Source organism: Peromyscus eremicus, chromosome 2 (assembly GCF_949786415.1).
Source record: "Peromyscus eremicus chromosome 2, PerEre_H2_v1, whole genome shotgun sequence".
Classification (NCBI taxonomy): domain Eukaryota; kingdom Metazoa; phylum Chordata; class Mammalia; order Rodentia; family Cricetidae; genus Peromyscus; species Peromyscus eremicus.
In genome coordinates, this window is record NC_081417.1 from 126,382,828 (window position 1) to 126,671,185 (window position 288,358).

At 37.3% G+C, this 288,358-nt stretch overlaps 4 protein-coding genes and 5 pseudogenes across 4 annotated transcripts; 8 read left to right on the forward strand and 1 right to left on the reverse strand.

Annotated features, from left to right (window-relative positions):
• Positions 1-9,738: 9,738 nt before the first annotated feature.
• Positions 9,739-25,067, forward strand: LOC131904849 (selection and upkeep of intraepithelial T-cells protein 1-like). Its single transcript, XM_059255853.1, has 6 exons — positions 9,739-9,814; positions 16,397-16,744; positions 18,662-18,943; positions 22,600-22,710; positions 24,148-24,255; positions 24,913-25,067. The coding sequence occupies exons 1-6, from the start codon at positions 9,739-9,741 to the stop codon at positions 25,065-25,067; spliced, it is 1,080 nt and encodes a 359-aa protein (XP_059111836.1).
• Positions 25,068-60,391: 35,324 nt separating this feature from the next.
• Positions 60,392-64,594, forward strand: LOC131904850 (selection and upkeep of intraepithelial T-cells protein 8-like). The gene is made up of 3 exons (XM_059255854.1): positions 60,392-60,462; positions 63,610-63,959; positions 64,287-64,594. The coding sequence occupies exons 1-3, from the start codon at positions 60,392-60,394 to the stop codon at positions 64,592-64,594; spliced, it is 729 nt and encodes a 242-aa protein (XP_059111837.1).
• Positions 64,595-66,180: 1,586 nt separating this feature from the next.
• On the forward strand, positions 66,181-118,797 carry LOC131904851 (selection and upkeep of intraepithelial T-cells protein 2-like). Its single transcript, XM_059255855.1, has 9 exons — positions 66,181-66,271; positions 66,721-66,727; positions 68,384-68,442; positions 69,938-70,063; positions 101,782-102,129; positions 105,887-106,168; positions 108,273-108,380; positions 112,522-112,629; positions 118,676-118,797. The coding sequence occupies exons 1-9, from the start codon at positions 66,181-66,183 to the stop codon at positions 118,795-118,797; spliced, it is 1,251 nt and encodes a 416-aa protein (XP_059111838.1).
• A 23,455-nt stretch (positions 118,798-142,252) lies between these two features.
• Positions 142,253-154,903, reverse strand: LOC131904852 (selection and upkeep of intraepithelial T-cells protein 10-like). Its single transcript, XM_059255856.1, has 5 exons — positions 154,810-154,903; positions 151,282-151,557; positions 147,187-147,340; positions 146,094-146,227; positions 142,253-142,383 (listed from the first exon to the last, which is right to left on the reverse strand). Exons 1-5 carry the CDS (start codon positions 154,886-154,888, stop codon positions 142,253-142,255), a joined length of 774 nt encoding a protein of 257 aa, XP_059111839.1. The 5' UTR covers positions 154,889-154,903.
• A 6,794-nt stretch (positions 154,904-161,697) lies between these two features.
• On the forward strand, positions 161,698-162,229 carry LOC131904853 (eukaryotic translation initiation factor 4E-like; annotated as a pseudogene).
• Positions 162,230-171,623: 9,394 nt separating this feature from the next.
• Positions 171,624-172,168, forward strand: LOC131904854 (E3 ubiquitin ligase TRAF3IP2-like; annotated as a pseudogene).
• A 28,159-nt stretch (positions 172,169-200,327) lies between these two features.
• LOC131904855 (selection and upkeep of intraepithelial T-cells protein 8-like) lies at positions 200,328-217,681 on the forward strand (annotated as a pseudogene).
• A 38,788-nt stretch (positions 217,682-256,469) lies between these two features.
• LOC131905381 (U6 spliceosomal RNA) lies at positions 256,470-256,562 on the forward strand (annotated as a pseudogene).
• A 1,165-nt stretch (positions 256,563-257,727) lies between these two features.
• Positions 257,728-260,732, forward strand: LOC131904857 (selection and upkeep of intraepithelial T-cells protein 8-like; annotated as a pseudogene).
• The last annotated feature ends 27,626 nt before the right edge of the window (positions 260,733-288,358 follow it).

Consider the following 288,358-nt stretch of genomic DNA (forward strand, 5'->3'; position numbering starts at 1 on the left):
GCAACTTTATTTATTAACATACAATTAAAATCACATTTCAACACAAATAAAATATCACCATATTATGGTGAGAAAATTTCCTCATTAGTTAAGTTTACTACAGTTTCTGCTGGGTCCATTCCTGTTAACTGGCAAAATCTTAATTTTCCTTCTTTAATCAAATCAGAGATCTTTTCTATATAAGTCTTTAAATTCTTACTTGGTTTACATGGTAGAAACATCCATTCTAATATAATATCTTCCCTCTGCATCAAAATACCTGTTGGGGAATGTCTGGAAGTGAATATGACCAGAGTGCATTTAAGTTCTAGACTCACATGATACACATGTGCTTCTTGTATTGTCTTTTCTACTATAGCCAATTTCTTCTCAGCTTCAACTGATAATTCTCTTGGACTATTTAAGTCCTTGTTCCCTTCTAGAGTATTAGCCAAATTTTTTAGTCCATCTTTAGATACATATCCCATGATATGTAGTAAGTTGGAAATACTTCCTAACAATTTTTGAAAATTATTAAGAGTCTGCAATGAATCTCTCCTGAGTTGTAACTTTTGGGGTCTCAATTTTTATAAATCTATGTTATATCCTAAGTAATTAATAGAATCTCCTCTTTGTATTTTTTTCAGGAGCAATTTATAGTCCCCAGTGAGGCAAACACTTTTCTTTACTTCTTCAAACATATTTTCTAAAGTACCTAACTTTGGATCAGATAATAAGATATTATCTATATAATGAAAAATATGGATTGTTGAATTTCACACGAATTATCTCCAATGGCTTTTGTACAAAATATTGGCACAGTGTAGAGCTGTTTAACATTCCCTGTGGGAGGACCTTCCATTGATATCTCTTGACTGGCTGTGAATTGTTATAATTAGGTACTGTGAAGGCAAATTTTTCTCTATCATTTTCTTGTAAAGGTATGGTAAAGAAACAGTCTCTTAAGTCAAAAGCTATTATAGGCCATTATTTAGGTAGCAAAGAGGGCAAGGGCATCCCATTATGTAGGGAGCCCATAGGCTGAATTGCTTTATTAATAGCTCTCAGATCTGTCAGCATTCTCCAATTACCAGTCTATTTTAAAATAACAAATATAGGAGAATTTCAAGGGCTGGTAGATTCTTTAATGTGTTGAGCATTTAACTGCTCTTGAATCAGTTGTTATAAAACCTGTAGCTTCTCTGTTGTCAAGGACCATTGTCCAAAACAGACAGGTTTATCAGTTAGCTATTTTAAAGGTAGGGCTGTTGGTACTTCTGAGAGTTTAACAGCAGTTGTGTTCTGTTTATGTACAGCCTGAATGGTTGGTGACTGTTTTTTATAATATGTTATAATATTATTCCTGGAAACATGAATTGGTCTGTATTCCCTGTCTGAGATTGTAGGAATTTTAATCTGAGTATTCCACTGTTGTAACAGATTTTGGCCCCAAAGATTCACTGCCACATATGGCTTCAGCCTTCCTCTCTGTCCTTCTGGCCCTATGCATTCAATCCATGTCAAACTCTGTTTTACTTGAGATAGAGTTCCAATCCCTAGAATATGGACATCTACCTCTTGAAGAGGCCAATTCAGATGCCATGATTTTGGTGTAATTATAATTACATCTACAGCTGTGTCTACCACGCCCTCCAGAACAATGCTATTAATTTGAATTCTAAGCTTTGGTTTTTGTTCATTTATGGAAGTCTGCCAAAATATTCATTTTATTGTGTTCTTTGTAACTTTTAATTCATCCATCAGGACTGTTCTATCATCAGTGCAGTATTGCTCTTTACATTAGACACTGGGTTATCTAATTGTCCTGGAGAGGAATTTTCTCCACAGTGGCTGGAAATGTTTGGACCATGTTTGATTTGGGGGCCTGCAAAAGGCATCCTGATTTGTTTACTGTTGGTAAAGGGTTGCCTTGTATATCTATTATTGATCTGCACTCATTGGTTCAATGTTGGCCTTTGCCACATCTTCTACATAATCCAGAAGTTTGGGGTCTCCTGTTTGAGTTATTTCTAGAGGGAGTATTGGTACAGTTTCTACTTATATGACCTCATGTACCACAGTTAAAAACATTTGGTATCCCGAGTCCTTCTTCTACCTTTGGAAATTGTTTCTCCTATCCAAGCCTGATTACTGTAGTTAAGAGAGTCAACACTGATAGTATACTGAATCCATTCTTCCAAAGGAGCTGATCTGACCTTTAATGGCATAAATATTCTTTTACATTCTGTATTAGCATTGTTAGACACCAAGGACTCAGTTAATACTTGTTTTAATTCTTTATCTGATACAGCTTTTTTTTTATAGCTGTGGTCAGCCTTTGTAAAAAAAAAATCAGTAAAAGATTCTTATGGTCCTTGGAATATATTTGTGTATAACTCATTTGATTTACCTGGTTCTGGAATTTTCCCCAAGCATTTGGTGCTGCTGCCTGGCATAGGGATATTGTATGCTCATCATAAGTGGCTTGTACATTTCTATCAGTGAAATGTCCCTCACCAAGTATCCCATCTTGGGAGATCACAAAACCTGTGGATTTGCCCTGTTGTTCTGGAACCCTTGCTTCCTCTCTCAACCAGCTTTTCTATTGTAACTGCTGGCTATATTCTAGAACAACTGAGATTAACTGATTCCAATTATCTGGTATGATTCTATTTGTGGTAGACCACATATTTAACATCTATTTAACATATGTTGAGTGTATGTCATAGGTGGCCACCGAGTCCTTAATGGTTTTTAAATCTCTCATAGGAATAGGTTGCAACCTATATTCTACATTTGGCTCAGGATTTCTATCATCTGTTGGACTCTTTTGTATGATAACGAGATAAGCCATTGTATGAGAGCCATCTAGAGATGTTATGACTTGTATGGCCTTGTCCTTCTGCCTATTAGGTCCCTTGTCATTTTTACTGAGAGTTTCTTCTAGCGCTTGCAGACAAGCACCTAGGGTCTGTTCCAGAGAATGAACCTTCTCTGTTGTAAGAGATTCCAGTGATTTCATGGAATCATGCAACTTTTTATGTTCTTTTGAGACACATGATTCCATAGAACTTATTTTATCAGTGAATGATAATCTTTCTTTCTTATAAAGTATCTGAGTAGCAACAACTTCACCCTGGAGAGCTATTGTTCTATCCATTAAGTATTCATATTTATTATCAAGAATATCAAATATGTTTGTACATTTATTATTAATGGACTGATGTTCTTGTAGTAAGTTAGCAGATTCCAAACTAAGGAGTCTGTTATGTAAGCCTTTATTACTACCTTGTAAATCTGGGGTAGTAAATTCCAGAGAAAGAAACTTTTTATGTAATTTTTCATTGCTACCTTTTAAAGCCTGTATCAGTCCCAATAATGACTCATCTTTGTTATTATTATTTTTTCAAAGCTATATGAATTATTATGATAAATGCTAAAATGGTGCATGCCAGGTATAGCCCAGGAAGGTCTTATATTTCCTGTAAAATGTCATTCATTATACAGGAAAAAAAGTTTTTAAATCCTTGTGAAGTAATATTTTCTGCCATGTTTTGAGAAATATGCAAAATTTGTAAAGGAAATTTTATTAATTTATTTATTAGTCAGTTTTAAGGTGTAAAATTATTAAGTACTCTTACCTGGAATGAAATACTGGCTTGCTTGTATCACCATCCTTGCGATGTTTTTTTTTGGGTGTAGTAGCACTGTTCAGCCAGCAGGTGATGCCAGTTTAGCGCTAAAGCAGGTCTGGTGCAAGCTGACTGAGGTTCCTGAATGGCTCCTGTGAATTAAGCACTTACCCAGGCAACCCCTGAGCACTAGGTAGTGTTGCTGGGACCACAACAGATTGTATACAACAATGAGGCAATATACTAATGAGTTGGAAGTACTTAAGTGCAGTCATGCACCTGGCAGGAGCCACCTGTCTGGTTGGTGCTATAGGGCTGGTGATGGCAGGCAGGGGTGCTGTGCCAGGACCGGACTTAGCCAGAGTGGTGGAAGCTGGTGAGTAGGTGAGAGGGCAGGCATGCTCCAAGGACAGAGAATGGCATCCCAGGGTGTTCTGGAATTGGCAACTGCTACACTGAACTACTTTAAAAGTAAAGGAACTGTCTGCTGGTAACCTCTAAACAGGCAAACTGTGACCCAATCCTGTTGCTAAAAGCATGGAACAAGAAAAGTATCTACAGCTGCCTTGTGAGTCACCTAGCCAGAGAGTGATTGACTCACAAGTTGTGTCAGCTGCCTGGTCTACAGGCAACAAGCTGTTATGTGCAGCTGGTCGCCTGAGCAGGGGTCAAGCCCTTCCTGGGGGGTTTGAGCTGCATGGGCTCTGCAGGGTAGATAAGCTCACCAACAGCCACCTTCATGCATTAGGATTTGTCATCAAGTTGCCCCAGTAGGGACACGAGGGGCTCAGATCCACATGGTTGGGACCGACTGGCTCTAGAATGCTAATGTGGTTGACCTGCAGTGAGACTCAAGCCTCTGAGTCAACCTGCTGCCATTGCCCCTCTGTGGGCAGAAGTGTGGGGTCATTTTGTCACATGGTCACCACTTATGATCAATCCACATGAGTCTATTAAATGGGTAACAGAATTTATTAAGATATAAATTGAAGAAATACACTCACAATTACAGAACAGAGTAGACAGTGGAAGTCGTCCTCTGATCTGACCAGGAGTGAATCCACCTTGTACCCAGGAGCAGGGAGAAGGGGCATGTGACCCTTCTCCAACTCCTTATCAGAGGTAACACACAATGGCAGGAAGCACTGCCTCCTTTGGGCTATATAGCCCAAAGTCATGGGTGGAGCAAATATCACTACAATACTCCAACTCAATGCTGCCTGAGACTCCACAGTAAAGAATTGGACAGCTCAAACCTGCAGATTGATGGAGGACGCCAGAGGGAAAGATCATTCTCCCAGAAACAATTGAAAAGACTGTGGTAACTGACCTTCACCAGGATACTTATCGGAGGTGGATAAAACTTTGAGTTGATCAGACCAAGGTATGATAAGTCTAGACTGGATGCTTCTTATGGTCTTGTTTCAGTTGTCTCTGTAGATTTCCCCATCATGATCTTGACCCCCTTTGCTCATATAGTCCCACTTTCCTCTCTTTTATTGGACTCCTGGAGCTTGGCCTGGTGTTTGGTTGTGGATCTATGCATCTGCCTCAACCAGTTACTGGATGAAGGCTCTATGATTACAGTTAGGATATTCACCAATCTGATTAGCAGGGTATGCCAGTTCAGGCACCCTGGTAATCAGATTGGTGAATTAGACCACTACTCTAATCTGGAGTCATCCTTGTGGATGCCTGGGAATTTCCCTAGCTCTAGGTTTCTCCCTTACCCCATAATGTCTCTCTCTATCATGATATCTCTTTCATTGCTCTCCCAATCTGTCCCTCTTCCAGCTTGATCATCCTGTTCCCTGTCCCCTCACATCCTCATACCTCATTCTCTCCCCTCTATATACTCCATCTTCAGTTTACTCATGGAGATCTCCTCTGTTTCCCCTTCCCAAGGTCATCTACATCCCTCTTATGGTCCTCCTTGTTTTCTAGCTTCTCTGGAGCTATGAGTTGTAGTCTGATTATCCTTTTCTTTACATCTAGAATCCACTTATGATTGAGTACATACCATGTTTGTCTTTCTGAGTCTGGGTTACCTCACTTAGGATGATAGTTCCATTCATTTGCCTACAAGTTTTATGATGTAATTTTTTTTATAGCTGAGTATTACTCCATTGTGTATATGTACTACATTTTCCTTCCTATCCTATCTTCCATTCAAGACACAGTGAAGTGGTTTATGTGAATTTTCCACTTAATATTCTTAAGATCATTTTGCTCACAGCCTAGAATACTTGCTGTATTTCTTTGCTTAACTGAGCTCATGGGTAATTTTGTTTCTAGACTCTTTGAGCAATCATCAGGTCTCTGAAACCTCACATGAATGTCTACTCTATCCAGGAGCATGTATTGGTCCCTTTCTAAGTACAGACACAGATTTTAAAATCAAATTATCACAGTTCTTGACTGCACTGCTAATTACATGACAATTATGAGTCAGATTTTATTTTGTCTCTTCCCACAGCAAGGAAATTCATGTTAGTACTTGAGCAATATCACTGCCAGAACTGAGCTTTCATTTACATATTGAGGTCATCAGTCTACTGGAATTTCCCTTTGAAAGTAATATAAATATCAGGGTCAGAGAATCATATATAGAAAATGTGATGGCAAAGAAGAAGCTTTGGTAATTAGTTCTGGCTCCCATCTGCCTCTGGCATACACTGCTCTGGCTGCAGGACAATCATTGAAGCAGAATCAGACATCTAGGTGATCCAACTGGGACCAGCTCTACAGGAACAAAAGGGAGCTGATCCAGGATCACCAGAGTAAAGTAAGTGAGAGCATTTAGTAAGATCTGGGGACAGGCTCTCTTTCCATAAACAATATTTTATTCTGTTCTTTCTCTCTCTGTGCTTCATGGGAGGCTCTCTGTCCCTAAATTTCCTATCACTTGACCTACTTCTGAAGATTAGTGAGATCTAGGGAGTCCGAAGGATTGAGTAATAGTCACCCAGAGGGGAGAAACTTTTCTCGTTTCCTTTAAGTGACATCTGAAACTCAGTCTTGAAACATCAACTCTTAACAAATAATGGGCTTACTTTCTGGAGTGTGATTTGATAAGGAATAAAGAAAGATATTGCTATTAATGTTTTTTTCTCAGAATAGATCTCATTCCATAATATTCTTGTCAACAAGAATACCATTTGTGCATTATAGCTGCTTGCAAATAACAAAAACAAAAATAGAAAATACCTTATAGTGAGGTGACCATGATGACTTTAAAGAACTGGAAAGAAGACTTTAAGGACAACACAAAGGAATTACAGTGTTCAGGGAGATACCATGTTAATAGCCCTGACATAATAGAACAGATGTATCCTACTATACAAAATGTACAATGGCTACATTTTGATGAAGCACTTTTAGCAAGTCCAAAACTTTTGAGATGAAATCATGAGACTCAGCTCAGCTATCTTCAAAACTCAAGAAGGATATTTCAAATATACTATGGTTTTGCTTAAAACAAATACATAGAAGAAAGGGATTTGTTCCCCTCAAATCAGGAAAATCACTAGGATCTTATGGGATTAAAGATACACATCTTTTCTTTTATGCCTGATTCACTTTTTTGGTGAGACAAATATTATTTATATTAACTTGTTTATTCCCTATTGACATATTAGCTTTCTGTCTGAATACTTAAAAAAATTCAAACTCCTTCCCTGTCATTGTGTACAGCCAGAGTCAGTCTATTTAGTAAACACCCTCTGCTCACCCCCCACCACATACACCTTAACTGGGCATGGAATACCCAAGTGCTTGCCAGATCAACACTGTCAACTGTGAGGATAAATTGTCTGCAGTTATCATCAACAACCTCATGAGGTAGGTGTACACATAAGGCAAAGACTGTGTCAAGGTCTGGGACATTGACACAGATGTGTTACTTTGGCAACCAGGGACTCATCTCTCCACTTAATAGTTTGAATAGAAGTAATTACATCTTTACATCTTTCCTACAAATTGCTACATGATGGTTGTACTCTCATTTGGGGATGGGAAGCCAAAGCTCTGTCTATGTGAGACCTGGCAACTCCAACCCCACACATGAAGGCAGAGCTGATGTCCTCAGCCCCTGTTTGTGATGCTCTAGCCATCAGCCCAGACTCCAAGGACTGTTTCTCTTGCAGCAGCAGCAGCAGCAGCAGCATACAAATGTGGGACATGTATAATTATACACCAACCTGAGACCACACAGGTATAATCAGCTCATTTCTCTTGATGCATCAAGCTTTGGACTGGCAGTTTGGACAACATGTTTAGGTTCTGGGACCTGCACTAGGGACATTAGCTGCATGACTGCCTTACAGATCTTGTATCTGGGATGCTCTCTCACATTTAGTTGTAGGCAAGGGAAGCAGCAACATGGAAGTGCTGCACATGAACAAACCAGGAAAGCTTTAGTCTCAATGGAAACTTCAGGAAGTTGCAGATGTCAGGCCTAGGAGACTAGCCCTACTCTGTAAGTACAGAGTAGGGCTGACCCCAGCCAAAGAATATGTGTATTGCAGATAGCAGAGATGGAGGGGAAAGGTACCTTTGGAGCACAGATAATTACATCATGAGCTCCAGATTCCAGGCATGGAACTCCAGTGCTTGGTGTTTGCTCTGGTGGCTTTTAGTCTTACTTTTGGTCTAATGTTTCTATCTTATTGCTCTTTACTTTTGGGATTGGAGTGTTTGCTCTGTGCCACTGAGAATTGAAAGTACATAGCTTGCGGTTGGATTTTGCAGTGGCCTAAAGAGATAACACCTCAAGTCTCAGAAAAGACTTTCAAATTTTGAAAAACAGTGAGATCATGAAAGCCTGTGATGACTTCTACAGTTGGAATGAATGCATCAGCATTATGAGAAGACTATGAACCTATGAAGACAAGGGTGGAATGCTGTGGATTGAAACTAAAATATCCCTCTATTAATTATGTTCCTTATTGTTGCCACAAAATGCCAGATAAGAAAACAACTTAAGAGAGGTTGGGTTTATTTTAGCTTAAAATTAAGAGAATAAGCTCACCATTACAAGAAAATAATGTTGACTGAAACATGAGGCAACTAGCTGGTTACTATCCAGAAACAGAAGTGAAGTACATTATTCAGCTGACTTTCTCTATTTTATATTTATTTCAGTACCTCACCCCATGGAATATTGTTGCATACAGGTAGACTAGGTCTTCCTACCACAAATAACATGGCATAGAATCTCCCTCACATATATGTATAGATCTATCTCCTAGGTGATGCTGTATCCAGTTGACCAGCAATATTGACAGTTATAGTCTCCACAGGCCCGCATGTCTGAATACTTCATTCTCAGATGATAGAGTTATTTTAGAAACTTGAGGTGAAACTTTGATAAGGTTGTCATCTGGGGACAGGCTTTTGGTTTGATAGCTTGTACTCCTTCTATCCTCTCTTTATTTCCTGATTTCAGACTTAATGTTGCTTTATACACTGGCCACCATGTCTTTCCAAATACGATGTACTATTTCCCTTCTTAAACTGTAAGGCAAAACAAAATTCTCTTCCCTTAATCTGATTCTTTTCAGATATTTGTTAATGAGGAAAGTGTATATACATCTATGATAGGTGGTACCAGATAACCATGGGACTCCTTAGTTACAGGTGAGTTGTCCCAACCATCAGGAAATCCATGCTAGTGATCTCATTCAGTGCTCTATCCTCTATGCCAAGTTGTCCTTACCCTACCTAGGACATTAAATATCAGGCTGCCCTTCACTGTTCTTAAATTAGATTAAGATTTAGCACAATGGATATTTAAATGAAATGTTTCACCCAAGTCTGTACCCCTTTCAATCAGACTCTGAACTCAAACCTTATCAATAGCTCTCATAATAATGAAGAATATCGGGAATTTCTTTAGAGTTGTAGTAGAGACAGCCTAGCTCGTCAAAAGTCTTTTCAAATGCTTATTCCAAATGTTAAATTTCCCTGAGTGCTTATGTCCATTTCCTAATTCTGTCAGAAATGGTGAAGAATGTCACAATTTTACAAATATCTTATAGTGACCAATCTATTTACTTCTCTCTTCTGTGTCTGTATCTTACTACTATTTTCACTCTTGGTAACCTGCCTCCTTCTTTTTATAGGTACAATGGGATTTACAGGATTACGTTTCTATGGACACTGTGTTGTCATGTTCCTTCTTCAGATAATCACACCAAGCTCAGGTATAAATCTTTTACTCACTCTTATAGCTTTAGTAATATCAAGTGTGCAAGGAATAATAAGGATCAATAACATGAACAAGATTTTAATACCATTATTCTCAAGGTTCTAGGTAACTGTATTAGTTACTTAGTCCTGCTATAAAATACCACTACCAAGGCAACCTAAAAGGGAAACCATTTAATTGGGCTGAGGGTTTCAGAGGGTTAGAGTCCATGATGGTGGAACAAAAACCTGATGGCTGTAACAACTGAGAATTCACATCTTTTAAGCATAGGGCACACTGGGACTCAAAGCAGCCTCCAGTAGCATACTTCCTCCAGCAGGGCCACACCTGCTAATTCTTTCCACACAGTTCTACCAACTGTGAACCAAGTATTCAAGCACATGAACCTGTGGGGCCACTTTCATTCAGATACAGTAACCATAGGTTTAGGAATGAACCATTCTCAACCGCCAGATCTTCTTAGATTTCTACCAGATTTTTGGGAGAAAATACAAGTGAAGAACATTAAATACTTGCTCCTCAGAATCCAATATTCATATTAAGCCAACATCTCTTACATACTACTTTTATATTGAGGAAATGGTTCAGGTTGTAGGTTTAATGGGAATCTCTGGGAGTTATAAATACAATAAGATGAGAATAGTTGAAGCCTTAATCTATAGTATACAATTGAATTTGTAAGGGGATTTGTGCAGTCAATATATAGATTCTTTTTGGACGCACATGAAAGAAAAGTATGAAACAAGAATGGCACAGAAAGTTCTATTACAAGCTACATGTTAAGTGGTAGGATTAATTTTGAATCATATTTACTTTGGCCTCACATTTGGCTAGGTTGCCACAAGTGTGTTTTCACAGTCTTAAGCATAACTGTGAATACAGCTGTAAACATATTTCTGTAAGTAGAGCTGATGGCACATGTTTATATTTTACTATTTTATTATGGTATTAGAAATATTACTCTACACTTTTGCCATTTCATATCCTTACTGATGGTAAGCATGAGCTTGTCAGATAGGTCTTACAACTGTCAGTGTTATTTTTCCACATCTTCATATAAGAAATTAAAGTCTCTGTAATTACACTTTCCTTTTGAATTAATCAACAATGCAACCATATTTCAAAAATTGCAATTTTTTTCTGAAGAACATTTATGTCCTATTTCCTTTGCATTTCTAATCTTCTCTTCCTTGCTTTTTAACAACTTTTAAAAGTCAATTTTTCTCTGTTGTATCTCATCCAAGTATTTCTGTTTTAATAAAATTCAAAATAATTGCTAAATGTATTTGGGATGTGTAGAATATTTTGCTTTGACTTTTTATTATTTTGTTGATGACAAAGTTTCCCTAAAGTCTCTATCATGTTTCATTTCTCCTTTTTAACATTTAATTTTAAAATTTTATTGAAAATATTTCATACAATATGTTTTGATCATATTCTTTCTTCTCCCCAACTCCCATTAGTTCTTCCCTACCTCCCTACCCACCAAACTTCATGTTCACTCTGTCTTTCTCATTATCTCTCTTTTTGACCCTACCATCAAAAAAGTTTTATAACGTTCATTTTCCAGATCATCTTTGGTTCATAGGAAAATTGTGCACCAATACACACAGTTGCCAAATGGCCCAACTCTATCTACTTCACATATGTAGATTTGCCCTAATTATCTCTAGTTAGTATGATATATTTATTACAATTCAATCATGATGGGTAGATTATTACTAACAAAAAATTTAAGTTTAAATTAGAGATAATGGAGTAATATTCTCTGGTTCTTAGATCCTGATGAACTGTATATTGATCCTACCTTATTTACTTCAAAACTAAGACCCATTGATGCTAAAGTTGCTGAATGAAAAACTAATGTTATGAATATCTAATTACTTAAAATATATCCTTGCCAATGATGCGTGTCTTTAATCCCAGCACCAAGAAGGCAGAGGCAGGAAGATTTCTGTGTGTTTGAGGTCAGCCTGGTCTACAAAGCAAGTTCCAGGATAACTAGAGCTACACAGAGAAACTTTGTCTCAAAAAACATAAACAAACAAACAAATAAATAAACATTATCCTATGGAAGCAGATTTTTAAAATTTTAATTAAAATATAATTTCATCATTTACCTCTCTTCTCCCTTCAACCCCTCCCATGTCTCCCTCCCTCACTCTTTGTCAAATTCTTGGCCTCTTTTCTTTAATATTGTTTCACACACACACACACACACACACACACACACACACACGAATGAATATACAAATACAACCTAATTAGTTCATTTAGTGTTGATCATATGTATATACTTTTAGAGTTAGCTACTTGGTATTGGATTACCAAAAAGGAGGGTCATCTCTGGGGAAGACTAATTTTTCCTCTCTTGGTAGTCATTAATTGCCCATAGCTCTTCATCTAGGGATAGAACCCTGTGAGATTTCCCCTATTTACACTGGCATGTTAACTGGTGTAGTCATTGTTCAAGTCTTGTTTAAATAGTTACGTTGTTGAGATTTTGTGGGTGTAATTTTCTTTTCATATCTATTAGATACAACCTCACAGCAGATTTACTGCTCCTCTGATTTTTACAATCTTTCTTTCCCTTTAAACAGATGTTCCCTGAGTCTGATTTGTATGAGTTGTGTTATACATGTGTCTGGGTTCCCCATAGTCAGTTGTTCTCTGCATTTTGATCAGCCATGGCTTTCTGTAATGGTCTCTGTCTTTTGCAAGAAGAATTCTCATTGATGAGGGGTGAGGGCTACATTTATCTCTGGATTTAAGCAAAAATATTTAAAATGCAGTTAGGAATTATACTGGATTAGGAAAATGGCAGTAGTAATAAATAGCTTCTGTACACCTGAGGAAATAATCAAGTGAGTGAAAAGGAAGCCCATGGAGTAGTAGAGAATTTTGGCCAACTGTACATCTGTCACGGGATTATTTACAAATATACAAATTACTCAGAAAACAGAGTCAAGAAAAACAACCAAATTAAAAATGATCCAAACAGAGAATTTTCAAATGAAGAAATAAAAATGGATAAGAAATATCTCAAATTATCTAATGAGATGATCATGTGGGTTTTTTCTTTCAGTTTGTTTATATGGTAGATTACTTTGACAGATTTTCATATGTTGGACCATCACTGCGTCTCTAGGATGAAGCCTACTTGATTGTGGTGGATATTCTTTTTGATGTGTTTTTAAATTCAGTTGCAAGTATTTTATCGAGTATTTTTGTATTAATATTCATTAAGGAGATTGGTCTGTAATTCTCTTTCTTTTTGTTGTGTCTTCATGTGGTTTGGGTATCAGAGTTACTGTAGCATCGTAAAATTTTTCTCAATCTAAAGAAGGACATGTTATAAAGATACAATAAGCTTACTGATCACCAAATAGTGTGAACAAAAAAGTCCCCTCACCACATGATAATCAAAGCACTAAACATACAGAATTAAAAAAAAGAATATTAAAAGCTGCAGAAGATAAAGGCCAAGTAACATACAAAGGCAGACCTATTAGAATTACACCTGACTTTTCAACGGAAGCTCTAATATCCAGAAGGGCCTGGACAGATGTTTTGCAGACTCTAAGAAACCATGGATGCCAGCCAAGACTACTATACCCAGAAAAACTTAAATCACCATAGATGGAGAAAACAAGATACTTCAGACAAAGTCAAATTTAAACAATATCTATCCACAAACCCAGACCTACAGAAGGTGCTAGAGGAAAACTCCAACTCAATGAAGTTAGCTACATCCACAAAAGCACAGGAAATAGAAAATCTCATACCAGTAAAATCCAAAGAATGAAAACACGTGCACGCGTGCGCGAACACACTACTACTACTACTACTACTACTACTACTACTACTATTAAAACAACAACAGAATAACAAGAATTAACAGTCATTGGTCATTAGAATCTGTAGCTAGAAGTTTTCCTGTGTCCTGCCCAGTCCTGTAGCCACTTGGTCCCAAGTAAACAGACAGAGGCTTATATTAATTACAAACTGCTAGCTAGCTCTTTCATCTTAAATTAACCAGTTTATATTAATCTATATGTTGCCACGTGGCTGTGGGCCATGGGCTGGCATCTTCCCTTCCCGCCTGTCTCTTTCCTGTATCTCTGTTTGGATTTCCCACCTGCTTCTAAGCTGCCTTGCCATAGGCCAAAGTAGCTTATTTATTAATCAACTAGGACAACATATATTCACAGCATACAGAAAGTCATCCCACAGCAAGTATCTCTCAGTATCAATGGCCTTAATTCATCAATAAAAAGACATAGGCCAACAGAATGAACATAAAAACAGGAGCCTACCTTCTGCTGCATACAAGAAACATACTTCAACATCAAAGATAGACATTACCTTAGAGTAAAGGGTTGGCAAAAGATTTTCCAATCAAAGGGACCAAAGGAACAAGCTGGTGTAGCAACAAAATTGACTTCAAACCAAAATTAATCAAAAGAGATGGACAAGGACATTTCATACTTATCAAAGGAAAAATCCACCAAGATGATGTCTCAATTCTGAACATCTATGCCTCAAATACAAGAGTACACACATTTGTAAAAGAAATATTCCTAAAGCTTAAATCACACATTGAATTCCACACATTAATAGTGGGAGACTTCAATATCACACTCTCACCAATGGACAGGACATCCAGACACTAACTAAACAGAGAAATAACAGAACTAACAGTTGTTATGATTCAAATGGACCTAATAGATATCTACAGAATATTTCACACAAACACAAAGGAATGTACCTTCTTCTTGGCACCTCATGGACTGTCTATAAAATTAAACATATACTTGGTCACAAAGTAAGTCTCAGCAAATACAAAAGAATTGGAATAACCCCTGTATCTTATCAGATCACCATGGAAAAGCTTGAGTTCAACAATAACACAAACTACAGAAAGCCTACAAACTCATGGAAACTGAACAATTCTCAACTAAATTACCACTGGGTCAAACAAGAAATAAAGAAGGAAATCAAAGACTTCCTAGAACTCAATGAAAATTAATGGACAACATACCCAAACTTATGAGACACATTGAAAGCTGTGCTAAGAGGAAAGTTCATAGCACTACTATGCCTGCATAGAGAAATCTCATTGGAGAAATCTCATACTAGTGACATAACAGCACTCCTGAAAGCTCTAGAAGAAAAAGAAGCAAATGCAGCAAAGAGTAGTAGATGGCAGGAAATAATCAACCTGAGGGCTAAAATCAGTAAAATAGAAACAAAGAGAACAATACAAAGAATCAGTGAAACCACCAGTTGGTTCTTTGAGAAAATAAAGACAGACAAACCCTTATCCAATCTAACTAAAATTCAGGGAAAGAATATCAAAATTAACAAACCAGAAATGAGAAGGGGCCAGAACAACAGGCACTGAGGAAATCCAGAGAATCATTAAGTCATAATTCAAAAGCCTGTATTCCACAAAACTTAAAAATCTAAAAGAAATGAACTAATTTCTTGATAGATACCAATTACCAAAATTAAATCAAGATCAGATAAGCAATTTAATTAGAACTATAACCCCTAAGGAAATAGAAGCAGTCATTAATATTTCCCAACCAAAAAAAAGCTCAGGACCACATGGTTTCAGTGCAGAATTCTACCAGACTTTCAAAGAAGAGTTAACACCAATACTTCTCAAATTATTCCCCAAAATTGAAAGAGAAGGAACACTGTCAAATTCTTTTTATAAAATAAACATTTAAGACCTTATTTTGTTCTTTATGAAAAACAATTTTATTATTATTAAACATCAATTTATCAATTATACATTAGCACTTGGAACTGTTTAGCTTCAAGAGAAAAAACTTAAATTGATTTCATAATGTTGACAAACTCAGAAAAATAACAGAAGTGATTGAAATTTAAGCAAGTTTCTTACTGGGAAACTTAGAATACTAAGATTTTTTTCTTCTTACATTTAGTAAGTATGACAGAACAGAAATGAGAGACTATAAAATGTCTTCTATTTCCACACTTTATTCCAGTTAGGGACTCATTGTCAAATTTGAAAATTTATGAATTCTAACCTGAAATTGAATCTGCTGTAACCACCTTGAATAAAAAGATAAAGCAACAACAAAGATGTTTTAACCAGGGCATGCTTACAAGGGTAGACTGTGTTACTTTAGTGTATGTTGTTGATGATTCTGAAGACAGATGAGAGGGTTCTATGGTAAGAGATTATAGTGAGTGAAGGAGGGAGATAAATAAATATTCAATGATTAAGAATTAAGCAGAAATGAACAAATATAAGAACTACACCATTCAAGAAGTTCTGTGTAACTTTGCTAGAAAAAACCATAACTTTATTCAATGGTTTATTATGAAGAACATCAAATATTAAAATCAATAAAATGTATAAATTAAGGTATCTTTGGGATGAAGTAGCTATTAATAAAGGGATTTTTTTCTGTTGTGTGTTGAGGAAAAACAGGCAGAAGGGGAAGAGGGAGGGGCAGGGAGGATGGGAATAGGGAAAGACTGATTTAAATAAAATAAGTTATGTCCTGTCACTACTACCTTAAGTTCTTGTTTTCCTTACCAGAGCAGTTCACAGTGACTGGCTCAGAGGGGCCAGTCTTGACTCCACTGGGTGGAACCCTGGAACTCAGTTGTCAGTTGTCTCCACCACAAAATGCGCAGCACATGGAGATACGCTGGTTCCGGAACCATTATACACAGCCAGTACACCTGTATAGGGGTGGTAAAGACCTGCATGGGGAAACTATCTCTAAGTATGTGGAGAGGACAGAACTCCTGAAAGATGCCATTGGAGAAGGAAAAGTGACCCTCAGGATCCTTAGCGTGACTGTTGATGATGATGGTCCTTACCACTGTGTCTTCAAGGATGGCGATTTTTATGAAGAGCACATAACAGAGGTCAAGGTCACAGGTAGGCATGGATCTTTCTGAGGTTCCTATAAATCCACATTTTCAATCCATCAGGGTTTGAAACAGTGAAATGTTCAATGTTTCTGTGTCTATATTATATTGGTTTATTATTAAGATCAATTTTACAAACTTTGTTTTTCATTTAGATCAAAAATAAAATTATGGCCATGTACACGTCAAGTCTATCAGTAAATTCTATTTTAGGTTTACACAAATTGCTATATTTCTAACATATCTATGAAACACTTTTAGGTTTGTTTTATTTTTCAGCAATTTCTAACAACATGTTAATAAAATGTGATTTTTACCAGTGACTTTAACTTTAAAATAGTTTTCTTTGTGGTAATTTTTATTCCCAATTCTCCTTAAATCAATTCACTGGCTACTTAGTGTGAGGTTAACATTCCTGTATCATCAGTATCTGCAACTATGTAACACTTAAATTTTTCTTCTCAACCCTGTAAACTGTTATGAATGGCAAAATAATTGCAGGAAAGTGAGTTGAAGTAAAATGAAGTGATTTGTACTTTGAGCATATGTGTTTTGGACTATACATAGTTAATATTTGTGAACCTTATATTTTCTCTCAACCCAATGTTTCTGTGTCTATATTATATTGGTTTATTACTAAGATCAGTTTTACAAATTTTGTTTTTCACTTAGATCAGTTGTGTTGGCACAGGTCTTTAATCCATGTACTTAGGAGGCAGAGGCAGGCAGATCTCCATGAGTTCAAGGCCAGCCTAGTGTACACAGAGTTCTAGGCTAGTCATGTGTATGTAGAGAATTCCAGTCCAGCCAGAATTCCATAGTAAGACCCTGTATGAAAAAGAAAGGGAGGAAGAAAGAATGTAAGTAAGAAAGAATAAAAAAAAGAGCACCACAGTGTATATATATACATACATACATACACACACACACATATATATATATACATATATATATATACATATATACATATATATACATATATATAATTTCAATTGATTTAAATTAATTACCTAAAATCAATCATTCTCTTTTGAAATATCACTTGCCCTTTTTAGGGGTTTGATCATCTCATTTAAAAAGTAGGATTGGATCAGACAGCAAATATGTAGAATCTGTTGTATCAGAAAGCTGTTTTAGACAGTTATTTGGGGGTTATGTTGAATCACAGTTCTTTCTTCTCCACATTTTAGGCAATTCTTATGTCCCAGATAATGTCCTAACACTTTCAAAGACATTAACTTGATCTAAATTAGTATGCACTGTATTTTGAAGACACCAATGTGGTATTTATTCCATATGAAATACACTGTGTGTAAATATCAACTGGACACACAGAATATGAAATTGTAGTTTCAATTAAAGACTCAAAATTGCATTTATGATATTGTTGACTTTAACATTTAAAATTGGGGCTCAAGGGTGATTAAGTGTTGACCATAGAGAAAACATTTTTTTTTTTTTTTGGTTTTTCGAGACAGGGTTTCTCTCTGTAGCTTTGCACCTTTCCTGGAACTCGCTTTGGAGACCAGGCTGGCCTCGAACTCACAGAGATCCGCCTGGCTCTGCCTCATTTTAAGCCACAGATTTTATGAGGAAATAAATATTGATTTTTATTTATTATTATATTTCAATGTCCCAGACTAGTCTCAAATTAATAAGAAGTAAATATTTGTTAGTGAATCAGTAGACAAATGAAACAAGCACCTGTTTTTATGTAACAAGCACCTGGTCATATAGAACATTTTGCTAATGGTGTACTGTGACTGTATATTAAGTTCTTCCCTATTTTTGAAACTCATGCAATCAGAGCCCTTGACTCTTCTGGCTTTAGTTATCAGTCAAAATGGAGGAGAGAGTTTTATTTTTTGGTCCTATTCCCCATTTCATTCACTTAAAAATGCTGTTTCATTCCTGTGTTCTCAATCAGCTGTGAACTTGCGAGTACAGATCCACCTGCATCCTCCTAATACCAAAGGTTTAATAGTGGAGTGTCACTCTGAAGGTTGGTTCCCACGGCCTCTCATAGAATGGAGAGATGGCAGAGGAGAGGTCATTCCAGCTGCATCAAAATCTCATTCACAGGATGGAGACAAACTGTTCATTATGAACACAACCCTTCTTGTTAAAGACAGCTCCTCCCAGAAAGTCATTTGCTGCTTTCAGAACCCTCTGACAGGCCAAGAGCAAAGGACAAGTATTGTCCTATCAGGTAAAGTCTGAGTATTTGTTCTTCAATATCAGCTATTGTAGATAATTTAAAACTAGACAGAATGATTCATTTTCTTGACTTTATTTCCAAAGCACTAATTTATTTTAGTTTTATTCATCATGTTGTTTTTATCTTGCTTATTGTCTTTTCCACATTCATTTATTTTACTTTGCCTTCTAGATATTGGAGTTCTATGACAATTTCTAAACTTTCTTTATTTGGGGGGATTTTACACATGTATATAGTGAAATATGATCATACCCATCTCCCCTTTCAGCTACCCCCTTATCCTCCTCAACACACATATCTCCCAACTGTAGCTGGAGTTTTCTCTCCAGGTCCCGCCAATCCCCGGCAGTCCCTTAGCCCACTTATAAAATAAACATACAGATGCTTATATTATTTAAACTGTTTGGCCATTAGCTCAGGCATATCATTGTCTAGCTCTTACTCTTATATTCAGCCCATTTCTATTAATCTAAACTTTGCTGCGTAGCTCGTGGCTCTTAGATTCTTTCTGCCCTCACTTCTGAAATGTTCCCTGAACCTTAATGATGGTGGGACTAATACAGATGTCATGTTTAGGGGCTGAGTACCCAGTTTCTTATTCTTAGAATTTTGACCATTGGCTACTGCCCATTGCAAAGGAGGCTTCTTTGACCAAGGTTGAGGTAAGTCTAGGTCTATGGGTATAAACACAATTGTTTAGAAGACAATCAGTCAACACAAATACTGAGAAAAGTAACAATAGCATTTTCTACACTTGTGTTTATGAGTTTATGAAACATGGGCTTTTGACCAAGATTGTAATATCAAAGATGAAATTTCCTTCCATGGAGGAAGTGTCAAACAAAATCAGAAAACAGTTACCCCATTATAGTTGTTCCACTATTGCCCCATCTCACTTGGCACTTCAGTATTATAGTATGTAGAGTTCAGCACTAGGCAGAACCATTGGTGTCTTTTCTCCCCAGTCACCTTCATAGAAACTTCCAGTACTATACAAGCTAGCTAGCAGGACAGAAGCTTGATTAATTTGCTGCCTTCCAAATTACACATTGTATATTCAGCTTCTCTAAACAAAATTTTTGAAGTGATCCTTGACTTCTTTCTATATGGAAGTAGATCTTTTTAAAATATATCTAGAGTCTCATTGTTATTGTAATCTCAAAGCAGAAATTGGATTCTGGGATCCAGTAACCTAGACTCAATCCAGTATTTCAAAGGAAAAACAGTTAAAGATCTTGATGGTGAGTGAACTGAGTTTGACCCAAGGGACTCACATGATAGAAAGTAAGAATCCACTCACATAGTAGTCCTCTTATCTGATGTGCATGCATGAGCACACACAGACACACAGACACACAGACACACACACACACACACACACACACACAAATATCACCATCACACACACATAAATAAATGTATAAGCTGAATAAAATTTAGAGAAGGATGTTGATGGTAACACATGATGTGGAACTTTAAATTTAGTGTAGTCAAAGTGAAAATACAAATCTTATGGCTGTCCTACAGTAGCATCACCATTTGTAAATTATTAGAAGAGAATGAATAAATGAAAGAGTTGAGGGTTCTAAGGAAGACCCCATGGTACTGGTACCAAAAAAATTGTTGCTTTGTAAGGACTGGGAAACAATCTTCTCATGGTACAGGAAGTTTGTCAGACCTATGCTCCTGGAGTTTAATACATATTGAGAGATAAGAGCAACTCATAAAAGATCAGGTCAGAGGAAAAAAATGGAGTCAATGTTGATGACTGCATTCTTCATCATAACTTTTGACCACTATCATCCCTGCCATCTAATTTTAAGACTCCATCACCCATGCTCAATTGTAGCAATAGGATCCTTGAAATTTCCCATTGCTACTTTTGTGCATAATTAGATAATAATCAACCAATAGGAGGAAAGACTTATTAAAATAGTAGTCATGAAACATTACTCTCTGTTCAAGTCCTTGAAAATTTTTCCCAGAATAAAATGCCTCACAGTGCTCTGTGTTGAATGTGCCCATTACCTTATATATTCTCATCTCCTATGGGTTTCCATTGTCCACACCAATTACTCACATGGACTCGGCTGCTTCTCATACATAGAGACTAACTCCTGCTCTCAGATATTCACTCTGGATGTCTTTTATTCTCAGCATGCTATAAATTCTACTCACTCCCTTATTTCTTTAGCTGTCCTCTGATCTAACTATCAACCATCTTATTAAAGATTACTGAGATAAAAATCCTAAAAGCGTATGATCTGTCCCTCCACACACCTGGGATTCTGTTATTTTGCCATTTCTTATTCTTTTAGCATTACTCCACTTTAACTCACTGTATAACTCAATTATATTATTGGCCTTTACCTACTTTTGTCTAATCTTTGTTGGTTGCATATACTGATATGTATAAACTGTTTGAAATATTTCATATTATATTATCTTCAAAGAACACCAATTTAAATAAGTGTATTGAAATAAAACTCAAAGTGTGCCTTTGTAAACTGCCAAATAATCATGCATTTGTCAATTGTTTATATGTGTTCATGATACCAATGTAAGATTGAGATGAAGGGAGGCATGTTGAAAACTCAAAAGAATTATGTAGGGATAACTCACCTAACACTTTAGAAATTTAGTTTCTTCAAAATATCTCTGCATTTATTTTTCACTCAGTTTCATTTTCTCATTCAATTAAATCTTTAAAAGGAAGTAAAGCTTTGTACTATAGTTGTGTCAGAAACAGGGAGATACATAATTCCAAGATATAAACAAAGTTTAAACAATCTGTCCTCCTTCCATTGTTCATAGCATATTTGTATATGCATATATACATACACACATATACTCTTTCTCACAAACATACATACATATGACATACTATGTGTACAGAAACATATTATATATATAAAACATACACACATATATAATGTATTTACAACAATTGCATATATAAAAAACAAGAAAGAAAATAGGTAGTACTTGTTATTTATTTACAACTTGAGTTAATCATAAAAAGCATATTTTATGAATCATATCTTCCTTAAGAAGTTATGCTGTTTGAAAAACAAGTTTGAAGGCTAAAGGTAGAGCACAGTTAATAGAGCATTTGTTCAGAATGCACAAAGCCATGGGTCCAATCTCTAGCACCACATACAACAGGCTTGTTGTACCCCAGTAATCCCAGTACTAGGGAGGTAGAGGCAAGAGGGTCAGGAGTTCAAGGTCTTCCATATATGAATTCTGTACTGCACACTGTATGAGAGCTTAAACAAAGGACTAGAACGTGGAGTGAGGGATGACTTTATCATGGTTACTTGAGACCTGTGTTTGAGTCACAGGCAGAGGAAAGGAGCACTTAGCTTTCCCTCTTCCCTTTCACTGAAGAATCTCCTGTAAGGGAGTGAGAGGGAATAATTTTACGCCAGTCTTACACTAATTCATACCTGACTTACCTTTATTCCAGACCTGCCATGCTTTTCATTGGGCGCACAATAACTTTCTCTAAAGTGTATTACATCTAATATGCCAGAGATATGAGATCTTGAATAAGAACATACCTTGCAGGCATCATCATTTGTTATTGGATGAGTCTAAACACTTGATATTTCCTACATTCTAAGATTTGTGACCATCTATTTCAGATGCTTTTTTTTCATGGAATAGGAACTGGAAAATGATTCTGGGTATAATATTACTTGTGATGGTGTTCTCTATAATGGTTTCCAGTTTTCAGCTATATTACAGACATAAACGTAAGTAGGGTTGAAGGATGAGAGATGAAAAGTGGGAAAGTGGGGAGGGGTGGCTAAAGCTGAATGAACATTGACTTCCAAACCTCTACTTTTAGAATGCTCTAATGCCTCGTGTCATCAGTTACACGTGTGTCCTTAGTTATTCCTTGTTCCTAGATTGTCTTATCTTTCTACTGGAGCTGTTGACAATGTTGTTTATAAAACTTGGGGTCCCAGAACCTCAATCATACTGGAATTACTTTGTCCTATTGTGACAGATATTCAAGCTAACCTAGAAACCTTTTCAAAACATAACACCGTTTTCACAGATTTGTCACTTCAGTTCGTCAAGAATCCAAAAACTTTGTCAAGGGTAACAGTGAAGTTCTCAATGGTACAAGGTAAAATGATTACAAAGAGGTCACTTGTCATAGTAAAGGGAAAATAGATCAACGGGATGTGTACTAATTGTAACATCTGGTAATTTGCTTATTATAGGAGACAAAGTTTGCGTCTGTTCTCAACCACGCTGCACTCAGGAGACGAGTATTAAAGAATATATATTAAAATGTAAGTTTAAGGATAAATACTTAGAATATACTTAGAGATTATGAAGGCTCAGTTAGTAAAGTGACATTTGTAGGTTCTCCTGCAAGATCTATAATTTTGCTAGCCCTGGATGGTTGGCCAGGTTCCTGTATCAGTCATGATTTCTTCTTGTTGAGCAGGTCATAATGTTGGTTACCACTGAAGCATGCATGACAGTATTGCATCTTTAGAGTTCTCATGCCATATGCACATATGTGTATGTAACAACAGTTAATGAAAAAGTAGGCCATGAATTTGAAAGAGATCATTGGGGTGGGGGTAATATGGGAAGGTTTAGGGGGAGAAAAGGGAAGAGGGAAATAACAAAAGTATATTATCTCAAAAGTTAAGAAAAAATGTAGAACTTGTTTTGTGTGTCTTACATTTGTTCAGCTATCAAAGGTTAACCATGGTTTTTCAGAATCTATTGATTTACAGTCAAACATATTTTTAAATAGAGTTTTACTATAAAAATCTCCTCCTGTTATTCAACTGTTTCTCATTGGTACACTTTGAACCCCTAACATTTTACTAACTTTTGTATACAAGGTATTGAATGGATCATTTCCAAGGGGGGTGGTATTAATTTTATAACAAGAATTATTACATCAGACTGATTGACAAGAGGGAGCAAAGTAAAGATGATCCTCTTTCTGCAGGCTTGTCGGTCTCTGTCTGTAACTGTTTCAATCCTATAAAGCTTTCTGTCCCTTCCTCATGCCAGCCCTCTGATCTTCAGTCCTAAGTCATGTTATGTTCTAATTAACACAGGGAGATGACATCAGATTACAGATCTTGCTTTCTTGATATACTTTTCAAACCTAAGGAATCTCTACACCATAACCAGTGATTATAACTTTGTTTCTCTAGGTAGCTGGTACACCTGCACTGCTCCTTGGGTGATAAACCTATTGATAATGATGTTTTCAGTATTGATTGTCATAGGAGTCATGGTGTGGATGCATAGGAAAGAAAGAAGTAAGTACCATCAAGTGTATATATAGTAAATATCCTTTTTACCGAATGCCTAGTCACTGGTAAGACATTTGGCTAAAGAAAAGTGATGTTTGTTTGGATTGCAAGACCAACAGGCTCCTGAACTACCTTACCTGTTCTACATTATTGTTCACATCTGCCTCAATTTTGTAGGTGTAATGGAAGCTATATAAACAAGGTAAAAATTGAAGATGGGGTAATTCTTTATAGTAATGTGGGATTATAGCCCAAAAGCTGAATGCAGAACTCACAAACTTGAGGTAGATTTTCAGTAATTTTTTTCATTAACTTTCTCTTGTGAGATTTGGACACAGCCTAAAATCAAACTAGAGTTAATACACAAATTCATCAATATGTTTGTTATATGAGTGATCCTTCGGAACTTTATAGACAGTATAAAAATCCAGTCATAAAAGATGGGCAGATAATTTCCTCGGTCAAAATGAAGTTCCCCCTTTTTGTCATTTATTTGGTTTGAAATCTATTTTGTAAGGTATTGGGATAACTTAGCCTCTTCTCCTACACTCACACATCCATAAGGCACAAAACAGTAGAACCTGAGAAGTGAATCTATCATACTTCTGTAGTACAGCCTTACCATATCTGCTGTAAATTTCCTAATCTTGCAATTCTCCCCAGTTCCTGTTTCAGATGCACATTTTGAATTGGATACTTTGTGGTTGGAAGACATAAGTGTCATCCTAGGTGCACTGATGATTTCTGCCACCATGCTCATTTCTTATGTATACTTCAGATTGAGAGGTAAATGGGATGAGAAGTGTGTCAACTCATAGACTGTGTTTCTGTGTGATGTCAAGCTGTCTAAAAGCTGAAATTCCTAATCATAGTCACCTAGTTTTTAAAAAATGTAAAGCAGAAAGCATGTGTGCTTTATGAAGACTTTCAATGTACAGCTTTCTCCAGGCTTCTGGGAAATATAGTTATACAAATGCTGGTGCCTCAAATGCTGAGGACAGCCTCAGATCTTACTGCACACTTGTAAGAAATATATCAGGGAAAGGTGGAAAGGCTAGTATAATTTATCCATTCTCTGAAGCCTTGGACAGTTTGTTTCCACTTCATCTCAAGTATTAAGATGATAATTGAATGCCATAAATTCCTCTATGAGAAGCATGCAAGTTTTTACAAGGAATGGGCAAAGAAAATTCTCAACCCTACACTCATATCTTGGAAACATTCCCTAACTTACGCCCGAAGCTAAATGCCCAGCTTTTATTGTGCAACTTATAGTCTTTATGCAAACAGAAGTGTGTGTATATATATATATATATATATATATATATATATATATTTGTGTGTGTGTGTGTGTGTGTGTGGGTGGGTGTGTGTGTATGTGTAAGCCAAAATAGAAATTTTCAACACCTGTTTATTTGATCTACCAATAACCTATAACCCTAAAGTATTACATTAAAAATATGCACACTATTAATCAAGTTTTAATTTTTATTGCCAGTGAGCTTTCCCCTCAAATACAATGAAAAGCTGTAGTGAGTTCCTATGGATGATACAGAGAAGTTATTAAGCAAATAGATTCATAGATTAAACTCAAAAGAATGATACAGTATATTTTTTTTTGCATTTTGTGTATAGGATTTTTGTTCAAGTTTCTGATATAGAGTTGGAAAAGCCAAAATGAGAATATTCACCAAGCCTCAACAGTAATTTTCAAATCTCAGCAGTTGGAATGTAGCAAACATAAGAAACATGTGGTCTTCTGTAATACAAATTAGCATTCCTGTACCCAGCTTCTGCTAAGAAAAGTAACTCCTTCATTATCTTGAAACCAGGAGGATGGGTTAACAATAAAGAGAAGACACAAGAAATCTATATTGATTCTTCAACTCAAGTCACATTTACCTGTTGACTCAATAGATAAACAGGGGAGAGTTAAGGAAGATTTAAGCTGTTCTTAAAATGCAGGAGACCACAGGAACCAAGATAAGGCCTCTTTTCAGCTACTTGTGATATCAATGCTATTAATATCGCTTATTTGTATCTATTGAGAACAAGGACACAGTTGATTTATCCATTTAAATATTTCATCAATTGATCTTCTTTATCTATAATTCTATAAAAAGGGAGTTAATGCAATATATTCATTGTTTTCAACTAGAGATTACACAGCGCAATGAACCGAGAACATACTTTTCTATTAATTGCTTTCAGTCTATTCTAATGTATCTCAAATGGCTAATATAGAATTTTATTACAAAAATTAATAATGAAACAAGCAAAAATTGAAGTTGATAAAAATTCACTTCTGGTTCAAATGCATTCAATTACCTTTTAAATTTTGAACATAAAATCATCCAGGAGCAATAATAATCAGGTCAACCTTATTTACAAAAGCAGAGCAATATTCCCATATGTGTATGTTATGTATAATTTTTACCCTTCTTGAGGTATGATAATGCTACATAGCCCAGGCTAGTATGGAACCTACTCTGTTGCCCAAGCTGGCTTTTATGTCTTGACAATCCCCCTGTATCAGCCTCCCAAGTCTGGAGATTACAGTCCATGACACCCAGTTCTAGTGTTACTTATTATTTTTTGTTGTTGCTGTTTGTTCTGTTTTTTTTTCTCCCAGTTCTACAAGGTGTGTATTTGAGTATTGGGATAAAATCTTGGGTTTTGTTAGCTTAACTCTCTGTACTCTTTACCTGAAACACTTTGGCTCTTCTCCTATGTTGAATGGTTGATTGTTATAATTCTATAATTCTCACATTTTGGAAATTACAGCTCAAGAGGATATATAAGAGCATATAAGTGTGTATAGAGCATTGTAAAACACACCCTGGATAATTTCTAATGTTTTTCATATAAGCACTGTTTTTATTTTGCAATAGCTTTTCCCTTCATTGTTACCTTAGTCCTGAGAAGAGAAAGACAGCAAATATCTTTGGCTGGTTTCCTCAATAAACTATTACACCAGTTTTAAAAGAAGTATTCTAATCCAGTCCAGCTCTTTTCTAAGATAGCCACTTTGCTTGCAGATTTCTCCCAAGAGGAATTTTTTTCCTCATTGATTTTAAACCAGGGAACACAAGTTAATTAATGACCAAATAAAAGTTATGTTTGCCTTTATAAAATACTTTTGACATCTCATAGGACATCAGTATGTCATCACATGTGTTCCCATTTATACTTACCTTTAGTAATCTATAAGTTAGCAGTACTTGAAGCAAATATTATTTCTTTGACAGATTACCTACAAAAGTTTAGGGAATAAAAAAAATTGTCAGATTTCTCACTTGGAACTTTGGTTACAGAGACTGTTGAACCTGAAAATTGCAAGAGAAGGACCAGTTCCACAATTTTGAGCCAAATTTGCAGCAAGCTTTAATTAAATACTGGCTAACGGGCAGTGGTGGTGCATACCTTTAATCACAGCACTTGGGACGCAGAAGCAGGAGGACCTCTATGTTCATGGCCAGCCTGGTCTACAGAGTAAGTTCCACAACAGCGGAGGCTACACAGAGAAACTCTGGATTGAAAAACTAAGTAAATAAATAAATAAATAATAAATAAACAAATAAGTAAATATGACCAGGATGATGGACTGTGGTCAGGTCCATTTCTGGGTTCATAAAAAATGACCAGGAGTCATGTTTTTGCAGAAGTTTAAAAAGGTGAAACTCACAATTCATTGCATTTCCTCTCAGGGGCACACATACATCCTAATATATGTCCTGCCTATGTACCTCTCGCCTACTCCAATCAAGCACATCCAGTGCAGTTGCATCAAATGAACGTTTAGGGGAGGGAAAAGATATGGCTTATTATTTCCCAAGAACCACAGCCCCCCAATTTCCAGGAATTTATCTGTCCTTGGGCAAGTGGAGCTTACAGGTTAACCTTGGCTCTACAGGTAGAACAACAGGCTAAGATACCCAAGGAAAATATGGTTATATAAATTTAGACATGCTCTAATGATTGCAGATGATAAAGAAACACTTGGAATTCAGATTTGCATTCTATTTTTAGGTCTTGGAGAAATAAATAATTTTAAATAAAAAGATGGAAATATAGTCAAAACATGAGTCATGGGAATAGTGTAAATGAAAGCAATAATTCACAAGGCAAACAGATGTAATTACCTACAAATAGAAATAATTTCATGTCATTAATGAAACACAGTATTTACATCTAATAAAACATGGTAAATAAATATTATAGTTCAAACAAAGCTATTTCCAAGGAATAAATAGAAACATAAATTTAGCATGTTCTCCTGAGTGGAATAAAGATTGTTTAAGACAGGGAAAGACATTAGAGACAAGTTCAAAAATGGGCCCAATGATAGAGTAAAGGAATTAGCTCTGCTTCTTACAGAGCAGAAGAGGGTAACTCCAAGTTAAAATGAGCTGTGCTATGTGTGTGTATGTGTGTGTGTGTGTGTGTGTGTGTGTTATATGTGTGTATGTGTGTTATGTATGTGTGTGCACGTTTGTGGATATAAGATGTCAATGTCAAGCATCTTCCTCAATTCTTCTCTACCTTATATTTTCAAACAGTCTTTCATGAAATTGAAATTCTCTGATTCAGCCAAATTGGCTATCCAGAAAACCACAGGGATCTTCCTATCTCCATATTTTCAGCCACCCTGGACTACACAAGATTAATCCAGTTTAAAAGAGAAACAGCCAGGCAGTTGTGGCACACATCTTTAATTCCAGCACTTGAGATCACACAATCTCAGTACTTGGGAGTCACACACCATTGATCCCAGCACTAGGAAGGTTGAAACAGGAAGTGATATGACTGGACAGAGAAAGGAATATAAGGCAGGAGGAGACAGGAATTAGGCCATGTCAGCTGAAAGAGGTATCCACTGAGGATTTATGGAGACAGGATTTTCCCTTTTGGCTGAGGACCCAGGGACATTCAGTCAGAGGATTCATGGAGTTGGAGAGGTAAGAAGTGGCTGTGGCTTGTTTCCTCTTATCTATCAGCATTTACCCCAGTATCTGGCTCAGGATTTTTATAATAAGACCATTTAGGATTCATGCAACACATGGGAGTTTCAACCAAAGCTAAGCATGAATAAAAATGTCACAAGCAAACCTGTTACTTTGTAGAATAATTAAAATATAAAAATTAAAACTATACATGATTCCAAAAATATATGAAAAATAGACTAATCTTAGAAGAAAAAAGTAAAGACAAATTATGGGGATAAACAACAAAATAATAAATAAAAATAAGAACCACATAAAAACTTTGTAAAAGTTGCTCTACTGTACATATGCCATCACATGTGCAAAGTTAAGTTGAATAGTAATGAAGTAAATGTAAAAAAAAATAAAATTAAGGTTCAAATTGTTGTTTCTTGGATATACTAAATATGTGAAAATATTTTCCTAACTTAATTTGTTGAAATATTTCCATTTTTTTAAATTAAGATTTATTAATTTTATTCTGTGTGTGAGTGTTTTGCCTGCATGTATGTTTGTGGATCACTCATGCCCTGTGCCCACAGAGGTAAGATGAGGGCATCAGTTACCCTGGATCTGGAGTTACAGATGGTTGTAATCCACCATGTTGGTGCTAGAAACCAAACCAGCTTCCTCTTCAAGACTAACAAGTGCTCTTGATAGCTGGGCCACCTCTCCAGCCCTCAGTTTTTCCTTCTGGTGTAACTTGTTATTTTGCGTACACACCAAGATGATGCTTGTGTTTTGCTTGTCTAGCAACTTTGATAGATTATGTCTTATTCTTAACATTTTGGATTTGCATACCCTCGCATATAGAGTCTCAGTCAATGCAAAGATCAATGCTTTGTGTTTTCAACATTATGAAACTGTTCTTGAATTATACTTTTTAGTGTTTATTCTAAATTTTATTTAATTTCTGCTATAACCAATATTTTATTCTATCTCTTTCCAGTATTTGCTAGCTCCTGCTAGTTGTCCATTTTATATATTTAGTTCTCTAGGATACATCATCACTGGGTAATGTCAGTCACTTTCTCTAGTTGATTTATTCTAACTGCTTGGTGTCTGTATGGGGGAAATAGATTGATGGGCTGAGCCACACTTAATATCCTCACAGAATCACCTTTCTGTGTAAATATTAATACATACAATACATTTTTACTGAAATTCTAAATTCTTTTCTATATTATTCTAGTTAATTCTCTATCATCTTTCTTGATATCCAACTAAATTTAAATATTATCAACGAATGTAGCCTGTGTACCATTTATTAAAATTTTGAATTTTCAAATTTTACATATGAACACTTTGTTTATATTTTATTCATATTTGGAAACAGGGTGAAATTCATATTATAATATGTTGAAGTTCTAATGTTTGCTCTTATTTAGGTATATTATACAGTTTTATCCAATTGTATCAATTTTGTAATGGTTATTTTATGCTATTTTTTTTCAGCCCATTTTTAAACAAACATTCTCACAAAAGCGGGAAATGGGGAATTAATACGTATAGAATACATTATATATAAATTTAAAATAGTATAACTAAACTCATTATTTTACATGCTAATTGCATGCTGCTAAGATTTTAATTCATAGAGGTTCTGTTAAATCTAATGTAATATTGAAGAAGGTTAATGGCTCATTTAAATTTAATGTGCTTTTTAATTTTTTATTATTTTCCTTATTTTGTATTTTATATTGATTAAATTTTTCTAAGTATATATCTTCTTTAACTTGTTCAAAGATTTCACCCAATTTATGTCTTATGTTAAAGATCTACTAAGATATTTGAGAATTTAAAACTAACATTTAAAGCTATGATATTCATCAATATTTTAAAATTTGTTTTGAATAATATAAAAGACTCATTAATAGGGAGAACAGGGAAGGAGATACCATGATGAATGAAGACCCCAGGGGAATAGGAAGAAGCAGAGTGCTAGAGAGGTCCCCAGAAATCCACAAAGATACCTCCAGTGTAGACTACTGGCAATGGTTGAGAGAGTGCCTGAGATGACCTGCTCTGGTGATCAGATGGCCGAACACCCTGGCTGTCATGACAGAACTCTCATCCAGTGTCTGATGGAAGCAGATGCAGAGATCCATGGCCGAGCCCCTGGTGGAGCTCCAGGAGTCCAACTGGTGAGAGAAAGGAGGGATTTATGAGCAAGAGATGTTGAGACCATGATTGGAAAAAGCACAGGGACAAATAGCCAAACTAGTGGAAATGCATGAACTGTGAACCAATGGCTGAGGAGCCCCCATGGAACTGGACCAGACCCTCTACATAAGTGAGATAGTTGATTAGCTTGAACTGTATGGGAGGCCACCAGGCAGTGGAGCCAGGACCTGTCCTTGGTGCATGGGACGGCTTTTTGGAGCCTGGGGCCTATACTGGGACATTTTGCTCAGCTTTGGTGTAGGGAGGAGGGAGCTGGACCTGCCTCAGCTGAGTCTACCAGGCTGGGCTGACTCCCCAGGGGAGACCTTGCCTTGGAGGAGGTGGGAATGGGGGGTGGATTTGAGTAGAGGGTGGGGGGTGGGAGGAGGGAGGACAGGGGAATCCATGGCTGATATGTGAAATTAAGTTAATTATAAAATAAAAATATTTAAAATTAAAAAATAAGAGACTCATTAATATACTGACTTTGTCCATCCTGTAATAATTTATGTATAATATTTCTTTTCTGCATTAGCTTCCATTTGATGTTTAATGAATAAAAAGAAATCACAGTGCTATAGTAGCTTTAAAATATTTCTCTTATTAAATATTTCACTTATATTATCTATACATATATAAAATTGAAATAATTTGAAAATATATTCGTATGTTCAATATGAATGAAATTATAACTACTCCTGTATGTCTGAATGGTCTGTGTTATAGTTCATGTAATTTTCATTCATTGTCTGGTCTAGTTATTACAATACTTAGCACATAGTTTCTGAAGTTATTGTGTACCCATATCTATTTTAACTCATTTTAAAGCATTTTCTTCTCTTTTAAAAATAATTTAAAATGTTTTGATTTTTTTTTTTACCAACAATAAGAAATAAAGGAGGACAAGGAATAGATGTTGCTAGCCTTTCACCTGCCACGACTTAGAAGTGAAGCCTGTAGAGCCGTGACCACCAGCAGGTGACAAAGTAAGATCACCAGGTCAGATGTTCCTAAAGTGTCAAATGCTCAGCATGGAATGCCTCCACTTTTCTGTTGAGCCCAAGGCCCATCTTTCTGTGCATGTGGTTGAACTCATCTGGAACAGGCCATTGGAATATAAAAATAATTTTCAACTGGGGGAAATTGAGTGGCTGCAATTTTTTTCTGTCAAAAGGCAGTGACTCCAAGTGAAGCCAGCACTGAATTGTCATGAGACCCCTTTGAGTGAACAATGGTGGGGGCAGAGACACCACAGAGATTCCAGAGCTTGATGCACAAATACGCAGATGCTCATGGAACCATCCTTCTCTCCTCTCTTCTCCTGAGGCCCATTTATCTCTCAAAATGTGATTTTTCCCTCTTACCAAAAATAGATTATTTTTCTCATATATTATATCCTGATTAGGGATTTTCCTCTCTCTACTTCTCTCAGTTCCTTTCCACCTCCCCTCCCATGCAGATCTACCCCCTTTCTGCCTTCTGCTAGACAACAAACAGGCTTCTATTTGCATTCCTTTGTATTATCATGTGATGGTTTGTGTGTCATTCTATTTCTAGTTTTTTTATTAATATGTGTAGTGCTACTGAGATTAGTCTGTCTCTTGTATTCTATCCCAGAGAAGTTTTTAAAATTTCAGAATTAAAGATACTTGACTTTGAACTTTACCTGAAGTCCAAGATTTCTTCCTTTGTAGATTCACCTATCTTACTTAAGTAAACCATACTAATTTCTCCATATACACTTCTCAGCAACTTATTAGCATGTAATTACCACTCTGCTTCTGAGTTTCTGCTTAATAACAAGAGACACCTGCTCATCCAACCTGTTACACAATTATTCACAATATTGAAGATGTGGAATCAGCCTAGATGTTCAAATGTGTTGGATATACACAGCAAAGTATTGCTCATGCAAAGAAACAAATTAAATCCTCTCATTTACACCAAATAAGTGACCCCCAAACCAGAAAGACACAAGTTTTTTGTCATATGTAGAAGTTAAAATAAAAGTAGAAAAAGGACTATATGATTAGATTTCATTTCTAAGAATTTCACTTATATTGAAAATGCAGATAGAATTGTTGTTTGTCTTTTGCTGTTGCTCTGTCTGTGTATGGTAGGAGAGAGAAAATGTTGAAAGAAAAAAGAGAGGAAGGGATAAGAGAGATTACATGGGAGGGTAAGGTTGTAAGACAAATTGCTAAATGGTCTTATAAAGGAAATAACAGGAGCCAGGTATTGGGGTGAATGCTGAAAGATCAGAGAAACAGAACAAGCCACATCCAATCTCACCTTGTCAATTCCTCAGCTGATCTTGTTTCCTCAGACTGAAAGCCTCTGTGTCCTCGTCTGAATGGATCTCAGCTGTACTGCTGCTAAAAACCTCAAAAGTTTAAAAGCCTAAAATGCCTCTATTTCCTGGTCCTCATGCCTTATATACCTTTCTGTTTCCTACCATCATTTCCTGGTATTAAAGGTATGAGTCTTTCCCAAGCAAGACATGAGATCTCAAGTGCTGGGATTAAAGGTGTGTGTCACCATGCCTGGCTGTTTCCAGTGTGGCCTTGAACTCACAGAGATCCATTTGGATCTGGAATGCTACCACTGCCTAACCTCTGTTTCATATAGTGGCTGTTCTTTTCTCTAACCCCCAGATAAGTTTATTGGGGTGCACAATATATCACATTTCCGCTTTTTTGTTTAAAATAAAATAGTTATAACTAATAAGAAAAAGTATATACAGTAACTGTATACAATATATACAGTCAAGAATTATACTAACAATGTCTAGTCCATTAACATTTGACAGATTCAGACAAAAAACCTCCATTATATACATTAACAATGTCCAGTCCATTAACATTTGACAAATCAGACAAAAAATTTCATTACTTATCCTACTTAAAACAAGTAGTTCCTTTTTAAAAGTGGATTCAATAATATACCTTTTTATCTTAAGGCTAAAATTTTCATTCTGTGAAAAGTGGAGGTGTCTGCTTTTATGTTTGCTGTTTTTGTCTGTTTGTTTTTGTTTTTGTTTTTCAAGTCAGGGTTTCTGTGTATTCCTGGCTGTCCTGAAACTTGCTCTATAGACAAGGATGGCACCAAACTCAGAGACATGCCTGCCTCTGCATCACAAGTCCTGGAGTTAAAGGTATAAATCATCACCACCTACATCTGTTTGATATTTTTTAATCATTCAAAATATGGTTCATGTTCATTGTAACAAGTTAAATGAGACATATTATTGAAGATACTTTCTATTTTTCTGCATTTGTTTTGATTTCCATAAGAAAGTGAAAAGTAACAATTTAGTTAGTATCCTCTCACTGTATAATGAAAGTCCATAGACACATACACAGAAAATGTAGCATGTTATACGATTTTGTGGTCACAAGTTGTTTACATTCAACAATAAGTGTGTTCCCCAATTCACAACACAAATCAAACTTTATTTCCTTTAATTTATTTCCACATGAATGTGATAACAGAGAATTATCACAAATAAATATGACAGTAAGATAATAAAAATTCATCAAAACGATTGCATTAGTTACTTTTCTCAATATTGTGACCAATGTCTGGTAGAAAGAAATTAAGAGTGGAGTGTTTATTTGACTCCCAGCTTCAATATGTTCTGTTCATAGATGTTTGGTCCCATGAATTGACCAGAGAACATCCTGCTTCCATGAAAATGTGTGGCAGGGGAGTTCGTTCATATCATAATGGAAAAATGGAAAGAGAAAGAGGAAGGAGCTGGCAAAAGATATGTCTTTTTACAACATATTCATAGTGGCTCATTTCCTCTTGCTAGGTCAAAACCTAGCCAAACATCTATTACTTACCAAACAGAACCATTGTCTGGGAACCAAGTACAAAACATTTCCTATCTATTGATAACAACTACTGACACACCCTTTCTCTGAAAGGCAACATGCCTTCATATTATCCCACATCAAAAACTATCTTTAAAGTTACACAATAAAGGCATAAAACAGAAGACTTCAAAATGAGACAAGGAAAAGTTACCCCATAGGGCTCATAAACACCTATCATGAACTTAAGTGGGGAATGGTATAAAACAAAGTTGCAGTGGTTGCATTAACCACAAGCATAAACAAATTTTCTAGCATATTTTCCATCCAAGACGTCTCCATCAAAAACTAGAACCCAAAAGAAAGAAAAAAATATAATTTGTTCTCATGCATTTCATATCTGAATGGTCCCTGGTTTTATACATATACAAAGAGTGATTTAGAATTTAGGATTGGGGCTTTAGTGATGGCTTGGCAGTTAAAAGCAGTTGCTAATTTTCTGGAGGATCCAAATTTAATTCCCAGCGCACATGTCATGTGCTTCACAACTGTCTGTAACTCCAGCTCCAGGAGATTTGGTGCTCTCTTCTGGCTTCCATAGGCATAGTCCTTAAGGGTATATTCACACACAGACACAGATAAACATATATACACACAAATAAATTAAATTTTTATAAAAGAACTTAGAATCCAGCACAGTTATAAGTATGAGAGAGCTTGTGCCTTTCAGTTATTTTAGTGAATCTGAAAATGTCATTTGGTAAAGGATGTGTAAATAAAATAAATCCCAGCTGTGGCTTGAATAATCCCATTAGTTCTTTTTTTTTTTAATTTTGTTTTTTGTTTTTCACTTTTTCAAGACAGGGTTTCTCTGTTTAGTTTTCATGCCTGTCCTGGATCTTGTTTTATATACCAGGCTGGCCTCGAACTCACAGAGATCCATCTGGCTCTGCCTCCCAAGGACTGGAATTAAAGGCACCACCACTTGGCTCATTAGTTCTTAATAACACAGAGAATAAGGCAACTGCACTTGTGAGCTTAGCATTATATAATGTCATAAGGTGGGCAGTCATATTGGGAGAAAGATTTATTTTGGTTCCATTTTAAAGGTTCAGTGCATGGCTATTTGGCCACATTGCTTTTGTGCCTGTCGAGAAAGCAGAACATACCAACAGGACCCCATGGCAGAGAAATCTGCTCATTCATTGGGGCATGAAGCAAAGAAGAAATAGAAAGAGACAGAATTCACACTATCCTCTGAGTTCCCATCTACAGAAATAACATCCTTTCATTAGGATGTACCTTCCAAAGGTTTGTCTCCCAACAGTGTTGATGATCAAGCTTTATTATACATGCACTTTTAGGGGACACTTACCCAAGCCATAGAAACCTAAACAACAAATAATTGAATTCAGGGTGAAAATTTTATACTTTCTTTTTATCTTTTGACTTAGTTATCAGAGGTGTACACAGAAATAATTCTGGCTATGAGAACTCATTACTGTTACTCACATTTCTTCCTGGCCACAGATATCTGGATGCTTAAGTATGCTTTTTAGGATGTATTAGATTCTGCTTTCATTTCAAAGCTTATGTGACTAAACAGCAAGAGAGCTCACAGTGAACAATCATTTTGCATTAGAAAACTCAACTGAAGTTCCTAAGCATAATTTATCTTAGGCATGCCCCTGCACCCTTTTGCCAATATTTTTTGATAGTTTTAGAGACTGAAAATTATGTATTATTTGAGAAAATGGAGAACATCCTTTAGCGAAATACATCAAAGTGCTATTAGCATTAGAGTATACAGTAATTATAAAATAAAATACTAATAGGTCTTTTCAGTATTTAATTCAAATAACAGCTTTATAATGTAAATGTTAAAGGATACAACAGGGTTTCAATATCACTATAAAAATTTATCTGAAGTCTGGAGAGTTGGTTCAATTTTCAGAAGCACTTACTTCTCTTCCAGAGAACCTGAGTCTGAACCCTAGCATTTACCTTGGGTGACACACAACAACCTATGACTCCAACTTCAGGTGATCCCGCTTCTGTCCATATTGAGCATGCAAACACATGTGGCAGTCACACAAATAGACAAAGACAAATAAAATATCATGAAAATTAAAATATTTTGGAAACTATTCTGAGGGAAGACAAAAGACTCAGCAGGTAAAGGTGTTTATTGCCCAACCTGACAAACTAAGTTCAATCCTAAGAATCCACATGAAATAACAGACTCCCAAAGTTGTCCTTTTAACCCCATATCTGTGACATGGCACATGGGCACCCACACACATATACACATATATCCATACACAATTATGCATATATAACACAGTTTAAAATTTTTTCATAGAATTATCCCAGTTTTAAAAGATAGATACTGTATTTTAGGTTTAAGATGCATGTAAGTGGCCATTGTAACTAGATCAAGAACAAACTTGAACCTACATTCATTGAAGCTGCATATCTTTGAAATATACCCTAAATAGTGCCCAAAGCTAAAAACCATGACTTTGTTGTGAAAATACTCATTTCTGCTGAAAGTGCAAGTGGATATAGACCTAGTAAGCCAAGGCATAATGATTTAATATGTTACTCTTGGGATCGGGATCTACCAATCACCTATAAACCTGGTGGTATCTCTTAAAAAATATGGTTCTGGATCAACTCAATGGATACTCTGTATTACAGGTAAATTTTTATCCCTAAATGCAATGCAAAAATCATTGTGAGCAATTATGTTCAATACAGGGAAATTATTTCTTGTTTAAGGTCACTTGTCCTATAGCCCAAGAATGGTCTATTGAATCTTGGCTTTCTTGATTTTTTTCTTCTGAAAACTTCCTGGTGTTCAGCTGCTAGGACAAAGCAAAATGAGAGTACATGTCTAGTTTTTATACATTTATTGCAGGTTGAGAAGCACTGTGTTGTGGTGATATTTTGTGCACTCCAATAAAGCTTATCTGAAGATCAGAGGAAAAAAACCATCCACTATATCAAACATAGAAGTCAAGCAATGGTAGCACATGCCTTTAATCCTAGCATTTGGGTGGCAGAGATCCTTCCAGATCTCTGTGAGTTCAAGGCCACACTGAGAACAGAGCCAGGGGTGGTGGCACATGCCTTAAATTCCAACACTAGCTAACTATAGAGGTCTGAAGGTCTGTAAGACAGATAGGAAATGATGTAGCTGGGTGGAGAGAGGAAGTGAGATATAGAACAGAAAGGCATATAGGTGTGGGTATACAGGAAGTAGTTCTTTTTAGCTTTTTCTCTCCTGGTAGGTGCTGAGCTCTCTTTGGATTCCCATCTCAGACTGCTACCACACTAGGTAGCTGCCTTGAAACCCTCAGAGTTCTAATGTTCTATGCAGTCAGCAGATTTGTTGAGTCAATTAAGATATCTTAAAGGGAGAAATTAGTTAAAAGCAAAATTTTCCCACATTAAATAATGGGAAACATTTTTACAATGGAGGGAATTTGGTCTCCATTTGATAACACGTTAGGAAGCCTGAAGTGGAGCAATTAAATGAGAGGATAATTAATGTTGATGAGATTTACATAATGTCAATTATGAATACTATTTGTTTGATCATTTTTATTTTATCATTAAAAAGGCTGGTCAATTTGAGTGCCAAGATAAAAGTTTTAGAAAAACTTGTTAAAACAAATTGTAGAGACCCAGACAGAAGAATTTAAAGGTGAACCTATCTCAGTATTGAATTATATGGTTACAGAGAAACAGCCTAAGACTACCAGACAGCAAACATTAATCTACCCAGTAACATAAAGCTATAGTATCATATGGTATGCATTATCCATTTGTAAAGCAAATGCTAAACTCGTGGTCAACTTGTAATAGAATTCTCCCTCAGGACTGGAAAGATTTGGTTACAGCAGTCCTAGCTAGAGGCTGGGCCACAGTTAGAGTGGAGAACCTGGTGGAAAGAGGAGCAAATATTATAGAACAACAATGTAGGGCTAGAGATAATGAAATTTCCCAAAATGAACTTGTTGGAAAAGGGAATTATGCTGATATACAAAGACAATTTTTATATGATGACCATACCCTAATTCTGTGATGAATGGTAGCTATGAATTCATGGGACAGAACTCAAGAAGCAGGGAAGAAAACTGAATCATTTACAAAAGGTATACAGGTCCGAAAAGAAACCTTCACAGATTTCTTACAAAAGGCTATCTTCAGCAGCAAATAGAATGATACCAAATTCAGAAGGTAGACAGATAATAATTGAATCTCTGGTTTTTGAGAACTCTAATGCAGCATGCAAAAGGATAATTAGACCATTAAAGGCAAGATTAGCATCCTTGGAGGATTGGATCAGGCATACAATTAATATTGAATCTCATGACCATGATGATACATGGATAGGAGAGGTAATTTCAAGAGGTTTGAAGAAAAATATTAATTTCAGATGCTTTAATTGCAGTAAACAAGACCACCTAAAAAATTGACTGTAAACAGGGTGTTCCTAGAAACAATGTTTTTTCAAGGAACAATGGCAATAGAACACCCCTCCCTTCTGGATTATGCAGAAAGTGTGGTAAAGGCAAACATTGGACTTACAAACATAGATCAGCAAAGGACAGACAAGGTAATCCTTTACCTTCACCATTGGGAAATTCCCTGTGGGACTTCTCTCAGGTCCCCATGGCAAATCCAGTTCAGTACTTTCCTCACAGCTTAGAAGAAACTCCTTCTCAGAGCAATGAAATAAACAAATACCTATTGTAATAAACTATATTGCCCAGGGTGATAGACCAGCTATAGCAGAGAGAAAAGAAAATTCATGAGAAACCATAAAGCAAAATTTTTGGCAAACTTCTATAAATGAATAAAGACCAAAAATAAAAATACAAATAAACAACTTTCTCATGGAGGGTCTTGTGGACACAGGTGCAGATGTCATGATAATTGTACCAGAATCTTGGCATCCAAATTGGTCTCTTCAGGCGGTAAATGTTCAGCTGTTAATGATTGGAACATTATCTCAAGTGAAACAGAGTGCAATATGTATCAAATGTGTAGGGCCAGAAGGACAGAGTGAAAAATTAAAGAGATAAGTGTCCAATATAGCTATGAATTTATGGGCTCATGATTTATTACAACAATGGAATACTCAGATTAACATTCCTTCAACTTCAGAAACAAATCATAAACTAACTCATGTTTCTTAGAAAAATATTAGGAGGTATTATAAAGAAATGTCACCAACCATCTAGATTGTACAAGAACAGAGCACAACAGCTGCTGATCTTTCAAACATACCAACAGTTCTACCTTTAAAATGGTTAACAGAAAGCCTGTATGGGTTCAGCAATGTCTTTTAACAACAGAAAAACTACAAGCCTTAGATCAGCGGGTACAAGAGCAGTTAAATGCTCAACATATTGAAGAATCAACCAGCTCTTGGAATTCTGTATTTGTTACTACAAAGAAATCTGGTAAGTGGAGAATGGTGACAGACCTAAGGGCAATGAACAAGATAATTCAGCCAATGGGCTCTCTACAATCTGAAATTGCTTTGCACACTTTGTTACTGAAAGGATGGCCTCTTATAGTTATTTTTTTTTAAATTTTTATTTTGCAATACAATTAAGTTCTACATATCAGCCACAGATTCCCTTGTTCTCCCCCCTCTCGCCCCCCTCACCTTCCCCCCAGCCCGCCCCCCATTCCAATCTCCTCCAGGGCAAAGCCTTGCCCACAGACTGAGATCAACCTGGTGGACTCAGTCCAGGTAGGTCCAGTCCCCTCCTCCCAGGTCGAGCCAAGGGACCCTGCATAGGCCCCAGGTTTCATACAGCCGACTCATGCAATGAGCACAGGACCCGGTGCCACTGCCTGGATGCCTCCCAAACAGATCAGGCCAATCAACTGTCTCACCCACTCAGAGGGCCTGATCCAGTTGGTGACCCCTCAGCCATTGGTTCATATTTCATGTGTTTCCGTTTGTTTGGCTATTTGTCTCTGTGCTTTATCCGACCTTGGTCTCAACAATTCTCTCTCATATAAACCCTCCTCATTCTCGCTAATTGGACTCCCAGAGATCCACCTGGGGCCTAGTCATGGATCTCTGCATCCAGATCCCTCAGTAGTTAGGTGAGGTTTCTAGTACGACAATTAGGGTGTTTGGCCATCCCATCACCAGAGTAGGTCAGTTCAGACTGTCTCTTGACCATTGCCAGCAGTCTGTTGTGGGAGTATCTTTGTGGATTTCTGTGGGCCTCTCTAGCACTTTGTTTCTTCCTATGACATTTAAGGAATTGCTCAACATCCCTAATCATCAGGGAAATGCAAATCAAAACAACTCTGAGATACCACCTTACGCCTGTCAGAATGGCTAAGATCAAAAACACTGAAGACACCTTATGCTGGAGAGGATGTGGAGCTAGGGGAACTCTCCTCCACTGCTGGTGGGAATGCAAGCTTGTACAACCACTTTGGAAATCAATATGGCGATTTCTTAGAAAATTGGGAATCCATCTCCCCCAAGATCCAGCTATACCACTCTTGGGCATATACCCAAGGAATGCTCAACCACACCACAAGAGCACTTGTTCAGCTATGTTCATATCAGCATTGTTTGTAATAGCCAGAACATGGAAACAACCTAAATGCCCTTCAACTGAAGAATGGATAAACAAAATGTGGTACATATACACAATGGAATGCTACTCAGCAGAGAAAAACAATGACATCATGAGGTTTGCAGACAAATGGATGGATCTAGAAAAAATCATCCTGAGTGAGGTATCCCAGACTCTTATAGTTATTGATTTAAAATACGGTTTCTTCATAATATCCTTATAAGAAAAGGACAGAGAAAGATTTATCTTCACTTTGACTACTTATATTATTTCTCAGCTGGGTAAGAGATATCAATAAGGGGTTCTCCAACAGGGAATGTTAACTAGCTCAACCCTATGCTGATATTTTGTATGATTGATTATGGACTCTTAATGACTTTCAAAGATTATTCAAAGACATTTCCCATCTATGGATTGTTAGGGTTAAACAGTTCCATATTAAGATACATCAGTCAGGTTTGACCACCCAAGACCCCCTGAAAGGTTTCCAATGACACCATGGCCTAGATCATCCAACATCCAAAACGGTTTCAAGACAACTGGCTCAGACAATGCAGCCTCACAGACTATTACAGTCAAGACTTAACCATAATTCTTAATTTTCTCAGGATCCCTATTAGACTGCCAGTGCCCTCATCCAACAAAAAGTAACATAAAAAGCTACACACAAATTACCAAAATATTGTTTATAAATGTTAATTTTTATTTAAAACAAGTTGATTATAAATACAATCTCTTTCTAAAGAAAAAAGGGGTATCATATAGATATGATAGGATAAAAGGGTAGATTGTTGATCCTACTTTTAAAGAGCAACAACTTGTTTAAAATGTTTTACATTGCTGTGGATTTTGTTTATTGTTGCATTTTGGTTATTTTACCTTCTGGGCATTCTCCTACAGGAATATTAATGCAGAGGGAAGATATTGTATTGGAATGGATATTTTTACCAAATAAACCAAATAAAAAATTAAAAACTTATGTGGAAAAAAATCTCTGACTTGATTTTGAAAGGAAAATTGAGACTTCATCAATTAGCAGGAATAGACCCAGCAGAAATTGTAGTACCTTTAACTAAGGAGGATATTGAAAAATATGGACAGAAAGTGAACCTTGGCAAAGAGCTTGCAGTAATTTTTTGGAAGAAATTAACAGCAAATATCCCAAAAGTGATAGAATTGATCTTGTAAAGAGAGCTGATTGGATTTTGCCTTGAATTGTATGGGGAAAACCCATATCTGGAGTTTGTACATTTTATACAGATGCAAACAAACAAGGAAAGGCAGGTTACAAATCAGAAAATTTAAGTAAAGTGGTTCAAAGTCCTTAAAATTCACTTCAAGAATCGGAAGTCTATGCTATTCTGTTGGTATTAATGGATTTTTCAGAAAATCTCAACATAGTTACTGACTCTCAGTATGCTGAAAGAGTGGTACTACATATTGAAACTGCAGAATTTATCCCTGATGCATCAGAATTAACTTCACTATTTATTCAGTTACAAGATCCAATCAGGAATAGGAGTCATCCTTTATATATAACTCACATCTGATCCCATACTGGTCTGCCCTTTAGCACAAGGTAATGATGAGATTGATAAATTATTGATAGGAAATGTGATGGAGGCCTCATAATTTCATGAAAAACATCATGTCAGTAGTAAAGGTTTAAAAAAGGATTTTTCCATAACTTGGCAACAAGTCAAAGAAATTGTAAGGAAATGTCCTACTTGTTCCTTTTACAACCAGATGCCATTACCAGCAGGATGTAACCCAAAGGGTACTTAGAGGAATGAAGTCTGGCAGATGGATGTGTTTCACTTTACAGAATTTGGAAAACTGAAATATGTACACCATACCATCGATACTTATTCAGGATTTCAATGGGCAACTGCTTTGAGTTATGATAAAGCTGATTCTGTAATCACTCATTTGCTAGAAGTTATGGCCATCATGGGCATACCTGCATGCTGTGGGATGTATGGCAAATGTGTTGCTGATTAATCAATAAAACACTGATTGGCCGTTGGCTAGGCAGGAAGTGTAGGCGGGACAAGGAGGAGAATAAAGCTGGGAAGTGGAAGGCTGAGTCAGAGAGACACTGCCAGCCGCCACCATGACAAGCTGCATGTGAAGATCCTGGTAAGCCACGAGCCATGTGGCAAGGGATAGATTTATGGAAATGAATTAATTTAAACTGTAAGAACAGTTAGCAAGAAGCCTGCCATGGCCATACAGTTTGTAACCAATATAAGTCTCTGTGTTTACTTGGTCGGGTCTGAGTGGCTGTGGGACTGGCAGGTGAGAGAGATTTGCCCTGACTGTGGGCCAGGCAGGAAAACTCTAGCTACACCTGCACAAATCAAAACTGACAATGCTCCACCATTCCCAAAAAGGTGGTGTGGGGCAGGTGGTTTTTTGGTCTTTTAATGGGTTTTGGGTCTGGGATAATTTTCATTGTTTAGGAGAGTTGGTTACAAGTTGTTGTTAAGGGTGAGGAAGAGGGCTAAGCAAAGGAGATTAGATTTAATGTTATTGTTTTAAAAAAGAAAAGAAAAAGAAAAAGACAATTACTAATTTTAAATACTTTACATTGGATTTGATTTTTTTATATTGTATACAAATTATATATATATTGAGATTGATATTGTTAGAAAATGCTATACATATATTTCTAATCTTGTTCAAGATATTGTACTTATATCATTCATTTAACAGTGTAATGCAATTTGCTGATCCTTGAATGTCATTATTACCAATTATTAGGATAAAAAGAAATGAAAGTTAGTAGTTAGACATTACAATAGAATTTGTAGTCACATTAGTTATGTTTTCAAGATTGAGCAGATATATTTTAGATAGACAGGTCATCTTCAAACCCGTCAGAGATCTACAGAATATGGCATTTAAAATGTTTTAATAACTTAGAAAATTTTTTTTGTTATGACTATGAGACATGTCGGCTCCTGGCAGTACCAACCTACTTCAGAGAAAATATGGGCATTGAAGAAACTGCATATGGAGTTAACTTTCATTGTGGCAAAAGTTAGCCACTGGACAACAAAGTATCCTCAAATCAACTGCTGACAAAGAGGACAAAATGGACAGACAGGACACGAAACAAAGGATTACTGATTCTTGCCAAAACAAGTGTAATTGTGGCTTTAACAAAAGGCATCTTCTGAGGCCAGTACAATATGATACCATCCCTGAAGTGGCCTTTGCAATCTGGAAAAGGTCTCGTGCCCTTTTCTTTGAAGGCAGCTGAACAGGCAGTGGGCTGATGGCTTCTGATGTACAGTGGAACAGCAACTGAAACAGTTATTCTTGAAGAGTAACTGAGCTCACACCTCTCAATGGTAGACTGTCATTTAGTAGAGGGATGTGGAGAAGAATGGGATGCAGAGATGAAGCCACACAAATACAGCTAAGAAGAAATGACAGCTGAATTAAAAAAAAAAAAAACATCAACAATTACCAGAATTTAAAATCCTAAATCATGACATGACACTAGTGGAATTCAGGTGTTTCTGGTACATGGACTGCTCTCACCAAATGTGAGGTTGAACTGTTGACTTTGTGTACATCCTACTTCACAAATGAGTCTGTCAGATATGCTAAGCCTATAGGCTGAAGATGATGCCCCAACACTTTGGAGAAACCTCAGGTGACTGCCAGACAGCTGGCTGTTTCTGTTAACTCACATTTTTTTTAGAAGCTGCTTGTGTACACTTCCTGTTTTTATTTTTTATTAGGTAATATTATTTCCTTCTTGAGTCTCTGAGGGAGTTGAAGATTAGTAGTTAGAGTTGAAGATTAGATAGTTATAGTTAAATTTAGATAATTATAGTTTTCCTTGTTAAGAATTTTACAAAAGAAACTCACTAAAGATGTGTAAGTGTATAAATTTGAAAGACATTATAAGATAGTTCCGTTAGTAATATAAGTTAGGATAGAAAGTGAATCAGGTACATTTTGGACTTACCATAATAGGATAGATAATGGAATTATTTTCTCTGAATTTGTCAAATGCAAATGAACTAGACATTGTTTAGGTAATTATTGCTTATATATATGGTATATAGTTATTGTACTTTTGTATACAGTTTTTCTTATATTAGTTATAACTTTTTTCTTTTTTTCTTTTTATTAAAATAGAAAAGGTAAAATATGGTGATATTTTATTTGTACTGAAATGTGATTTTATTTGTATGTTAATAAATAAAGTTACCTGGGGGTCAGAGCTAATAGTAAGCCATAGCAGAAGCCGGGTGGTGGTGGCGCACACCTTTAATCCAGACCACATGACAGACAGATCTCTGTGTGTTCAAGGATACCACCAGCATGGAGACACACGCCTTTAATCTTAATACCAACCATAGAAGACCTGGCGGTCTGTATAGAAGGCAGTGATGAGGAGGTCATGTGGTTGGGTTTACAACCAATGAGAAGGCAAAAAGAAAGTTAATAAAAAGACAGATACAAGAGAAGTAGATCTCTTTCTGAGGGGAAGGACAACAGTGGCAGTGAAGGGTAAGAAAGGCGGTTTTAAGTCTCAGTTCTCAGCTACTGCTCTGACCTCTTGGGCTTTTAACTTTGTATTTGGCTCTGTGTTTCTTATTTAATAAGACTGTTCATCTACAATGTGACAGAACATAAGTTAATATAAATCAGTTAATTTCAGTTATAAGAGCTAGTTGGGAACAAGCCTAAGTTAAGGCCAAGCTTTCATACTTAATAATAAGTCTCTGTATCATTATTTGGGAGCTTGCAGTACAAAGAAAGTCCTACTGCAGACTGAGGCACCATTATTCAAGTGACTGGGAGAATTAGTAGTTACAATTTCTAGGCTAAAAGATTTCCAGGAATATTACTTAGCAAAGGCAGTCTGTCTTTGTGCATCTTCTAGTACAAGGGCAGCTTGTACTAATGGCCTTTGTGATTATTTAAAGATCTGAATCCACAGGACCTTCCTAGCTCCCTGAAATACCAATCTCTATTTCAACCCCAGAATTCATTCTGCTAAACCGTACTTCTTCCATTTGACTATAGGCGTTTAAACTATGCACATGACCTCAATAAAGTTGCTGCATGCAATTCTACATTTCAGAACCCAATTCCCAGAAACCTCAATTAGACAAGTGTAACACAAACCTTAAAAGGTCTTATTCATAAAAACAAACCTGGAGCCAGGTATTGGGGTGAATGCTGAAAGATCAGAGAAACAAAACAAGTCGCATCCAACCTCACCTTGCCAAATTCTCAGCTGATATTGTTTCCTCAGACTGAAAGCCTCTGAGTCCTCATCCAAATGGATCTCAGCTGAATAGCTGCAAAAAGCTAAAAGCTTCAAAAGGCTCTAGTTCCTGGTCCTCACACCTTATATACCTTTTTGCTTCCTGCCATCACTTCCTCGGATTAAAGGCATGTTTCACCATGCCTGGCTGTTTCCAGTGTGGCTTTAAACTCAGAGTTCCAGATGGAACTCTGCCTCTGGAATGCTAGGATTAAAGGTGTGTGCTACCACTGCCTAAACCTATGTTTAATATAGTGGTTTTTCTGTTCTCTGACACCCAGATAAGTTTATTGGTGTGCACAATATATCAACCACAGACAAGGTTTTATTGTGTGATCTCCAGTATGGAAAACTTACAGTGACTACCCAAAAGGCTATAAATCAGACAAAGGTGACCTAAATAAATTGAATAATCATGGATTTAAAGTCTTGAAATGCGAGAATTGTTGAGACCAAGGTTGGATAAAGCACAGGGACAAATAGCCAAACAAATGAAAACACATGAACTATGAACCAATGGCTGAGGGGTCACCAACTGGATCAGGCCCCCTGAATGGGTAAGACAGTTGATTGGCTTGATCTGTTTGGGAGGCACCCAAGCAGTGGGACCGGGTCCTGTGCTCATTGCATGAGTTGGCTGTTTGAAACCTGGGGCCTATGTAGGGTCGCTTGGCTTGGCCTTGGAGGAGGGGACTGGACCTGCCTGGACTGAGTCTACCAGGTTGATCTCAGTCCTTGGGGGAGGCTTTGCCCTGGAGGAGGTGGGAATGGGGGGTGGGCTGGGGGGAAGGTGAGGGGGACCAGTGGGGGGAGAACAAGGGAATCCGTGGCTGATATGTAGAACTGAATTGTACTGCAAAATAAAAATTAAAAAAAATAAAGTCTTGAAATGTAATTTATCTTTTATTTATTATCCCAATTGGAAATTTTAAAATAATTCTTAAATTTATGTGGATGAAGAAAGAGACATTGTATGTCTTTGAAAAACTCAATATTCTGGTCCAAGAGTAATCTAGCTTGTTAAATTTCAAGGAGTGTGGCAGAAGAAAGCTCTTACATGGTTCTGTTTGGCTATTATGGTAGAATATTGAGGGATGGAGTAGATAATTCTCTTTTTTGTATTTCAAATATAGAGAATTATCAAAAATGATGATTATAGATTTTGTCTTGCATAATTTTCTATCTACATTTTGTGGCCTTCATGGTCTATGGCCTCTAATACGAGATAATCACTAAAATTTTCCTATGGACAGTTTAGAGGAGAGGGTGCACAAGTCTTGACCAGGTTCTTCTTATTTTAATTTTTCCTAATCTATTTTATAAGGAAAAAATTTCCTGACAATTATTTTCCAAGTGCTTCTCCTGTCCTGAGCCTTTCACTTGACTAAATATAGTAGAGACTTCAGGAAAAGAACATAAATAATATCTAGAGGTTTAAAAAATTCAAAAAACCTATGTGAAAAGGTAAATGTTATTTATAATGATAAATTCCAGAGCACATTACTGTTGATATAAGCAAGTACTCCCCTTGGTGTTTCTAGCATTAGCATTTTTCTACAGAACATTCTGGTGAAACTGTATGAAGAAATACGTCTTGTCTCAGATATCATCATGAGCCAAAGTAGTCATGTTGGAACAGGCATACTGAAAACAGTGGAGAGTTTCTGAGTGAGACAGAGTGTGCTGCTAGAGAGAGTGAGCTCATGGTCTTTTGTACTGGACAGAATAGCAGTCTTCCTGTTTTCTCTAAAGGGAGACTGATTTGATATTGAGAAGGGAAATTTCATCCTGAAGGAAACTAGCTGAAGCTCTGAAGACCAACCCTGATCTAGAGGAGGTGTTGGTGATTCATGGTGTAGAAACTTTGCTGAACAACCTGAAGTCACTGAGAATATTTGAAGGGCCAGGAAAGAAATTCTCTCTAGATTCTCAAACTCAAGTAAGTGATCTGGGTGTGGACAATGGTTGGAGACAAGGGTATTTCTTGCCTTTGTAAGTCTAAACTTAGAGTTTCACAGCTTGACTATCTTCTCATTACAAGGTGATTATACGTTAGGACTAGAATTCTGAAAGGTAGTGAAGTTCTTCAAAAGAGAGGATTTGCTTTCATATCTCATTATGCTGATAGGGTCCCTTGTGACCTGGGATTCAGGAACAATATCATGTCAACAGTTCCTTCCTCCTTCTTGAAAGCTAGTGCTGTGAGAATTTTACACAATGATCATATTTACTCCATTCCCCCAACTGCTCTAGGATCTAGCCCATTTTCTGTCACTATTCAACTTGTGTCATTTTCCTTAAACAAAACAAAACAAAACAAAACAAAACTCACCAAGTACAAAGTGTGCTGCCCTCCTCCAGAGTATCTTTAATCAACTGTGTAGGGGCCACACCATGAAAGGGCTTCCAACAGATATAAATTGCCAGCAGAACATAATATTCTCACTGTTATAGACTTGACAGTCACCAATGTAGGTGTTTCCAGTTTCTAAGATTGTACTCCTGAGATTGAAGTTATACAACTAAATAGCCACTAGAAGATCACAACCAGTATTTTATGTTTATCTTACAGTATTTTTATGAAGAGATTTGTTGAGGGATAGCTGACATGCAACAAACTCTGCCACATACTTAAGGGAAATAATTTGTAAAGTTTTAAATATATATACAGTCATGAAATTGTCACTGTATTTCATTTAATAAGTATGTATCTCTGACTCCTAAAACTGTCTTTGTGGGCTTTGGGGCCATTCCTTTTTCTCCCTTTCTCTGTCTCTAGAGACTTACTAATTTACTTTTGTAATTATTAGCATTTTTATAACCATATATTTGTGATCATAACATGTGAATCATCTTTATCTGACTCCTTTTATTCAGCCAAATTCTCTAGAGATCAATATCTGACATATATAAAAATGGCTCATTAATTTTTTATTGATTTTATTTTTATTGATGCATATATTATTGGGCTAGCTATAACTTGTTTGTCCATTCTACTGTCAGTCATATTTTGAGTTATTTCCATCAACTTTTAATATACTATTATTACTAGATACAAGTCTTTTTGTACTTTTATTTCTCTTGTAGTTTGTTTTTAAGAATAGTATTTTTAATAAATTAAACTGCTGAGTTAATTGTTTTGAAAGAGTGGGCGGTATTGGAGGGAAATACCAGAATCATAGCAGTCATTTAGTGATTACAACTCCTATTATGTCTCTTTGTTGACTGTAACCTGCTTTTCCAGGTAGTTAGCCAACCAATACCTACCAATATCATGTGTGCAAACCATATGCTGGAACAGTGTTAGAGAAAATCGCTCATACTTTTTGTCAGATATGTAGAAGGCATGCCATAGCCTTTAAGTATTTTCACACTGGCTGAATAAAGACCAAGTAGGCCTCACACAGCAGGCTCATGTAGGAAAGTAGCAAGAAGGGAAGAAAATCCTAGAGACAACTTCCTTTTTAATTAAGATTTTTTTTATTCATTCCACATACCAACTACAGATCTCCCCCTCATCCCTCACCAGCCTCCCTACCCTGTGAGAACAACTTTCTTAGTGACAATCTAGTTTTATCTATCTAGCCCATGAGATCTAGTTCATTCCTGCATTGCCTAATCAGTCTCAGGAGAGCTTATCCAGGCTGTAGCTCTATCCTGATTTCCCAAGAAAGACAATGTATATGTTTTCTATGAGTTTGTATTTTATCCTTTTATTGGTTCTGTTCCCTCTTTTACAGAGGAAAATGTTTGAAATTTTCTAAATTTCAATTGCTTATTTTTAAAAAATTTATGCATTTTGCTTGAATTGTCATACCAAAGAGGCTTTGCCTTGCCACATTTTTTGCAGATTTTATTTTTGAATTATATAAATTCAAATTTATATCTTTGATAACTTTTGAGATATTAATGCTGGAAAGTTTATAATATGATATTTTTTGCATATGAGTTCCCAACTACTTAGGCACCATATTTTTCAAAAGACAAAGTTTCACTTGAATTTCTTCAGTACTAAATAAATTGCTTAGGCTAATGTGCCTCCATTTCTGTGTTAATCTGTTCCCTATGGCAGCCCATTACTCTTTTGCCAATTCATAATATTTTCATCATTGAAGTTTTGTGTAAATCTTGAACTCTGTATGATCTCTGTATTTCATACTTAGAATTATTTAGATACTGTCTACCTTTAAAAAATTATTCTTTGCCTTTCTATACACATTGCACATAACTTTATGATATATAAAATCTTTTCTCATGTCTTAGATCACTTTAAACTGCTATAATAGAGTAGTGTAAACTGGGTAATATATGAAGAACAGAAATTTCTGGAAGATGGAAAATCCAAAGTCAAAATACTGTCATCTGTCAAGAACTTTTTTATGATGCTATCTGTGACTGAAAGGTAAAGGGTAAGAGATAGAACACAATATGGGGATGGTTTTGTCCTGTTATAAAGATTTCACCCATGATCATAAACCCACTCTCATAATAATGACATTAGTTCATATATATGAGCAAAGTCTCCATGCTCTAATCACCTGTTTAAACTGTTTACACCCTCCCTTCTTAATACTGTACCATGGCAATTAAACACCAACCTAGAAGTGAAAGGAGACATGTAGGTCGTAGCACCTGAGAACAAGATTTGCCTATACAATTTCAAGCTTATTTTCATTCAACATATAAAATATCCACACAATATTATAGAATTATACCCAATCATGTAATTCTAGTATCATCATAAATTGCATTGTTTTAAATTCAAATTTAAAAATCATCATGACTTATATACAGGGATGTAATTTACTTTTGAGTATTAACATAATTTGTAAGTTTTCTAGACACATTCTTTCAGATTATTCATGGGCCTAACCATTCATACTGACAGTCACGTAGATGTCAGTTCAGACAGCTTTCATTCTCGATGTCTTTTCTTTCAATTTTATCTTATTTTTGTATTTTTTATTTATTTACTTATTTTTTAAAGCCTGAATGGTTTCCCCTCCCTCCTCTTCTCCAAGTCCTTCACCCCACCTCATCCCATTCACTCCACCTTTTCCATTTCTCTTCAGAAAAGGGCAGGTCTCCCATGGATACCAACAGCCATTGCATATCAAGTTGCAGTGAGACTAAGCACTTCCTCTCCTCTTAAGGCTGGAGGAGGCAACTCAGTAGGAGGAAAGGGTCCCAAAAGTAGGCAAGAGAGTCAGAGACAGTGCATGCTGCCACTGTTAGGAGTCCCACAAAAAGACTAAGCTATACAACTCCTGGGGTCTTTTAATACTGGCTAATGCTTTCATGCAATATTGTGTTACAGAATTTAGGCATAATGTTTTGCACATGGACAGCACATCTCTAATTTCTGTCTATACAATATGTTTTAGTGTGCCTTTGCCTATTGCCTTTTTAAAGTTAAGGTTGTTCCTTTTTTGTTTATAGTTTACTGAGAGATATCACCACGAATGAACACTGAGTTCTTTGAATGCTATGTCTCTGTTTACCTGGAAATTTATTTCACATCAGTGTGAGTCATACTCTTTGACTTCAAATGTTAAATCAGCTTGTTGACTTCACTATTCATAATACACAGTATTATTTTAAGATATTGTTTGACTTAATTTGTTAATATTTAGTTTCTAGGTGTTATTTTTGTCTTTGTGGGAGATATTACTCTACAATGTTTCTTTTCTTTTAATATAGTTAGTGGTCAACCATAACTCATGAACTGAGTTGTGATATCCCCAAATTATCACACTTTCTGCACATTGTACAGTTGTGTGTCTCCTTGTCAATTACAACTTGCTTCTAGGAGAAGCTTCTATGATGAGAGTTGAACAGTGCATTGATCTATGGGTATAGCAGTATATCATTAGAAATCATTTTATTGCTATGTTCATCTGTCAAAATAATAGTATTAGGTTTTCTACTAGGCCCATGACATGCCAAGTCTTGGACTCCTGGATACATTGGCAGTGTCAGATATGGGTTCCGTCTCATAGAGCAGGCCTGAAATCCAAGAAAAAAGTGGTTGCTTATTCCCATAATATTTGTGCCACTATTGTATTAGTATATTTTACATGCAGGCCACTGTTGTAGGTCATAAAGCATGTAGCTAGGTGATACTGATGATTATTTTTCTCTTCCAGTAGCATTCATAGTAACTTCTAGAACTATAAATGCTAATCAGTAGGAGTAAAGATTCTACTTGTGCACCAGCTTAATTTCTCCATGTTTGATAACATAAGTAAGTGGTGTCTTCAGCAACAGGGCCTTACTGTCATGTTGTTGGAAGTAATCAATAGCCTTGGTAATAGCCTCTGTTAGGGACGGGGTCTATGGGATACCTTTGACCAATAACTTAACAAGATTAAACCCATTCCCAGCACTGTGAGTTTTATTTCAGAGCATAAGATGTCTGATTGGGGAATTCTCTCCCACTTTTCAAATCTTTTCATATATTTATATATTTTAGAAAACTTCTACAGTAGTAGGTTATCATGTGGCATTTCAAAAGGCCTTTAGTGTTAGTTTACCTCCTTATATTTCCTTCTTTACTCTACCCTTCCAAACCCCTTATTTAATACTCACAGTGACACATTTATCTCTTTATAACACTGTTCTATTTCTCTTCAAAACACACATATTTAAAGCTTAAAAGCTAACATACACATTTGAGAAAAATATGCAATATTTGTCTTTATGGACCTAGGTTACTTTACTCAAGATGGGCTTCTAGTTCCATGCATTTATTTACAAATTTCACAATTTTGTTTTTCTTAACAGCTGAATAATATTCCATTGCCTAAGGTTAAGGGACCAGGAGGCTGATAGGATCTTCCTATATTTTCTATAGTAAGGTATAGAGCACTTTGGGTATGTTCTGTCTTAGTGTTCTATTGCTGTGAAGAGACACCATGATCATGACAACTCTTATAAATGAAAACATTTATTTGGGGCTTGCGTACAATTGCAGAATTTTTAGTCCACTGCCATCATGCCAGAGAGCATGGCAGCATTCAGGCAGACATGGTGCTGGAGGAGAAGATAAGAATTCTACATCTGGATCTGTAGGTAGCAAGAAGAAGGAGAGAGTCATTGGGCTTGGAATGGGCTTTTTGAAACCTCAAGACCCACATTTAGTGACACACTTCTTTCATAAATGCCACACCTTGTAATACCTATTTTAATTAGAATAAAATAGCATTTAGTTATTGCTTAACTTTGCATTTTCCTAATCATTACTGATATTAGGAGTCTTTCTTTGTACTTATTAATCATTGATATATATTTTCTTCTCAATAAATTTCTATTCATGCATTTTCTCTATTTTAAAAATGGAGTTGTTACATGTCAATTGTTCAGTTCTAGGAGTTACTTATATACTCTATATTATAATTGCTTGTAAAATTAAAACTTGAAAATGTTTACACCATTCCTTGAGTTGTTTTTTTATATTAAGTTTGATGTATTAAAGGCTTTCGCTTTGATTAAAAAAAGAAATTCAAAAACGAAATTCACTAAGAAGTTATAAAATGTATAAGTTTGAAAGACATCATAAAATAATTTTCTGTTGGTAATACAAATTAGGATAAAAAGTGAATTAGGTACATTTTGGACTCACTAAAATAGACTAGATAATGTAATATTTTCTTGGAATTTGTCAAATACAAATGGACTAAACATTGTTGATGTATTTATTGCTTGTATATATTGCATATTGTTATTTTACTTATTGTATATAGTTTTTCTTATATCAGTTATAACTTTTTATTATTTTTTATTTTTTTAGACAAAAAAGGGGAAATGTGGTGATATTTTATTTGTGCTGAAATGTGGTGATGTTTTATTTGTATGTTAATAAATAAAGTTTGCCTGGAGATAAGATGAAATAGCAAGCCAGACATAAAAGTCAGGCAGTGATAGTACATGCCCTTAATCCGATCACTTGGCAGGCAGGGTCTCTGTGTTCAAGGTCACACTAGGGAACAGACACAAACGTGGTAACACATGCCTTTAATCCCAGTACCAACCATAAAGACCTGGAGGTCTGTACAGACAGGCATTAACAAGGAAGTGAAGTAGCTGGGCTAAGAGCCAATGAGATGTCAGAACAGCAAGGTAATAAAAGCCTAGGTAGACAAGAAGTCGTGGCATTTTGGAAGTTGCAGAGCTAGTAAGGTAAAGTGTTTGGTGGCTCTCACTATTTCCTTGATCTCTAAGGCTTTCACCCCTATATTTGATTACATGTTCTTTATTTAATAAGAACACTTAGAAATTCATCTACACCTGTTCTTTTTCATTACAGCTGTGCATACGAGTGGCCATTAATAACCATGTAAAACAGTTAATACTAGGCTGTCTTGAAATCTCTGATAATGCCATTAACCCAAAACTCTTCAATTTAGACTCAAGCAGATATTTTGGGCAAGAGCAGAAGGCAGCCATATTCTGTGCCAAATATCACAAAAACTGTCTCTAGGCTACTTACTAATATTCTTCCCTTCTGAAATTTCATGAGCTGGGCCCCCATAAATCAAATTCCTTCAGCACCAACTTCCATGCTCATTCTAGTCTGGCTCATTGAATCATGCTTAGTGCTTAAACCAATCCACTGGTTTCCTAATCCAAAGTCCACATTCCACCAATAAGCAACATGGGCAGGTCTGTCACAGCAATAACCTGCTCCCTGGTACGAAATTCTGTCTTAGTCAGTGTTCTATTGCTGTGAAGACACATCATGACCATGGCAACTTTTATAAAGGAAAATATTCAACTGGGCCTTGTTTACACTTTCATGAGTTCAGTTCATTTTTATCATGCCTGGGAACATGGCAGCATTCAACCAGACATGGTCCTAGAGACACAGTTGATAGTTCTATATGTGCATCTGAAGTTCCCAAGACAAGAGAGAGCCATTGGTTTTGGAATGGCCTTTTGAAACCTCAAAGCCCATACCCATTGACAATCTTCTTCCAAAAATGTTGCATCTCCTAATCCTTTCAAATAGTGCTGCTTTTTGATGAACAAGTATTCAAATATATGAGTTTATGGGGGCCATTCTTATTCACACTACCACATATGCCTAAGAGTGGTATGCTTGGATGTGTGGAATTCTACTAGAGTGTGGTCAACTTACAAGTGACTCTTCGAGAAAACTATCTCTGTCTCACCCAACAGCTAGCAATTTCTACTCTCTGCATGACTAGGGATGGGATTTCATACCCAACTACTATCTATGTACTGAGATTTTGTCTAGCTTGAAATTCCAGAGGTCTTATACATGCTTTCATAACATCTGAGTTCATATATACAGATGCTCTGCTGTTTGCAGAAAATACAAACATTGTTTCCTTATAATCATCCATTGTCTCTGGCTTTTACTCTTTCTGACCCTCTTCCACAATGATTTCTAAGACTTGGGAGGAGGGTTGCTGTATATATGTTCTGCTTAGGGCTGGGCATTCTGAAATAATTTATTTTCTATGTTTTGGCCAGTTGTGAATCTCTATATTAATCACCATCTACTAAATATAATATCTTCTCTGATTTGGTTGAAATGCATTGATCTATAAAAATAAGGATAACTCATTAAGATTTGGTTTAATACTGAGCCTATTTAGCAACATAATAGTAATCAATTCTCTTCTAGAGCCTAAGGTCTATCTAGCCATAGGTTCTTGTCCAAAAATGGTGCCAGACATGATTTTTATCTTATGGAGAAGGATTTAAATCCAATCAGAAAGTGGCCAGTTACTCCTATAATGTTCTTGCCATTATTCTAACCATGGGCATGTCTTGCCAGGCCAGTCATTATTGTAGCATGCAGAGTTGATAGCTGGGTATGATAGATGATTATTTTTATTCTCTAGAATTGTGCATGGTGCCTTTCAACGCTGTGAAAGCTAGCCAGTAAAAATGAGGTTTCCAAGTCCTCCACAGTTTAATATCTTCATGTTTTATGCCTCAAATACATGATGTCTTCAGCAACAGAGGTTTTTTGTTTGTTTGCTTGTTTTGAGAAAGAGAGTTTTAACATCAAGTTCTGGAGATTCACCAATACACTAGAATGTTTGAGAATCAATAGGATCTCAGTGGCCAACAACTCTAAAAGGATTAACCTATTTTTGGGCCTGGGCTTTTAATTTGTTGGCTTGTGCTATCTAATAGGATAATGTTGGCCTGTTATATTTTAACTGTGTTGTTATTCTTGTGTGTTTGTGTGTATGGATGTAGGTTTTAACAGTAGTTGGTTTCCATATGATATTTTGAAGGTTCTTTAAAATTGTTTATTATCCTTCTTTGCCTTCCATCCCCATCTCAATTTAATACCCCCTGCTCTATTGACTTTTGATTTCAATGCATTCTAGTTCTTCTCCCTTGAGTATTCTTTCCCATGGCCCCTTAGTATTTTTTCTGACTATTACAGATGTCCCAAATGAAATACAAATACCTAAAAATCCAAAGCCAACATTCAAAAATAAGAGAAAACATGTGATCTTTATTTTCCTAGGTGTGGGTTACCTCACTCAGAATATGTTTCTAGCATCATCTATTTATCTGTGTTTTATTTTTCTTAATAGCTGAATAATATTCCATTGTGTGAACATGCGTATTTGAATATGCTACATTTCATTATCTGTTCATTAGCTGATGAATATCCAGGCAGTTTCCATCTCCTGGCTATTGTGAATAGAGCAGAAATGAAATGGATAATCAAATGTCTCTTAAGGAGGATGTAGAGGCCTTTGAGTACATGCCCCAGAGTAGTATAGCTGGATCATATGATAGATCTACTTTTAGTTTTTTTGAAGAGCCTCTACACTGATTTACAGATTGATTTCAGTAGTTTTCAATCCCACCAACAGAGAATAGGTGGTCCTTTTCCTGATACCCATGCCAGCATTTGCTCTTGCTTGAGTTTTTGTTTGTTCTTTTGTTTGTTTTGTTTTTATCTTAGCCATTCTGTCCTGGATGAGATGAAATCTCAAAGTGGTTTAAATTTGCATTTTCTGATAACTAAGAATGCTGAAGACTTTAAAAAACATTTCTTAGCCATTTGTATTTTATCTTTTGAGAACTCTGTTCATATCTGTAGCCGATTTTTAAATTGGGTTGCTCATTTCATTGACTCCTTTTTGTGTGTGTGTTGGGTCTTTATATACTGGTGCTGGGGTTTCTTTTAGGACTGCCAGCTCTCTAATGATGACAGGAGATGTTTTATTAATTATGAAAGCTTAGACTCACCTTGGGCTTGTTAACAATTAGCTCTTATAACTTAAATTAATTTATTTATATTTATTTGCATTCTCCTGTGTGGTTCATTACCTCTCTTCCATAATGTATGTCTGTCTCCCTCCACATCTCACTGGGAAAATCTGCCTTTCCTCATCCCAGAGTTTCTATCTCTGCCCAGAAGTCCTGCCTATACTTTCCTGCCTAGCTATTGGCCATTCACCTCTTTATTCAACCAATCAGAATAAAAAGCAACATGTTTTCACACAGTGTGATCAAATATCCTATAACAATATATTCTAGATAAAAATTCTCAACCAGATACATGGCTGGCAAAGATTCTCTCTCACTCTGTGGACTTTGTTTAATTGCTTTCTTTACAATACAGAGAATTTTAGTTTGATGAGGTCTTGGTTGTCAGCTCTTGGCCTTAATTCCTGGATAAATGAACTCCTACTAAAAAAATCCCTTCCTACACCCAAATTTTTTAAGGTACTTCTTGTGTTTTACTTTATAATTTTCTGTGTTTCAGGTTCACATTGAGGTACTCAGTCCATTTGGAGCTGATTTTTGTGCAGGGTGATAAGTATGACTGCAATAACATGTTTCTACATCTTTCCTCCTTAGCATCATTTGTTGCAGATTCTGTTTTTTATCCAGTGTGTATTCTTGGCATCTTTGTCAAACATCAAATGGCTGTAGTTACATGTACTTATTTGGGGGTTTCCTGTTTTGTTCTGTTGTTCTATGCTTCTGTTTTTGTGCCAGTATCACGTTGTTTTTATTACTATTGATGTGTCATACAGACTGAAACCTGGTGTGCTTTTTGCTCAGGATTGTTTTGGTTATGTGGGGTCTTTTATGTTTTGTGGTGCTATACAAATTTTAGGATTTTTTTCTTCTGTTTCAGTGAAGAACATTACATAGGATTTTTTTTTCTTCTCTTCTCTACAGTGTGCCATGAATTTCTATAAGTCTCAATGACTGGATTTCTGTTTCTCCTTCCTCTGCATTTCAGTGACTTTTTTTTAATGTAGGAAACTTAGATGATTTAGGAGAAACCATAAATTATGATACATCTTCTAATCGGTAATAGAAGAAAAGTTGATTCTTCATGCTTTGCATCCTCATTTCTAATTTTGGGAAAAAAGCAAGTCATATAATGCTAAGTTTTAATATCTGCCGTCTTGAAGGCTTTTATGTATATGTGTATGTATATATATATATATATATATATATAATTTAACAATTTGTAAGTTGTAAGTGTGATTAATCTTACTACAAGTGTATGTGGCATCCTTCAGTGTCTTTCCAAGATTAGTAAATCTTAACTTTTGTTTCTTTATTTTTCCCAAATTTCAATTTAAGAAATTGCTCTTGATGTTTTTTTCTTATAGGTTTGAAAAAGTCATTAGTGTGTAATTCTTTTCTTTTGTAAAGTTATGTCTTTGTTTTCAATTATCACAACATAGTCACAAAACATTTTCACATTTTAAAGTATAAAAGTTATCAGTAAAATAATTAATTAACAAGTTTTAGAACTGTTCCACTGATTAAAAATAATATATGCAATTGTTAACAAATGACATTAGTTCATTCACAATTTGATCTCAATATACTTTTTCAATCCCCTGGATTAAAAATATTTTTTCTTACATTTCATTCACATTTACACATGCATGCTTTTAGACTGTTTGTTTTTATTCCCTAAATCCATTAACTTGCTTCAAATATTTTTCTTCCACTGTTTGTTAAATACACCTGCTGGGGGTACTGCTCACTTTGAAAGTTTGGTCAAAAGGTTAAAGTAACCACAGAGTGTGAACTAGAGGGATAAAGGAACTGAGAAGTCTTCCTCTGATCAGAACCATGTATGACATGGACAATCTCTTTTATTTTTCTAACACTGAGATTTATTCTTAACGGAAACTTAAGGTTGTCTCTTTTTAAAATTATGAATCAATTTTGTGTATCTAGACAATCTATACTTCATATCTCATTGTTTCTTACCGTGTTCTATTGTCCCTTTCAGATATAATGAAGTCTACATACTCTTATTTTTCTGGGTATCATGTGTGTTTCACTTTCCTGCAAGTGATAGCATCAGCATCAACTTCCCGTAAGAATACTTACTTTTTTCTTATCCATTGCAGTTATGAAAAGGATGCAAAATAGACTTCTACTGTCCAGTTTGTTATTGAAAGAGGTTAATAGCATTATTTCTTTGCAATATCAAGTAAAAAAGTCAAAAAGTTGTCAGCAACTCTCCTTAGATTCAAGGAATGAAATTTACAGAGTGTACTACTGTCCCACAAGGTAAGAGAACCAGAAAGGAGCAGAAATCTACCAGGTTGGAATGTCTGAGGAGAGAAGAAAGTTCTGAGAAAATAAGAGGTAAAGCAGAAAAATATAAGCTGAAGCCACTGAGTTACTAGAGTCACAATGTAGAATGGTTTGAACAAGAACCACCACATAAGCCCCATCATTGGTAGGCACTGGGTGGTGCCTTTTACTTTCTACATTTCTACCAGTTTCTTGTTGTGAGAATGGAGAAATGGAGAAAGTAACAATTCTGAAATATGTTCACATTAATTAGTTCTGCCATCAAGATGAACTGTTTTCTCATTGCATTACTGTTGAGTTTCATGACCTGACTGAACTGACCTGGGAGAAGGAAGGTTAATACTGACCTCAAGTCACCTCTTTCTATCTTGTCCCACTTAGGAGACAGAGACATTGAGAACTCCTCGAGAAGGTCACAACTCAAAGGCACAGGTTCACTAAAAGGCTGAATCCAAATCATAAAACTGCAGAATGCTTATTTTTTCTCCCCCACACACATTAGCACTACATCACTAAAACATGACATCTGGGTACATTAATTGTAGTGTATTTGACTTCTAACAAAAATTTCCAAGACACACTGAGAATCAAAGCCAGAATCCATAATGACAGAACAAGTAAAACCACACAGATAATTTGGAATTGTCAGGCTAGAAATTTAATAGATTATAATTAATATTGTAAATGATCTAAGTGCAAAAATGGAAAATAAGAAAGAACAAATGGATACTATAAAAATATCTAGAAATTCGTATAAAGTAATGAAGGGAAATCTGATAGATACAAAACACCATAGCAGAAATAAGGAATTCTTTTATGAGCTCAAGAGTAGACTGAAGGGATGAAACTTGAGAAAAAAATGTGACTTTGAGTATTAATCATAGAAATGTATAAAGAAAAGAAAGCCTAAAACAATTGCAGAGAAAAATCAAAGAACTCTGAGACACTCTTAAAGATATAGTATGCAGACAATGGTAATACAAGGAGAAGAAAGGCAAAAAGGGAGAGTGGCACACACCATGCAACCATGACTGAAATTCCCCACATATCCAGGAAACTCGGAGAACACCAAACAGGGTAAGAGACAAAGCAAACTGAAAAAAAAATGCACCTCTGCACATAATGGTCAAAGTATAATGAAAATGGAAGACAAAATTTAAAATACCAGCAGTCACGGGGAGGAATCTGTCCATCCCTGCAAAAAAAAAAAAAAAGATAAAATTACCTTCAATTTTATAGAGACCATACAAGAAAGAAACAGATGAAGTAAAATATTTAATGCATGGAGGGAGAAACCCACACTAACTTAGGACTATATGTCACAATAGATTAATTATCTTGCAAATGTAGAGGATAGATAGACATTATCATAGACAAACAAAAACAGGAGAGTCTTTGTGCTTAGTATCTCTGCCTTGAAAGATATGTTCAAGATTTGTTTGGAGAGAAGGAAAATGGCAAACACAGATAATCAAAATTATGTAAACATTAGGGAAGGAAAATGTGATAGTTAAAAAAGCCTTATTTTATTAAATGTTCTAACATAGGATGTGATTTTCAAAACACTAAAAGCATCTTATTTATCAATTATGAATTATGTAGCAAGGGAAAGAACGGCAGTACTAGATGGAAGGATAGCGATTCCAGTTCTCCCCGTATACACAGTTGCTTTGGAATGCCCTCTTTCAAAAATAAAATAAAAATGATAAAAAAAAAACTTGAAAACAATCTGGATGCTACCTCAGTTAGGAAATGGTAAAGTTTTAACTTTAAGAGAAGCTACAAATATAACTAACCACCTCTTTGTCTACATTTATATGACCAGAGGCAATAATCAAAGATCAGAGCACAGTGCTCCAATCATTGGAAAATGGAGTTGGTTTTGTTCTTCCTAACTCTCAAAGGCTACCCATACTGCCCTGGAGAACATGAACAATTTCTTATCAATAAACTAAGGGTTGTGGGGGGTAGTTGGTACTGTTGACTATAAATAACATTTATCCAAACATTCAAATGAAGTTGTAGCTAATTACAAATTGGTTTTGAAGTTTCTCAAATGACACACATGTGCTAAAGGGTTGTATAATTGTGAGATTCAATAATTGAGAATTGATGAGACTGGATTCATGATATTATGGCATTATGAGAGGGGAGAGAAGTAGGAGGTGGTGCATAGTTGGAGGAACTGGACAAGTGGAGAACACCATGGAAAGACCCTATCCTTGTCCTTTCTACTCTCTGTGCTTCCTAGCAACAACAACAAAAAAAACTGTGCTTCACATTCTCCATGTCGACACTGTCTCAGCAGGGCTGAGAAACAGTGGAAAAACATACCATGAAGTGAAGCCTCTGCCACCATGAGGTAAAATAATATCTTCTCATTAAAACTATTTTTCTTAGGTATTTTGTCATAGATGGTGTCACAGAAACCAATAAAAAGCCTTCAATAGATTCCAGAATTCCAAAAATAGTTATGCCAGACAGATTTTTCCATACAGTTCTTTTTTTTTTTTTGGGGTTTTTTGAGACAGGGTTTCTCTGTGTAGCTTTGCACCTTTCCTGGGACTCACTTGGTAGCCCAGGCTGGCCTCGAACTCACAGAAATCCGCCTGCCTCTGCCTCCCAAGTGCTGGGATTAAAGGCATGCGCCACCGCCGCCCGGCCTCCATACAGTTCTTAAGTAACAAGACAGATCATTGGGAATTCCTACTTCACTAGAATCTATTTTAAAGATAAGAATGAGTTAACATTAGTTTTCAAAAAACATTGAAAGATGAAAAGGAATGTAATTAGAGTTGAATATTTAGATCAGCTAGGCCTTGTGGGTAAGATTTGATATGTTCTTCTCAGGACTGAATGGCAGCAAAGTCTTGTTAATTTCAGATTTCTTTTCATTTTCAATTTTTCTCCACAGAGAATCTGATGGTGACTACTCCCACTAGACACTTGGTGGCTAGAGTAGGAGGCCAGGCTGAGCTCAGCTGCCAGGTGTCCCCACCACACAGTGTGGAGTATATGGAGGTGCGCTGGTTCAGGAGTGACAATTCCAAACTTGTTTATCAGTACAGAGGTGGCCACGGAGTCAATGGAGAAGCTGCACCTGAATACGTGAATCGTACAGAGTTTGTGAAAGAGGCCATTGGGAAGGGCAAAGTGGCCCTCAGAATTCAAAATATCAGCATTTCTGATGATGGACTTTACCAATGTTCATTTAATGATAGTGGCTTCAGCGATGTGACCAGCATGAACCTCAGTGTGGCAGGTAATTGTTTGTGGAATATAGTATACCAGTTTCCTTGTGCCCAACAAACTGAAATACATGGAAATTATCTTGGTGGTTTTTTATGTCTTTTTCATATTTCAAGGTTTTAAAATAGCCAAGTAGTGATTACAAGTCACATATCTATCTCAAAAATACATATAGACATCACATAGCAATAAATTAGCCTATCTTGAAAAGAAAGTATGGAAGTCAGTACACTCACGTTATTAGACTGTAGAGCATATGCTTGAGACTCCTTTTTTCCCAACCTGACAGTCCAAACTCAGTATAATCACTGTGCTTTTATCTCCTCATCATTTCCATCAGCATTTGGATTGAAGATGCAAATCCATGTTGAGAGTCCTGGTGATGATGAATTCATTGTGGTGTGCTTGTCAGAAGGGTGGTTCCCACAGCCCCGATTGGAGTGGAGAGACAGCCAAGGGGAGGTAGTTCCATATTCTTCAATATCACACTCACAGGATGGAGATAGATTTTTCCACATGAAGATGACTCTTATCCTCAGAAACCAGTCTCAGGAAAGTATCACATGCTGTGTTCTTAACCCTCTAACTGGTGAAGAGAAGCAAACAAATCTCATCCTAGCAAGTGAGTACTCTGTCATGAGGGATTAATTGTCAACTTGAAGCACAGAGAATAAAGCAGTGAACTAATCACTGTCAAAGGACTTATTGCGTTGCAGAACATCCTTTGCCTATGCCTTTTTATCACTGATACTGGTTTTGGTAAGACAGATGCTAAGTGTACAGTATGAGAGGAAATGTGAACAGTGAAAATTTATAATTAAGCGTATCTTAGAGTTCTAGAGACATTTAATCTTATCTCAATAAATGTTTTATACATGAGAAGTTTGACAAGATGCTATCTCAATAACATAAAAATGGTACTGATCATTTTGAACTTATATTCTGATCTTTGACAAAAATATAACCATACTCCATGGTTTTTTATGAATGCTAAATCATTAGGACACATTGATTACTGTCACGTGGTATTCAGTGCTAGAACTAGCATTTTCAATTCCTAAAAATTCAATACATTGAAATTGTTATGACAGTGAAGTGTATAACAACAACAGAGAGAGAGAGAGAGAGAGAGAGAGAGAGAGAGAGAGAGAGAGAGAGAGAGAGAGAAGACAGCAGTAAGAAAAATGTGTAAGTAAACTGCAGATTGTGTGATTATTTGTTCATTCCTCACTCCTAGAAGACATGATGGATGAATGAAAAAAACATCAGGAAAATGTCGTCATATGTTTAACAAAGCTACCTTGTGTGAACACTCATATGCAGACATTAAGTTTCTTGTATGAACAGACTGTGTGTAGGTGGGAAGAGAAGGGTTTACACTCTTAGATACTAGTTCATGTTTTTCTACATTAACTAAAAGTACGGGTTTTCTCTCTCTTTTAAAAACTCTGCAGTACATGACAATTAGGGAATTGACTGAAAAGATGTGTTGCTGTGACCAGATAGGGCTCTCTAGCAATGGTTTTTGAATATCATAGTTCACAAGAATAAGTAGGAATCAGAAGTTATGAAGGATGGCACTTGAAAGGCTGAGGCAGGATGATGATAGAATTTGAGCTCAGCTTGTGCTACATAATAAGACATGTCTCAAATAGAAAGTGAGTAAGATACTACAAACATTTTTAAAGTAGAGATCAAGGGATGTACTCATACACTAAAGAAATGGTGAAAGACAATCTTTGAGAAAAGAATGAATAATTCTAAGGTTATAGAACTGAGTCATGAAAGATGAATTTTCAGTCAATAGAGGGAACTTTTTGGAGTGAGTGAGCATATCTTAGAAAAAAGCTAATAAGCCTCTTGAGTGAAATAGCTGTAAAAACTTCAGCTGCCATATGAAGTCACAGTGGCTGGGACTGTATGTGCAAGACACCCATCTTGCTCAAGCCATGCACAAGTTCAAGCCACACAAAACCCTAGTAAAGAGTGAAGGAGGTTCCCCTACCTGAGGAACTGTTGGCAACTGATAGCTGCTGAGAAGGGAGAGTTATCTTCTTTAATGGTGTTATTTGTGGTAGGTCAACCATGTTCCGGTGGAAGGTCCTAAGTCCAGGAGTACATAGGGAACACAAATTGGACTTAAAGAGTTTATTTTGAAAAGGGGGTACAAAATTGTGTGAGTAAAGAGGGATATTATTGTGGGAGAAGTTGGAGGAGCAAATTTTATCTCCACGATGAACTTTAGTGCTCAGACTTTCTCAGTAGTTGACACAAAATCAGGTCTACCAATGTGTAGTCCTGAGCCAGATCCAGGAAGTAGGAGAGGTAGGAAGGAAGAAAAGGAGAAAGGAAGGGGGAGAGAGAGAGGAAGGAGGAAACAAAGGAGAAAAGAAAGGAATGAAGAAAAGAAAGAAAGGAGAAAAGGAAAAGGGAGAGGGAGGAAGGAAGAAAGGAAGGGAGGGAGGGAGATGGGGTGGGAGGAAGATAGGGAGACAAGAGGGAGGGAGGGAGATGGGGTTGGAGGAAGATAGGGAGGGAAGAAGGGAGGAAGATGGTTAAGGATAGGAGGAGATGCAGAACCTGAAGGGGAAACCTGCTCTCCTAGCAGCAGCTTTCTGGTCTGCTGTGGCTCTTTGATATGTGTATTTTAAAGATGTTCTCTTCTTTTTTCAGATGCGTTGTTTAATGAGAACTGCATGAAAAAATTAATTTTTGGTTTCTTTACAACATCAATTTTTTTATCGTTATTTTACCTTTTAACTTTTATCTTCAAGATACAAGGTAACTGACCCAAGAAGGATAGAATTATTAAGGGATTTTTTTCCCTAACTTTATTCTGAAGTCACATGTAGAGTTTAGTTAAAACTACATGACATTCATTTCCCACTGCTATGCACAGCTTACTTCTTACTTTACAGATGTTGGATTTATACCTTTCAACTCTGAGATTTCTAAAGCAAATTTGACTTTAGGGATGAAGGTCACTACGAATATTTCCTGGGCTTTTTCAGATCTACAGTTAATTGCTATATCCATTAAACACTACACACTGGAACACTAAGAGGAGCACTAACTGAAACACTGAAAATTAAAGGATGTCATTCTTTTTGTAAGAAATATTATTTCCATCAAAGCAAAGTAGAGTTACCTTCTGTCCCCTCAAACTGATGAGTGATTGATGCATGTGAATCTTATTCTAGGGTAGATTTAATGTGATCACAAATTCCAGAATACAGTTGTTTGGGAACAATGTGTGTGTGTATGCGCATATGGTATAGTGTGTGTGTGTGTGTGTGTGTGTGTGTGTGTGTGTGTGTGTGCATGTGGTATATGCACATCTGTGTGTGCAGGTGCTTGGACCTGTGCTTTCACTCTCACAGGCCAGAGATGAACTTCGGATTTCCTACTCTATCTCTATCAATTTTATTCTTTAAGAGAATATCTTTCACTGAATCTAGAGCTAGGCTGGCAGCAAGAAAGCCCAAATGATCCACATTTTTCTGCCACACATAGTGCTGGAGTTATAGGTGCATATGCAGACACACCTAGCTTTAGGGTTTTTGTTTTTTTACATGGATCCTGGGATTAGAACTCAGGTCCTCATGATTGCACAGCAAATGTTTACCCTCTGAGCCATCTCTCCAACCCCTCAATTATTTTTAATATTGCAGTTTCTTAAGCCTTAGTCTTGAATAAATTAATATGAAAAAGAGACACTTATATAAATCAATAACTCCTTTACAATTAAATTCTTCTCTTTCATTTTATGCAAACTAAATGTATGTACCATACTCTGTAATGATACAGGGATCCAGTAGCTAAAAGAACAATAACTATTTATAAGAACAACCTTTGGGGCTAGAGAGATATTTCATAAGTTAAGAGCACTGGCTGGTCATCTAGGGGACCTGGGTTCAATTCCCAGCACCCACATGGTGGTTCACAACTGTCTGTAACTCCAGTTCCTGAAGATCTAATACCATTTTCTAGCCAGGATGGGATCATGCATACAAACGATGCACAGACATACATGTAGGCAAAACACCTACACACATAAAATTAAAGAAAGAGAACCACTCTTTTCCAACTCACAAAAAAATTTATTATTTACTATAGAACAGAGTAAAGCTGCAATATGGAGACACAAGAATTCATAGGCTGAGTTAGTAATAAAGCAGAGAGTAGCAACTAGATAACTCACTAAGAAATCTGAGTCCAAAGTGATAGAAGGCTACAATTTAACATCGATTCAAAAATAATGTGACTCAAAGGAGAAGTTGAAATCTATTCATTCTATTAGTTTATCTAACCCATAGACTCCTAATTAATAAATCATATTTAGAGGGTAATTCCTTATGCCAAGAATTTTGATAATCACTTTATTGAGTTTATCTAAATTATTGCTAAAAGGTAGTTCTGTTACTGTCATCTTATTAGGGATGAGGATATAGTGGATTACACAGATTATAAAGGACATGGCCAAGATGGACCTACAGGTATGTTTGGCTCCAAATTTCATGCCATATTACTATGCTATTACTTTCAGTACTTGGTGTTATTTTAACTTTGGCACAGTGGCTGTACCTTAATCTACTGCTATTTCAGCCAGCAATTGCAACTCCACAGTTACCAGCCTGATTCTCTGGCAGTGGCCTGGTGGGAATGTTTTTCCTGCAGGCACTGGCTCTGTCGCTGCCAATAAAGATAGCTTTAACTAAATCTCTATAGTTCTATTTATAAGTAAGTCTCAAGATTCAAAGGCTAGAATGCAATCATGTTATCTCTGAGAGGTTGATTAGCAACTACCTAACCTTTTTTCCTTGCTGGTGTCTCCCAAAAAGCGCATCCTTCTGTTCCACCAAACAAACAAACTAACTAACTAACTAACTAACTAACTAACTAACTAACTAACAAACAAACAAACAAACAAACAAACAAACAAACAAAAAACTCTTGCAACTCCAAATTCCTTCCTACTACTTCCAGTGCGTCTCTCTATCCCTCCTGGATACCCTCTGAGGCTCTGTGATCACTTTCTGTCAATTAGTGCTAACTCAGCCTCCTGACACAAGGTTAATTTTATTTAGTTAATGCAAATACAAACTTGGGGTTCACAGTGTGATCGAATACCCCAACAACTTGGTTTCAAGTTTCTTCTTTTGCATCTTCTATACTATGGAGACCACTTAGTCATTAAAATAGTCTATTGCAAGGTGATTGTGGGAAATTTATTCTTTTTTGATATCAGATAATTTTTACACGATATGTTCAATGGTGATTCTGGAAACACACACACACACACACATACACACACACACACACACACACACACACACACACACACACACACACACACAAATAAGTTCTGGTTCCCTGCCTTCCAGAAACAAAAAGTCAAAATTTTGCTACAATGTCTAAAATATATTTCTAGTTACTTCAAAAATTTCGTTCATCTTTTTCTGGAAGATGACATAAACATTAACTATCCTATGGATACATACTCAGTAATCTATAGAGAAACACTTGTGTACTGTTTGTTTAGCTTAGGAAGTGAGTCTCTGAGCTGGGTCCTCGCAGGTCAAAGGTAAGAGTGTTTATTGACACTGATGAAAGGCCAGCCATGTCTGCTCTCATAATCTGTGGATGGAACTCAATCCCTTCACTGCAGCTAATGCTGTTCTCACAGCTACTCTTGTCCAAGATTGAATCTGATGAAGTTTCCTATGAGCCAAGCTATCTCCAGTCCCCACAGCTACTGATTTTGTGCTAGGTTAGATCGTTAAGGTCCAAAAAGGAAGTTTCTCTTAGTTCTGGTAGTTTTAGAAGTCTAACTGAGATATCCTACTCACAAAACAAGCCTGATGCTTCAGTTCTACTTAGAGATTATCATGAATGGGATAACGATGCCCATCTTTTCAGGTGGTTGTCTTTGGGCTGCTGTCTCATGTACTCCTAAGCTCCTTTTATTAACTCTAACTCTCTCTGTTCTAGATCGTGAATCTAGATGTGAACCATGTTTCCATAAATTAGACACAATAATGATGGCCTTACAATTCCTGTGTTTCATAGTCTTCTCTATAACAATCCTTCTTAAGTATCTGCAATTGCGGAACAAAGGTAAATAGCATTAATGGTGATAGCATATCTTTAATTCTCTTGTCCTAGATGTATGTCTCTTTGGAATTGTTTAGTTATGTGAAACTTACATCATCCCCAGGAGGATCTAACTAACGCTTCCAGTGTTTTCAGCTTATTGGGGACCAGATCCTTCTGCTTTGCCACAAGAAGAAAGAAACATAGCTTCAGAAAATATTGTTGAATCAACTCTCATTTACTTTAAATATTTTCTCACTGTTTAATAATATATATACATATATGATTGTGGATCAAAAATTTTAACAGTTTTTATCATAAAGTCTGTACTGAAAATATATGAAATATAAAGAATTTCTATTTAATTTCAATAATGATATTTTACGTATATGCAATTTCACGAGGCTTTTTAAACTATGGAATCTTTCTATGACTCTATTAAGTATGAAATGTGGTAACTATGTAGAAGTAGAGTCTGTGATGAGAAGAATAACACTAAATGAATATGATTTTGACATTTGACAATATATTATTCTTTAAAAGCTTATAGGGGAAATATGTATACAGAATTGTTAGCGGAAATCAGTGCAGAGCAAGATTGTGTACTAATATGCACATTTCTTCCAAATCACAAAAGGAAACTTCAGAGTCACAGTGGTCTCCAGAGGAGGTTTCTTTCTTCTATTTTTTTTTTCATTTTCCAACTTCTTACTAAATAGGCTTTGGATCATAGAATCCAAAGACCTGTACACTTCTATGATTCCCATGGAAAATTCTTCCTTAGAATTTATAAAACCGAGAAATCAAATTTTCCTATGCTTTTATCACCAAAGGCAAACAATTTGTATTTATATTCACAATCAAATACCCAGAAAGTAAAGCAACTAAGACCAAACTACTGTGAACACCTTTTCAAATATGTAGCCAAAAGTTTCTCTGGATCAATCTCTACCACTTGTGGTCCTACAGATACTTATAAAATAATCACCCAGAGGCTTAATATTAATTACAAGTTGTATGACCTGTGACTCAGGTTTCTTGCTAGCTAGTTTTACAACTCAACTCAACTCATTCCTATCAATCCATGTTTTACCATGTGGCTTCGTGGCGTTACCTGTTCTCTCACATCTTGCTTCTCCTGCCTGCAGCTCACAGCATCTCCCCTGACTCTGCCTTTCTTCTCTTTCTATATCACTTGAATTTCCCATGTGGCTCGATCCTGCCCTGACATAGGCCAATACAGCTTTATTTATTAACCCATGGGAGCAACACATATTCACAGCATACAGAAAGACATCCCACAACACAAGTAACTGCTTATTATAACTTCTGAAGATTCTGCAGGAGAAAACGTAGGTGGCAAAGATATGATACAGATCATCTCAGCCATATCAAGAGCCACCAGTGTTCAATTCCTCTTTATTATAGGAAGTTGGACAGTCTTAATGACTACATAAGTGTAGTCAGCTATTGTGGATGGATTAATGAGTTGAGCTGGTTCATATGTTGGTACTCAGATACCTTTATAATCAACTGATCATCGTATGACTTTGCATATTCTTAACATTGAATAAGAAAACCCTTTCTATTGACTTATGTAAGTGTGAAAGTGTGTGTGTGTGTGTGTGTGTGTGTGTGTGTGTGTGTGTGTGTGTGTATTACTTTTTATCAGATCTTGGTTCATAAAAAGCTTTTCTGGCATTCTGAAGGTCTTGGTGCCTTTACACTCTGTTGATCATTTTTATGTGTTGTGCACAAGCATTTTAGTTTCCTGCAGTTCTACTTAATCTTTCTGCTGTTTACTGTGCCTTTGAGGTCATCTTTAGGAATTCTTCACCAATCTTTGCTCTTATGTTTTCTTTTAGGAATCTTATCATCCTAGGCTTTAGCTTTACATATTTAATATATTGAGTTGATTTTTGTATAGGTTACAAGACAAGGCTTTACTTTCACCTGTTTGGGCACCCAGTTGTCCCAGAACTGTATACTTAAGAGATTCTCCTGTTCCATTGTGTGTTCTTAGTGCCTTGTCCACTTCAATTGAAAATATATACCTGCATTCAATTCTGTTATCTCTACTTTTTTCCTATAGGTCTGTTTTAATGTCAGTTTCATTTTATTTCCGTTGCTGTCACTTTGTATTTGGACATTTAAGAAGTATGATTTTATTTAGTTTAAATGCCTTAAAACTTGCTATTTGTTTACATAATTCTTTTGGCATTTGGAGTAAAGTCTCATAGATTGATGAAATTTTGATTGTTTTCCTTCAATATGGGGGCTTCATTTCACTACTGGGTATGATTATGATCATAAGACTACAGCCTGTTGTACAAATGTGTTGGAATGTTTTTAGACTCAGACATGGGAATGCACTAGGACTTCTGTCCATGAAGAATATGAATTCTTAATGTTTATTCATTCTAAATAGTGCACTAGAGTGCACAAATATGGGTTCTAGGGCTTGTAGAAGAGATCATGTAAATTCCTTCTTTGAAGCAAAGCTCCTAAACAGAATCAAGGCTGCTATATAATTGAAATCCAGGACTATGGTGAATTCAGAGCACTCCCGTAGTGGAGACTGACAGTGTTTATGATGGGTTTACTTTGACCACGATTTCTCTTTCCACTATTTCCTCAATATCTTTTATTGGGGAGCCAGAATGTTCTGTACTTCTCTCTTTGCTGCTATTTTCAGTCTGTGTCTTACGGGGTTCATGCTTTCTCTTTTTTAGTTCACGTGTTCTCTTTTAGTTATTGTAGTACAAATAACCATTTCTTGTTTTATTTCTTAATTTTAGAGGCACGAAGAATTGATTTTCTCTGTTCAGCCTTCTTGGACTGTCTCTTAACATCATCCTCATTGTCATTATTATTATTATTATTATTATTATTGATTTTTCAAGACAGGGCTTCTCTGTGTAGCCCTTGCTGTCCTGGAACTTGCTGTGTAGATCAGGCTGGCCTCGAACTCAGACATCTACCTGTCTCTGCCTCCTAAACATGGAGATTAAAGGCATGTAGTAGCACACTGGACTAACATTGTTTTTGTTTAATACTGGCAATTCTATGATCACAGATATTCCCTGAATGTCATATTCTAAATTGTGTATTTGTGTCTCCAGGAATTTTCCCCAGTTGCGTTTATTCACATCCTCTGTATGTACTGCATTCTGTGTTGTAGATTCATGACATAGTCATATTTTTTCCTTAGGTAATATTGCCTAGATCTGTAAGTGTTGTTCACCATTTATTGATTAAAAATGTTAGTCACGTGCTATGGTTTCTGCATTGTATGAATAGGTATTCTTTTATTTTTGACAATTTGTATAAAGTATGTCCTGGTGTCAGCTTCCTTGGGTTGAACATCACTGGCTTTCATTGAACTTTGTGTAGCCTGATGCTCCTATGTTTTCCTAGAGTTGTGAAGTTTTCATTCATTATTTCTTTAAATAATCTCTCTTTTCCTCCCATAATCCCTATTATGTAAAATTTACCTGTCTGATTTTGTCTCCCATGCAATATAGACTTTACTAATTCTTGTTATGTTTATTTTTCTCTTCTGTTTTGATAATTCCAAATAATCTCTCCCTCCTCATGCCCCCTCTTAATTTAAGGATTGGTTACTCTGTTTGGTCAAGTTTCTTCTGTTGTTTATGCTCCATGTCACTTTGTGGTTTCCTTCATTATGCTCTTCAGGCCAGGATTCCTGTTTGTCCCTCTTTTATAACTTCTCTCTACTGAACTTCTCATTTTCTTCACAATCATTTCCCCATGTATCAATGTTCTTTTGTAGTTCACTTGATCACCTTAAAAATTAATGTGAAATATTGTCAGGCAATTCATATGTCCTCATTTCTACGGGCTGTATTACTAGAATTCATTGTGTCCTTTCCATGGTACACTTTTTCTGACAAATACAATAAATTGAATTAAATATAGTGACAAATATAAAAATATTCGCTCATATAATTTTTGTTGTCAGAACCCCGAAATGGGGCTCACTAGACTAAACACTGGATTTTCTGAGAGTCTAGGAAGAATCGAGGTACTTGCCTTAGATAGCTTCTAATTGTATAGATTATACAATCATATTGGTTATTTTTATTTACTTTCTCTCATACAATACATCCTGACCACAGCCTCCCCTCCATCCCCTCTTCTCAGTCTCCCCCACACACCTCCTCTCTCCCCCAGATCCACTGTTCCTCCATTTCCCTTCATAAAAGATTAGACCTCCCAGTGATATCAACCTCACATGGCATAACAAAATACAATAAGACTAAGCATAAACTCTCATACCAAGCCTGGGTAAGGCAACCCAGTAGAAGGAAAAGGGTCCAACGAACAGACAAAAGAGTCCAAGGCAAGATACCACCACTTCCATTGTTAGAAGGCCCACAAAAACCTCAAGCTAAACTACCACAGAATACATGCAAAGAGCCTAGCACAGACCCATGCAAGCTCTGTGATTGGTGCTCCCATCTCTGTGAGCCTCTTTGAGCTTGCTTACTTGTTTTCCTAGTGCCATTGAACTTCTGACTTCTACAATACTTCATTCCTCCTTTTCTGCAGGCTTATCTGAGCTCCACCTAATGTTTGGCTGTATCTCTGTATCGGCTCCCATCAGCTACTGGAGGAAGTCTCTCTGATGATGAATGGTCAAGGCACCCATCTATGAGCATAGCAGAATATCATTAAGAATAATTTCATTGACTTTTTTGTTTTTTGGTCAGTCATGTATGATTCTATCCTAGTCAGAGCTTCATTTGTGCATTCCCAAATTTTTTAATATTGTTGGATAGTTTCTTGCAACTGTGGTTATAGAGCCCTATTTTCTTGCTAACTGTCATGTGGAGCCTGAGTGAATTACATCATAGGCTTCCCATGAGACTTGGCAAACAATGATGGGTCAGATGTCTTTCCATCTTATATCACTCTGTGTCTTCTTTCTGAATCTAGCTGATGAAAGTCTCTGCTTTTAAGAGTTTATATTATTATATTGTGTTCACTAAAGTAATCTTCTTATTTTAGGGTTTACAGCTTTAATGATACCAGAAGACTCCTTTTTTTCCATTTAATATAACGTGTTGCAAATTTTCAAGGGGTGGGTGTGAATATTTTGGAGACCAATTCTGCTTACTACAGTATAGCCTCTAAATATTCATATCTTTCTTAAACACAAAATTCATTCCACTCATTCTGAGGTTCCCCACATTTTCATCTATTGCTGCATCAAATAGTAGATAATAACAATAGGATATAAAATATCTATTTCATATAGTTGTGAGAACTGGTTGAATCAGTCCATTTAAGCAGCAAAACAATGTCTCTATAGATTAAATTACTTTTCTCTTCATCTTCTTCCTTCCTTCATTTCTTTCTTTCTTTCTTTCTTTCTTTCTTTCTTTCTTTCTTTCTTTCTTTCTTCCTTCCTTCCTTCCTTCCTTCCTTTTCTTTCCTTTCTTTTTTTGATACAGGATTTCTCATATAACAGAGGCTGGACTCAATCCTCTTACCTTGGCCTCCTAAATGCTGATTACAGGCATCTATCACCACATTCATTTCTGAAGAATCTTAAGAGGTAGTAAAATGATATTAAATGATATCATTTAACTTCTCTTTGTCTAGTACACAGCTGTAAATGGAAGTTTCTATCCTGTCTGGTCTCACAGACTTTCAGTCCTAAATAAACACACAGAGGCTTATATTAATTATAAACTGTTTGGCCTAATGCTCAGGTTTATAATTAACTAGCTCTTATGCTTGAATTAACTCATAATTATTGTCTATATTTAGCCACGTGGCTTGGTACCTTTTCTCAGTCCAGGATTTTTCTCTTCCTTCCTCTGTGTCTGCCTTTTCTCTTCCCAGCCTTCTCCTGATCTGGTCACTCCACCTACACTTACTGCCTGATTACTGGTCAATTAGCATTTTATTTAACCAATAGGAGTGACAAATCTTTACAGTGTACAAGAGCATTATCCCACAGAACACAACCTCATTAATTTTCTAATTTTTTTAAACTTTCTTAGTTTCTATTTCAGATCCCCTGTTTTCCGTATACAATAGCTGGATGGCAAATATGGCAATTGTGGTAGGTTTTCTGGTGGCAATTTTCACTATTACAACCATCCTATTATCATGCATACATGTAAGAGGTAAGTAAACAAGAAGCATCATTATTTTAAGATCAACACAAACTTTTCTTCTCTTGAAGTTCCTGCTTTATAATTTATTATTAGCCAAGGTTCACTCAGTTTCTCAAGAGAAGAAAAATTAATTCCTCGACTCAATTTTTACTATGTTATACATTATTAGTATTTGAGGTCAAGTTGTAGTTTTTTCCTGCTTGAGTTTCTACTTTAAGTGTGCAATCAAAAAGAAAGATAGCTCAGTGGTTAAGAGTACTGGCTACTCTTCCAGAGGACCTGGGTTTGATTCCCAGCATTCACATAGCAGCTGATACCTGTCTGTCATTCCAGTTTCAGGAGATCTGATGCCTTCTTCTGACCTTCATAGGTCCCATGTGGTGCACAGACATATATGGAGCCAAACACATACACATAGAACAGTAAAATAAATTTGAAGACATTTTTAAAGTAGTAAGCTTATTTTGTTATCTTACTTACAGCATGCAGAATCCTAATTGTATTGCTCAGATTTTATTACCTCATGCTTCAATAAGTGAAACCAGTTTGTTTGTTGACATTTTTAGAATCTTCCAAAATTACAAAGTTTGCCTCTCCAAAGCTATTTGGATGACATTATTTCCTATACCGATCATTTTGTTCCACTGTTATGTATTTCATGAATTTAAAATTACCACAACTTAATCTTCTTTGGACATTATTTAACTCTTTCACTATATATATAAAGAAACTTCACTGTTTTCCATTTTTATTCAGCCACAAAATATGAGGTAATAGGTATTAGTTAGAAGTGACACTGATTTTATCATCAAAATATTCCTGATATATTGAGATTCAGTGTGTTTTCAGGTATATGTTATTTCCCAATAGTTCTTATATTCAGATGGCAATTCATAGTGTTATATTTAATTTTATTGCTTATCTTACTAGAATATCTTTAAATGAGTATTGAATGACTGATGCACATCAATGAATATTAGAAAAAAATAACAATGTATGAAATTCTGAAGTGTTTGAGCTTATAATTTTACCCATTCCAAATAGTTCCTCATAAGAGAAAAAATTAGCCAAAGATTTTAAAATACACTAATACAAGTGAATCTATGAAATCATTTGAGAAATATTTCTTTAAAGTGGGAATAAGGAAAGATAACACTATGACTATGTAGAAAATATGCAAAAGTAAATTATTGAAATGTTAATGTAAAAGTATATTGTAGTTGTAAATTAATGAGTATTTAAATGATAGGATGTGAAATCATAGTTGGGCCTCTGAATCTACATATTATACCACCGTAGATCAAAAATATTTTTAAAATATTGTGCTTGACTAGAATAGCAACCAAGCCACAAACTCTTTCTCCTATAATCTGTCCTGACTGCAAGATGTGCTAGGGCAATGGCGGCACAGAACTTGAAGGGGTGAGTAACCAATGACTGGTTTAACCAGAGTGCCAAGCCATGAGAGAGAACACATGCCCAACACTGCCTGGATCCCAAGAACCAGAGGCTGGATAGCCCAGAGACCTAGGATAGAACAAAAATGAATGGCAAATAAAGTTATTGAAATGATTCTTAATGGCAATCTCCTTTACTCATAGGTTGGTGCCGTAATGGGAGTGAGAGGAAGACCCAACACTGAAGATTCTCCTCCCTCCACAGCTCTCAATGCCCTCCCCACTGACCTTCCCTAAATTCTTAGCTCCAGCCAACCAGCATCAAGCCTTCCAGCAAAGCAAATTTTTGCTTTAGTATTTCTGGTATCTTGTTAATCACAGGTGATTCTTCAACTCCCACTAACTAGAACCACAGAATCTTAATTCAAACTAATGGTCCTGGTAGAGTCTTTAATATTCCCCCTGAAATTTCACAAACCAGGCCTTAATCTTCTGTATTGTTCTTAACATTTTTTCTTCCAAGTTCCACAGAATACCTCACTTAGCTCTTAAAACTCAATGGTTCTAGTTCAAAGCCCTTCCACAATCCTCCCAAAAACATGGCCAGGTCTGTCACAACAATATCCCACTCCTAATACCAATTTGTCTTAGTTAGGCTTTCTATTGCTGTGATAAAACACCATGATGAAAAATCAAATTGGGCTAGAAAGGGTTTATTAGGCTTACACTTCAGTATTGTTGTTCATCACTGAAGGAAATCAGGACAGGTACTCAAAGCAGGGTAGGATCCTGGAGGCAGGAGCTGATGAAGAATCCATGGAGGGGAGCTGCTTCCTGGCTTGCTTCCTATTGCATGCTCATCCTACCTTCTTATAAAACCCAAGACCAACAGCCCAGGGATGGCACTACCCACCGTGGGCTGGGCACTCCCCCATTGATCACAAAATGAGAAAATGTCTCACCGATGATCTCAAGGAAGTTTTCCTCAGCTGAGGCTCCTTTCTCTAATGACTCTAGCTTGTGTCAAGTTGACACACAAAACTCTCCAGTATGCATGCCTTGGTTTACTTTGAGACCTTAGGAGAGTGGATAGATGTTGCTTATACCCCTCTCTATGAAGAAATTTATAGCAACATTCCACGGCTACCAGTAGGTAACTCTATTCATGACCTAGCCAATGAATATCAATAGTTGGTACTATCACAAAAACAAAGATTATATTGTTAATGAAGATAAGATAACTAATTTACTTAGTATACTATTCTACTTATTATGGCTTCTGATAAGAGAACTTGAAAGAGAATGATTTATCCTGTTTTCTAACATCTATTTACAGTAAAGAAAAAAAATAACATGAAACAAAACAACAGAGAAGCAACCAATAAAATTTAGACTCATGTTCCAGATTCTTCAATGAGTTGTTCTAAGAAAACAGGTTAAGAGAAAAGTCTACAGTATAAGACAGATGCAAAAGAATGTCCACTGTTGTTTAGATTTTAAGTACCTCCAAAAGTCCAAATGGTAAAAGCTTGGTCACCAGTACAGTAATATTGAAGGACAGTAAAATCTTTGAGAAGTGAAGACTAGCAGAGGATCTCTTGGTAATGTGGGCACACACTCAGGAGAATAATGGGAACTTGCCCCCATCTTATCTCTTTATTTTATTTTCTAAGCATTGTGTGAGTGGTTTCGCTTTGCCATTTACTCTTTCCATGATGTACTGCTTCCTGTCCAGAGTCCTAGAAACAATGGCCCTAGAAACAATTTACAGAAGAAAATTAACTAAGGTAGGGAAGTGGGGAGACCTGACCTCAAAGTGGGTGTTGCTTTTGGAGTCTGAAAAATAAATATCGTCACCTACCTGCCTTTGCAAATGTGTATATGACTGCTGCTGTCACCATCCTCTGATGAGATACTCAAGCATCTTTGGCCTGCAAATGTGGACTAAGTATCTGTAATTTTCCATGGAACTTCCAGAACTTCCACACTGTATTGGAACTGCAAAGACATCCAGATTCATGGATTGAGAAATTAGTGGATTCTTTGCCTCTTTACATCCTGTTGCATAAACCAATTTAATAAATTGTATTTTTATAATGTACACAACTTCTATTGGTTCTATTCTTATTGTATCTTATAGGTTTCATAACAGCCTGTAATGTTTGGGGTCTTGCCAGGCTTCTGACTTAGCTGGGTTCAGGTCCTGAGACGGGAAAGGGGTGTCAGCATAAAGAAGTGTCTGACCACCAGATTACTTTCATGCAGGGCAGCTCCCAATAGCTCAAGCCATATTTATTCATACTTTAAAAACAAACAAAATTTTACACCCAACCTAGAATTAACCTCTGACAAAAACATTTTTTTAAACTTTTAAATCAAAACAACTTTTAAATGAAAAACAATGTTCCATATTTTGTTACTTGGCTAAATATTGAACTAGGTACATCCTGTCCTTACAAAGTTAAAAGGTGACAGACATAGGCACACATTCTCAAGAACAATAATATTATTTAAAACTTAACAAATCATATTTACAGAAACAGGGTTGATTTGTCATAAGCTATGGGCATACAGTTAGCTTGTATTTTTCTGTTTCCTTGTCCTACAAAAGGGTCCTATACACCTAAGCCTCTCTATAAAGGGTAACCTTTGATAAGGTACTTGTCTTTTTTTATAATGCCAACCATTCTTAATGTATTTTTTTCCAGAATGGGGAGACACAGTTAACATCACCTGTGTTGCTTCCTTTTATGTGCCCATTTACTTGATTGTTGCTGATTCTGTTACCACTGGAACACAACAGTTTCTAGGATCTAGACTCACAGCAGGGATTTTTAGATAAGAAAACTGAGAAGCATCAAATATTTAGGGGAAAATATTTGACAAATAAAAGTGGGGTTTCAGGAAATGATTACATTTGTCCCATGCATGACTGACAAAGTGAAACTAAAGTCCACCAAGAGAACCATCAACATTATAAGGAAGAAAAGAGCATGCAGGCCACACTATCCCAGTAGTATTCTGTATTGTTCTGAGGTCCTCTGGTTCTTGCCTAGTGAAAGAATGTCTCCAAGGGTCTTGCCTCTCAGAGACTCATTGACATGCATTCATATGTGTGGAAGTCCACAAAGCTTCCAATTTGTGGTTTGACTCAAGGTCAGGGAGTCAGAGTTTATGTTGCTCTCAAGGCTGCATAATAGGGTACAAAGGCATGGTTATCAGGTGTCTTATACTTTAAGGCCTAATCACAAGATGCTTTGCCATGGGATATGTTACCAGGTGTTTTGAAGGGTCTACACTTGTTTGTACATTGTGCTTTGATCTTGAGAAAGGGAGGTCTTTCGCCAATCCCTTTGCTAATATATAAAAATTCTATTAGAAATAAACTCGAGGCTGCTGGATATTGACTCAGGGCCCTCCTGAAGCTATCCTGTGTCTTTGTATTTTTCTTCACCTGTATTTTTAAATATCATTCCCCAATTACTCACTCCCACCTTCAAGGGACCCTTCTATAGGTCAGGGCTGAACCCCAACACTGGTCCCCTAACACTTATACTGATCTAAAACTAGGCCACAAAGCTCCTAAAAGAGTCTGTTGAACCCCATTAGCCAACAACTCAAAAAATAGTTACTCTGTACCACTATTGGGCATTTTATTTACCATCAAGAAGTATCTAATGAGGAATTGCCCCTTTATTATAGGATAACCCTATTTAAACACACACACACACACACACACACACACACACACATATGTATGTGTGTGTGTGTTTGTATATATACATATATATGTATATATTTTAGAAATTTTCTAGAGTTGGGTATTCAGCTCAGTGATTCTCATGTGTCTTTTTCAAAAGGATTTCAGTATTAGTTATCTCTCCCCATACTCCCTCCTCTACCCTGCCCTTCCATCACCCACTCCATGGAATCCTTCCTGTTCCATTATTATTCCCCTTTATATGGCTATTCTAACTCCTCTCCTTTGAAAGATCTCCACTCTCCAATGGTCATTTACAAATTCCTAACACTGCAAAACAAACTTACATATCTGCAAAATCAAAGCTCCCATGCACATAAGACAGAAAACATGAAATGTTTATGTTTCTGTGTCTAGATTACCTCAATAAAGACAATTGTTTACAAATTCATCCATTTCTTCCAACATTCATGATTTTATTTTTCTCATTTGTATTAGCTCTTTGAGATTTTTCCTTGTTTTTTCAAGACAGGGTTTCTCAGTGTAGCTCTGGCTGTCCTGGAACTCACTCTGAAGACCAGGCTGGCCTAGATATCACAGAGATCTTCATGCCTCTGCCTTTCAAGTGCTGGGATTAAAGATGTGCACCATCATTGAGGATGTTTTATACTATATTTTAATCATAATGATTCATTCTCCCTACTCCCCCTTTGCTTCGCACAACTTTGTGTCCTCTTTTTGTTTTGTGTTTTTTTTTTTTAACTTACAAAGTCCATATACTCATGGAGGTGTAATCATCCACTGGAACCTGGTATCCTACCAGGAAGTGCACCCTTAATGAAAACTCCCTCTCTCTCTCCCAGAGGCTATCAATTGCCATACCTCCTTAACTTGGGGTGGAATATTGTGCCTCAGCTTCTCTCTCCATGCTAATATATTTGTGGCTTAAGCTTGTGAAGGTCTTATACATATTATCTCAACTGCTATGGATTCTTATGTGCAACTGTCCTACTCTGTCTGAAAAACATGCTGATAAACCACCCCTGGAACTTACAGTCTTTCTGTTTCTTGATTCACAATGAGCCTTAAGCCTTTGGAAGATGGTATGATATGTATATCTCATTTATGGATGAGCATTCAACAGTCTCTGTGATAATCATCATGTACTATAAAATAGAGGCTTCTATAGCTCTCTTTGAATTTTTGGCTGGGATGTCCAAGAGACTCCCCCAAACAACCTGTTGTTGTTGCCTTTGGTTACTCACCTAAAAGAGGAAGGTAAGTCTCTCTTGCTGAAGAAGCCATGCACTTAAGGACCAGGGCCTGGAGACCTGATCTTGAACTGACCTGAAAGCTTCCTCCCTGAGGACTACCTTTCATGGCATCAAAAGGCTCCATGAAAGCTTCCTAAGGAGGGAGGAAACTAAGAGTCCTACACAGCTGTGACACCTATGAATCCCATCAATAACCAGCAAACATAACCATAATGGTGCAGTAGGGTACACATGTCTTGGTGGTAGTCAATCACTCTCCAATTGGACTTAAGACATATACAACAAGAGACAGACCTTTCCTGGTACTAGAAACTTAGCTAACTACTTAGAGCTAGTGATGTCATGGTTATTAGAGGAGAATCTACAAGCACTGATTTAATAAAGCAGCATAATCACTAACAACAATCTCTAAAAATCTGTCCTCATATCTACAGATAAGTTTAGTCTTCATCCATCATCAAGGAAACTTCTCTTTGTGGCAGATTGAGACCATTACCAAAAAACAAAAAAACAAAAAAACAAAAAACCCAAAAACAATCAAAATGCAGAGACGTGGAGCTCCAGTCCCAGTGGACACATACACAACACTCCCACATCTACGGTTCAAGCAACATTTTGTAGGAGAGAGCAGGACTGCTAAAAGCCAGAATATCATTGAGACTGCATCTCTTAGTAATATCAGGAGCTATACCCATAGAGTCTCACTTGTGTGGCTGCTCATGCTGAACATGTGAGCTGTTCAAAGATGTGAGCAAAACAAAGATGACATTAGTGAACATACCTAGCTGAGTGGAGAAAATCCCATGAGTCTTCAATAATACACAAAGAACCATGAACAACTGAAGAAGGCTGGGAATGGGAAAGATGTTTTTCCCCAGGTAAGTAAATGCCAACTGGTGGTTCAGTGCCAAATTGTCACCCTAGAAACATACATACAGTTAGCATTATACAGATTCAATAGGTTATGTTTATATATGTATAAACATATAAAAACATTTACATATATGCATGCAATAAGAACTAGTAAAAAATAGGTCACTAATTTGAAGGAGAGTGGAGAGGTGGTATATGGGACATATTGGATAGAGGAAATGGAGGGGATAAATGTAATTAAATGATAACTATGAAATAAAAGATACAGGGGAAAAGAGCCTTCTATGATGACTTAGAGAGATATATAAATTTATACATGTAATTATGGGTCATTAGGAGTTAGTTTAATAATATATCTCATTAGCAAAGTAATTAGAAAGTTTTTATAGAGTCTATGTCCTATCTAGTTACAGATTATTGGTCCCAATATCAACACCTGACATTAATGCCACTATTGTACCAATGGGCATGTATTGCCTGGCAGGTCACTGTTATAGCTCACAGCGTTTACAGCTGGTAAAGATTTGATATTATTTTTATCTTCCATAGAACCTCCCAGCTTGATCTTTTATGTGTTCTGTAACTCAAATGTGTTATGTCTTCAGCTTTAAGGCCTTATTCTTTTTTTATTTTCCCCTTTTTTTATTAAGAAATTTTTTTCATTCATTTTACACACCAGTCAAGGATCTCCCTCTTCCCTCCTACCACCCCCAGCTACCCCCTCCCAACCCACTCCCTATTCCCACCCACAAGATGAGAGGGCCTCCCATGAGGAGGCACATTCAGTAGAGGCAAGTCCAAGCCCTTCCACCTGCCTCAAGGCTACACGAGGTATCCCATCATAGGTAGTGGGCTCCAAAAAGCCCACTCATGCACCAGAGATGGATTCTGATCCTACCACCAGGGGCCCCCCAAGTCAGGCAGATCAAGCTACACAACTTTCTTGCCATGCAGAGGGTCTAGTCCAGTCCCATGCAGGCTCCACAGCCATTGATCCAACTTTCATGAGTTCCCTCTAGTTTGGTTTGGACATCCCTGCATCTTTCCCCATCATGATCCTGATGCACTTGCTCATAGAATCCCTCTTCTCTATGTACCCACTAATAAGTAGATACTAGATATGAAGCAAAGGATAATCAGACAACAACCCACAACTCCAGAGAAGCTAACTAACAGGGAAGACCCAAAGAGGGATGCATGGACCACCCTGGGAAAGGGAAATAGATGAGATCTCCATGAGTAAACTGGGGATGGGGGAAGGGCAATGGAAGGAAAGAGATAGGGGATGGGAACATAAGGGAATGGGATGATTGGAACAGGGAGGGAGGGGGAAACAATGAAAGAGATACCATGATATAGAGAGATATCATGGAGATAGAGGAAAAACCCAGTGTTGCCACAGAGATCAGACCGGTGAATACCCTAACTGTCATCACAGAGCTTTTCTCCAATGACTGATGGAAGCAGATTCAAAGATGCACAGCCAATCACCAGGCAGAGCTCCAGGAGGCCTTACTCTTAAGTTCTGGAAGATAACCAAGTGCATTGAATGTTTGGGAATTTGTAGGAACTCACTGGCCAACAAATCCAAAAGAGGCAATCCATTCCTGGTACTGGGCTTTGCATTTGTTAGTCTGTGGTGTCTAGTAGGGGTATGGGTATTGTTGCTCCATTATAGGGTAACTCCATATAAACTCTTTATTTATGTTTGTGTATATATTTTAGGAAGCTTCTAGAGTAGTATGCTTCCTTATGGCTATGTGGAGTGGGAAGAAAGGTCAGAATGAAGGATGGAATGCTAGGAGGAATAACTAAAAATAAATACAAATTCACTTTTCATAACAGCTGGATAATATTCCACTGTATAAATGTGCCACACTTATTTTACCTTCACCTTATTTTTAACATATTTTTTCTTTTTTTATTTTACACACCAACTACAGTTTCCCTTCCCTCCTCTCTTCCCATTCCCTCGACCTATATTCCTTTTATCCCCCCACCCCAATCCACTCCTCTCTCTCTGCTCAGATGGGGTAAGGTCTCCCTTGGGAATCAACAAAGCAGGGCATATCAAGTTGCAGCAGGACCAAGCTCCTCCCTACTGCATCAAGGCTGAACAAGGCATCCCACCATAGGGAAAAGGTTTCAAAGAGGCAGCTCATGCATCGGGGACAGGTCCTGACCTATTTCTTGGCTATCATGAGTATAATAATGAACTTGAATGAGCAATTATCCCTTTAGTAGGCTATCAAGTCTTTTGAGTATATGCCTAAAAGTGGTGCAGCTGGATCTTGTGGCAAATCTCTTTCTAGCTTCTTTAGTAACCTCCACACTGGTTTCTACAATGCCTGTACTAGTTTCCACAACCACCAGCAGAGAATAAATATTTCCCTTTTCATCACATTCACATTAATTACCATTTATTCTGCTAATCTTAGTCATTGATTGCCTGTAGCAATGAATCTTACATGAGCGCCTATGAAATGTTCCACATTCTTATTGTCATGTTATGTCAGTCTTATTTAGTCAGTCATATCATTATTTCATGGGTGCAGCTTCCCTGTCATGTATAGGAAACATTCTCTCACAGCAGGTGTCCTGGTCCTTCTGCTCTTACTATCATATTAACCACCACAGTCACTTATTCTCTGCATTTTGACAAATTGTGGATCTTCACAGTAGTCTTCTGCTACAAAAAGAAGCTTCTTTGGTTATTGGTAGGAGCCACACTCTTCTGTGGGAATGAGGATAAGTATATACAACACAGAGATTATATTGGTTTTATAAAGTGGCTGTACTAGGTTCTCCTCTTGGATCATTGACTCACTAGCTAGGAGTAGTTGGCTATGTTTATAGAACCTGGCATGAATTCTCTCCTATTTTGATTGGTCCTTAAGTCCAATTACATCGCTGTAGTTTACTTCCACGATAAAGGTGTCACTATACTCAAGTTAGGTCCATACTTCCCTCTTCCTGCTGCCTGCTGATCCAGAAGTAAACCTCTCAGCTACCTCTCCAGCACCATGTCTGCCTGTGTGGCACCATGCTTCCACCATGATGATAATAGAATAAACCTCTGAACTTGTAAGCCAGGCCCAGTAAAAGTTTTTCTTTGTAAGGTTTTCCATGATCATGGCGTCTCTTCTCAGCAATAGAAACCCTAACTAACCGGGCAGTGGTGGTACCTGCCTTTAATCCCAGCACTAGATAGCCAGAGGCATGCAGATCTCCATGAGTTTGAAGCCAGCCCAGTCTACATAGTCAGTTCTAGGACAGCCAAGGAAACACAAGGAAAACCTGTCTCAAACAACAACAAAAACAACAACCAGTTTCATGGAGTCCCATTTGTCTGATCTTATGCTGAAGTTACTGGGGTCCTGTTCAAATAGTCCTTTTACTGTGCATACAAACTGAAGCATACTCCATACTTTCTCCACTAGTAAATACATGGTATCAGATCATAAAGTTCAAGTCAGACCAAATCCCTGCATGGAGAAAGATATTTGGTATGAAATTGCCTCCCATAGTTGAGGAGTCATTGACAACTGATAGCTGCTGAGAGAGGGAGAGGGAGTCTTCTCTAAGAGTGTAGTCCCTGGTAAGCCAATTGTACTAGGGTGGAAGACTGTATATACAAAAATATGGGAATGGCACAAATTGGTCTTGATGGGTGTATTGGTTAGATTTTGCAAGCTTGACACAAACTAAGACATATCAGGGAAGAGGGAATTCTAACTGTGAGCAAAATCTGTTCATATGATTGGTTTGTAGACAAGACTGGTATTTTCTTGATAATTATTGATTTGAGAGAAACCAGAACACTCCATGTTGTGCCAACTCTGGGCATGTGGTAAGAAATCAAGCTGAACAAGCCATAAGGATCAAGCCAGGAAACAGTTTTCCCTCCAGGGTTTCTGCTTTAGTTCCTGGCTCCAGGTTCCCGCACTGAGTGAGTTCCTGGTTTTGTTTCCATCATTGATGGAGTGTGACCTGGATTGTAACTGAAATAAGCTCTTTCCTCCTCATGTTGCTTTGGTCATGGTGTTTTATCACAGCAGCGAAAGTGTTCGTATTTTTAAATAAAGGACACAAAGTTGATTGAGTAGGGAAGGGTAATGATCTGGGAAGAATTGGAGGTGAATATGATCAAACAACTTTGTACAAAAATCTCAAAGAACTAAAAAAATAAATTTTAAATCATTTACATGTGTATGATTTATACATGCATGATAAATTTACTGTGAGTTATATGACTTACTTGTGGAGGTAAAATTACATATTTTCTGAAATATGCTTTTATATGTATGTGTGCATACATGTATAAATATATACAATATTTTATTAAAAATATTTAGGTAAATAAGTTTCTATATGCATTCATTGTCATAGCTAGTCTGTACTTATATATGAATGGCATCTATATTAAACATTAATATACATTTATATATTAAAAACTTGACTGCACATATATAAACATACATATGATTCGTATGTTTCCTAAATTTTCATAACTTCCCTTATTTCTTCCTGAAGTTCACCTCTCCTTTTTCCTTATAATCCTTTACCCCAGTAGCTATTGCAAATTACCGGTAGTATTTTGAATTGAATACTTTCTTTTGTGTGTTCAAGACAGAGTTGCTCTGACAGCCTGGAAAACTACTGTGTTCCTTTGCTTAACTGGACTAGCTGGTCATTTTTACTTCAAGGTTATTGTTATTTGTTGTTAACTGAATGAAATTTCATGGAATGCTTTATCTGAACTTAAAGCCATTTACTTGTGCTTCTACAATTCCCTCTCCTCACTATGTATAGGTCCAGCATTCAAAATACAATCACTGTAGCTTTTCATTTGGCACTTGGTATATGACAGATGTGGGTCTGGTTTTGCTTTGCTTCTTCCCTGAGTGAGGTGAGTCTTGCTAGTACTTGAGTAATACCAGATGTAGACACTGAGCTAAACAAAGATTTCTTTTGCAGGTTAATATACCAGCTCTGTAGGAAGTTCCCTGGCAAAGACACCTAAGTATCAGGCTTGCAGAATCATGGGACCAGACTTTCAGGTTAGGAGAGAGGCATTGGTAGCTAGTTTATCCGATCTCCGTCTAAATCTGGCATGCTTGGTGGCTTCACTAAAACACTGGAACATTACCAAAAACTCACACGAGTCAACTGATGCTTTTGTAGGGACAATAAAGAGCTGACTTGGGATCGTCAGGCTCAGGTAAGTAAGGGGATTTAGTAATCTTTTAGGATATGGTTCTGTCTACACAGATAATTTCCCTTCTACTTTTTCTTCTTCCTTGTGCCTCTTGGAAGGAATACTGTCTGCTTAGAAACAAGTTCCAAAGATTTAGACAGAAGTATATTTAAGGACTAGTAAATCTGGGGGTTCAGAAGAATGGTTAGTACCTTCTGGGGAAGAAAACTCCTAAGTTTTCTTTATGGAATAGTTGAAAATGACTCTGTAACACTGAATCTTAGTGGATACTGAAATCAGGTTCTGGAGTGTCATTTGATCGAGGCTAAAGATAATATATTCTGATGACTATTATTTCTCAGCCACATGAAATGAGGCTTGTGCCCATCCCATGTTCTTCTTAACCAGAATAATTTCTCTATTGTATCTAGTAATAATTAACAAAGTCAGAAAGGGATAGAACATGTGAGATGTCCCTGTTGAGTTTTTACAATATATCTTTAAAAACTCAATTTCTAAAATAGGCTAGCACAAAAAGGCAAGTATTTCATGTTCTTGGTCATACATGGAAATTTAAAAAGTTGATTTCCTAGAAATAGCTACATAAACATGACTGAAACAGTGGAATTAATGGACACGTCAACATAAAATGAAAAATTTTCCAAGGGTTCTACATCTATATAAGGAACTACAGACAACTAAGGACTCCTGGGAGGGAGAAGGAGAATTAGACTCTCCCAGAAATGAGCCCCATTATGTTTGTCCAATGCAGAGTGGTCAGCCTTGAAACCATACACACACAAATCAGAAAAAAATAACTCAGTATGCTGTGTTTATATATATTTCTACATATGCACACATATATATGTATGTATATATACATTTTCTTTATTAATGTTGTTATGATAATGTTGTTATTGTTTATTGCAATGTAATGATGTTGTTATATACATGTATGCATTTGTATATATATTTATGTATATATGTATGTATGTTCATATGTATATGTGTGTATATGTGCGTAACAATAATAAAGAAATAGAAGCTATTGGTTTGAGAGTGGTGATGTGAGAGAAGCTGGAGGGAGGGAAGGGTGAGGGAAAGTAATGTAATTCTATTTCAAATACAAAATATTTTTTAAAACTTAATATCATAGTAGAGAGCAGAATCATTATCATTAAAATTTGGAAAGAGGAAGAAGATGGAAAGATACATGTTCTTTTAAAAATGTGTGATTTTTTTTCTCTATCTGTTTGGGGAGCCCCTGGCAGTAGGACCAGGACTTATCCCGGGTGCATGAAATGGCTTTTTTGGAACACATTCCCTAGGGTAGGATACCTTGTGCAGCCTCAACACAAGGGGGAGGGGCTTGGTCCTGCCTCAACTTAGTGTGCCAGACTTTATTGACTCCCCAAGGGAGGTCTTACCTCTGAGGAGAGGGAAAGGACTGAGGGATATGGGGGGTTGGGAGAAGGGGAGGGAGGGGGAACTGGGATTGGTATGTAAAATGAAAAAAAAAGCTTTTTAAAAATAAATAAATAAATAAAAAGAAGAAAATAAAAAAGTATGAAAAGACAATTATCTAGGAGAGATAGTGGGGCAACTGGGATTACCTGCACAAGACTTGAACAGGATTAGTGCCACCATTTCCATTGTGGAAAAGTGAGGAACTCACAAGACCTCATCCCACTCTGAGACTTAATAGGAAGTTAATAATTGCTGGGGAGGGGAAGATACACTTTTTCAGTGGTGTAGCCACTGGTGATCCATGTTCCTGTAAACAGAACTTTACCATGCTCCTGTAAAATATCCTAATTAAACTCAAAGGATTATCCTAAAAATTAAAAAGACATGAAAGTATAAGGGAAAATATTTGGAAAGAGGAAGATTAGTGGGACTAGGAGGGCATAAGAGAGGGCAATGGCAGTGAATACAAAGTACAAACATGTATAAAAATGTCATAATGACATGCATTGTGTATGATAGTATATATTAATAAAATATATAAAAAAGACAGATGGAGAAATGGATCAGTAGTTAAGAGTACTTTTTGCTCTTTCAGAGGACCTAGGTTTAGTTCTGGCATCCATATGCTGGTTCACAAGCATGGTTAACTCCAGTTCTAGGAGATAAAACAACCTCTTCTGACCTCAGTAGGCACCAGGAATACAAATCGTCCATATATATATGCAGGTAAAACACACACACACACACACACACACACACACACACACACACACACACAATAATTTCAGAAAAAGATTGTGAAACACATTTGACATATATGTATGTCATTTTATTTTATTCATTCAAAATTCAAGAAGGATATATCATAAACATTCAGATTTTTCTTAAAATAAGTTACTTAGTATTTTGGCCTTTGATCCAGGAGTCAAATGTAATAGATTTTTCATATATATCATACACACATCAGGCAAGATATTAGGGTTATAGAGATATTGGGAATTGAATGGACAGTTAAAATAAATCTAATCTATACTTTCATCTAATATGTTTCATCACAGGTGTAATGGGAGCTACAGGAGTACTTCTTGTCACACACTGTGTTGTCTTGTACCTCCTTCAGACAGTGGCACTGAGTTCAGGTATGACTCTCACTTGCTCTAATGAGTCTTAGCAATGTCAAGCATGCCAGAAAAATCAAGGTATGGTACAAAGAACAGAGCATTGAAATCATTGTCCCTAAAGTTTGAGTGTAGCAATGAGTTGAAGACAATCACAAGAGTATCCAGCGTAGAGGAGCAAGTAATTATGCCTAATCAGCAAATAATCTTTACTTGGGTTTGTTTCAGCTTCCAGGAAGGAAGTGCAATGAAAGAGATAGAATACTTGCCTTGAGGACTGAATTTACAGGACTTGCATATCACCTTTACACTGAGGAACTGGTACAAAAGATACACATTAAAATGCATCAAAGCTAAGAATAGAGCGCGGTGGGGGCGGGGGAGAGGCGAGATGAGGGAAGATGAAATGGGTTAGGATAATGAGATTTGCAGGGACATCTGTGCAAACCACAAATAAGTACAGATTAATTGAAGACATTTAAAAGAAAAGATTTAGACAATGAATGATATAATAGATGTAGAATATTCTAGCAAAAGCTGATTTTCCAATGACAAATTTCACTGATGCACATTTACTTGGGTTTCACCTGAATTAGACTCATTCCTGGTACTGAAAGTTTCCTTTGGTGACAAGAGATATCCAGTTGTGGCTTTGTCTCCCCCATTATTGGGTGATTTCATTTGGATTGCCTTCATATATGTATGAAACAACTTTAGTAATCTCCTACTTTTCTGAGTTTCCATATGGCCCCAGAAATGCGCTTCAGTTTTGACTGTCTCTGTATTTCCTTCCATTTCCTTCCTTTTCACTCACCATCCCCTTTTGGTCCTCCAATTACATCACTGTCCACCCACAGCTACACATTTATTTTCCCTTCTTAGGAAAGTCCATCCCTTCTCACCCCTTAGTTTATACCTAACCTCTGTAGTTATATAGATTGTAGCTTTCTTATTGATGACTTAAAGCTAAAATCTACATATAAGTCAATTCATACTATATTTATCATTCTTGGTCTGGATTACCTCACTCAGAATGATTTTTCTTTCTAGCTCCATCCATTAACCTGTGAACTTCATTTCACATTTTTAAATGGATGAATAATAATATTCCACTGTATAGATGTACAACATTTTCTTTATCTATTCATCCATTGAAAAACATCTAGGCTCTTTTCAATTTTTTAATATAACGAATAAAGGTGCAATTAATATGATTGAGCAAGTGTCTTTGTAGTTAGGATAAAGCATCCTTTGGGTATATGCTCAAGAGTAGAATAGCTAGATCTTCAGGTAGATCTATTCTCAGCTTTCTGAGAAATGACCACACTGATTTCTTTCGTGACTATACAATTTTGAATTCCCACTAGCAGTGTATGGTTGTACCTCTCACTTCACATCTCGCCAGCATGAGCTGTCATTTCTTTTATTGACAAGTGTAACTAAAGGGTATAAGATGAAATCTCAAAGCAATTTTAGTTTGCATTTTCATGGTGGCTAATTATGGTGAACATTTCTTTAAGTGTTTCACAGTCATTTCAGTGTTCTCTTTGAGAATTCTCTATATAGATCTTTACCCCATTTTTGGTTGGGTTATTTATTTTCTTGATGCCTAGATTTTTACATTGTTTATGTATTTTATATATTAGCCCTCTATCAAATGTGTAGCTGGCAAAAATCTTTGTTCAAATGATACTTTCTTTTGCTTGCATAGTTTTTCAGTTTCATGAGGTCCCATTTCTTTGTTGTTCTTAGTCGCTGTGCTAATGGTGTTCTATTCAGAAAGTCTTTTTCCTGTGCTGAGTTCAAGACTAATCCTCACTGTCTCATCTATCAGACTCAATGTATCTGTACTTATGTTAATATCCTTGATACATTCAGAGTTAAGTTTTGTGCTTAGTGATAAGTATGGATCTATTTTCATTATTTTTACATACAACCATACAGTTTGATCAGTACTGTTTGTTAAAGATGCTGTCTTTTTTTCAATGTGTATTTATGGCTTTTTTCTCATAAAAACAGGTGTCCATAGGTGTGTGAACTACTTATGTCTGAGTCTTCAGTTTGATTCCAATGACAATTGTGTCGGGTTTTGTTTCAATACCACACTGTTTTTATGACTATATCTCTGCCATACAATTTGGGATGGCGAATGGTGATGCCTCCAGCAGTTCTGTTATTATTCAAGAGTGTTTTAAGTATCCTGGGTTTTGTGTTTCCATATGTACCTGAAAATTGTCCTTCAAGATCCATGTCAAGGGGTTTTGGAATTCTGTTGGGTATTTCATTTAATCTATAGGTTGCTTTTGGTAGGATGACCACTTTTACTATGTTAATTCTACCAATCCATGTACATGGGAGATCTTTTCATCTTCTGATATCTTCTTTGGTGTCTTTCTTCAATGTCTTAATATTTTTAATTATATAAGACTTTCATTTGATTGGTTAGAGTTACCACAAGATATTTCATATAATTTGAGGCTACCATGAAAGGTGTTGTTTCCATGATTTCTTTCTCAGTCTATTTGTTATTTGTAAATAACTGCTAATTTTTGTGAGTTAATTTTGGATCCACCTACTTTACTGAGAGTGTTTATCAACTCTAAGGAGTTTCCTGTTTGTATTTTTAAGTTCTCTATGTGTACCATCATATTATCTGGAAAAAGTATTTTAACTTCATATCTTCATATTTGCATCTTTATCTGTATATTTTGTCCTTTATTATGTGCTGTGGGGAATTTCTTTTCTGGTTCAGTCTATTTTGTGTTCTGTATACCTTTGTACCTTGATAGCCCTCTGTTTCTTTAGGTTAAGGAAATTTTCTTCTATAATTGTGTTGAAAATGTTTTCTGTGCCTTTGACCTGAGTTTCCTTTCCTTCTCTTGCTATTATTCTTTGATTTGATTTTTTCATAATGTCCCAAATTTCATGGATGCTTTGTGCCTGAATTTTATTGGATTCGATATTTTCTTTGACCCAGGGATATAGAGGTAGTTGTCTGTGCTTCAGCCTACCTGCTGCCTACTAGAGGTGGTGCTTCAAGGGTGAAGCACAGACAACTACCCCAAACCTCCCCCTGAGCTGGGACAGAGACAGCAGGCTGTGGATGTGTCGCCACTGCACCTTGTAAATCAGGCCATCAGGCTGCTGTGCACAGGATCTCCTGAGGCTTCTTTCCAGAACCACAAGACCATTGCTGAATGCCTTGCAGATGAGCTCATCAATGCTGCCAAGGGTTCCTCCAACTCCTACACCATCAAGAAGAAAGATGAACTATAGCGTGTGTCAAGTCTAACAACTGATTTCACAGGCTGGCCTCAAACTCCAGATCCTCTTGCCTCTGCCTCCTTCAACAAATCCTACCAGCCTGCTCCATCAGAACTGGCTAATGATGAGCATTTAGCACAATTTGAGACTGATCTTATTACACTGTGTTCTAGATGAGTCTACTTGAGTCTACCTGCTGTCTGCTAGAGGCAGTGTTTCAGAAGTGAAGCACAAACAACTACCCCTACATAGGTTTCCATTTCTTCTATCTTGTCTTCAATGCCTGAGATTCTTTCTTCTATTTCTTGTGTTCTGTTGGTGAGTTTTGCCTCTGAGGTTGTTGTTCAAGTTCCTAAATTTTTCACTTCTAGTTTTCTTCAGTTTAGATGTTTATTTATTCTATTTCCACTTTCATGTCTTGAAATGTTTTCTTCATTTCATTTCACTGTTTGTGTTTTCATTTATTTCATGAATAGATTTCTTCATTTCTCCATTGAAGAACCTCAACATATTCATAATAGCTATTTTGAAGTTCTTTTCTTGTGTTTCAGCCATATGTCATTTCTCAGGACCTATGTAAGGGTAGTCAGTGGCTCTTTGCTAATTCTCTGATCTCTTCAGCTATTACCCCTGTATTTGGCTCTGTGTTTCTTATTTACTAAGATTGTTTAGAATTTCATCTACATTATGTAGTAGGGTCACTGGGCTCTACTTGAGACGTATTGTCTTTGCTGTTATTTATTGTGTTTTATGCTGGTGTCTAGGCATCTGGATTTGGGATGACTGTAACTCTAGATGCTGATATCTGGTTTTGTCTTTGTTCAGTGGGTGTTCCATTCCTTGGTCTCTGTTGCCCTCTCTACTTCTTAGGAGAGAGTGGTGGCTGTGAGTAGGGTTTGGGAATGCTTCTGAAATCCCTCCAGATGTGGTAAATAGGGTTCTGATGTAGAAAGTGTTTCTAGGTACTAGGAGCTGACACTAAGGAATGGAATGGACTAGAAGGGGAGGTTGAAAGTGTCCAGTGGAGTGAGTAAAGTTGAATGTGTTACCAGCCAGGATCACCACAGAGCTCCCCCCCCTTCTGTATCAGGTGTCTTCTACAGAGCTGAAGATAGGACTGGGAGATTGGAATTAGAATTCAGGAGGGAGAGTGAATATATTGCCTACATGATTTCCTTGCCATCATCCCCATTGTGTTTCTAGGGAGTACCTTTGGGAGTTGGCAGTTGAGATAAAAGAATGGTGTAATGGAGGTAGGCTGTAGAAGAAGATCTTCATGATCCACTGGGGATTGGGACAGGGAAGAAGGAATACCACAGTAGGTGGTCTGATACAGAGCTGAGGGTGAGCCTGGGAGATTGGAATTGGAGAAAAGGAGAGAGAGTGAAGATCTCCTCACTGATTCTCTTGCAGGTGGGTTCCAGGTAATTTCTAAGGGATTCGGTGACTGAGACAAATGGATTTTTTTTCTTAGTTTTCAGGTGGGAAACAAAATCTAATATTTATTATACTTCACGTTTATATTAGTGGTTAAAGGTGAATATCTTTCAAAAATTGTTACTTTTTATCTGAAGAGTTGATGATGATCTAAATCCTTATTTTCTTTTCATTAGTAGTCATATGTTCCTTGCTTTTTCTATTCATTAAATTTGTTCTCTAACAATTTTGTACATGTCTATAATGCATTCTGGCTACTCAATCCCACCTTTTCTTGTCTTCCTCCTATCCTTGTCAATTCCCCATCTTTCTTACAGGTCACTTTCCCATGTTTGTATTTTATGTTTCAGGTGTTTGTTTGTATGTTTTGTCTTGTTTTTGACCTACTGAATTTAATCAGAGTGATCTCACCAATGTGTACACATCTGAAGATAACACCCTTTCCACCCCAAATCTTTCAATAACCAACAGTTCAGTGGAGGGGAGGTGGGGGAAGAGCTACATGAGTCCTTCCCATACCCATGACCAGCAGTTGACAGATCTAGTCTTCTATAGGCCCAGAGTAGGCAAACTCAGCTGCTGTGTATCCATGATTGCTATGATTAAGCTGAACCCAGACAATAACGTTTCATCACTCTTCTCTTTGTCTTCTAGTTATTACATTTTTTCTATCTCTTCTTCTACAACATTGCCTGAATTTAGGGAGGTAGTTTAGGTACATTGTTTAATGCATTTCTCTTAGATGTTTAGGAATCAATTTGACACGACATCATCAATTTAGCTAAACAAGAGTATTAAGTTAGTCCTAGGACACTTGGCCTCTCCATATATTTGGCCAAATTTACAGTATCAGGCTTGAAATCCCTCCTACAGAGCAGGCCTTGAATGCAACTGGAATTTCGACTCAGATAGCTCCCTTCAGATCACTTAAATACTTTCCCCTCCTTCATTATGTTTTCTTTTTATCTGAGTCCAATTATTGCCATCTGCATGCACATGTTTGTGAGACCTTCCACTCACTGTAGAATGGGCAACCTGCTAACAGCCACACCCTATCAAAAAAATGAGTCACCCTTCCCCAGCAGCCATCACTTGCTAATAAGTTTCTACAGTTAGTGGTAGGGCTTCATGAATTGAAATATTGACTGTCTTGACCTTGTGCAGTTCTCCTGCTGGTGATAACAGCTACTGTAATTCATGAGTGCAGCAGCCATGCTGTGCCCAGAATATAGCATCTTATAACACTCCTCCCCATCCTTCAGCTCTTACATCCATTCTTTCTGCTTCTACCATTCCACTATGTTCCCTAACCCTCAAGAGCATTAATATAAATGCTTTATTTTGGGTTGATCACGAAACAGTCACTTATTCTCATCATACTTGCCAGTTATAATCTCCTTAATTGAGTGTTGCCCACTGCAAAAATATGCTTCTCTAACCAAGACTGAAAGCAGCATTAACTTATGATTATAACTGTAAAAATATGTAGTAGCAGTTGATACAATTCCATTTAACAAAACAATGGTAGTAATTTGTCTTTGACCTGTGACCCTCCCAGCCATGGACTTTTGACCAGATTTACAGTTCCAGGCATTGTATTCTCTCTTGTGGTACAGGCTTCATACATAATAGGAAAATTATTGGTTATGCCCATAAACAATCATGTCATTATTGCACAGGTAGGTGCATCTTGCTTGACTCAGTACTGACACATGCAGAGTCCACTGTTGGGTAAGTTCATTGATAATTTTTTTCCACAAAGACTTCCATAGAAATACCATCACTGTGGAAGCTATCCACCTAGGAGAAAGTTTCTATGTCAGTTCCAGTTTGATTTCTCTTTGCCCTTCAATCAATATGTTTTATGTCTCTAACAATAGGGACTTATCATCTGGCTATTATAAAAGATGATGACTTTTAAGTTTTAATAAACTTTGGGCTAGAAAGACAGTTCATCTATTAGAGCACCTGCTGTTCCTCCAGAGGACCTGTTTCGATTCCCAGCACCCACACAATAGCTCAAAACCATCTGTGAATCCACTTACAAGAGATCTAATGCCTTCACCTGGACTCTATTGGCATCAGACATACATATGGTTTATATATATACATGCAGGCAAATACTCATAAAAATAAAATAAAACAATACTTTTTAAATTTTTAATAAACTTTATTCTCTTGAGCACTTTGTTCTTATTGAAAATCTATGAATCAGATGAATAGAATAAGCAAGTAGCCATACTTTTATTTTCTCTAACACAGGTTCCCTCCTACTGTTTAGCATCTTGACTTAGTATAGTACATTTATTAGACCTGAACAACTGTGGACAAATTATTACTAATTAAAATTCAATTTTTATTAGTGTTCACTCATGTTGTAATGTAGTTGGAGAGTTCTTTCAGGGTCCCACCAAGCCCCAGCAGTCTGACAGCCCACTTATAAAATAAACACACAGACGCTTGTATTGTTTACAAACTGTATGGCCATAGCAGGCTTTTTGTTAACTGTTCTTATATCTTAAATTAACCCATTTCTATAAATCTATACCTTGCCATGTGGCTTGTGGCTTACCAGCATCTTCACATGCTGCTTGTCCTGGTAGCAGCTGGCAGTGTCTCTCTGACTCAGCCTTCCACTTCCCAGAATTTTCCTCTCTCCTTGTCCCACCTATACTTCCTGCCTGGCCACTGGCCAATCAGTGTTTTATTTATACAGAACGATATCCACAGCATTGTACTACTGAATTTTAATACCTTGTTATATTAATGAGATGAAGATAACATTTGCTCATTGACCTTATGTTGTTTGCCTCAAAGTGAGACCCATTAATTCAAAAGCTCATCAATGTCAAATTTATACCTTTGCTAATTGTTTTCAATATGTTACAAGTAATTTGTTTTTACTCATTTATTGACTTCCTGATTTGGATGCTGTGTAGGTTGCTCCTAACACATGCTAGACAAAGACAAGATGAACTCTGTTATTGTGAAATGAACAAATCAAAGACACTGAAACTGCTGACACTCTTCATAGTTCTCTGACCAGGGACTCCCTTCTGTGTTGTTGAGAGGACAGGCAGACAGACACACACACCTATCAAACTATGGGAGTTGGTCCTTCTTTCTTTCTGGATGACTGTCCTGGTGTCTCAGCTCTGAGAGCTATCTCCTGTGAAGCTGCTAAAGTGCTTCCCAAACAGAAGAGTTTTGTGTGCTACTTTCACCTTGTGGTTTTAACTTTTTCCATGATCAGACCCTAAAATCCTGATATTTATTGTGCATAGGCATAATGTCATATATCTACCATTTCATTATCATGCATAAAATCTTCATCATCCTAAGATTTCTCTAAGCTATACCCATTTGTCCCTCTTTCCCTCCCCCAAGACAAAAGGTTAAAGCTCTTTGTTCTGCATCTGTGCCGCTGTTTTCTAGAATGCAACATAGCTAGTATCATACAAGATATGTTCATTTTAAACTGATTTTTTCACTTCCAAAGATTAAAGTTCATTCATGTAACTCATTCCTATTTAAAAATTATATTTTAAAACAAAATTTAATAAATCTACTTTGGTCATATTTCTCTACCCTTTTTCTTCCAAATCTTCTTTACCCACACAACTTTTTAATCTCTCTCTGTGTGTCTTTCTCTCTGTCTCTGTCTTTCCCTTTTTCACTCTCCCACTTGCTTTCTCTTTTGTTATATTTCTGTATTTCTCTCTCAATCTCTTGCTCTCTCTTTATCTAGAACCATAAACCAAGAAACAAAATGAAAACAAATAAAGAAACACAAAAACAAAAGATCAAAACAAACAAGCAAAAGACAGATAAGGGAAAAATATTCAATAAAAAGGAAAAAAAAAAGGTCCTCCAAAATTCCCTTACATCAGTTTTAGATTGACCAATACTCCTGGGCTTGGGCCTGTGCTGGAATGTGGTTACTATACCCAGTGAGATTCCACTGGATAAAACTTATTTTTTCTTTGGTAGTGAATATCGACTGCAGATAGCTTTTGTTAGTGGTGAGACCTCATTCCACTTCCCCTTCTCTGTGCCTGGACTCTATCTGCCTTAAACCTGTGCAGGTTTTGTGTGTGCTGCTATAGTCTCTGTGAGTTCACATGAATCAGTCCTGTTGCATCTGAAAGATGTTGTTCCTTGCAGTCATCCATCACTTCTGGCTTTTACACTCTTCTGCATAGTTCCCTGAACCTTAAGGGAGAGTGGTTTGATGAAGACATCTCATTTAGCATTGAGCATTCCAAAGTCTCTCACTTTCTCCATATCATTCAACTGTGGGTCTATGTGTTGATTCCCATTTACTGCAAGAAGAAACTTCTCTGATAAGGGTTGAGATAGGCATTGATCTAAGGGTATAGCAGTATGTCATTAGGAGTCATTTTATCTCTATATCCCTTTCACAGAATAGTAATATTATGTTTCTCCCTAAGGAACATATCTGTATCAGGTTCTGGACACTTTAGGAGTGTCAGGTATGGTTTCTGTAGGATGGAGTGGGCCTTAAATCCCACCAAAATTGGTTGGTTACTGCTCTAACATTTGTGTCACTGTTGCACAAGTTCTTTTATTAATTTTATAATATTTCATTGTATGAGTGTACCAGAGTTGGATTCTTCACTCACCTATTAATGGACATTTTGATTGCTCCATTTTTTTTAGCAACTGAGAATAAAGAAGTTATTTGCATTTGTGTATAAATTTCAACATATAGGTACTTTATAACTCATTTGGATTACATACAGAATCATGATTATGGAAAGAAATTATTATAAGCCCACATTTAGCACTGTTAGAGAGTGTCAAACTGTCTTCCATAGTGTCTGAATCATTCTGCATTGCTGCCAACAATAAATAACAATCATATTTTCTTCATCTTTTCCCATCATTTTGAGTTGTCAATGTTTTAGATTTCAGCTATTCTAGTAACTGGTTGATGGCTTATTGTTGTTTTGATTCAAAATATTCTAATGTTACAATATTGAGCTAATTTTCATCTTTATTTACTGTAGAGTCCAGGCTATTCCCTGCTCTACTTTACTCTACATCATGTGAAACAGTAGCTTTCAAGCTGAGTATTGCCCTGAGTGACTCCATTTCACAGTGCAACAGTTTGTTAAATTTTGAATGCACATGCTGAGTCAGAATAACTGTGTACATTTGTGCAAGTAAAGTATCATTACCAATCTAGTATGAATCATGAGGAACAAAATTACAAATAGCTTAATCATACAAATAAAGAAACTAATATCTATTAAGTTATCAGTGTGGATCAGGAATAGCAGGGCACATGAAAATATTAAAACTATATCATAAAATGCAGGCCTGTTATTGAATACACCAGACCAAGGGAGGTGGTAGTCCATCATCTGTATCATATAAAAAGTGGAGGATTTAAGACAAAGTGCCTGTCACACTCTCATCTACAAACCTCTTGCATGCATCACAAGACATACTGGCTTTTCATTCTCTACTGTCCCTGGAGCCCGAGTTCAGCAAAATTTCCACTGTATGACATAATTTACTCATATTGTAATTTTCCCTGACCCAGACTTGCACATTGCCTTGATTTATCTTGAATCAAGCCTGTCGTGAAGTGACTCAACATCTCCAATAGTTCCTTAAAATTGTTTTAAACCATTTGTAGTAACACTTTTTGCTTTAGTACCTATTAAGTAATTAGTAATTAAAATACCTTCAGGTTAAACAAAGTGATCTTAAGTCAAGTATGTATATATGCTTGAGGGGGCAGAAGATAGAAGAGGGAAAAACAGAGAGAATGACTTTAACAAAAGGTGTGAATATGTTTACTCATTTACACTCTTGTCTTTTGGTTTCTCCTTCACAGAAAAATTCATAGTGACTGGATTGACTAGGCCAGTCTTGACTTCATTGGGTGGAACTTTGGAAATCAGTTGTCAGTTGTCTCCACCACAACATGCACAGCACATGGAGATTCGCTGGTTCAGGAACCATTATACACAGCCAGTGTACCTGTACAGGGATGGTAAAGACCTGCATAGAGAAACTATCTCCAAGTATGTGGAGAGGACTGAACTCCTGAAAGACGCCATTGGGAAGGGGAAAGTGACCCTCAGGATCTTCAATGTGACTGTTGATGATGATGGGCCATACCGCTGCTTCTTCAAAGATGGTGAATTTTATGAAGAGCACATCACAGAGGTCAAGGTCACAGGTAGACATGGATTCCTATCTGAGACTGTTGTGTACCCATAATTCAAAGCCTATGTAGGGTTGAGTGGTTGGAAAACTATCAGTGCTTGATTCTTTTTGCATGGTTTGGTTAGCAAAATGACTTCTTTACTATTAGTTTTTTTATTTGGATGTCATGGAAGATCAAAAATGAAAATTACTCTGTCATTGGGCGATCCCCGTGTCTTTCTTGGGGTCCTGTTTTCCAGGTAGCCTCCCTGGTGATGTGAGTAGCAGTCCAGTCATCCTTGTTCCATATCTAGTATCCTCCTATGAGTGAGTACATACCATGTTTGTCTTTCTGAGTCTGGGATACCTCACTCAGGATGATTTTTTCTAGATCCATCCATTTGTCTGCAAACCTCATGATGTCATTGTTTTTCTCTGCTGAGTAGCATTCCATTGTGTATATGTACCACATTTTGTTTATCCATTCTTCAGTTGAAGGGCATCTAGGCTGTTTCCATGTTTTGGCTATTACAAACAATGCTGATATGAACATAGCTGAACAAGTGCTCTTGTGGTGTGGTTGAGCATTCCTTGGATATATGCCCAAGAGTGGTATAGCTGGATCTTGGGGGAGATGGATTCCCAATTTTCTAAGAAAGTGCCATATTGATTTCCAAAGTGGTTGTACAAGCTTGCATTCCCACCAGCAGTGGAGGAGAGTTTCCTAGCTCCACATCCTCTCCAGCATAAGGTGTCTTCAGTGTTTTTGATCTTAGCCATTCTGACAGGCGTAAGGTGGTATCTCAGAGTTGTTTTAATTTGCATTTCCTTGATGATTAGGGATGTTGAGCAATTCCTTAAATGTCTTTCAGCCATTTGAGTTTCCTCTGTTGAGAATTCTCTGTTTAGTTCTATAGCCCATTTCTTAATTGGACTGTTGGGTATTTTGATGTCTAATTTCTTGAGTTCCTTATATATTCTGGATGTCAGTCCTCTGTCAGATGTGAGGTTGGTGAAGATCTTTTCCCATTCTGTAGGCTGTCGCTTTGCCTTGTTGACCGTATCCTTTGCTCTACAAAAGCTTCTCAGTTTCAAGAGGTCCCATTGATTGATTGTTTCTTTCAGTGTCTGTGCTACTGGTGTTCTATTTTACACGGGGATCGCCCAATGACAGAGAAACGGAATGAGATCTACATGAACAGCCTGGACATGAGTGGGAGTAGTGAAGGGCGAGGGTTGAGGGAAAGAGAGCTTGGGGGAGCGGGCGATCCCAGCTAGATCAACAACAGAGAGGGAGAACAAGGAATAGGAGACCATGGTAAATGAAGACCACATGAGAATAGGAAGAAGCAAAGTGCTAGAGAGGCCCACAGAAATCCACAAAGATACCCCCACATCAGACTGCTGGCAATGGTCGAGAGACAGTCCGAACTGACCTACTCTGGTGATGGGATGGCCAGACACCCTAATTGTCATGCTAGAAACCTCATCCAACTACTGAGGGATCTGGATGCAGAGATCCATGACTAGGCCCCGGGTGGATCTCTGGGAATCCAATTAGAGAGAATGAGGAGGGTTTATATGAGTGAGAATTGTTGAGACCAAGGTTGGATAAAGCACAGAGACAAATAGCCAAATGAACGGAAACACATGAAATATGAACCAATGGCTGAGGAGTCACCAACTGGATCAGGCCCTCTGAGTGGGTGAGACAGTTGATTGGCCTGATCTGTTTGGGAGGCATCCAGGCAGTGGGACCGGGTCCTGTGCTCATTGCATGAGTTGGCTGTTTGAAACCTGGGGCCTATGCAGGGTCCCTTGGCTCGGCCTGGGACGAGGGGACTGGACCTACCTGGACTGAGTCTACCAGGTTGATCTCAGTCTGTGGGGAAGGCTTTGCCCTGGAGGAGATGGGAATGGGGGGCGGGCTGGGGGGAAGGTGAGGGGGGCGGGAGGGGGGAGAACAAGGGAATCTGTGGCTGATATGTAGAACTGAATTGTATTGCAAAATAAAAATTAAAAAGAAATGAAAATTACTACAGTGCAGAGTAGTTCTATTAGTAAATACTTTCTTATTATTCCTATATACATTGTTAGATTTCTAACATATAATCAGTTTCCTTTTAGGTTGTTTTATTACCCTTTCAAATATCTCTATCAACACTTTAGTAATTTTCCAAATGAACTAAAATTTTAAAACATGCTTCTTACTATAAAGTTGGGTGAGTATGGAGGTAGAGAGGACATGGGAGGAATTTCAGGGAAAAAACATAATCAAAAAATATTGTGTGAAAATTTTTAATGAAAGAAAGAAAAATATTCTTTTTACTAATAATACTTATTTCCATTTCTCTCCAAATCAATGCACTGACTACTCAGTACTTGATTAATTTTCCTAAATCTTTTTCAAAAGATTTAGCTACAATCATCGCTATCCTCACATATAATATTATATATGAAATAAAGGCAAATATATAGCATTTATGCTACTTTCCTTACTGGATTATTTTGGATGAAAAATAAAAGGAGAGAAGGTTAGGTTTAAAAGAAACTGAAAAATTCTATAAATGTGTGCACATACATGTAGGACTCTAGACTCAGATGAATAATCTTCATTGGCTGTTAGGTGACACCTCTGTAGTGTAGAGCAGAATTATACAATGTAGCTCATTGCAATGTTTAGTGGTCTAATGTGACAAAAAGCTAATCATTGTCATTTCCAGTAGTCTAATGGGGCAAAATGTAACTGTGTTAGCACTGATATATAACATTTTTGTTGTTCCAGGGACACTTTACTAGACAGAGCAGCTTTGGTACAGTGCTTTAAATCTCCATTCATTTTCTTTTGCCCTATGCATTAGGCAAGTTTTGGGCCTCATAAAATATGCTGAAAATTTTCATACATGTTAATTTTCTCTAAATTAATATGTACTTTTCACACTATTAATGTATTACCTATTTTATATTAAACATATTTTTAATATAATTTTTCCTGATTCTTTGGGAATTTCACATCATCCACCTCAATCTTACTCACCACCCAGTCCCTTTGTATTGGCCCTTTACCCTTGTAGCTAGCACCCCACCCCTACCCCTGCAAAGGAAAATTAAAAAAAAATAAAGAAATAAAATATTAATTGAAAAAACAATAACAAGAAAAGCAAAATAACAAACAAATACTTTGCTCCTCCATCTTTCCCACTCTTCTATCATCCCTTCATTGGTTTTAGTGGCAATGGGAGCTACCTTGTGCCACACAGTATATCCTTTTCTCCAAATAGCTTTACTTGCAAATGTTCACAAATTATAAAATTACCTGTTATAGAAATACACAATGATTCAAGTAGAGTTCCACAGTTGTGCTATAATGAAATTCATTTTTATAATCTATTTACAATGGTTCAAAAATAACTAGTGACTATGATGAAAGAAAAAATTAAATTATAAATTCTATAAGGTTCAAAATCTTGATTTTTGTTCACCATAATCCAAAGACGTAGATTAATTTCTTAGACTCGGCAAATAACCTAAAAATATGTTTTAAATAAATTAATAAACAAGTGAAATAGGCCTTTTCTTGGCTGCCTTACTTTGGACAGATTGCTGACTGTGAACTATAGCCTTTCCATCTGGCTCTTGCCATTTTCACAAGGCAACCAGAAATGTATAGTTTTTATTATTAATGTATCTTTTGAAACTGGGATTAAAGCCAAAAGGAGCTTCTACTTTTCCATCATTTCCTCTTCCATTTATACCTAACAATATTGTTTTCCTCTTTTGTTGTCAACCAGTCACGAGCTCAGACATACAGATTCTTATGCATTCCCCTAATACCAAAGGTGTGATGTTGGAGTGTCATTCGGGAGGTTGGTTCCCACAGCCTCATATGGAATGGAGAAACAGCAAAGGAGAAATCATTCCAGCAACATCAAAATCACATTCACAGGATGGAAACAAATTGTTCAACATGACAATGGCCCTTTTTATTGAAGCCAATTCCCACAGGAATGTCACTTGCTATTTTCAAAACTGTCTAACTCACCAAGAAGAAAGCATAAGTATTGTCCTATCAGGTAAAATGTGTGTTTGTTCTTCAGTGATGTCCAATGGTGCACATATTTATGTATCACCTCTTCCTTGATTTGGTTCTTAAGGGCTTGCACTCTCTTGGCCTTACTCATCATCTAGTTTGTCGTCTGTCTTACTCTCTCTGATGTGTTTATTTTCTCAGTCTATAGCCTTGAATATTGTAGATTCCTTTTCTGTCACTGTAATAAAACATCCTGTTCATAAACAAATTGGAGTGGGAGAAGAGTCTATTTGGATTACGTTTCTACATCTTAGTGTTTCATCAAGGGAAGCCAGAGCAGGAGCTCAAAAGAAACTTGGAGGCAGGAACTAAAGTAGAGACCACAGAGGAACACTTTTCACTGGCTTGTTCACAATGGCTTTCTCTGCTTTCCTATAAAACCCAGGAACACCTGATGAAGGAGGGCACCACTCACCTCCAGGGACCAGGGTCCTACCACATCAATCATCTATCAAGAAAATGCCTGCACTCATGGCCTAAGTCCAATCAGATGGATGGAATTCATTAATTAGGGTGTCTTCTTCCCAGATGACTCTAGTTTGCGTGAAGTCAACAAAACTAATTGGCATATTGCCATCCAGGGTTCCACGGCATAGCTTTTGAGGCCTTGCTCTCTTCTGACTTCCTTTTATCTCATAGCTTCAAGTAACACCAGAACTCTCACTCTTCCTCCCTCCTTCTGCTCTCATCTGAAAACTTATAAGTCAACCCAAAAGTTTAATAAATATAAAATGAGCACAATAAACTAAAGAACTAAACTCATGGTTACTCTAAAGTGTGCTTAATTTAGTGCTCTGAAGTAGCATTTCATATTTTCAGTTTCTCAGAACTAAATCACTAAAGTCACCTGTGGCTTCCATTTTCTATCACATTCACATGTATGTAGAAATAATACTAGGTATACTGTTAAAATATACCAGAGTCTCATTATTACTGGAGTCCCAAGACAGATGTCTGACTCAGGGTCTCAGACTGTGGTGGTTCCAATAACACAGATTTAGTCACATATTTTAAAAAGAAAAATGTGTGTAAAGCCTGATGATAAAACAAAAAAAGACAATTTAATTTCACTCTGGTCACATTTATAGAACAAGTCTAAGGATGTCCTCACAGTGACAATATAGGCCTTGAGATTATACAGACATGAACAGACAAAACTAGAGTTGAGAGGTTTTGAACAGCACACTGAATATTCTTCATATCAAGAAGGTTCCTATCTATAAGGGGTTTGGTGAGGGGTGACTCTATATTTGGTATAGACCTGGAATCAAGAATTTAAAATGAAATTAGGAATCCAGCAATTCAGAAAAGAATGAATCAGAGAAAAAATAATCAGATTAATAATTGGATCCTCCTTCATCACTTCTCACCACTATATAAGTCTGAATTATAGATTATGATTTAGAAATAGCATCCTAAAACTCTCCTTTTTTTATCTAGTATATGATGGTATATCCTGAACATAGGATGAATTACTTAAAAATATCATCTGTGTTAAATACCCTGAAATTGCTCCCTTTTTTAGTTATAGATAACTATCTCCCAATTTTTTGAGTTATCTGTTGCCCCTGTTACCTTCATACTCTCACCTCCTAATGTTCTCCTTCTCCATCTCATCTATTTATACATCCATGTAGATGAGCTCAGCTTCAGATTTTTCCTCTAGGTGTTTCTTCTTCCAGCATAATGTAAATTCAACTAACTTTCCTCATCTCCTTCAATTCTACATTCAAATCTCACTTCCTCATAAGCATTACCTTGATAACCACCCCCAAGCATACAACCTGCCTGCCTCACTCACCTGGAGGTCACTGTTTCCCTACCAGTTTAACTTTGCTTCCTTTCTTATTAGTCTCATTTTTACCTATTGTGCAACCATATTATTATGCTGTTCTATATCTCTGTATCTGTATCACGGCAGGATCTTTACCCAATCCATCATAACTGCTTTTCCACACCTGTGTAGGCCTAATATTCCAGGGTGGTATTCTCTTAAATTGTAACAAGCTTCAGATGAGTCACCATCGCTAACTAGGTATGTACAAGCCAAGTTTTCTCAGTGATAAGATTTGTGACTCATGTTTCAGGTGAACTATTTTCATGGAAATGTGTTTGGATGTGGATTATGAGTATGATAGCATCCGTGCTGATAGCCTTCCTTGTGACATACTGTGTTCAGCAATATCTCATATATGGTAAGTAGGTTTGTGTGGTGGAACGAAAGTAGAAGAAGGGGAAGTAGCTAAAGTTATTTAGTCATTGCTTCCCAAGCCAGTCTGCCAAGGAAATCCTAAACACTCCAGTCACATGTTGTGTAGGATCTTACCCACTTCTTGGTCCTATATTCTCTGCTTCTGCTGGTAGAGTTTCTCACAATACTGTTTACAAAAGCTGGTTCTGCCTGTACTTTCATCAAGTTGAAACACCTTTTACCTATGGTGATTGACATCCAAGTTGACCAGGGAGATGTAAAGATGTAACTAGTGTATGCCATTACCCATGCTGAAGTGAGCCATTTAAGCAGTATCCATTTTTTATTATCTGGACTCAAGTAATTAACTGTCTACCCATGATCTTGTGAGTAATCCCGAATAAACTCATTTGTTCACTAATCACTTACACGGAATCTTCATTCTGTCGGGAGTGGCCTGTTCAAATGAATAAATTTTTGTTTTTTGTCTACCCAGGAAATGTTGGGGAGGAGTTGCTGCTTAGCGTATACAATGTACAATGTAAGGCTGATTTGTCTAATTGTGATCAGTCTGAGGTTAAGGCATCTGTGCAGGTCAAGGTCAATCTCAATATTAATAACATCACCCATGTGATGATATGGAATGATGAGCTTCTTTTATGTAGTAAAAGTTGTGTGTTCACTATAATGAGTTATAAATCATGAAACCAAGACTGAGATATCTGAGAGTAGAGCATTTTTTGGGAAGGATGTTCTTATGTGTGGACATCTGTCTTTGCATGGCATCAGGTGGAATGCTTCACTGATAAATAGGGTCTGCTTCATGTTGATTATTGAGAAGCACCCCAAATGCCTGATGGACTATATAGTGTAGTGTCTGAAAGTGACACTTCTTCTTTTATAAGAAAGCTCTGTCAGCAGGCACATGCCTTTTCTGTGAGTAATAAGACATGAAACTGAGGCTCATCTGTCTGCCCAGAAATAATTTTCTCACATGAGTGAGGTATGATTATATAAAAAGACGTAAGGATGTTGCTATCCTCCACACTAGTCTTTGATTTGACAGGAAAAGAGAAACAAAGGGAAGATGACAAAATGTCAATGTGTAATTTCCCACAACTGGAATGAGGGAATGAGTTAGATCTTTGCTGAGGAGTTCTCCCTCAGAACAAAAAACTTAGAAATCACTATAAAAAATAAAATGATGAGGAAGAAAATTATGAGGTAACAGTGATAGAATATATGCATCAAGTATGATTTTCAATATCAGGGAAAGGAAAGGCAACAAAATTATGATCAGCTGAAATCTGTATGGCTTAAAATTGGGAAGACTTTAGAACACACAAACAAAAACTGAGTTTCTCAGAATCTGGATTGTGAAACTGCAGGATATGAGAGCAGATGGGACCAATATAGGTTTCACAGTACTAGAGAAACAGTAATATAACCATCCATGCTGCATAACATGAGGCAATATAAGGACATCATACTGGATGGATTGCCTCACAGGAGACACTGGAAACACTCAACAGTCTCAAGACAAGATTCCCTTAAGTATCAAGGATTGATGTATTCAGAAGTTTTCTTTGGTCCTGCCCAGCCATGCAGCCCTGCAGATGCTTATAAAATAATCACTCAGAGGCTTAATGTTATTTAAAAACTGTATGGCCTATGATAGGCCTCTTGCTAGCTAGCCCTTATATCTTAAACCAACCCATTTCTATTAATCTATGTTTTGCCGTGTATTCCGAGGCTTTACTGGTCTACTGGCATGTTGCTCCTTGGGTGGCAGGCTGGTATCTCTCCCACTTCTGCCTTTCTTTTTCCCGTCTTTCTCTTGGATTTTCTGCCTAGCTGTAATCTGACTTGCCATAGGCCACAGCATCTTCTTTATTAACCAATCATAGCAACACATATTCACAGCATACAGACAGACATCCCACAGTACTTCCCATTTTCTGTCTAATCAGAAAGGAAGGTTTTAACTTAAACATAGTAAAATTACATATAATAGAATAGTTATCAAGAAAGAATTATAGTTACAATATCTAGTCCATTTGCATTTGGCAAAATTAAAGAAAATACTCTATTATATAGCCTATATTTGTGAGTCTATAGTTTCATATCTAATTTATCTTTTATCATAACCAAGGAAAATTATAATTAAATATATCTAGTCTTCAATTACATTATAGACCCCAGAAGGATAGAATATTCCCTAAGTAAACAGGAACAACATTGTAAGCAACTTCCAAAAATCTAGAATAACAGAGACAGTTGGCTGCCTGGACAGTCACCCAAAGTTCCACTGCAAGGCTGGGGCATCCATCTTCAGCCAATAGGCTTATAGTCTCTTGCAGACATTTTAGTGAAGCCAGATTTTAAGGACTATTCCACCCATTCTGAAAAAGTTCATCAGTCGCTTCTCCTTGTGACCTGTAGAATTTCTGGCAATTTCTTTGACAAAGTGGGAACCTTAAGGACCATGTCACCTGTTTTGGCAAAGTTCAGTGGTCATTTTCCCATGGGTCTGCATGTCCAGGTTATACAATATACTGTCAAGCAGCCCAGGCAAGAGCAGTTTCTGGCCTCAAATGACTAACTTTTGCCATAAAAAAAGCAAAATCCATACGAAGTTTCTTCGATCCCCATCATCTTCTCTGAAGTAGATTGGTGCTGCCAGGAGCAGATATGTCTCAAATGTCCAGAAAAATTTAATTTCTTACAACATTTTAAATGCCATATTCTGTAGGACTTTGAAGTATTTGAAGAATATCTACCTAATTATCTGGGACTATTGGGGTCCAGCCCCTCGATAGTCCCCTCCCAGGATCCAGAAAGAATCTACAACCAGCTGATAATTAATCCTTGATGAAAAGAAATGAATCTATGCACACGAAACTCCTTAGTTCATACACTTTATTATTCTGTGATAGTTCTCTCTCTACATAGCTTCTATTCTGCTCTCATGTCTAGCTCCTTTCTTGCCTGATTTCTCTATATTTATCTACTGTCCCCTCTAGGTTCTATTTTAATTCCTTCATCTAGTTCTGCCCCTTCTAGGTTCTCATCTATCTAGTTCTTTCCCCTATCAGCTCTTCTCCCATCTCCTTCTCTCTCATCTGGCTCTTCCTCATCTTGTTCTTCCCCATTTGGCTCTTCCTCATCTTCCATCTCATTCCTCTAGTCCTCTTTTCTAGCCCTTCAATCTAGTTCTTCCCCATCTCAGTTTGTTCCTCTCAAGTTCTTACCCATCTAGTTCTTCCATTCTCTTTTCTCTTCTCCCTCCTGTGCCCTGGAAGTCCCGGTATATAAAGGGAGGGTCCGAGCTAAATTGTGTAAAGCTGTTACTTAACGTCCACCTCTCCAAGGCGGTGTCTCCTTGTGGAATTTATCTTAAGTCAGGAGACTTGCCTGTGGGCTGCTATCATTGTTAGTCCTCGGAAGTTGGGCACCACCCTGGACGGTGTCTCCTTGTGGAATTTAAGTCAGGAGACTTGCAGGTGGGCTGTTATCATTGTTATCCTCGGAAGTTGGACACCCACCTGGGTGGTGTTTCCTGTAGTCCTTGAAAGTGGCTAAGGGAGATAATCTGATTCCAGAGAGCACCTTTCCTGAGGCTATTCTTCAAATACCTGGAATGTGTGTGTCCAGAGAGTAATCAGTCCACACTCTTAGCCCTTCTTAGGGCTTGCTCTTAATAATGCCTTCTCATGACAAGTGAGATGGAGTAAAGGTTAGCTACTTTCCTGTAGTTCTGCTTAGTCTCAATCCCAAACCTGCCCCACCTTAAAAACAGCTATCCCTTTACTCCTGTCATCTTATATTCTACTTCTGAATCTTTCCCTCTTATATGAATACAAGGAGAAAGCATTAAATAGCCCTTACATTTATACCCTGACGTTCCTCTCTATATTGATTTCCACATTATCCTGGAAATAGTTCCTCTTTAAGGGAAGGGGGAAGTGACATAATAATATTATAACCTCAAAAATTAAAAGAAAAAATTTTAAAATAAAACTTTAAAACACACACACACACACACAACCCACAATAACTGTTGCTTTCTTGGTATATTTTTTTCAAATGTAGCATATCTCCATACAAATGTCAAATGATAATAACATTTTTTTTTTTTTTTTTAGGTATCTGCTCTGAGAGATTTTCTTATTTGTTAAAGGGCTCAGTGCTACTCATGACTTCAGTGCTTGCAATTATGGGAGTAATGCTCATTTTACATCTAAAACAAAGAGGTATGTAAGCAAGAGGCTGGTCCCATCCTGTAAAAGTCTTCTTCAAACAGTACATTAAAACATTTAGCAAGCCGGGCGGTGGTGGCGCACACCTTTAATCCCAGCACTCGGGAGGCAGAGACAGGCGGATCTCTGTAAGTTCGAGGCCAGCCTGGGCTACCAAGCGAGTTCCAGGAAAGGCGCAAAGCTACACAGAGAAACCCTGTCTCGAAAAACCAAAAAAAAAAATTTAGCAAAAGAGGAGTAATTGTTACTTGGATTTGAACTATAGGGTCAATAAACAAGGCCATGAGAACACATGTCAAAATATCTAGATTCCAGAGTTTAAATTTTATATGCTTTAATAGCAGAGGCTACTGTTTATTCCACTCAAAGAAAAAGAATTTCATTCAAATTCACAGTGGATTTTTTCCTGGAAAAATTCAGCAGTTATCATTACCTAATAAATTGTTCTGATTGCTTTATTCTTTTAGCATAAAAGAGAAAATAATTTAGTATCTTAAACTTTTTATCTTTTTAAATTTTATGTGTATGGTTGTTTTGCCTTCATGCCTAGTGTCCATGGAAGCCAGAACATGATGTGCGATTCCCCAGATGGTTAGTAGCCACCATGGAGATGCTGAAAATTGAACCCAGGTCCCCTGTCAGTGCTCTAATTGCTGAGCCATCTAACTAGTTCCACTATCTTAAACTTTTTGAATTTGTATTAAACCTGTTAAAAATTCCAGCATTGAATGTGAAATTGGAACTTCTCATGCTCCAATTCTAACTGAGAAGCTATTAGCAGTTAATGGATGCTGAGCAAGAAAAAGTCAGTCAATTTTTCTTTGGAAGTGTGGCCATTGGTGGTTGCCTCAGTGTATGATCTCACACACTGTACATGGACAACATCCGTTAAACTCATTGGTTTGCCAAAAAATGAAACGAGGACATGAAGTTGGGAGAAAGATGTGTTGGAAAGGTCAGAGTGGATATGTTGGCATGAGAGAGTGGAGGAGAATGAGAACAATTAGATAAAGTGATCAAAATATATTGTATCACATATGAACTTTTCTAAAGGCAGATAGTTAAAGAAGGCTTGGAGTTGGGTGGGGTTGAAGACAAGGAGGGAATAGTTGGGAAGGGATTCTATAATCAGAATTTATTGTAAGAAAAAATTGTTTTCAATCAAAAATGAACTTTTCAAAGAATAGGTTCAAAATTAAATATAGTCTGAAAAGGAAAATTAATTCAAATAATAGTTGTCATAGTGAAATGCTATACTTGAGCAAAGTTTTGGATATTATGAATTTAAAAACACATGTCCATTGTGAAAAGATACTTTTAAATTCAAATATTTCTTTTAGAGATTGATGCAAAGCAAAAGACACCCATCTCAAAGTTTGCTACTTTTCCAACAAATTTGTCTGATTTTATAGTGTTCATAAATGTCTTATTTAGGGTTTCTTTTGCTGTGAAGAGACACTATGACCACAGCAACTCTTATAAAGGAAAACATTTAATTCGGGCAGCTCACCTACAATTCAGAGGTGCAGTCCACTATTATCATGGTGAGATATGGCAGTATACAGGCAGACGTGGTGATGGAGAGGTAGCCCAGTGTCCTACATCTTGGTTTGCAGGCAACAGGAAGTAGTTTCTCTCACTGAGAGTCCCTTGAACATATATAAGACCTCAAAGCCCACCTCTACAGTGACATACTTCTTCCAATAAGACCACACCTACTCCAACGAGGCCATACCTCCTAATTGTACCACTCCTTTTGGGGGGCATTTTCTTTTAAACCACCACAGTAGACAACTGGAGTCATTCTTTCTTCATCATTGAGTTTAAAATAAAGAGGGGAAATTTAAAAAAATAAGGAAACCATGTTTGAAATGTGTTGTCATCCCTTTTATATTTAAGGTCCTTATGAAATTATGTATGCAAGGCACAGAACAATGAGATTAAATGATCCTTTATACTGCAGCAGTTCTCACCATCAGAAAACACATATTTCCAATGGACTTAGGAACTGAGACATGGCTCAGTGGCAAAATTATAGTTATGAAGCAGTGTAGATGGAAGTTTTTCTGTGTCCCAGACCTCCTTGGTCCCAAGTAAACACACAGAGGCTTATATTAATTATAAATGACTTAGTCTATGGCTCAGGCTTATTGTTTGCTAGGTATTACATATTAAATTAACCCATTTCTATTAATCTATGTATTGCCATATGGCTGTGGAATTATTGGTCTGCTGGCATGTTGTTGCTCCTTGGGCAGCTGGATCCTGTCTCTTCTGACTCTGCCTTTCTTCTCCTTGTCCCTCTGCTTGGATTCCCTCCCTGGCTATATTCTGCCTTGCCATAGGCCATAGCAGCTTCTTTATTAACCAATGGTAGCAACACATATTCACAGCATACAGAAAGGCCATCACATAGCACTTCCTATTTGCTGTCTAATCAAAAAGGAAGACTTTTATTTTAACATAGTAAAATTACATATAACAAAACAGTCATCATGCAAGAATTATAGTTACAATATCTAGTCGATTTATATTTGGCAAAATTAAAGAAAATATCTATCCTATTTTTGTGAGTCTAAATTTTATATCTAATTTACCTTTTATCATAACTAAGGAAAACTATAATTATATAATTATAACTATCTAGTCTTCAACTCCATCAAAGACTCCAGAAGGATATAATATTATCTTAGTAAACAGAAAGTGCATTGTCAGAAACTTCCAAAATTCTAGAAATGACAGTCACCCAAAGTTCCTCTGCAATGTTGGGTCATCTATCTTCTGCCTACAGGCCTAGAGTCTCAGGCATACTTTCCAGTGAAGCAGGAAATTTTAAGGATTATTCCGCTTAATTTCAAAGTTTGTCAGTTGTTTTCCTTTGTGTACTGCAGAACGTCTGGCAGCTTCTTTTGTGAAGCAAGAACCTGAAGGACCATCTCTCCTCATTTTAACAAAATTCAGTGGTCATCTTCCTTTGGGTCTTGCATGTCCAGTTTATACAACATATTGTCAAGCAGTCCAGGAAAGAGCAGTTTCTTGCCCAAATGGCTAGCCTTCTCTACATTGTAAGCAAACTCCATAAAAAGTTTCTTCAATGCCCAACATCCTCTTGAAGTAATTGGTGGTACTAGGGGTAGACATGTCTCACTATCCAGAAAAGTTTAAGTTCCATTTTAAATGCCATAATTGAAATATATCTTTGTATAGCTAGAAAAATTAACTAACATGGCTATAAGTTTGATTATCATAGATGACTATTAATCTGTATTTCTTAACGATATATTATAATTTTAAATGAGTTGCATAAGCATAACACCTTCAACAAGAGTAGAAATATACATAAAGTATAACAAAATTGACTTTAAATTTGTGTCAATAAACTAAAATTCATACCAATGTAAAATATGAGATTAACAGTTGTTTTTTGGATTAAAGTAGATTCAACAATCTACCTTTTTTTTGGGGGGGGGGTTTGAGACAGGGTTTCTCTGTGTAGCTTTGCGCCTTTCCTGGAACTCACTCTGTAGACCAGGCTGGCCTCGAACTCACAAAGATCCACCTGCCTCTGCCTCCTGAGTGCTGGGATTAAAGGCGTGCGCCACCACCGCCCGGCCCCCCCTTTTTTTTTTCATCATTTCTATGTCAAAGCAGCAACAAAAATTGGGGGTTTTGTGAGGGTTTCATTGGAAATATGTGTTGTCCAATGGTTGCAACCCACAGGTTGAGAACTGCTACAGTATAGTAAGCCAGAGCTATAGCCCCAAATCATAATGCAGAATCACAAGGTTGGATTGAACTCTTAGAAGAGTTTTTCAGCCTTAAAACAATTGAGAGTAAATTGCAAACTGAGCAATATGTTATCTGTATAAATGAGTTTTAGGGCCTTATATACATTATAATAATCTGGTCATAAAAAGACACTGTATAATTCCACTATTATGAGGCTCTTAAAGTAGTTCAGACCTAATATATGAAAAGTAGAGTGGAGGTTTACAAGAGCTAGAGATAGGAGAAGAGATGGAATTATTGTTTGATGGATATAGAATTCCAATTTCAATCTTAATAAAAGCATTTACAGAGATAAATGATAATAAAAGTTGTACAATATAAATATATTTAATTTTACAAAATTATAAAGCAGAAAATTACCAATTTAATAAATTTAAGATCCAGTGCCTTTGCCATAATAAAAAAAATAACTTTTTGTTTTACAAAAGACCCTGCTATAAACATGAAATCTCAAGTCATGGACTTTATAAACAAGTTGACAATCGAACAAAATCTATAATACTTTATTTCTTCTTCAACAATATAGCTGGAACAAAGCTTCTCTTCCTTTACATGTTATTTTGACTTCTGTTTGTAGAATTGTAGACCCCAATGGTTTATACCAGACTTAAAGAATGAAAGTGTAGATTGCACATCTGTTCATTTTTTACCTTGATACTTCTATAAACATGGGCATACAGACATCTCTTCTAGAGCATGTTTTCCATTCTTCTGGGCATATGTACAAAAATAGAGTTTCTGGACCACATGATAATTCTGTTTTTTCTTGAGGATATAACATGCCATGCTCTGAAAATTTGACATTCCCACACCAGTGGACAAGAATGCTCATTTATTCACACACTTGCCAATACTTGTCATTTTATTGTCTTTTTACCAACTCCATCAAACTGTAAGCTTTTTGGGGAGCGTTACACCAGAGGATTCCAACTCTAAGGTTTACTGATGGCTCCAATACTGACTAAAGCTGTAGCTGGTGCCCAGCGGGTCTTGTTGAGATTCTGAGCATAGTAACACAAAGGTTGGCACCTCAACACAGTGTGCATTTATGACTGAAAAAGACTCCAAATGGCATTAGTGGGAGCCCTTTCCATCTTGCCTCAGCCCTCTTTCCTTCTCGAATTTTTTTCCAAGGTGGCCCTAAAACTAGAATTCCTCTTTTCCAAATTGGATCAGGAACTTAGGTCATTTCTTCCCAAACATGGAAATTCTGCTCTAACTTCCACATCTTTTTTTAAAGAGCTTGCCAGGCAATGATTCTCCTTCCTGTCTTTAGCAATAGGCCATAAGAACTTCATCTGGGAAAATATCCATTCTACATCTGGGAGGAAAAAAGAGAAGTTCTAAAGAACCCAAACTGGCACACCCTGTTGGCTCTGTACTTCTGTCCAATTATATTTCTACAGCTCTGCCCATGCTTCATCAAACAGAAGCATAAAAATGGATATTCATTCTGAGTCATGGATCTTCATTCTAAAGGCTGTTCTTTCATATAGAAATTAGGTGAAATAAATCTGTTATTCTTTTCTCCTATGAATCTGTCTCTTTTGATTTCCTTTCAGGGCTAGCCAGAAACTTGGGGAGGGACAAGGAAACTATTCTCACTTGAAGTTTTTTAGAATGATGCATTGAATGAATCTCTGTGTCCTATACTGGAGGGTACATGTGTGGGTGGATGGGGAGGAACCGAACTTCCCTCTTCACAAGTATCTAGACTGTCAATGATTGGGTGGGTCTTGAGCAGATAGTCTGGTGAGGGAGGAAATAGTATAGACATTATCAGGGAAGATGTTTAGCAGCTAGGATATGAAGACAGAAGGATGAGGATAGAGAGAGCATGCTTCCAAGGGAATTTAATGTTTGACCATTGTAAGATCTCTTCCATTTCACAGATCCTGATCATCTAAGCATGTTCTGTTTTATTATACTCTGTATGGTCCAGAACTCTTGAAGAGCCTCTGCACTAAATAAAACATAAAAACATGATCTATCCATGTGCTCTTCAGACAGACTAGTAAGAGCAAGAGCCAGGCTCCTTGAGGGGAATGGGTACCTGTCTCCTCTTAACCTCTTCTAGGCTTGACACAGACATGCTCATCTCCAAAATCAAGTAGGCCAAATTTCTTCTAGATTTTTCTTGTACATGTGGGAGGCATGGAGCAACAGGAACCTGAAAAGCAAAGCTATCTTTCATGTGTAATCTAGCCTTGCTCTCAGCTGCAACTGTCCTGACTCTTTCCTTTTTTTCCAGTCACAGTTTCAGATCCTCATTTTGAATTGGACACTTTGTGGTTAGAAGATATTAGTGTGATCCTGTGTATGCTGATAGGGTTCATCATTAAGCTTGCTTCATTTATTTACTTCAGACTGTAAGGTAAATATGATGGGAATGGTGGAAACTTAGAAAATTTGATTCATGTGACTGATACTCAGATTCTAGAAGGTGAACTTTCCACTTCTTGTGTCTTAGTAACTATAAGAAAAGCCTTAAATAGAAGCATGGAGGGGGAGTTTGGTCCTCTCACCAAAGGGGTCACAACCACAACTCAGAGAGTCAAATAAACATTGTTTTTCTCAGTCCTTTGACACAAAGCATTTGATACAATTATTGAAATCTTTGTTAAGACCCAGAGGAACAAAATAATCAAAACAACAGTTCTACAACTTTGTAAAATTCAATCCTTGGTTTCCTACACAAGCATCCATAGATGTTGTTAATTAGAAGCACATAGGAGCTAAAGTGAAGAGAGCCCATGAAGGGTAAGATAAAATAATTGTCTGTAACATGAATTGCTAAAGGGTTTTATTAATAAAACCCCAGGCAAGATATTGGGGTGAAAGCTGAAAGATCAGAGGAATAGAACAAATCAACCACAAGTTCTTACCCCTAGGAAGAGAGCTACTTCCTGTACACTCACACCTTACATACCTTTCTGTGCCCTGCCATCTTACTTCCTCTCTCCACCCAGCTATATCACTTCCTCTTTCTGCCCAGCTTTATCACTTTTTGTCTGTCTCTTTTTGTCAGACCTCTAGACCTCTATGGTTAACTAGCACTGGGATTAAAGAATGTGTGCCACTAGGCCTGGTTCTGTTCCCAGTATAGCCTTGAACTAACAGAGATCCAGATGAATCTCTGCCTCCCCAGTGCTAGGATTAAAGGTGGGTGCTACCACTGCCTGACCTCTATGTTTAAAACGGTGGCTGGCTTTGTCCTCTGATCCCCAGGCAAGCTTTATTTGTAGAGTACAAATAAAATATCACCACATTTCCCCCTTTTTTTGTCTAAAAAGAGGTTATAACTAATATAAGAAAAACTATATACAATAGGTACAATAACTATATATAATACATACAGGCAATAAATACATCAACAAAGTCTAGTCCATTTGCTTTTGACAAATTCAGAGAAAATACTCCATTATCTATCCTATCTTTGTGAATTCAAAAGATTGTGTCTAATTCACCTTCTATCCTAATTTGCATTACCAACTGAAAATTATCTTTTGATGTCTTTCAAACTTATACACTTTACATCTTTTTAGTGAGTTTCCTTTCTGAATTTGCTAACATAGAAAACTATAACTATCTAATCTTCAACTCCCTCAGAGACCCAAGAAGGAAATACTATTAACTGAGTAAGCTACAAGTGCAAACAAGAGACTTCCAAAAAAAATGCGAGAAATGACAGAAACAGCTGGCTGCCTGGACAATCACCCAAGATTCTTCTGCAATGTTGGGGTATCCATTTTCGGCCTACAGGCATAACATATCTGACAAACTCATCTGTGAAGCAAGATTTTCTAAAGAACCTTCCTACTTTGTTGTGGCAAGGATCGGCAGTCCTTTCTTTTGTATCCTGTTTGTCAATTTTGGACAGCATACTACCAGCAGTCAAGGCAAGGGCATCTTCTTGCCCAGTGGCTAATTTGCCACAAAAAGGTAAATTCCATATGAGATTTCTTCACACCCATCATCTTCTTTGAAATATGGTGCTGCTAGCAGCAGACATATCTCATTGTCATAGAAAAAGAAAATATCTATATTATTAAAACATCTTAAATACCATAATCTGCAGATCTCTGAAATGTTTGAGGATGACCTGTCTATCTAAAATATATCTTTTTGACCTTGAAAACATACCTAATATGACTACAAGTTTGATTTTAATGGCTATTAACTTGCATTTCTTTTATTGTAATTAGTTGGGAATAATAACTTTCAAGGACTAGCAATTTGCATTACATTGTTAAATGAACTGTAGAGGTAAAATACTTTGAACAAGATTAGAAATATATGTACAATATTTTCTAATAAAATCAATCTCAACTTGTATCAATATACATATTTGTATACAATACACAAAAATCCAATCCAATGTAAAATATTTAAAACTAGTAGTTGCTTTTAAAAGTAGATTCAATAATCTACCTTTTTATCTTAGCATATCCATATCCTCTCTTTTTTCTTTCCAGAGTAGATTCAATAATCTACCCTTTATCCTATCATTTATATATCTTTTTTTTCAGAGTAGATTTAATAATCTACATCTTGCTGAGCGTTGGTGGCACATGCCTTTAATCCCAGCACTCGGGAGGCAGAGGCAGGCAGATTTCTGTGAGTTTGAGGCCAGCCTGGGCTACAGAGTGAGTTCCAGGAAAGGCACAAAGCTACACAGAAAAACCCTGTCTCGAAAAACAAAAAACAAAACAAAACAAATCAAAAATCTACCTCTTATCTATATCCTCTTTTTTTTCCAAACAAGAATCCCCAATCTAATTTCTTTTGTTTAGCTTTTGTCCTGACCTTTATCAATTAACAACTTATAATCAACCATCTTAAACAATGACAGTTATCCATAACCCATTAAATGACCAAAAACCCAACCACCCCACCTCTTGGGAATGTGGCCATTGTGATCATAAAACTATTTCTTGCTGACTGAGGGCAAAGACATCTGTAGGAGATCCTGAAAACAAAAAAAAAATTGGGGTTAATTGTCAAGTCCTGGAAGAGGTAACTGTATCATTTGTTGTCCAGTCACTGCATAATGTGAAAATGCAAGGCTTGTCTCAAGTCCTTGCTTGAGTTGTCTGTGAGGCTGGATCATCCCATCTAGCTACCTCATAATTGTCCTTGAGCAGTTTGTAATCAAAAGCCTATCTTTACGTGGTGTTTGTCAGCTTAGTGATATTATCATTGTCCTAATAGAATTGTCATTGTGGGGCCCCATTATCTTTTTGGAGACTTCAAAGTTGCTGTTAGGCACAGTCATGGTTCCTTGCAGAAAACTGAAAAAAACTCAAACTCAAAATCATGTACAGGAAGCTAGATGAAGCCTTTTATCTAGGATTAGTGAATACTCTCTATGACCATTAATATCATGACAAAAGTTTAATAATATATATATATTAAATTTTTTGATGTAAAATTGATACCTTAAAAAAGTTTCAAAGAGTCAAAATAGAACCAAAGAATTATGAGATTAGTGGCAGTAGAATAGTCCCTTAATTTTGGTTTTTCTTTTGTCCCATATCAGGTGGCTCTTCTGACATGATACAGAGATTTTACATTTACTTTTTAATAAGTATACTTGGGTTTACAGAAGAAGAGAGCCAAACCCCAACTCCAAAGCCAGCTTTATTTTTTAATTGAACTGGGACTACATAAAGACCATTTGCATCATGTGTCTACAGAAAACATCAGAAACAAACATTTAGGAAGAATTATGAAATTTATTCCTGTTAGATAAGTGATATACCAATAAGCCAATTTACTCATTTTTTGGGACATTTTTTTCCTGGATAATTTGTCCTTTTTCTTCATATGTCCAGTCTTTTTCAGATTCCTTAGATTCATTCTCCTGAAAGACAAATACCCCCCCGCCAATCCTAACTTTGGGGAGGTTTCCATTTGGCAAGTTATATCTGATTAAATGAAAAGCATTTGTTAGTGGTATAAGTTACTTTAAGTTGAATGATCATACTGGTCAATGAACCATCACCTCTTATAATTAAGAGGCCTCTCTTGTTCAAATTGAATCCTTATCAATTTTGATGGCATTCATAGCTTTTCTTCTCCTGTAGAAACAAAAGCAAAACCCTGTTCCTAACATAATACAGATTTTGATTTCTATTCTGAGGTCAGCACATCTTTAAAGTATACAAGCTGAATTAATTCTGTAGTGTTTTATATTATCTAGTGTCTTTCCATAGCTGATGTTCCTTTCTCATTAGCATAGAGAAAATTCAAAGTTAATAGAGCATTATGTAATCTATTTCTGGGAATTGTTGCTACCTCTCTCTGTTTATTTAGCATAACTTTCAGAGTTCGATTTGATCTTTCTATGACTGCTTGGCCTGTATAGTTGTGTGGTATACCTGTAATATGCTTTATATTGTAATAAGCAAAAAACTGTTTCATTTTATCAGAGATATATGCTGGAGCATTGTCAATTTTAATTTATATAGGTGTATTTAGTGATGGCCATAACTTCTAGCAATTGTGTGATTATAGAATCAGCCTTTTTAGAACTCAGAGCAGTTGCCCATTGAAATCCTATGTAGGTATCAATGGTGTGGTGTACATATTTCAATTTTCCAAATTCTACAAAATGAAACACATTTATCTGCCAGATTTCATTCCTCTGAGTACACTTTGGGTTACATCCTGAAGGTAGTGGAGTTTGATTGTAAAAAGAACAAATAGGACATTTCCTTACAATTGCCTTGGCTTGTTGCCAGGTTATAGAAAAATCCTTTCCTAATCCTTACTATTGACATGATTTTTTTAATGAAATTCTGAGGCCTCCAGCACACTTCCTATCAATAGTTTACCTTGTGCTAGAGGTCCTGGCAGACCTATACAAAGAAGCAATGAAACAAAGAGTTCGATCTTTGAGCAAAATCAGCAAGATTGACAAATCCTTATTCGAACTAACTAAAAGACACAGAAAGAACATCCAAATTAGCAAAATCAGAAACAAAAAGGGGGTATAATGACAGACACTGAGTAAATCCAAAGAATTAGTAGGTCATACTTTAAAAATCTATACTCCACAAAATTGGATAACCTAAAAGTAGATTTCTTGATAGATATTTTCTTGATAGATCCCAGTTAACAAAGTTAAATCAAGATCCAATAAACACTTTAAACAGACCTATAACCTCCAAGGAAATAAAAGCAGTCATTAAATGTCTCCCCCCCCAAAAAAAAATAAGTCCAGGGCCAGACAGTTTTAGTGCAGAATTCTATCAGACTTTCAAAGAAGAGCTAATACCAATACTCTTCAAATGATTCTACAAAATAGGTACAGAAGGAGCATTACCAAATTCAGTTTTTGAGGTCATAGTCCCCTTGATACTGGAAACATACAAAGATTAATAAAGAATATAATTTTAGATCAGGTTCCCTTATGAGCATAAATGAAAAATACTCAATGAAATACTTGCAAACTGAATCCAAGAACATATTAAAAAGATTGTCCACCATGACCAAGTAGACTTCATCCTAGTGATGCAGGGATAGTTTAACCAAAATAAAAATCAATCAATGTAATGCACTATATAAACAAATTGAAGAAAAAACACATTATTCATCTCATTACATGCTGAAAAAGTCTTTGACAAAATAACAATACCTCTTCGTGCTTTGTAGCCTCTTTATATCTGTTACTGATCTGCTAAGAGCCTCAGAATTTTATTGACTCTGTTAGCCACATCCCCTATGAGTGGCTCATTTCTTCTCTGTTTCTGTAACAGATGGGTTACACTTTATTTTGGGACAAAGTTATTGAAATCAGGCATTTTGCCTCTGAACAGTACCATAAGCTGCTACTCTTGATAAACATCCTACCTTCCTTAGTTACAGAGTCTAATTGGCATTTTTAGATGAATACTCATGATGTCATGTGTTGTTTTTCTGTTACATATAACTCGAATGGTTCTTTAAGGAGACAATTTTTATGACTGAGACAAGCAATACCTCCTTTGGTTTCAGGGCACCATTTTCCATATTGCTTGATGCTCAAATTTGTTTAGAAATGAGTTCTAGATTAATTAACCACTAGAACAGAGAAAATTAATATTTTAACCTGCTGTATTAAGAGTTATAACAACCCCCTCCCTGGGGCTCCACACAAGGTCCCATAGCTTAGGCAGCTGTACTAGAAGCCAGGGTGGTCCTAGAGAACCCAGGGAAGATACTACCCACCACTACTTGCTAAATCTCTTAAAGCCTGTCCAACAATCCCAGACTGCACTCTTACCCCTGGATCCCATATCCTGGCCTACTACTTTGGAAGAAGTTTTTGGGATTATAAGATGCCAGGCTATACCTAGGGAACCTAAGACACAATCCACTGCCTTCTATCACTCCTTAAAACCTGCTCAATAATGCCAACTGCACTCTCCCACCCCTGGATCCATGTTAGGATCCACAGCACTGGCAGACATATGGAAGCCATGCTGGTCCTAGGATTCCAGGTAAGACACTGCTCACCACCCACAAAATCCCTTTAAAGCCTGCTCAACCACCCCAGACTGAACACACAACCCTGCCTCCTTAACCCCTCAAAACTGGCTCCATATTCTTGTCTACAGTTTCAGAATAAGACTTCTGCTTCACCACAGGCCATATTTTGGACCCTAGGTCTATAGTTTCAGAAGACGATTTCAGTTTTACTGGAACACAGGCCATCAGCTTTAATGGGACACAGACTGGATCTAGGGAATCCAGCACTGACAGCTGTGCTGGAGGCCAGGCTGGTCTTAGGGACCCCAGAGACATAATGAGATCTAGGGAACCTAGTCTGAACCCATTCTCCTTGATTCCATATCCTAGTCGACAATTTCACAAGAAGACTCTGGCTTTATCAGAGGCCAGGCCAGATCTAAAGACCTCTAGACCCAAAACCCCAGAGGAGATGCTGTACTGGACCTGAAGACTCACTAGTTACCTGAACACTTGGCCATTTTGGTCAGAAGACCAGAGAGGAAAGAGAAACCAAGGAACAAAACACCTATCTTACAAAGAAAATCTCAGGAATCAACACCTAGACCTATATTCATTCCAAATCCAGATGCTTAATGGCAATGTAAGAACACAATCAAGAGAAAAGAAAATATGGCATTACCAGTACCCAGCTAACATACAGCAGCAAGACCTGTTTTCTTCATCTATGGTGGTTAACAGTTTTGCTGGATATATTAGTCTGGGTTGACATCCGTGATCTCTTAGAGTCTGCAAGACATCAGTCCAAGCCCTTCTGGATTTGAGTCTCCATTGAGAAGTCAGGTGTGATTCTAATAGGTTTGCCTTTATATATTAAACATATAAACACAGCTGAAGTACAAGAAAACAACATTAAAAATTACTTTATGAAGTTGATAGAGGTTCTTAAAAAGGATATGAACAAATCCCTTAAAGAAATTGAGGAAAAGACAAACCAGAAAAAATGGAGAAGGTAATTAATAAATTGCTAAAAGAAAATCAAGAATCAACAAAGAAACAGATAAAGGAAAGGGTTCAAGACCTGAAAATGGAAGTAGAGGCAATAAAGAAAATACAAACTGAGAGAATCCTGGAAATGGAAAATCTAGGTAAGTGAACAGGAGCTACAAATTCAAACATCACCAACAGAATACATGGAAACAACCTAGATGCCCTTCAACTGAAGAATGGATAAACAAAATGTGGTACATATACACAATGGAATACTACTCAGCAGAGAAAAACAATGATATCATGAGGTTTGCAGACAAATGGATGGATCTAGAAAAAATCATCCTAAGTGAGGTAACCCAGACTCAGAAAGACAAACATGGTATGTATTCACTCATAGGAGGATACTAGATGTGGAACAAGGATGACTGAACTGCTACTCACATCACCAGGGAGGATACCTGGAAAACAGGACCCCAAGAAAGACACGGGGATCACCCAATGATGGAGAAATGGAAGAGATCTGCATGAACAGCCTGGACATGAGTGGGGGTAATGAAGGGCGAGTGTCGAGGGATAGAGAGCTTGGGGGAGCAGGAGATACCAGCTGGATCAACAACAGATATGGAGATCAAGGAATAGGAGACCATGGTAAATGAAGACCACATGAGACTAGGAAGAAGCAAAGTGCTAGAGAGGCCCACAGACATCCACAAAGATACCCCCACAACAGACTGGTGGCAATGGTCGAAAGACAGCCCGAACTGACCTACTCTGGTGATGGGATGGCCAGACACCCTAATTGTCATGCTAGAAACCCCATCCAACTACTGAGGGATCTGGATGCAGAGATCCATGGCTAGGCCCCAGGTGGATCTCTGGGAGTCCAATTAGCGAGAATGAGGAAGGTTTATATGAGTGAGAATTGTTGAGACCAAGGTTGAATAAAGCACAGGGACAAATAGCCAAATGAATGGAAACACATGAACTATGAACCAATGGCTGAGGGGTCACCAACTGGATCAGGCCCTCTGAATGGGTGAGACAGTTGATTGGCTTGATCTGTTTGGGAGGCATCCAGGCAGTGGGACCAGGTCCTGTGCTCATTGCATGAGTTGGCCATTTGAAACCTGGGGCCTATGCAGGGTCGCTTGGCTCGGCCTTGGAGGAGGGGACTGGACCTGCCTGGACTGAGTCTACCAGGTTGATCTCAGTCCACGGGGGAGTCTTTGCCCTGGAGGAGGTGGGAATGGGGGGTGAGCTGGGGGGAAGGTAAGGGGGGCCGGAGGGGGGAGAACAAGGGAATCCATGGCTGACATGTAGAATTGAATTTTATTGCAAAATAAAAATTTAAAAAAAAAGAGATGGAAGAGAGAATCTCAGGTGTTGAAAGCACAATAGAGGAAATTTATTAATCAGTCAAAGAAAATGTTAAATCTAAAAAATTCCTAACACAAAACAGCCAGAAAATCTGGGACACTATGAAATGACCAAGTATAAGAATAATAGTGATAGAAGAAGGAGAAGAAACATATCTCAAAAACCCAGAGAATATATTTAACAAAATCATAGGAGACAAATTTTCCCAACCTAAATAAGGACATGCCTATAAGGGTCCAAGAAGTTTAAAGAATACCAAATAGAATGGATCAGAAAAGAAAATCCCCTCACCACATAATAATCAAAATACTAAACATACAGAACAAAGAAAGAATATTAAAAGCAGCAAGGGAAAAAAAGGTTAAGTAATGTATAAAGGCAGACCTATTAGAATCACACCAACTTCTCAGTGGAGATCCTAAAGTTCAAAAGGGCCAGGACTGATGTCTTGTAGACTCTGAGAGACCACAGATAGTAACCTAGACTACTATACCCAACAATACTGTCAATCACCATAAGTGGAGAAAACAAGATATTTTACGACAATATCAAATTTAAACAATACCTATCCACAAATTCATCACTAAAGAAGGAACTAGAAGGAAAACTCCAACCTCAGGAAATAAAGTATACCTGCAAAATCATGGGCAATAGATAATCTCACAACAGCATAACATGAAGAAAGTAAACACATGCACGCACACACACACACACACACAACCCACTACCACCACCACCAAGAAAATAACAGGAATTAATAATCATTGGTCATTAATATTCCATGATATCAATGGAGTCAATTCACCAATAAAAAGACAGAGGCTAACAGATTGGATATGAATGTGGGATCCATCATTCTTTTGCATACACGAAACATACCTCAATATCAAAAACAGGAATTACTCAAAGTAAAGGGTTGGAAAAAAGTTGGAGACTTTAAAACCCCACTCTCATCTTTAGACAGGTCATCCATACAGAAACAAAATAGAGAAATAACAAAATTAATATGACTCAAATGGATCTAACAGATATCTGCAAAACATTTCACCCAAGCACCAAAGTATTTACCTTCTTCTCAGCACCACATGGATTGGAACCTTCTCCAAAATTGACTACATATTCAACCCCTAAGCAAGTCCCAACAAATATAAAAGTGGGTGGGGTTGGGTTACATGGAAAGCTGGGGGAAGCAGGAGGAGGGATGAGAGGGGGATCTGTGGTTGGTATGTAAAATGGATAAAACATTTCTTACATAAAAGAATACAATAAAAAGAGTGAAAAAATTGAAATTCCCTCCTGTATCTTACATACCACCATGGATTAAGCTGGATTTCAACTACAAAAAGCTTGTAAACTCATGGAAACTGAACAGCTCTCTACTGAATTACTACTGGTTGGAGGAAGAAATAAACAAAGAAGTTAAAGACTTCTTAGAGGTCAATGAAAACCAATGCACAACATACTCAAACTTATGGAAAACAATAAAAACACTGCTAAGAGGAAATTTTATAGCACTAAGGTCCTTCATGAAGAATTTGGAGATCTCATACTAGCAACTTAACAGCACAAATGAAAGCTCTAGAACAAAAAAGAAGTAGACACACCTAAGAGGAGTAAATGGCAGGAAATAAACTGAGGGCTGAAACCAATGAAATAGAAACAAAGAAAACAATACAAAGAATCAATGAAATAAATAATTGGTTCTTCAAGAAAATGAAAAAAAATCTTATCCAAATTAACTAAAAGGCAGAGAGAAAATATCCAAATAAATGAAGTCAAACAAAAAAGGGGACATAACAATGGACTCCGAGGAAATCCAGGGAATCATCAGGTAATACTTCAAAAATCTGTACTCCACAAAATTGTAAAATCTAAAAGAAATGAACAAATATCTTGATAGATACCACTTACCTAAGTTAAATCAAGATGAGATAAACAATTTAAATAGACTAATATCCCATAAGAATTAGAAGCAGTCATTACAATTCTTACAACAACAACAAAAACCCAGAGCTACATGGTTTCAATGTAAAATTCTACCAGACTTTCAAAGAATTGCTAATACCAATACTTTTCAAATTATTTCATAAGATAGAAATAGAAGGAACATTACAAAATTCTTTCTACAAGGCCATAATCATCCTGATCCCCAAACCACAAAAAGACTCAACAAAGAAAAAGAATTACAGAGGAACTTCACTAGTGAACATTGATGCAAAATACTCAATAAAATAATGGCAAACTGAATCCAATAACACATCAAAATGATCATTCATTCACCATGACCAAGTTTGCTTTGTCCCAGAGATGCAGGAATGGTTGAACATATTAAAATCTGTCAATGTAATCCACCATATAAATAAACTGAGAGAAAAAAACATGATTACCTTGTAGGATGCTGAAAAAGCCTTTTACAAAATCCAACACCCTTTAATGATGAAAGTCTTGGAGAGATCAGAGATACAAGCAACATACCTAAGCATAATAAAAGCAATATACAGAAAGCTGATTGCCAACATCAAATTAAATAGAGAGAAAATTAAAGCAATTCAACTAAAAAAAAGAAATCTAGGCTTTCTACTCTCTCCATATCTATTCAATATAGTACTCAAAACTCTTGCTAGAGCAATAAAACAACTAAAGAAAATTTGTAAGACAATTTGATAAACAGTCCTATTAATAAAAACCCAGAGCCAGGTATTGGGTAAAAAACAGAGATCAGAAAAGCAGAAAGAAGCCAGCCACATTCTTACCACTTGGAGATCCTCAGCCAAAGAGACCTACTTCCTGTATACCCACACCTATATGCCTTTTTGTTTTGCATCTCACTTTCTTTCTCTGCCCAGCTACATCACTTCTTGTCTGTCTGTACAGACTTCCAGAACCCTAGGGTTAGTGCTGGGATTAAAGGCAAGTGCCACCATGCTTGACTCTGTTCCCAGTGTGGCCTTGAATTCACAGAGATCCAGACAGATATCTGCCTTCTGACTGATAGAATTAAAGGAGTGTGCTACCATTGCCTGACCTCTATGTGTAGTCAGAATGTTTCTCTGGTCCCACCAGGGCCCTGCAGCCCTGGGGCCCATTTATGAAAGAATCACTTGGAAGCTTAACATTATTTATAACTGCTTGGCCATTGGCTCAGGCTTATTACTGACTAGCTCTTACACTTAAATTAACCCATAATTCTTATATATCTTTAGCCACATGGCTTGGTAACTTTTCTCAGTTCTGTCTTATCATCTTACTTCCTCTGTGTCTGGCTGGTGACTCTTGACTCTACCCTTCCTCTTCCCAGAATTCTTTTAGTCTGCTCATCCCATGTATACTTTCTGCCTGGCTACTGGCCAATCAGCATTTTACTAAACCAATGTACAAGAGCTTTATCCCACAGCATGTATGCTTACCATAGTGGCTGGATTTTTCTTCTGATCTTCAGATAAAGTTTATTGGGGTGTACAATATATTGGGGGACACAATATGTCACCACAGAAATCAAAGGGATATAAATTAGAAAAAAAGAAGTCAAGGTATCATTATTTACAGATTATGTGATATTATACATAAGCAACCCAAAAAACTCTACCAGGGAACTCCTACAACTGTTAACAGCTTTAGACAATGGCTGGATACAAGATTAATTTAAAAAAATAGCTGGGTGGTGGTGACTTGTGCCTTTAATCTCAGCACTTGGAAGGCAGAGGCAGGCAGATCTCTATGAGTTTGAGGCCTGCTTGATTTACAGAGTGAGTTTCAGGACAGGCTCCAAAGCTACACAAAGAAACTCTGTCTCAAAAAAAAAAATCAGTAACCCTCTTATAAACAAAGGATAAGAAGGCTAAGAAAGAAATCAGAGAATCAACAAACTTTACAACAGCCTCAAATAATATAAAATATCTTGGTGGAACTCTATCCAAGCAAGTGAAAGACTTGTATGACAAGAACTTCACGTCTTCAAAGAAAGAAATTGGAGAAGATATTAGAAAATGAAAAGATCTCTCATGCTCATGAATCTGTATGATAAACATACTACAAATAGCCATTTTACCAAAAGCAATGTACAGATTCAATGCAACCCCTATTAAAATCCCAACACAATTCTTTACACTCCTTCAAATACCAATAATCAACTTCATATGGCAAAAAAAAAATCTAGGACAGCTAAAACAATCCTGTACAATAAAAGAACTTCTGGAGGGATCACCATCACTGATTTCAAGCTCTACTACAGAGTTATACTAATAAAAACTGCATGATATTGGCATAAAAACAGACAAATGACTCAATGGAATTTAATTGAAGACTCAGACACAAATCCACACACTTATGGCTACTGGCCAATCAGCATTTTATTAAACTAGTGTGCAAAAGCATTATCTCACAGCACTAGTTAACCATGTAGGTCTGGAGGTCTGTACAGACAGATAGAAAGTGACAGAGCTGGGCAGGAAGAGGAAGTGAGAAAGTGAAGAGGAAGTGAGAAGTGAGTAGCTTGGCTAAGAGAGCCAATCAAAGAACAGAACAGCAAAGCATATAGACATGGTAGACAGGAAACAACTCACATTTGGAAGCTGCAGAGTTGGTGAGGTAAGTTTGGCTGGTGGTTTTCCCTATTTCCTGAATCTCTCTAAGGCTTTCACCCCTATATTTGGCTCTGTGCTTTTCATTTAACAAGACTATTTAGAAATTCATCTACATTAGGCAGTACCATCAAACTGAAGATGGAGATGAAAAAGGGCAATGTCAGAGCAGACAATGGCCAGCCTCACATGATATAAGATGCCAGAGAACTGGTAAGTGACAAGCCATGTGGTGATGTGTAGATTAATGGATATGGGTTAATTTAAATGTAAGAGCTAGTTAGTAATAAACCTGAGCCATCAGCCAAGCATTTATAATTAACATTAGCCTCTGTGTGGTAATTTGGGAAGTGACCTCCAGGTATAATCGGGCATATGGGACAGAAAACTCCACCTCATGTTACACAACCTAGCTGTGCCTCAGTGGAGGAATGGATAAAGAAAATGGGGTACATTTATACAATAGAATATTATTCAATTGTTAGAAACAAGTATACCAAGAAATTTGAAGGCAAATAAATGGAACTAGAAAAAAATCATCCTGAGTGTGCTAATCCACACCAAGAAAGACAAATATAGTATGTACTCACTAGTAAGTGGATATTAGCTGTAAAGTTAAGGAGAACTATGCTACAATCCACAGACCCAGAGAGACTAGGTAACAAGGAGGGTTCATGGGGAGACACCCAGATCTCCCTGGGAAGTGAGAAATAGAAGAGACTTCATGAGTGGACTGAGAGTGAGTGGTGTGTAGATGTAATTCTAAATGGTCTTATTAAATAAAAACATAGAGCCAAATAAAGAGTTAAAAGCCCAGAGATTGAGCAGTAGCCAAGAGCTAAGACCACCTTATCTTACCACTCGCTGCTGTCCTTCCACTGAGAGAGAGACCTTCTTCCTGTGTCCTGTCTTTTTATTGCCTTTCTGTTCTGCCTTCTCATTGGTTCTAAACCCAACCATATGACTTCCTTGTCACTGCCTGTCTATACAGACCTCCAGGTCTCTATAGTGATTAAAATTGTGTGTCACCATGCTGGCTGTGTCCTTGAACACACAGAGACTTTGCCTGCCATGTGATCAGATTAAGGGCATGTGCTACCACTACCAGACTCTCCTTAATGGCTTGCTCTTAGCTCTGATCCCCAGGCAACTTTATTAACATACCAATAAAATCACATTTCAGCACAAATAAAATATCACCATATTTCCCCCATCTATTCTAGTAAAAAGAAAAAAGGAAAAAAGTTATAACTAATATAAGAAAAACTATATACAATAAGTACAATATCTATATACAATATGTAAAGCAATAAATACTTAAACAATGTCTAGTCCATTTGCATTTGACAAATTCAGAGAAATTAATTCTATTATCTATCCTATTTTGGTAAGTCCAAAATGTACTTATTTACTTACATTACTAACAGAACTATCTTATAATGTCTTTCATATTTATACACCTACACCTCTTTAGTGGGTTTCTTTTCTAAAAATCTTAACAAGGAAAATTATAACTCTAACTATCTAATCTTTAAATAACTATAACTAAAATCATAACTATCTAATCTTCAACTCCCTCAGAGACCCAAGAAGGAAATAATATTAACTAAAAAAACAGGAAGTGCAAACGAGCATCTTCCAAAAAATGTGAGTTGACAGAAACAGACAGCTGCCTGGACAGTCACCTGAGGTGTCTCCACAGCATTGGGGCATCATCTTCAGCCTATAGGCTTAGCATATCGGACAGACTCATTTGTGAAATAAGATGTACATAAGGCCAACAGTTCGACCTCATATTTGGTGAGAGTAGTCCATGTACCAGAAACACTTGAATTCCACTAGTGTCCTGTCATGATTCAGGATTTTAAATTCTGGAAATTGTTGATATTTTCTTAATTCAGTTGTCCATTCTTCTTGGATTGTGGGTGGCTTCATCTCTTTTATTAAATGCCAGTCTACTATTGAGAGGTTAGACTCCATCAACTTAGTTACTCTTTCAAGAATAACGGTTTCAGCTGCTGTTCCACTGCACATCAGAAGCCATCAGTCCACTGTCTGTACAGATGCCTTTGAAGAAAGGTGCACTGTACCTTTTCCAGATTGCAAAGGTCGTTTTAGGGATGGTTGCATTTTGTCCTGGCCTCAGAGGATGCCTGTTGCTAAAGCCACAACCACACTTGTCTTGGCAAGAATTGGTAGTCCTTTGTTTCATGTCCTGCCTGTCCATTTGTCCTGTTTGTCAGCAGTTGAATTGAGGATACTTTGTTGTCCAGTAGCTAACTTTTGCCACAGTGAAAGTTAACTTCATATGCAGTTTCTTCAATTCCCATATTTTCTCTGAAGTAGATTGGTACTGCCAGGAGCTGACATGTCTCATAGTCATAAAAAAAGAAAAAAATTCTGTTATTAAAACATCTTAAATTCCATATTCTGTAGATCTCTGAAGGATTTTAAGATGACCTATCTAAAATATATCTGCTCCATCTTGAAAACATACCTAATATGACTACCAGTTCAACTGTAATGTCTAACTATTAACTTTCATTTCTTTATATCCTAATAGTTGGTAATAATAACATTCAAAGATCAGCAAATTGCATTACATTGTTAAATGAACGGTATAAGTACAATATCTTGAACAAGATTAAAAATAAATGTGTAGTATTTTCTAACAATATCAATCTCAATATACATAATTTGTATACAATATACAAAAATCCAATTCAATGTAAAGTATTTAAAACTAGTAATTGTCTTTTAAAGGTAGATTCAATAATCTATCTTTTTATCTATATTGTATCTTTTTATATCTTCTCTTTAGTTTCAGAGTAGATTCAATAATTGACCCTCTATTCTATCATTTTTATATCTCTTTTTATAAGAAAAAAAAACAAGAACCTTAATCTAATTTCCTTTGCTTAGTCATTTTCCTAACCCTTAACAACTTGTAACAAACCCTCTTAAACAACGAAAACTATCCCAGATCCAAAACCCATGGAAAGACCAAAAACCACCTGCCCCATACCACCTCTTTGGGAATGTGGGCATTTTGTTCTTAAAATTGCTTCCTGTTGGATATGGGTGAAGGCATCTTTATTCTGAAAAGAAAAATTTTGGGTTAATTGTCAAATTCTAGGAAAGGTAACTATATCCTTTGTTGTCCAACTCTGCGCATAATGCCAAAGTTTGGGACTTATTTCAAGTCCTTATCCAAGTAGTCTGTGAAACTGGATCATCTCAGCTAGCTATCTCAAAATTGCTCTGAGCAGTTTGCACTCCAAAGTTGATCTGTAGATGATTTAGTCAGCTTAGTGGTATTATTATTGTCCACGTGGAATTGTTGTTGTTGTGGAGCCCCATCTTCTTCCCAGAGACTTCAAATTTGATGTTAGGCCTGGCCATGATTTCCTGTGGAAAACTGATAGAGACTCAAACCCAAAGACATGTAGAGGCAGCTAATTGAAGCCTTTTTTTCTAGAATTAGTTAGTGCTCTATATGAACATTAATATCTTAACAAAGTGTTTTATATATATCTTGTAAATTTTGATATAAAATTCATAATTTAAGAAAAGTTTAAAGGATCAGAATAGAATTAAAGAATTGAGATTAGTAGTAATAGAATAGTCCCTTAAATTTTTTTTGTTTTCTCCTGTCCCATAACAGAATATGGCTCTTTCTTCTAGCATGATACAGGGAGTTTGCATTTTCCTTTTAACAACATGCTTGAGTTTAAAGAAGGAGAAAGCCATTCTCCAATTCCAAAGCCAGCTTTAAATTTTAATTGAACTGGGACTACAAGAAGACCATTTGTGTTAAATGTCTTTAGAGAAAAGCAGAAACAAACATTTAGGAAGACTTATGAAATTTTATAGATGATATACCAATAGGCCAATTTATTCTTTTTTCTTGGGACTTTTTTTTAGATGATTTGTCCTTTTTCTTCAGTTGTCTCATTTGTCGAGTGTTCTTCAGATTCCTTAGCCTTCATTCTCCTAAAACACAAAAACAAAAACCTTTTACCAAGACTAACTTTGGGGAGGTTCCTTTTTGGTAAGTTATATCTGATTAAATGAAAAGGCATGTGTTAATGGTATAAGTTAGTTTAAATTGGATGTTCATGCTGGTTGATGAACTATCACCTCTTCTAATTAAGAGGTCTCTCTTGTTCAAATTGAACCTTTATCAATTTTGATGGTATCCATAGCTTATCTTCTCTTGTAGAAAAGAAAAGCAAAACCTCATCCCCAACATACCACATACCCTGGTTTCCATTCTGAGGTCAGCACATCCTTAAAGTATATAGGCTGATTTAATTCTGTAGTTTTTTTTTATATGATCCAATGTCTCTCTGCAGCTGTTTTTCCTTTCTTATTAGCACTGAGAAAATTCAAAGTTAATAGAGCATTATGCAGTCTATTTCTGGGGATTTTGTTACCCCTTTCTGTTTATTTAGCATATACTTTGGAGTTCTGTTTGATCTTGCTATAATTGCTTGGCCTATAGGATTATGTGGTATACCTGTAATATGCTTTATATTTTGGTAAGCAAAAAACTGTTTCATTTTAACAGAGACATATGATGGAGTATTGTCAGTTTTAATTTGTGTAGGTATACCCATAATGGCCATAACTTCTAGCAAGTGAGTAATTACAGAATCAGCTTTTTCAGAACTCAAAGCAGTTGCTCATTGAAATCCTAAATAAGTATCAATGGTATGGTGTACATATTTCAATTTTCCAAATTCTGCAAAGTGAAACACATCCATCTGCCAGATTTCATTCCTCTGAATACCTTTTGGGTTATAACCTGCTGGTAATGGCATCTGATTGTGAAAGGAACAAGAGGACATTTCCTTACAATTTCTTTGACTTGTTGCCAGGTTGTGGAAAAATCCTTTTTTAAACCTTTACTATTTACATGATGTTTTTTATGACATTCTGAGGCATCCAGCACATTTCCTATCAATAATTTATCAATCTCATCATTACCTTGTGCTAGAGGGCCTGGCAGACCAGTATGGGATCAGATGTGAGTTATATATAAAGGATGACTCCTGTTCCTGATTATATCTTGTAACTGAATAAATAGTGAAGTTAATTCTGACTCATCAGGGATAAATTCTGCAGCCTCGATATGTAATACCACACTTTCAGCATACTGAGAGTCAGTAACTACATTGAGAGTTTCTGAACAATCCATTAATACCAACAGAATAGCATACAATTCCGATTTTTGAACTGAATAATAAGGACTTTGAACCACTTTACTTAAGTTTTCTGATTTCTAACCTGCCTTTCCTTGTTTGTTTGCATCTATATAAAAGGTATGGGTTCCAGATATGGGTGTTTCCTGTACAAGGAAAATCTGATCAACTCTCTTTATAAGATCAATTCTATCACTTTTGGGATATTTGCTGTTAATCTCTTCCAAAAAAATTACTGCAAGCTCTTTGCCAAGGTTCACTTACTGCCCACAATTTTTCAGTATCCTCCTTAGTTAAAGGTAAGACAATTTCTGCTCAGTCTATTCCTGCTAATTGACGGTCTCAATTTTCCTTTCAAAATCAAGTCAGAGATTTTTTCCACATAAGTTTTTAATTTTTGACTCTACTTATTTGGTAAAAAAAATATTTATCCCAAAATAAAATCTTCCCTCTGTATTAAAATTCCTGTAGGAGAATGCCTAGAGGGTAAAATAACCAAAATGCAATCTAGCTTTGGATCGATATGACCCATGTGTCCTTCCTATACTTTCTTTTCTACTAAGGCCAATTCTTTCTCAGCTTGAGGTGATAATTCTCTTGGACTATTTAAGTCCTTGTCATCTTCTAAGGTTTTGAACAAGTTATTTAGTTCATCATTTTTTACCAAAACAATGGTTCATAGATGAGAAATGTCTCCAAATAGTCTTTGAAAGTAATTAAGAGTCTGTAATCGATCTCTCCTAATTTGCACCTTTTGGGGTCTAATTTTTTGTAGAATTATTTTATATCCTAAGTAATTAATAGAATCTCCTCCCTGTATCTTTTCAGGAGCAATTTGTAATCCCCAGCAAGGCAAAATTTTCTTTACTTCTTCAAACATTCTTTCTAAAGTGTCTGCATTTGAGTCAGCTAGTAAAATATCATCCATACAATGATAAATTATAGATTTAGGAAATTTTTTATGTATTGTTTCCAATGGCTGTTGTACAAAATATTGGCACACAGCTGGGCTATGCAACATTTCCTGTGGGAGGATCCTCCATTGATATCTCTTAACTGGTTGAGAATTAGTATAAGTAGGCACTGTGAAGGCAAATATTTCTTTGTCTTTTTCTTGTAGGGATACTGAAAAGAAACAGTCTTATAAATCAATAACTATAAGAGGCCATCCTTTAGGTAGCAAAGTAGGCAAAGGAATTATGGTAGAGAGCCCATTGGATGAATTACTTTGTTAATTGCTCTAAGGTCTGTTACCATTCTCCATTTACCAGATTTCTTTTTAATAACAGAAACAGAATTCCAAGGGCTGGTTGATTCTTCAATATGCTGAGCATTTAACTGCTCTTGTACCAGCTCCTCTAAAGCCTGCAGTTTCTCTGCTGTTAAAGGCCATTGCTGAGCCCATACAGGCTTGTCTGTTAACCATTTTAAAGGTAGAACTGTTGGTGTCTTTGGAAGATCATCAGTTGTTGTGCCCTGTTCTTATACAATCTGGATAGCTGGTGACCACTTGTTAAAATAATACCTTCTGATATTTCTCTCAGAAACATGTGTTAGTTTATGATTTGTTTCTGAGGTTGGGGGGATGTTAATCTGAGTATTGCATCATTGTAACAGGTCTCAACCCCATAAGTTCATAGCTATGTTAGCCACATATGGTTTTAGTTTTCCTCTCTGTCCTTCTGGACCTACACATTGGAGCCATCTTGCACTCTGTTTCACTTGAGATAATGTTTCAATCCCTAACAACTCAACGTTTACCTCCTAAAGAGGCCAAGTTAGATGCCAAAATTTTGGTGCAATTATGGTCACATCATCTCCTGTGTCTATCAGACCAGACAACAAAATATTATTTATTCTTATTGTTAATTTTGGTCTTTGTTCATTTATAGAAGTTTGCCAAAAAAAACCTTTCTTTATGGTTTCACCTGAATTTTCTGTTCTCTCTGACTCAGCTGTTCCATCATCCCAAGCAACCTGGTTTATTCCAATAGGCATTTGTTCATTTAATTGCTCTGAGTAGGTGTTTCTTCTATGATGGCAGGAAAGGTCTGAACTGGATTTGCTGTGGGGGCCTGACTGAGGCCACTCTGGGAGTTTCCTGTTGGAGACAAAGAATTACCTTGTCTGTCCCTTGTTGATCCACATTCGTTGGTCCAATGTTTACCCTTACCACACCTTCTGCATACTCCAGAAGGAAGGGGCATTCTGTTGCTATTTTTCCTTGAAGAAACATCGTTTCTAGGAATGACCTGTTTACAGCCCCTTTTCAAATGTCCTTGCTTTCCACATCCAAAACATCTAACATTCCTCAAACCTCTTGAAGTTGCTTCTCCTATCCACATATCATCATGGCCATGAGATTCAACATTTATCACGTCTCTAATCCAATCTTCCAAAGGTGCAGATCTTGCCTTTAATGGCCTGATTATTCTCTTGCATGATGCATTCGCGTTCTCAAAAGCCAAAGATTCGATTATTATCTGGCTAGCTTCTGAATTCAGGACCATTCTATTTACTGCTGAAGACAGACTTTGTAATAAATCTGTGAAGGATTCTTTTGGGCCATTTATAACTTTTGTGAATGACTCAGTTTTCTTTCCTGCTTCCTCAATTCTGTCCCCTGCATTTAAAGCTGCCATTTAACATAGAATTAGGGTTAGGTTATCATATAAACATTGTCTTTGTATTTCAGCATATTGGCCTTCTCCAAGAAGCTCATCCTGGGAGATTTCCACATCTCTAGGCCTCCACTGACTTTCTATGGTTTTAGCCTTATCTCTGAACCACATTCACCACTGCAGCTGTGCTCTGGGTTCCAGGACAGCATTTACCAGCTCTTTCCAGTCCTGAGGAATAATCCTATTACAAGTTGACCAGGAGTTTAACATTTGCTTTACAAATGGGGAATGCATGCCATAAGATACTATTGCCTCCTTAAACCTTCTTAAATCTAACATGTCAATAGGAGTCCAATTATTTTGTACATTCACTTGACCAGGTAGCTGCTGTATGGTTACCAGATAAATTAAGGTTGATTGTTTGAGAACAGGCTTTCTTTCTGCAACCTTATAATCCAATCCTGAAATAATTTCACCCTTAAATTCTTCTGTCTGAGTCTGAATTTCTCTATAATTTATTTTGACAGGTTTTTCTAAATCTTTTATCCTAGCCCTTAAATTGACTATCTTTTTAAATTGTAAAATAAGGATAAATAAAGTAATAATATGCATAATTGGTATAATGTACATCCCATCAACACTAATATTCTCATATAATTATTCCATTTTCAGACTGCCTAAAGTTTTTATCACACAAAGACTAATTATGTTCTATTGTACATATAATACCCATTTTTTAATGTGGAAAAATTTTTGTTTTCTTTTAAGTATTTTTCCCTTTAAAATATCTGATATCTTAATTGACTTACCAAGTCTGCATAGAACAGTAGAAATCTGAGGGAATTTCAAAACAGCTACCTAGTGTGGTTGCTCAGAAAGAGAGAGAGAGAGAAAGAGAGAGAGAGAGAGAGAGAGAGAGAGAGAGAGAGAGAGAGAGAGTAGCCACACATTCTGGCTAAAAGCTGAAATCCAGCCATGTGCCCCCACTTGAGCCAATTTGGCCTGAGCTCCAGCTACCTTAAGTTCTGACAGTGTGAGTTAGTGATTCAGCCATAAGCAGCTATGGTTGAGTGCATCTCTAACTCATGCAGCCAGACCAGTAGCCTGGCTGGGCCTAGGGCCTGTAAACTCTGGCAGAGTTGGGGCCAAGCCGGGCCGAGCTGGACTGAGCCGTGCCCATAACCACCAAGGTTTTTAATGAATTATTGCCCCATGTTGGGTGCCAAACATAGATGTAATTCTAAATGGTTGTATTAAATAAGAAACACAGAGCCAAATAAAGAGTTAAAAGCCCAGAGATTGAGCAGTAGCCAAGAGCTAAGACCACCTTGTCTTACCACTTGCTGCTGTCCTTCCCCTGAGAGAGAAACCTCTTTCCTGTGTCCTGTCTTTTTATTGCCTTTCTGTTCTGCCTTCTCATTGGTTCTAAACCCAACCACATGACTTCCTCATCACTGTCTGTCTATACAGACCTCCAGGTCTCTATGGTTGGTACTGAGATTAAAGACATGTGTTACCATGCTGGCTGTGTCCTTGAACACACAGAGGCATTGCCTACCATGTGATCAGATTAAGGGCATGTGCTACAACTACCAGACTTCTGCTTAATGGCTTGCTCTTAGCTCTGATCCCCAGGCAACTTTATTAACATACCAATATAATCACATTTCAGCACAAATAAAATATCACTGCAGAGTGGGGATATAAACATGAAATACGAAGTTATGGGGGGACAAATGAGAATAATGAAAGAGACTACTGAAAACGGACACATTTTGGGGTCAGGCAAAAACCTGGCACAAGGGAATGTCCCAGGAATCTGTAAGGAAGAGCCCAGCTTAGACTCCTAGTAATAGCAAATACATAAACTGAACTGGTCCTGTTATTTTTCTCTTAAATTAATAAAATAAAATAAAAAGAAGTTTTCCTTCTTGTCTGTGTTTAAATTATTTTATTGATGAAACTAAGAACCCAAAGAAGAAAAGCAAGATTCTTTCTATTTTAATAGGCTTAAATCACTTTGGATGTCTATTTTCTTTCTGGGCACTCTTGGAGACCTTTTCTAAGTCTGCTTTACTGAATGTCTTTGTAAGAGTTCAAAGAGAGTTAGATATAGTAGGTGGATAAATGAAAAATCTGTGGGGTTAATTTAGTCTTGGTAAGTTATAGAAGATGCTTCCTTAAAACAGTTTTCAGTGAGAATCCAGCATTAAAAGTGAGAAATTAGACTTTATCAGGTGGCAAAGCTCAACATGGTAACATGGCACTGTGGTAGAGATGGCTGACAGAGCTCCTCATAGTTGAGGTTAATATCACAGAAAGTATCAAAGGAGAAACAGCGAATGCTAAAAGGAAGCCCTCAGTTAAGGTCTCAATCTTCCCATCTCAACTAACCTAATAAAGATGGTCTCCCACAGGCAAGCCTACATGCTATTCTAATGAACAGTTAGCAAGGCCTATGTGAATTCTGAAGTAAAGAAAGATAGCAATAACCTAAGCCTCTATTTTCCTCTAGTTTTACCAAGTGAAGATTAGATTTATGGGGATTGCATGTAGAGAGACAGGAGACTCATCCTTTGAGTTCCCACTCCCACTGCTTCACTTACTTATGGTTTAGGGTCCCAAGTAGAAGCAAAATGAGCCCAGTGAAAAATACCATCATCACAAACAAGATTATGCATACATCCGACAGCCAATTACTGTACAGTGGGTATGCATTGTCCAAAATAGAAGCTGAAAAAAAAAAAGAGAAAGAAATATTAAGCCCAGTTTAAAGTAAGTAAAACAGAGACAGGTAAACATGCATAAATTAAGAAGCCAGATCACAGGCTCTTAGTCAACAAGAAAGAAGAAAAGGAGGCTTTGAGTAGACTTCATTTGGGGGACAAAGGTTAGGCCACCAATCCAAGGTTTTATGACATAACTTTACAGTTTTAAGGGTATCAAAGGTTTTGTGTAGTTTAGTTTGAGTCAAGCATATAAATTGTAAGATGTTATTCTTACTCATTTATCCACAGATAGTTGAGAACATCCTCTTGTTTATTTTTATTCTTTGGGTTCAGAGTTGCCAAAGCAAGGTGTTGCAGGAAAAGTACAAAGGAAATACATTGGTCTAATGAGCAGTTGGTTAAGCCAACATTGTCTGCCATTGCAGCTCAGTAGAACAGCAGATTCTAGCATGCAGCATACCAAGAATATGATCGTAACATTTGAGAACTCAAAGTCAATCCATGTAAGTAATAAATAGATAGGTATATTGAAATGAGGTACATGAAATTAAGAATGCAAAGGATAGGTTATTATAATTGTAATTACTACATTTGAGTTTGTGTTAGAAATTCTTAACAAGAGAAGGTGGAAAATACTGTAAGAAGTAGAAATTAGATTAGAAAGCTGAGATCAGTAGTCATCCAAAAATATTAAAGAAGAATTAAACAAAGGAGAAAAGGAAGTATTTGATGCAATAATAAGAATATTTCAGGCCATAAGGAACATTCTAACAGAGGATATTATGGTGTCCAACAGATATTTACTATGAAAAACGAAAGTATTCTCACAGAGAGATGTATACACACACACACACACACACACACACACACACCACAAGTACAGTTTATGCTGCCTTTGTAATACTGGACATGTGTCCTTCACTGGAGGGCAGTCAGCATACCAGAAGCCACAGTCTTAAAGAAAATTGGCTCTCCCTCTCCCAGAAGTTATCAGCTACCAATACCTCTATAGCTAGGGGTGTGACTTCATGCACAACCTGCCCATACATGCTGGAGTTGTCTGGCCAGAGCCTGCACAGGTCTTGTGTGTGTCATCTCAATTGCTATGAGGTCATATGTGTAATTGCCCTGCTGCATATGGAAAACACTGTTTTCTTGTAGTCATCCACCACCTTTTTTCTTGTCTTCTTTAATGATCCATGAGCCTTTGGAGGAAGGCGGGATATAAATAACTAGTTTAGGAATGACCATCCAGATGTCTTTTATGCTCTGCACCTTGAGTTCTGTATTGATTGTCATCTACTATTAATAGGAGAGTCTCTGATGAAGACCAACTGATGCATAATCTGGGCCCATGCCACATGTGATAGTTATGTACACACTGCATCTTACCTGATATCTGAAGTCCAGTTCTTTTTCATTATGTTTAGTCTCCTGTTTAATGTTTCTACTGGGTTATTGCTGAAATTTCAATTACTATGATTGAATCTATATAGATGTTCTACTTGGTCTTTTGAAATATTATCATATTTTATTATAGTTTTTCATTGTCTGCTCACATTTTAAGTTCACTCTTCTATTTTTAAATACAAAAGATATATTTCATATGCTTAATATATATATAAAGGAAGTCCAGACCATCACTGATAATTTTGATAACTTTGACAACTACCCTTCAGTATGCCAGGGGAGAGCCCATCAATTGCCTTTGTCTTCAAGTTTTGCATGGAATTCATACAAATTAATAGTTGCAATCTTGCTAAGGAAAAGTAATTTCTAAGTTCAATCCATTTTTGCAAAAATTTTCCTATTTTTTATTTTATGTGTATAAATGTTAGAGGCCAGAAGAGGTCTTCAGAACTCCTAAAATTGTAATTATAGTGAGTTTTGGGCTGCCATATAGATGCTGAAGTAGAATCCAGATCCTCTTCAAGAGAAGCAAGTGCTCTTAACCAATGAGCCATCTCTCCAGTCCCTGAATTCTACTCTTCATAGTATTCCATGAGACATCCTGTTTTACTTGGTAAATTTGTTTTGTTTTGTTTTTCGAGACAGGGTTTCTCTGTGTAGCTTTGCGCCTTTCCTGGAACTTGCTTTGGATACCAGGCTGGCCTCGAACTCGCAGAGATCCACCTGCCTCTGCCTCCCAAGTGCTGGGATTAAAGGCATGCACCACCACCGCCTGGCCAATTTTTTTTCCAGACCATTTCAGTGTTCACTACTTTGGGCTCTTCAGATGAATGTGGATATCTCTATTATACTCCTCCTTTATGAGGGTTCTAAGAATTAAAATTAGTCCATTTAATCCTGATGTGGACTTTAAAACCAGGGTATCAGGATCCCAACAAAAACATAAAAATAGATGGATGGGGGGAGATAGGGAGAAAAGATTCATATATATTTATATTTTCTATTATGCAAAATATTGTTCTTGCTTTCTTGGTGGCCAAAATAACTTTAAAATTTCATAGCTGTGTAAGTGTTAGATGGATGGGAAGATGTATTGTAATCAGAAATACTAGTTTAGGACATTTAGTGTATTTCATAGTGATAGGTAAATCTAATTATCTTATCAATTAAAAAACAAGCATCACATAATAGGGTAAAAACCTGACAGATCAGAGAAGCAGGGGAGCAGCCATCAATGACTTCCTACCTCTTCTGTTCCTCTGACCTAAAGGGCCGAGATCCAGTCTCAGCCCTGCCTTACTACTTCCTGTACCTCTCTCTACAGTCCTCCAAACCTCTATAGTTAACTAGTGGCTAACTCCACCCTCTGACTCCAAGCAAGCTTTATTTGTCAGAACACAAACAAAATATCACACAACACTATAATGCTGGAAGTTAATTATACCTTCCATATCTTTATACACTTTTGCTATTTTTCCATTGACTCTGAGAAATTTCCTTTGGGTTCATTTGTTTAGGAGTTGAGGCTTGTTTTTATGATTTGTAGTGAAATAGATGGAATGAGTTTTATTGACAGACATTCTGAAATATATGTTAAATCAGAAGAGGTATATCTATATCTGATGTCTGATTTAATTTTTTCTTATGGATGAGTGTAAATCCCTTATAGTAATTAGAACTTTCAGCTTACTTTAATGTTTTTTTAAATAAAGTACTTCCTCCCAATATCCACAATGAAATGAAAAGTTTTTCTAAATTCTCAGATATTATCCTATATACAGTGTATGTTGCAGTATGTCCATACTTTCAAATACCTTGCAAATACACACTGAAGAGGATCAAACATTAGCTTTCAGCAGTCTCAGAAAAGGAACATGAAACAAAAAAAATTGTACTTTTTCCCATTAATTATCAGAGAGGATCTCTAAACCAAAAGTTTTTTTTTAACTATTTATGAATTGTTGGCTGAGTGTAAATGATAGGTAACATTAAAAATGTGCTTTGTAAAAGAATGCCTGTGCATGTAGGACTAAATGGAAGCCAGACTTGGAGAAATAAATCTTTTCATTGCTATACAAGCAGCAGTAACTATGTGTATGAAAATATAAGCGGCCATGATAGAAGCCTAAAATTTGAGCAAATTATATTTCCAAGGACAGCATGTGAAGCCACTGAGATGTCACTGAAACTCAGCCTGCTACTTCTGCAACAAAGACTACTCAGCTTTGTCTACATAGTTCCAAGATGAGAAGACACTGGGCAAAGGCAAGGTGAAATGACAGATCCCAGTCTAATTGCACTCACCTCTGCTCCTGAAATTCAAATAGAGAGGTAGGAAGCCAATATACAAAAATAGTGGTAGACACTCCCACATAAACTCATAGCAAAGCTTCATTTTATTCGAACCTGGAAAAGAGTCAGTAAGAAGATTAAGGAGGCTAGGACTTTGAGAATGCATTGGAATAGCAAGAGAAATACTGAATATAGGTAGTGTCTTAAAGGTCTCAGAGTTGTATTCATTTGTTCATTTAACCTATGTCAGGGCTAAAGCTTCATAAGCAAGATTTTTAGGACTAGGGTTAGGATTACAGTTGGGAATTTTTAGTGAAGATAGAATTTAGGATTGTGTGAAGCTAAGATTTATGGTCATTTAGGATGAAGACAGAACAGGCTTAAAAACAAAATCAAATAATACATATCTTCTCACTTTTCTTGTGACTGTGCAGCCTGAAAATATGTCTTGGATGCTGTGGAACCCTATTAACTACAGCCTTGTCTAAATGCTTAAGTGCCTAAAGGTTGTAGGATTTGCAGGTGGAGCCTGTGTCCCTCAGTGGCTCTTCCTCCAATTGGTACAGGTGGAGCCAGTGCCTCCAGGGGTTGCTGATGCCCGGGGTGTGGGGTGTGAGGGTGATTGGAAGGGGAGAATGCTGCTGACAGGCTGCTGTGGGTGTGATGGGTTGAGGAGTGTCAGGGATGTGCCCTAGGTCCTAGGGCCTAGAGCGCAGGGCTATCCAGCCCTGAGCTCCAGTCACTCATCTCTTTCTCCAATCTGGTGCCTGACAGTTTTCAGCAATATCTCTAAAAGCAGACAAGTACTTGTGGAAGAGAAAAGGTCTATTATGATTCAGATTCCATAAACACCAAAAGTGAAAGGAAATCACTAATGATGCCTCTGAAGGAATCCCGAGACCTTGAGAGGAATTGTGATGATAGCTTCGTGCTAGCCATGAAGAACCACACAAGGAGGAAGGGTGGCAGCTTAACCTGAGGATCTCTGAAGATTTTTGAAACCTCCTTTGACAAAGAGTATTGGGATGCACTGAAGTTCTGGGGTAAATAATTTTGTATGCATCACATCTGTGTATTGGGGTTCAAAAAGAAATGGTTTCAGAACTCTTTACCATTTACATTTTTTTTTCTCCATCTGAGATAACAAAAAACAAGTATTCCTCTGAGACAATGAAGAACAAGTATAATGCTTAAATATATTACAGGACATGGAGGTCTGTTTGACATCAATGACATATACTCTGGTTTGAAGAGGACATCTGAAAGAGAATAGAAGGACTTGGTGTTAGGAACTGGATATGCATTTCCAACTAAGAGATTCACATTACAGGCTTAGTCCCTAGTTGGCAAATCCAATCACTGAGAATTGTCTGGATCACGAGGGCTCTTACCTTGTCAGTGGATTAATCCACTGATGGACTCATAATTTGATGGGATTTTTTGAAAACAACAAAAATATTAGTCAATGGGGCTGAGCAGATAAAGTAAGTAGTAAGGGACATGCTTTTGAAGAATATATCTGGCCCCTGTCCTACCTCCAACTTCTCTTTCTTGGCCATCTTGTGAGTTGGTTATTATTTGAAACCAAAATAATCTAGGTACCTAAAGAGAAGGAAGATTAAATACTCAAGGAGTCTGGGGACCCTTGCCACAGTGCCTGGAAACAAGGCCACTGAAGTAGCTGTGAAGAGAAGAAAGGTCAAATATGGAAACACCAAGGCAGAAGGAAATTCTGAATTGAGCATCATGATGGTCAGAGATCCATTCAAGAATAGGAACTGAGGATTGCTGATTTTTCGGCATCTGGACCTGTCTTTCTGCCACATGTGGTTTGTCACTGGAAAGGAGAGTGAGAGAAATCCCGGAGATCAGGTGTAGCAGATTGTTTGATTTCTTCAGTCTCTTCTCTGCAATGTGGGTTACTTGAGCAGGGCCTGAGAGTACCAGGACCAGCATGAAGAGTGCTAGATTCACTATATCCTCCCTGTCCAGTTCAGATTCCAGTGCTCTGTTTATGTCTACCAATCCCCAAATATGTGGGTAACACTATTTGGCTTGGATGTACCATTTGTGGTTGAGCACTCCACAAACACCTATTCTTTATATTTTGACCATTTGTGAGTTTCTGTGTTAACCAATATCCAATGCACAAAAACTTCCCTGAAATGATCTTAAAGCTACACTAATCTGTAGGTAGAGAGATTCCAATTCAAAAGGCAGTTTGATACTGTGTCCATTTAGAAAAATAATAGTAGTTTCAATTCTGGGGCCCTTATGACTTACAGGTACCAGGTACATATTTCTTCCTGTGGAGCAAACTTTAAATCAAATTAGAAAGTGGTTGGTTACCCATAACAATCATGCTACTATTATACCTATGGAAAATCATGTCCTGCTGGTTTCTATTGCAATTTACAGGATGCACAGGTGGGTAAGACAATTAATCAAATTTTTCTCCCAAATATTCTTACTTTTTGGAGACATTTGTGTCTCTCATTCTAAAATATAATATGAGAAATCAAAGCAACAAAAAAGAAGATAGAACTATCAGCAGCCTTTGTCATCACTAGAATCTACTTCTATAAGGTTAGCAGTGGCTGTAAAATTGCTTCTCCTTAACTAAATTTTTGAAGAATTCTGAAGGTGGACAAGTATTTTTTCTGACAGATTGTTTGCTCAGCACAAATTTGTTTTGCTCAGTAAAAAGTACAATTGATATCTTTATCGTTGATATATAAATGTGTAAATGATGGTTATATTTCACATATAACTTTCAAACTACTTAAATTTTTGAATTGCTGATCAAATGAGAATACTTTTTTGCTTATATGCTTGGTTTCATTATTATGTGCCCATCATTGGAGGGAAGATTTTTTTTTAATTACATGAAAATAAAATAGACGAATGAACTTCAAAATTAAAAAAAAAAAAAAAGAAACAATGTACTCCCAAAGAAATGAGAATTTCTTCTGGAATTTCATTCAGGGAGAAGGAAAAGTTTCTAGTACAAGAGGAAACTTGTCTCCCCTACATAGATATTTCACACAGATCTAGCAACTTGTCAGACTCCCTTGTAGGATAAAACTGAAACCCAAACAATGATGGGTCAGTTGTGGTAGTGGGCTACAACACCTTGACCAGGACATCTTAGCTTTTAGCTGGGCCTTAGTTTTAGCCAGAAGGGTTTTCTCTTACTTACAGGGTTCTTATTAGCATGGAGGAAATTGCACAACTGGAAACTTTGTGTGTAGTAGCTCATATTAAATTCCAAAAACTGTACATGGGCCACTCTGCATGCTATTTGTTTTGAAGGTTGCAAATTGCATACCAGGAACCCTCACACAAAGAGACTCACCCAAACTGAATGAACATACCTTTGGCTATCAACTAAAACTGTAATCTCACTTTAGGTTCCCGAAGATTGACTTGAGGAATCACTGGGTCTCTTTGCCTCTTTTCCCAATGCTTTTCTCTATTAACTTTGTTGTTTAAAGTGGTTCCTTGGCACAGAGTTTGACCCCAGTTTTAGTATCAGGTTCTTCTCCCTTCAACCATATGAGTCTCAAGAACTGAATTAATGTCCAAAAGTTTTCTTTTTTTCTTTCTTTCTTTCTTTTTTTTTTTTGAGACAGGGTTTCTCTGTGTAGCTTTGGAGCCTTTCCTGGAACTCATTTTGTAGATCAAGCTGGCCTCAAACTCACAGAGATCTGCCTGCCTCTGCCTCCCAAGTGCTGGGATTAAAGGCAGCTGTCCAAAGGTTTTCTAACTGCTTATCTGTCTTGCTTCCCTTGCTAACAGGGTAAAATATCATGATCCTTCTTTCATCCAATTCTGTCCTATTACAGGACTAATAACTTCAAAATCTTGTTCTTCCTCTGAGTCCAGTTTTATTAACTAACAGCCTGCATCGACATCCATAGTACAAAGAACAGAATGAAGTGCAGCCTTTAGGCACACATTTTCTTCTTCAACAGCACTTTTGTATGGATAATTAAGTTTTATAATCCTGCCTCTTTACTTACAGGTTGCATTAGACACTTTTATTACTATAACAAATGTCTTTTAAAAATGTTTAAAGGAGGAATGCCTTATTTCGCCTCATGATTTCTGATGGTTTATTCCAAGGTTGCCTTGCTCCTTGGTTTCTGGGTCACTGATAAGACAAACACCATGGAGGGTAACACAGGATAGGTAGAACTGCTAGCTCAGAGTCCATGTACATTGCTCTGAGACAAAGAGAGCGGAAAAATGGATTTTTTCACCAGTACTGTCTTGTCATGCAAGAGGAGTCACTATTACATCAAATCCCCTGCAACTGGACTCATGAGAACATACAGGCATATTCACTAGACTGTCATAAGGCTGCCAAGGCTTGATTGTGGTTGAAGCTTTGTCTTTACTTCTCTTTCCACAATCTGGGATGGGGCTGGAGGCTGTTTCCTGGTTCTCTCTGTGTAATCTTCTTGTTCCTATGCCTTTTATCTTCCCATCATCTCTTTCATGCTTCCTGGTGCTTTATTTTTGTATTTATAATATGTCCTTTCCCCTGTTGTCTTGACTCCTATTATCTGCAAAGGCACATACACAAAGATACTAATCTTCCTTTTATCTCAGAAGTTATATATGCTATTTTTCAGAGGAGACAAAACAATAATTTTAAAGGAGAAATAGTATTCAAGGGCACAAATCTAGAAATAGAAATCTAGAAATTTATGTGGAAGTCATATAGCATTTGAATCCTTAACAAACAACCAGAATGGGAGCTCATTTTCAAATTATTTCAGTATCTCCTTTAAGATTTATTTTCTATGTATGAGTGAGAGTGGATGTCTGTGAGTGTGCATGTGCCCATGCCTGAAGGAAAATATGGTGTCCAGAAAAGGGCACTGGATCCCATAGAGCTGGAGTTACAGGTGGTTGTGAGCCATCCAGTATGGTTGCTAGGACCCAAACAAGCCCTCAAGGAGAACAAGTGCTCTTAACCTCTGAGACTTCTCTCCAGCCCAAATACCTTTCTTTAAAATGTTCCCCATAACATTCAGTATTTTTCTGATTTCCAGAAACTCAAATAGGGAAGCTCTACAGCAGTTTATAGCTTGTAACATAACCTTGCAGTTATTATTTAAATCAATTCTCTTCTTAATTTGAATCCTTGAATAAAACAATTCATCTTTGACATAACTAAGTCATAAGAACCTACCTGAGAGGAAAATGCTTCTCTTTTTCTCTTGATTAGTAGTTACATTGTAAATGGAACAAGTAATTGGACCATGTGTTCTGTTCTTCAGAAGAATGCTGCTCTTCAAGTACAATAATCCATCCTGAGAGTCAAATTTTGGTGAGTGTGGAATTACATTCCCCTTGCTGTCTCTCCATGTCATCTCAGCAGGTGGGATCAAACTTCCTGAAGTACACTCCACCAGTACCCCTTCTGCATCTGGAACCTGAATGTTAATCTGTATATCTAATCTCATAGCTAGGAAGAAGAGAAAGATGATATTATGATTGGTAGTGTGGATTCAAGAGATGAGAAGTTTGTGGAAGTGTTCACTCTCAATATTATGCTACCTGTGCCCCATGTGTGGGTAGCCACAATTAGGGCAAAAGCAATACTTCTATGTAAACACAAGCTAGAAAAAAACAAAAATACAATCACAAAAAACTGATAAATCAGATTTCATGAAATTTAGTAATTTCTGTACATCATTATAGGCAAAAAGAGAAAGCCACAGACTAGAAGATATCAATAAATTCAAGACAAAATCAAATTTGACTAGGTATTCCCATCTCTACACTAGCTACTTTGGCATTTACACCACCATATTCTGAGCATAGACACTGGGACAATTTCTTTAGAAGGTTACACTACTATTCAAATAGCAAATAAACATAGTTTTTAAAACAAATTTTTAAAAATAATATATTAATACATTTAGAGCTCTTGCTGTGAAAACTCTAAGTGATGTGGTAATGAAGAATTATGTGAAAACTGAAACAACTTCCTTAATGAAGACCAACTCCAAAAGTGGATAAACTATAAAATTATTTCCCAAAATAATTAAAAACCCAATAAAATAAGCATTCACTGGATGTTCAAAACAGGGAACCAACTAGGTGCAGAGAGATACTCAATGCATCTGCTTCTATAACATTTACTTATTGTGGGAAGGAACTAGTTATTTTATCCCCTTTAATAATTTAAGGTGATAATTGATGATCAGAATTCTCAGCCCAAGCGGGTAAAGATGATGTTGGGTCAAACCATCTCATATCAGGATGAGTACAAGAAGAGAGAAAAGAAACAGTGAGCAGTTTGGAGGCCTGTAGGAGCTGGGGGAGCTCTTCAAGGGGGGAGTTTATCATCTATCTTTGCAGCAACTGTACTACAGAAGGGGATGCTGTGGATTGTGCTCTTGTGAGGCCAAATCAAAGTAGAAGGAAGTTTTCTAGGTACACACAGAGGTGTCAGTACTCTCTAGAAAGCTCAATCAATTCAATAATGTGAAATTAAATTACAAGGGATGATGCAGAGTCCCATGTGACCTGATAGATCAATGCTAAAATTTTCATACACACATTTATACATATGTGAAGTTTTATATGTAATAATTTAAATTATAGTATTGAATTTATGTATAATATCTTGAAATAATAAATCTTTCATTCTTATTTTAATGGTATATGTTTCTTTAACCTATCTTTCATTATTATTTAATGGTTCAGCATAATAGTTCAGTAGATCTACATAGGAGAACACAGGTAAAGTGATTTTGAGTGATCACAGGACAGAATTCTCCACAAATGTAAAAGTAATAGTAAAATATTCATATAAAGTTACTTAAAACTCATATTTTAAAAGTAATTTGCAAAACATGTACATAATTCATTTAAAAGTATTGAGAATACTTGGATGCATAAGTGTTTTCATATACATATCCCTGCATGCATTTCTGTACATATACATATATATATGTGCATATTTGTTTTATATTTGGTTTGTATATGTGTATTTCTATGCATATAATCTCAGGTATTGATATATAAGATGCAAATTATTTTAGCTTCATTTGGGATATTAATTCATAATTTCATAGCTATGTAAAGGATGACATTTCACAATGGATCAATTGGATCTTTTAAAATTTATATCCTCAGGTGAGGCTACTACCCCCTTATCTAACAAATACCCCTTTACAGAAAATGGAGACCATCCCAGAAACTGTGGATAGACACATGTATAGATCAAAAGATTGTGGGGAGCCCAACCCAGAAGCTACATTTATTTATATTATAGTTTCTGATTCTACATCTCAGGGTACATAGCAGAAGCAGAAGGTGGAAAGATTATAAGAGCCAAAATACCAGGTGGGAATGAGACAGTCTCTCCTAGAGATGGCTAGTAAACAATGGATGGAACACTGGTAATATCAATAGACATATTAATGTTGAAGGAGGAAATTTTTCAGTGGTCCAACCCCAGAAAAAGAAGTACAAGCAACTAATGATTGCTGGGAGAAGGTGCCCCTTCATTGGTTGTCCAATGCACAATGATCAGCCCTGAGACAATATGCATACAAATAGCAAAAAAAACACCACTCAACAGATTATATTTATACATTTGTGCATGACAATAATAATTAAAGAAAAAGAAGCTATCAACTTGAGATTAGGGGAAGGACATAAGAGGAATTGGACACGGGATACCTGGGAGCGACTGGAAAGTGATGCAATTCTCTCCTCATTAAAAACATATTGCAGATAATATTGCTATTTATGACATTATAGTCATGTAATTTCTTTCATTTCTTCTCCCTCCAACCCCTCTCATGCACCCCTTGCTCTCTCTTCAATTTCTGGCCTCTTTTTCTTGAATTGTTGTTACAAACACACCCTGTTTTGTTGTTTTGTTTTGTTTAGTTGTTTTGTTTTTGAGATGGAGTCTCATGATGTAGTCTTGATTGGCCTGGAACTCTTGATGTACACCAAGGAGGCCTTTAACTCACAGAGATCCACCTGTCTCTGCCTTCCAGCCTTTAGGATTAAAGGCTGCCTCTTCATTTTATTGATAATTTCCTTTGCTAACAAACTATTTAATTTCATGAAGTCCCATTAGCCTATTGTTGGCCTTATTTCCTATGCTACTGTGTTGTGAATGCAGAGACTTGTGGATGCTCAAGATACAGTAAATGATAGTTATAGGTCAGGGAACAATGGGGAAGAGAAAGCAGAGAAAAATGTAAGAGCCAGGTGATCGGAAAAACTACTACAAAATGCTGTCTTAAAGAATGACACAACCATTGTAAACACAATCTCACAGCAGCTTCAGTAGCCTGCAAAGGACCTTCATAAGACTGAGCCTGTCATCGTCATTCAGAAAATTACTCATACCCATGAGTGATGGTTCTATATCTCCATCAACACTGAACTATTGGCTACTGGTGGATTTTAAGGCAGAGACAGTCATTGACTTCTATTGTTTGAGTCCACCATGCCCTAACAGTCCCAAACTTGTGAGCACACAAATAATCCTGGTTAAAATCAATGGGTTATAAAACAAAGCAAAAAGCATGATCCTGAGGAGGGGACATGTCATTGGGAAAAGAGGAGATGACAACGGTGAAAGAGGAATTAGAGAGGGTTGTGGGGGGAATATGCAGAATGTCTTGTAAGCATGTATGAAATTGTCAAAGAAGAAATTTAGTCAATAAAATGGGGAGGATGTCTCTACCTTGGGTGTGTACGGTGATTTGTAAGAGAAGAAAGGCCATGAAGAATCCAGCTAAACACGAAGCTGCAGGCTGCATCATACCTGGGAAATGAAATTGTAATCATGGTATCAATATTGGGGCAGTAAGAATCATGACAACACAGAGAAATACAACAAGAGACCATTCTGAAAATCTGTCTTGTGAGAAAATTCCCTCTGCAAGGAAGTCTTAATGACTGCTGGTAACCCCCTGAGGCAATCTCTTCTAGCATCCTATCTTGTTTTGTACTTGGCTCTATGCCTTCCAGAGATTAACTTCACTGAAGGGAGCATTATTCACCCATAAATAAGAATGAAATCCTGTCATTTTTAGCAAAATGGATAGAACTGGAGGACATTATGTTTCACAATACAAGTCAGACACAGAAACCTAATTACATTGTGCATGTGTGGAACCAAAGTCAAACTAGAAAATTACTTCTGAACAAAGTCTGCCTAAATAGTTCCTTCAGAAAACCAAAGACACACAATCACCACTTCACATCATATGTAAATATGACCCATATAAATCAATAATATGAATGTGAATGATAAGACTATATAGATGTTACATTGTCTTATAATGATACATTTAATGAAATTAGGACAAGAACAGATGTATCATTATAAGACAATGTAACATCTCTATGAGTAAAATAACAAAAGAAAATGTTCAGTACAACTCCATTAATGTATTCATTTCTTATTTTTCCTTATTGAGGTGTTACTGACAAATACACACACACACACACACACACACACACACACACACACACATGTAATAATTGTGTGCAACACAATGTTCTGATACACCCTGATCTTGTGAAATGATTTCTATAGTCAAATTATTAAGATATCTATCAGCTAAAATACTTACCTTTGTGTGGGTGATAAGAAAATTTAAAATCTACTGTCTTAGAAATTGTCAAGTATTCTATACACTATTCTTAAGTACAGTCACCATGCTATGCAGTAGATTTCAGAACTTACTCATCCCGATTAGCTGAAAATTTGGTCATATGCTTTGCCCAATATTGCCCAGCCCATACACTATCACTTAGCATACACTATTCTACATTCCACCTATATGAGTTCAGCTTTTATACATTATGTGTGTAAGGAAGATCATGTATGTTGCTCTGTGTTGGATTATTCCACTTAGCATAATGTCATCCAGTTTAATTAGTGTATCACAAGTGCTGGGATTTTCTGCTTTTGAAAGATAGGACTTTATTTCAGTACACATATATGACATATTTCCTCATTTATCAACCCTCAATGGATATATAGGTGTTTTCCATTTCTTGTCAACTTGTGAACTGATTCATGAACATTGAATGTGGGTATCACAACATATTGATTTTACTTCTTCTGGATCCCAGAATCTCTTGATTTTCAAGCACACACATCCATGTGTTTAGAACCAGCAAAGTTATATGTGGCAGATTATAATCATGATCTTTTAAAATTATTTTTGTTACTAAGGAAAATTTTGGCTTCTACTCTCCCTGTAAAATACAGCAATTAGCTTACTCTTATTTTAATTATACTTTAAAACAAAATGATTACATTCTTCATTATTATCAGAATCACATTCTTCATTATTATCAGGTGCTCAAAATGATGAACAGTATGTATTTGCCATGGTGGTCCTCAGTACACTTCTATTTGTTTCTCTTTACTAAATTTAAGCTAATGAAAGTTAATGGGAATATAATATCTGAAGTAATAAAGATCTACAATATATTTCTTTGCTTAAGTACTTAAAAATATCAAAGAAATGAAAGGGAAATAAAAACAAAATATCTTGACAGAATAAAATGACTCTGAAGTCAAGAATAAAGAGAAGCATAATGTGCAGAGCATATGACCAAGCAAATGAGCAATGACCATGATAGGCCATTTAAAAACTGCTGTAAAGTTTCTCACATCCTTCACCAAAGAAAGGAGAGGACATATAAATAAAGACAACCAATGTAGAAATAATATTATCTGACTACATGGGGTATCTGAGCATCAATCAGCTGTGTCCCTTTTATTAAAACAGTCACTATAAGATGTGCTATGGACAGATGATAGTCAGTAGGGATTTCTGTGAGAACTCTGGGGAATGGATGCACCCAGCAGCTTATTTTTCCACTCGGAAATGTACATTCCATTTCAAGAGAAAGCTGAGGGTGGCACCTCACTGGTGATATTTTATTTGTATTAAAATGTTATTTGTATGTTAATAAATAAAGTTGCCCGGGGGTCAGAGCTATTAGCAAGCCATAGGAAAGCAGGGCAGTGGTGGCGTATGCTTGTAATCCCAGCACTTGGTAGGCAGAGCTAGGTAAGTCTCTTTGTGTTCAGGGATACAACCAGTATTGGATACACATGCCTTTAATTTCAATACCAATCATAGAAAACCTAGAGGCCTATACAGACAGGCCGTGATGAGGCGGTCATGTGGTTGGGTTTACAACCAATGAGAAGGCAGAACAGGAACTCTATATAAAGTATATAATATATATAACTTTAACACAGGGGTAGCTCTGGTTCAGAGAGGTAGGACCACCGCAGGAGGAAGGGTAAGGTTTTAGCTCTTAGCTCTGACCTCTTGGCTTTCTTTTTTGCATTGGTTCTGGGTTTCTTATTTAATAAGAAGATTGGTTACATCTACACCCCACCCCTGTTTAGGATTGTTTAAGCTCATCTTTAACATTAGGGTTCCACCAATAATGCTCAAGTAAGTTTGAGTTTTAGGTTGACTTGACTCTCCCTGAAAATAAAACATGAAGCAATATTATTATTTATTGTATGATCTGGGCAATTTAAAATGGCTACAGTGAAGAAATCCCCAAAGTTCTCATAATGATATGACATAGGGAAATGCTGTGGACTATGTTCCGAGTCTTTGAAACTGGAAACTAAGGGACCTTACTTATCTTGATAAAGTTTTAAAAACTTGTCTTAAAAATTATTATAAATATCATTTGTATAAAAAAAATCTTTGAAATCTTAGTCTTTAATTCTGGAGAACTAAATACTTTATCTGGCACCATGAGAAAATAAAGGTATCAGTGGCACATAAATACTGTAAAATGTAGATGTACCAGTTTTATTAAATAAGAAACACAGAGTCAAATGCAGAGTTAAAAGCCCAAGAGATCAGAGTAGTAGCTAAGAGCTGATACTGAAAACCCTTTCTTACCCTCTGCTGCCACTGCCATTCTTCCCCTCCAAAAGAGGCCTAATTCCTGTGTGTCTGTCTTTTTATTGACTTCCTGTTCTGCCTTCTTGGTTGTAAACCCAACCACATGATCTCCTCGTCCCTGCGTGTCTATACAGACCTCTAGGTCTCTATGGTTGGTATTGAGATTAAAGGCATGTGTCTCCATGCTGGTGGTATCCTTGAACACACAGAGATCTGCCTGTCATGTGATCAAGATTAAAGGCATGTGCTACCACTGCCAGATTTCTGCTATGACTTGCTATTAGCTCTAACCCCTAGGTAACTTTATTTATTAACATACAAATAAAATCACATTTCAGTACAAATAAAATATCACCATATTCCTCCTTTCTATTTTAATAAAAAGAAAAAAGGAATATAAAGGAATATATTATAACTAATATAAGAAAAACTATACACAAAAGTACACTAACTATATACCATACATACAAGCAGTAAATACCTAAACAACCTGATTCACTTTCTATCCTAACTTATATTACTAACAGAACTATCTTATAACGTCTTTCAAATTAATACACTTACACTTTAGTGGGTTTATAAAGTCTTTAAAGAGACAGTAAAGGTAGTATAAAAATAAGCCACATAAAGATGAATATTACACAGAAAATCTGGATTATGTTGTCTTTGATATTCTTAACTGCAGAAAGACATTTGATTGTAAAAGCTGTTGAGTTAAGCCAATATGTATATTTTAAAGACACCTTGACTTCAAAATTTGGACCTAAGGATATGTTGCTTTGGAAAAGGAGGCTCTGCTTTTGTTTCCACAGAAAGCCAGAGGCTATGGATTTGTTCCCAATTAAGATACATCAGGTTTGATCAGCCAAGACCCCCTGAAAGGTCTCCAGTGACACCATGGCCCAGATGATCCAACATCCAGAACAGTTTCAAGGCAACTGGCTCAGATGACACACCCTCACACACTACTCCATAATCCTAAAATATTCTTTGTGTCCCCATAATATACAGTGCCCCCATCCAGCAGGAAGTAGTAAGAGAAGCTATTCCCAAATTCTCAAATATACCAAGCTGGCTTTGGAGAATTGGCTCATTCCTTCTCTAAACCCAAACATATTGCTTAAAAAAAAGTTGAGAAACTCTTTTGTCCCATATCAGAAGAGCCCTTTGGTGTGAGACAGAGAAAAACCAATGTATTTATTTAAACCAGGTTGATTATAAATGCGATCTCTTTCTAAAGAAGATAAGGGGATGTGATATAGATATGATAGGATGAAAGGGTAGATAATTGAATCTACTTTTAAAGAGCAACTTGTTTAAAATGTTTTACATTGCTATGGATTTTAGTTTATTGATACAAATTTAAAGTTAATTTTGTTATACTGTGTGTGTATTTTTACTCTTGTTTAAGGTATTATGTTTATACAACTCATTTAAATTGTAATGGAACAATTAGTCTTCTATGATGGTAAAATTTATAGTCATGTTAAGTTTTCTAGGTATACATAGATATATTTCAGATAGATAGATAGGTAATTTTCAAACACTTCAAAGACCTACAGAATATAGTATTTAAAAATTTAGGCTTTCTGGACAGTGAGACATGTCTGCTCCTGGAAGCACTAGATTTACTTCAGAGAGGAGGATGAACATCGAAGACACTCTATATGGAGTTTATCTTCTTCTTGGCAAAAATAGCCATTTGGGCAAGAAACTGTTCTTGCATAGACTGCTTGATTGACTGGACATGCAGGATCCATAGGAAGGTGGCCACTGAACTTTGCTTGGCAAAATGGTCCTTCAGGTTCCTGCTTCACAGAGGAAACTGCCAGATATTCTACAGGACACAGAGAAAAGTCACTGAGAGACTCTAGACCTGTGGGCTGAAGACAGATGCCCCAACTTTACAAAATAACTTTGGATGTCTGTCCAGGCTGTCAGCTGTCTCTGTCTACTCTCGCAAGACTCTCGAATGTTGCTTGCATACATCTCCCATTTCTCAGGTAATATTATATCCTTCTGAGGACTTTGATGTAGTTGAAGACTAGATAGTTATAATTTTCCTTAGTTATGGTAAAAGGTAAGTTAGATATGAAACCTTAGACTCACAAAAATAAGATAGATAGGATATCTTCTTTAATTTTGCCAAATACAAATAGACTAGTTATTACAAATAGACTAGATATTATAACTGTAACTCTTGCTTGATAATTGTTTTGTTATATGTAATTTTACTATGTGAAAGTTAAAACCTTCCTTTTTGAAAAAAAAGAAAAGGGGAAGTGCTGTGGATATCATCTGTATAAATAAAATGCTGATTGGCCAGTAGCCAGGCAGGAAGTATAGGCAGGCAAGGAGAGAGAAGAATTCTGGGAAGTAGAAGGCTGAGTGAGAGAGACACTGCTAGCCGCTGACATGATAAGCAATATGTAAGGTACCAGTAAGCCACGACCCACGTGGCAACTTATAGATTAATAGAAATGGGTTAATTTAAGATAGAAGAACTAGATAGCAAGAAGTCTGCCATGGCCATACAGTTTGTAAGCAATATAAGTCTCTGTGTGTTTATTCGGTTAGGTCTGAGTGGCTGTGGGACTGGCGGGTGAGAGGTTTGTGGACCAGGCAGGACTGTAGAAAACTTCAGCTACAGCAAAAAAAAAAAAAGGAAATTAAATAAATATAGAGAATATGATAGTGTATATAGAAATCAATAAGAAAACTGCTTAATATAAATGGGCACAAAATAGTATTCTTCCAGCTTCAATAAAATTAAAAATGCATTAGATCTTCTCAGAGTTTAAAGATATTATGTCGGTAGAGCTGAGTAAATATATGGTAGTCACAGATAGTATAATACTAATGATTCAATTTACAGACACAAGTTACCTTTATATTAAATTATATATTCAATAAAATTCTTACATAATGTTATCAAAATATTTTAACATTTATTTTTATTTTATATGTATGAATGTTTTGCCTACATGTATGTCTGTGTACCTCATGATCACAGTGTCTTTTGGGGCCAGAATAGGAGGTTGGATTCACTGACAGTAGTGCTCCACCATGTGTGCTGGGAATTGAACATGGGCTCTCCAGAAGAACAGCAAGTGCTCTTAAACATTAAACCATCTCTACAGTCCCATGCTATCAGAATATTAAGAGCAATAGAGCAGCTTAATCTCAAAATTATTGGAAAAAAAGGGAGTAAATCTTGACCTATACAACATAGATGAAATTTTGGTTACTCTTCCAGAAATAAAAGCAATGTGTCAGAGGGAGGCTGTGGAGTTCAACTAAATAATCACTTTGAAACACTTTAAGCTGCAGCATTAAAAGGTGACATTGGTACTGAGTTATAGTGGAACAATGCCACATATCTCCTTCTAGCCTATAATGAAGCTTCAATTAAACCAAGTAACACTTGAAAACCTGTAAAAATAATTCAGAATGTTTTAAACACTTTACATAGATATATAGTACATACAGCATTTACATATATGTCAGGAGTTTTACATTTTAATATTTTTAAGTTATAAACTAGAAAAAGTTCAGGATATAATGGTTTCAAGATAGGAGATTTGGGGGTTTTGAGCATATCTAGAAATGATATAAACATAAAAATAAAGATAATTAAATCAAAAGGAAGGGGAGAGAGATCACTAAGTTGACTGTGGAAACTGGAAACCACCCCTACCTCTAATTCTCTCCCTACTGAAGAGGAAAAAGACACTAATCAGAAGGTTACTAGCCCAGAGAACCATATTAAATATTTAAATAAATTAAAAATGATAAAAAGCCAAACTCAGCAAGCAAGCCTTCAACTGATCTCTGAGTTTGACAACGTGGAAGACTTTGAGACCCTGTACAACCTTATTCAGTTGTAAAGTAATTAATTGCCTTACTGTGACTAATGATTTTTTAATGATAATATGGAGCCTGTGTGGGAAGATGAGATACAAACACAGAGACAAAGTGAGCTTGATCACTTTTGGCTAGACTATGCTATACCTTATTAGAGAATCTTCTGATGACTCTAGTGATGATGTATGTGAAGCTCTTGATAATGGCAGAGCTAATGGTGATAAGATAGCAATTTGGAGTCCTGAGTGTGAAAACAGAGAAGCAGTCACACACATATAAAGTGTATAAAAGGAAAGGTTAGGACTTGCTTCAAAGATAATGGTTAGTTATCAGTTCCAATAAGACACTATGAACTGTGGTTATTATTTATTTATTTATTTATTTATTCATTTATTTTTGGTTTTTTGAGACAGGGTTTCTCTGTGTAGTTTTGGTACCTGTCCTGGATCTCACTCTGTAGACCAGACTGGCCTCAAACTCAGACATCCGCCTGGCTCTGCCTCCTAAGTGCTGGGATTAGAGGTGTGTGTCACCACCACCCGGCATGTGGTGATAATAATAATGTGGTGACAAATAAAGCTTGCCTGGGGATCAAAGGACAAAGCCAGAAACTATTTTAAATATAGATGCCAGGCAGTGGTAGCACACACCTTTAATCCTATCATTCAGTAGGCAGAGATTCATCTGGATCTCTGAGAGTTCAAGGCCATATTGGAAACAGAGCCAGACATGGTGGCACATACCTTTGACCCTAGTACTAGTTAACAATAGAGATCTGCAGGTCTGTACAGACAGACAGAAGGTGATAGATCTGGGAAGAAAGAGGAAGTGATGTAGCTAGGTGGAGAGAGGAAATAAGACAGCAGGCACAGAAAGATATCTAAGGTGTGAGTATACAGGAAGTCGCTCTCTTGGGCTGAGGATTTCCTAATGGTAAGAACTTATGGCTGGCATGTTGTATTCCTCTGATCTTTCAGCTTTCATCCCAATATCTGAGTCCGCTCTGGTTTTTTTGTTTTTTTGTTTGTTTTACTAATAAGACTATTTAGCAATTTATGCTACAATAAAAAGCAGCTCCATCACTAAAAATAGGTTTGCTGTTGAAGAAGACACCCTCTAAGTATCCTCACAGGAGAGTATTCTCACAAGCAATTGAGATTGGGGGCTGAAGCAAAGCCTCATCAGAGTAGAATAACTACACTGAAGTTTGATTCCATGTAAATGTTGCTAAGATGTAAGAGAAATTTCATTCACCTTTGTCTTTTACTTCTGTGTTCATTGTTTTTCTAGAGTGTCCACTATCTCAATAAAAGAATTACAGTATGTGTCATCTCTAGAATCCACAAATGTGCTCCTGGAATGCTCTGTAACAGCTGATTGGAATTACCATTACAATCACATTTACCTTTCCACAGCACTAAAAAAAAAAAGAATGTATATTTATATTACCTTAGCAGGAAAAAAGATCTGTTTCTGTTCCACTCCATGCAGTAATATATTTTGCTGATATAAGAGCCTCAGTACAGTTTTCTAGGAATCTTTGATTTCTTTTCATATTTTCCTTGCTGTACTCTTGCTGATGGCTGTAGATTTTATTTGTTTTCCTATTTGATAACATTTAGTGATTCTAATTTCAGTTTTTCATTTATTTTGCTTTTCTTTTGGAACATTTTTCTTTATGGAACATTGGTGAAAGATACAGAAATATGACAGGAAGGTGGAATAAACACTGAATTGGTGCAAAAAAATACTGGAGAATGAACAAGTTTAAAATTACTGACATTTATTGAGCTGACTTTATATTTTAAGACACAAGCATGAAACAGATCATGGAACATATACCTCACAATACACACACAGAGGGAAGATGAGAACAGGGAAGGGGAAGGATGTTGAGCTGTAAATTGAATGGGTTAACTCACACATGGAACCACAGAACTTGAAGATTGAGGAAGGAGAATTGCTAAGAGTGTGAGCCCATCCTGGGATACATAGTGAATTCCAAAGCAGTCTGGACTATATAGTAAATGCCTATCTCAATAACAACAAAACAATTTCTTTAAAGATTAAAAATGAAGTCATTCCATACCTGGCCAGAATGGTTAGATGATATAGAATGTAAGCTATAAGGCCAGGCGGTGGCGGCGCACGCCTTTAATCCCAGCACTTGGGAGGCAGAGCCAGGCGGATCTCTGTGAGTTCGAGGCCAGCCTGGGCTACCAAGTGAGTTCCAGGAAAGGCGCAAAGCTACACAGAGAAACCCTGTCTCGAAAAATAAAAAAAAAAAGAAATGTAAGATATAGATATGATAGGATAAAAGGGTAGATTATTAAATCTACTTTTAAAGAGCAACAACTTGTTTAAAATATTTTATGTTGCTATGGATTTTAGTTTATTGATACAAGTTTAAAGTTAATTTTGTTATACTGTATGTATACTTCTACTCTTGTTTAAGGTATTATGTTTATGCAGCTCATTTAAAATTGTATAAATAATAAAGAAATAGAGATTAATAGTTATCTAGGATAATCAAATTTATAGTCATGTTAGTTAAGGCTTTTAGGTATATAAAGGTATATTTCAATTAGGCAGGTAATCTTCAAACATTTCAAAGACTTACAGAATATGGCATTTAAAATTTAAAAACTTTGACTTTTCTGGACAGTGAGACAAGTCTGTTATTGGCAGCACCCAATCTACTTCAAAAACGAAGATGGGAATTGAAAACACTCTATATGGAGTTTGCTTTCTTTATGGCAAAATTTAGCCATTTGGGCAAGAAAATGTTCTTGCCTGGACTGCTTGACAAAATGTTGTATCAACTGAACATGCAGGACCCATGGAAAAATGACTACTAAATTTTGCCAAAACAAGGCAAGATAGTCCTTCAGATTCCTGCTTCACAGAGGAGACTGCCAGATATTCTGCAGGACACAGAGAGAAGCAACTAAAAAACTCTAGGCCTATAGGCTGAAGATGGATGCCCTAATGTTGCAGAGGAACTTTGGGTGACTGTCCAGGCAGCCAGCTGTCTCTGTCATTCTAGATTTTTTGGAATTTGCTTACAATGCTCTTCTTGTTTACTTAGGTAATATTAGATCCTTCTGGGATCTTTGATGTAGTTGAAGACTAGATAGTTATAATTCTCCTTGGTTATGATAAAAGATAAATTATTTATGAAATTTTAGACTCACAAATATAGGATAGATGATAAAATATTTTCTTTAATTTTGCCAAATGCAAATAGACTAGATATTGTAACTGCAATTCTTGCTTGATAACTGTTTGATGTATATAATTTTACTATATTAAAGCTAAAACCTTCCTTTTTGATTAGATAGAAAGGGGGAAATGCTGGGGGATGTCTTTCTGTATGCTGCGAATATATGTTGTTCCCTTTGGTTAATAAATAAGCTCATTTGGTCTATGGCAAGGCAGCTTAGAGGCAGGCAGAAAATCTGAGAGAGACTGGAAAGAGAAAGGCAAAGTTTGGGCAGAGCCACCACCAGAAGAAGCAAGATGTAAAAGTACCAGTAAATCATGAAGCTATGTGGCAATGCATAGATTAATAGAAATGGGTTAATTTAAGATACAAGAGCTAGCTAGCAAGAAGCCTGACCCATAGGCCATACAGCCTGTAAATAATATAAGCCTCTATGTGTTTGCTTGGGACCAAGCAGCTGCAGGATGAGGGAGGGAGAGATTCGTCCTGACTTCAGGGCAGGGCAGGTTCAGATAAACCTTCTGGCTACAGTTTGATGCCATTACAATAAGCAGTTTATAAAAAGTAACCCATTCCCTTTTAATTTCCTCTCATGTTCTAGCATTACACAATTACAGCTGTTTATCTAGTCGAAAAGGCAGTCTTCAGTAAGCAACACAAACATTGGCTTCAATGAAGTTGTTACAATAAAACCTTTTGGGGCTGGAGAAATACCCAGTAGTTAAGTACACTCACTGCTCTTCCAGAAGACTGGAGTTCAGTTCCCAGCACCCATTTCTAGTGCTCACAATCCCCTACTCACTACAGCTCCATCTGAGGGAACCTTACTCCCTCTTCTGGCTTCTGCAGGTATTGGCATTTGCGTGGCATACACAAACACAGATACACACATAAATAAATCAATTATTTTTTAAAGAATTGTTTAAAAATTGTCCCTTCTCCATGGTGAACTCTTTTCTCTCATTACTCCTGAACTGGATCATATCTGTATCTGAATCTCTAACAAATGGTTTACATGAATAGAGCATGGTTTATGTCACAACATAGTTATCTTGTACTTCACTAATTCTGGTCAAGACTTCACAGGAAAGAAAAAAATGTGTATTCTTTCCTTTTAAAATAAGTTATAATCCTCCTACTTAAATGAAAGATTTGTTTGCAAAAATCACTTTAATACTAAATGTTTATTTTACCACTGTGTTGAGTTTAAATGTGAACACTTCTGCTCATGTTGTGAGTTGTGTTCTGACTTAATGAGAAATTTTGCATATATTTAAAAATCAAAATATGCTCTGCCAGAGAAAACTCAGTTTAGCTTCAGAATAATTATCATGACCATAACTATTTAGTATCTAAGTAGAAACTGAAATAGAGAGCAACAGATCTTTTAAAAAAGATTAAAAGTGTGAAGTTTTAAAAATATAAAGGAGGAATGAGCACATCTTCAAAAAATAGAAGCAGAGGGAATTCTTTGCTTGCAGATGTACTCTACAAAAAACTTAAAGATCACAGAACAAGGGAGAACAATATCAGTAAATACCAATCTAGATGGAAGGAGGAAATTTCTATAAATAGTAAATTCCTAGTCAGGTATAGTGGTTCTTCTGCAACATTCCCTCAGCCTTAGGTGTGGGAGTTAGAAAACAGATAATCTTAAGATGACTAACAATATCAACCATTGGTGATGGTGAGAATAAGCATTACTTGTTCAAATATTTTTAATGGTTTTCATACAGTAAATTATAGTGTTTTGTAATAGAGAACAACAGAGCAATTTAGAAAGGCAACAGTGTTTCAGTAACATGCACTTGACCAAGATGATGGGACCAAAGGAAGAATAGCCACCAAGAGACAAGCACTTGGTGACCTGGTGGTTGGAGGGCATGACAGTAAATGGCTTGGATATCAGAATTTTGGTTACATACACAAGGACTAAAGAAATATTTGAAGGAATAAGAGAACCCAATCTCCTTCATAATTTAAGAAGTTACAAATACAAAAGAAAAATAAATTCTGTCATTGAATTAGAATGAAAGCAATTTATATGAAGTCACTGATTTCAATATGTTTTAGTATATAGAGAATTAACATGCGAATCAATGGATATACAAATAGGTGATTCATAGATGATAGGTATAGGATAGTTGTATCTGTTGTGAAAGTCTAAAGCTATACATTTCAGTATCACTGAGGACATTTAGCTTGCAACAGGTTCTCTAAATATCATTACACTCAATGTCCCCGGGTCTTTGAACAAATAATTAATGCCAGGGACAGAATATGGAAAGAAGAAAATTGACACTGAAATAAGATTAAGAGGAAAACATGGGTTTTGGGGCTCACTCTAGCTAAATCAGAGACAATTTGAGTTTTGAAATAAATGTCACAACAATGGATTATATCTGTTAAATAAAATAGTACTACGTTCAAAGTGATATAAACATATTTTAAATAAACAAAAGAAAAAAATAAGTGGGGCCGGGCAGTGGTGGCGCACACCTTTAATCCCAGCACTTGGGAGGCAGAGGCAGGCAGATCTCTGTGAGTTCGAGGCCAACCTGGTCTACAGAGCAAGATCCAGGAAAGGCGCAAAGCTACACAGAGAAACCCTGTCTCGAAAAAACCAAACCAACCAAACAAACAAACAAAAAAATAAGTGGGAAAAGGAAAAATGATTTCCTTAGGGTAGAATGTCAACTTATAAATGAATTAAAATGTTGAAATTAGTGAGCAGGACCATCCATTTAACAGGTTGGTCAGGTTTCTAAGCCTCCCACAATTGTCTGCACACTTTTCTATATAAGTTTTAGAAAAAGAAATCTTCCAAGCTGGTCTAGCAGGAATTCCCCTCTCTGATATCTGTTCTAGTCTCTCTTTTGCCATCCACTATGAGGTCTGACAACAAGAATCAATCCTGCTAGTTCAGTTCAGGCAGAGTTCCCTTCATGACTGTTCACACTTAGAAATTCTCCATCCACCTACAACAGTCTGTCCTGGGCTATGAGCTCCCGCTTGCTCGTGCTGTATTCAGTTGAATCTAAGCTCACTCTCCACCAAAACCCCATTGTATTGGTCATCTTTTTATAACAAGAGTCCACAGTGAAGTTTTCACTGACATATTTAACAAATACCCTAGAATTATTGATTGTTCTATAATATTAGAGATCTCCATTTACTCCCATGATGCTAATAGTTAATTTAGCAAGAACCACAAACACACACACACACACACACACACACACACACACACACACACACACACACACAAAACCTAGTAGATAAAACTGAAAAGAGAACCAAGATTCTATGTAGAAACAATGGAGTACCCACTCACAAAATAGTTACAAATAAAAGTAGGGTGAGGTAACTTTATAACAAAATATGGTAGAAACCATTTTAATCAAACAGTCAAAAGTTTCTAACCAACAATTGTATATATATGGTAGGTAACAACATGGGACAATCATATTTGATGGACCAGGCTAAAATAATTATTGTTCATCTAATATCACAAAATATCATACAAACCCCAACAGGTAGGTATTCTATAATACACTTACTCTATACTCCTTAAGAAAAGGACTTAGAAATCTTTCCAGATTTAAGAAGACTTGAAAGATTTACCTCATGGGTGCCTTGCATAATTCTTAATAGATTTATTTCACTATAAAGAACATTACACTAACAAATAGTAAGACTGGAATGGATTCTCTGGATAGATTGGAATTTTTGTACTGTTTTTGTGTGAACTGAAATTCCTGGGGACAAAACCTTACCTGTGTTAAACATTTAAAAGCTAGATTGCTTAAAATTTCTGTGACTATAGAGAGCTGGAATATTGCAGGTCCAGAACCAATTATCTTGAGCTTCCTTTAGCCATCTAAATAGGCATTTGTTGCCCAGACTGTGTTTGACTTAAAACTCTTGTGACTATCAGTAAAATCCTTTCTTTTTTTACAATGTGTTGACAGTGAGATTAGAAAGATGGTTCAGTGTCTGAGAGCACATACTCTCTAGCAAAAGACTCAAATTCAATTCCCGAGCACCTACATCAGGCATCTCACAATCACCTGTATTTCCAGCTCCACTTCTGTAGGCACCTGCATTCACATGCACATACTCACACAGAGGTACAATAAAATAAAATAAAAATTTAAGGATATGTAAACAAACCCCTAGCTTCCACCAACTCAATAGCTATGAATTTCATCTGGCAGCATCTGAGATATATAGAAGTTTCCCCAGTTTGCTTGTAGCCCACTTATCTGATATTCCCACTAATGTATTTTTAAAGTATCTTGACTTATGATTTTCTTTGTCCTGTTACTTCATGAAACTGTTTCCAGCAGTTTCACCTAAATTTGTATTCCTGGACCACAGCCACCCAAACTTGGCTGCAGAATAAATTGTGTCTTATTCTCTGAGATGAGATGGTTTTACATTAATACTTGAAGCAGTGATGAATGATTGGAAGTTGTTTCAAAGTTCAACTTCTAAGAGAGAGTTGCTCCCACACTAAAAATAAGAATGTGGTAAACCAGGAAATTATAGATTGGCAATACCCATGAAAGAACTAAAAACACAAAAACTAATGACCTGGATTCTGGAAAGTAGGGGAATTCTTTTTTTTTTTTTTTAAATTAGGAAAGTCCTGTAGCTGTTTTTACTTTTGATAAAATCATGGGAAGAGGAGAAATCTGGGATAATGTATTAGAGGAGCCTTCACAACAGAGTGGTCTGTGCATATCTCCAGAATGCAAATATAAGGCAGGATGTGGAGACAAAAACCTGTAATCCCAGTGTCAGGGATGGGAGTGGAGATAGGAGGATCTCAGAGGCTTTCTGGCCAGCCAGTCTATCCAAACCAGTGAATTTAACCTTTGGTGAGAGACCCTGCCCCCTATATAAAGTGAAAAGTAATTGAGGTAGATACCTGATGTTGGATTCTGACCACACTCACACACACACACACACACACACACACACACACACACACAAAAAAAAAAAAAAAAAAAAAAGCAAAACAAATTTAGTTTTGAGTACTATACTTAGACCATTACATTTAAAAATATCCTGTCTTGAAAAACCAAAAAAAATGTATAATTTATAAATATAACATAAATATGAAGTATATAGAAAAAAGTCTTAGAAAATGAGAGTAGGGTTTGCACAGTGCAAACTATAAAATATTTTTTGGAGAAATTAAAGATCCACATGAATGAAAAGCTATAACAAGTAAATAGATGACAAAGTATTGTTTATAAGTTTACTGTTAATTTATACCTATAAATTCAACTTAATTGTAAAATCTAACCAGATTTTAAGGAAGTTGACATAGTGATATATAATTTTGTGGGAAATCTCAGGATATTGACTCTCTATAAATATCTATTTTCTCAAAGATTCAAAGATTCAATTATTTATTTATTTATCTATTTATTCATTCATTTATTTATTGTTGACCAAGATGGCTTTGAGCTCCTTGGTGCAAGCAAACACCCAACATTTGAAATTATTAAATTGTAAAACTTCACATTTATGATATGTACTATTGTAACAGGGCCCCAGACTACGTAGGCTCCAAGACCTAAGCACAATTGACTCCATGTAGAAGGCTGTAAAACTCAGTACGTAGGCAGTACCACTTTTCAAAACTAAAACAAAGGACTATTCCATGTCTGAACAGTTTTCTCTGGTAAATTCCCCCCAAAACGGTGATATTTGGACAAATTTATAGAACTGGACTGATGCATATGCTAATCTGTGCAGTAAATATTTTTATTTGGTGTTGTAACTGTTCACGGTGGCCCTTTGTAGCAAAATATTTGGATAGGCAACAGGTAAGAGGCAGTTATCCTGTAAACATTTGTAGGCATTTAACAAAGGAACCACTCCATGACTTAGACCAATCAGATTCCTCCAAGAGACCATGCCATGACCATCACCTGATAGGAGCAGCCCCAGATCTGCCCATCACAGACAGTGGATATGATTCCAAGCCCCAGGATGTCCTGGGCATCAGGCAATTGGAAAGACCATTGACCGTTCTGCTCTGCATGTTAACTACAGGACCTCCCTGGGCCTCTGAGGTATCTAGCATGTGTATAAAAGCTGTTTCTCAATCCTTCCCCTTGGGCTCCATGGGCCTATCAGTACCATAGTTTTGGAGGGTCCTATAACCAGGTGCAATATGGCCATGACTACCCTCTAGCAGACTACCAGCAAGTCATCCAGCATGCTCTGTGAGTGGACCACACCCAGTGCAGAGTAAATTACACATGGAATTACACCAGCCCCCTGGACCCAGAAAGAGTCCTGTACAGCAAGGTTGCTCCTTCCCAAGGCTCTCAGGGGATTAGCTCTAACACACACCACCTAACAGAGCTGGAGCTCCTGAGGAGTCCTTGGAACATCTTGCAGAATTGCGAACACGGTGTCTGCAGGCTCACTCCACAGCTGCTGTGTCTTACTTCTTAGCAACTACCTAGGAACCTTCAAATCCAATGAACTCTAAAAACTAGCAATTTGCCAGAGGAATGACAGAAAGCCTTTATCACGTAACCTATGGACATAGCCATAGAGGTGATGAAATTTGTGAACTGTTTGTTGGTGAATGGCTCCAAATTGCAACTGACACATATATAAGGACATAATCTGAAATGTTGATATCATTAAATAGTTGGAGCACTGCCTTAAAGATAAAGCAGTAATGACAATCATAGCAATCAGCCACAAATGCAAACAGAATATAGAAGGCACTGCGTTGCTGCTGGACAAGGATGAGCATGGTTTACATACTAAGTACATTACATTCATGGAATGATGTACTTAGTATGCAAATTGAGTTCATAAAACAAGGACCTATGAACTTCAGATTCATCCCTGTGCTTTTCCCAAATGCCAAAGAAGGAGCATGTGCCCACCTGGCTTCAGAACACACGTTTTCAGCTGGTCCAAGAATAAAAATCCTGCTGTAGCTGCTCCGAAAGGAAAAGTATATGTCTCCTTCCTGAGGTCCTCTGCTCACCCTTCAAGTGATACCCTTGTGGTATCAGTAATCTCCAAATCAGTGGGACCGCATTCTCACAGTGTTCTTCTAGCTGAGTCTGGGTCATGGCACTCAAGGCTATTTCTCAATGTCTCCTGGGTATATTCAGGGCCCAGGACACCTCTTCTGCAGAGTTCTCTCTCTCTCTCATCACTTTCTAGTCAAGAGACCATGCCATGACCATGGAACAGAGCAGCCCCAGATCTGTCCATCATAAACACTGAGTATGATTCCAAGCCCCAAGATGTCCTGGGCATCAGACATTCCTGCCTTTGAAATACACACAAGGTGCCTGTGTCCTCCTGAGTCTGAATTGTCCATGCTGGACTTCCAGGACTTAGTGAGTGGATACTCCAGGGGATGGCAGCAAACACATATGACCACAAGCACTCTGTTATCACTTCAGGTACTTTTATGTGTTTGAAGTTGCTTGTGTGTCCTTAGATCAAACTGAATCATGTCCAAATAGTAAAATGAATTTTAGAGCAATTTTATTTAGAGCAATTGAATCTCTGATAGAGACACTAAGTGACCATGAAGTCTTGAACTGACTTATGAAAACTATTATATACACCAGCTTGTTACTTAAAATTTGGAATGAATCAAGTTGGACTGAGGGGGTCCCAGAAATACATGACTGTATCTGTCAACATACACAAGAATTATTATCATAGTCATGTATAACTAGCATGGTTGACCAAGGTTTGCTACTGGTAAGGAAGCCTCAATAATCAAGTGAACAAGGTGCTTCATCCTATGGATGTCAATCAGTCTTTATTTAGAACAACTCTATTATTTGTTCAATGAGCCAGCCATGATGAAGACAGGAAAGTTTATGAGCTGGAAATGGATTTCCCCCCCTCCATCCTGTCTTTCTCCCGAAACCACTGGTTGTACAGCTGCCATTAGTAAGGAATAAACATCCACAGATTTTCCCACTATTACTTATTATGTTGGAGCACTTCTGCCACACTGAGAAGAGCAATTCATCTTCACTGAGTTAGATAATTAACATAAAACCACAGCTTGTTGAAGAAGTATTATAAGCATGCTCCCCGTGATCACTTCATGGTACACTAAATTAAAAATCTACAGTTAAAATTATCACAGCTGATCAAAATGAATGATGTTATAAGGAACATGCTCCTGTTTATAATACAGATGTATGTCTACATGTAAGGCTGGAATGTGTCCTTTCTGTCATCATCAGATTGGTCCATCACTGACCCCAGCATCTTGGATTTCTAATAAGGTTCTACATTGAACCCAAGGGAGGGTGGTTTAAACAGTTTGGATGATGTGGGAAAATAAGAATAAATCATTGTCTTAAAGAGGAGCAAGCATCTGAGTTTTCTGTTTTTATTAGTGCTGTAATAACCAAAAGAAGAGAAAGCAACATGTATTCTGAAACTATCTTTGTTAGTATCTATTTGCATTTGAGCCGTGAAACGAAAAGTATTGATCTTCACAAGGTTTCCCCAACTGTCTTCCCCAAACTTCTCTTATTGAACAACACACATCAGAAGACAATGTACTAGGGAAATTAGAAATAAAAAAATGCAGACTAGACCCTACAAATAGTCACTATCACACTGTAAGCAAAGCATTAGATTACTCACCCAAATGTGATTTAATCAATTCAAAATGTCAGCATGTCCTTACTTCCTCCAGGTTCCCAGAAACAATACTGTGGAAGCCAATGCTTCTGTGTGATGAGGAATGAGAAGGGCAGAGTTAAACTAGCAGCCAGCTCAGTCACAGTGCATAAATCAAATTAATAAACCTGAGCCAAGCCAAGGCAAGTCGGCACCAGAAACAGGAAGTCTTTATGAAGTCAGTCTAGCAGCTGTACTCCTTTGTGAAGGAAATCCCCTCACTTAACATTGCACAAAACCAATTTATTTTTTCCTTTCAGCTTTATTGAAGTATTATTAGTAAACTAAAACTGCCTATATTTAATGTATGCAAGTTAATATTTTGACATATAAAACCTGAATTGTTGTAATCAAGCTAGTTTGCATATGTATTACCTCAAATATGATGCATATGATTTTTTGTCATAAGTACTCATGAGAACTACTTACTAGGCATGTTTAAGATAGTGTGTTAACTGAAGCCAGCTTGTATATTACATCTATAAAGTTTAATCATCTTGCACAGCTAAAATGTTGATTTGTTATCACCTTATTTCTGCTTTTTCCTAGTTCTTTCCAAACAGGGCAAACACTGTTCTCTCTATTTTTACTATGCAAATATGCAAAAGAATATTTGTCTTTCTATGTCTGTTGTTTACATCACATGAGATGCATTAGATGCTAGACATAGAACTACAGGATTTAAAATCTTCCTCTGTGTTTTGTTTTTCTTCAGTCCCATCACACCTTGTTATTCTGGTATTTTCCTTTTTCGGCTTGAGAATATTTACTTCGTGCTGAATGAGCATAATTACAGCTAAAGTAGCTTTGAGTCTTAGAAGAGACTTTGAATCCAGAAATTTTAAAGAATATTAGTACTGATAAGAATTTGGAGAGTCTGGAGAGTGACTAAATGCATTCTGCATTATGGGATGGTCCTGAACCTTTGGCGTCCAAGGGTAGGGTGTTATGGTTTAAATATGAAATGCCTCTCACAGAATCATGTGTTGAACACATGATCACCAAGTCATGTCTCTGTCTTGGAAGCCTCTGAAAACTTCTGGAGCTGAAGGAAATATATCTCATGATGTTTCTTGTCCTCATCACCTCCCTGTCCCACCCACTGCTTCCCAGACAAAGTAGGGTAAAGAAGGTCCTCAGCAACCATGATGTTTTGCCTCACAATGGCCAGAAACAGAGACTGGAAACCATTGCCTGACTCCCCTGATGCTATCAGTTAAAATAAATATTTTCTCATTTAAGCTATTCAGTTAAGTATTTTGGTCATAGCAATAATAAGTACCTAGGGATAATTAATGAAAATTGATAAGTAGGATATACCTACCTCCTATGAGGAGAAAAAATTAAAACCATGTTATTATCTTGATAGACTAATAAATAAATATTTGACAAAATTCAACCATGTCTTTTTTATTTAAAAGTTTTTATTCTGGGGCTGGAGGGATGGCTCAGAGGTTAAGAGCCATCCCATCCCATCTTTAAAAAAAAGTTTTTTTTCCATTGTACATACCAAGCACAGTTCCCCCTAACCCGTCCTCCATCCACTCCTCAGAGAGGGTAAGGCCTCCTATGGGGAATCAGTGAAGTCTGGCATATCAAGTTGAGGCAGGACCAATCCCCTCCCCGCCCTGTATGAAGGCTAAACAAAGTATCCCTCCATAGGGAATGGGTTCCAAAAACACAGTTCATGCACTAGGGATAAATACTGGTCTCGTTTTCAATGCCCGACAAACTACCCAAGCCACACAACTGTCACCCACATTCAGAGGGCCTAGTTCAGTCCCATGCAGGTTCCCCAGCTGTCAGTCCAGAGTCAGTGAGCTCCAAATAGTTGGGGTCAGCTGTCTCTATGTATTTTTCCATCATGATCTTGACCCCTTTGTTCATATAATCTCTTGTCCCTCTCTTTGACCTAACTACAGGAGTTCTACCAAATGCTTAGGTGTGGATCTTTGCATCTGCTTCCATCAGTTACTGGATCAAGGTTCTATGATGACAATTAGGGTAGTCATTGATCTGATTACATGGGAAGGCCAGTTCAGGGATCATCTCCACTATTGCTTGGAGTCTTAGCTGGGTTCATCCTTGTGAGTTCCTGGGAATTTCCCTAGCACTAGGTTTCTCCCTAACCCTATAATGGCTCACTCTATCAGGATATCTCTTTCCTTGCTCTCCCTCTCTGTCCCTCCCCCAAATCAACCATCCCATTCCCTTATTTCTCTTGCCACTTCCTCTTATCTCCTCCCCCTGTTCCCAATTTACTCAGGAGATTTATTCTATTTCCCCTTCCTAAAGGGATCCATGCATGTTGCTCTTTGCATTATCCTTGTTACCTAGCTTCTCTAGGGTTGTGGATTGTAGCCTATTTATTCTTTGCTTTACTTTTAATATCCGCTTATGACTGAGTATGTACCATGTTTGATTTTCCAGGTCTGGGTTATTTCACTCAGGAAGGTTTATTCCAGTTCCATCCATTTGCCTGCAAATTTCATGATAACCTTGTTTTTTATAGAAATATTTCACTGTGTAAATGTACCACATTTTCTTATCCATTCTTTGGTTGAGGGGCATCTAGGTTGTTTCTAGGTTCTGGCTATTAGAAATAATGCTGCTATGAACATAGTTGAGCAAGTGTCTTGTGGTACAAATATACATCCTTTGGGTACATGCCCAAGAGTTGTATTGCTGGATTATGAGGTAGATGATTCCCAATTTTCTGAGAAACTACCATACTAATTTCCAAAGTGGCTGTACAAGTTTGCACTCCCACCAGCAAGGGGGGCGTATTCTCCTTACTCCACATCCTCTCCAATATAGGCTGTCATCAGGGTTTTTGATTTTAGCCATTCTGACAGGTGTAAGATGGTATTTCAGGGTTGTTTTTATTTGCATTTTCCTGATGGCTAAGGATATTAAAAAATTCTTTAACTGTCTTTCAGCCATTTGAGATTCTTCTGTTGAAAATATTCTGTTTAGATCTGTACCCCAAATTTAATTTGGATTATTTGGTACTTTGATGTCTAGTTTCTTGAGTTTTTTATATATTTTAGAGATCAGCCCTCTGTCAGATGTAGGGTTGGTGATCTTTTCTTGTAGGAAAAAGATCTTTCTGTAGTCTGCCATTTTGTCTTATTTACAATATCCTTTGCCTTAAAGAAGCTTCTCAGTTTCAGGAGGTCCCATTTATTAATTGTTGCTCTCAGTGTCTATGCTACCAGTGTTATATTTAGAAAGTGACCTCCTGTGCCAATAATTCAAGGCTACTTCCCACTTTCTCTTCTCCATGAAAACACAGGCAATAGATAATCTCACTATGGCAAAACCCAAAGAAGGGAAACACACACTACCATCACCACTACCATGACAAAAATAACAGGAATTAACAATAACATCTTTTAATATCAATGGACTCAGTTTGCTAAGAAAAAAAACATAGGCTAACAGAATGGATATGAAAACAGGATCTATCCTTGTGCTGCATACAAGAAGTATATCTCAACTTCAAAGACAGACATTACCTCAGAATAAAGGGTCAGGAAAACATTTTCCTAAGAAGCAAACTGGTGTAGCTATTCTTATATCTAACAAAATAGACTTCAAACTCAAAGTAACTAAAAGAGATGGAGAAGGATATTTCACATTAATCAAATGAAAAATCCATCAAGATGAAGTCTCAATTCTGAACATCTATGACCCCAACACAAGGGCACTCACATGTGTAAAAGAAACAATAGTAAAGCTTAAATCATACATCAAACTATACATTAATAGTAGGAGAATTCAACACCCTGCTCTCAGCAATGGACAGGCCTGCCAGACAGAAACTTAACAAAGAAACAAGGAAAATAACAGATGTTATGACTCAAATAGACTTAATAGACATCTACAGAATATTTCACTCAAACACCAAAGAATATACCTTCTTCTAGGCATCACATGAAACCTTCTCTAATACTGACCACATACTTGGTCATAAAGCAAATATCAATAGAGACAAAATAATTGGAATAACCTTTTGTATCATATCAGACCACCATGAGCTAAAGTCAGAGTTCAACAACAACACAAACTACAGAAAGCCTACAAACTCTTGGAAACTGAACAACTTTCAACTGAACCATCTCTGGGTCAAGAAAAAAATAAAGAAAGAAATCAAAGACTTCCTGGGATTCAATGAAAAAAAAAATCCACAATATACCCAAACTTATAGGACACTATGAAAGCAGTGCTAAGGGGAAAGTTCATAGCACTAAATGCCCACATAATGAATTTGGAAAAATCTCACATAAGTGACTTAACAGCACAACTGAAAGCTCTAGAAAAAAAAAAAGCAAACTCACCCAGGAGGAGTAGATGACAGAAAATAATCAAACTCAGGACTGAAATCAATAAAATCAAAACAAAGAAAACAACACAAAGAATCAATGAAACGAGTTGGTTCTTTGAGAAAATCAATAAGATAGACAAACCCTTATCCAAACTCAACAAAAGGCAAAGACAGAATATCCAAATTAACAATATCAGAAATGAAAAGGGGGATATAACAACAGACACCGAGGAAATCCAGAGAATAATTTGGTCATACTTCAAAAAGTCAACATTTCTTAATGTCAAAGAATATCATTGAAAATATTACACAGGAATTTATCATGAATATCATATGCAAAGTTGTTTTCTGTTTTGTCTCTCACAAAAAGAAAGGGTTTTCTCTGGAGTAGGAAATTTATAGATCCAGTTATCACTTCTTCCTGAAATATATTCATCCTTCTGTTTCCATAAGATGTTGGTCCTAGGAATTCCATGTCTACTCATAGACATTCAAATTCCTTTATAAAATAATACATTATTGGCATCTAACTTATTAAAATCTTCCCAGTGATTTAACTTATCTTTGATTAGTTGTGGTAGCCTATACAATGCGAATCTATAAAACAGTTGCTATACCATATTATGAAAATTAAAACAGTTCTCATGAAACCTCAGCTAGCTCCCTTTAGGAATATATTGTTAACAAAAGTAGAAGAATAGACCCATTATAACCCATGCTGCTATATTTTGTCTTCTACAAACAAGAAAATAAGATCAGTACATTTTCATACGGGTACCACAGTTTTGTAATGATATTTGGTTAAATGCTGTTTACACCCAGAAATGTCCAAGTGTAGCATCCAGGGGTATAAAAAGCTGCCTTTATTTATGGGTTTAAAGCAGCCCTTATATCTTAGATAAAGAGAAGGAAATACTCAGGGAAGGGGCAGACTCTGACTCCCCAGCCATGATACTAAAAACAGTGGGAGAGATTAGGAATTTCACAAATTAGATTCCAGGGTGAGAATGTAATGTCTCATCAACCATTGAGAATGGGTACTTTACCAGCAGGGACTCACAGGACTCATGCTTAGATAGTATCTCAGTTCATAAATGTAGTTACAACCAAACTGAGGACTTATTGATTTACCCATTTGTAGTGTGAACCAATATCTTATTCATGCTCCTCAAGTACTTCCCAGGTTAACTAGTAATTAATGAAGAGACTTCTAATAGACACATCTGCAAACCCTAAGCCACAGTCTCCATCAGTTCCAGACCGAAATGACCAGAACCCTGGAGGGCCTAAAACCAATTCAGCTTTGGTATTATTTGCAAAAGTACAAGAATAGTTAAGTCTTTAAAGTCTTATGAAACAGAGGAGTGGCTATGCAGGAAACTATGTGGTAAAACCTGTGAGTATAAAATTATGATAAAAGCGTGGTATCTTGTTTAACATTTCAGACTGGTATTGTAGTTTCTACTGATGACAGCTGAGATTAAATTATAGATTATCAGCAGTTTGCTTCACTGTGCATATATATGGGTTGTAAAACCAAATGAAATCCTTCACTCTCCCTTCTCATCCATCCTGCTTGACTAATCAAATCACCCTGTGACCACCTTCAAGTCAATTTCTGTTAGAATAAGTATGCATTACATCTGGAATTTTAAACAGATTTCCAGTAATTTAAACAGGAACTGAATCTTCATAGCAGCTGACTTTTGATAAAGTATTCCCAAACAGTTTGAGAAATATACCTAATAATACCAGCACATCATAATGCCTTTCCCCTTTTGATGGTGCTATAGTTTGGCTATAGTATAAATGTCCCTTCAAAGTCTGTGTGCTGGAGGTTGCTGAGGCAGAGACTCCTTATGAGTTGGGGCATAGTAGAAGATAGTTAGTCATTCAGTGTGCCACCCATAGAAAGGTTGGATTCCCACGGAAGTGAGTTGTTTTGAAAAGCAAGCTGGCCTCATCCCAGTCTCACCACTTGATCTCTCACAAGTACTCCCTTAGTGGTGATGACACACTTCGTGGAGCCCTTGCCAGAACTGAACAGATAGAGATGCAGATCGCTGATTGATAATTACCAGCTCCCAAAACTATGAATTAAATAAACCCCTTTGCAAAGTGCCTAGACTCACACATGTATTCTGCTCTATCAATAGAAAATAGACTAGGAAGATCGGAAAAGTACAGTGATGTATCAAGAGGCCAGTAGCACTTGGGGAAATTTTTTTCTCCTAGCAACAACAGGGATTTTCTTAAGTAAGCCATTTCTCTATGTGAAATACATAAAGTGGTTTAGTGGCAAATAAGTATGGTTTTAAGGAGAGTGCATCACTCTTAAAATGACAAGTTGGAAACCATTGCTGTAGCAATGGATGGCCAAAGAAGAGCTCACATGAAAGTTTTTGGGGTTTAGGTGTATCCTTCAGTCATTTATGTCTCATATAATTATACAGTAATTATGATGAATATGATCATAATGATCACCAATAATGTGTACTGTGTCTACCCATTATCTGACAGTGCCAAGTACTGTATATACTTTGAGGGCTGTCCTGTGATATATTACACTGTCCTAACAGCTAACCCAGATGTTGTTATAGAGGGAACACAGTGTTAGGAGTATTTGTAAATAACAAAACCAACAATTATAAAAATAATATTGTGTTGGCTGGGTAGTGTCAATAACAAAGAAAGATGAGGTTTTTTTTTTCTTGATCTGACTTCTGAGAAAGTGTATGGGTTTCAAAATCTTTACCCTGCCTCCTGACTTTTTGGTCTAGTGCAGGAGAGGAAAAGCAGTAGTACTTAGGGACATCCACAAAGGAGGTTATTTCCAACTGAGTCAAATTTTCTTTAAGGGAGTTTATCAGAAAGCCTCTCCACAGAAATTAAATTATGATTGTGGCCCAAGGTGCCCAAGATAAGGTATGTGGAGGAATAGTTAGGATCAAGGCATAGTCCATCTCAGAGAAAATGGAATTCCATTTTAAAAGTAGGAACTTCCACTGAAAAGAAAGTACAGAGGACCTAGGAAAGTATCTGGGCCAGACCTGGATGGTGCTGTAGTGACTGGGAGGAAAACAGAAGGGATCATTGACAATAATATCTTATCATTTAGATGGTAAATGTCACTCCCAAAAACATGTATGTTAAACATTTGATCACTAACTTGTAATTCTATTAAGAAATAATGAAACCTTTATGGGTGGTGTCAAGTTGAAGAAAGTTGAGTTATTTAGGTCATGCCCATAAAGAGGATATTGTGATAATATTTCACTTTTATTTTGGCCCCCTCCTCCTCTACATCTGCAACTTCTTATCCTCTTTCTCTTTATTTCTTAATCCCTTTCTTTCTTTTTTTTTTACTTCTCAATGGCCATAAATTTATGTTTTACTCAGTATTGAATGCTCTATCCACACATCCCACCCACTGCCTCAACAAAGGAACTAAATCACTGGAACTAACTGACAACAAACTGAAATCTCTGAAACTTTGAGCTAAAGTAAATATTTCCTCCTTCTGAGTTGAATTTCTCATCTCACATTTTCTATAAACAGAAAGTTAACACATATCTCCATTCTATTTTCACATATTCTGCCTTATTCTTTCAATTTACACTTTCCTTGGACTAGTCACTACCTAGTTTAATTGGTCCTGATGAGACCTGGAGGGCAGGAAGGGAAAGTGACTGGATTGTGAATTAATTACTTTTTAATATTGCTGTAGCAAAAACCTTGCAAGAGGCAACTTAAGAAAGGAATAATTTTACTTTAGCTCATGGTTAGATGCAGTCCCTCATGGTGGAAAGACACAGCAGTGGGGGTGTGTAGCTAGTTCTCCTAACCTTCATACATCTTGGAAGAAGAGAAAGCGAGATAAGGTAGGACATAGGGGTGGGTTATTATGCATCCACAACCCAGCAAACGCACCTCCTTCTAATACAGCTGTCACCAGTTAAGGACTAAATATTCCAATACAAGGGCCTAGAGGGAATGTTTTATATAATACAGCTGAAGCCTAAATTTATCAATTTTAAAAATTGGAGCAATCTCAACAAAATTAGTAAAATTTATTCTTTGATTTAAAAAAAAATGCAATACTTGAATAAAGAAAGGTTAGCTGCTCTTGTAGAGAACCAACGTTCAGTTCCCAACACTACTTCCAGCAGTTCACAACCATTTCTAACTCTAGCTCCAGGCTATTCAGTGTACACACACACACACACACACACACACACACACACACACACACTAAATAAAATTAAAATAAGTTAAAAATATTTTGTATTGTAGGGAAATTTTATACTTTTAATTAAAATCCAACTAAGAATCAAAAGTTTGAGGGGAGTGTTTTCTCCAGGATTTATGGAGAATATGGTTTATTGCTGAGCACAAAGCAGAAAGCAAGTGACAATCTTCCGTGGTAATTCTAGATTGTGGAACACTACCAATTTGGAAGCTCCTGAAAGATTATTAATTAGAATCTGAAAACACAAAAGAAGCATAAAATGCTTACAGTAGCTTGAGAATTAAGAGCTGAATATTACAGAATTGCGCAGGAAACTGATTGTAGATATGGCTAGCTGTGGCTTGGTTATTTCTTCTTCCTCGATGTCCTTCTCAAAGTGTGTTGAACCCTAACTCGTTCTGTATTTGGAAGATGTATAAAACCCTTCTTCAAATTTCTCTGCAGGTTGAAGAAAGAGAGACCTACAATCTGTCAATAAACCCATCAACCTCTAATCTGTGCTGCCTGTAAGATGTGCTGGGGCAAAGGTGACATCCCATTATGGAACTTGTAGGAGTAGTCAACCAATGTTGCTTTAACTTGAGGCCCACACCATGAGAGGAAGACCATACTGTACATTGCCTGGATGGCCAGGAAATGGAGCCTGGATAGCCCAGAGACCTAGTGTAGAACCAAATAAGACTGGCTAAAAACAACAAACAAATAACAGTGAAGTGATTATTAATGATATTCTGCTATATTCATAAATCTGGGCCTTGTCAAATTGTCATCAGAGATCATCCTTTAGGTAATAAAGAAGGCACAGGAATTAGAGGCTATAAAGAGCTCATTGGCTGAATCACCTTATTAATAGCTAACATTTGTTAACATTCTCCATTTTCCAGATTCCTTTTTAATGGCAGCTAGAGGAGAATTCCAAGGACTGGTCAATCCTTCAACATGTTGTGCATTTAGCTGCTGCTGGACCAGCTGTTCCAATGTCTGTAATTTTTTCTGATGTTAAAGGTTGTTGTCCCACCCACAGAGGTTTGTCAGTTAACCATTTTAAAAGTAGGGCTGTTGGTACATTGGAAAAACCAACAGTTGTTGTGCCCTGCTTATGTACAACCTGAATGGCGGGTGACTATTCTTGATAATGCTTTGAATATTTCTCTCAGAAGCATTGTTTATTTTATGCTTTGTTTCTGAGATTGGAGTAATGTTAATCTGCGTTTTCCATTGCTGCAACAAATCATGTCCTCATAAATTCATTGCTGTCTCACATATCACTTTACATTTTTGTATCTGTCCATCTGGCCCTATACACTTGACTCGCCTTGTACTGTGTTTTACCTGAGATAAATTTCCAGTCCCTAAAAGCTGTATATTTACCACCTGAAGTGGACAATCTTGGTGACAATTTTTGTTGAAATTATTGTTACATCTGTAACTGTGTATTTGTATTTTAACTTTGGTCTTTAATCATTTATAGAACTTTGCCAAAATACTTGATTTATGGTCTCTCTTGAACTTTTAGTTTTATCTACTGAAGCTATTCTGTCCTTGATTAAATCCAGAGCTGTATGGTTTTTAACAACAGACATGAAGTCTTTTAATTGCTCTGTGGATGAGTTTCTCCAATGCTGACAATGAATGACTGAACCAAATTTAATATTGGGGCCTGCGGGAGGCTCCCTAAGACATTTCCCAAAGGCAAAGGGTTAAATTGCCTGAATACTGTTGATCAGCATTTGTTAGTACAATATCAGCCTTTGCTGCACCTTCTGCATACTGCAGAATGGGACCTTCTGTTTGGATTACCTCTTCAAAAAACATTGTTTCTTGGAATACCTTGCCTACATCCCTTTTTTATTTTCTAATTTTTTTGAGACAGCATCTGGCTCACAAAAGGTGAAAACATATGTGGGAGCCCGTTCTCAGGTTCCTCGTGGCTTTACCCAGCAGGTCCGCATAGAGGATGATTAGACCACGGGCCTGAGTGCAGGTGTCTGAGATGGTCTGCACTTGGCTGTGCTGGGGGAGGAGGTCTTTTGCTCTACCCCTTGGCGTCTCTATAAAAACCCTGGGGCAGAGACAGTCAGGGCCTGTTGGAATAGGTTCCAGGCCCTCTCGAGGCTATCCTTTATTTTCTATCTGTTTATCTCTACAAGATTCTCCGCAATAAATCCTTCTATCTAATATTTCCTGTTGCTCGCACTCAAGAAAACTCTGGGGAACTGTGGGGGTGGTTGGGTAAACGTCCCACAGAATGGCGCCATGAACAGGGACTAAAGAAAAAAAAGGGGACTAAAGAAAAAAAGGGGGACTAAAAAAAGGGGGGACTAAAGACAAATGAACAGGGACTAAAGACAAAGTAATAGGGACTATTGAATAAGGAAAATAATAGCTTTATTACAGAGTTTTTGGCGAAAGTGCTGAGTTCAGCCCTGCCAGTGGATAAGGCATGCCGGTGTTATGGAATATATATATATATTTTTATATATTGAGAGGCAGGGGTTTTATCCTCGAGAAAGAAGGAAAGAGGACTGGAAGGATGTCCGATGCTGCAGCGAAATTCTCTTCTGTCAAAATTTTCTATCTTCTATTCCTTTCTCAATTTCTGTGAAAAAGTATAAGGCATAGGATAGTAACATAGTGAAGGAAAAACTTAGAAGTGTAAGATTGTGTAGGAAAAAATAAGTAAGGCAACTAGACAGAAAAACTCTTCAATTTTCTAACTTTGGGGGCTATGAACGCAAACTGGGAAAAAAAATCTTTCTTTGGGCTTTACGGGTAGTAAAAAAAGCTCTTCTTTGAGCTTATGGGGAAGAAAGTTTCCTATGGAAGCTTTTGACCTGGGGACAGCTGAAATGCTAAGTCCAAGTGGCAGGAGAAAGTGATTTCTCCCTGAGGCAAAAATGGGGGTGTAAAAAGCCAAAGTTTAAAGTTGGGAAGTTTTGGGAAAAGTTGGTCTTTCTCCTGGGGGGAAAAAATCTCTTAAACTAAAAAGCTTTTCTTGAAAAATTTGGGGGAAAAAACTCTCTAAAAAGTCTTAATCTTTCTCAAACTAAAAGCTCTCTTAAACTTAAAAACTAAAGCCTTTAACTTTCTCAGAAGGACAAATTAGAATCACCTGAAGATATTAGTATGGGGACCACCTGTGATTAGCTCTAAGGGAAAACAACAAACCTCTTAAGACAGCAAAACCTCTAAGTTCTCTTTCAAGCTTTAACAATCCTCCCTGCAATGCAGGAGGCAGGGACAAGTTCCTAAAAACCTCTCTTCTAAGCTCTGTATCTTCAAGCCAGTAAAAGACAGTAGGTCAGAGTACCCTGAGGGAAACGCTTGGGAGAGTGTGGGTAAAGAGCTATGGAGAGCCCAAAAGGGCAGGAAACTTTACCTGAGAAAAGTAAAAAAGCCAAGCTTTTCAGTTACAGCCCAGCTGAGGCATCAAGGGTTTTGTTTCTGAGTGAGTGTCTTTGAAAAGGTGCTCCTAATCTTCCTAATGCAAAGATCCCCTGAAGCATTGTATCCTTGCTTCTGACCAAAAACCCAGAGGCGACTGGCCAGCATCTGAGTTGGAGTGCATTTCGGGGATACTAGGGTCCTGCAGTGGTAAACTTCCTGGAGCACAGAGCTGAGGCAGGAAGGTGCAGGACCCAGGGGAAGATTGCTAATGAACAAACAAAACTAAAGCGGGTAGGAACAGCACAGTTGCCTGCTTTCCTACAAGTCCCGGGTTTATAGGTCCACAGCTGCAAAAAGAAATGAGAAAAAGCTTTCCTATCAGAGAAAAGACCTTTCTGGGAAAACAGTAAAGCTGAACTGTGTCTGAAGCAGTTGTGCTGCTGAGTCAAAATGCTGTCTGGGGAAAGAGCCCAGCCAGGGCAGAACAGAACTATCCAGGAGTAAAGCTTTCTTTTCTGTCAGAGAAAGCACCTCTTTGAGAAAAGCTTTGTTTCAACTGACTCCCTGAGATGAGGGAGGGTAGCCCTGAGGGGTGATTGCCTCTGGCATAAGCTCTGTCCTTGAGTACCCAGACAAGCAAATGCAACCCACTGGAGGACTGGACCAGGTGAAGGCCTAATAAAACAAAACACCTGTCTTAATGGGAGTTTAGAAATGGCAAAAACCTCCCTTGTTAGATTTTCAGTCTGTACGCAAACCACACAGACCCAGAAAACAAATGGACAAAAAGCCCCTATTTTCAGGAGCAGGGAAAGCCGTCACTGTAGTGTGGGAAACTGTTTCTGGGGTGGAGGGGATAAACTGAAACCAAACTGGGAACTGTCTGGGAGAAAGACTCTGAAGAAACAGAAGGGACAGATTCCTCCCCAGAAAATACGTGACCTGTGAAAAGCTGCTAGAATTTGAGGCAGATTCGGAGGGAGAAAAAAAAGCCCCTACCTCCAAAGGCAGCTAGCAGAGGTACAGAGCTGCAGACATATACCTGAAGCTCTGCATCTGTGGGAAAGGAACAAGCAAAATGAAATCAGTGGGAGAGAATCTCTCTGAAAGAGCTATGGAAAAGCTGTTGTAAATGATCTTGTTTTTCACTGACTGGCTAAGACAAACACAAGCCCCTAGGAAAGTTGCTATCAGAAATGCCAGCCTTAATGCCAGCTAACTAGGCAGGTACAGTTCTGATTTGGGGACCAGTGTCAAATGAAGGAGAGACACCTGTTAAAGCCAGCTAAGGAGAGACCAGAACCCTCCCAATGTCCCATAATTGAAAATGTAAAATGCCTGTTCAAATCTCCCGTTGCAAAAGCAAAAAACTTTGTTCAAAACTCCTGGGCAAGAATTGGTAAACAAGTCTGGTAAAGAAGAACTTAGAAGTTGACTCTCAGACCCAAAAAGAACTATGAGAAATGACTGATATAAGGGACTGATATAAGGGACTGATATTACTATGGACTGATATAAGGGAAATGCATTCTGGGAAAGGTAGTTTTTCTGCTAAAGATGGCGACATTGCCCTGAAACACTTTTGTCAGCTCGAAAATACGTTCATGATAAACTTAAAATACAACTTTTAAAAGAATAAGGAGGAAAATCATCTAAGAGTTTAAGTGTCAGTTCCAATGAAAAATTGAAAGGATACGGAACTAGGTGCTTCACGGTTTGGGGCTCCTTGGTAAAATGCCTTATTTACCCTAATAGCTGTGCAAATTTTTACGGTAGTTGGATGACAAAAAGCTACCTATAAGATCAAACAAGCCACTTTAAAATCCTTAAAACAAGAGAAAGCAGTTTATACACTGAACGTTGTCTTAGATATAAAGAAACATGCTGAAATTTAAGAAGTTCTTTGCCTTGAATGAACAGCCTGCAATGAGTGATTCCTTTGTAAATCTAATAAGGAGACAAGGAAACAGGCATTCAAAAAGAAATGACTGCTTTATAGATGGAAACAAACTTCAGAAAATCTAGCTGTCTTACAAAAGAGTTGCTTCACCTGAAAGTTCCTTATAAGAAATCAATGCTAAATATCACAGCTGCTAATACCATCAGGAGTTAAAGCTAATGAGGTGAAAATACTAAATCCTGAAAATACTTTTTTTTCTCAGAGTAAGCTAATGAAGGATATGTTTCATGAAAGAACATCTATGTTCTTGACTCCTTTGAATAGTAACAGTTTTGGTGAAAATATTGAAACTAACAACAACCAAGTCAAAATGTTTCAATAAATTCAAGATGCTATTCACAAAAGAAAGCTGCCATGCTTTGTGGGCCATATTAGAGCTCACTCCAATCTTCCTGGTCCTTTAGCTGAGGGTAATGAGAAATGGAAAGATCCCTGCTCGGGATTATGGAAGGGTCCTGATCCTGTGTTAATATGGGGTCGAGGACATGTTTGTGTTTTTTCACAAGAGGAGAATGAAGCTCGGTGGTTACCGGAGCGTCTGGTAAGGAGCGTGGAACTAAGGAAGGGTCAGCTCCAATGACGTTCCTACAAAGGAACCAGAATGAAAGTGGCTCGATTAGTATTTCTGAGGTTTTGTTACTGGTTGATGCAAGCAGTGAGGAAACAGAGTTCGGAGCTGTACTGCTTTTGGCTTTACTAGCTCCTTTGGAAAAATACTTTATATCACCTAATAGCGGTATTTGGCAAAGACCTTACAGCAGCTAAATACGGTAATTTCACCCTCAGTGTGAAGTGAGAAAGACACCAAGGATGATCAGGCAGAACAGGAACCCAGTATGCTTCTTGAGTCTGAAGATGAGCTGCTTGTCGATGAGGAAGAAGCAGCAGCTCTCCTAGAAAGTGGTAGTTCGGTGGGCGATGAGACTGATCTTGCTAATTTACGGGATGTATCATCTGATGGGAAAAAGGAGCCTTCAGATAAAGCTGTGAAAAAAGATGCAAGTGCTTCAGCAGTATCCAAGAAAAAACTTAAAAAGGTGGAAAAGATGGAGGAACTTGATCAAGAAAATGAAGCTGCCTTGGAAAATGGGATTAAAAATGAGGAGAATACAGAAGCAGGTGCTGAGTCTGCCGAAAATGCTGATGATCCAAACAAAGACACAAGTGAAAATGCAGATGGCCAAACTGACGAAAACAAGGAAGATTATACAATTCCAGATGAGTATAGAATTGGACCATACCAGCCAAATGTTCCTGTTGGTATAGACTATGTGATACCTAAAACAGGGTTTTACTGTAAGCTGTGTTCACTCTTTTATACAAATGAAGAAGTTGCAAAGAATACTCATTGCAGCAGCTTTCCTCATTATCAGAAATTAAAGAAATATCTGAATAAATTGGCAGAAGAATGGAGACAGAAGAAGGAAACTTAAGATGTACAAGAGGCTTAATTATTTCAAAGAAAACAATGGTTCTTTGATTTTAAATGTTAACCTTTTTTAAATACAATACTGATAGTTAGAAAACTATTGTACTCTTTTGTTTTAGTGGAAAAATAATAGATGTCTGTTCATGTGTTTAAGTGTTATAGCAGAAAGTACACATATGGTTAAGTTAATGAAAATGTTTTTGTTTCGTCAGAATGGCAACAGACAAAAGTACTTTGTAGAGATTGACTGTTGTAAGCTTTGGAAAACAACTTGCATCACTAAGAGAAAGATAACATAGAACCATTCAGAAAAATGAAATTTAGTAGTTTGAGGCTTCAAAGAAATGTCAACGTTTGATTCCATTCAATAAAGAACAAAACCAATTGTATTTTTTATTACTTTTCATCTGAAACATTCCACATTTTAATCTGAGCCTTGCAGACTTTTCATTTGACTTTGGAAGCTGTTTTGGTTGCATTTCATTTTTAGAGAACTTCATTCATGTGAGATTGGCAATTCAAATGCAGGTGCAGTTTTCTTTTAATGTCATGCTGTTTAGATGATAAGAAATATTAAGTAATTGGCTTTAGATTTGTAATTTTTTCCCTGAGTTCCTGCTAGGTTTCGTATTCTAGTAGTCAAATGTTATTTCAGTGAAATGTAAAAATATTCCCATTCTCTTTGACCAGTATTAATTTCTTGAGAACCTATTGCTTGTCACTTGAATCCTGTAGCTGTCATACATCTCTGGTATAAGCAACATTTGATTTTTGAAGTGTGTAAACCATCTCTATATTTTCAGGATGTGATTTTACATTTCTGCATTTTAAAAAGAGTTTGGCCATAATTCTAGACGCACGCTTCTAATTCATGTACCTGCACATGTGACCTTTGTGAGCAGAACTTTGCATGTATAATCTGTGTTTACTTGTAACTCTCTGGTTATATACTGCTTATATCTGTGGATTCAAGTTACTAAAGTGAATATCAATAAAAAAAACAAACCTTAAAAAAAAGAGTTTGCTTTGAGTTGTAAGATTGAGAGAACTGTGACTATGTATAGCAATATTTATGTTAACCTGTTAATGGTAATGATGAAGCTAAGGGATTCTTTAAGTTTGTAGCCGCCTTAAGAGTTTTGGCTTAGAAAGGGCTTGAGGCAGCTAAGACTGCTGTAGTCACCTTGGACCTAATTCAAAAGAGAAATGCCATCTATATCATCCTCTACTCCCATACTGGGAGGTGTAACAGCTATGGAGATTGCTGTAAGCCATTAATAGTTATTTTTTTATATATTAAGAAAGGGGGACCTGTGGGAGCCTGTTCTCGGGTTCCTCGTGGCTTTACCCAGCAGGTCCGCATAGAGGATGATTAGACCAGGGGCCTAAGTGCAGGTGTCTGGGATGGTCTGCACTTGGCTGTGCTGGGGGAGGAGGTCTTGGCGTCTCTATAAAAACCCTGGGGCAGAGACAGTCAGGGCCCGTTGGAATAGGTTCCAGGCCCTCTCGAGGCTATCCTTTATTTTCTATCTGTTTATCTCTGCAAGATTCTCCGCAATAAATCCTTCTATCTAATATTTCCTGTTGCTCGCACTCAAGAAAACTCTGGGGAACTGTGGGGGTGGTTGGGTAAACGCCCTACAAACATATCATATGAAACTTTTACTTCCTTGAATCTCTTCAAATCTAACATTCCTATAGGATTCCAGTTAATTTTTGAATAGCCTTGGGTATGTCTATCATGTGGTGGTTGTTCCTAAATGGTAATTGGATAAATTAAAGTTGGTTTTCTAATAACCTTGGGCTGTTCCTCTTCAATTTCATAATGCAATGGTGTGGTAACTTCTGCTCTAAACTCCTCTGTCTGTTTCTGAGGTTTTTTTTTTATTATTTTCATTTGTAGGTCTTTCTAAGTCTTGTGTCTTATCAATAGTAAATCTTTTTTATAGTTTGTATCTTATCAATCAAATTTTTATATTTGGCAGTTACCAAACCACTTTTTAAGTAAAAATTATGAATTATCAAACTGATAGTCATTATAATCAGAATTATGTCAATCCCAGCTAAGTCAGTTAACCCTTTATTTATTATTTTTTCCATTTTCAAGACATCTATTGGAGCACAATTCAAAGTCCTAACTCCCTGCATTGTGATCTTTCCCATTTTTAATGTAGGACATATTTTTTTCTTTTTTAAAATATTACTTAACTCTCTCCTTAAAATTTCCTAGTTGTCTCACCAAGTCTGCTGACTTCTCAATTTGTATATAGCAGTCATTGGTGAGCTTGGATTCCCTTCCACAATTCTTGAGCATGAGCCCACCCTCTGGAGTCCTCTGAGGAGTCCCTGTGAGCAGCATCAGTGGCTGGAGCAAAGTCTTGTGAGAGCAGTAGCCAACTGCAGCAGTGATAGTTGGCATCATGGATTCTCTGTTTGTGTGGTTATTTTTCTGTCAATTTCACAGCTGCACCTGGATCTACTGACATTTTAACTATCGTCTGTACCCCAAGGCTCCATAGTCAGCACCCCACTGCTCAGATCACAGCCTGGCAGAATTTCTGGTCCTGCTAGAACCGGCTCAACTGTGTCTGACAAATGTAGGTTTTAACTAAATCTCTATCATTCTATTTACCAATAAAGACTCAGGAGTCAGATATTAGAGTGAAAAACTGCCAGTTCAGAGAAGCCGAGAAGCAACCAGCTGATCTTCCATTTTAGCCAGAGACCCAGCAAGAGAAGAGTTTCTTCATTCATCCCAAACCAAAATCACAGTGAATCTGTAAGTCATCCATTTCTACTTCCTGTGTGCCTCTCTATCCTTATTCCTGGCTCCTCCATCCTTTCTATGACTAATTCTTGTCAACTAGTTGCTAGCTCCACCCCCTGATCCAAAGATAATTTTATTAACGCAGACTTAGAGTTTCATAGTATGATCAAATATCCCAAAACACAACATCTAAGATTTGACCCATGATTTACATATTTTGGTGTGAGTTCTTTTGTTATGGGCACCTTTATTCATCTCTGTGTTCCCAAATCCACAAACTGGTCATAACTTAATATACACAAGCCAAATTTCCAACTCATCTCTTTATAACTGGTCAATTTTGTCAAACTATTTACCCCTGTACTCCATGGCTCAGTCAGTGTTGGCTGAATGACTAGACAAAAGACAAAAATATGTGAAGATCCAGTAATAGCCATGTCAAATCTAATTCCATCAGGATTTGAGATGAGAAGTCCTGACAAAAGTGACTATCATCCAGGCTATCTATGTTTATATTCAAGAGACAGAAATGGAAAAGATAAAAGGGACATCTTGACTGAAGATCCTGTTACCAAGCAAGACAGAAAAAGTCCCTCTTTTCTGAGAGCTATTTCTACAGTAAATTTTTTTTCAGAAAGATAGATTTTCACTGTTTTACTATATGCCTTGTGTTTTTCTTTTTCCACTCATTGTTTGGCAAGCCAAGATTCAGAGCTCATTTAAGGAAGGCCAGCTCCTAAAGCTCTGTGCTACAGTGGTAGGCAGCAGACCCAGGAACAGGGGCTTGGGGTTGTTTGAGTAGCTTTATATTCCAATGCAATTTAAATCCTCCCCAAGAAATGCAAATGTCTTAGTTCCTGGGATGAAACAGAAAAAGATTTTCTATCCCAGTGTGGTATCTTTGTTCACTCACAAGACAATTATTTTATTGACAATAGATATTTTTTATTCCCTTGGCATCCAGGCCACTCTGGCCAAGGAAGTAGGTAGATAAAATGCCAATCTTCACCTCTTCCTTCTCCAAATTCATTCACCCTCTCTCATCCCCAGATCTGTAGCAGACCACCTGCTACACATTACCCTCCTCCCATCCCCATCTCTAGTGAATAACATAGACCTCCCGTTCCAAATTTCCTTTTCCCAAACTCATCCCATTATCCCAGCTCCCAACTCTAGAAGACATTCCACTCAGGTCAGAGAAGCAGGTAGGATAACTATGGATCTTCACTTTTCCCTCTACTCCTCCAAACCTAATCCCCCAGTCTCAATCCCATTCTGTAGCAAATTAACTACTACAACCTCCCTCTCCTCTCAGGCCCCATCTTCAGTAGATGAAATAGGATTTCTCCAATCTTCCTTACCTCACTCATCCCAGTATTCCAGCACCCAACACCAGCAGGCATTCCCTGGGAACCTACCAGTCAAGCTTGCTGTAAAAGCATGTAGGCCAACTTCAAATGTTCATTTTTGCTCTTCTCCTCCAAATCCAATCCCCAAGTCTCATCCCCAGCTCTGTAGCAGATTATCTGCTATGGCTTCTCCTCACTCTCTGCTGCCATACCCAGGAGACTAAGCGGATCTTGGTGGAACATCTTGTTTTTCTTCCTCCTGTGGACACCCTCAGCACCCCTACTCCATCCTCATTCCTAATGCTTAGAAACACATTTTACCTAGAAACCCCAATGGCCACACCTTGAAGGATCCTAGAAGAATTCCCAGCAGGCAACACATAGCCACTACATTCTCCTGTGAATGAGAGATGGCAACAGAAACAAAGGAACAAAACACCTACCTAACAAAGACAAGACCAGATAGGAACACTTAGAACTATAATTTTCCTAAACCCAAATGCATTAAATCCAACATGAAAATGCATCAAAATAGCCAGGACAATGTATCTCCACTACAGCCCAGAAACCCTAAAATAGTAATCCCTGAGAATTCCAACATAGCTGAAGCATAAGACAAAGACCTTAAGATATCTTTTATGAATATGATAGAGAACCTTAAAAAGAAATTAATAGATCACTTAAAGGTATCTGTGAAAACACAAACAGTGGAAAGAAATGAATAATTACAATCAACTTATGAAAGTGGAAATAGAATCAATAAAGAAAACCTAAACCTAGGGAAATCTGGAGTAAAAAATATGGCAACTCAAACAGGAACTTCAAAGGCAAGCCTCACCAACAAAACACAAGAGATGAAAGACAAAATTTTAGACATTGAAGAGACAATAGAATAAATGGATACTTCCATCAAAGGAAATGTTAAATCTAAAAATATCCTGAGACAAAACATCCAGGAAATAGGGACACTATGAAAAGATCAAATCTAAGAATAATAGAAATAGAGGAAGAAAATTAAAGGTCAAAAGTATAGAAAATATTTTTAACAAAATCATAAAAGAAATATTTCCAAACCTAAAGAAAGATATGCCTGTCAAGGTACAAGAAGCATATAGAACAACAAATATACTGGACCAGAGAAGCAAGTACCCTCAGCACATAATAGTCAAACACTAAACATACAAAACAAGGAATGACTATTCAAATCTGTAAGGGAAAAAGATCAAGTAATATATAAAGGTAGACCTATTGGATTAATACCTAACTTCTCAATGGAGATTCTAAAAGCCAGAAAGGCCTGGACAGATGTTCTAGAATCTAAGAAACCACAGGTTACAGCCCAGACAACTATACCCAGCAAAACTATCAAATCACTATAGTGGAGAAAATAAGATATTCCACAATAAAACCAAATTTAAGTAATATCTGTCTATAAATCCAGCCCTGCAGAAGGTGCTAAAAGGAAAACTCCAACATAAAGAGGTTAACCACACCCAATAAAACAAAATGAATGAATAATTTCAGACCATCAAATCAAAAGAGAGAAAACATACATACATACACACACACACACACACACACACACACACACACACACTCACACCACAGCAAAATAGGAGTTAACAAGCATTGCTTATTGATAATCTGTCAACATCAATGGTCTCAATTACTCTATTAAAATATATAAAATAACAGAGAATAGATGGGAACATAGGTTCCACCTTATTGCTGCATCCAAGTAACATACCTTAACATCAAGGATAGATATCACTTCAGAGTTAAAGGATGGAAAAAGATATTGCAAGCAAATGTACTTAAGATTTCTGATGTAGTCATTTTAATATCCAATGAAACCAAACCATCTCCCACTTCCTTCATATCAACCCCTCACCCTTGAAGGAAAATTAAAAAAGAAATAATAAAAATAAGATGAAGATTAAAAGAAAAAATATTTTTAAAATAAATATTAACAATACAAATAAGTCTATCACTTTCAATTAAAAAGCAAATAAATACAAAACAAAACAAAAACAAGCATTGAAGGCAAATAGATGGAACTGGAAAAAATCACCCTGAGTGAGGTAATTCAGACCTAGAAAGACAAACATGGTGTGTAATCATTCATAAATAGATATTAGCTGTAAAATAAAGGATAACTATGCTACAATCTGTTATCAAAAGTTTTCCTGTGTCCTGCCCAGTCCCACAGTTGCTTGGTTCCAAGTAAATGCAGAGAGGCTTATGTTAATTACAAACTGTGTGGCCATGACTATACAGTTGCTAGCTAGCTCTTACAATTTAACTCAACCCATTCCTATTAATCTATGTGCTGCCACATGGCCATGGTGTTACTGGCCTGCTGGCATCTTGTTGCTCCTTGTGTGGCAGGCTGCCATCTCTCTCTCTGACTCTGCCTTTCTCCTCCCTGTATCTCTGCTTGGATTTCCCATTTGCCTCTAAGCTGACCTGCCATAGACAAAAGCAGCTTATTTACTAGCCAGTGGGAGCAAAACACATTCATAGCACACAGAAAGACATCTCACAGTACTTCCCCTTTTCTGTCTAATCAAAAAGGAAGGTTTTCATTTTAATATAGTAAAATTACATGTAACAAAACAGTTATCAAGGAAGAATTATAGATACAATATCTAGTCTATTTGTATTTAGTAAAATTAAATAAATCTATCATCTATCTTATTTTTGTGAGTTAAAGTTCCATATCTAATTTGTCTTTTATCATAACTAAGGAAGACTATAATTATAACTACCAAGTCTTCAGCTTCATCAAAGACCCCAGAAGGATAAAATATTACCTAAGTAAACAGGAAGTGCATTGTATGCAATTTCCAAAGTTCTTGAAATGGCAGAGATATCTGGCTGCCTGGACAGTCACCCAAAGTTCCTCTGCAACTTTGGGACATCCATCTTCAGCTTACAGGCCTAGAGTCTCTGGCAGACATTTTGGTGAAGCAGGAAATTTGAAGGATTGTATCACCTATTGGCAAAGTTCAGCAGTCACTTCTCCCCATGTTCTATAGAATATCTGGCAGTTTCTTTTGTGAAGCAGGAACCTAAAGGACCATCTCACCTGGCAAAGTTCAGTATTCACCTTCCTATGGGTTCTACATGTCCAGTTTATACAACACATATCAACCAGTCCAGGCAATTCCTTGCCCAAAATGGCTAACTTTTTGCCATAAAGAAAGCAAACTCCATATGGGGTTTCTTTGATGCTCATCATCTTCTCTGAAGTAGATTGGTGCTGCCAATGGCAGACATGTCTCAAGATCCAGAAAATTCTAAGTTATTAAAACATTTTAAATGCCATATTCTGTATATCTTCAAAGTGTTTGAAGAATATCTATCTAATTGAAATATATCCATGTATACCTGGAAAACTTAACTAACATGACTATATGTTTGATTATCATAGATGACTAATTATTAATCTGTATTTCTTAATTATACATTACAATTTTAACTGAGTTGCATAAACATAATACCTTAAACAAGAATAGAAATATATTTACAGTATAACAAAACTAACTTTAAATTTATATTAATAAACTAAAATCCATAGCAATGTAAAACATTTCAAACAAGTTGTTGCTCTTTAAAAGTAGATTCAATAATTTACCCTTTCATCCTATCATATCTATATCTACTTTTCTTCTTTAAAAAGAGATTGTATTTATAATCAACCCACTTCAAATAAAAATAAACATTTATAAACAGCATTTTGGGAATTTGGGCATAACTTCCCATCCTACTTCATGCTGATCAAGGGTGCTGGCAATCTTATGGGGATCCTGAGAAAATTAAGAATTATAGTTAAATCTTGGCTGTAGTAGTCTGTGAGGCTGGATCATCTCAGCCAGTTGCTTTGAAGCTGTTTTGGATGTTGGATCATCTGGGCCATGCCAATCATCAGTGACCTTTCAGGGAGTCTGGGTTGATCAAACCATATTAGCTTGGAAGCAATCCACAGACTCTCATCTTCTGTGGAAACAAAAGCAGAACCTCTTTTCCAAAGCAACATATCCTCAGACACAAATTTTGAAGTCAATATACCTTTACAATATATATTGGTTTAACTTAGTAGACCAAATGTCTTTCTCTAGTTAAAAATCCCATCTACAACACAATCCAGACTGTGTGTAATTTCTATCTTTACATGGCTCATTATATTTTTATATGTTATTTTTTAATACTTTATTTTATTTTTATGACTATCTATATCCTTTCACTTTTCTCTCTCAAGCCTTCGTACCTTTTTACTCACAATGTATACTTTTTAGAGTTTTATTCTATCTGAATCTGTCTTATTGTAAATGTATAATCTTTCTCTGACCAGGAGAGATTTTTAAACTGTTAACCTGAGTGGCTAGGACCAATTTGGCAGCCTTAGCTGCTGACTCCACCCACCTCAGCTTAACAACATGGCAGAGGTATGTTTACTGCCAGATCTGGGTGCCATGCTCATTGCCAACTCTGGGAAGCAGTGGATCTATGCCTCCATCAAACAGTGTGTAGCCAGAAACCTGGTCTTTTTATATTGTTGTTGGTTTCTTTTGGGTTTTTTGTTTGTTTGTTTGTTTGTTTGTTTGTTTTCTTTTCTTTCCTTTTTTTTTTTTTTGCTTTACTAGCAAAAACTAAATCCACCATGCAGTGGAAATGCCTCTGTGTACCATGGTGGAAATCTGCCAGGCTGTGCTCAAGCTCAAATGCCATAGTATCTCTGTACAGCGATATCTCTGTACTGTGGCCTCTATGAGAGACATGAACTAAGAAGCTGCTCTTAGCTTCATTTTAGTAAGTTCTGTCAGGTTTTAGGTGGAAATTCTTGCCATCACATTTGGGCACCAAATGTAGATTTAAGTTTCTCTGGTCCTGCCTTGTCCCATTTGTCCAGACAAATCTTTCCCACTCATGGTCCTGCAGCCACTTATAAAATCATCACTCAGAGGCTTATATTAATTACAGACTATATGGCCTATGACTTTAGCTTCTTGCTAGCTAACTCTTGCATCTTAAATTAACCCATTCCTATTAATCAATGTATTTCCAAGTGGCTGTACAGTTACCTGTCTGGTGGCAACTTGTTGCTTCTTGGGCAGCGGGCTGGCATCTCTTCCCTTTACCTTTCTCCTCTATGTATCTTTGCTTGGGTTTCCTGTCTGCCTCTAAGCTGCCTTGCCATAGGCCAAAGCAGCTTATTTACTAGCCAACGGGAGCAACACATATTCACAGTATATAGAAAGACACCCCACAGCAACAATCCAAAGAGATTAGGTAATGAGGGTTCAAAGAGGAATGCCCAGATCTCCTTGGGAAGGAGAAATAGAAGAGATTTCTTGAATGGACTGAGGGTGGGTGGGAATGGGAACTTGAGAGATCATGTTGGGGTGTGGAACAAATGTGGAAAGTTATGAAAGAGTCTACTGGAAAGTGGGGTATTGGGGGTCAGGTAAGAACCTGCCACAAGGGAATCTCCCAGGAATCTACAAGGATGACCCCAGCTAAGACTCCTAGCAAGAGTAGATACATAACCATAACTGGCCATCTCCTGTGACCAGATAAGATTTTAAGTGGATGGAGTGGGAAACCAACCCAGCCACATGACATTTGATCTACAGTCTATCCTATCTATGGGATATGCTGGGATAAGGGTGGCCTAGAGATTGAGATAATGTCCAACTAGTATAGCCTAAAACCCATGCCAGGAGATTAAGCCCACCCCTTATATTTCCTGGAGCATCAGGACCCACAGGCAGGATAACCCAGAGACCTAGGATAAAACCAAACATGACTAGAGAAAAATGTCAATATAATGATGCTTAATGATATTCTGCTATATTCATAGACTGGTACCTAGACCAATTGTCATCAGAGAGGCTTCATCTAGCAACTGATGGAAACAGATGTAGACCCACAGCCAAACATTCAGCTGAACTCGGGGAGTCCTGAATAAGAGAGGATGAAAGGATTGTAGGAGCCAGAGGAGTCAAAGACACAACAAGAAACCCACAGAATCAACTAACCTGGGCTCATAGGATCTCATAGAGACTGAACTGACAACCAGGAGCCTGCATAGGACTAACCTAGGCCCTCTTTCTATATGTTACAGTTGTATAGCTTAGTCTTCTCGTGGGACCCCTAACAGTGTAATCAGGGGCTGTCTCTCACTTTTACTATTGGGGAACCTACTTATACTAGGTCACCTTGCCCTGCCTTAATACATGAGGAGGTGCTTAGTCTTACCTCAACTTGATATGCCATGCTTTGTTGATATTCATCGGAGACCTGTCGTTTTCTGAACAGAAATGGAGGGGAAGTAGTTTGGGGACTAGGACAGGAGAAAGAGGAAACTGTAGCCAGGATGTTAAATAAATAAAAAATATAAAAATAAAAACAAACAAACAAAACAGAACAAAGAAAAAGAAAACAACAACAAAAACCCCAAACCACTTTACTCTTCCATCTTTGCCTCTCCATTTATCTTTGTGGCATTGGAAGCTGCTGTGTATCATGCAACATACCCTTTTGTCCAAACAGCCTTCCTTGCAAGTGTTCATTGTGGACTGTGTTTTTGGTCAGGTTCAAAGCCTCTGGTCTCCTGCACACCATCAACACTGGACCACTATGGAAACTTCCCAGACATCCCACTGTTGCCCTGAGTCATACAGACCATGTTGCCATGGCTCTAACAGGACCAGTCCCTTCACACACTCTAGCAGGTCATAGATGGGGTAGATGTTGGGATGTGCCAGCTTAAAGCCTTGTATGTGTACCTGAGTAGCTGCTGAGTTGGTCAGTCTTAGCCACTGGAACCACTCCCCTCAGACAAGGGGTGGAGCTGGATCTTCCATACCCATGGTGAAGGGCATGACTAGCTTTCCTGTGATAGTTGGGTATGATGGGGTGCCACGCCCACGACGGTGTCGCCCACGTGACAAATGCCTTAGATGAGGTGGTTACGTGGGAAAGGGGGGCTCGCGGCCCTTGGGTCTATGCCCCCGGCGACCCCTTATCAATCTGCCTGAATCATGGTGCCAGGCTACATGGAACCACGCAAAATCTGCTTGCAGAGGCTGGCTGGCACTCTGCCTTTTTCTCTTTGCAGCTGTGATTTCAGGAAGTTAACTCTCAATGTTCCTGATGTGCCCCATAATGAGAATGATTCCTCAAAAGTGGCCTCAATACCCCCACCTACAATTCAAGCTTTTAGGCAAACAGTTAAAGAGAGTCCTAGAAGTTTGGGGGAATTTATGAATGATTTAGAGCAAAAAGAACTTATGACTCAGAGAGACGAAGATTCTAGCGAAGAGAGAATGAAAGTAAAAGTCCAGGAACTCATAAGCAATCCACATGCGCAGCCAACAGCAGCTGCAAGGAAGCAGTTACAGGGACTAGCCAGTCCTACAAGAATTATCCAGGGACAAATAGAGTTTCTCATCAAGGGTCGGTGGTGGCAACCCCCTAACTTTAATCCTAGATATAATAATTATTTGGAGCCATTGCCCTTTACGGGAGCTTATGATAAACATGGGGACCAATGGGTGAATCATAATAATATGAAAACAGAATGGCATAAGTTACAGTTCATGGAAAGAATAGCTAGGTCCCAACCCCCCTGGTGCCTTCCCACCTGCAGGCAAAGGTTAAATATTTTCACACAAATGAAACCATGATTAGAACGATGGTGGGAAGGGTTTAATTTTGATACAAAACAAAGGTCTAATAATTATGTAGAAGGAAAACTTCAGCTAGGTGTAGCTAAAGTTTTCCTGCCTGGCCCACGGTCAGGGCAAATCTCTCTCACCTGCCAGTCCCACAGCCTCAGACCCAACCAAGTAAACACAGAGACTTATATTGGTTACAAACTGTATGGCCGTGGCAGGCTTCTTGCTAACTGTTCCTACAGCTTAAATTAATCCATTTCCATTAACCTATGCCTTGCCACATGGCTCGTGGCTTACCGGCATCTTCACACGCTGTTTGTCATCGTGGCGGCTGGCAGTGTCTCTCCGACTCAGCCTTCCACTTCCCAGCTTTATTCTCCTCCTTGTCCCGCCTACACTTCCTGCCTAGCCAATGGCCAATCAGTGTTTTATTTATTGACTAATCAGCAACACATTTGCCATAAAGAGCATCCCACAGCAGCTAGGGCCGTAATGTTCTCTGTCCAGATGAGGGACCACAAAAGAGGAAAAAACACCTGTATGCATGAGATCTGCTAATCATTCTGAGAAAATTGTGTGACCACATTGTTGAATTCTATGTCTATCACCCCACTGGCCGATTGCCATGTTTCCTCAAATGAATGTATAAAAAACAATGCTTGATCTGAGTAAAATTGCAGCAGTTTCACAGCATACTCTGGTGTCTGTGTCTGTCTGTCATTTGCCGAATCTCACTTATCCTGAGTACCTTCACCCCGTTCTCCCTTGGTCTAGTGTTCCTACTGAGACCCAGTCCGCGGCAATGGGGTCCATTATCCCCAGGCCAGTTAGGGGCAGGGCCAGCCCAACAAGGCACTTGTACTTCAACACTGTTCAAACTGGACAAGCAGGATGCAAGAAAGACTACTGCTGAACTTTGCCAAGACAAGATAGGATAGTCCTTGAAAATTCCCTCCTTCACAGGAAAGTCTGTCAAATACACTAGGCCTGTAGGCCAGAGTTGGATGCCCCAATGTTACAGAGGAATTTTGAATGACTGTTCAGGAAGCCTGAGGTCCCAGTCACTATGTAAAATTTCATCTTTCTGTGATCTTTGATGGACTTAAAGATTAAAGATTTAAGCTTATAGTTTTTCTTAGATATGATAGAAAGCAAATTAAGACAAAAGGCAGCCTACAGAATGGGAAAAGATCTTTAGCAACCCCACATCTGATAGAGGACTGATTTCCAAAATATATAAAGAACTCAGGAAACTAGACAGCAAAATATCAAATAATCCAATTAAAAGTAAGCTACAAAACTAAACAGAGAATTCTCAACAGAAGAATCTCAAGTGGCCAAAAGACATATAAGGAATTGTTCAACATCCTTAGACATCAGGGAAATGCAAATCAAAGCAACTTAGAGGTATCACCTTAGGCCTATCAGAATGGCTAAGATAAAAAACACAGATGACAGCTAATGTTGGAGAGAATATGGAGAAAGAGGAGCAATCCTCCACTGCTGGTGGGAATGCAATCTTGTACAAAAACTCTGGAAATCAGCTGAAGAGAGGGAGGAAGAATTATAAGAGCAGGGGGATCAGAATCATGATGGGGAAAACCACATAGATGACCCAATCTAGTGGGAGCTCATAGAATCTGGACTGACAGCTGGGGAGCCTGCATGGAACCAAACTAGATCCACTGAATGTGAGTGACAGTCATGTGGCTTGATTTGTTTGTGGGTCTCTGGCAATGGGGCCAGGATTTATCCCAGGTACACAAACTGGCTTTTTAGAACCCATTCCCTGTGGTAAAATACCTTATTCAGCCTTGATGCAAGGAGAAGGGGCTAGGTCCGGCTGTAACTTGGTATGCTAGCCTGTGTTGACTACTCAAAGGAGGTCTTACCCTCTATGGGGAGGGAATAGAGTGAGATTGGGGTAGGTGGGGGGAGCAGGAGAAAGGGAAGGAAGTGGAACAGAGGTTGGTCTGTAAAAGTAAAGAAAAAAATTTGTAAATAAATAAAAGAAAAGAAGGCAAATTAAGTATAAAACTTTAAACCCATGAAGATAAGGTAGATAACGGAGTATTTTCTCTAATTTTGCCAAATCAAATTATTGCTGGGTCCTAACAGCTCCCTCAGAGGAGGGGGTGAGAAGGCACAGTGTCAATGACACAGACGTGTTTATTCAGTAATGAGGAAAGCCTTATATAACCTCCTCTCACCACCCAGGCTGTGTCCTGATCTGGTGACATTGCATGGTCATCCCTCATTAGCTAGGCATGATCTGGAAGTCTGGGCAGTGAGTGTTGCTAGACCCTCAGACAGACTCCACACAATCAGGACTTTGAATAGTACCTGTTGCTAGGCCCTCAGGCAGACTCTGCACAATCAGGAACTCTGGAGAGAGCCTGTTGCTAGGCCCTCAGGCAGACTCCAGGTTAGCTCATAAGGAAGTACGTTATGTGCATGCCTTGGAAACTGGTTTGAGCCAATTTCCTTGATGCTATTGGCATGCCCTACTACATATTGTCCACCTTTTTATTTTATTATGTGGGTACTCAGCAGGAGTAGGAGTTCTTTGCTCCAGCCTTGTTGACCCTGCCTCTGGGTGGTTCAGCAACTGGACTGTGCCTGTCTTCGGTTGGCTTGCCAAACAAGCTGTTACTCATCATTGACTATCAGCTCTTGAAGAGTGTCCATCCCTGAGGAGTCCCCCCTGGTGGGGAGGATCAGGCAGGAACCTTTTTAATTTCAGAAAGCCAGGCATGCATAACCTCCTGTGGAGGCCTATGAGTTGGATGTCTAAGAGCCATTAACACATATAGAGTCTAGAGTCATCTTAGTGGCTTCCCGTTGTTGCCAGACATGCTATAAGAGACACTTAAAAAAGAGAAAGATTAAAACCACCCTGCCAATCAAACCATAAGTGAGAATCCAGGAGGGATAAAACAGCCTTTTTATATTATGCCAAACCTTTTAAAAAAATAGAGTCAAAGACCATAACCACTGCCCTTGTCTGATTTAATTGGAAATTTTTATGTGTTAGTTGTAATGAATAATACAGAAACTTAGCTGACCATAGGCCCTTAATACATTTAGCCAGCTCTGAGTGTGCTAAACTAATGTTCCTCATCTCAAAAAACATTATATAAAATGAGGAAAAGTGAGGGTCCACAAGTCTTCAGCTTTTACAGGGCAATAAGAGCAAGAAAGGAGAGTATATACATTACCCATCCTGGGTTATTTCCTCTTGGTGGAAGCAGGATGATCCATGAGTGGGTGTACAGCTCTTGCTGGGACCCATATTGGCATAGTGGCATTCTGAGGAAAAACACAAACATACCCTCCCCATAGGTCAGCACGGGGGCTGGCACCTGCCATTGGAGGAAGATAGGATTCTCCATCTCACCAGCGGCAAGGTTGTATTTATTGGCAGAGATCCCTAGTGATTGTAGGCTGGGCTGAGCCCATTGTCATCAAAACTGAAAAGGTTCATATGTAAAAGGACCTCTGTTACAGCCAGATGAGGGCATAAACAAAGGAGGAACAGGTATCTATTATTGCATGAACATATTTAAGATTACCAAAAGGGGTATCACGTATGACATCCATCTGCCAAATGGCATTAGGCAACAAGCATTATGTGCATGCCTTGGAAACTGGTTTAAGCCAATTTCCTATACACTATAGGCCTGCCCTACTACAACAAACAGACTGGATATTGTAACTGTAATTCTTACTTGATAATTATTTTGTTGTATATAATTTTACTATGTTAAAGCTAAAACATTCCTTTTTCGTTAGACAAAATGCTGTAGAATAATTCTTCTATATACTATGTGAATATATGTTACTATGATTTGTTTAGAACCTACCACTGCTCAAAGAAGTTTATTTTTGCAGCAAACATAAACCACTAAAGAAACCCACAACTGGTCAAAATGCAGAGACAACTAATACAACACATATACCTAAGGCTCAAGAAACATTGAGGAAGAGGGAAGTGCATTTTATTGTAAGAACCAGGTGTTCTTCCATATTTAACAGGTAAACTGCACAAATGATATCTCAATGATATTGCTGCAAGTTGACATGCCAATAAGGATTGGGAAAACCTCACAAGATTCTAGATGAAGAGCTACAGAAAACTGTTGCCACTGAGAAGGGATCAGTCTTCTCCAGGGATGAGCTCCCTCATATGTTACCTAATCACAAGTAGTCAGCTCTAAATACATATACATACAAGCCACACTAAATGGTCTCAGTAAGGTGTGTGTGTGTGTGTGTGTGTGTGTGTGTGTGTGTAGGTGTGTATGTGTAACAATAATAATTAAATAACAGGTAATGAATTTAAAAGGGAGAAGGGGAATGTAGAAGGAATTGGAGAAGAGAAAAGGAGAAGAAGTGATATAAAAATAGTGCTTGTGTATAATATTTTTAAAACTTTTAAAATGAAAACAAAGTCTGTGTGTGGATGTAGCTGAAGTTTTCCTGGTCCTACCTGGACAACTGTCAGTACAAATCTCTCTCACCCGCCAGTCCCGCAGCCGCTCAGACCCAATCAAACACACAGAGACTTGTAAATATTTATAAACTGTATGGCCGTGGCAGGCTTCTTGTTATCTAGTTCTTATATCTTTTTTTTTTTTTTTTGGTTTTTCGAGACAAGGTTTCTCTGTGTAGCTTTGTGCCTCTCCTGGAACTTACTTGGTAGCCCAGGCTGGCCTCGAACTCACAGAGATCCGCCTGGCTCTGCCTCCCGAGGGCTGGGATTAAAGGCGTGCGCCACCACCGCCCAGATAGTTCTTATATCTTAAATTAACCCATTTCTGGAAATCTGTACCTTGCCAAGTGGCTCATGGGTTACCAGTATCTTACATCATGTTTCTCATGGCAGTAGCTGTCAGCGTCTCTCTCTGCCTCAGCCTTCCACTTCCCAGAATTCTCCTCTCTCCTTGTCCCACCTATACTTCCTGCCTGGCTACTGGCCAATCAGCACTTTATCAATCAATCATCCACAGCATGTGGAGTCCCTTGGGACATACTCATGGTTTTGGTAACTATCAATGGTGGGATGAATACACGCACATATGTGCACACACATGTACTCATTTAAAGTCAGAGAAGAGAGGTAGAGTCCACATGTGAATTACTTTAGAAGGCCCTGGTGTGGAGAGCAAGTAATTAAGAATCGTTATTGTTTCTTAGCAACCTAACTATTTTCAGAATTGCAGTACAAGACACAGCCACAAAGAGGCAAACAGAACACTGAATCTTCCATCCAAGATCCTTCTGAGCAGTGAGACAAACCCCAGGTACCTGAACTCCCTCTTACTCAATCTTATTTTTTCTGTGAGACTAGATGCCACATATAGAATCTGTAGGTGGTGAAAGGACCCCTTGGGATTTTCATTTTACATCTGAGGTACTGAATAACCTGAGACAATCCTGGCAGAAACCAGGGTGTGAGAAAAGTATCTGACCTTATATGATGTCTATCTCTCCTCAACCTTGTTCTATGTTTTCAGTTCTCTGTGATTTTCCTCAAATTCCCACTTCTTTATCTGTCCTCCTTCCCTCCTCACACTCCTCATTCTCCTTGCTCTTCCTCTCCATGTCTTCTCTTCCCTTCCTTTCTCTTTTTCAAAATCTATGAGTTTCTACAACTGTCAAGTTTTAAGAAACTTTCTTAAGGACGCTGTTAATATATCTCTTAAACTTTCAGAAATGCTCTGAGATAACTCTTTTTTAAATCTCTGAAACTCTAGATATCTGTGAGAGTCCTTCACTTATTTTTCTCTTTGAAACCATATCTTCTTTGAATCTCAGAATCTCACTCACTTGTCTTCCACAGTCCACTATCCTATGGCAAAGAATAGTGGCTAAAGAACCTGGTGCTTTCACAAATAGTCCACACTCACAAGCATCCATACTTTACAAAGATGTTGAGATCAAATCAAAACCAGAGAATAGCCTGGTATTTGGGGTAAGTCTATCTAAGGTTTGATTCTGTACTCTTTAGAAGTGTGTTATATGAGTTTATAGCATTTGCTACTGTGTATATTCTGTTGGATTGTAGATTTGACTTTGAAAGTGCAATACCAACAAAATTGGATAGGTGGTGGCCTCACGGAACAGGCTTCAACATCTATCCTATTTGCATTGAGAGAAGAAAAACAGAGCCTTAGGTGATATGGAAATTGTCTGTGAGCCCATCACCCTGCAGGGTCCTGCATCAGATGACATTGGCTGGATAGCAGGAAGTCTGAGCTGTCCTATGATAACGCATCATTGTGTTTAGTATGTAGACTAGTATCATTCAACAAAACCCTTCAATGACAGATATGTTCTGTGAATGTGTTGTATGAAATGATGCCCATTTACATACATATCAATGCTTGAGGTGTGGTTACTGTGACAGAGGTGTACAAATTTAAACTAATTTAAAATATAAATAAGCAGAATTATAGAACACTTCAGGTTTTCTAACGATAAATGAAAACTCTGTGGGTAAGACTCTCTTTCAATTTGGACTTTTAAAATCAATTTTTATCCCATGTTTCTCACTGTGGTGAGGGAGAAGTGGTGAAGCATGCAAAAATAAATTAATAACATTAACACAAGTGAGCTTAATTTTAGGAAGAGGTAGAAATGACTGCTGTCTTTTTCTCTGAGTTCTAACCAGGTTAAAAAAAAATGATTTCCAAGGTAGTCTACTATGACAGCATCCCTATGATACTTTCAAAATGATAAATCATGGTTCAATATGGCCCAATGGCTTCTTATTCGTGACATAGAATTTAAGTGTCTATCAAAGGGTTTGAGCCATTCCTCTCTGCATAAGGCTGATCAAAGTTTCAAGTAGAAACAAACTACACCCAACAGGGCTGCTACAGGAGGATTCCTGAAGGGAGCTGGCTTTGAGATGGGCAGAAATAATGTAATAAAGCTTTGTTAAAGAGAAGGAGACATAGGTACCAAGTGGATAGATAGCATGGAACAGTGAATAGAAAAATGCTCTGAGAAAGTTCAACACATTAACACTATCAGTCAGTATTGGAGAAGATTTTCTCCTCTAGTCTGAAACAGGTTAAGCACATTCCCTAATAGAGGAGGTCCTAACTTACAAGAAAACAAACAAGACATGCTTCATGAAGAATGTCATCTCAAACTACTGGTCTGGTGTGAGAGACAGAATGGGGAGTTCCCACTGGAGGTGGCAGGCTCTGCAGCCCAGGGAGGAGAGGAGGCAGGAAGGGAACCCCAGAATCTATTGCAAAATGTTTGATGAATTGTAGTGGTTTATGCCACCATGGCAACTTGGAGGCAATCAAAAGTACTTTGAGTCTTCATCTTACTCCTGTAAGAATGACCAAGGTCAATAAAATAAACAACAATCCATGCTGGTGAGAATATAGAAAATAGGAACACTCATTCATTGTTGGTGGGAGTGCAGCCTGTATAGCCATTATGGAAATCAGTGTGGTAGTTCCACAGGAAGTTGGGAATATATCTCTCTCAAGATTCAGCTATACCACTCTTAGACATACTCTCAAAGAACTCTACATCCTACTACAAAAACACTTGCTCATCCATTTTCATTGCTTCCCAACTCATAATAACCAAAAGTTAGAAACAGCCTAGATGTCCAACAATGGATGAAAGGAAAATGAAAATGTAGCATGTTTACACAATAGGATATTATTGAGCTCTTAAAAATGAAATCATTAAATTCACAGGCAAATTGATAGGAAACTCATTCTGAATGGTAACCCAGACCCAATGAGACAAATACTGTATGTGTTCTCTCATATGTGGATGTCAGCTTTTAAGCCTTCAATGATTTTGATATAATCCATATAACCACAGAGGTGAGGTATAGAGTAAGAGACTAGGTGAGGAGGAGAGGATTTCTTAATTAAGGGGAAATAGCATTTACAATTATGGAGACACAGCTGAGAGCTGAATTAGGGGAATTAAACTGGGAGGGGGAGGGAAAAGGGAAAAAAGGAGGAAAAACTAGCACTTAGCTCCATTTGAGGAATCATATGGAAACATACTACTGTAGAAGTTTCTCAAAATATACATATATGAAAGAAATCTAAATGAAACCACCAAATAACACAGGAGAGGATGTCTCAAATAGACATTTTTGCCAACAGTGAACTATCTAAAGCCAGGAATGAGTCAATTCTAACTCAGTCAGTCATTGGCTAAAGCAGTCATGGTAACACCAAAGCAGGCTGTTGCCAAGGCTTTTGGTTGCTCTCCACAAAACTGATGGTAAGGCCTTATTGCTGAAGATAATACTTACACATCTCATTTAATTCAAGCTGATGTCTAACTAGAGCCTTCCCCTCACTGACTAATGTTCATGATACCAGAAGGTATTCTGCACACTACCAGATAACCCAACTACAACTCTGAGGTCTATAATATTAACCTACCTGCATGGTATGCTGGTACAATGGTGACACAAACATTCGTGGTACTAGAACTGGAGACCACAAACACACTAGAGAGCTAGTGTGAAAAGTGGAGGGTGGCTGTAAAGAAACCCCACAATCTCCTGTCCTCTCTAGAAAAAAGAAAGGCTTTTCTTGTGTATGTATCTCTTTAACGATTCCTGTTTTCAAAGTCAAGGTTTCTACACCAGGCTTACATCTTCAGGGAGTTCAATGGAAGGAGAGGAGCTAATAACAAACACGGACAAGAAAAGACAACAAGCTACTGGTGAGTAGTCCAGGTCTTCCTGCTTCTACTCTGTCCTGCCTCGGGGTCTGGCATGGAACAAGCCAGATGGGGCCTTGCTGATCTGTCCTTGCTTCAATTCTTCTTCCTCGCTAAAGCCAGAGACCTTTGCTAAAGTGATACACATATTGCTGTATGTCACTTCAAAATTTTACACTCTGGTAAAATCATTTAGTGGTGTCCCAGTGCTGGTCAAATCAGTGTAGATGTCCGGAGTGCTGTTTACTGGTCCCCAGGGGTCTGCCTCTGCAGCTGCATTTCACCTCTCCCCTCACTCATTTGTGCTTTCCATGCTGCACCCACTGTGAGCTTCATTCTCAGGCACTGTGCTGTGCTTTTTCCTGCTGCCATTACTTTTGTCCAGTGAACTTTCCTAATCTTGTCCCTTTGCTTTACACTATTTGTGTTATTCCCATAAGCTCCAGTGAGCAAGGATGGGCCAGATCCTTCTCATTATAATATTGTCTGCACAAGCTGGGCACGTACTACATGTCTGAATTCAGTCCTTAGAAGGACTAAATTTTTTTTCCAAAGACACCACCTCTTTTGGCAACAGCTATGTTCGTTCATGCCAGACCCACTGTGGGTTCCAAAGAAGCTAATTTTAATGAATGGGACATAAACAGAGAACACAGCCATATAGAGAGCTACAAAGGAGAGGAGACTTCAGCCTGAGAGGCAGGATACCTGTTAAACCTGTCTGTTAAAACTTCTTAAGCTTTAAGCTGGATGGAAGTATTTATGTGACAGGAAATACATTAACAGAAGAGCATACAAATTTTATTAAACATTTGTATATTCAGAGTTGAAATCTTTCACACTAAAAAAGGAAAAATCAACTGCAAAGTCCATGATTTTATTATTGTTTACAGCTGAATAGAATTCTGTTGTGAATATGCACCATATTTTTACCATCCATTCATCAGTTGAAGGTTGTTTCCCTCTCCTAGCTGTTGTGAGTATAGCAGCAACAAACATGGCTGAGCAAGAATATATGGAGTAGGATGTTGAATCTTCTGGGCATATGCCAAGGAGTTATATAGCTGAGAATATCTTCTTGTAGCTGTTAGAGGATTCTGCACACTGATTTCCAGAGTGGCTGCTCCAGCTTGCAGTCCCATCAACAGTGAACGAGGGTTCACCCTTTCTCACATTTTTCCCAGTATTAGTTGTCAGTTGTTTTCTGGATCTTAGCTATTCTGCTGAAGTAAGATGAAATCTCAAAGTAACTTTAATTTTTACTTCTCTAGTTGCTTTGGATGACGAACACTTTAACAACATTTCTTAGCCACTTTGATTTCTTTTGGAAATTCATTGTTATAACTCTTTTCCTATTTTTTAATTCAATCATTTTTTCTTGATTTTTTGTATTTATATACTGGATTCATAGGATCTTTGTATATTCTGGATATATATCCTCTATTGTATGTATAAATGGGAAAGATCTTCACCTGTTCTGTGGGCTTTCTCTTCACTAAATTGATAATTTTCTTTGTATCACAGAAGCATTTTAATTTTGAGGTCATTTACAGTCAATTGGCCACAATTCCTTTCAACTGGAATCCTATTCAGAAAGCCCTTTCTAACACCTATATCTTATAAGGATCTGCCTTTTCTTCCAGCAGTTTCATGTTTCATACTGAGGTCTTTGGTCCATGTGGAATTCTATTCAACTACAAAGAAGAATGAAATTTGCAGGTAAATGAATAAATCTAGAAAATGCTGAGTGAGATAACCCAGACCCAGTGAGACAAAGGCTTAATGTTTTCTTCTTTGTGGATCATAGCTCTGAATCTTTAGATTTGAGTATATAACCTGGAGTAACTACATAAACCAAGAAACCAAAAAGGGACCATAGGAAGAGGGAGCTTTAGGGAGTAGAATAGTAGGAACAGGGGTGGTAAAAGGGTATATGGGAAAAATAGGAGGGACTTCAACTATCAAGGGGAGGATAAGTAACACTAAAGTATTTGAAAAAGCCACAGGGAAACATTTTGCTGACTTAAAATATATATTAAATGAAGTTATGCCTCAGGGGGTGATAATATTCCCTCCAGGAGCCATAGACTATCTATCAAAACATCTATCTATCCAGTGGCAGGCATGAGAAACCTCTCTGCAAGTTGTCTTCCAAAACAATATAGGCTCTGACATTGCCATTAGTTGACTTGAGTAAGTTAAAGGCAAGGTTGTTGAAGACACCATAGGCTTTAAACACAAAACTTGAGAAATCCCACTGAAACTTACCTGGAAGCCTCCTCCCTGAGGATTGGCTTTCACAGTTTCTGAAGGTGCTATATTAGTTGCCAAGGGAGAAAGGCAATCAGTATTCCTACCAGCTGTAAAATCTATGAACTACAGCAATGGTCAGTTCAGCAAAATACACCCAATAGTGCAATAGTGGCACTTTTAGTTTAGGTGTGACAACAGCCATGTAATTGCACTTAAATTCCACTTAATAGGAAAGAATTTATGCCCAGTACTTTAAAACTAGCTAAGTACCTGAGGACAGTGAGGTTGTGGAATCACTTTCCTAAACCAGAATAATCTCTAGCTTCATTCTAAGCATTTACCCTTATACCCACAGATAAGTGGAGCTCTCACCCCTCATCACTCATCCTCCCCTTCCCCACCTCCAACAAATGGAGATGATTACAAAAATCTACAACTGGTCAAAATGCAGAGAACAAATGATCACGTGTGTCCAACACACAACTGATACATCTACAGTGCAACCAGGAAATCTGCTGTAAGAGACTGTTTATTATACATGATAAGAAAGCTATACCTGTAAAATCATAATAATGTGACTGCCTAAACAAGACCTGCTTAATGAGAACATCGGTTGACATGTCAATGTGGATAGGGGGTATCTCATAAGGCTCTGTCCCTTGATGAAGAGCTACAGGCAATCAGTGGCTACTGAGAGAACAAGAATGGGTCTTCTCCAGAGACTAGCCTCCTGATAGGTAACTCCTCTGCTACCAAGGAACCATCTCCAAACATCTATACATATGAGCAACACTAAATGGACTCAGTAGGTTGGACATGGGAGAACTTGGAAGAAGGAGAATAAGAGGTGAAAATGATGTAAATATAGTACCCACACATGAAATTATCAAAAATAAATAATTAAATTAGAAAGAGGTAACAACACAAAGAGGTTTGAGCTGGGCAGCCAGTGGTGAGAAAATTACTAAGAGATATGTGTGTTCATGTAAGAGGTGGAGTTAGTTGGGGAAGACAAAGTTTATTATGGTGAGCATATTTGTGCTGCTTCATTTCAAAATCAATTACCAATCTCTGTGATAAAGCATTGTCTTTATGGAACAAGGCGGTTGCCTTTCTCATGAGAAACTTTGTAGCTAGTTATTAGGCAGTGAAAAGGAGTGAACTCTTTCATACCTCAAATGCCTTCAGCTAGAAGTACTCATAGATTGGCATTTGTTGTTATTTGTTTTCTTAGTGATGGCCACTCTAACTGGAATCAGATGACATCTTGTATAGGTTTAATTTGCATCTCATTGATTGCAAAAGATAGTGAATTTTTTTCATATTTATTAGCCCATTTATTAATTGTTTTGTTTGCTATTTTGCTGTATAGCTTCTTGATTTCTTTATGTATTCTGTACATTAATCTGTTGTTAACGTATACCTAGAAAATAATTTCCACCCCAGAATATACACTATTTTATAAGATTATGAAATTAAACAGAGAGTATTTGCTAAGTAGAAGGTGACCACAGAAATTGTGGAGGAAGACACAAGAAGAGGAGATATTCTTGAATATGAGATGCCTTTATATTTGTGCTTTTAATTTTTATAGTATGTATTAAATGTATAACATGATGTATTCCATTATGCCATTTTTATTAATATATGATGTACTTTGATCATATTTATCTCTTCTTGTTGTAATTAAATTGTAATCTCAAAATTTAAAAAAAAACTTCATTATAAAAGAAAAATACATGAGAAAAATCCTGACCATGACATTCTATTGGTATTGATTTAATTTACTAATTTACCATAATATTCTTACAAGACTCTAGCTTATGAATCATTATTCTAAGGTTCTGCTTGCTTCTAAATATAAAGAAGATATATATATAGAACATGGGTTCTTTTCAAGTGAATATATATATATATATATATATATATATATATATATATATATATATAATCTAAAGGAAAGGAAAGTTTTAATTTTCTTTTCCAACAGTAACTTATTTTTTACTGCAAGTGTGCCATCACAGAGTGCTCAGGATTCTTTTACACTTTCTTTTCATGAGTAACTCATGAAGCCAATATTGTTCATCTGAGGTGGTTTTTATTTCTTTTCTTTCAACATGTAAGTCAACTTTTCTCCTGACTCTGTATCTCAACATCTTCTAATCTGTCTATGCAGGTCAGGTCTCTACAAGCACATGTTGTGACATACATCATTTTATACTGCTCTTATGTTTTCCAGTTACTGAAAATTACTGCTCTAATCCTCTCTGGACATTCTTTACACTCACACATACACACACACACACACACACACACACACACACACACACACACCAATTTTTAAAACTCTATCTTTTTTCTATTGTTGTTCAAAAATATCATGACCAAGGAAACTTCTGAAAGTAAGGGATTATTGGGGGATGGCTTATAGTTTCAGAGGGTGAATCTATAACCATCATTTGGGAAGCAACTCAACATGCAGATAGGCATGGCACTAGAGCAGTAGTCAAGAGCTTACATCTTATCTACAAGTTGGAGGGAAGGAAGGTGAAAGAGAAGGAAGGAAGGAGGGAATGAGGGAGGAGACTAAGGCAGGAGGAAGGGAGGAAAGGAGGGAGGGAGGGAGGGAGGGAGGGAGGGAGGCAGGGAGGAAGGGAGGGAGGGAGAGAGGGAGGGAGGGAGACTGGCTGACAGACTGAAAGATGGACTGGGCCTATTTTGTGTTTTTGAAAGCTCAAAACCCACCCTCAGTGACACACCTCCTCCCACAAGGCCACACCTCCTAATCCTATCCAAAACAGTTGTACCAGCAATGGATCAATCATTCAAATATGTGAGCCTATGGAAACCACTCTCATTGAAGTTTCCACACAATTCGTGAACTAATTTCATAATTTTCCATGTTTATTTAGCCAGAAAATCCTGTCAGAAGTATCAAGTAGGAACTGACAACAGTCTTATTCCTGAACTATTATTTCTGACATAAATGGAACCCAAACCATCATTAGATATATGTTCTCATACAGATCATTATTGTACTAAGACAGTGATTTGTAAGACCATAATTAATCCCTGCTAATTTCTGATAGAGTACTTCTAAGTGGACATGACATTACGTAAGCATTTAGTACATAATTTTATCACTCTATGTTAGAAACAATATTACTAAATTCTGAGGAAAATACGTTTTGAGCTCATAATTTACTCAAATTTATTCCAAATAATTTCATATAAGCAAGATAAAAATTAATCAAATCTTTTAAAATCCTTTGTTAGTGCTGAGCTTACAAAAATCATTCCAAAATTTTGTCCTAAATCAAAAGAGAAATTATAAAAGGCCAGTTAATATGTAATAAAAATTCAGTGAAACAGTAGTTTAAAATGATTATTTATGGTGTATTTTCAAAGTAATCAAAGTACTCATTTGTTTTTCTATTTTGCTGATTAAAACAAAGCCTGGTAGTTAGTGAAATAGCTCATCAGATAAAGGTGCTGCCCAACCTGTAGGCCTGAGTTTGATCCCTGGAACATACATGGTAGGATGAGACAAACTGGCTCTCTCAAGCAGTCCCCTTACCTTCACATGTGCGCCATGATGTGCATGCACATGTGTACACATGCACTAAATAAATAAATAATCAAAATTAAAATCTGGTTAAACCTCTAAGCCAGCAGTTCTTAATTTGTGAGTCAAGACTCCTTTGGGGGTTGAATGACCCTTTCACAGGCATCGCCTAAGACCATCTGCATATCAGATATTTATATAAGAGTACCAAAATTACAACTGTAGATAGCAATTGAAAATAATTTTGTGGTTAGAGGTCACCACAACATGAGGAACTGTATTAAGTGGTCACTGCTGTAATCCGATCTCCAGTTTAAAGAATATCTAAGAGTGAGGCAAAAATGAGAGATACATTCGACAAAATGTATACCCCTGCTTCAAATTATTCATGGAATTCATCATAGAAATAAATGAGTGATGAATAAAACTTTATAATTCAAAAGGCATGCAAAAGTATACCAGCTGCTATAGTTTAAGTTCAAAGTGCCTTCTCAAATCCATGTAGTAAAGGCTTACAAGATTCATAGCTTGGTGTTATTAGAGGCAGGGTAATGAAATCTTTAAGAGTCCCACCTTAGTGTAGCTGGAGATTTCTCCAGTCCTGCCAGGGCCCACAGCCACTCAGACCCAAGTAAACACACAGAGACTTATATTACTTATAAACTGCATGGCCATGGCAACTTCTTGCTATCAGGTTCTTATACCTTAAATTAACCCATTTCTATTAATCTATAAGTTGCCATGTGGCTTGTGGCTTACTGGTACTTTACATCTTGCTTCTCATGGTGGAAGCAGCTGGCAGCATCTAATCACTCAGCCTTCCTCCTCCCAAAATTCTCCTCTCTGCTTATCCCACCTATACTATACTTTCTGCCTGGCTACTGGCCAATCATAATTTTATTTATCAATCAATCAGAGCAACACATTCATAACATACAGAAAGACATCCTCAGCACTTCCCCTTCCATACAATTCTTAAGTAGCAAGACAGATCATTGGGGATTCCTATTTCACTAGAATTTATTTTAAAGATAAGAATGTGCTAGCATTAGTTTTCAAAAAATATTGCAAGATGTAAAGGAATGTAATCAGAGTTGAATATTTATATAAGCTAAGCCTTGTGAGTAGGATTTGATATGTTCTTCTCAGCAGTGTTGTTAATTTCAGATTTATTTTGATTTTCAGTTTTTCTCCACAGAGAATCTGATGATGACTACTCCAACTGGACACTTGGTGGCTATAGTAGGAGGCCAGGCTGAGTTTAGCTGCCAGGTGTCCCTACTACGCAATGTAGAGTATATGGAGGTGCGCTGGCTCAGGGGTGACAATTCCAAACTTGTTTATCAGTACAAAGGTAGCCATGGAGTGAGTGGAGAAGCTGAACCTGAATATGTGAATCGTAGAGTTTGTGAAAGAGGCCATTGGGAAGGGCAAAGTGGCCCTCAGAATTCACAATATCAGTATTTCTGATGATGGACTTTACCAATGTTTATTTAATGATAGTGGCTTCAGTGATGTGACCAGCATGAACCTCAGTGTGGAAGGTAAGTTGTTTATGGAATATAGTATACCAGTGTCCTTGTGCCCAACAAACTGAAATACATGGAAATTATCTTGGTGGTTTTTCATGACTTTTTCATATTTTAAGTTTTTAAAATAGCCAAGTAATGAGTAAAAGTCATATATCTATATCAAAAAACACTATTCAGAAAATAGATATCACATAGCAATAAATTAGTCTAACTTGAAAAGAAAATATGAAAATCAGTTCACTTGTGTTATTAGACTGCAGAACGTATGATTGAGACTCCTTCTTCCCCAACCTGACAGTCAGAACTCAGTATAATCACTTGTGATTTTTATCTCCTCAACATTTCCACCAGCATTTGGATTGAAGACTCAAATCCATGTTGAGAATCCTGGTTATGGTGGATTCATTGGAGGATGATTTTCAGAGGGGTGGTTCCCACAGCCTCAGATGGAGTGGAGAGACAGCCAAGGGGAGGTATTTCTGTATTCTTCAATATCACACTCACAGGATGGAGATAGATTTTTCCACGTGAAGATGACTCTTCTCCTCAGAAGCCAGTCACAGGAAAGTATCACATACTGTATTCTTAACCCTCTAATGGGTGAAGAGATGCAATCAAATCTCACCCTAGCAAATGAGTACTCTGTCTAGAAGGGTTAATTGTCAACTTGGAAGCACAAATAATAAACCAATGAATTAATCATTGTCAAACATCCTTTGATTGTGCCTCTTTATCATTGATACTGGTTTTGGTAAGACACGTGCTAAGTGTACAGCATGAGAAGAAAAATAAACAGTGGACATTTATAATTAAGAATATCTTAGAGCTCTAGAGACAGTTAACGTTATCTCAATAAAAGTTTCATTTATGTATAAGTTTAACAAGATGCTATGTCAGTAACATAAAAATGACATTGATCATTTGAACTATATTGTCATCTTAGAAAAACATATAACCATACTCCAGGGGTTTTTATGAAGTTCTTAGGACACATTGATTACTGTCACATAGTATTCAGTACTAGAACTAGCATTTTAAAATTCCTAAAAGTTCAATAAATAGAAATTGTTATGACAGTAAGATGTATACCAACAACACACACACACACACACACACACACACACACACACACACACACACACACACAGAGAGAGAGAGAGAGAGAGAGAGAGAGAGAGAGAGAGAGAGAGAACAGCAGTAAGAAAAATGTGTGAGTAAAATGCAGATTGTGTGATTATTTGTTAATTTCTCACTCCTAGAAGGCATGATGGATGAATGAAAAAAATCAGGAAAAGATTGTCATATGTTTAACAAAGCTATCCTTAGCTAATACCCATATACAGAAATTAAATTTCTCGTATAAATAGACTATGTGTAGGTGGGAAGAGGAGGGTTTATACCTTTAGAAACCAGTTCATGAAATGCTTTTCTACTATAACTAAAATACAGGTTTTCTATCTCTTTTAAAAACTCTGTAGTACACTGGAGGATTAGGAAACTGACTGGAAAAAAATAAGTGTTGCTGTGACTAAATGGGGCTCTCTAAGCAATCGTTTCTGGATTATCAGAGAAGTTCACAAGAATGGGGAGGAATCAGAGGTTAGGCAGAATGGTACTTGAAAGGCTGAGGCAGGAGGATGGAGTTTGAGTTCAGCTTGGGCCGTATAACAAGACATGCCTCAAATAAAAAATGAGTAAGATACTGCAAACATGTTTAAAATAGAGATGAAGGGATTTACTGATATGCTAAAGATATAGTGAAAGACAAACTTTGAAAAAGAACAAATAATTATATGATCATAGAACTGAGCCATGAAAGATGAATTTTCAGTCAATAGAGGGGACTTTTGAGAGTGAACATATCTTAGAAAAAAGCTAGTAAGCCTCTTGAGTGAAAACATTACTGTATGAATTTCAGTTGCCATATGAACTCACAGAGACTGTGACTACATGTGCAAGACACGCACAAGCTCAAGCCACACAAAACTCTAGCAAAGAGAGGGAAGATTCTCCTTCCTGAGGAACTATTGGCAACTGATAGCTTCTGGGAAGGGAGAGTTAGCCCTTTTTGAGGGTGTTACTCTTGATAGTCATCCAACCTCCAGTGGAAGGCCACACATCAAAGAATATATAGGCAACACAAATTGGACTTGTAGAGTTTATTTTTAAAAAGGGGGGCACAAAATTGAGTGAATAGGGAGAGGTGTCAATCTGGGAGATGTTGAAGCAGAGAATTCTAGCTCCAAAATGAGCTTGGTGACTTTCTCTGTAGTTGCCACAAAATCAGGTCTACTAGTGTGTAGTCCTGAGCCAGATACAGAAAGTGGGAGAGGTAGGAAGGGAGGGAGCAAGGGAAGGAGGAGGAAATAAACAAGAAAAGAAAGAAATGAAGAAAATAAGGAAGAAGGGAGAGAGGGGAAAGGGAAAGAGAAGAAGGAAAAAAGGTAGGCAGGGAGGAGGGAGACAGATAAGGATAGGAGGAGTTGCAGAACCTGAAGGGAAAACCTGCTCCCATGGCAGCAGCTTCCTGGTCTGGTGTGGCTGTTTGCTATGCATATTTTAAAGATGTTCTCTTCTTTTTATCAGATGTCCTGCTTAATGAGACTACATGAAAAAATTAATTTACAATTTCCTTGAAATATCAATTTTTTTATCTTTATTGTACTTTTAATTTCTTACTTCATGAAATCAGGTAACTAATCCAAGTAGGATAGAATCATTAAGGGCTTTTCCCCCTAACTCTATGCCTAAGTCACATGCAGAGTTTAGTTATAATGAAATGACATTCATTTCCCACTGCCATGCCCAGCTTGCTCCATACATTACAGATGTTAGACTTCACATCTCTCAGCTCTGAGATTCCCGAGGCAATTTTGGAATTAGGGATGAAAGTCACTATGAATATTTCCTGGGCTTTTTCAGATCCACAATTAATTTTTATATCCCTTAAACAGAACACACTGACACACTAAAAGAAGAACTAATGGAAATACTGAAGGTTAAATAATGTCTTTCTTCTCTTAAGAAATAATCGTTTTCATCACAGTAATGTAGAGTCAACCTTGGTCACTTCCAAGTGCTGAGTGATGAATATGAGTCTTACTCTAGGGTAGATTTAATGTGATCAGACATTCCAGAATACAGTTGTGGGGTGTGTGTGTGTGTGTGTGTGTGTGTGTGTGTGTGTTCATATGCACATCTGTGTGTGCAGATGCCTGGACCTGTGCTTTCACTCTCACAGGCCAGAGATGAACTGTGGATTTCCTACTCTATCTCTATCAATTTTATTCTTTAAGAGAATGTCTCTCACTGAACCTAGAGCTAGGCTGGCAGCAAGAAAATCCAAATGATCCATCTTTTTCTGCCACACATAGCACTGGAATTATAGGTGCAGATGCAGATGCACACAACTTTAGTTTTTCATGTGGGTACTGGGATTGGAACTGAGGTCCTCATGATTGCACAGAAAATGCTTACCCTTTAAGCCATCTCTCCAACTCCAGTGTATAGAGAATGGTTAACAGCAATGAGTGCAGAGTTGATTTTTGTGCAGGTTTTAAGACAAGACTTTAGTTTCATTTGTGTGGACACCCTGCTTCCCCAGAACTGTGTGTCTTGGTGCCTTGTCAATCTTAGTTAAAAATATTACTGCATTCATTTCTAGTATCTATTTTCTTCTTATAGGTCTGTGCTAATGCCAGTTCCCTGCTATTTCCATTACTGTCACTTTGTATTTTGACCTTTAAGAAATGTGATACCTTAAAACTAGCTATATGTTTATAGACTTCCTTTGACATTTGGGAGAAATTGCCAAAATTGATAATTTTTTTAATCAAAAATGATAAAATTTTAGGATTGCTTTCCTGTAGTTTGGGGGCTGAGTGGCACTTCTAGGTATGATTGAGATCAAACAATTACAGCCTATTTTACAAATGTGTTGGAACGTTTTTAGACTTCAGACATGGAAATGCACTAAGGCTTCTGTCCATGAAGATAATATGGATTCTTTTTTTCTTTGTTTTGTTTTGTTTTTAATATGGATTCTTAATGTTTATTCATTTTAAATAGTGCATCAAGGTGCAGAAATACTGGTTCTAGGGATCTTACAAGAAGCAGTATAAGTTCCTTCTTTGAAGCAAAGCTCCTGTACTGAATCCAGGCTGTTCCATAACTGAAATCCAGGACTAAGGTGAATGCAGAGCATTTCAGTTGTTAAGATTGTTAGTGTTTGTGATAGGGCTGACTTTGACTTTCTGATTTATCTTTCCATTATAACAGCTATACTTTTTTGGGGGGAGCCAGAGTGTTCTGTACCTCCATTTTTGCTGAGGTTTTCAGTCTTTGTGTCTTAAAGGACCTATGCCTTTCACTGTTTAGTTTACATAATCTCCTTTAACTACTATAGTACAAATATCCATTTCTAGTTATTATTACTATCATTATATTTTCAAAACAGGGATTCTCTGTGTATCCCTGGTTGTCCTGGAACTTATTCTGTAGACCAGGCTCATCTCGAACTCAGAGATCCACCTGTCTAAGCCATCCAAGTACTGGGATTAAAGGCATGTGCCACACTGGACTAACTTTTTTAAAATACTGACCATTCTATGATAACAGATACCCCTTGAACATCATTTTACAGATTTTATGTTTGAGTCTCTAAGAATTTTCCTCAAGGATAATTATTTATAGCATCTGTATATTGGGTCCTGCTTTCTATGTTAGTGATTCATAAATAACAAAGTCATATTCCTTCCTTAAGTAATATTATCTAGATCTCTAAGTGTTGTTCAAAATTTACAGAATAAAAAACATTATGATAGGTGCCATGGTTTTAGCTTTGTATGAATAGGTAATCTTTTGCTTTTGACAGTTTGTTTATAATATGTTCTGAAGAAATCTTCCTTCTGTTGTATTTCATTGGATGCCATTGAACTTTGTGTGGTCTGATGTTCCTATGTTTTCCTACAGTTATGAAGTTTTCATCTATTATTTCTTTAAATAAACTCTCTTTCTCAACCATAACTTCTATTATGGAAAACTTAGCTGTATGATTACACCACACATGCGATATAGAATTTAATCATTTTTTTTAACCTCCTTTGTCTGGATAATTCCAAATAATCTCTATTTTTAGTTTAAGGATTGGTTACTTTTTGACCAAGTTTCTTCTGTTATCAATGCTCCATGTTGCTTTTTTGGTTTCCTTCATTATGCCCTTCAGCCCAGGATTCTTGTTTGTCCCTCTTTTTTGACTTCTCTCTACTAAAGTTTTCATTTTCTTCAGGATTATTTTCCCAAATTATCAATATTCTTTTTTAATTCACTAGGTCACCTTAAAAAATAATAAGAAACTATTATCAGGCAATTCATAGGTCCTCATTTCTTTGGGATCTATTGCTAGAATTCATTGTGTTCTTTCCATCATAAACCTTTTCCATGATAAGCTCAACAAATTACCTTAAGTTTTGTAGCTTAAACCAAGAGATATTTGCCCTTGTAGTTCTGGGTGTCAAAACTCTGAAATGAGTTCCGGTGGATACATGGGTTTTCCAGACGGTCTAGGAAGAACTGCTGTTCTTGCCTTGTATAGCTTCTAATCGTGTAGATTATACAACTAAATTGTTAGTCAGAGCTTCATTTGTGCATTTCCAAGTTTATTTATATTGTTGTACTCTTTTAGTTACCTGCAACTGTGGTTATGGAGTCCTGTTTTCTTGCTAGCTGTCATGTGGAGACTGAGTTGAATTACATCAGATACTTCCCATGAGACTTGGCGAACATGATGGGTCATGTGTCTTTCAGTCTTAGGTCACTCTATATCTTCTTCCATTCTGACTCCAGCTAGCACAAGTCTCTGTTTTTAAGTGTTCATATTTTTGATTGGGTCCACCCCAAATATTCCAAAATAGTCTTTTTGGGGGTTTATAGCTTTAAATATAGAAGAAGACACCTTTTTCTACATAATATAATATAATATGATTGAACCAAATTTAATATTGGGGCCTGCTAGAGGCTCCCTAAGACATTTACCAAAGACAAAGGGTTAAATTGCCTGAGTACTGATGATCTGCATTTGTTAGTCCAATGTCAGCCTTTGCTGCACCTTCTGCATACTGCAGAATGGGACCTTCTGTTTGGATTATCTCTTTAAAAAACAATGTTTCTGGGAATACCTTGCCTACATCCCTTTTCTATTTTTTTAATTTTTTTGAGACAGCACCTGGCTCACAAAAGGTGAATATATATCATATGAAACATTTACTTCCTTGAATCTCTTCATATCTAACATTCCAATAGGATCCCAGGTTAATTTTTGAATAGCCTTGTCTATCATCTGGTGGATGTACTTGAATGGTAATTGGATAAATTAAAGTTGGTTTTCTAATAACTTTGGGCTATTCCTCTTCAGTTTCATAATACAATGGTGTGGTAACTTATGCTCTAAACTTCTCTGTCTTTTTCTGAGGGTTTTTTTTTAAATTTTCATTTGTAAGTCTTTCTAAGTCTTGTATATTATCAATAGTAAGTCTTTTATTTATTTATTTATTTTTTAGAAATGATTCCAGTGGATTCTTTATTTTTTTTCTTTTGAGACAGGGTTTCTCTTTGTAGCCTTGGCTGTCCTAGAACTCCCTCTGTAGACCATGCTTGTTTCTGCCTCTCCAGTGCTGAACTAAAGGCATGCACCACCACACCCAGCCAAAAGGGTTCTTTTACAAGTTCCTCAGTAAAAATCTAGAGGATCCATGGAATAAGGGTGCTAATATTTTCAAATTAATGCCAGCATAAATATTATCTATATTTAGGCTCACAGAAGTTCCAGTGAAAGAACCAAATCTAGGCATTTCCAGATTTTCTGTGACACTTCCAGCTCTCAAAGGAACCGTACGTCTTTTTTAAAGCTTGCATCTTATCAATCAAATTTTCATATTTGGCAGTTATCAAACCACTTTTTAAGTAAAATATATGAATTACAAAACTGATAGTCATTATAATCAGAATTTTGTCAATCCCAGCTAAGTCAGTTAGCCCTTTATTATTTTTTTCCATTTTCAAGACATCTATTGGAGCACAATTCAAAGTCCTAACTCCCTGCAATGTGATCTTTCCCATTCTTTTTTTTGATCTTTCCCATTCTTAATGTGGGACATATGTTTTCTTTTTTAAAATATTACTTAACTCTCTCCTTAAAATTTTCTAGTCTATAGCAGTCATTGGTGAGCTTGGAGTCCCTTCCACAATTCTTGAGCATGAGCGTACCCTCTGGAGTCCTCTGAGGAGTCCCTGTGAACAGCATCAGTGACTGGAGCAAAGCCTTGTGAGAGCAGTAGCCAACTGTAGCAGTGATAGTTGGCATCATGAATTCTCTGTGTGGTTGTGCCCCATGTTGGGTATCAAATATTATTTTTCTGTCAATTTCACAGCTGCACCTGGATCTACTGACATTTTAACTATCGTCTGTACCCCAAGGCTCCATAGTCAGCACTCCACTGCTCAGATCACAGCCTGGCAGATTTCTGGTCCTGCTAGAACCAGCTCAACTATGTCTGACAAATGTAGGTTTTAACTAAATCTCTATCATTCTATTTACCAATAAAGACTCAGGAGTCAGATGTTAGAGTGAAAAACTGCTAGCTCAGAGAAGCCAAGAAGCAACCAGCTGATCTTCCATTTTAGCCAGAGACCCAGCAAGAGAAGAGTCTCTTCATTCACCCCAAACCAAAATCACAGTGAATCTGTAAATCATCCATTTCTACTTCCTATGTGCCTTTCTATCCTTATTCCTGGCTCCTCCATCCTTTCTATGACTAATTCTTGTCAACTAGTTGCTAGCTCCACCCCCTGATCCAAAGATAATTTTATTAATGCAGACTTAGAGTTTCACAGTATGATCAAATATCCCAAAACACAACATCTAAGATTTGACCCATGATTTACATATTTTGGTGTGAGTTCTTTTGTCATGGGCACCTTTATTCATCTCTGTATTTCCAAATCCACAAACTGGTCATATCTTATAATACAAAAGTCAAATTTCCAACTCATCTCTTTATAACTGGTCAATTTTGTCAAACTGTTTACCCCTGTACTCCATGGCTCAGTCAGTGTTGGCTGAATGACTAGACACAAGACAAAAATATGTGAAGATCCAGTAATAGCCATGTCAAATCTAATTCTATCGGGATTTGAGATGAGAAGTCCTGACAAAAGTGGCTATCATCCAGGCTATCTATGTTTGTATTCAAGAGAGAGAGGCAAAAATGGAAAAGATAAAAGGGACATCTTGACTGAAGACCCTGTTACCAAGCAATACAGAAACAGTCCTTCTTTTCTGAGAGCTATTTTTATAGTAATTTTTTTTTCAGAAAGATAGACTTCCACTGTTTTACTGTATGCCTTGTGTTTTTCTTTTTCCACTCATTGCTTGGCAAGCCAAGATTCAGAACTCATTTAAGGAAGGCCAGCTCCTAAATCTCTGTGCTACAGTGGTAGGCAGCAGACCCAGGAACAGGGGCTTGGGGTTGTTTGAGTAGCTTTATATTCCAATGCAATTTAAATCCTCCCCAAGAAATGCAAATTTCTTAGTTCCTGGGATGAAACAGAAAACAATTTTCTATCCCAGTGTGGTATCTTTGTTCACTCACAAGACAACAGATATTTTTTATTCCCTTGGCATCCAGGCCACTCTGGCCAAGGAAGTAGGTAGATAAAATGCCAATCTTCACCTCTTCCTTCTCCAAATTCATTCACCCTCTCTCATCCCCAGATCTGTAGCAGACCACCTGCTACACATCACCCTCCTCCCATCCCCATCTCTAGTGAATCACATAGACCTCCCATTCCAAATTTCCTTTTCCCAAACTTATCCCATTATCCCAGCTCCCAACTCTAGAAGACATTCCACTCAGGTCAGAGAAGCAGGTAGGATAACTATGGATCTTCACTTTTCCCTCTACTCCTCCAAATCTAATCCTTCAGTCTCAATCCCACTCTGTAGCAAATAAACTACTATAACCTCCATTTCCTCTCAGGCCCCATCTTCAGTAGATGAAATAGGCTTTCTCCAATCTTCCTTAGCCCACTCATCCCAGAATTCCAGCACCCAACACCAGCAGGCATTCCCTGGGAACCCACCAGTCAAGCTTGCCATAAAAGCATGTAGGCCAGTGTAGCATGTAGGCAAGCTTCAAACGTTCATTTTTTCTCCTCTCCTCCAAATCCAATCCCCAAGTCTCATCCCCAGCTCTGTAGCAGATTACCTGCTATGGCTTCTCCTCACTCTCTGCCCCCATACCCAGGACACTAAGCAGATCCTGGTGGAAAATCTTGCTTTTCTTCCTCCTATGGACATCCTCAGCACCCCTACTCCATCCTCATTCCTAAGGATCAGCTCCCAATGCTTAGAAACACATTTTATCTGGAAACACAATGGCCACACCTTGAAGGATCCTAGAAGAATTCCCTAGCAGGCAACACATAGCCACTATATTCTCCTGTGAATGAGAGATGGCAACAGAAACAAAGGAACAAAACACCTACCCAACAAAGACAAGACCAGATAGGAACACTTAGAACTATAATTTTCCTAAACCCAAATGCCTTAAATCCAACATGAAAATGCATCAAAATAGCCAGGACAATATATTTCCACTAGAGCCCAGAAACCCTAAAATAGTAATCCCTGAGAATTCCAACATAGCTGAAGCATAAGACAAAGACCTTAAGATATTTTATGAATATGATAGAGAACCTTAAAAAGAAATTAATAGATCACTTAAAGGTGTCTGTGAAAACACAAACAGTGGAAAGAAATGAATAATTACAATCAACTTATGAAAGTGGAAATAGAATCAATAAAGAAAACCTAAACCTAGGGAAATCTGGAGTAAAAAATATGGCAACTCAAACAGGAACCTCAGAGGCAATCCTCACCAACAAAACACAAGAGATGAAAGACAGAATTTTAGACACTGAAGACACAATAGAATAAATGATACTTCCATCAAAGGAAATGTTAAATCTAAAAATATCCTGAGACAAAACATCCAGGAAATAGGGACACTATGAAAAGATCAAATCTAAGAGTAATAGAAATAGAGGAAGGACATTAAAGGTCAAAGGCATAGAAAATATTTTTAACAAAATCATAGAAGAAATATTTTCAAACCTAAAGAAGGACATGTCTGTCAAGGTACAAGAAGCATATAGAACAACAAATAGACTGGACCAGAGAAGAAAGTACCCTCAGCACATAATAGTCAAACACTAAACATACAAAACAAAGAAAGACTACTCAAATCTGTAAGGGAAAAAGATCAACTAATATATACAGGTAGACCTATTACATTAACACCTGACTTCTCAATGGAGTTTCTAAAAGCCAGAAAGGCCTGGACAGATGTTCTAGAATCTAAGAAACCACAGGTGACAGCCCAGACAACTATAGCCAGCAAAACTATCAAATCACTATAGTGGAGAAAATAAGGTATTTCACAATAAAACCAAATTTAAGTAATATCTATCTACAAATCCAGACCTACAGAAGGTGCTAAAAAGGAAATTCCAACATAAAGAGGTTAACCACACCCAATAAAACAAAATAAATGAATAATTCCAGACCATCAAATCAAAAGAGAAAACACACACACACACACACACACACACACACACACACACACACACCACAGGAAAATAGGAATTAACAAGCACTGCTTATTGATAATCTGTCAACATCAATGGTCTCAATTCCTCTATTAAAAATACAAAATAACAGAGAATAGATGTGAACATAGGTTCTATCTTATTGCTGCATCCAAGTAACATACCTTAACATTAAGGATAGATATCACCTCAGAGTTAAAGGATGGAAAAAGATATTCCAAGCAAATGTGCTTAAGATTTCTGATGTAGCCATTTTAATATCTGATGAAACCAAACCAAAACTTATCAGGATAGGGAAGGACATTGAAGGAAAAATCTACCAAGAGGACATTACAGTTCCTTTTTAATTTTTTTTTTTATAGAATTTCACATCATGGACCTAAATCCCACTCATCTCCCACTTCCTTCATATCAACCACTCACCCTTGAAGGAAAACTAAAAAAGAAATAATAAAAATAAGATGAAGATTAAAAGAAAGAAAAATATTTTTAAAATAAATATTAACAATACAAATAAGTCTATCACTTTCAATTAAAAAGCAAATAAACACAAAACAAAACAAAAACAAGCATTGAAGGCAAATAGACGGAACTGGAAAAAATCATCCTGAGTGAGGTAATTCAGACCTAGAAAGACAAACATGGTGTGTAATCATTCATAAGCAGATATTAGCTCTAAAATAAAGGATAACTATGCTACAATCTATTATCAAATTTTTTCCTGTGTCCTGCCCAGTCACGCAGCTGCTTGGTTCCAAGTAAATACACAGAGGCTTATATTAATTACAAACTGTGTGGCCATGACTATACTGTTGCTAGCTACCTCTTATAACTTAACTCAACCCATTCCTATTAATCTATGTGCTGCCACATGGCCATGGTGTTACTGGCCTGCTGGTATCTTGTTAATCCTTGCATGGAAGGCTGCCATCTCTCTGACTCTGCCTTTCTCCTCCCTGTATCTCTGCTTGGATTTCTCATTTCCTCTAAGCTGACCTGCCATAGACAAAAGCAGCTTATTTATTAGCCAATGGTAGCAAAGCATATTCATAGCATACAGAAAGACATCTCACAGCACTTCCCTTATTCTGTCTAATCAAAAAGGAAGGTTTTCATTTTAATATAGTAAAATTACATGTAACAAAACAGTTATCAAGGAAGAATTATAGGTACAATATCTAGTCTATTTGTATTTAGCAAAATTAAAGAAAATACTCTATCATCTATTATTTTTTGTGAGTTAAAGTTTCATATATAATTTATATTTTATCATAACTAAGGGAGACTATAATTATAACTATCTAGTCTTCAACTTCATCAAAGACCCCAGAAGGATAAAATATTACCTAAGTAAACAGGAAGTGCATTGTAAGCAACTTCTAAAGTTCTAGAAATGACAGAGATATCTGGCTGCCTGGACAGTCACCCAAAGTTCCTCTGCAACATTGGGGCATCTATCTTAAGCCTACAAGCCTAGAGTCTCTGGCAAACTTTTTGGTGAAGCAGGAAATTTGAAGGATTGTGTCACCTATTGGCAAAGTTCATCCGTCACTTCTCCTCATGTCCTAAAGAATGTCTGGCAGTTTCTTCTGTGAAGCAGGAACCTAAAGGACCATCTCACCTGGCAAAATTCAGTGGTCATCTTCCTATGGGTTCTACATGTCAATTTCATACAACACATATCAAGCAGTCCAGGCAAAGGCAGTTTCTTTCCCAAATGGCTAACTTTTTGTCATAAAGAAAGCAAACTCCATATGGGGTTTCTTTGATGCCCATCATCTTCTCTGAAGTAGATTGGTGCTGCCAGGAGCAGACATGTCTCAAGGTCAAGAAAATTCTAAGTTCTTAAAACATTTTAAATGCAATATTCTGTATGTCTTTGAAGTGTTTGAAGACTATCTACCTAATTGAAATATATCTATGTATACCTAGAAAACTTAACTAACATGACTATATGTTTGATTATCATACATGACAATTTATTAATCTGTATTTCTTAATTATATATTACAATTTAACTGAGTTGCATAAACATAGTTCCTTAAACAAGAATAGAAATATATTTATGGTATAACAAAACTAACTTTAAATTTATATCAATAAACTAAAATCTATAGCAATGTAAAACATTTCAAACAAGTTGTTGCTCTTTAAAAGTAGATTCAATAATTTACCCTTTCATCCTATTATATTTGTATGTATTTTTCTTCTTTAAAAAGAGATTGCATTTATAATCAACCCACTTTAAATAAAAATAAACATTTATAAACAATATTTTGGAAATTTGGGCATAACTTCACATACTACTTCATGCTGATCTAGGGTGCTAGCAATCTTATGGGGATCCTGAGGAAATTAAGAATTGTACTTAAATCTTGGCTGTAGTAGTCTGTGACACTGGATCATCTCAGCCAGTTGCTTTGAAGCTGTTTTGGATGTTGGATCATCTGGGCCATGCCGATCATCAGTGACCTTTCAGGAGGTCTTGGTTGATATTAGCTTGGAAGCAATCCACAGACTCTCATCTTCTGTGGAAACAAAAGCAGAACCTCTTTTCCAAAGTAACATATCCTCAGACACAAATTTTGAAGTCAATATACCTTTACAATATATATTGGTTTAACTTAGTAGCCTTTAAAACCAAATGTCTCTCTCTAGTTAAAAATCCTGTCTACAACACAATCCAGACTCTGTGTGATTTCCATCTTTACATGGCTCATTATATTTTCATATATTATTTTTAATACTTTATTTTATTTTTATGACTATCTACATCTTTTCACTTTTCTCTCTCAAGCCTTCGTACCTTTTTCCTCACAATGTATACCCTTTAGAGTTTTATTCTATCTGAATCTGTCTTATTGTGAATGTATAATCTTTCTCTGACCAGGAGAGATTTTAAATTGTTAAGCTGAGTGGCTAGGACCAATTCAGCAGTCTTGGCTGCTGACACCATCCACCTCAGCTTCCCAACATGGCAGAGATATTTACTGCCAGATCTGGGTGCCATGCTCATTGCCAACTCTGGGAAGCAGTGCATCTAGGCCTCCATCAAAGAGCATGTAGCCAGAAACCTGGTCCTTTTTTTTTAATTGTTGTTGGTATTGTTTTTGTTTTGTTTTGTTTTTACTAGCAAAAAACTAAATCCACCATGCAGTGCACTGCACATCTTGGAAATGCCTCTTTGTACCATGGTGGGAATCTGCCAGGCTGTGCTCAAGCTCAAATGCCATAGTATCTCTGTAGAGCAATATCTCTGTACTATGGCCTCCATAAGACATGTGAACTAAGAAGCTGCTCTTAGCTCCATTTTAGTATGTTCTGTCAGGTTTTAGGTGGAAATTCTTGCCATGATATTTGGGCACAAAATGTAGAGTGAAGTTTCTCTGGTCCTGCCTTGTCCCATAGTCCAAACAAATCTTTCTCACTCATGGTCCCGCAGCCACTTATAAAATAATCACTCAGAGGCTTATATTAATTACAGACTATATGGCCTTGACTTCAGCTTCTTGCTAGCTAACTATTGCATCTTAAATTAACCAATTCCTATTAATCTATGTGTTGCCAAGTGGCTGTGGAGTTACCTGTCTGGTGGCATCTTGTTGCTTCTTGGGCAGCGGGCTGGCATCTCTCCCCTCTACCTTTCTCCTCCCTGTATCTTTGCTTGGGTTTCCTGTCTGCCTCTAAGCTGCCTTGCCATAGGCCAAATCAGCTTATTTATTAGCCAATGGGAGCAACACATATTCACAACATATAGAAAGACACCCCACAACAACCATCCAAAGAGATTAGGTAATGAGGGTTCAAGGAGGAATGCCCAGATCTCCTTGGGAAGGACAAATAGAAGATATTTCTTCAATGGACTGAGGGTAGGTAGGAATGGGAACTTGAGAGATCAGGTTGGGGTGTGGAACAAATGTGGAAAGTCATAAAGAGTGTAGCTGGAGTTTTTCTGGTCCTGCCTGGCTCACAGTCAGGACAAATCTCTCTCACCCGCCAGTCCCATAGCCACTTAGACCCAACCGAGTAAACACACAGAGAATTATATTGCTTAAAAACTGTATGGTCATGGCAGGCTTCTTGTTATCTACTTTTTCTATCTTAAATTAACCCATTTCTATTAACCTATACTTTCTCATGTGGCTTATGGCTTACTGGCACCTTACATCTCCCTTGTCATGTTGGCAGTTGGCAGTGTCTCTCTGCCTCAGCCTTTCACTTTTCCGACTTCTCTGCTTGTCCTGCCTATACTTCCTGCCTGGCTACTGGCCAATCAGTGTTTTATTTATTATCCAATCAGAGCAACACATTTGACATACAGAACATTCCCACAGCAAAAGAGTTTACTGGAAAGTGGGGTATTAATGGTCAGGTAAGAACCTGGTCCAAGGGAATCTCCCAGGAATCTACAAGGATTACCCCAGCTAAGACTCCTAGCAAGAGCAGATACATAACCTGAACTGGCCATCTCCTGTGACCAGATAAGACTTCAAGTGGATGGAGTGGGAAACCAACCCAGCCCCATAACATTTGACCTACAGTCTATCCTATCTATGGGATGTGCTGGGATAAGGGTGGCCTAGAGATTGAGAGAGTGTCCAACCAAATGACTAGTATAGTCTAAAACCCGTGCTAGAAGATTAAGCCCACCCCTTACGTTTCCTGCAGCATCAGGACCCACAGGCTGGATGATCCAGAGACCTAGGATAAAACCAAACATGACGATAGAAAAAATGTCAATATAATGATGCTTAATGATATTCTGCTATACTCATAGACTGGTACCTAGCCCAATTGTCATCAGAGAGGCTTCATCCAGTAAGTGATGAAAACAGATGTAGACCCACAGCCAAACATTCAGCTGAACTTGGGGAGTCCTGAAGAAGAGAGGGTGAAAGGATTGTAGGAGCAAGAGGAGTCAAGGACACAGCAAGAAACCCACAGAATCAACTAACCTAGGCTCATAGGATATCACAGAGGCTGAACTGACAACCGGAAGCCTACATGGGACTAATCTAGGACCTCTCTATACATGTTACAGTTGTGTAGCTTGGTCCTCTTGTAGGACCCTTAACAGTGTGATCAGGGGCTGTCTCTGACTCTTTTATTATTGGAGAACCTACTTATTTAGGTCACCTTGCCCTGCCTTAATACATGGGGAGGTGTTTAGTCTTACCTCAACTTGATATGTCATGTTTTGTTGATATTCATCGGAAACCTGTCATTTTCTGAACAGAAATGGAGGGGAAGTAGTTTGGGGACTGGGAGGACAGGAGAAAGGGGAAACTGTAGCCAGGATGTTAAATAAATATAAAAATAAAAACAAACAAAACAGAACAAAGAAAAAGAAAACAACAACAAAAACCCAAAAACCACTTTGCTCCTCCATCTTTGCCTCTCCATTCATTTTTGTGGCATTGGAAGCTGCTGTGTATCATGCAATATAACCTTTTGTCCAAACAGCCTTCCTTGCAATTGTTCATTGTGGAATGCGGTTTTTGGTCAGGTTCAAGGCCTCTGGTCTCCTGCATACTATCAACACTGGACTACCATGGAAACTTCCCAGACATCCCACTGTTGCCCTGAGTCATGTTGTCCATGCTGCCATGGCTCTAACAGGACCAGCCCCTTCACACACTCTAGCAGGTCATAGATGGGGTAGATGTTGGGGTGTGCCAGCTTAAAGCCTTGTATGTGTACCTGGGTAGCTGCTGAGTTGGTCAGTCTGAGCCACTGGGACCACTCACCTCAGGCAAGGGGTGGGGCTGGATCTTCCATGCCCATGGTGAAGGGCAAGGCTAGCTTTCCTGTGATAGTGGGGTATCATGGGGTCCATTAGGCTCAGGCCAGTTAGGGACAGGGTCAGCCCAACAAGGCACTTGTACTTCAACACTGTCCAAACTGGACCAGCAGGATGCAAGAAAGGCTACTGCTGAACTTTGGACAGACAAGATAGGATGGTCCTTGAAAATTCCCTCCTTCACAGGAAAGTCTGTCAAATACACTAGGCCTGTAGGCCAGAGTTGGATGCCCCAATGTTACTGAGGAATTTTTTGAATGACTGTTCAGGTAGCCTGACGTCTCAGTCACTAGGTAAAATTTCATCCTTCTGGGGTCTTTGATGGATTTAAAGATTAAAGAGTTAAACTTAATAGAAAGCAAATTAAGAAAAAAAGCAGCCTACAGAATGGTGAAAGATCTTTAGCAACCCCACATCTGATAGAGGACTTATTTCCAAAATATATAAAAAATTCAAGAAACTAGACAGCAAAATATCAAATAATCCAATTAAAAATGGGCTACAAAACTAAACAGAGAATTCTCAACAGAAGAATCTCAAGTGGCCAAAAGACATATAAGGAATTGTTCAACATCCTTAGCCATCAGGGAAATGCAAATCAAAGCCACTCAGAGGTACCACGTTATGCATGTCAGAATGGCTAAGATTAAAAAAAAAAAACCCACACAGATGACAGCTTATGTTGGAGAGAATATGAAGAAAGGGGAGCACTCCTCCACTGCTGATAGGAATGCAATCTTGTATGACCACTCTGGAAATCAGCTGAAGAGAGGGAGGAAGAATTATAAGAGAAGGGGGATCAGAATCATGATGGAAAAAACCACATAGATGACCCAATCTAGTGGGAGCTCATAGAATCTGGACTGACAGCTGGGGATCCTGCATGGAACCAAACTAGGCCCTCTGAATGTGAGTGATAGTTGTGTGGCTTGATGTTTGTGGGTCCCCTGACAATAGGGCCAGGAATTATCCAAGGTACACAAACTGGCTTTTTAGAACCCATTCCCTGTGGTAAAATACCTTATTCAGCCTTGATGCAAGGAGAAGGGGCTAGGTCCGGCTGTAACTTGGTATGCTAGCCTGTGTTGACTACTCAAAGGAGGTCTTACCCTCTATGGGGAGGGAATAGAGTGAGATTGGGGTAGGTGGGGGGAGCAGGAGAAAGGGAAGGAAGTGGAACAGAGGTTGGTCTGTAAAAGTAAAGAAAAAAATTTGTAAATAAATAAAAGAAAAGAAGGCAAATTAAGTATAAAACTTTAAACCCATGAAGATAAGGTAGATAACGGAGTATTTTCTCTAATTTTGCCAAATCAAATTATTGCTGGGTCCTAACAGCTCCCTCAGAGGAGGGGGTGAGAAGGCACAGTGTCAATGACACAGACGTGTTTATTCAGTAATGAGGAAAGCCTTATATAACCTCCTCTCACCACCCAGGCTGTGTCCTGATCTGGTGACATTGCATGGTCATCCCTCATTAGCTAGGCATGATCTGGAAGTCTGGGCAGTGAGTGTTGCTAGACCCTCAGACAGACTCCACACAATCAGGACTTTGAATAGTACCTGTTGCTAGGCCCTCAGGCAGACTCTGCACAATCAGGAACTCTGGAGAGAGCCTGTTGCTAGGCCCTCAGGCAGACTCCAGGTTAGCTCATAAGGAAGTACGTTATGTGCATGCCTTGGAAACTGGTTTGAGCCAATTTCCTTGATGCTATTGGCCTGCCCTACTACATATTGTCCACCTTTTTATTTTATTATGTGGGTACTCAGCAGGAGTAGGAGTTCTTTGCTCCAGCCTTGTTGACCCTGCCTCTGGGTGGTTCAGCAACTGGACTGTGCCTGTCTTCAGTTGGCTTGCCAAACAAGCTGTTACCCATCATTAACTATCAGCCCTTGAAGAACATCCATCCCGGAGAAGTCCCCCCTGGTGGGGAGGATCAGGCAGAAACCTTTTGAATTTCAGGAAGCCAGGCATGCATAACCTCCTGTGGAGGCCTATGAGTTGGATGTCTAAGAGCCATTAACACCTATAGAGTCTAGAGTTGTCTTAGTGGCTGCCTGTTGTTGCCAGATGTGCTATAAGAGACACTTAAAAAAGAGAAAGATTAAAACAACCCCGCCAATCAAACCATAAGTGAGAATCCAGGAGGGATCAAACAGCCTTTTTTATATTATGCCAAACCTTTTCAAAAATAAAGAGTCAAAGACCATAACCTCTGCCCTTGTCTGATTTAATTGGAAATTTTTATATGTTAGTTGCAATGAATAATATAGAAACTTAGCTGACCATGGGCCCTTAATATATTTAGCTAGCGCTGAGTGTGCTAAACTAATGTTCCTCATCTCAAAAACCATCATACAAAACAAAGAAAAGTAAAGGTCCACAAGTCTTCAGTTTTTACAGGGGCATTAAGAGCAAGAAAGGGGAGTATATACATTACCCATCCTGAGTTGTTTCCTCCTGGTGGAAGCAGGATGATCCTTGAGTGGGTGTACAGCTCTTGCTGGGACTCATATTGGCATAGTGGCATTCTGAGGAAAAACACAAACATACCCTCCCCATAGGTCAGCACAGGGGCTGGCACCTGCCATTGGAGGAAGATAGGATTCTCCATCTCACCAGGGGCACGGTTGTATTTATTGGCAGAGATCCCTAGTGATTATAGGCTGGGCTGAGCCCATTGTCATCAAAACTGAAAAGGTTCATATGTAAAAGGACCTCTGTTATGGCCAGATGAGGATCTTACCTAGCCTCTGTTGAGATAGTCCTTACCAACAGCTCCTTAAGAGCTCTGTTGGTCCTCTCCACAAAGGCTTGTCCCTGAGGACTGTAGAGTTTATCAGTTGTATGGAAAATCTTCCAGGAGCCTAGAAAGTCATTGAATGTTGAGAGGGGTAGGCAGGGCCATTGTCAGTCTTAAGTGTCCAAGGTGCCCCCATAACTGCCATGGCTGAATTAAGGGCCTTGAGAGCATTGACAGCCTTCTCCCCAGAAAAGTCAAGGGCATAAACAAAGGAGGAACAGGTATCTATTATTGCATGAACATATTAAGATTGCCAAAAGGGGCATCATGTATGACATCCACCTGCGAGATGGTATTAGGCAACAAGCATTATGTGCACAACTTGGAAACTGGTTTAAGCCAATTTCCTGTACAATATGGGCCTGTTTTACTACGACAAACAGACTGGATATTATAACTATAATTCTTACTTCATAATTCTTTTGTTGTATATAATTTTACTATGTTAAAGTTAAAACATTCCTTTTTAGTTAGACAAAAGGGTAAATGCTGTGGAATAATTCTTCTGTATACTATGTGAATATATGTTGCAATGATTTGTTTAATAAAGAAGCTGACTGGTAAGTAGTTGAACAGACTAAAGTTAGATGGGAAAGCCAAACTGAGAATGATGAGATGAGGAAGGGCAGAGTCAGAGGAGATGCCTGTCAGCCACTGAGGAAGCAGGATGTGTAGAAAAATGAGGTAACCAGCCATGATCCATGTGGCAAAGCATAGATAAGAAATATGAGTTAATTTAAATGTAAGACTTAGATAGTAACAAACATGAGCTATTGGCCAAGCATTTGGAATTGATGTTAAGCCTTTTTGTTGTTGTTTTGTAGCAGGTGGTTTGGGTGAGAAACTTCCACCTACACAGTAGTCCTACACAGTCATAAAGCCTATTAACCGCAACAATGACTAGCACAGCAAGATACCCCCAATGGTGTAATAGTGACACTTAAGTTTAGTGGATAACCACAAGCCACATAATTGGGCTTGAAGGCCTGCTCAATAAAAGGAAATTCATACTTGTTACTGTAGCTGTGGGGCATTTACCCGCCAATCCCACAGCTCTCCAGAGTTTTCTTGAGTGTGAGCAGCAGGAAATATTAGATAAAAGGATTTATATTGCAGAGATAAACAGATAGAAAATAAAGGATAGCCTCAAGAGGGCCTAGAACCTTTTCCAATGGGCCCGGACTGTCTCTGCCCCAGGGTATTTATAGAGACGCCAAGGGGTGGAGCAAATGACCTCTCCCCAGCACAGCCAAGTGCAGACCATCTCAGACACCTGCACTCAGGCCCGTGGTCCTAATCATCCTCTATTCGGACCTGCTGGGTAAAGCCAAGAGGAACCTGAAAATGGGCTCCCACATGTAGCTAAACACCCATGGCTGCTAAGATCATGTACTCTTGAGAACCTACCACTGTCCCTTTCTTAAAGTGTTTTCAAAATGCTTATCCTTTTACCCTTAGATAACTAAGGCTATCATGTCTTATCAAAGAAGTTTATTTTTGCAGCAATCATAAACCACTAAAGAAACCCACAACTGGTCAAAATGCAGAGACAACTGATACAACACATATACCTAAGGCTCAGGAAACATTGAGGAAGAGAGAAGTGCATTTTATTATACGAACCAGGTATTCTTCCATATGTAACAGGGAAACTGCACAAATGAAATTTCAATGATATTGCTGCAAGTTGACATGCCAACAAGGATTTGGAAAACCTCACAAGGTTCTAGATGAAGAGCTACAGAAAACTGTTGCCACTGAGAAGGGGTCAATCTTCTCCAGGGATGAGCTCCCTCATATGTTACCTAATCCCAAGTGTTCAGCTCTAAATACATATACATACAAGCCACACTAAATGGTCTCAATAGGGTGTGTGTGTGTGTGTGTGTGTGTGTGTGTGTGTGTGTGTGTGTAACAATAATAATCAAATAACAAGTAATGGATTTAAAAGGGAGAAGGGGAATGCAGAAGAAATTGGAGAAGAGAAAAGGAAAGGAAGAAGTGATATAAAAATAGTACTTGTGTATAATATTTTTAAAACTTTTAAAATGAAAACAAAGTCTGTGGATGTAGATGAAGTTTTCCTGGTCCTGCCTGGCCCACCATCAGGACAAATCTCTCTCACCCTCCAGTCCCGAAGCCACTTGGACCCAATCAAACACACAGAGACTTACATTATTATAAACTATATGGCCATGGCAGGCTTCTTGTTATCTAGTTCTCATATCTTAAATTAACACATTTCTATAAATCTATACCTTGGCACATGGCTCATGGCTTACTGGTATCTTACATGATGTTTCTCATGGCAGTGGCTGGCAGCATCTCTCTCTGCCTCAGCCTTCCACTTCCCAGAATTCTCCTCTCTCCTTGTCCCACCTATACTTCCTGCCTGGCTACTGTCCAATCAGCACTTTATTTATCAATCAGTCGTCCACAGCATGTGGAGTCCCTTGAGACATACTCATGGTTTAGGTAATTATCAATGGTGGGATGAATACATATACATAGGTGCACACGTATGTACTCATTTAAAGTCAGAGAGGAGAGGGAGAGTCCACATGTGAATTACTTTAGAAGGCCCTGGTGTGGAGGGCAAGTAATTAAGAATTATTATTGTTTCTTATCAAACCAGCTATTTTCAGAATTGCAGTACAAGACACAGCCACAAAGAGGCAAACAGAACACTGGATCTTCCATCCAAGATTCTTCTGAGCAGTGAGACAGATCCCGGGTACCTGAACTCTCTCTTGCTCAATCTTATTTTTTCTGTGAGGCTAGATGCCACATATAGAATCTGTAGGTGGTGAAAGGACCCCTTGGGGTTTTCATTTTACAGCTGAGGTACTGAATAGCCTGAGACAATCCTGGCAGAAACCAGTGTGTGAGAAAAGTATCTGAACTTACATGATGTTTATCTCTCCTCAACCTTGTTCTATGTTTTCAGTTCTCTGTGATTTTCCTCAAATCCCCACTTCTTTATCTGTCCTCCTTCCCCCCTCACCCTCCTCACTCTCCTTGCTCTTCCTCTCCATGTCTTCTCTTACCTCCCTCTCTCTTTTTCAAAATCTATGAGTTTCTACAACTGAAGTTTCAAGAAACTTTCTTAAGGATGCTGTTAGTATATCTCTTAAACTTTCAGAAATGCTCTGAGATAACTCTTTTTTTTTTAATTTCTGAAACTCTAGATATCTGTGAGAGTCCTTCACGTATTTTTCTCTTTGAAACCATATCCTCTTTGAACCTCAGAATCTCACTCGTCTTCCACAGTCCACTATCCTATGGCAAAGAATAGTAGTCAAAGAACCTGGTGCTTTCACAAATAGTCCACACTCACAAGCATCCATACTTTACAAAGATGTTAAAATCAAATCAAACCAGAGAATAGCCTGGTATTTGGGGTAAGTCTATCTAAGGTTTGATTCTGTGCTCTTCAGAAATGTCTTATACAAGTTCATAGCATTTGCTACTGTGTATATTCTGTTGGACTGCAGATTTGACTTTGAAAGTGCAATACCAACAAAATTGGATAGGTGGTGGCACCATGGAACAGGCTTCAACATCTATCCTATTTGCATTGAGAGAAGAAAAACAGAGCCTTAGGTGATATGGATATTATCTGTGATCCCATCAGCTTGCAGAGTCCTGCATCAGATAACATTGACCGGATAGCAGAAAGTCTGAGCTATCCTATGATAACACATCGTTGTGTTTAATATGCAGACTAGTATCATTCAACAAAACCCTTCAATGACAGATACGTTCTGTGAATGATGTCTCAAATGATGCCCATTCAAATACATATGAATGCTTGAGGTGTGGTTACTGTGACAGTGGAGTACAAATTTAAACTAATTTAAAATATAAATAACCAGAATTATAAAACATTTCATGTTTTCTAATGATAAATGAGAACTCTGTGGGCAAGACTCTCTTTCAATTTGGACTTTTAAAATCAATTTTTATCCCATGTTTCTCACTGTGGTGAGGGAGAAGTGGTGAAGCATGCAAAAATAAATTCGTAACACTAACACAAGTGAGCTTAATTTCAGTAAGAGGTAGAAGTGACTACTGTCTTTTTCTCTGAGTGTTAACCAGGTTAAAAAAATAATTTCCAAGTTCCTAATATGACAGAATCCCTATGATGCTTTGAAAATGATAAAATCATGGTTCAATGGGGGCCAATGACTTCTTATTTGTGACATAGAATTTAATTGTTCATCAAAGTGATTGAGCCATCCTCTCTGCATAAGGCTGATCAAAGTTCAGAGTAGAAACAAACTACACCCAACAGGGTTGCTACAGGAGGATTCGTGAAGAGAGTTGGCTTTGAGATAGGCAGAAATAATGTAATAAAGCTTTGTTAAAGAGAAGACATGGGTCCCAAGTGGATGGCTAGCATGGAACAGTGAACAGAAAATGCTCTGAGTAAGTTCAACACATTAACACTATTAGTCAGTATTGAAGAAGATTTTCTCCTCTAGTCTGAAATAGGTTAAGCACATTCCCTAATTTACAAGAAAACAAACAAGGCATGCTTCATGAAGAACGTCATCTTAAACTACTGGTCTGGTATGAGAGACAGAATGGGTAGTTCCCATTGGAGGTGGCAGGCTCTGCAGCCCAGGGAGGAGAGGAGGCAGGAAGGGGACCGCAGAATCACTTGGGAAATGTTTGATGAAATTGTAGTGGTTTATGCTACCATGACAACTTGGAGGCAATCAAAAGTACTTTGAGTCTTCATCTTACTCCTGTCAGAATGACCAAGGTCAATAAAATAAACAACAATCCATGCTGGTGAGAATGTAGAAAATAGGAACACTCATTCATTGTTGGTGACAGTGCAACCTGTACAGCCACTATGGAAATCAGTGTGGTGGTTCCACAGGAAGTTGGGAATATATCTACCTCAAGATTCAGCTATACCACCCTTAGACATACACTCAAAGAACTCTGCATCCTACTACAAAAACACTTACTCATCCATTTTCATTGCTTCCCAACTCATAATAACCAGAAGTTAGAAACAGCCTAGATGTCCAACAGTGAATAAAGAAAAATGAAAATGTAGCATGTTTACACAATAGGATATTATTCAGCTCTTAAAAATGAAAACATTAAATTCACAGGCAAATCGATAGAAAACTCATTCTGAATGGTAACCCAGACCCAAAGTGACAAATACTGTATGTGTTCTCTCATATGTGGATGTCAGCTTTTAAGCTTTCAATGATCTTGATACAATCCATATAACCACAGAGGTGAGGTATAGAGTAAGGGACTAGGTGAGGAGGAGAGGATTTCTTAATGAAGGGGAAATAGCATTTACAGTTATGAAGACACAGCTGAAAGCTGAATTAGGAGAATTAAACTGGGAGGGGGAGGGAAAAGGGAAAAAAGGAGGGAAAACTAACACTAAGCTCCATTTGAGGACTCATATGGAAACATACTACTGTAGAAGTTTCTCAAATATATACATATATGAAAGAAATCTAAATGAAATCCCCAAATAACATGGGAGAGGATGCCTCAAATAGACATCTTTGCCAACAGTAAGCTATCTAAAGCCGGGAATGAGTCAATTCTAGTTCAGTAAGTCATTGGCTAAAGCAGTCATGGTAACACCAAAGCAGGCTGTTGCCAAGGCTTTTGGTTGCTCTCCACAAAACTGATGGTAAGGCCTTATTGCTGAAGATAATACTTACACATCCCATTGAATTCAAGCTGATGTCTAACTAGAGCCTTCCCCTCACTAACTCATGCTCATGATACCAGGAGGTATTCTGCACACTACCACACAGATAACCAGCTACAAATCTAAGGTCTATAATATTGACCTACCTGGATGGTATGCTCATGCAATGGTGACACAATATTCTTGGTACTAGAACTGAAGACCACAAACACACTAGAGAGCTAGTGTGAAAAGTAGAGGCTGGCTGTAAAGAAACCCCACAATCTCCTGTCCTCTCTAGAAAAAAAGAGAGGATTTTCTTGTGCATGTATCTCTTTAAGTAAAGATCCCTGCTTTCAAAGTCAAGTTTTCTACACCAGGCGTACATCTTCAGGGAGTTCAATGGAAGGAGAGGAGCTAATGGCAAACACGGACAAGAAAAGACAAGCTACTGGTGAGTAGTCCAGGTCTTCTGCCTCTAGTCTGTCCTGCCTCAGGGTCTGGCATGGAACAAGCCAGATGGGGCCTTGCTAATCTGTTCTTGCCTTAATTCTTCTTCCTTATTAAAGCCAGAGACCTTTGCTAAAGTAATACACATCATGCTGCATGTCACTTCAAAATTTTACACTCTGGTAAAATCATTTAGTGGTGTCCCAGTGCTGGTCAAATCAGTGTAGATGTCCAGAGTGCTGTTTACTGGTCCCCAGGGGTCTGCCTCTGCAGCTGCATTTCACCTCTCCCCTCACTCATTTGTGTTTTCCATGCTGCACCCACTGTGAGCTTCATTCTCAGGCACTGTGCTGTGCTTTTTCCTGCTGCCATTACTTTTGTCCAGTGAACTTTGCTAATCTTGTCCCTTTTCTTTTGACTCTCACTATTTGTGTTATTCCCATAAGCTCCAGTGATCAAAGATGGGCCAGATCCTTCTCATTATATTATCCTCTGCACATGCTGGGCACATACTACATGTCTGACCTTAGAAGGACTGAATTTTTTTTCCAAAGACACCACCTATTTTGGCAACGGCTATGTTCGTTCATGCCAGACCCACTGTGAGTTCCAAAGAGGCTAATTTTAATGAATGGGACATAAACAGAGAACACACCCACATAGAGAGCTATGAAGGAGAGGAGACCAGCCTGAGAGGCAGGATACCTGTTAAACCTGTCTGTTAAAACTTCTTAAGCTTTCAGCTGGATGGAAGTATTTATGTGACAGGAAATAGATTAACAGAAGAGCATATAAATTTTATTAAACATTTGTATATTCAGAGTTGAAATCTTTTATACTTTAAAAAGGAAAAAAACTGCAAAGTCCATGGTTTTATTATTTTTACAGCTGAATAGAATTCTGTTGTGAATATGCACCATATTTTTATCATCCATTCATCAGTAGAATGTTGTTTCCCTCTCCTAGCTGTTGTGAGTATAGCAGCAACAAACATGGCTGAGCAAGAATATATGGAGTAGAATGTTGAATCTTCTGGGCATATGTCAAGGAGTTATATAGCTGAGAATATCTTCTTTTAGCTGTTAGAGGATTCTGCACACTGATTTCCAGAGTGGCTGCTCCAGCTTGCAGTCCCATCAACAGTGAACAAGGGTTCACCCTTTCCCACATCTTTCCCAGCATTAGCTGTCAGTTGTTTTCTGGATCTTAGCTCTTCTCCTGAAGAGAGATGAAATCTCAAAGTAACTTTAATTTTCACTTCTCTAGTTGCTTTGGATGATGAACACCTTAACAACATTTCTTAGCCACTTTGACTTCTTTTGGAAATTCTTTGTTATGACTCTTTTCCTATTTTTAATTCGATCATTTTTTTCTTGCTTCTTTGTGTTTATATACTGGATTCATAGGCTCTTTGTATATTCTGGATATATATCCTCTGTTGTATGTATAAATGGGGAAGATCTTCACCTGTTCTGTGGGCTTTCTCTTCACTAAATTAATAATTTTCTTTGTAGCACAGAAGCATTTTAATTTTAAGGTCATTTACAGTCATTGGCCACAATTCCTTTCAGCTGGAATGCTATTCAGAAAGCCCTTTCCAACAACTATATCTTATAAGAATCTGCCTATGTTTTCTTCCAGCAGTTTCAGGTTTCATACTGAGGTCTTTAGTCCATGTGGAATTCTATTCAACTGTAAAGAAGAATGAAATTTGCAGGTAAATGAATAAATCTAGAAAATGCTGAATGAGATAACCCAGACCCAGTGATACAAAGGCTTAATGTTTTCTTCTTTGTGGATCATAGCTCTGAATCTTTAGATTTGAGTATATAACCTGGAGTAGTACATAAACCAAGAAACCAAAAAGAGACCATAGTAATAAGGAGCTTTAGGGAGTAGAATAGTAAGAAATAGGGGTGGTAAAAGGGTATATGGGAAAAATAGGAGGGACTTCAACTATCAAGGGGGAGGATAAGTAACACTAAAGTGTTTGAAAAAGCCACAGGGAAACACTTTGCTGACTTAAAATATATATTAAATGAAGTTATGAATCAGGGTTGATAATATTCCCTCCAGGAGCCATAGACTATCTATCAAAACCTCCAGTGGCAGGCATGAGAAACCTCTCTGCAAGTTGTCTTTCTAAACAACCAAAACAATATAGGCTCTTGCCATTGCCATTAGTTGACTTGAGTAAGTTGAAGGCAAGGTTGTTGAAGACACCATAGGCTTTAAATACAAGACTTGAGAAATCCCACAGAAACTTACCTGGAAGCCTCCTCCCTGAGGACTGGCTTTCACAGTTTCTGAAGGTGCTATATTAGTTGCTAAGGGAGAACGGCAATTGGTATTCCTACCAGCTGCAAAAATCTATGAACCACAGCAATGGTCAGCTCAGCAAAATACACCCAATAGTGCAATAGTGGCACTTATAGTTTAGGTGTGACAACAGCCATGTAATTGCACTTAAATTCCACTTATTAGGAAAGAATTTGTACCCAGTACTTTAAAACTAGCTAAATACCTGAGGACAGTGAGGTTGTGGAATCACTTTCCTAAACAAGAATAATCTCTAGCTTCATTCTAAGCATTTACCCTTATACCCACAAATAAGTGGAGCTCTCACCCCTTATCACTCATCCTCCCCCTCCTCACCTCCAACAAATGGAGACTATTACAAAAATCTACAACTGGTCAAAATGCAGAGAACAAATGATCACATGTGTCCAACATACAACTGATACATCTACAGTGCAACCAGGAAATCTGCTGTAAGAGACTGTTGCTTATACATGATAGGAAAACTATATCTGTAAAATCATAATAATATGACTGCCTAAACAAGACCCGCTTAATGTGGATAGGGTATGTCTCATAAGGCTCTGTCCCTTGATGAAGAGCTACAGGCAACCAATGACTACTGAGAGATCAAGAGTGGGTCTTCTCCAGAGACTAGCCTCCTGATAGGTAACTCCTCTGCTACCAAGGAACCATCTCCAAACATCTGAACATATGAGCAACACTAAATGGACTCAGTAGGTTGGACATGGGAGGACTTGGAAGAAGGAGAATAAGAGGTGAAAATGATGTAAATATAGTACCTACACATGAAATTCTCAAAAATAAATAATTAAATTAAAAAGAGGTTAACAACTCAAAGAGATTTGAGCTGGGCAGCCAGTGGTGAGAAAATTACTAAGAGATATGTGTGTTCATGTAAGAGGTGGAGTTAGTTGGGGAAGACAAAGTTTATTATGGTGAGCATATTTGTGCTGCTTGATTTCAAAATCAATTACCAATCTCTGTGATAAAGCATTGTCTTTATGAAACAAGGCATTTGCCTTACTCATGAGAAACTTTGTAGCTAGTTATTAGGCAGTGAAGAGGAGTGAACTCTTTCATACCTCAAATGCCTTCAGCATTTGTTGTTATTTGTTTTCTTAGTGATGGCCACTCTAACTGGAATCACATGACATCTTGTATAGGTTTAATTTGAATCTCATTGATTGCAAAAGATAGTGAATATTTTTTTCATATATATTCGACCATTTATTAATTGTTTTGTTGGCTATTTTGCTGTATAGCTTCTTGATTTCTTTATGTATTCTGTACATTAATCTATTGTTAATGTATACCTAGAAAATAATTTCCACCCCAGAATACATACTATTTTATAAGAATATGAAAGTAAAGAGGGAATATTTGCTAAGTAGAAGGTGACCACAGAAATTGTGGAGGAAGACACAAGAAGAGGAGATATTCTTGAATATGAGATGCCTTTATATTTGTGCTTTTAATTTTTATAGTATGTATTAAATGTATAACATGATGTGTTTCATTATGCCATTTTTATTCATATATGATGTACTTTGATCATATTTATCTCTTCTTGTTGTAATTAAATTGTAATCTCAAAATTTAAAAAAAACCTTCATTATAAAAGAAAAATACATGAGAAAAATCCTGACCATGACATTCTATTGGTATTGATTTAATTTACTAATTTATCATAATATTCTTACAAGACTCCAGTTTATGAATCATTATTCTAAGGTTCTGCTTGCTTCTAAATATAAAGAAGATATATATAGAACAATGGTTCTTTTTAAGTGAATATATATATATATATATATATATATATATATATATATATATGACCTAAAGAAAAGTTTTAACTTTCTCTTCCAGGAGTAACATTTTTTACTGCAAGTGTGCCATCACAGAGTGCTCAGGATTCTTTTATACTTTCTTTTCATGAGTAACTCATGAAGCCAATATTGTTCATCTGAGGTGGTTTTTATTTCTTTTCTTTCAACATGTATGTCAACTTTTCTCCTGACTCTGTATCTCAAAATCTTCTAATCTGTCTATGCAAGTCAGGTCTCTGCAAACACATGTTGTGACATAGATCATTTTATACTGCTTTTATTTTTCCAGTTACTGAAAATTACTGTTTTAATCCTCTCTGGCCCATTCTTTAAACACACACACACACACACACACACACACACACACACACACACACACACACACCAATTTTTAAAACTCTATCTCTTTGATATAGTTGTTCAAAAACATCATAACCAAGGAAACTTCTGGAAGTAAGGGATTATTGGGGTTTGCTTATAGTTTCAGAGGGTGAATCTATAACCACCATTTGGGAAGCAACTCAACATGCAGATAGGCATGGCACTGGAGCAGTAGTCAAGAGCTTACATCTTATCTACAAGTTGGAGGGAAGGAAGGTGGAAGAGAAGGAAGGAAGGAGGGAAGGAGGGAAGGAGGGAGGAGACTAAGGCAGGAGGGAGGGAAGGAGGGAGGGAGGGAGGGAGGGAGACTGGCTGACATACTGAAAGATGCACTGGGCCTATTTTGTGTTTTTGAAAGCTCAAACCCACCCTCAGTGACACACCTCCTCCCACAAGGCCACACCTCCTAATCCTATCCAAAACAGTTGTACCAGCAATGGACCAATCATTCAAATATGTGAGCCTATGGAAGCAATTCTCATTCAAGTTTCCACACAATTCATGAACTAATTTCATAGTTTTCCATGTTTATTTAGCCAGAAAATCCTGTCAGAAGTATCAAGTAGGAACTGACAACAGTCTTATTCTTGAACTATTATTTCTGACATAAATGGAACCCAAACCATCATTAGATATATGTTCTCACACAGATCATTATTGTACTAAGACAGTGATTTGTAAGACCATAATTAATCCCTGCTGATTTCTGATAGAGTATTTCTAAGTGGACATGACATTAAGTAAGCATTTAGTACATAATTTTTTCACTCTGTGTTAGAAAAAAAAATTACTAAATTCTGAGGAAAATATGTTTTGAGCTCATAATTTACTAAATTATTCCAAATAATTTCATATAAGCAAGATAAAAAATTAAGCAAATCTTTTAAAATCCTTTGTTAGTGCTGAGCTTTCAAAAATCATTCCAAAATTTTGTCCTAAATCAAAAGAGAAAGGCCAGTTAATATGTAATAAAAATTCAGTGATACGGTAGTTTAAAATGATTATTTATGGTGTATTTTCAAAGTAATCAAAGTACTCATTTGTTTTCTATTTTGCTGATTAAAACAAAGCCTGCTAGTTAGTGAGATAGCTCATCAGACAAAGGTGATGCCCAACCTGTAGGCCTGAGTTTGATCCCTGGAACACACATAGTAGGAGGAGACAAACTGGCTCTCTCAAGCGGTCCCCTTACCTTCACATGTGTGCCACGATGTGCATGCACATGTGCACACATGCACTAAATAAATAAATAATCAAAATTAAAATCTGGTTAAACCTCTAAGCCAGCAGTTCTTAATTTGTGAGTCAAGACTCCTTTGGGGGTTGAATGACCCTTTCACAGGCATCGCCTAAGACCATCTGCATATCAGATATTTATATAAGAGTACCAAAATTACAACTGTAGATAGCAATTGAAAATAATTTTGTGGTTGGAGGTCACCACAACATGAGGAACTGTATTAAGTGGTCACAGCATTAGGATGGCTGAGAACCACTGCTCTAATCCAATCTCTAGTTTAAAGAATATCTAAGAATGAGACAAAAATGAGAGATACATTTGACAAAATATATAACCCTGCTTCAAATTATTCGTGCAATTCATCATAGAAATAAATGGGTGATAAATAAAACTTTATACTTCAAAAGACATGCAAAAGAATACCAGCTGCTATAGTTTAAGTTAAAAGTGCCTTCCCAAACCCATATAGTAAAGGCTTACAAGATCCATAGCCTGGTGTTATTGGGGGCAGGGCAATGAAAATCTTAAAGAGTTACACCTTAGATGAAAGTTCTTTGTGCTGCTGTGTATATTCCCTCAGAAGTAGTGATCCCAGCCCCTTCTTTCTCTCTAGCTTCCCAGCCAGGGTAAATGACTTTGCCATTTATTCTCATCATATTGAGCTGCCTCTGTTACAGTAGGCCTAAAAGCTGCATGTTTACTTATGATGACTTGAGATCCCAAAAATTCACAGCCAAAATAAACCTTGTCTCTTTTAAAGTTAATTAACTTAGATATTTGTTATAGGAGTAGAGAGATGATTAATACATAGAGTTATTACCAAGATGAGACATCTTTGTCATTACTATATACCATAAAATGTGTTAGAGTCTCTGGAATCAGAGTTTTAAGGAATTAAGAAAAGATTATTAAACCAGCTAGATAATGACGTGAAAGCTACAGGCAAAGCTTTCAGGTGATTCTAGTTGGAATTCCAAAAGGGTGAATATTTATATGAATGTAAATACTAAAGGCAGTGCTCATACAATTTCAGATGGAAATGAAGTTTCTGTAGGAAACTGAGTTGGAGCTACCTTTATAACCACTGCATTTTGTTCATATCTTGAGACTTTGTGAAAGACCACATTAAAGGTGATGGATGAGTTTATCTGGTATAGGAAATATCAAGGCACATGGTATTTAAGGAATGATGTGGGTATTAATGGTTATTTTAAGTGAAATTTACAGTAAGGCTCAGCATAAAAAATGAGAATAGGGGGTTGTGGATTTAGCTCAGTGGTAGAGCGCTTGCCTAGCAAGCGCAAGGCCCTGGGTTCGGTCCTCAGCTCTGACAAAAAAAAAAAATGAGAATAGCAGTAAATATGATGATGATGGTTCCTCTTGTTTGTCAACTTGACTAAATCTGGAATTAATTAAAACATAATCAATAGTGAGACACACTTTTGAGGGATTATTCTTTTTTTTTAGAGGCAGAGTTTCTTTGTGTAGCCTTGACTGTCCTAGAACTTACTCTGTAGACCAGGCTGGCTTCAAACTCACAGAAATCCACCTGCCTCTGCATCCCGAGTGCTGAAATAAAGGTGCTCACCTCCGCTGCCTGACTGAAAAATTATTCTTGACTGGATCATTTGATGTCAAAACATCTCTCTTAAATCTAGGCCACACCTTCAAATGGCAGCCAATATAAAGGACATGAACAAAGAAAGCTTTTGCTTTTTACCTGCTTCCCCTCATTCATCCTGGCAAGAGCATACCTTAACTGGGATTAAAGGCTGCTTCTCAGGATTCTGACCTATATTGAAGAATAACTAAGACATCCAGCCTTGTGAACTGAATAACTATTGGATTCTTGGACTTTCTTTTGGTAGACAGCCCTTGTTGTACTAGCTCCCTTTATAAATATATATTCCATCAGTATGTTTCTCTAGAGCAATGGTTCTCAATCTTCCTAATGCTGTGATTCCTTAATACAGTTCCTCAAATTGTGGTGACTATCACAACCATAAAATTATTTTTGTTGATACTTCATAACTGTAATTTTGCTACTGTTATGAATTATAATGTAAATATTTGATCTGCAGATGGTCTTAGGCGACCCCTGTGTAAGTGTTGTTTGACCCCCAAAGGGGTCTCCATTCACAGGCTGAGAGTGCTGCTCGAGAGAATGCTGAGTAATACAGTAAGATGTAAAATTTTACAGTTTATATAAAAGAGCATATAAAGCTTTGTCCGAGTAGGGTATGGTTAACACATCAAGTGTTTTATACTGTGAAGATACAAAATATGCATTGAAGACATTTCAGAAGTTGGTGAGTCCACATTTCACCATGGCTTAGGACCTTTCCAAATAACAGAATTAGGTTTGGTGGCTTTAACCAAAGTATTAATATTGTGGTTGGAACAAAAGAAAAAATATTGAAACAGTTACAATGGTAACCAATGACTTTTTTCTATTAAGGAATTTTTTGTTTGTTTTACATACTAACCACAGATGTCCTTCTCTTCCCTCCTCCCACCCCTCCAGCCTTCTGCCCCCAACCCACCCTGCTTTCCCTCCTCCAACAAGGTATGGCCTCCCATGGAGAGTCAGCAGAACCTAGTCCATTCAGTAGAAGCAGGTCCAAGCCCCTCCTCCTGCATCAAGGCTATGCAAGGTGTCCCACCATAGCTAGTAGGCTCCAAAAAGCCAGTTCATGCACCAGAAATGGATCCTGATCCTACTGCCAGGGAGTCCCTTATGCATATCAAGCTACACAACTATTTCACTTATCATAGAGCTTTCATCCAGTAAATGGTAGAAGCAGATCCAAATATCCATAGTCAAACACCAGGTCGAGCTCCAAGAGTCCAGTTGAAGAGAGAGAAGAGGAATTCTATGAGCAAGGAGCATCAAGATCATGATGAGGAAACCTACAGAGACAATCAAACCAACTAGTGGAATCTCATGAACTTTAGATCAACAGCTGTGGAGCCTCTATGGGACTGGACTAGGTAACGAATGATTCTAAGAAATTCAGAGAATTGGTAATTAGTTTTGGGTTTAGGAAAATGTAAGATATATTGCATCTATTTGGAATCTAAATATAATCCACTTTATGAAGTTAGATTCCTAAGTATTTTACATGTGTTTTCACTAAGTATGACTTTTCCTTAGATACATTATGACCTTTAGCAGCTAAGAGCTATAGCAAGCATATATTGTCTTCCTCATAAGCTGCCTGTGAGGGAGAGGAGATAAAATCATCCCCTGTGGTACTGGGAGCATAGTCTATAGAATAGCACCCTGAAGGCAAGCCTTTATTATTCAGTAGGAAGAATAGGGTCTTTTATCTGGGAATATCAGTAGGTTTATGAGTATGTACATGGCATGAAAGGCTTAGGTACATATGAGGAAAATAAGATTAAAAAGGTGCTCTTAAAAACAAAGAAAAATAATTAATGCCAAATGCTTTGAAGCAAAGTTTATTGGTGGGGAAATCACTGGAGGACCGTTGTATTTTGTTTGATGGAAACAAATTACTGAATTGCTGTCCTGTTTTGATTTTCTTATCTAAAAATATAAAACTCCACAAGTCATTGAATGTGGAGGTGTCAAACTTGTGCCTACATGGAGTGTCCAACCCTACATTCCAGCATCTTTTGTACAGGAAGGTACTCTCAATGCTACTAAAGTGGAACATAAACATCAAGCCAGCTACAAACCCCTTATCTACAATTGTGAGCCACTCCCAAGATATGCTAGAGCAATGGCAGCACAAAGAGTGTGGTAGTAACAAACCAATAAGTGATTAGATTTAAGGCCAACTATACAAGAGGTGACCAATAAACTGAGACAAAACATGGTATGTACTCTCTCATAAGAGGATACTAGATGTAAAGCAAAGGATAACCAGAACACAATCTACAGCTCCAGAGACACTAGATAACAAGGAGGACCCTAAGAGGGATGCATAGATCACCCTGGGAAACAGGAAGAGATGAGATCTTCTTGGTAAACTGGGAGGGGGGCAGTGTGGGGGAGGGTATGGAGGATGAGAACATGAAAGAATGGGATGATCATGATGGGGGAGGGATGGAGTGGGAGAGCAATGAAAGAGATAGCTCTATAGAGGGAGCCATTATAGGGCTAGGAAGAAACTTGATGCTAGGGAAACTCCCAGGAATCCACAAGGATTACCCCAGATAAGATCCCTAGCTTTCGTCAAGGGGGTGCTTGAACTGGCCTTCCCCTGTAATCAGATTGGTGACTACCCTAACTGTCATCATAGAACCTTCACCCAGTAACTGATGGAAGCAGGTGCAGAGACCTACATCCAAGCACCAGGTCAAACTATGAGAGTCCAGTCAAAGAGAGGAAAGAGGGATTATTGGGGAAAGGGAGGGTCAAGATCATGACAGGGAAACCCACAGAGACAGATAACTAGAACATTCGGGAACTTACAGTCATTAGACCAACAGCTGGGGAGACTGCATGGGACCAAATACTCATAAATTGGTGTCTTGTCAGAGAATCTTCCTCCTGCATCAGATGGGAACAAATATAAAGACCCACAGGCAACATTATGCAAAGAATGAGAGACCTTGGAATTTTCAGCCCTAATGGGATGCCTCCATCAAATCCTTCTCTTCAGAGCTCAGGGAACCTTATAGAAGAGGAGGCAGAAAGAGTCTAAGAGCCAGAAAGGATGGAGCACACAAAGAAAATAAACCTTCTCAATCAGCAATTCTCAACTCTTTGGGGGTTAAATGACCCTTTCATTGGGGTTACCTAAGACCATCTGCGTATCAAGTTGAGGCAGGACTAAACCCCTCCCTCCCTGTATTGAGGCACCTGTCAGAATGGCTAAGATCAAAAACACTGATGACAGCCAATGCTGGAGAAGGTGCAGTAAATTTGTAGGCAAATTGATGGAACTAGAAAAAATCATTCTGAGTGAGGTAACCCAGACCCAGAAAGACAAACATGGTATGTACTCACTCATAAGTGAATATTAGATGTAAACCAAAAGATAACCAGGCTACAAAAAACAAACAACAACAACAACAACAAAAAAACCCTGGTCCATCAAAATCCTTAGGTTTGAGAGAGTCTCTAAATGTACTAACCTTGCCTTTTGGCTTCTGTAGTTTCCCTCCTGGCTAATTAATTAATCTTCACTGAAGTATATCAAGCAAGAACATATTTTTTTGTGTGTGCATAAAAGCTCACCCTGAGAAAATCTTGAAGCTACACTGGAATCCTAATACCCAGTGTAGTCACTGGCTGGCTAATAAAGACTTTCTATTGGCTTAAGATGATGTCTGAGCAGTCTTCTCTGATGGATACTCCACAACATTTCTGAAGATCCCACCGAGATTCCCAGAGACCAGGCGTTGAGACACCAGGGGTCTCAGAATCCCCCGAGGGCAGAGCAGAAAGAGTGTGGGGGTCAAGGAGATCCTAGGGGTTGCCCAAAGTAACTTCCAGGTTCTCAAGACTCCCTTTAACCAATCACAGTCTAATGCTTCAGAAGATACTGACACCCGGTCTGTCACCTCCAGGTATAAGTCTGTTTATGGTTCCTTATATTTGAACACATAAGAGAGGTAAGACAAGGCCAGTGATCCACTGTCCAGGAGCTATGTGAGATATGACTGGATTGCCTCTGTTCAGGTGTCTCAGTGTGTGGAGCCATCCCTGATTGTCTTTACTCTGTGTGTATATGTGTGTGTCTATGTGTGTGTATCTATGTGTTTCTGTCAGTTCTGTTTCTGTACAGTGACCAGTGTCTCTGGTGTGAGCCCTGACACACACACACACACACACCCCTAGCTTAAGAACTGTGTCCCATCCTTTTGGGGACCCAAATCCTTTTGGCTCTGCCAGGTGACCCAAAGAAACCCAAATCAAACCCAAAACCAATGAAATAAACAACCAAACGGAAAAAGCAAAATAAGAACAACAAAATCAACTCCAAAGCTCTGACTGTCTCACTCTGGATCATGCTGGCTTGTTGTCACGTGCCTCCCAAAAATGGTGTGGTCAGGTCTCCATCTCTCTGTGGAAGCAGGGAGGGGCCAGGCCTCTTTTGTAGGGCACCCTGGCATATAAGTGGAATGCACAATGGGAGGAAAAACAGTTCTGTGAGATATACATGCCCTCCACACCCCTACCTGATTTAATCAGTTCCAGGGAAAGGAAAATGAGAATGTTCCACTCCTTCTGCCATGATTGACACCTCTTTTCAACCCATGATCTTGTAAGGTGCTGCTTGTGTTTTCTTCTAGAAGTTTCAAATTCACATTGAGGTACCTGGTCCATTTGGAGCTGAATTTTGTGCAGGGTGACAAGTGTGACTCTAATAACATTCTTCTATTTGTAGCTAGAGTTTTCCTGCCTGGCCCACAGTCAGAACAAATCTCTGTCACCCGCCAATCCCACAGCTACTCAGACCCAAACAAGTAAACACAGAGACTTATATTGCTTACAAACTGTATGGCCGTGGCAGGATTCTTGCTAACTGTTCTTATATCTTAAATTAATCCATTTCCATAAATCTATCCCTTGCCACATGGCTTGTGGCTTACCGGGATCTTCACATGTGGCTTGTCATGGTGGAGGCTCGCAGTGTCTCCCCCCACCCAGCTTCCTGTTCTCTCAATTCTCCTCTCTGTTAGTCCTGCCTATACTTCCTGCCTGGCCACTGGCCAATCAGTGATTTATTTATTGACCAATCAGCAACACATTTGACATACAGACCATCCCACAGCACTTCCCCTTTTCTTTTCTTAAAAAGGAAGGTTTTAACCTTTACACATCTACATGTGGACACTTTTCTCCTTAGCATCATTTGCTGAAGATTCTTTCATCCAGTGTGTATTCTTAGCATCTTTGTCAAACATTAAACACCTGTAGTTACATGTACTTATTTTTGAGGTCTCCTGTTTTGTTCCATTGGTCTACACTTCTTAGCATCTTTGTCAAACATCAAACACCTGTAGTTACATGTACTTATTTTTTGGGGTCTCCTATTTTGTTCCATTGGTCTACACTATAGACTGAAATCTGGTATGGTAATCCCACAAGCAGTACTTTTTTTGCTCAGGATTGTTTTGGCTATGCTGGATATTTTGTGGTTCTATATGAATTTTAGTATTTTTTCTTGTTTCTGTAAAGAACATCACATAGGATTATTATTTTCTTTTCCTCTCTACAATGTGCCAAGACTTTCTATAAGTTCTCAATGACTGGGTTTCTGTTGCTCATTTCTCTGCATTTCAATGATTTTTTTTAATGTAGGGAATTTAGATGATTTAGGAGAAACTTTAAATAATGGTACATCTTCCAATCAGTAATAGAAGAAAAGTTGAATCTTCATATTTTTCATACCCATTTTGAATTCATGGAAAAAAGCAAGCCAGATAATGCAAAGTTTTAATATATGCTGTCTTGAAGTTTTTTTATATCCATTCATTGTCCATATATACATATACATATATATATATATAAAATTTAACAAATTGCTTGCAATTAATTGGACTGTTGAGCATTTTGATGTCTAATTTCTTGAGTTCCTTATAAATTCTGGATATCAGTCCTCTGTCAGATGTGGGGTTGGTGAAGATCTTTTCCCATTCTGTAGGCTGTCGCTTTGCCTTGTTGACCGTATTCTTTGCTCTACAAAAGCTTCTCAGTTTCAAGAGGTCCCATTGATTGATTGTTTCTCTCAGTGTCTGTGCTACTGGTGTTATATTTAGGAAGTGGTCTCCTATGCCAATGCGTTCAAGACTACTTCCTACTTTCTCTTCTAGCAGGTTCAGAGTAGCTGGATTTAAGTTGAGGTCCTTGATCCACTTGGACTTAAGTTTTGTGCACGTTGATAGATATGGATCTATTTGCAGCCTTCTACATGTTGATATCCAGTTATGCCAGCACCATTTGTTGAAGATGCTTTCTTTTTTCCATTGTGCACTTTTGGCTTCTTTGTCAAAAATTGTACATTCATAGGTGTGCGAATTAATGTCAGGGTCTTCAATTCGATTCCATTGGTCCACATGTCGATTTTTATGCCAGTACCAAGCTGTTTTTATTACTGTAGCTCTATAGTACAGCTTGAAGTCAGGGATCATGATGCCTCTAGAGGTTGTGTTATTGTACAGGATTCTTTTGGCTATCCTGGATTTTTTGTTTTTCTATATGAAATTGAGTATTATTCTTTCCAGATCTGTGAAGAATTGTGTTGGTATTTTGATGGGGATTGCATTGAATCTGTAGATTGCTTTTGGTAAGATTGCCATTTTTACTTCAGCAGCACATATACTAAAATTAGAACGATACAGAGAAGATTAGCATGGCCCCTGTACATTTTCACATTTTAAAGTACAAAAATTATCATTAAAAATTACTAATTAACAGGTTTCAGCACTGTTACATTGATTAGAAATAATGTATACAATTGTTAACAAATGACAAGAGTTCATTCATTGTAGCTAGAGTTTTCTTGTCTGGCCCACAGTCAGGACAAATCTCTCTCACCTGCCAGTCCCACAGCAGCTCAGACCCGACCAAGTAAACACAGAGACTTATATTGGTTACAAACTGTATGGCTGTGGCAGGCTTCTTGCTAACTGTTCTTACAATTTAAATTAATCCATTTTTATAAATCTATACCTTATCACATGACTCGTGGCTTACCGGCATCTTTACATGTTGTTTGTCATCATGGCGGCTGGCAGTGTCTCTCTGACTCAGCCTCTCACTTTCTAGCTTTATTTTTTTTGTCCCGCCTATACTTCCTGCCTAGCCAATGGCCAATTAGTGTTTTATTTATTGACCAATCAGCAACACATTTGCCATACAGAACATCTCTATAGGCGGGCCAAAAAAAAAAATTAAAAAAAAAAAAAAAAGAGGACCTACTGGAGCTACCGCCAAAACAAAAAAGATGTAAAATACCAGTAAGCCACGAGCCACGTGACAAAATAAAGATTAATAAAAATGGGCTAAATATAAAAATAAAAGCTAGACAATGATAGGCCTGAGCTAATGGCCAAACAGTTTAAATAATGTAAGAATTTGTATGTTTATTTTATAAATGGGCTCCGGGACTGGCGGGACTTGGCAACGGGAGCTAAAAAACAATTCTCCAGCTACAATTCATAATTTGATCTCAATATATTTTTTTCAATCACATGGATTAAAAATATTTTTTTCTTACATTTTCACTCATATTTACTCATGCATGTCTTTAGGCTGCTTATTTTTGTTCCCTTCATTCACTAATTTACTTAAAATGTTTTTCTTCCACTGATTGTTAAGTACATTTGCTGGCAGTACTGTTCACTTAGAAAGTTTGGTTAAAGTAACCATGAGTGAGAACTAGAGGGATAAAGGAACTGGGAAGTCCTCCTCTGATCAGAACCATATGTGAGGACAATCTTTTTTTCTAACACTGAGAAGATTTGTTTTTACTGGAATCTTAAGGTTATGAATTAATTTTGGGTATCTATACTTCATATCACATTGTTTCTTACCTTGTTCTACTGTCCTTTTCAGATATGATGAAGTCTATATACTCCCATTTTTCTGGGTGTCATGTGTGTTTCACTTTCCTGAAAGTGATAGCATCAGCATTGACTTCTTGTAAGAACACTTACTTTTTTTCTTGTCCATTGCAGTTATGAAAAGGATGCAAGAAAGATTTCTAGTGTCCAGTTTGTTATTGAAGGAGGTTAACAGCATCACTTCTTTGCAATATCAAGTAAAATAGTAAAAAAAAAAAAAAAAAAGTGTCAGCAACTCTTCTTAGATTCAAAAAAGGAATAAGATTACAGGGTGTACCACTGTCCCCTAGACAGAGAGCCAGAAAGGAGCAGAAATCTACAAGGTCAGGAATCTCTGTGAAGAGAAGAAAGATCTGAGAAAATAAGAGGTAAAGCAGGAAAATGTAAGCTGAAACAATTGAGTTACTAGAGCCTCAATGTAGAATGGTTTGAACCAGAAGCGCCATATAAGACCCATCATTGGTAGGTACTGTGTGGTGCCTTTTACTTTCCACATTTCTACCAGGTCCTTGTGGTGAGAACAGAGTGATGGAGAAAGTAACCATTCTGAAATAGGTTCACATTAATTAGTTCTGCCTTCAAGATGAACTGCTTTCCCATAGCATTGCCTGTTGAGTTTCATGACCTGACTGAACTGACCTGGGAGAAGTGGGGTAGGACTGAGCTCAAGCCACCTCTTTCTGTCCTGTCCCACTTAGGAGACAGAGACATTGAGAAGCCCTCAATAAGGTCACAACTCAAAGGCACAGGTTCACTAAAAGACTGAATCCAAATCATAAAACTGCAGAATGCTCATTCTCTCTCTCCCACATGCGTTATTAATTGTAGGATATATCGACTGTAGTATATGTGACTTCCAACAAAACTTTATATGACACACTAAGAATCAAAATCAGAATCCATAGGAACCGAACAAGTAAAACCACACAGCCATGAACTGTCAGGCTAAAAATTTAATACCACCATAATTAATATTGTAAGTGATGTAATTGTAAAAATGGATAATAAATAAGAACAAATGGACACTATAAACAAATCTAGAAGTTCTTAATAACAAAGAAATCTTATAGATTTAAAAAAACATAGCAGAAATAAAGAATTCCTCTTTTATAAACTCATGAGTAGATTGAACAGACAAAACTCAGGAAAGAACATCTGACACACACTGCCCTGGAGAACACAACTTCTCATCAATAAACTAAGGGTTGTGGGGTGTAGGTGGTACTGTTGATTGTAATAATAATTATCCAAGCCTTCAACTGAAGTTGTAGGTAATTACGAATTGGTTTTGAAGTTTCTCCTCAAATGATGGACATGTGCTAGAGGGTTGTTTAGCAGTGAGATTCAACAACTGAGAATTGATGAGACTTTAGTTGCTCTGCCTTCATCATTGTATCAGTACTTTGGTGGATTCATGAGATTATGACATATCAGAAGGAGAGGGGCTAGTGCATAGTTGGAGGAACTGGACAAGTGGGAGAACACCTTGGCAAAACTTATCCTTGTCCCCTCTACTCTCTGTGCTTCCTGGCGACAAGAAACTGCTTTGCATTCTCCAAGTTGACACTCTGTCTCAGCAGGGCTGGGAAACATTGGGAAAACCTACCATGAGGTGAAGCCTCTGTCACCATGAGTCAAAATAGTATTTTCTCATTAAAACTATTTTTCTTAGGGATTTAGTCATAGATACTGTTACAGCAACTGACAAATAGCCTTAAATAGTTTCCAGAATTCCAAAATAGTTATACCAGACAGATTATTCCATACAGTTCTTAAGTAGCAAGACAGATTATTGGGGATTCCTATTTCACTAGAATCTATTTTAAAGATAAGATAAATAAAAAACTGGCATTAGTTTTCAAAAATATTGCAAAATTTAAAGGAATGTAATCAGAGTTGAATATTTGTATCAGCTAGGCCTTGTGAGTAGGATTTGATATGTCCTTCTCAGCAGTGTTGTTAATTTCAGATTTATTTTGATTTTCAATTTTTCTCCACAGAGAATCTGATGGTAACTACTCCCACTAGACACTTGGCGGCTAGAATAGGAGGCGAGGCTGAGCTCAGCTGCCAGGTGTTCCCAACACACAGTGTGGAGTCTATAGAGGTGCGCTGGTTCAGGAGTGACAGTTCCAAGCTTGTTTATCAGTACAGAGGTGGCCATGGAGTGAATGGAGAAGCTGCACCTGAATATGTGAATTGTACAGAGTTTGTGAAAGAGGCCATTGGGAAGGGCAAAATGGCCCTCAGAATTCACAATATCAGCATTTCTGATGATGGACTTTACCAATGTTCATTTAGTGATAGTGGCTTCAGTGATGTGACCAGCATGAACTTCAGTGTAGCAGGTAAGTTGTTTATGGAATATAGTATACCAGTGTCCTTATGCCCAACTAACTGAAATACATGGAAATTTTCATGGTGGTTTTTTTATGGCTTTTTCATATTTTAAGTTTTTAAAATAGCCAAGTAATGAGTAAAAGTCACACATCTATCTCAAAAATACAATATTCAGAAAACAAACATCACATCACAATAAATTAGCCTAACTTGAAGAGAAAATATGAAAATCAGTTCACTTGTGTTATTAGACTGTAGAACATATGATTGAGACTCCTTATTCCCCAACCTGACAGTCTGAACTCAGTATAATCACTTGTGATTTTATCTCCTTATCATTTCCACCAGCATTTGGATTGAAGACACAAATCCATGTTGAGAATCCTGGCTATGGTGGACTCAATGTGGGGTGATTTTCAGAAGGGTGGTTAGACAGCCACCCTTAGATGGAGTGGAGAGACAGCCAAGGGGAGGTTGTTATGTATTCTTCAATATCACACTCACAGGATGGAGATAGATTTTTCCACGTGAAGATGACTCTTCTCCTCAGAAACCAGTCACAGGAGAGTATCACATGCTGTGTTCTTAACCTTCTAATGGGTGAAGAGATGTAAACAAATCTCACCCTGGCAAGTGAGCACTCTGTCATGAGGGGTTAACTGTCAACATGGAAGCACAAAGAATAAACCAATGAATTAATCACTGTCAAATATCCTTTAATTGTGCCTCTTTATCATTGATACTGGTTTTGGTAAGACAGATGTTAAGTGTATGGTATGAGAAGAAAAGTGAACAGTGGACGTTTATAATTAAGAATATCTTAGAGCTCTAGAGACAGTTAATGTTATCTCAATAAATGTTTCATATTGTATAATATGTATAAGTTTAACAAGATGCTATGTCAGTAACATAAAATGACATTGATTACTTTGAACTATATTGTCATCTTAGAAAATCATATAACCATATTACAGGGGTTTTTATGAATTCTAAGTCCTCAGGACACATTGATTACTGTCACATAGTATTCAGTACTAGAACTAGCATTTTAAAATTCCTACAAGTTCAATAAATAGAAATTGTTATGGCAGTAAGATGTATACCAACGAGAGAGAGAGAGAAAGAGGGAGAGAGAGAGAGAGAGAGAGAGAGAGAGAGAGAGAGAGAGAGAGAGAGAGAGAACAGCAGTAAGGAAAATGTGTGAGTAAAATGCAGATTGTGTGATTATTTGTTCATTGCTCACTCCTAAAAGACATACATGATGGATGAATGAAAAAAATCAGGAAAAGGTTGTCACATGTTTAACAAAGCTATCCTTAGCTAACACCCGTATACACAAATTAATTTCTCATATGTACAGACTGTGTGTAGGTGGGAAGAGGAGGATTTAAACCTTTAGAAACCAGTTCAGGCAATGCTTTACTACTTTAACTAAAAGTACAGGTTTTCTGTCTCTTTCAAAACTCTGTAGTACACTGGAGGATTAGGAAACTGACTGGAAAAAAGTAAGTGTTGCTGTGACTAAATAGGGCTTTCTAAGCAATGGTTTCTGAATTATCAGAGAAGTTCACAAGAATGAGGAGGAATCAGAGGTTAGGCAGAGGAATCAGAGGTTATGGCACTTGAAAGGCTGAGGCAGAAGGATGGAGTTTGAGTTCAGCTTCGGCCATGTAATAAGACATGCCTCAAATAAAAAGTAAGACACTGCAAACATGCTTAAAGTAGAGATGAAGGGATTTACTGATACACTAAAGATATAGTGAAAGACAAACTTTGAAAAAGAACAAATAATTATACGATCATAGAACTGAGCCATGAAAGATGAATTTTCAGTCCAGAAAGGGGACTTTTGGGAGTGAACATATCTTAGAAAAAAAGCTAGTAAGCCTCTTGAGTGAGAACATTACTGTATGAATTTCAGTTGCCATATGAACTCACAGTGGCTGTGACTGCACGTACAAGACACACACAAGCTCAAGCCACACAAAACTCTAGCAAAGAGAGGGAAGATTCTCCTTCCTGAGGAACTATTGGCAACTGATAGCTGCTGGGAAGGGAGAGTTAGCCCTTTTTGAGGGTGTTTCTCTTGATAGCCATTCAACCTCCAGTGGAAGGCCACACATCAAAGAGTATAGGCAACACAAATTGGACTTGTAGAGTTTATTTTTAAAAGAGGGGCACAAAATTGAGTGAGTAGAGAGAGGTGTTAATCTGGATGAAGTTGAAGCAGAGAATTCTAGCTCCAAAATGAGCTTAGTGACTTTCTCTGTAGTTGCCACAAAATCAGGTCTACTAGTGTGTAGTTCTGAGCCAGATACAGAAAGTGGGAGAGGTAGGAAGGGAGGGAGCAAGGGAAGGAGGGAAGGAGGAGGAAATAAACAAGAAAAGAAAGAAATGAAGAAAATAAAGAAGGGAGAGAGGGGAAAGGGAAAGAGAAGAAGGAAAAAAGGTAGGCAGGGAGGAGGGAGACAGAAAAGGATAGAAGGAGTTGCAGAACCTGAAGGGGAAACCTGCTCCCATGGCAGCAGCTTCCTGGTCTGGTGTGGCTCTTTGCTATGTGTATTTTAAAGATGTTCTCTTCTTTTTTTCAGATGTCCTGCTTAATGAGAACTACATGAAAAAATTAATTTTCACTTTCATTGAAATATTAATTTTTTATCTTTATTTTACTTTTAATTTCTTACTTCATGAAATCAGGTAACTAATCCAAGTAGGATAGAATCATTAAGGGCTTTTCCCCCTAACTCTATGCCTAAGTCACATGTAGAGTTTATTTAAACTAAATGACATTCATTTCCCACTGCCATGCCCCGCTTGTTCCATACTCTACAGATGTTGGACTTCACATCTCTCAGCTCTGAGATTCCCAAGGCAATTTTGAATTTAGGCATGAAGGTCACTATGAATATTTCCTGGGCTTTTTCAGATCCACAGTTAATTTCTATATCCAGTAAACAGAACACACTGAAACATTAAAAGAAGCACTAATTGGGTTGGGGATTTAGCTCAGTGGTAGAGTGCTTGCCTAGCAAGCGCAAGGCCCTGGGTTCAATCCTCAGCTCCAAAAAAAAAAAAAAAAAAAAAAAAAAAGGAAGCACTAATTGAAATACTGAAGGTTAAATGATGTCTTCCTCTCTTAAGAAATAATCATTTCCATCACAGTAGTGTAGAGTCACCCTCGGTCACCTCCAAGTGCTGAGAGAATATGAGTCTTACTCTAGGGTAGATTTAATGTGATCAGACATTCCAGAATACAGTTGTGATGTGTGCATATGTGTGTGTGTGTGTGTGTGTGTGTGTGTTCATGTGTGTGTGTGTGTGTGCATATGTGTGTGTGTGTGTGTGCATATGGTACATGCACATCTGTGTGTGCAGGTGCTTGGACCTGTGCTTTCACTCTCACAGGCCAGAGATGAACTGTGGATTTCCTACTCTATCACTATCAATTTTATTCTTTAAGAGAATGTCTCTCACGAAACCTAGAGCTAGGCTGGCAGCAAGAAAATCCAAATGATCCATCTTTTTCTGCCACACATAGCATTGGAATTATAGGTGCAGATGCAGATGCACACAACTTTAGTTTTTCATGTGGGTACTGGGATTGGAACTGAGGTCCTCATGATTGCACAGAAAATGCTTACCCTTTAAGCCATCTCTCCAACTCCAGTGTATAGAGAATGGTTAACAGCAATGAGTGCAGAGTTGATTTTTGTGCAGGTTTTAAGACAAGACTTTAGTTTCATTTGTGTGGACACCCTGCTTCCCCAGAACTGTGTGTCTTGGTGCCTTGTCAATCTTAGTTAAAAATATTACTGCATTCATTTCTAGTATCTATTTTCTTCTTATAGGTCTGTGTTAATGCCAGTTCCCTGCTATTTCCATTACTGTCACTTTGTATTTTGACCTTTAAGAAATGTGATACCTTAAAACTAGCTATTTGTTTGTAGAGTTCCTTTGACATTTGGGAGAAAATGCTAAAATTGATAAAAATTTATATCAAAAATGATAAAATTTTAGGATTGCTTTCCTGTAGTTTGGGGGCTGAGTGGCACTTCTAGGTATGATTGAGATCAAACAATTACAGCCTATTTTACAAATGTGTTGGAACGTTTTTAGACTTCAGACATGGAAATGCACTAAGGCTTCTGTCCATGAAGATAATATGGATTCTTTTTTTCTTTCTTTTGGTTTTTTTTTTTTTTTTTTTTTTTTGGTTTTTCGAGACAGGGTTTCTCTGTGTAGCTTTGCGCCTTTCCTGGAACTCACTTGGTAGTCCAGGCTGGCCTCGAACTCACAGAGATCCGCCTGGCTCTGCCTCCCGAGTGCTGGGATTAAAGGCGTGCGCCACCACCGCCCGGCTTGTTTTGTTATTAATATAGATTCTTAAAGTTTATTCATCCTAAATAGTGCACCATGGTGCAGAAATACTGGTTCTAGGGATCTTACAAGAGGCAATATAAGTTCCTTCTTTGAAGCAAAGCTCCTGTACTGAATTCAGGCTGTTCTAGAACTGAAATCCAGAACTAAGGTGAATGCAGAGCATTTCAGTTGTTAAGACTGTTAGTGTTTGTGATAGGGCTGACTTTGACTTTCTGATTTATGTTTCCATTATAACAGCTATACCTTCTTTTGGGGAGCCAGAGTGTTCTGTACCTCCATTTTTGCTGTGGTTTTCAGTCTTTGTGTCTTAAAGGACCTATGCCTTTCACTGTTTAGTTTACATAATCTCCTTTAACTACTATAGTGCAAATATCCATTTCTAGTTATTATTACTATCATTATATTTTCAAAACAGGGATTCTCTGTGTATCCCTGGCTGTCCTGGAACTTGCTCTACAGACAAGGCTCATCTTGAACTCAGAGATCCACCTGTCTAAGCCATCCAAGTACAGGGATTAAAGGCATGTGCCACACTGGACTAACTTTTTTAAAATACTGACCATTCTATGATAACAGAAACCCCTTGAACATCATATTACAGATTTTATGTTTGAATCTCTAAGAATTTTTCTCAATGATAATTATTTATAGCATCTGTATACTGGTTCCTGCTTTCTATATTAGTGATTCATAAATAACAAAGTCATATTCCTTCCTTAAGTAATATTATCTAGATCTCTAAGTGTTGTTCAAGGTTTACAGATTAAAATGTTATGATAGGTGCCATGGTTTTAGCTTTGTATGAATTGGTAATCTTTTATTTTTGACAGTTTGTTTATAATATGTTCTGAAGAAACCTTCCTTCTGTTGTGCTTCATTGGATGCCATTGAGCTTTGTGTGGTCTGATGTTCCTAAGTTTTCCTACAGTTATGAAGTTTTCATCTATTATTTCTTTAAATAAACTCTCTTTCTCAACCATAACTTCTATTATGGAAAACTTAGCTTTATGATTATATCTCACATGTGATATAGGATTTAATCATTTTTTGACCTCCTCTGTCTGGATAATTCCAAATAATCTCTCTTTTTAGTTTAAGGATTGGTTACTTTTTGACCAAGTTCCTTCTGTTGTCGATGCTCCATGTTGCTTTTTTGGTTTCCTTCATTATGCCCTTCAGTCCAGGATTCTTGTTTGTCCCTCTTTTTTGACTTCTCTCTACTGAACTTTTTGTTTTCTTCAGGAATAATTTCCGAAATTATCAATGTTCTTTTTTAGTTCACTAGGTCACCTTAAAAAATAATATGAAACTATTGTCAGTCAATTCATAGGTTCTCATTTCTTTGGGATCTGTTGCTAGAATTCATTGTGTCCTTTCCATAACAAACCTTTTCCATGATAAGCACAACAAATTACCTTAAGTTTAGTGGCTTAAACCAAGAGATATCTGCTCTTGTAGTTCTGGGTGTCAAACCCCTGAAATGAGTTTCACTGGACTAAATACAGGGTTTTCCAGAGGGTCTAGGGAGAACTGCTGTACTTGCCTTGTATAGCTGCTAACCGTGTAGATTATACAACTAAATTGTTATTCAGAACTTCATTGTGCAGTCCCAAGTTTGTTTATATTGTTGGACCATTTTAGTTACCTGCAACTGTGGTTATGGAGTCCTGTTTTCTTGCTAGGTGTCTTGTGGAGACTGAGTTGAATTACATCAGATACTTCCCATTAGACTTGGCAAATATGATGGGTCATGTGTCTTTCAGTCTTAGATCACACTATATCTTCTTCCATTCTGACTCCAGCTAGCACATATCTCTGTTTTTAAGTATTTATAATATTAGATTGGGTTCACCCCAAATATTCCCAAATAGTCTTTTTATTTGGGGATTTATATCTTTAACTATAGAAGAAGACTCCTTTTTCCACATAACATAACATGTTGCAAATTTCCAGGGAGTAGGTATGGACATTTTGGAGGTCAATTCAGCTTATTCCAATATGGCCTCCATATATTTATAACTCTCTTACACACAAAATCCATTCAACTCATTCTGAGATTTCCACAAATTTTCATGTTATTGCAGCATCAAATCAAAATTGTCAAGAGTAGATAATAACCAAAGGATATAAAATATCTATTTTATATATTTGTAAGAATTAGTTGAATCAATCCATTGTAAGTAACAAAACAATATCTTTACAGGTTAAATAATTTTTCTTTTAATTCTTTCTTCCTTCCTTCCTTCCTTCCTTCTATCCATCTTTCTTTTCTTTTTTGATACAGAGTTTCATTATATAACAGAGGCTGAACTCAATCCTCCTGCTTCAGCCTCTTGAATGCTGATTACAGGCATTTATCACCACATTGATCTCTGAAGAATTCTAAGAGGCAGTAAAATGATATTAAATGATGTCATTTAACTACTCTTTTTTCTAGTACACAGCCTCATTAATTTTCTAATTTTTTTAACTTTCTCAGTTTCTATTTCGGATCCCTTATTTTCCTTGTGCAATAGCTGGATGATGGATATGGCAACAGTGGTAGGATTTCTGGTGACATTTTTTTTCACTATTATAACCATTGGATTATTATGGACACCCACAACAAGTAAGTAAATAAAAAAAGTCAATACATTAAAACTGATACTGGCTTTTTCTTCTCTTGAAGGTCTCGATTTATAATTTAATATTTGCCAAGGTTCACTCAGTTTCTCAAGAGAAGACAAGTTAATTCCTAGATTCTATCTTTTTAACAGTTATACATTAGTATTTTAAGGTCAAATTATAGTCTTTTTCTGTTTGAATTTCCACTTAAAATAGCAATCAAAAATAAATAAATAAATAAAAGGTTTGGACTGGAAAGATTGCTCAATGGTTAAGAGTACTGGCCTCTATTCCAGAGGACCTGGATTTGATTCCTAGCATTCACACAGCACCTCACAACTGTCTTTTACACCAGTTCTAGGAGATCTGATACCTTCTTCTGGCCTCCATAGATACCATGTGGTACACAGACTTGTATGCAGACACATATCATAATAAAATAAATTTGAAGACATTTTTAAAGTAATAGGCTTCTTTTGTTCTCTCTCTCTTTTTTTTTTTTGTTTTTTCGAGACAGGGTTTCTCTGTGTAGCTTTGTACCTTTCCTGGAACTCAGTTGGTAGCCCAGGCTGGTCTCAAACTCACAGAGATCAGCCTGGCTCTGCCTCCTGAGTGCTGGGATTAAAGGTGTGTGCCACCACTGCCCGGCTTGTTCTCTTACTAGTAGAATACAAATTACTACATGTGTTGCTCAGATTTTATTACCCTGTGCGTCAATGATTGAACCAATTTGTCGTTTGATAGGTTTGGCATCTTCCAAAAATAGAAAGGTTGGTTCTCTAAAGATATTTTGATGATATTATTTTGCACATAGATAATTAATGGATAAATAAAATGTGTTACATATACACAATGGAGTACTACTCAGCAGAGAAAAAAATGAGATCATGAGGTTTGCAGGCAAATGGATGGATCTAGAAAAAATCATCCTGAGTGAGGTAACCCAGACTCAGAAAGACAAACATGGTATGTACAATCATAGGTGGATACTAGATGTAAAACAAAGGATAACTAGACTGCTACTCACAACTCCAGGGAGGCGACCTAGAAAAGAGGACCCTAAGAAAGACACAGGGATCGCCTGCAATGGTGGCATAGAACTTGCAGGAGAAGCTAACTAGTGACTTGTCTAACTAGAGACCCACACCATGAAAGGGAGTACATGCTCAACACTGTCTGGATGACCAGGTACTGGAGGATGGATAGTCCAGAGACCTAGGATAAAACCATACACAACTGGCAAAAAAAATCAAATGAAATGATCCTAATGATATTCTGTTATATTCACAGATTGTTGCCAAGTCCAATGGAATCCTCCAACTGATACTGATAAAAACAAATGAAAAAAATTAGAGATAAATGTTAATTTAAACTCATGGAACACTGAGTAATAAGAGGAGGGGAAATTTTAGGAACCAGAAGGGTCAAGGATACCATGAGAACACTGTATACAGAATTAACTAAGCAGGGCTCATGAGCTCAGAAACGGAAGCAGCAATGATGGAGCCTGCATGGGTCTCTACTAGATCCCTTATATATGTATTTTGGTTGTTTACCTTGTTGTTCTTATGGGACTCCTAACAGAGGGAGTGTGTGTGTGTGTGTGTGTGTGTGTGTGTAGGGGAGGGCTGTCTCTGACTACTGAGTTGCTTTGTCCAGCCTCGATCTGAGGGTTTGTGCCAAGTCTTATTGTAACTTGCCATGCCATGTTTTCTCAAGGGAAACAGAATAGAAGTGGATCTGGGGTAGAGGGTAGATCAGAGGGTGGAATTGGAAGTGGTGGAGGGAGGTAAACTACAGTCCAGATGTACTGTATAAGAGAAGAACAAATTTTAAAAAATATTGTACTTATACCAAACATGTGAAGACATTATTTTCCTGTCAATAAAACAACTAAGGTATAGAGAATATCAGACTACAGAATGCTCAGCCATAAAGAGAACATATATACCACACCACTTCCTCTAAAGGCTCTCAGATTATTCAGCAAGAGGAGTGGAAAGATTGTAAAAGCCAGAGACAATGAATTACTACAAGGAAACAGTGTTTCCTCAGTACAGCAGGGTAGCTGCACATAGAAATTCACAATGATTGTGACACCATTCATAACCTGAGCAAGCCAAAGCCAGGTCAAATCCTTACAGGCATAGGAGAGATTAGTATGAAGTTCTACCCCTAGCAGAAGAGCTATGGACTATTGCTAGCCACTATGGGTAGGATGGTCAATTTTCTGGAAGAGGACTACTGCCAATACATTGCTCATGCTGCAGTGGAAGGCCATACAATCAAAATATTTAGTAAAGCACAAGTCAACCTTGAAGGAAAAGAAAAAAGACACAAAGTTAGGTGGTAGGGATAAGGGGTGAACCTGGAAAGAGCTGGAGGAAGAGGATGAATATGATAAAAGATGTAGAAAATTCTCAAAGAGTTAATATAATGTATTTAAAAAGCTGATAAAAATCCCTAAATAATATCATAGACCCTCAAGGGAGTAGAAGGTGTGATCAGGATGTGTTCTATGAACAAAGACTAAATAAAACAAAAAATCACCAGGCAGTGGTGGCACATGCCTTTAATCCCAGCATTCAGGAGGCAGAGCCAGGCAGATCTCAGTGAGTTCAAGGCCAGCCTGGTCTACAGAATGAGATTCAGGACAGGCACTAAAACTACACAGAGAAACCCTGTCTAAAAAACAAAAACAAAAATACAGCAAGAAATCATAGAACACCTGTTTAGAATTCCCATTACAATAGGTATTAAAAGAAATTTTGAGATGATCTAACTTATGAAGTACATTATCTTTAGCTGCCTGTAAGTGCAGCTCCCAAGCCACTACCCAGGGAAACTCAGATAAGACGTCTCAAAAGCAAGGACAGAAAGATTACTTTAACAACTTCATACAAGATCTGTTTGGGTCATGTTTTTTGTTCTTTTTCAGCTCTAATTCTACAGCTTTTCAGCTCTAATTCTAACTCAGTTCTATTTTCTACTAGATACTAATTTCTTTTCTGAAGTTCTAATTTTCTCTAAAAAAATCTCTGTCTCCACATAGTTACATTGCTCATACAGCTACATTCTTGCACACATGTTTACATAGCTACTGTTCTATCTTCTATCCATACATCTCTACCTACAACTCTTTCTACACATACATGTACATACATTCAGCACAGCTCATTTTTGCAGCTCTCTACGTGGCTGCATACACACTTCTTACAGGAGCCTCTTTGCAATAATAAGGGAAATTACAAGGCTACCTCTCAATGTTAAGCCCATTCCTTGAGTAAATGATAAGGAGAAAAGCCATTTACCATGGCAATGTATGGCAGGAAACATGGTGCTTGGCACTTTCTGGGCAGTGGCATCCACAGTTAATGGGACATAAAACTTTGTCTCTGGACTTGGTTAATTGATTAGTTGATATTTAGGACCTAAATAATAAACAGTTAGTTAGTTGAAGTTTGAGTTTTATATCATAAAGTGAGATTAGAAGGTTATGTAGAATGTTAATTTCTAAAAATTTAGAAGGGAATGCTGCTGGTCCCACTATCAGTTGAACCTGGCAGGGGAAGCCTGGCAATTCAATTCAGGTCACTTTTATTGCCCTGTAAGTAAGCTAATTATATAGAACAGGCTTCCAAGTGTCTTACAGTCCATGTGGAACAATAGATCTAGTCATGAAGCATATTTTAGTAATTTCTATTCATCAAAATTATACAGCTTAATGAGAAATCATCTTCCTGACCATCCACAAATGTATGTGTCCATAAGATTGAGATGTGATCATGGGATTACATGTACACATTACATGAAAATGCATTGTAATGGGGAGATACCATAGCTGTTTTGCACATGTTAAATTACAGACAAGAGCAACAGTTTTTAGTGTCTGTGGTCCATAAGCATTGCTTGATGGGTTTTCCCATCAGAGAATTTTTCACCTGCTGAGTTGACATCTGAATTATCAATTGCTATCTGTTGTATTTGCATCATGGCTCACAATAGCTTTTGGCAATGATCTAACTTATGAAGTACATAGTATACATATGAAATGTATGAGCTAATGTATGAAGTATATAGTACGTACATTCTATTGGTTCTATTCTTATTGGGCCTCACAGGGTTCACAGTAGTCTATAATGTTTGGGGTCTTTTGACCCCATTGGCCAACATCTCAGAAACAGGTTACTCATTCCTAATACTTGGAGTTTTATTTACTATCATGAAGTGTCTAATTGGGGAATTGTGCCCCGATCATAAGGTAACCATATTTAAACCCCTTTAGTGTGTGTGTGTGTGTGTGTGTGTGTGTGTGTATGTGTGTGTGTATTTTAGAAAGTTTCTATGGAGTTGGATATTTAGTTGAGTGATTTTCATCACATCTTTTTGAAAATGCCTTTAGTGTTAGTTATCTCTCACCATATTCCCTCATCTATCTGACTCTTTCATCACCGACTCCATGAAATTCTTCCTGTCGCATTATTATTCCCCTTTATGTGACTATTCTAGCTCCGCTATACTCCCCATGGTCCTTTAAAATTCTGTAACATTGCAAAACAAATATACATATCTGCAGGATCAAGGCTCACATCCACATATGACAGAAAACATGAAGTATTTATCTTTCCATATCTGGGCTACCTTACTCAAGACAATTGTTTAAAATTTCATTCATTTAATTCCAATATTCATTATTTTATTTTTCATATTTTCTCATTTTTAGTAGTTTTTTCTGAGGGGGAGGAAAGGATTTATTTGCCTTATACTTCCAGATTATCACCCATCATTGGAGGAACTCAAGCAGAGCTGGAACATGAGGCAGGAACTGATGCAGAGGCCATGGAGGTGAGCTACTTATTGGCTTGCTTCCTCTGGCTTGCTCAGCTTGCTTTCTTATTTAACCCAGAACCACCAGCCCAGAGACATACCACCTACGTCTGGGCCCTCCCCTACTGATTACTAACTGGGAAAATGCCTTACAACTGGATCTCATGGAGACATTTTCTCAAGTGAGGCTCCTTCATCTCTGATGACTCTAGTTTATGTCAAGTTGACACACAAAATCAGTCAGTACAACTGACCCCTTGTCAACTTGACACATAAACACATCACTATTAAGTCACAGCCCTTCCTTTCTTATTCATTCCCAAGATCTTACATTAAAATCATAAATAATTTTTGGAGAATTTTTATACTGTATTTTAATCATATTGGTCATCCACCATACTCCTTCCAAGATATCACCCTCTCTTGCACACATAATATTGAGCCTTCTGTTTTATGTTTTTTATTTAATGTATCAAATCCAGGAGGTATTGCCCATATATTCATGGATGTGTGATTATCCACTGGAACCTGGTCACCTACCAGGGACTGCACTTTTAAAGAAAACCTACTCTCCCTCTCCCAGAGGCTATCAATTGCCATAACTCTTTAGCTAGGGGTGAAATTTTGTGCCCCAGGTCCTCTCTCCATGCTAGTATTTTTTTCTGGCTTGAGCTTGTACAGATCTTATACATACTATCTCAACTGCTATGAATTCTTATGTGCAACTATCCTACTCTCTATAGAAAACATGGTTCCATGTACTCATAAGCCACCCCTGACACTTACAATCTTTCTGCTTATTCGTTCACAATGACCTCTAAGCTTTTGGAAGATAAATGTGATATACATGTTCCGTTTATAGATGAAAATTCAACAGTCTCTTATTCTCTATACTTTGACAAGTTGTGAGTCTCTGTGATAATCACCATGTACTGTAGAAAAGTGTTTTCTCTAGCTCTTATTTCAATTTTTGGCTGGGCTATCCAACAGACTCCCAAAACAAACTATTGCTATTGCCATTGGTTACCCACAACAGAAGAGGAAGGTAAGTCTCTATTGGTAAAGATGCCATGCACTTAAAGACCAAGGCCCAGAGACCTGATCTTGAACTGACCTAAAAGCCCCATCACTGAGGACTAGCTTTCATGACATCAAGAGGCCCCATCCAAGCTTCCAAAGGATGAAGGCAACTAAGAGTCCTACACAGGCATGACACCCTTTAACCACATCAATAAGCATCATGGCATGATAACCCTAATGGTGCAATAGGGCACACATAATTTGGTAGTAGCCTGTCACTCTCCAATTGAACTTAAGATACACACAACAAGAGATAGCCCATTCCTGGTACTAGAAACTTATCTAAATATTTGGTGCTAGTGAAGTCATGGTTATTGGAGAAGGATCTCAACCACTTATTTACTAAAGCAGCATATTTCCTAACAACAATCCTTAAACATTTGTCCTCATATCCACAGATAAATCTAGTCTTCATCAATCATCAAGAAAACTTCTCTTTGCAGCAGATTGAGACCATCACAGAAAACCAAAACCAATCAAAATGCAGAAATATGAAGCCTAGATCCAATGGATCCACCTACAAAACACTCCCACAATGTAAGGTCCAAGCAACATTTTGAACGAAAGTGCAGAAAGACTGTTAAGAACCAGAATATCACTGAGTTTTCTCTGAGATTGTATTTCTTAGTGATATCAGAAGCTACACACAGAGTCTCATCAGTATGACTACCTGTGTTGAACATGTGAGACATTTAGAGATGTGAGCAGAACAAAGGTGACATCAATGAACATACCAAAGTGAATGTAGAGAACCCATGAGTCTTCAATCATATACAAAGAACTCTAAACAATTGAAGAAGGCTGGGAATGGGAGATGTGGCCTTCCTCAGGGAAGGTCATGCCAATCGTTTGTCCAGTGTCAAATTCTTAGTCCTAGAAATATACATACAGGTAGCATTATACAGACCCATCAGGTTATGTTTAGAAATGTGTATGTATGTGTGTCTGTGTGCCAGTGTCTCTGTATGTATGTATTATGTACATATATATATACACAATTTACATATATGTAGGCAAATAAGAACTAGTAAAATAAGTAGGCCATGAATTTGAAGGGGAGTAGAAAGGGGTCTCTGTCTCTCTGTCTCTCTCTCTCTGTCTCTCTCTGTCTCTGTCTCTCTCTCTGTCTCTCTCTCTCTCTCTCTCTCTCTCTCTCTCTCTCTCACCACCTGCTCCCTCTGATCTTCTTTTACACAACAGAGTGTATTTCCTTTAATCAGTATGGAGCATCCTGAAACTAAGGTGAAACCAAATTCTGGCTTCATGCCCAGATATCACTTTCTGAAGTGACAAGCTCTGGTAATAGGAGGTTTGGGTAGAAGAAAAGGAGGGGATAAATGTAATTAAATGATAATTACAAATTAAAGATAAGAGGGGAAAGGCTTCTCTTAGAGAGACATGAATTTATGCATGTAATGATAAGTCATTAGGAATTGGTTTAATAATATGTCTCATTTGCAAAGTAATTAGCAGGTTCTCCATACAATCTATGTCTTCTCTAGCTACAGATTATTTGTCCCAATATCAGTGCCTGACATTAATGGCACTATTGTACCAGTGGGCATTTATTGCCTGGCAGGTCACTGTTATAGCTCATTGGGATTACAGCTGAGTAAGATTGGATATTACTTTTCTCTTTAATAGAAACTCCAAGCTTGATTTCTCATGTGTTCTGTAACTCAAATATGTTATGTCTTCAATGGTAAGGCCTTACTCTTAAGTTCTGGAGTATAACCAAGTGCATTGAAATATTTGGGGATCTGTAGGAACTCACTGGTCAAAAAGTCCAAAGTAGACCATCCATTCTTTACACTGAGCTTTTCATTAGTTTGTCTGTGTGTGTCTAGTAGGGGTAGGCATAGTGTTGCTCCATTATAGGGTAATTCCATTTAAATTCTTTTTATATGTGTGTGTCTATATATGTTGGGAAAATTCTGGAGTGCTATATCTCCATATGGCTAAGTGGGGTGGGAAGAAATATCAGGATGAAGAATGGGATACTAGGAGGAATAAATAACACCAAATAAATTTTCAAAAATTCTCTTTTCTAATAGCTGAATAACATTTCATTGTATAAGTGTACCACATTTGACATCTTCTAGTATACATCTATTTCCTAGCTATCATTGATATAACAGCAATGATCATCAGTGACCAAGTATCTCTTTAGTAGAATATCAAATTCTTTCGGTATATGCCTAAAAGTTCTACAGCTAGATCTCATGGCAAATCTATTTATAGCTTCTTTAGTAACCTCCACACTGTTTTCCATGATGACTGCATCAGTTTGTACTCCCACCAGCAGTGCATAATTGTTTCCCTTTACCACATCCACACTAATGATTACTAACTACCATTTGTTTTGTTGATCTAAGTAGCCATTGACTGCCTATAGCAGTTAATCTAACATGAGAGCCTGTGGAATTTCCTATATCCTCATTGACATGTGGGTCTTGTTTAGGCAATCATATTTTATTTTATGAATGCAGATTCCCCATCATGTACAGAAAAACACTCTCAGAGCAGGTGTCTTTGTTCTTTGTCTCTTATTATCTTTCTGGGCAACCCACAGTCACATATTCTTATATTTTGACCAGTTTTGGATCTTTACATTAGTCATGTGATACAAAAGGAAGCTTCTTTGATGAGTGATAAGAATCACATTTATCTGTGGGAATGAGGATTAGTATGTACAGCACAGAGATTATAGTGGTTTTGGAAAGCCACAGTAATAGGTTCTTCTATAGGGTCATTGAAATCACCAGATACAGATATTTGGCTATGTTTATAGTGCCAGGCATTAATCCTTTCCTATTTTGAGTGGTCCTTAAGTCTAATTATGGGGCTTATGTTTACTTCCATGAAAAAAAGGTGCCACTATGCTCATGCCAAATCCTGTTGCTGGAGAGCTTCTCTCCAGGTCCCACCAAGGCCTGCAGTCCCAAGACCCACATATAAAATAATCACTCAGATGCTTGTATTACTTATAAACTGTGTTGCCATGGCAGGCTTCTTGCTAACTGTTCTTATATCTTAAATTAACCTATTTCTATAAATCTATACCTTGCCACGTGGCTCGTGGCTTACCGGCATCTTTACATGCTGCTTGTCCTGGCGGTGGCTGGCAGTGTCTCCCCCTTCTTCTTCCTGTTCCCTCAATTCTCCTCTCTCCTTGTCCTGCCTACACTTCCTGCCAGGTCACTGGCCAATCAGTGTTTTATTTATATAGAGCGATATCCACAGCATAATCCAGTGTCTCTCCCTCTTCCCTCTGCCTGCTGATCCAGAAATATAACTCTCAGCTACCTCTCCAGCACCATTTCTACGTGTGTGGTGTCATGCTTTTCACCATGCTGATGATGGATTAAACCTCTGAACCTGTAAGCCAACCCCAGTTAAATGTTTTTTTATTAAGATTTTCCATGATTATGGTGTCTGTTCTAGCTATAGAAACCCTAACCAGCTGCAGAGTGGTGGCACACACCACTACAATGGCAGGCAGATCTCTGTGAGTTTGAGTTTGGTCTACAGAGCTAGTTCTAGGAAAGCCAAGGTAACACAAACAAACCCTGTTTCAAACAACAGAAAAAGCAAAAACAAAAACAGCTTTATGAGGTCCCATTTATGAGTCATCATTGATCTTCATGCCTCAGTTAGAGGGGTCATATTCAGAAAGTCCTTTCCTATGCCTACAAATTGAAACATATTACCACTTTCTCCTCTGTTGAATACAGAATATCAGGTCATAAATTTGAAGTCTTTGATTCTTTTGGACCTGAGTTTTGTGCAGGGTGAGAGACAAGACTTCTTGTTTCACTATTCTACATGTAGCTATCCAAATACCAGCACCATTTGTTATAAAGATGTTATCATTTCTTCAATGTCTATTCTTGATCTCTGTTAAAAACCAAAGGGAGTGTGACCCAATGCCTGGGCCCTTAATTCTATTCAGTTATCAATATTTATGTTTTTGTTTCTGTACCATGTCATTTTATTACTGGTATCTCTGTTGTATAACTTGAAATCAGGGGTGGTGATATCTCCAACAATGTTGTTATTCAAGATGCTTTTTGCTATCCTTGGTCTTTTTTGTTTCCATCAGAATTTTGATATTTTGTTTTCAATTTCTATGAAGAATTACATTGGAATTTTAATAAGGATTGTACTGATTGAATACATTGCATTTGGTAAGTTGGCAATTTTCACAATATTAGTCCTATGAATCTATGAACATGGAAGAATTTTTTTTCATTTTCTTCCATTTCTTTCTTCAGTGACTTCAGGTTTTAATTTTACAAGTATTCCACTTTCTTTAGTTGAATATATTCCATGACATCATTTGTAACTATCGTTTGCCTAATTTCTGTCTTAGTATGTTGGAAAATTGGTATACTAGGATGATACTTTTTTGGTGTTAATTTTGTGTCCTGCTACATTGGTAAAATTTTCTTCAGCTTTGGGATATTTCTAATATGTCTTTAGTGTCTTTTATGGGTAGATTTAAGTATTCTTTGAATTCTTCTTTTATAATTTTATCAACTTTGTCTCCTTTTTTATCTTATTGTTGTAGCTAATACTTCAAGTTCTTAGTTGAACAGAAGTTATGAATACGGACATTTTTGTCTTGTTTCTGATTTTAGTGTAAATGTATCAAGTGTTTCTCCTTTAGTGTGATATTGGCTGTGAGCTTGTTGTATAGTGTCTTTATGTTATATAGTACCTTTATGTATATATGTATATGCTTATTGTGTTAAGCTATGTCTCTGTGTATCTCTAGGTTCTCCAGGACTTTTATCATGAAAGAATGTTTCATTTTGTTCAAAATTTTTCTTCTGCATCTAATGGGATGATCATTTGGTTTCTATCTATTTAGTCTGTGTATGTATTGGGTTACATTTCTAGATTTATAAATATTGAACCTACCCTGTATTTCTGAAATAAAGCAGACCTGTTCATGGTGGACCATTTTTTTATGTGTTCATGACTTCAGAGTACAGATACTTCATTGAGAATTTTTGTCAAAGTTCATGAGGGACTTCATGAATATATAATTCTCTTTTTTGGTTGGATGTTTGTCTCATTTAGTTATTAAGGCAATAATGGCTTCATAGAAGAATTATGAAGTTCTCTTTCTTATTATATACAACAATTAGAGGTGTATTGATGTCAGTCAGTTCTATGAAACTCTGGTAGAATTCTGAACTCAGTCCTTCTGGCCCCGGGTTTTGTGTATGTATGTATGTATGTATGTATGTATGTATGTATGTATGTATGTATGTATGTATACATATATATTTAATTTGGGTATCTTTAATTACTTCTACTTTGTTGGTGATTATAAATAAGTTTAAATTATGTACTCCTTTTGATTTAATGTTGGTAGGTCATATGTATCTGGAAACTAAGTCATTTCATTTCTACTTTTTCAGGTCAGAGATTTTAAGTCACTGCTTCTATTTCATGGTTTTTATGTGTGTTTAAATTATTTACATCATCTCTATTCATCTTTGGTAGATTATTGCATTTAGAAATTCATAAACTTCTTTAAGATTTTATTTTATTTGAATAAAAATCCATGCATCTCTGAACAGTTATCAGAAAATCCGCTTTTTGAAATAGATGATGATTAGTACTGAGACTCAAAATCAGTCAATGTGAAAATAATAAGAGATGGTGAAGTGCTCAGATCTAAACAGAACATTTATATTACACTTCCCCTCCCCAGAACTCAATGATCAAGATGCAAGAGGAGTCAAAAAGATGATAAGAGCCAGAAGGAGTGTATTATTAAAGTAAAACACTACTTTACATACATGCAGCACATTGCACACACAAACTCATACCATCTCAGACTGTTTACACAAAACTATACAATATCAAACCAGCCAAAATTCCAAAATGGATGAGTTGGGGGACCCTGAAGTCCCACCTTTAATTAAATAGCTATTGGCAACTGTTGGCTTCTGTGTGTGGAGTGGATGACAGTCAATTCCGTTTCTTTGATAATGTGGCTACAAAGAGGCTTCCCATGCTTTAGTAGAATCTCCCACACCCCTACACATACAGTCATCACTAAATGGACTCAATGAGTAGGAGAGACAGACAGACAGACAGACAGACAGAGAGACAGAGAGAGAGAGAGAAAGAGAGAATATGTGAAGTTAGGGAAAATTATTTTTAGGTACTTAATTATGGTAGATAATCTGTATATTGTATTCCTGAATTCAGTTTGCAAGTATTACAAATTCTGCCTCTCTGTTCATCAAAAATATTGGCTTATCATTTTTTTTCTTTGTTGAATCTTTGTCTGATATGGTTACTAAGGTAACACTGGCTTTCAAAAAGGAATTTGAACATTTTTTTTTCCTTTTCTAGTTTGTAAAATAGTTTGAGAGCTAGTCATGCATATATTAGTTCTTCTTTGGAGACCTGATGGGATTCTGTGCTGAATTTATCTAGCCCTAGGATTTCTTTTTTTAACAGATATTTTTAATTACTGCTTCTACCTCTTTGAATGCTAAAGATATGTTTGGGTTATTTATTCTAGCTTGCTTTAACTCTTTTTGGGGGGATTAGAACACTTTTTATTTAAGTTTTTTTTTCATTTTACATACCAACCATTGTTTCCACCCTCCTTCTCCTGTTCCCCACCAACCATCCACCATCTCGCCCCCTATCTAGTCTTCATAGGGGGTTAGGCCTCTCTTGGGTAGTCAACATAAACTGGCATACCAAGTTGGGGTAGGACCAAGCCTTTCACCCCTGCATCAAGACTGAGTAAAGCATCCCACCACAGGGAATGGACTCTAAAATGTCAGTTCATGTACCTGAGATAAGTCTTGGTCCCATTGCTAGGGGCCCCACAAATAGATCAAGCCACACAACTGTCATTCACGTTCAGAGGGCTTCGTTAGGTCCCATGCAGGCTCCCCAGCTGTCAGTTTGGAGTCTGTGAACTCCCACTAGCTGGGGTCAGCTGCATCTGTAATTTTCTCCATCATGATCTTGTACCCCCTTGCTCCTATAATCCCTTCTCCCTCTCTTCAACTGAACTCCTATTGGCCAAGTGTTTGGCTGTGAGTCTCTGTATCTGCTTCCATCTGTCACTAGATGTAGGTTCTATGATGATAATTAGAGTAGTTACCAATATGACTACAGAAGAAGGCTAGTTCAGGCACCCTCTCCACCACTGCTAGGAGTCTTAGCTGGGGACATCCTTGTAGGTTCCTGGGGATTCCCTAGCACCAAGTTTCTCCCTATCCCCATAATGACTCACTCTGTCAAGATATCTGTTTCATTGTTCTCCCTTTCCATTTCTCTCCCAACTCAGCCACCTCAAACCCTCTTGTTCTCATCCCCCATCCCCTCCCCTGTACTCCCCTCTCCCATCCATCCATTTATTTTAGATTTTTCAGTTTGGTGGAATCCCATAAATGGTACCATTACTGGGTTAGGACTTTCAGCTGGATAGGCCTCATTCCCTAGAAGAGATCCCACTGCTGTTATCCTGATATATGCCACAGTGCCAAACTGACTCTTGATGACCTACATCTATAACCATAAATCAGTGTTTATCTCAACCCTTAGGCAGAAGTTTCTATTTGCATTAGATAGTGATTAACACAGAGATCCTCAACTGGTGAAGGTGTAGAGAATAAGAGACTGAGGAATGTTCAACCTTAAATGAGATATCTAAACCATTCACCCTCCTCTCAAAGCAGGGGATCATTGTTGAAGAAATGGAGGAGTACAAGAGCCAGAGATGTTACATTAACACAAGGAAACAGTGTCTTCTGGACACAGCAGGACAGTTGCACATGTGAACTCACAGTGGTCACAACAGCAATTGCAAAATGTATGCAACCTCAAGCAAGATCAAATCCCAGCATTGAGAAACAAGTTTGGTATGAAATTGTCCCCCATAGTTGAGGAATCAATGACAACTAATATCTGCTGAGAGAGGGAGAGGGAGTCTTCTCTAACAGTATAGTCCCTGGTAAGCCAACCATACTTTGGTAGAAGACTGTACTTCCAAAAATATTTGAACAGCACAAATTGGTCTTGATGAATGTATTGGTTAGATCTTGCAAACTTAACACAAACCAAGACATATTAGAAAAGAGGGAATCCTAGCTGAGAAAAATGCATTCATAAGATTGGTCTGTAGGCATGATTGTACAGTACTGTCTTGATTAACTATTGATGTGAGAGAATCCAGAACACTCTGGGTGGTGCCAACTCTGGGCATGCAGTAAGAAATTCAGCTGAATAATCCATAAGGAGCTAGCTAGGAAGCAGTTTTTCCTCTAAGGCTTCTGCTTTAGTTCCTGCCTACAGGTTCCTGCACTGAGTGCCTGCTTTTGTTTCCATCATTGATGGAGTGTGACCTGACTTGTAACTGAAGTAAACTCTTTACCTCCCATGTTGCTTTTGGTTCTGGTGCTTTATCACAGCAATAAAAATGTTGTTTGTTTTTTAAATAAATGACACAAATTTGATTGGGAAGGGAAGGGCAATATATCTGGGAAGAACTGGGCATGAATATGATCAAAACTACTTTGTACATGAATACATACATACATATATATATATATATATATATATATATTTTTTAAATATATAAATTTTAAATTTAGATGTGTACATTTATTGTCACTTACACATGTATAATAAATGTACATATGATATTTGTGGAGATAGATTTACAAATTTACTGAAATATACTTTTATATGTATATGTGCATACATGTATAAATATCTGCAATATTTTATATGTACATAAGTTTCTATGTGCATTCATATTCATAGCTACTCTATATTTATGTAAGTTTGTTATCTGTGCTAACCATTAATACATGCATCTGTATATTAAAAAACTTAACTGTACATATACACACATACACTTAAATATATATCATATATGTTTCCTGAAGTTTCATACTTTCCCTTAATTCTCCCTGAAGCTCATCTCTCATTGTTACTCATAATCCTTTCTCCCAGCAGCTACTGCAAATTACTGGAAGTATTTTGAATTGACTACTCTCTTTCATGTCTTCAAGATAGAGTTGCTCTGTCAACCTGGAAAACTACTGGGCTCCTTTGCTTAATTGGACTAACTGATCATTTTGCTTCAAGGTTATTTTCATTTTTTATTAACTGAATGAGGTTTCATGGAATGCTTCAACTGAACTTAAAGCTATTTAGTTGTGCTTCTACAATTCTCTCTCTTTACTATGTATAGGTTCAGCATCCAAAATACACTATTCATGGTTTTTCATTCAGCACTCATTATATAATAGGTATGGATCAGGTTTTGTTTTGCTTCTTCCCTGAGTGAAGCGAGTCTTGCTAGTACTTGAGTAATACTAGGTGCAGACAGTGAGCTAAACAATGATTTATTTCACTTGTGGGTTGATAAACCGGTCCCATAGGAACTTCCCTGGAAAAGTCCCTAATTATCAGGCTTGCAGAACCATGGGGGCCAGATTTTCAGGTTAGGAGAGGAGCATTGGTAATTGGTTTACCTGATCTCCATTTAACTCTGGCATGCTAAGTTGCTTCAGGAAAACTGCTGGAGCATTAACCAAAAACTCACACGAGTCTACTGATGCTTTCATAGGGACAACAGAGAGCTGACTTGGGATCTACACGCTCAGGTAAGTAAGGGGATTTAGTAAGCTTTTGGGATATGCTTCTGTCTTCACAGATAATTTCTCTTCTACTTTTTATTCTTCGTTGTGCCTTCTGGGAGGAATACTGTCCCTCTAGAAACATGTTCCAAAGACTTAGAAAGAAGTATATTTAAGGATTAGTAAATCTTGAGGTTCATAAGAATGGGGAGTTAGTGCCTTCTGGGGAAAAAAACTCCCAAATTTTCTTTATGAATCAGTTGAAAATACTCTGTAACATTAAATCTTAGTGGATACTGAGATCAGGTTCTGGAGTGTGGCTTGATGAGGTCTAAATAAAATATATTCCTATGGTTCTTATTTCTCAGCCACATAAAAATGACACCTCTGTCCATCCCATGTTCTTCTCAACCAGAATAATGTCTCTGTTGTATCTAGTTGTAATAAACAAAGTCAGAAAGGGATAGAATATGTGAGATGGCCCTGTTGAGTTTTCACAATGTGTCTTTAAAAACTCAATTTCTAAGTAGGCCAGGACAAAAGGACAAATATTTCATGTTACCAGTCATACATGGAAATTTAAAAGTTGATTTCCTAGAAGTAGCTACATAAACAGGACTCAAACAAGTGAGTTAATGGACAGATTAATATAGAAGGAAGAATTTTTCCAGGAGTCCCACACCTAGACAAGGAACTACAGACAACTAATTATTCCTGGGAGAATGAGATTTAGGCTCTCCCAGGGATGACCCCATTACTGATTACTCAGCACAGAGTGGTCAGATTTGAAACTATATACACAAAATATATACACACAGAAAAAAAATCAACATGCTGTGTTGATGTATATTTTTGCATATATACAACTTCACACATATATATGTATAAATATATACTTTGCTTAATTGTTGATGTTGTTACAATAACATGGTTATTATATATTACAATGTAATAATGTTTTTACACACACACATATATATACATGTACTCATATATATGTATGTGTGTGTATATATATACATATATATATATATATAAAACAATAATAAAGAAATAGAGATTGTTGGCTTGAGCATGGTGATGTGAGAGCAGCTGGAGGGAGGAAGGGTAGAAGAAAGTAATATAATTCCATTTCAAATAAACACAGTTTTAAAAAGTTGATATCACTGTAGAGAGAAGAATCATTGTCATTCAAATCTGGAAAGGGTAAGGAAATGGAGGTGTAAAAGATATTTATTCTTCTTAAAATGTTTGAAAATACAATTATCTAGAAGAGGCTGGGCGGTGGTGGTGCACGCCTTTAATCCCAGCACTCGGGAGGCAGAGGTAGGCGGATCTCTGTGAGTTCGAGGCCAGCCTGGTCTACAAAGCGAGTTCCAGGAAAGGAGCAAACCTACACATAGAAACCCTATCTCAAAAAACAAAAACAAACAAACAAACAATTATCTAGAAGAAATAGTCCCAGTAGGAAAACTTTGGTTTAAAACAATTTGCTCCTGGTGACACAAGCCTTTAATTCCCGCATTTGGGAGGCAGAGGCAGACAGATCTATGAGTTCAAAACAAGCCTAATCTGTAGAACAAGTTCCAGGACAGTGAGGACTACAAAGAGGAACTCTGTCTTTAAAATCAAAATAAATAAATAAATAAAAACAATTTACAGATGTTTTTAAAAGAACTGGAAGAGATCATCAATAGGTTCTAACTTGAATAATTTACATATTGAAATATCATACTGTAGCACATAAAATATACAGTTACCACATTTCAGTTAACAGATGTTAAAGAAAATTAAAATTGGACTTTCTGAATAAAACATTAAATTTTTTGGAAACATTTTAACTCATAGCAACTGTGATTAGATTGCCTGTACAATACTTGCACAGGGTTAGTGCCACTATTTGCCATTGTGGAAATAGGAGAAATTCACAAGACCTCATTCCACTCTGTGGCTTTATGAGAAGCTAATAATTTCTGTGGAGGGGAACATACACTTTTTCAGTGGTGTAGCAACTGGTGATCCATGTTCCTGTAAATAAACCTTTACCATGTTCCTGTAAAATATCCTAAGTAAACTCAAAGTGTTTTCAAACAAAAAGATATGAAATTATAAGGAAAAGTAGTTGGAAAGAGAAGATTGGTGGGACTGGGAGGACATAAGAGAAGGCAACTGCAATGAATATTAAGTATATGCACATATGAAAATGTCATAATGACATGCATTATGTATAAAACACAAAAGGAAAGGCATGGAAGGATGATTGAGTAATTAAAAGTACTTTTTACTCTGGAGAGGACCCTGGTTTAGTTCTGGCATTCATATAATAGTTCACAATGATGTTTAACTCCAGTTCCAGGAGATCCAACAACCACTTCTGACTTCCATGGGACCAGTAATGTAAGTGGTCCATCCATATATGCAGATAACACACACACACACGAAATAATTTTATAAAAAGATTGTGAAACTTATTTGATATATATGATATATATACATGAAAATATTTTATTTTGTTCATTCAAGAAGTGTATATCATAAACATTTTGATATTCTTAAAATAAAGAACATATGAGATGAAGGTATAGGATAGAGATATTTTAACTTTCCATTCAATTTCTCATTTCTCTATAACCCTAGTATCTAGCTGTGTGTATGATATAAATAAAACTCTATCACATTTGACTGCTGGATCAAAGGCCAAAATACTAAGTACTTGATAAAAAATCCTCCTCATTTTAATATGACAATTTCTTTTTTACCTTAACTCTTTACTAACCGTAGGTCCCACAAATTATCTCTCATTATGAGTTCTCCATAAGAATAAAATTCATAATAATGAGCATTATAAAAGAAAGTCTATTTTCAATTGTCTTTCTAATTTAATTCTCTTACTCTGTTGTCTCACTGTGAACTTCTAACAGTGTTAAACTTGATGAGAATAAATGATATCATTGGCAGGAACTGCTTCCTGCCATATCTCACATGATTTGCAAGTTGCGTTTTGTTTTAAATAAAGATTGAAATGTTTTATCGGCAAAAAAAAAGAAAGTCATGTCACTTTCTAAAACATCAAAATGATTACTCTCATAATTGTAAGGGTAAGTCTGTTTCATAACTTTTCATATAATTAAACATAGTTAAATGTGGCAGACACTTATACTACAAGACCTTTGAGACTTGGCTGTTTGGCAGTTCTATAACCTTGTCTGGAGAGAACAGTGACCTGACAAAGTGTCTACAATCAGAAGACAAACATCAGGTCTGAAAGGATGTAATTCTCTAATGTGGAAGAAACATCTGGATAGAACTAGTCATTACATTGAAGATTCCTAAAACTAAGACTGCCAGATTTAGCAAATACAAATATCAAGGTGATATATTTCATGAGGTAAATGACTATAATAAAGCTATTCATTGTTGTAAATTGAGGCCTAATGGTAACTCTACTTAGAAGCAAGTTGTTGTAGAAAAGTATAGAGGAATTTGATTTCTGTAGCTTGTTGCTTGTGTTTTCACTGGTCAATAACTTGTTTTTCATCACAGGTATCATGGGAGCTATAGGAGTACTTCTTGTTGTACACTGTGTTGCCGTGTACCTTCTTCAGACAGTAGCACTAAGTTCAGGTACAATTCTCACTTGCCTTTATGAGTCTTAGCAATGTCAAGCATGCCGGGAAAATCAGGGTATGGTACAAAGAACAGGGTATTTAAATCATTATCCCTAAAGTTTGAATGTAGCAGTAAAGTGAGGACAGTCACAAGAGTATCTAGCTTAGGGGTGCAAGTAATTTTGTCTAATCAGCCAATAATCTTTCCTTGGGTTTGTTTTGGTTTCCAGGAAGAAAGTGCAATGAAAGAGGTAGAATACTTGCCTTGAGGACTCAATATTAGTACTGAATGTACAGGACTTTTACACTGAGGAACTCGTACAGCAGATACATATTAAAATCCATCTGAGTCAACAATACAATAGGGAAAAAAATAAGGGAAGGTAAAATGGGCTAGGATAATGAGATTTTGACTTTGCAGGGACATCTGTGCAAAACACAAATAATACAGATTACTTGAAGACATCTAAAAGAAAAGACATAGACAATGAATGATATATAAGATACAGAATATTGTAGCAAGAGTTCATTGTCCAACGATAAAATCTCACTGTGTTTCATACTGATTAGACTCATTCCTGGTACTGAAAGCCTCATTTGGTAATGAGAGAGACCTAGTTGTGCCTTTGTTTCCCCCATTACTTGGTTATTTTATGTGGATTACTCTCATATATGCATAAAACAATTTTAGTAATCTACTACTGTATTTTGTTTCCATCTGACTTCTAAAATCAGCCTTAGTTTGAGCTGTCTCTTGGCCCTCCCTTCATTCCCTTCCTCATTTTGATCCTCCCATTATATCCCCCATCCATCCATAGCTACATATTTTATTTTCCCTTTATAGGGAGGTCCATCCCTCCCCTCTAACTCCTTACTCTATACCTAACTTCTGTGGTTATATGGATTGTAGCTTTCTTGTTGAAGACTATCATCCACATATAAGTGAACACATACCACACTTTTGTTTCTGGGTCTAGATTACCTTACCCTGAATAATTTTTTCTAGCTCCATCCATTTACCTGTGAATTTCATTTCATATTTTGAATGGTCGAGAAATAATATTCCATCCTATAGATGTACAATATTTTCTTAATACATTCATCCTTCGAAAAACATCTAGACTGTTTCTAATTTCTGAATATAATGAATAAAGCCGAAATTAACATGACTTAGCAAGTACTTCTGTGTTAGGATAAAGCATCCTTTGGGTATGTGCTCAAGAGTAGAATAGCTAGATCTTCAGGTAGACATATTCTCAGCTTTCAGAAAAACCACCACACTGATCTCTTTTATGATTGTATAGTTTTGAACTCCCACTAGCAATGGATGTTTGTGCCTCTTACTTCACATCCTCGCCAGCATGCACTGTCATTTTTTTTGACAAGTGTAATTGAACAGTGTAAGTTGAAATGTGAAAGTAGTTTTGATTTTCATTTACCTGATGATTATGGATATTGATTACGTCTTTAATTGATTGTGTCTGAGTATTCTTTGTTTGGATCTGTACCCATGTTTTCAATTGGGTTATTTGTTTTCTTGATATCTAGGTTTTAGATATTAGCCCTCTACCAAATGTGTAGTAGGTAAAAAAAAATCTTTGTCCAAATGATAGTGTTTTTTGCTTTGTAAAAGCTTATCAGTCTCATGAGGTACCATTTATTAATTGTTGTTCTTAGTCCCTATGCTTAAAGTGTTCAGTTCTGAAGGTCTTCTCCTCCTGTGCTAATGAATTCAAGACTATTCTTCATTTTCTCTTCTGTCAGATTCAGTGTATCTGGACTTATGTTGAGATCCTTTTTTAAAAAAATATTTTTTATTAAGAGATTTTCTATTCATTTTACATACCAACCACAGATTCCTGATCCATTTGGAGTTAAGTTTTGTGCTGAGTGTTAAGTATGGTTTTATTTACTTTTCTCTGCATGCAGCCATCCAGTCTGACCAGTACCATTTGTTAAATATGCTCTTTTATCCAGTGTGTATTTATGACTCCTTTATCAAAAAGCAGGTGTCCATAGTTGTGTAGACTACTTATGTTTGGAACTTCAATATGATTTCAATGATAGATGTGTCTGTTTTTGTTCAAATACCAAGCTGTATTTATTACTATAGCTCTGTAGTACAATTTGAGATGGAGAGTGGTGATGCCTCCAGCA

Coding starts and splice junctions, on each gene's coding strand:
- LOC131904849 (XM_059255853.1), top strand. CDS start 9,739: ATGGGATTTACAGGATTACGTTTCTATGGACACTGTGTTGTCATGTTC. Junction 16,745..18,661: donor AACAGAGGTCAAGGTCACAG/GTAGGCATGGAT, acceptor GTTCTCAATCAG/CTGTGAACTTGCGAGTACAG. Junction 22,711..24,147: donor GCTATATTACAGACATAAAC/GTAAGTAGGGTT, acceptor TTGTTTCTCTAG/GTAGCTGGTACACCTGCACT.
- LOC131904850 (XM_059255854.1), top strand. CDS start 60,392: ATGAAGTCTACATACTCTTATTTTTCTGGGTATCATGTGTGTTTCACT. Junction 60,463..63,609: donor CTGCAAGTGATAGCATCAGC/ATCAACTTCCCG, acceptor ATTTTTCTCCAC/AGAGAATCTGATGGTGACTA. Junction 63,960..64,286: donor CATGAACCTCAGTGTGGCAG/GTAATTGTTTGT, acceptor CATTTCCATCAG/CATTTGGATTGAAGATGCAA.
- LOC131904851 (XM_059255855.1), top strand. CDS start 66,181: ATGAACTTTAGTGCTCAGACTTTCTCAGTAGTTGACACAAAATCAGGT. Junction 106,169..108,272: donor CATAAGTATTGTCCTATCAG/GTAAAATGTGTG, acceptor CTCATGTTTCAG/GTGAACTATTTTCATGGAAA. Junction 112,630..118,675: donor TTTACATCTAAAACAAAGAG/GTATGTAAGCAA, acceptor CTTTTTTTCCAG/TCACAGTTTCAGATCCTCAT.
- LOC131904852 (XM_059255856.1), bottom strand. CDS start 154,888: ATGATGCAGCCTGCAGCTTCGTGTTTAGCTGGATTCTTCATGGCCTTT. Junction 151,558..154,809: donor AATCACCGTACACACCCAAG/GTAGAGACATCC, acceptor TCTTCTTCCTAG/CTATGAGATTAGATATACAG. Junction 147,341..151,281: donor GAGAAGCATTTTCCTCTCAG/GTAGGTTCTTAT, acceptor ATTCTCTTTCAG/ATGTCCTCTTCAAACCAGAG.